Source organism: Heloderma suspectum, chromosome 2 (assembly GCF_057233095.1).
Source record: "Heloderma suspectum isolate Gila_16-S chromosome 2, 16-S_ref, whole genome shotgun sequence".
Taxonomy (NCBI): Eukaryota; Metazoa; Chordata; class Lepidosauria; order Squamata; family Helodermatidae; genus Heloderma; species Heloderma suspectum.
In genome coordinates, this window is record NC_139459.1 from 237,505,373 (window position 1) to 237,793,730 (window position 288,358).

General features: G+C 44.3%; 4 protein-coding genes across 21 annotated transcripts; 3 read left to right on the forward strand and 1 right to left on the reverse strand.

Annotated features, from left to right (window-relative positions):
- The first annotated feature begins 44,700 nt into the window (after positions 1 to 44,700).
- On the forward strand, positions 44,701 to 59,892 carry CCNG1 (cyclin G1). 2 transcript variants are annotated; one of them, XM_084838615.1, is made up of 7 exons: positions 44,701 to 44,970; positions 47,146 to 47,409; positions 50,251 to 50,504; positions 52,636 to 52,714; positions 52,805 to 52,903; positions 54,881 to 55,075; positions 56,587 to 59,892. In XM_084838615.1, the coding sequence occupies exons 2-6, from the start codon at positions 47,146 to 47,148 to the stop codon at positions 55,070 to 55,072; spliced, it is 888 nt and encodes a 295-aa protein (XP_084694741.1). In that variant the 5' UTR covers positions 44,701 to 44,970; the 3' UTR covers positions 55,073 to 55,075; positions 56,587 to 59,892. The 2 variants fall into 2 exon arrangements, with proteins under 2 accessions (XP_084694741.1, XP_084694743.1); XM_084838617.1 differs by lacking the exon at positions 44,701 to 44,970 and adding an exon at positions 45,111 to 45,312 and having other exon boundaries at positions 56,587 to 58,860.
- A 2,435-nt stretch (positions 59,893 to 62,327) lies between these two features.
- On the reverse strand, positions 62,328 to 70,505 carry NUDCD2 (NudC domain containing 2). Its single transcript, XM_084838618.1, has 4 exons — positions 70,284 to 70,505; positions 67,441 to 67,489; positions 64,899 to 65,050; positions 62,328 to 63,729 (listed from the first exon to the last, which is right to left on the reverse strand). The coding sequence occupies exons 1-4, from the start codon at positions 70,470 to 70,472 to the stop codon at positions 63,646 to 63,648; spliced, it is 474 nt and encodes a 157-aa protein (XP_084694744.1). The 5' UTR covers positions 70,473 to 70,505; the 3' UTR covers positions 62,328 to 63,645.
- Positions 70,506 to 70,943: 438 nt separating this feature from the next.
- HMMR (hyaluronan mediated motility receptor) lies at positions 70,944 to 93,473 on the forward strand. Of its 3 annotated transcripts, XM_084838612.1 has the most exons (18): positions 71,509 to 71,586; positions 76,196 to 76,294; positions 77,964 to 78,049; positions 78,770 to 78,850; positions 79,514 to 79,702; positions 80,511 to 80,591; positions 80,988 to 81,085; positions 83,077 to 83,148; positions 84,292 to 84,473; positions 85,159 to 85,277; positions 86,070 to 86,284; positions 87,122 to 87,238; positions 88,651 to 88,809; positions 89,438 to 89,584; positions 89,708 to 89,807; positions 90,274 to 90,450; positions 92,219 to 92,381; positions 92,506 to 93,473. In XM_084838612.1, exons 1-18 carry the CDS (start codon positions 71,541 to 71,543, stop codon positions 92,538 to 92,540), a joined length of 2,166 nt encoding a protein of 721 aa, XP_084694738.1. In that variant the 5' UTR covers positions 71,509 to 71,540; the 3' UTR covers positions 92,541 to 93,473. The 3 variants fall into 3 exon arrangements, with proteins under 3 accessions (XP_084694740.1, XP_084694738.1, XP_084694739.1); XM_084838614.1 differs by lacking the exons at positions 71,509 to 71,586; positions 76,196 to 76,294 and adding an exon at positions 70,944 to 71,089; XM_084838613.1 differs by lacking the exon at positions 76,196 to 76,294.
- Positions 93,474 to 95,998: 2,525 nt separating this feature from the next.
- MAT2B (methionine adenosyltransferase 2 non-catalytic beta subunit) lies at positions 95,999 to 233,970 on the forward strand. Of its 15 annotated transcripts, none has more exons than XR_014788352.1 (9): positions 95,999 to 96,095; positions 97,153 to 97,347; positions 98,776 to 98,890; positions 99,166 to 99,318; positions 103,270 to 103,463; positions 106,267 to 106,380; positions 175,977 to 176,104; positions 226,185 to 226,355; positions 228,786 to 233,970. XR_014788352.1 is itself a non-coding variant. In XM_084838621.1 (8 exons), exons 1-7 carry the CDS (start codon positions 96,033 to 96,035, stop codon positions 107,401 to 107,403), a joined length of 1,005 nt encoding a protein of 334 aa, XP_084694747.1. In that variant the 5' UTR covers positions 95,999 to 96,032; the 3' UTR covers positions 107,404 to 107,420; positions 112,314 to 117,057. The 15 variants fall into 15 exon arrangements, 5 of the variants coding, with proteins under 5 accessions (XP_084694747.1, XP_084694746.1, XP_084694748.1 ...); XR_014788351.1 differs by having other exon boundaries at positions 226,185 to 226,351; XR_014788349.1 differs by lacking the exons at positions 226,185 to 226,355; positions 228,786 to 233,970 and adding exons at positions 191,234 to 191,349; positions 192,440 to 199,649.
- Positions 233,971 to 288,358: the final 54,388 nt, after the last annotated feature.

A 288,358-nucleotide genomic window follows, 5' to 3' on the forward strand; every position in this document is an offset into this window, starting at 1 on the left:
AACTTGCACTTGTTGCAGGTGTAGGCCATGTTGTTCTCAGGCAAGAAAACAAACATTGCACACACCTTGCAGGTCACCACCACTGGAGAGTTTTGTCCTTCCATTGCCTCTTTTCCCTTTTTGTGTCTAGCTTTGTGATTGTTCTAGACTAGCCTGTGCCTGCTCCTCTACTCAGTAGAGGTTAAAAGCAGCGTCCCACTGGTGTGGAAGTGTGTGTCACAAGACAAATAAATGAACAAAGTTAGTTAAAAAATAAAATAACATGAAAAAATGAAAAAAATAAATGTTAGGGGCCTCCCCCTTGACCTCCCCTGCCGAACTCCCCTGGCCAACTCCTGTTTGCTCCCCCTGTCCGCTCGCTCTGGTCGCTCGCTTTCTGGGAGCTTGCTTGCTTCTGTAGTCCCTGGACCAGCTGAACCAGCTTGCTCTGCTCTGCTCTGCTGAGCTGGGAGGTGGGAAACAGACTGAAGCTTCCCGCCCACTCAGCTGCTGGGATTACTCAGGCCACACACACCCCAATTCAGTTGGAGCTCTCAGAAGCACCTGGTGAGCTCACAGCCACTCAGAAGGATAAAGGGCAGCCCCCTGGGCTTCCTGCAGCCCACTTACCTCTTAGCCTCTGTCTCCTTTGTCTCTTCTACCACTGCAACTCCCCTGGCCAACTCCTGTTTGCTCCCCCTGTCCGTTCGCTCTGGTCACTCTCACTCTGGGAGCTTGCTTGCTTCTGTAGTCCCTGGGCCAGCTGGAGCAGCTTGCTCTGCTCTGCTTAGCTGGGAGGCAGGAAACAGCCTAAGGGCCTAATCTCAGGGCCAAACTAGCTGTGACATCATTCATGCAATGAGCAACTGGATATTGATTTATTAAGAGTATTTACATTTTGCTTTATAGACTGACTTTACAAAGCAGTTTACATGAAATTATTAAAACAATAAAATCAATAAAATTATGCCATAAAAACAAAAGCAAACGAACAACTCTGCTTTGGAGAAGGTGATCCTGTTTCTTCTCCTCTCAGGGTAAGATGGCAGACTGCATGCCAGTGGTGCCCCCCTCCACTGGATCTTGGGAACTGGGGCAAGTCTACAGTACCCATAAACCCCCCACATATAATCACCACCCCTGATGCCTTTCAGAGAGCACTTGGCCCATCCATGTCCATTCTCTTCTGGGTAGAATTCTGTGGGGGACCTTTGATGCCCTGATCATAGAATCAGGGGAATCGTAGAATCCTAGGCTTGGAAGGGCCATTGAGGGCAACCCCCGGCTCGGAATCCAGCGTCAAGCATCCATGACAGATGGCTGTCCAGTCTCTGCTTAAATACTTTTAGCGACAGAGAGCCCAGCACCTCCATAGGCAGTTGGCTCCATTATCCAACTGCTGTGACCATTAGGAAATTTTGCCTTAGGTTCCACCAAAATCTACCTTCCTGTAACTTAAGCCCATTATTTCATGTCTTGGATGACAAAAGGACAGGTTGAGGCCCTTTTATGTAGGATAACCCTTTAGGTACTTGTAAAGTGCTATCATATACCTCCTCCGCCCCCCTCAGTCTTCTCTTCACAATATTCCTTATGAATTCCTTCCATCTTTCCTTTAGGACTTATGTTCTACTAGTCCCCTGATCATCTTTGTTGCCTTTCTCGGAGCAAGGCAGGACCATGGAGAGCGCTGTGCATGAAATGCTGACTGCACATTTTTCCCATAGCTGTTGTTATGGCAAACGACTGCAATGAAGTGAACTGAAGCATTAAGAAGGCTGACAGAGCCTCTTCAGTTTCAGCTTGCCGTTCACTGCTATGGCTGCCTTTCCAGGCAATTATACCTCCCTCCAAGCGATGCCCATGCAGTCTGAGCCATCCCCAGTGTTGCTTTTCCATGGTGTTTTCTGGAGATGTACCCCCTTCGCCCCTGTGCCCCATTAATCTGCCTCATAAGGTCACCATCTCTGTGGCCTATAATGGGGCCGAGAAACAGATTGGATCCTCCACACATGGTATGGGAACAACACACACAGGAGTAGTGAAAAAGGCCATGTCACATGAAACTGGAAGCCCTGCGCTTTATTCTAACGTGACAGGGCGTTAGTTCTACCCCTGCCAGAAGTCCAACCCCATCCCTGGATGTCCCACCTCTGTAGTCCTACCCCAGATGGAGGGATCACTAGATGGGGGTTTTGTGGCTCCTCTATGACCTCATCAAACCCCCATGGACTAATAGGATGGGGGTGTAGACCTCTGCTGTACAGCCATGATAGCATGAGGAGTTCATAGAGGTGTGACATGATCCCATCAGGTAAACCCTGCATCCAGGGATGGGGTTGAAAATGATCCAGTGTCTACAACCTTGCCAGAACTTGCCTTGTGACTGATGCTGTATTCTACTGACCCTTGGATTCCTTCATAACTCTACTTCTGGACTTTGTAATCTATGTTATTGCCTGACTGTGTTTTCACCTCTGACTGCTATGTCAACCACTCCTGCCTTACCCTGAACCCCTGTATCTAACTGCTTCCAGTCTCCCACATGTATGGCAGGGGTTAAACTAACAAATTCATAGAAGAGTCACATGATCCCCCATCAGATGATGCCTCCATCCAGGGCAGGACTTCCAGATGTGGGACTTCTGGGGATGGGGTGGGACTTCTGGCAGTTGCTGTGCTAAACCACCCATCACATTTGAAAAAGGAGTGGGGCTTAGAGTCTGATGTGAGGCAGCCTTTTCCAGTACTCCCTTGACCTCAGCATCCCATCTCCATTACAGGCTCACCAAATTCCAAGTAAAAAAACACCTTTCTTTGTGCCACATGGGGATAGAGTTGAGGGAGGAGGATGGAGATGTTCCCATGAACTGGATGAAAGGAGGGCCATTTACTTCGAATGCTTCCCCTGAAGCTTTAGGAATGGGCCGCCCACAGCCGAACATCCGGCCACTGGGCAGCCCTGCAGGGACGCAAATGGCGGCTGTCATTTGCGTCCCTGTATTTAGCTGTGATAGGCTATGCAAATATTTACGTAGCCTATCACGGCAGGGGGGAAAAACCCAGCATACGCAAATGGCAGTAGCCGCTGCCATTTGTGTACACTGGGTTTTTTTCCCCCCCTGCCGTGATAGGCTACGTAAATACTTACGTAGCCTATCATGGCTTCCACAGGGACGCAAATGACATCCCTGTGTTAGCCGTGATAGACTACATAAGTATTTATGTAGCCTATCACAGCTATGAAGAGGAAGTGAATGGCAGCCGCAGGACGGCCGCCATTCGCAAAGCAGCATGGACGGGAGCAAGTAAGTGCTCTGTTTCGCGCGCCTTTTGTGGGTTGGGGGCAGCGGGGACTTCATCGCATGCGCCTTTCATGGGTTGGGGGGGCGGGGGCTTCGTTCCGCGATGGATTTCGGGGGGCCGAATGCATTCGGCCTCATCGAGATCCGTCACGGAATTCTCTGACATCCCTAGTCCAGGCTTACAGTTTTCCAGGGTCCATCTGGAATAGGCAAGGGATGAAATAGGCCCTCTGTTTTCCAAGAGTGATCCTTCACATGGGCACACATTTCACAGGAGGTAACATGATGTCATGTGTCTTCCCTGATGTATGGCCACCAGAAATCCCTGGTTATTTGATGGAGTGTTTTAAAGACTCCAGAGTGACCTGCTGGGGGGCCATCATGACACAGGTGAAAACCTGAAAACTAGTGAGATCACCAGGGATATACAGGCAAGTATGCATATACCGAAGTCCATCAGATACATAATTGCCCACAGGAGGATTGTCATCTTCTGACAGTGCTTGAATCTGTGTTTGGGTGTAACCACCTTATTGTTGCTGTTGGCAGACAAGGGTTAGCAATCTGGAGTCCTGCATTGTGGCTGCAAAATTCTATGGATGCAAGAGGCACACCTGAAGTATGTCCTTGGTTTTCTACAAATACTTGGGTTTCCAAGAAACAGCATCAGCTTGGCAATTTTGGGTGTGTGGAATGTACACAATCTGAAAGTTGATCCAATTAAAAACAGAGACCACCAAGATTTGAAGGTATTCTACCTTTCAGTCTACTTTGGAAGAAGTAAAGGAGAGGGAATCCTCCAGAAAAGTCTCTGAGAGTTTGTAATTCCCTTGATAAAGACCTGTGTCAAAACAAAATGCAATGGGAATTCAATTGCTGCAGCTGCTCCTTTTTTGATTTTGAACTTTGCCCAGCCCCTCCTTAATTTGGGAGCCACTTCTGGCTGAAAAAGTTGATTCAAGGGAGATATGTTGCTGGAGCCTCAAAGTCAGGGACTTCACTATCCTATTTTGTTGTGAAGTTGTAGTTTTTTTTTATATCTGCACACTCCACAATAAAGGAAATAAGGAGCAGAATTGCAGAATCTTAGACCTTGAGTCAGAGAAAGCATTTGATTTTATTTGGCTGGGACAACACAGGGCTGCTGTTTAAAATGGCAGCCCCAGGTTAAGTCTCTCTGTCCCCCTCAATAAACATGTAGGGCTGGGTACAGATTTAAGTGTAAGCAAATGCACCGGTGAAAGTGGATTTCCCTGCCTCCTCCCTCCCATGGCGGAGTCCTCCAGTCCCCTGAAAATGCTAAACCAGGAGTCGGGAGATCCTGCTGAATGGGCTGAGTTATGGGGTATGTGAGGGAGGGGACCCCCAGACATTTGGCAGAGGGACTTTCCCAAGCAGAGCCCTTCCTCTTGCAGAACATCCCTTCGACTTGCAGAATGCGGATCCTTATATCCAACCCTATGGTCACTTTTTCAGGGTGCGGAGGAGATCGGTTTGCTCCTTGAGCAATTGCTAGTTTAGTCCCTTTACTTCTTTGCTATTTTGGAAGTCCCTGATTGAGGGAAAACCATCATGAGTTATTGGATGATACTTGCCAACTTGGCTACCATCTTAACTGACAAAGTGCATAGATTAGAACCAACCTACAAAGGAGGATGCCGTGGCTATGGACAGGACAACAAGAACCCATGGAAATGGTGCAATCTGATCGATTGCTCACCTGGAGTTCTGCACATCAAAATTCTAGTGCTATATACATCACACCTCACTTCTGTAGTGCAACCACACTTGGAATACTGTGTACAGTTCTAGTCGTTGCATCGCAAGAAGGATATTTTGTACAATTGGGAAAGGTGGAGAAAAGGGCAACCAAAATTATCAGGGGGCTGGAGCAACTCCCCTATGAGGAAAAGTAACAATGGATGGTGCTTTTTTTAGTTTAGAAAAAAGGTGAAGGGTGGAAAACATAGTCCTTTTAAAAAATTATGCATTATGTGGAGACAGTGGGAAAAATGAAGTTCCCCTGTTGTGTCCTTTCTACCTTCTTTGACAAGGAAGACACAGGAATCAGGAGTGGGGGTTTTCTGCTGCTTGCTTTATTGAACGTTCTAGAAGAACTGAGAACACAAAATGGGGCTTGCCTGGATCTGTTTGCAGGCAGCCCTAAATAATCAAAAGGAGAACAATAGATCACAGGCACACTCAGTCAACTACAGTCACAGCAACACTGAGCCAATACATTACAATCCTCCCCCCTATATATAACCCATACTATATCTACAAACTGAGCCGTTCCACTGGCTTTCTTATTTGAGTGGGATAGCGTCTGTCACCACAGGGAGAAACACTCAGTATGTCTGGCAATATGGGCAACTGTGGAGCAACTACTGGTGGAGCGTCCACTTTGGGGACAGGTGGTGGTGGTGGTAGCTCAGAAATTGCAGTTGGAACACCAGCCACATCTGGTGCTACTCCTTCGATCTGTACCTCTGATCTCTTCAGCTGTGTCATCTCCAAATATTGTTGGGAACAATCTCTTATACTGTTATACAGAATATCTCTAGAGAGAAGTCCAGTCCTTTAAAAAAAAAAATGTTCCAGTTACCCATTTCTGTTCTCCTCTGTAGTCTCTTGCTTATACAGGTTGTCCAATGGATAAGTGTTGTGCTTCTTCATGAGAAGATTGCTCAGCTTGTTTCAGCTGTTTGCCCTGAACACTTCTTCTCAAATTAGGCTTGGGAAGATCTAACCTGGAACATAAGAACAATGTTGCAGGCATTTGGTTTGTGGTTGTGTGAACTGCATTGTGATATGCAATTTAAAAATTTCCAGACTTTTGGTTCAGTGTAATGTTTTCCCCAGACATTGCTTGCAAAACATACTTCAGGCTTTGAACAAACCTTTCAGCCCGATGTTTGTAGCTGGATGATGTGGTGCTGATGTTATATATCTACTTCCATTCTTTTTCAGGAATGTCTGAAACTGTTCAGCTACAAATTGTGCTCCGTTGTTACTCACTAGTTGTACAGAAACACCTGTTCTTACAAAGAGTTCCCTCAATACATCAATGGTATGTGTGGCCATTGTTGAAGTTATTGGAAACACCTCTGGCCACTTGGAACATGCATCCACAACTAAAAACAACATTGTGCCCAGAAATGGTCCTGCAAAGTCTATGTGAATCCTTTGCCAGGGCAAGGCAGGCTATTCCCATGGGTAAAGTGGAGCTGTTTCTGGCATCTTTAGTACATGTTTGCAACCTGAACAACTCATTGCCAGCTGTTTGATTTGTTGGCCTATTCCCAGCCACAAAACGGAACTACAAGCTAATGCCTTAATTGTTGCTACTCTTACAGTCAGGGCCAGAAATATTGGAACAAGGACAACAGTTTTGGCAGTTGGCCTCTGTACAGCACCACATTGAAGTTGAAAGGAAACACACCCAGATGGGAGCAAAGTCAGGACTTTCAGCTGTAATTCAAGGGGTTTGACAAAAGTGGGGCACTAACCATTCAGGTAGTGCAGCCAGTGGCATACACACACACCCATCGTTGGTGGCTCATAAGTAATGGAACGAATGGCTGAAAAGCAGCTGCATGGCCAGGTGTGGCCTGTTTCCTGGCTACCCCATGACCAATCAAGCAGATAAAAGGCCTGGAGGTGGTTCTGAGTGTTACATTTGCATTTGGTAGCTGTTCACTGGAACTCCCAACATGAGGTCCACAGAGGTGTCCATGAGAGTAAAGGAGGCCATCATTAGGCTGAGGAAACAACATAAACCCATCAGAGAGATAGCAAAAACAGTGGGAGTGGCCAACACAACAGTTTGGATCATCCTGAAAAAGAAGGAATTAACTAGCAAGCTCAGCAACAGCAAAAGGCCTGGGAGACCACAGAAGGCAACTAAAGTGGATGACCGCAGAATTCTGCTCATGGTGAAGAGGAACCCTTTCACAACATCTAGCCAGATCAACAATGCTCTTGCAGAGGTAGGCATGTCATTGCCAACATCTACAGTCAAGAGACGGCTTTATGAATGTAAATACAGAGGCTTCACAACAAGGTGCAAACCACTGGTAACACTCAAGAACGGAAAGGCCAGATTATCCTTTGCCAGCAAACACCTAAAAAAGCCTGCCCAGTTCTGGAATAAGATTCTATGGACTGATGAAACCAAGATGAACTTGTACCAGAATGATGGGAAGAGAAAAGTATGGAGAAGGAAAGGAACAGCTCATGATCCAAAGCATACCATCATCTGTCAAACATGGTGGAGGCAGTGTTATGGCATGGGCATGTATGGCTGCCAATGGAACCGGGTCACTGGTGTTTATTGATGACCTGACTGCTGATCAAAGCAGCAGGATGAATTCTGTAGTGTATAGGACTATACTTTGTGCTCAGATTCAGCTGAATGCTGCCAAACTGATAGGACAATGCTTCATATTGCAGATGGATGATGATCCAAAACATACAGCAAAAGCTACCCAAGAGTTTCTCCAGGCAAAGAAGTGGGATGTTCTTCAATGCCCAAGTCAGTCACCTGATCTCCACCCAATAGAGCATGCTTCTCACTTACTGAAGACAAGACTGAAGGCAGAAAGACCCACAAACAAGCAGCAGCTGAAGGCAGCTGCAGTAAAGGCCTGGCAAAGCATCTCGAGGGGGGAAACTCAGCATTTGTTCATGCCCATGGGTTCCAGACTTCAGGCAGTCATTGACTGCAAAGGATTTTCATCCAGGTATTAAAGGCGATCCTTAAGTTTGAAATGATGTTGGTTTGTTCCATTACTTATGAGCCACCAACGATGGGTGTGTGTGTATGCCACTGGCTGTCCTTCCTGAATGGTTAGTGCCCTACTTTTGTCAAACCTCGAGAATTACAGCTGAAAGTCCTGACTTCGCTCCCATCTGGGTGTGTTTCCTTTCAACTTCAATGTGGTGGTGTACAGAGGCCAACTGCCAAAACAGTTATCCTTGCTCCAATATTTCTGGCCCTGACTCAGTATATATCCAACATGTAGCTCCCCCAACACTCGAGCTCTCAGCTTGGATGGAATGATGACTCTTAGCCCCCACATTAGACAACCACTGTCAAGAACTCAATGTCATGGCATTCATAGAACTCCATGAACTGAGATTTCTGCTGTGTATTCCATCTATTTTGGGTTGCCGTGTAGACTTGAGACAGTGTTGCGTCTCTCCTAGTTTCTCTGTGTATCATCTCTGCTGTGATGGGAAGACTCTCAATCTCTGTGAGAGTAAACATGTCACAGGAATCTCCATCTGATGTGTATGTCTCAGTTTTTTTCACCCTCCAGGGGTAAATGGAACAATCCATCGCCATTTGCATGACTGTGCATCCTCTTAAATTCTAATTTGTATTGGTATCCTCCAAGAAACAATGCCCATTGCTGTACTTGGGCAGCTGCTGTAAGCAGAATCCCCTTTTGTCAATTGAAAATAGACAATAGCAGCTGATGGTCAGTGACTAGGGTAAACTCTCTCCCATACAGGTTCTGGTTGAAGTGTTTAACTCCCCAGACCAGATTCAGGGCTTCTCCGCAGCTGTGAGTGAACGTGATGCAAAAGCTATTGGGCATTCACTGCTGTCTTTCCTGATGTATGACATAACCACACCAATGCTGTATGGCAAGGCATCACAAACTAGTTTCACTGGTAGGTGTGGGCCATAATGTGTGATCACAGTGTCTGATGTCACCATTTTCTTTGCTTCCTTGAAAGCTTGTTCACACTGTTTTATCCACTGCCATGTCTTCCCCATTTGAAGCAAAGCATTCAAGGGATGTAGCATCGAGGCTAAGTTGGGAAGGAATCTGTTGTAATAATTAACAAATCCTAAGTAGGATTATAGCTGTGACACATCTTTTGGCCTTGAAGTGTTTACAACTGCTTGGATTTTGTCTTCAGTACAGACCTTGCACATCAATAGTGTGACCCCAGTATGTAATACTAGGTTTAAAGAGCTCATATTTGTTGTGTTGTGATCCGAGTCCACAGACTGCAAATCTCTGCAGAACTGCCTTGAGTTTTTGTAGATGTAGCTCATCATTTGCTCCAGTGACAATGATATCATCTAAGTAGCACTGGGTGCCTGGACAGCCTTAAAGCACTTGATCCATGGCTCTCTGCCAAAGTGATAGTGCCGATGCTATTCGAAAAACAGTTCTGTTATAACTAGGGATGTGCAAACCCACCCCCATCCGGGTTCTCCTGGTGCCCGCCCAGCCCCTGCCCCCGCTCGCCAGTCCCCGGACCATACTCAAGCCCCTCCCACACTCAGCGAGCAGCCTGAACTCACCCCGGCAGCCTCAGCGAGCTCCAAAGTTGCCATTTTTTGAGAAATAAAATGACGACTGCAAAATGTGCATATTTGCGTGTGTACGAAAATGCGCATTTTCACGCACAAGCAAATATATGCATTCCCACAAACATGCATTTTTGCATATGTGAATATGTGCATTTGCAAAAATGCACATTTTTTGCACATGCAAATATGTGCATTTTTGCGATCACCATTTTATGCCTCAAAAAATGGTGACTGTGAAGATCAAGGAGGTCACCGGGGTGAGTGTGGGCTGTTTGCTGAGTGCGGGCAGGGGGTGAGCAGGGGCAGGGGCTCAGTGAGCAGGGCTTGGGGATGCAGGCAGGGGTGGTTCCGCTGGATTCCTGGATGGAATCGGGCACCCACACCATCCCTAGTTATAACAATGTAGTCTTTTGTGTGTGTTTATGGTGAGAAATGACTTAGAATCTTCCTCCATTTCCATTTGTAAATAAACCTCTGCTAGCCTAGAACTATTTTGCTGAAACATTGCCCCCCAGCTAGGTTAGTGAAAATGTCCTCAGTTCTGGGCAATGGATATCATTCAGCCTGCAATAATACTGGATTAATGGTAACTTCAAAATCACCACAGATTCTGACAGCTCCAGCCTTCTTAGCTACGGGAACCACAGGTGTAGCCCATGGGCTCCAAGCAAGTTTTGAAAGAATCCCCTTAGCTTCCAGCTAAGTTTCCACTTTTTTGTGTATGGCATATGGAACTGGGCAGGCCTTGTGAAACTTGGGTGTGGTGTTCTCTACTAACAGTATTTTACCTTGGATGTGCTTTAGTGTGCCGATGCCAGCCCTGAACACAGATGCAGCAGCATCCAACAATTTTTTTAGCCTACTCTCAGCCGACTCCAGCATGGGGAGTGTGGCACCAGACTCCTGACGGCGCTCCAATCCAGCTGCAGCTCCCTCTGCCAATCATGACCCCAAAGTGCTGGTCCACCCGTTTTCACAACATATAAGTTCAATAATTGTTGCTGGTTGCTATATCTCACAGTTACAGGCTCCATTCCAGTGGAAATGATAATTTCTCCAGTATAAGTTCATAACTGTATTTCTGAAAGCCTCCGTCTAGCATATTTGAAGTGCTGCTCAAATTCATGTTGTGAGATAACTGATACAGCAGAACCAGTGTCCAATTATTTATTTATTTATTTATTTATTATTAAATTTATTAATCGCCCATCTGGCTGGTCACCCAGCCACTCTGGACGATGTACAACACACCATAAAACAATTTAAAACAATAAAATTCTACCATAAATTTTTTTTAAAATACCCTAACCCACCCCAAACGCCTGCCTGAACAACCACGTTTTTAATGCACGACGGAAGCTCATTAAAGAGGGGACATGATGGAGTTCCCTAGGGAGGGAGTTCCACAGAGTGGGGGCCACCACAGAAAAGGCCCTCTCCCTCGTCCCCACCAGTCTAGCTGTCCTGGCTGATGGGACAGAGAGAAGGCCATCCGAGGCTGATCTTGTTAAGCGGCCTGTCTGGTGCTGCTGGAGGCGCTCCTTAAGATAGGCTGGGCCAGAACCATATAGGGTTTTAAAGGTCAAAACCAACACCTTGAATTTGGCCCGGAAAACAACTGGTAACCAGTGCAACTCCTTCAGCACTGGAGTGATGTGATCTCACTGGCGGCTGCCTTTAATCAGGCGAGCCGCCGCATTCTGTACCAGCTGCAGCTTCCAAACCGTCTTCAAGGGTAACCCCACGTAGAGCGCATTACAGTAGTCTAAATGAGAGGAGACCAGGGCATGTACTACCAATGGGAGCAGATGGTCGGGAAGGAAGGGGCGCAGCCGCCGTATGAGGTGGAGTTGATACAGCGCTGTCCGGCTCACAGCTGACACCTGAGCCTCCATGGACAGCTGGGAGTCCAAAATGACCCCCAGGCTGCGGACCTGGTCTTTCAAGGGTAGCCATACCCCATTCAACACCAGGTCAACATCCCCCAGCCTCCTCTTGTCTCCCACCAAAAGTACCTCGGTCTTGTCAGGGTTCAGCTTCAGCTTATTCCTCCCCATCCAGCCACTCACCGTCTCCAGACATTTGGACAGGGATTCTACGGCCAACCTTGGTGAAGATTTGAATGAGAGGTAGAGCTGCGTGTCATCTGCATATTGATGACACTGCACCCCAAACCTCCTGATGATAGCCCCCAGCGGCTTCACATAGATGTTAAATAGCATCAGGGAGAGGATGGAACCCTGTGGCACCCCACAAGTAAGTGGCCACGGGTCTGAAACCTCATCTCCCAGTGCTACCCTCTAGTACCTGCCGGAGAGGAAGGACCGGAACCACCGCAATACAGTGTCTCCAATGCCCAACCCCTCCAGGCAGTCCAGGAGGATACCGTGGTCAACGGTATCAAAAGCCGCTGAGAGGTCGAGGAGAACAAGGAAGGAGCATTCACCCCTATCCAGAGCCCTCCTCATATCATCCACCAAGGCGACCAAGGCCGTTTCTGTCCCATGCCCAGGCCTGAAGCCCGACTGAAATGGGTCTAGATAATCAGTTTCTTCCAAGTGTGCCTTCAACTGCACCGCCACCACCCGCTCAATCACCTTGCCCAAAAATGGCAGATTTGAGACTGGGCGAAAGTTGTTCAGAACTTGAGGATCCAAGGAGGGCTTCTTTAAGAGCGGTCTTATCACTGCCTCCTTGAGGGCTGATGGCATCACTCCCTCCTCAAGGGAGACGTTCACCACTGCCTTGATCCCCTCACCCAGTCTCTCTCTGCAGCTCATAATGAGCCAAGATGGGCAAGGATCAAGTAAGCAGGTGGTCGGCCTTACAGATGAAAGCACCTTGTCCACTTCATCAGGAGGAAGAAGCTGGAACTGATCCCACAAAACCGGTTTGCCACAGGCCGCCTCTTGCTCACTAACTGTATCCACAGTGTGCAGAGTTACACACCTAATCTGATCAATGTTATCTGCAAAGTGCCTTGCCAAAGCCTCACAGGAGGCCTTAGAATGCTCCAGTGGTTCCGGAGCCACAGGACCGACCAGGCTCCGGACCACTTGGAACAGCCTCCTGGGACAGCACTCTGCAGACGCGATGGAGGCAGCATAATATTCCTTTTTTGCTGCCTTCACTGCCACGTGATAGGCTGAAGATACAGCTCTAGCCCGTGTCTGATCGTCTTTGGAGCGAGACTTCCGCCACCGGTGCTCTAGCCGTCTCACCTCCTGTTTCAGAGCTTGTAACCGCAGATTGAACCATGGTGCAGTCCGAGCCCTGTTCAGGGGGAGAGGGCGTTTCGGAGCCACCCGATCTAATGCCCCAGTGATTGCAGCATTCCAGCCACCCACCAGGGTCTCGACCGAGTGGCCGTTGGCATGCCCCAGAGAATCCCCAAGCGCATTAAGGAATCCATTTGGATCCATTAGATGCCTGGGGCGGACCATTTTAATGGGTCCTCCACCCCTGCGGAGGGGTTGTGGAACCGAGAAGTCCAACATCACCAGATAGTGATCTGACCATGACAAGGGGGTGGTGGATATACCCCCGACTTCCAGATCACTCCCCGCTTCTCCAGAAACAAACACAAGGTCTAGTGCATGACCGGCTACATGGGTGGGCCCAGTTAGAATATGGTGCAGCTCCCAGGAGGCCATGGTCTCCATGAAGTCCCGAGGTGCTCCTGTGAGGATGGCCTCCGAATGTACGTTGAAGTCCCCCAACACCAGTAAGTTAGGGGACTGTACACGCACATCAGAGACCACCTCAAGCACCTCGGCCAGGGAGTCAGTCGTGCAGCGGGGTGGACGGTACACGAGCAGAATCCCCAGACTGCCCTTTGGGCCCAACCTCCAGTACATGCACTCAGCAACCTTGGTCTCCCAGAGAGGGGGTCTGGTGAAGACCAAGGACTCTCCATAGATAACAGCCACTCCCCCTCCCCGATCCCCAGCCCTCGGCTGCTGTGCATACGAAAATCCGGCTTGACACATGGCTGCAAGGGTTGGAGCAGCAGCCTCGGCCAGCCAGGTCTCCGTAATACATGCCAGGTCTGCACCCTCATCCAGGATCATGTCATGGATGAGGGAGGTTTTCTGGGTAACAGACCTGGCATTGCAGAGCAGCAAACGAAGGCCAGAAGATGGGGTCACGCCTCCCCCAGCCATCCTTTGGCTCTGGACAGGCCCGGAGCAGGGAACAGATACTACACATCTCTCCCTTGTTCCCCTTACCTGGCATGGCCTGCCCTAGCGCTCTGCCAGCGCCTGCCGCCCAGCCTCGGTATGTTCTGGCCCCCAACACTCCCCCCACTGCCTCCATCAGGTGGACACATGCCCCCTCGCTCCTGCCTATCAGGCAGGCTACCCACCCCTAAAAACACACCAAAATCCCCCCCAACAAAATAAAACAAACAAACAAAACAATTAAAATCCCCTTAAAAATGCCAGGCAGGAGTCCACAGGGAAGGCCTGGTGGTGGTGGTGGTGGTGGCGGCGGCGGCAGCAGCAGGCCCAGCAGCAGCAAGCACGCCTCTTCCCCAGTGGTGGTGGTGGTGGCTTCTCCTGCAGGCCCTGGCTCTCCCAGGCCACCTCAGCCAGCCAGCTTATGTAGCTTATGTAGCTTATGTATCAATTGCATTGATATTGTTTTGCCATCCAGTCGGGGGTGGGGGGGAATCTTCATGACCACGGAATGAGAAGCATGTTTGAGTATTATCCAGATTTTCATGGAATCAGCTTTGGTCTGTCAGGGGCACATGAAGCAAGAAAAGCCGAGTGTACCGTACCTTAAAAATCTGCTTTTCACGGGTCACACAGCACTTGAAAGCAACATACTTCCAGGTTGGGTGGGGGGAATGGAACTGAATGTCATCAACCCCGCAGGTGCTGCTCAACCAATGAGAGAGACTTGCTTCCTGCCCCTGTTCAGGCTCCCCCTGGCTACCATGTTGTTATGTGATATGCTCTAGTTCGTCCCATGTACAACCTTGCAGACGTTCTAACGAGACTCACACACCTGTTTATAAGGAATCTTTAGACATTGACAACAGTGTCTATGGCTAAGAAGGCGATTCCTACCCAAAGAGGTTCACACTCAGACACTGTTGGAGAGGATGTCACCACAATGGCACATTTATTGGGGTTTACAAATATTCAAATGCACACGCTAGTTTTCGGGGAAGTAGCTGAGCAAATGGATTTAACACTTAGGACCAACTGGGCTCCAGCCTTCACCAAGTTATGGTTTGGTGGGGAAATTAGCTGCATTCTTGGTGAAGCTGAGCTCCAGGCCTAGAAGTAGTTTTCAAGACTGTGGGAAGGAGTCTTCCTGAGGCTTGAAGCACACACACATGCACGCATGCGCGCGCACACACACACACACACACACAGAAGGGAAAGAGGGCTGGAGGCTACAATTTGTAGTAAGACCTTCTAAAAACAATTATACCTTTCCTTGGAGTGAAGCCCTTTCCTGCAGACAAGAAGCAGCGGGTGGTTTCCCTCTCTCCCCGGAGCTTGAAAAGAAATGTTGCAAGCAACAGCTGGAGGAAGGAACTGCTTTGTTCCTATCGTTCAGATGAATGCCTAGAGTCTAGAGCAGGGTTGCTGAACCTCGGAGAAGCTCTTGGGGGCCCATCCTATGGTGGGCAGGGTGAAAGGCAAAAGAGGCGTGGCCCAAACTACCGAATTTTAGCCCAAAGCTCTTACTGCCAGTAACTAAGCGTTAGGAAAAGCACTTTGATCTTCAAAAACTGCGCAAAAGTTGGGAAACCACCAAATGGTCGGTGGTTGAGGAAAAGAGGGTGCAGCCATCTGGGAGAATCCCAGAGTGAGAGATTTGGGGCTCTGCACCCGTTCTAGAGCAGATGAAACCGGCCCTTTCCACAGGCAACACAGCGGGTGAAAATGTGTGTGGACAGGGATAGAATTGTTTCCCAAGCAATCATTAATATCCATTCAACCACTGTGTTTCACAGATGTCCATGCACAGCAGTGAAATGCATGTTGCTGCATGTAGAATGCCAGTGTGGTGTAGTGGCAAGAGTGTTGGACTAGGAGCTGGGAGATCCGGGTTCTAGTCCCCACTCGGCCATGGAAGCTCACTAGACTTTGGGCCAGTCACAGACTCTCAGCCCAACCCACCTCACAGGGTTGTTGTTGTGAGGATAAAATGGAGAGGAGGAGGATAATGTAAGCCGCCTTGGGTTCCTTGCAAGGGAAAAAAGGTGGGGTATAAATGCAATAAATAAATAAATAAATAGAATCATCACCCACTCACCCACCAAACACATGGGTGACATGGGGAATCCTGGAAGTTACGCTTAAAATTAAGAGCCATTGAGTTTATTGGACTTGGGATGATTCCAGATGAGGCTTTTATAGTGCTATTACCCAGCCTCATTCACGTAATTTTACAGGGGGTCCAGAAAACATTGCCTTCAGCTCATAGCCCTTCTGGGTTTTCCTACCACTTCTTCTGTCTTTTCTCTTACCAGAAATAACCTGCTAAGAAAGAAAGAAAGAAAATGAAATAGCTGCATAATGCTTTCTGACTGGTAGTGGTAGGAGCTCTCTGGATTAATAATATTAAATGTACAATTTGGTGGTAATGGTAATCATAATCATGCTTTTTCCAGCATTCCACCCCTTCCACAGTGATCATGTACCAACCATGGGTAGCACAAAAGGCGAGGCACTTTTGATGGTGTCATTTCAAGAGACATGCTTTAAAGGAGTTACGTCTTTTTATCTTCAGCACAAATATTGATTGACCTGCTTTCTGCTAGGTACTGCAGGCCACAAGGCTTTCACAGAAAATGAGAAGCTCTCTGAGGAGATGCTAGAGAAATAAAAGTAGGTTATGTTGAGAACATGAAGAGAAGGGTGCGGGAGAAAGACACCACCGTGGCTCTGGGTCTATGTTTTCAACATTATAGGAGGAGACATCATCAGCCCATTTCCCCAGACTTACATGTAATGCACTTACACAGGTGTTTGGGGTCTTGAAACTTGAAAGACTAACAGTGCAATCCTATACCTGTCTACTCTGAACTAAGCCCCATTGAGTGCAATGGGTCTTAGTGGGAGTAAGTATGTATAGGACTGCAGCCATGGCCACATCCATGTATTACAATTTGTGTGCTGCTCTCCTTTTCAATATAGTCTTACCTGATTTACTTCTGTTCCAGGCGGCCACACAGATATGGATGCAGCAGCATCACTTGTTAAAGTTTATTATTAGCTTCTTTTCTACACCCTTGCCATTTTCTTTCATCTTTCTCCCTCAGCATCCAGGTTTTCTACATGAGGCTGTTAATCAGCTGTTAAATAATTCACTGTATCCACTTTCTATTTCGTTGCAGAAGTGAGATCCTAGCACCATACAAGGAGTGTTTCCTTTCCTGCTTTTCTTCTATATAGCCTCTAGGTGACACTGTGGTATAGTGGAATGGTGCAAATATGCACAAGAGGAAAACACAGTTTCTTTCTCTTTCACAATTCAATGCTACATTTTCCCTGCTCTAAAACAACTCACCAAAAGTGCTCTTTCAATACAGAAGCAAAACTGGAGGGTCACGTCATCTAAAGAACTAGGGATGTACGAAAAATCTGCCACGGATCTTGGGGAGGCTGAATGCCAGCACATTCGGCCCCCCGAAATTGGTGGCGGAACGGCCTGCCACCCCCCCCCAGACGAGACTTACCTGGGGCGGATCTTCCTGGCGGCGGCAGCTCTGGTGGCGGCTCCGGCGGCGGTTCGGCGGCAGCGGGTCTTCCAACCAGCTGCCGCCGCCGCCATTTCCAGTTGTTTTTTTTTTAAAAAAAAAAAGACGTGATAGGCTACGTAAATCTTTACATCGCCTATCATGTCTGACTTTAAAAAAAAAACCAGGCGTACGCAGATGCTACGCTATTTGCGTTCCCCTTATTTTCACCGTCTTAGTCTACGTAAATGTTTACGTAGACTAAGACGTGCCAAAATAAGGAACGCAAATGGCGGCGGCCATGGCCACCGCCATTTGTGTACGCGTGTTGTTGTTGTTGTTTTTAAGTCAGACGTGATAGGCTATGTAAACATTTATGTAGCCTATCACGGCTGACTGCAGGGATGCAAACGGCAGCGGCTATGGCCGCCGCCATTTGCCTCCCTGCTAGCCAGCGGCTGGATGTCCAGCTGCTGGCGGAGCTGGCCGGTGGCTCCGCAGAATCCCTGCGGAGCACAGCCAGCTGGCCAGGATTCCGGGGGGGAGGAATGGAGCACCTCCCCCCCGTCCAGGATTCCGGGGGGAGGGATGGAGCACCTCCCCCCCAACCATAAACAGAATCCGCGAAAGGTAAGTGACTTTCGTACATCCCTATAAAGAACCCATAAACAACCATGGTAGGGAATGACAAGTGCACAAGAAAAGCCCTGGGGGTCAAACTACATGCTACATTAAGTGTGCCTTTTTAGAAAGTGTACTTAACACTGCAACTTTCATTTTGAAGGAAAAGGAGCCAAACAGCACTGTTTTTGATGATACAGTTTGAATCAAACTGTAAACGGTAAATAGCAATCTCTCCTCCCTTCCCCTGGAAAAGGTGAGGGGGGAGGGACCACACACACACACACACACACACATACACACAGCCAGCATGGTGTAGTGGTGAGAGTGTTGGACTGAGAGCTGGGAGATCCGGGTTCTAGTCCCCACTCAGCCATGGAAGCTCACTGGGTGACTTTGGGCCAGTCACAGGCTCTCAGCCCAACCTACCTCACAGGATTGTTGTTGTGAGGATAAAATGGAGAGGAGGAGGAGGATGTAAGCCACCTTGAGTTCCTTGCAAGAGGAAAAAAGGCAGGAATAAACAAACACACACAGAGCATCTCCCTTTAGCCCTGCAGGGAGTGGGGACAGTGATGCATGCAACCAAGAGAAGGCAGTGGTTGCCCTTGCCTCTTCTAAGTCTTCTCTCCTGCTCACTCTCTCTGACTACTGCATTGGGGAGGTTCAAGCAGCCACCTTTGCCCACTCACTCACCCTCCATCTCTGGGTGATGAAGCATAGAGCGTTGCCCATCAACGGAGCAGCCACTCCATCCTCTCACTTGCTCACCTGAACTCTCCCTCGGGGCAGCACAGTGGTGGGGATTGAGCTCAGCAAACCAAATCCTCCCTCTTGGGCCAGCCAGAGAGAGATAGGGGTGGGGGAGGGAGGGAGGGTAACCAAGAAGAGCCATCTATCTCTAGCTGCTCAGCTTTTCTTTCTGTTCAGCAAAGTCTGGGCAGGTGATGGTTGCTCACCTGCCCTCTCTTTCTCTTTGGGTGGAGCATCTGGAAGGATTGGCCCCAGCGGGGCCATCCAGAAAGAGCAAGCAAGCGAAATGCTCCCTGGTGGAGTAGTCACCCCCACCTCTGCCTGCTCGCTTGCCTTTTCCCAGTGGGTGATGCAGTGGGGAGGACTGGGCTTGTTGGACCCAATCCCCACCACTGCACCACTCAGAGAAAAGCACAGGTGAGTAAGTGAGAGAATAAGGCGGCTGCTCCTTCCATTACCAAATCCTCCCTCTTGGGCCACCCAGAGAGTGACACAGATGGGGGGGGAGCAACAAGAGACAGCTGTTTCCAGCTGCTCAACCCTCTCTACTGCAATGGCACCCGGGGGGGGGGACAACCAAGCAGACAGAGTTGGGCCTAGTCCTCCCTGACGTGGTGCCCAAAGAGGGTGAGAAGGCAGAACAGCTCCAGCCTTCTCTTGCTTGCACACTTCCCCACCCCACACCTAGCAACAGAGCTGAGGAGGAGGTGCTGGCAGGGGCAGTGGTGTCTGGGGAGCTTCCTGACTGGGGATGGGACATGGTTCCCATCTTCTGCTTTTTTGCATCCCCTTGCACAGGAAAAGAGAAGGGAGGAGGGGTTGCTATTTCCTGTTTACAGCTACTATTTTCCTTCAAAATGAAAGTGGTGACGTTTTCATTCTTAACTAAATATGCCCTTTGACCCCTAGAAAGTCTGGTCCTGAGGGTCAAAACTGTGGGAACTGTAGAGGAACAAACTGCTCACACAAACATGGAAATGCACTGCAGCTATTCGGTTACAACAATATGCTTTTAGGTTTGTTAAAACCTGTTAAAAACAAACAGACCAGCTACCTTAACAAACAAAGAGCTTTCACAATGCCTTTCACACTGACAGATAACTGAAATAGATGTAGTAAACACAAACAGAGTTCTCTGTATTTCAGATCTTCAGTAGCCTCTTTCTTCTCCTTGCAGTACTCTCCTAAGTCTCCTAAGAGGCTTAGCAGCTTCTTCTCCTTCTCCTTGCTGTACTCTCAGATGTTATTAGTCATGCTCCCACAACTTAAGGCACTGGTGGGGCCCTCATGAACTGCACTTACTGTCACAACAACTCATTCATAATAACAGAAACACCTTTACGTTCCTTCTACTCCAGAAGCCAAACGTGAGATGTCAGTGAGCTTCATTACAGCTCGTGCCTGCCGTATACCTTTCAGAGCCGGTTTTGAGAACATTGGGAACATTTATTGTCACGATTTATGGGAGGACTCCAAAGAGGTGGAGGTCAAGACAATGTGGGATAGAGAAGAACAGGAGTGCAATGTTTATTGAACTCTTCTGGAGAGTGCTTTTTTCCCACCTAAATTTAGATTGATTGTTCCCAGGGCTAGCTAGCATTAAAAGCTCAAAGGTCGGAACAATGCTGCCATCTCCAGGCAGAACTGGGAAAAGGCAGGACATGGAGACATGAGTCAGGTAAAAAGCAAGCTGATGAAGGCAAAGGAGTAGTTGAAAGCAGAAGAACAGAAGGAGAGCCCTGCTGGATCAGAACAAAGGCCTGAAATGATAATAGATGACAAAGAAAAGGCAGAGGTGCTCAATTCCTACTTTGGCTCAGTCTTCTCCTGAAAGAGGGTCTATGACCCCCCTGGCAAAGGCGAAGTAGAGGCTGAAGGGGCAGGATTGCAGCTTAAGATCGATAGGCATATGGTCAAAGAACACCTAAGTACTTTGAATGAGTTCAAATCTCCAGGGCCAGATGAATTGCACCATAGAGTAATAAAGGAACTGGCAGAAGACCTCTCAGAACCACTGTCTATTCTCTTTGAGAAATCAGGGAGGATGGGGGAAATGCCAGATGACTGGAGGAGGGCTAATGTTGTCCCTATCTTCAAAAAGGGTAAAAATGAGGAACCTGGGAACTACAGAACAGTCAGTCGGACATCAATCCCTGGGAAAATTCTGGAGCAGAGGATAAAGCAATCCATCTGTAAGCACCTTGAAAACTATGCAGTGATTACTCGAAGCCAACTTGGATTTGTCAAGAACAAATCCTGCCAGACTAATCTGATCTCATTTTTTGATCAGGTAACCTCCCTTGTGGACTGTGGGAATGCTGTAGACATCATATACCTCGACTTCAGCAAAGCTTTCGACAAAGTGCCCCATGATATCCTGATGAGCAAACTAGCTCAAAGTGGGCTAGATGAAACAACGATCCGGTGGATCCACAGTTGGCTACAGAATCGGACTCAAAGAGTGCTTATCAATGGGATCTTCTCAAATTGGAGAGAGGTAACGAGCGGGATACCGCAGGGCTCAGTCCTGGGTCCAGCGCTCTTCAACATTTTTATTAATGACTTGGATGAGGAGGTGAAGGGAATGCTGATCAAATTTGCAGATGACACAAAATTGGGCGGGATAGCTAATACCCTGGAAGACAGAAACAGAATTCAAAGTGATCTTGATAGACTGGAGCACTGGGCAGAAAACAACAGAAAGACATTTAATAGGAATAAATGCCAAGTTCTGCACCTAGGAAAAAGAAACCAAATGCACAGTTACAAGATGGGGGATACTATGCTACGAGCAAGAAGGATCTTGGAATTGTTGTCAATCACAAGCTGAATATGAGCCAACAATGTGATGTGGCTGCAAAAAAAAGGCAAATGCTATTTTGGGCTGCATTAATAGAAGTATAGCTTCCAAATCCCGGGAACTACTAGTTCCCCTCTACTCAGCACTGGTTAGGCCTCATCTGGAGTACTGTGTCCAGTTCTGGGCACCACACTTTAAGTAGGATGCAGACAAACTGGAGAGGGTTCAGAGGAGGGCAACAAGGATGATCAGGGGACTAGAAACAAAGCCCTATGAAGAGAGAGAGACTGAAAGAACTGGGCATGTTTAGCTTTGAGAAGAGAAGACTGAGGAGAAATGTGATAGCGCTGTTCAAGTACTTGAAAGGTTGTCACAGAGAGGAAGGCCAGGATCTCTTCTTGATCATCCCAGAGTGCAGGACACAGAATAATGGGCTCAAGTTCCAGGAAGCCAGATTCCAGCTGAACATCAGGAAAAGCTTCCTGACTGTTAGAGCAATACGACAATGGAACCAATTATCTAAGAAGGTGGTGGGCTCTCCCACACTGGAGGCATTCAAGATGAGGCTGGACAGCCACTTGTCAGGGATGCTCTGACTTGGATTCCTGCACTGAGCAGGGGGCTGAACTCGATGGTCTTATAGGCCCCTTCCAACCCTACTATTCTATTATTCTAGTCCAGCATTCTGTTCGCACAGTGGCCAACGAGATGCCTATGGGAAACCTGCAGCAGGGGCTGTCTGCAATGAATTTGACTAGTGGCTCTTAACCTTTAACCCACTACCACCCGCCCACCAAGTGCACAACATTATCACCGAATGCCTCCCCCTAAGTAAAAACATAGGAAATAAAACCGGCACTCTGGGCAAGGCAACTTTATTCGGAGGTATAGATATATTCATGATATATGCATACGATACACAGATCTCAGGCATACATTCAATGAACCCCTCCTGCCTGATGGCCATCAGACAACACTTAACAAGAGATATATTTGAGCCCAATTGGCACTTTGAGAATCTAGTTCTCTCCCTAGTCTTTGTTGCTATTGCTGTGCCACCACCATTGTTTTCTTTGTGGAAGCTCATCACAGAAGCTCATTGTAAACTGGGAGAGGAGTATTGTTTTTAATTGACTTCCCCCTGCTCCAAGTGGGGAAGGGGCATTCTTGTTGTGCTACATTTTTAATTTTTTTATTTTTTTTAGGGCCTGGGGAGAAATCTAGGATTTGGGACTTTATCCTCAGGGCAGGGTGGGTAGTATACCGCTCTCCTCTGCTGGCTGACAGAACTCATTTCAAGAGGGGATAAGGAGCTGCCTAAAATCCCCAAATCCAATATGTCCCCCATTTGTAGCCAAAACCGCTGAATCCCAAGTTTTGTAAATTGCCTCCTGGGGCCTGTATGGCCCCGATTAAGAATCACTGAATCAAACAAAACTTTTCAATGTTTTGTGATTAGGGGAGGTAAACGTGCAAAAGAGGATAGGTCTCCTAAGACTTTGATAGTTGCATGGAGTAGGGAATTTCAGCAAATGCAGGTTGTCACACACCTAGAAATAGTACAATTCCTGAAATTTCCTCCGTGACACAGCTATTAAGGCTGCAGTCCTATACACAACAGCCTTGCCTCAACCCGCCACCCCCTTGATGTGTTGGACTACAACTTCTATAATCCCCAACCAGCTTGGCCAATGCGGGGATGATGGGAGTTGCATCCCAACACATCTGGACGGCATTGGTTGGGGGAAGGCTGCTGTATGCACACTGACCTGGGAGTAAGTCCCATTAATTCAGTGCTGATTGTTTCTGAGCAGACATTCCTAGGAATGCACTGTAAATTCACCTCCTTTGAAACTATTAATCCTATAAAAGAGATTTTTTTAAAACAACAACAACAACAAACAAGGAACAACTCCGAGGCACAACATTTTTTTAAAAAAAGTTCAGCATAAATGGTTCCATTGCTTTTATTTGCAGTTATATCATATCTTTCAGAGTCGATGGGGGTGTACCAAAGGTAGCTGAATGTTTCAAACACCCCTCCATCAGTCAGAATCTGAGAAGGAATGTTGTGCTGCTTCTCCTTGACAGGTTCAAGAGAGCCAATCAGACTCCATGGCAGGGGTGCAGAACCTCAGAAATCTGGCCTTCCTGGGGTCCCAATCCAGCCCCCTGGGGTTTCCCAGATGGTCATGCCTTTGGCACCATTTACCACTGGAATGCAGCCCCAAGAGCTTCTCTGAAATGGACTTCCATGCCCCTGCTCCATGGGTCTCTGCCCAATCCGTCTGCAAGAGCGAGAGCAACCAAAGTCTTCCTTGAGCATCACTCTCGTGAAGGGGTAGTGAGTGCAGAAAGGGACCACAGCTCTGTCTGTGCCCCTGATGCCACGTGGCTCCTCCTGGCCATGCCCCGCCCCAATCCATGCATTTGTGTGGGCGTCGGAGGTGGGGAAGCATTTGCAAATAGACCTCTGACTGTGCGGGGTTCCAGGATCTGGGGAGACATCTGCATGTAAAGGGCTCTGCCATGCGAGTGCTTCCCTGCCTCAGTTGGTGGGGCCAGGGCCAGGAGGAGCCATGCACCATTGAGGGGTGAGGCCAGAGGTGCTGCCCCACAGCCCCTTTGTAAACACATGTGCAACATGCAGTGGAGGCTGGTGGCTCCGATTTCGGTGGGGCTATGCCTCCACTCTGGGTTTCAGTCAGAACCAGCCAGACCGCTGAAGGAGCTATCCAAGGTGCTGAACATATCACAGGATGGGAAAGAAACAAAGGAATGGGAAAGAAACAAAGCATGAGCAGTTAGAATTACATGGCCTCGGAATTAGGGGAACACAAAGGACTTCGTTTCCTGATTGGTCACGGATGGAAAGTCACTTTGGGCACAGGCTACCCTTGCATTTCCCAGCTGTGGGTTATGAATTCAAAAATAGAATTTAAAAGGGAGAGCCTTAAAATGGAGCTTCTCCTTAGGCCCTGAGTACTCCACAAAAAATAACACACATGAAGAGAGGCAAGGAGAATAAATGGTTGCACTGGGCATGACTCCCTGGAGCGCCTGGTGAAGTGCCATGCCACCTCGCTGGACTGAGGTGGGAGCCTGGGGCCCTCTTGGTGGAGAGGAGGGGAGCACACAGCTCACTGCTCCTCCTGCTCCAATGCCTGAGGCAGTGGTTTCACCCTGCCTCTTGGTAAGGCTGGCTATGGTACAGAGAGCCAGCAGGTGTGAACTCCTCTGTAACAGGTAACAGGTAAAAAGGCTCTTGGGGTGACTAACAATAACCATTTACCACACTGTGAACACACCCCAGTGCAACTATGTGGGAAGCTGGTCATCAGTAGGACACAGCGATGAAGCCATGTTTATCGTATCAGGTTCCCTAGAATTCTGAATGCCTATGGATGAGCGAGCAACACCAGTCACCTCAGCACATGGCCAGATGTACAGACCACTGCCTTGCCATGTCGTGCGTTTACCCAGGCAGTGCTAGGCCACAGTGCAAATGGTTGTGTGGAGGCACCCTTATAGCCAGCTTGAGAAGCAGAAGCTGAGGTGGCCGCTTCAGGCAGCTAGTTTTGGGTATCAAGGGACAGTCAGTGTTTAGTTATTTAATTTATTGTTGTTGTTTTTAAGGCCGGAGAGGAGGAGAAGTACTTGTGGGATTTTCTTCCGTAAATGCCAAAATAATAGCCTCAGGGACTGTGCACCTTGATGGCGAGGAGGCAGAATTTGCTGTTTTGCCTCAGAGTGGTGTAACGGTTAGAGTGATGGTCTAGGTCTTGGTGAGGCCCAGGTTCAAATCCTTGCTCATCCATGAAGCTCACTGGGTGACCTTGGGCCAGTTACTATCTCTCAGCCAAACCTACCTCACAGGATTGTTGTGAGGATAAAATAAGGGTGGGAAAATCATACATGCCACCTTGGGCTCCTTGAAAGAAAGGAAGGATAGAAATGTAATAAAATAAAATACATGTCTTGGGCCATCCCTGTTAAAATGTCATGTGAAAGCCAAATACTATTCCACCTATTTTATTCAGTGATAAAAGGCTAATTGCATAAACATTAATCTGTGCTTACTCAGCACAACTGAGCTGCAAGACCATATTATCAACAATAACAAAAGCTGCATCAGATCAAAGATCCATCTAGTCTAGCATTCCAGCAGTGACCAACCACATGCTTCTGGGATGCTCACAACCAAGACATGACTGTTACACATCCAGCCATCAGAGATACACTGCATCTAATCATAGAGTCTCCATTTGGCTTGTCATGGCTAAGATCAACTGATCAACCTGCAGAAATCTACATTCTGCCGCTCTAGTGTTGTATCATCTCAAACAGATGATACAAAACGTACACTGTCTGGCAACCTTCCCTGAGCTTCCAGAATTAACTGAACTTTAGTTCATGATAAATATTCATTAGTAAATGACGGTGAACAGAAAACACCAGAAATAAGCTTTTTCTTCTGAAGTGGCCTATACCATCGAGCATTGGCCTAAAGGAGGGGCATATGCTAGAAATAGAACCTGTAACTCTTATTAACAAGGACTGGGTGATTCATGGCTTCAAGAGCTGCTCTGTAAAAATTTACCTAGCAGGCGATGGGTTTTTCATAATCCCAATATATAAGTGTTGATTATGTAGATGACTCCCTCTCTCTCTTTTGCTGGGAAGATGAGTCATGAGAAAGAAGTGCTGTACTATAGTCACACAGTTTAAGGCTGATTGCTGGTTTTCCACTGCAACAGAATGAGACATATTTAGATTTCCCCCCCCCCCCTGAAAACAGCAAAGACTTCTGACATATGCATATTATGAAGGAGGAAAAAAAAGATGTATGCATTGTCCATTAGAAGAACTCTTCTCTTGGCAGAGATGGCAAAGACATAGTAATTGCAAAAGATTTTGCTTCCAAAGGGGAGGATTGGGGAAGTAATGTAGGTTTGGGATTAAAAGAAGGGGCACCATTTCAGATTTCAGTGGGGATCAAATTAATTGAAATGAAGAGATGTCAGTGTTTGGGGTGGGGTGGGGTGGGGTGGGGTGGGGGGTGAATTTACAGTGAAGTTCAAAGGCCCAATATTAGATATAGTCAAGGTTGTATTTTAAGAGCACTGGTTAGGGTTACATATTTATATCTTATCAACAGAAGACAGTAACTTCCCCTCTCCACTTTAAGCAAAGGTCAAAGGACCTGTGTGCTTTCCATGTGTACCTAGTACAACCTTCCTCAACTTGGTTTACAAAAAAAAAAAAACCCAACCCAAAGACAGTCACTAGAGCAGTCTTCCCCAACCTAGTGCCCTCCAGATGTTTCAGACTTCACATCTTGGAAGGGCTGTGGCTCAGTGGTAGAGCACATGTTTTGCATGCAGAAAGTCCCAGGTTCAATCCTCAGCATCTCCAGATAGGGCTGGGAAAAAAAACTTGCCTGAAACCCTGGAGAGCTGCTGCACACACACACACACACACACACACACACACACACACACGGCTCCAGGTTGCAGAAGGCTGTTCTTGACTAAAGAGGAGGACTGGTTCTTTGACTCTGCATAATCTTATTGATTGTCCTTTGACAGAATACACAGTGCTTTTGAGCCAGGTAATGTGGATATTAAATTTAATCATCATCATCTCTACTCATGAATAATGAGCTGCCTTTGGAATCCTCCAAGTGAAGGGGGCAGAAGGGAAAAGTTAAGCAACCCTCAGCCACCTGATCGTACACAAAGCAACTGGGAGGGGAAGGTATCCTGAGTTTGATTTCAGTGCATTTCTCTCATTTGTGACGGTTAAGTTGCCCCACACCCTGAGCATTTCTCGGAGTGACAAATCTGTAGGTCATGCAGCAGAACAGACCTTGAAATCATGACAGTAACTTTGGGAGAAAGATATGCCTGTTTTCAGTTAAAGCGTTTGGCTACCAATCTCTAGAAAATAATAAATGCCTAAGATGACATGAATACTGATGTCCTTTCTTGACTCATTTTTTGCATGTATGTGTGGGATTCCAATGCGCACTCCCCTACCCCTTCCTGGTCTTTGCTTTAGCAGCTCCCTTCCTTGAACTGGCAAACCACCTTCTACATTCCAGATGAGTTTTAAAAAGCAGTTTGTGTCCCAGGGAGAGAAGCTGCTGAAATAATATCAGAGGTAAAAATATGGGCCTGCCTCCAGAGCTAACACTCAGGGTCTTGGGATCACTGGCACTGTTCTTTCCCCTGCAGCTATGATTCAGATGTCGTATTAATTTTAAGTGTGAGTTTGATTATAAATTGGGAGAATTCAATTTAAAAAAAAGCAATCTGAAAGTAGCAATCGGATGAGCCAGCTTTTGTGCAAGGGATTACATTTCACCTTGACATTCCTTCCATTCTGCTTTGAAGATCACCCAGATTCTGAAAATGGTAGTTAGCTTCAGGCATGTATAGACCAATCAGTTTTCTGTGTAATTAATTTGGCTTTATGGACAAATGAAGATCTCCTAAAAGAGAGCAATTAAGCAGTACTGATGAACTGGCAATTCTCCTGGGGGCACTGCCTCCAGTAAGGGTGGTTTTAAAATATGGCGCTATTAAAATAAATGTAGCTTGTGGGTGTGTGTGCGTAAATTGGTCATGCTTTTGGTAGGTAAGCAAATATGATAGGGGTGTAGAAACTCTTTCAGCCTGAGGGCCAGATTCCATTTTGGAGAAGCTCTCAGGGGCCGCATTCCACTGCTGGGCGGAGCCAAAGGCAAAGGGGGCAGGGCCAAATATACCAGCATATTGTAGCTTAAAGCTCTTACTGCCAGTAACTAAGCCCTAGGAGGGGCATTTTGACCTTTTAGAATGGAGAGGGGAGCCAGCCAACAAGTGGAGGTTGAGTAACAGGGGGTAGGGCAGGAGAAGGGAACTGTCAGGGTTGCCCCTGAGTGCAGCGACTGGCAGAGTAGCTCGGAGTCTGAAGAGGAACCGCAAAACGTGGGGGAGGAAATTTTCCAGGCCTGGACAGAGATGGATAGGCCTACTCCTCAAGCTTCAAAGGCACAGCTGGATGGAGAGGGTCCCTCTTCTCCCATCCCTGGGAGAGATAGCGAACAGGGAGAAGGGGGGCTGGCGGAGCCTGACTTCTTAGGCACTAGACGCAGACACAGAGACAAGAGAGAAATGGCAGGGGCAGAACTTAGGCGATCTGCCCGATTGGCCTGGCGGGAACAGCTGTGCTTAGAGTCCTCACAAGATAGAGGCAGATCCCCACCCCTACCCCCACCCCCACCCCTTAAGTTAGGACAGCAAGCTCGCCTGTTCCGCAGATGATGGGCAACTTTCATAGTTTTCCTTTGAACTCCCTGAAGGTATTTCCTTTGGTGACTGTGGGTCACTGACAGCATCTGAATGACCCATTGAATTAAGTGGATTAAAAGTCTTGGAACTGAAGTCTCCTGTCTGTGTTTTGATTTGGCTTTTGAAGTTTTACAGCAAGGGCAAAGGGAAATGTGACAGCAGCATGTACTTCTGGGCAACCCCAGAGGCCAGACAGGAACCCCAGAAGGACATATGTTTCTGCAGCCCTGAAATACAGTATCCCAGAACTGCTTTGTTCAAACATATTTCTTTGGAGGGGGAGGGGTTAAATAAGAAAACCAAAGAAGAGTGAGTAGTTTAGATTGATGGGGCCATTAAACGGTTCGGCTGAGGTCAGGTATAACATTTCTTCCAAGTGAAATTTGTTTTGGTTTCAGATATTATTAGCTTGTCATCTATCACAGTAAATCTGCCTATAAGCATTTCCCTACTGAAGAGGAAACTAAGAGCAGAGACAATAATGCAACTAAGGTAGCCAACTTTTTCTTTTCTTTTCTTACTAGCCCCTGTCCCATATGCCATTAACAACTGCTCCAGACATTAGTAGGTGATCATGCTTATCTGTTATGTGAAAAAAATAACCTAGTGGCACCTCTTTTGAGAACAGTAAACCAAGAAGATTCCACTTGTCCACCTCCTCATTAAAAGATGACGGATGGCTGATGATAAATGCACTTTAGGAAGGGCAGGGTGCATTCCACGAAACTGCAGAGGTGCACAGATGTAGTACTGGTACAGAATGTAGTACTGGAAGCGTCTATGAGCATAATCCCAGTTTTCATTTGTTTGAAACAGTATTCTAGTCCTTGTGATTAGGAATATATGCTTGATATATGGGCAATGCCTGGTGAAATCTGAGAGGCCAGGAGAGTTGCTAAATAAGGTTTCCCATGGAAATGCATAGCTCTTTGTCCCACTTCATGACTAGCAGAAGCAGACTAAACTATGTAAAATAGTCAAAAACACAGAATAAATTTTGCAAAATATGTAAAATTGTACAAATATGATTAATTTGCATAGCTTATACAGGTTTCAGAATCCAGCATTTCTTGCTCCAGAATTTTGGTAACTTTGATGACAGATTGATTATTATTATTATTATTATTAATTTCCAGAGTACAAAACACCGTGACAGTACTATGTGTGTATTTTTTTTTCTCCTTACTAGTGCTTAGTTGACCTTTTGCAGGAAATTTCTCCTGGGTGTAGCTGCTGATTGCTATTTATAGGCAAGCATAGAAGAGAGTAATGTATGGTCCTCCTGGCTTCAACATATGCTCTTGTTCTGGAAGGCAAGAGAGAATTTCTCAGAATCCACCAAAGGAGCTATCACTTTTTAATTTATATATGTGATAGATGCAGTTGTCACTTGGTGGCTTGAACACATCACAATGAATATTTGTGAACCGTTGCCTCTCTTGCCAGTTCAGGAAGTTTTCCAAATGAGCCAAGTTGGAAGCAGGGACACTTATAAAGGGTTGGATTTCCTCTATCACACAATAGCTCTCACTTATATGAAATATGTTAGAGCCGTGAGCAAATGGCCTCTCAAAATTCTCCAGCCTATTTGTGGGCAAAGAAGTTGGGGGGCCCATTTCACCAAATTTCTCTGAGGGGAGGAGAAATTCTCCAACAGTTTTTCACAGATAGACCTCACTATTGGCAGGGATTGTAGCACAGGTTCTTTCTTTTTTCCAAAGGGCTTTTGGTTTATTGCACTACTCCTGCAAATGGCAACAGCATCAACTATGTTGAGGCTTCCACTTTTCTGAGACAGAATTTTGAATTTCTTTTCGTGTTTGAGTTTACCTAATCACTGCGAGGTGGCCGAGGGTGCTGTGTGTGTTTTCTCTCTATTACACATCTTTTCATTGCTCTGCAGCCTCCCAGGCCACCTGCCATTCGGAAAAAGTCCCATGGGAGGAACCACCTCATGTCTTCCTCATGATAGCTTTAATTAAAGTGTGGGAAGCTGAGGAGGCTGCAGGCTGCCACAGAGATTATTGTACAATGAAAGACAGGACAATCACACACACTCCATGGCCACCTCATACGTAAAGTAAGGGCAAGAATCCCAGGCTCAACCCATGAAAATTTCTCCCCCTTCGAATTTCTTTTCTATTAAATTGAATGAGAATGGTCGAAAAAAATGCAGGAGAAACTTTCAGCACAGCACTAAAATATATGAGCTTATTCTCTGACAGCTAGCTAGAATCAAACAGATAGTAGTTCTGTACATGGTAGAGTAGGACCATGAATAGCCAAGGTCAGCGAGCTTCAAGCTGATGAAAAAGGAGACCTCACTAACAGTGCAATCCTATACATGTCTACTCAGGATCATCATTATCTCCAGAAACTTCTTTTGTTGTTGTTGTTGTTGTTGTTCAGTCGTTCAGTCGTGTCCGACTCTTCGTGACCCCATGGACCATAGCACGCCAGGCCTTCCTGTCCTGTCCTCTCTCCCGGGGCATGCTCAAGTTCATATTCATTGCATTGGTGATGCTATCTAGCCATCTCATCCTCTGCCGCTGTCAATCTGGTGCCTTGGCTTCCTGATAAAGATAAATTCAGGAGATGTCAGCAGGCTGTTGTTAAGCAGATTCAAATAGTATCAAATATTGGGCATGATCCAAGAGATGGTTTCAGGGAGGGTCTCAGGCCAAATTACCATGGGGCATGGATATGTGGTGCTGTTGGTACCCAAATCTGGAAGCCAGGCAGGCCTCCTGTACTGTGCCATGTGCATCCTCGTCTGGCTGTGGCATGGCAATGGGAAGCTGTCTCTGCTTCCTGGTAAAGCAGCCTTCCCCCACCTGGCACCCTCCAGATGTTTTGGACTACAACTCCCAGAATTCTTGATCATTGGCTGTGCTGGCTGATGATGATGGGAGTTGATGTCCCAAACATCTGGAGAGTGCCAGGTTAGGGAAGGCTGCAGTAAAGCATCCGGGGCCCTTTCTGGGCCTAGGCTGGGCTGAGCATAAAGATTACTTCTGGAAATCCACACAGGGTCTGGTGGGAGCCAGGCAGCTGCCTGGAAGGGCACTCTTTCCGGGACAATGGTGGACAGGGGAGGAAACTGTGACTGCTATGGCTGTGAGCGGCACAGAGCCGATTTACAGGATGCACTCAACCTTCTAGGGGTACTTATATAAGATCTGCATCATACCCACATTCAATATTATTATGCTTTTAGATTATTTGGTTGCTATATGTTCATAAACCCAGTTGCTAGACCCTAAGGGTGGTATCCAACTGGGCCACTCCACCTCCAATGGTTAGCTGCACTTGTGGGACCCACCACTTGTGCAACTTGGTTTTTGTGCTTCTGAAATTAACCCTGGGCTAACCCTGGAAATAAGTGGAAACATTCATTTCCAGATCAGACAGGCCAGCAGAGGTCCCTTCTGCGAGCTCTGCTGACCTGCCCTGTTCAGGAAATGCTGCTTAGGGGCAATCTGGAGCAAAGAAGCAACAAGCAGATTAAAAGGTTAGCAGGCTTTCCCTCCTGCTGCTTCTCTGCTCCAGCCTTTCTCCGGGAGCTGCTTTTCCAGTGTTCTGGTCCATGCATAGGGTGGCCGCTTATGTATTCCCGACAAAGAGGAAATGAATAACCAAAAAGGAGGACAAAAGGAGGCACCAATCTGCAGAAAATATACTTATACTGATCTATATGTATACATGCAGATTGAGAAAGGATTTCTATAATTTAACTAGAGATACAATACCTCTCACTGTTGTGGGGGAAGACTGTGACCAAGTGACCTGTGCGCTTGCTCAGTCCGCTGTCCAGGTGCTAACTTCAAGGCCCCTGTTGCTCTGCCTTCTTATGGTTGTTCATCTTTAAAATGGACTTGGACTGGACAGCCCCTCAACTAGAGGATGCCCTAAAATAGAGGGGTGTCTTCTGTATAGTGGAACCTATGGCCACCCTCGCCATGTGTACATAATGTGTTCATAGGCCTCTAACAGTGCTCCATTTCCCTTGTTGACTGCACTACTTCTGCACAACCCATGACTCCCATAGTAAGGTGGATGGGCATCCATGAGGAATGTACATGGATGATTGTGTGGCTGGTAGGGATCTAAGAATGCTAAATAAACAACCAGTTAAAAATCCAGTGCTGACAAACACTTGACTGTCATCCTTCATTTGCAGTCAACAAATCAACATGCTTTAAAAGCTTTGTTAAGCAGAAGGCAGACTCCAATGGGATGCTTACACCCCTGCTGATTCTCTTACGTCCCACCAATTCCATTGCACAAGCAGCCCCCATTGCTCATGCAATGGCAATTTAATGCTTCTGGGGCAACCTGAAATGAGAGGAAATACTTATTTATGGAAGGAGGCAGGTCAGCGGAGTTCACATAAGGGAGTTCCTCCAACCTGCCTCCTTCTAAATAACTGTTTCCACTCATTTCAGGGCTTTCCTTAGGAACCACTAAATCTCCCTGTGTAAGCAGTGGTTCCTGCTTGCACAATGGAATTGGTGGGACTGACTGTTTGCAGAAGGAATCGGTGGGGCGGAAAGGAATCGGTGGGGGCATAAGCACACTGTTGGATTCTGCCCAATATGCCACTTGTAGATCTTTTACGTATGCGGCAAAGCAAACACAAACAAGAGCAATACTTTTTTCAGTGTAATCTGTGAAGCAAATTATAGATTATTCATAGTATCCATGCGGATAATATATCAGGAGGAATTGGGGCCACAGTTGCCACTTAAAAGCAGAAACTGCTCTCAGTTTTTAAACAATTGCCCTTGACACAGAAATAACAATGGCTTGATTAACTAATTGCAGAAAAAAAGAATGAGCATAGATGCAATTACTAGGAAATAATTAAGCATTTATTATGTAAAACAGGCCCACTCAGCTCCTGAACAATGCATAACGGAGAAATATAATCAGTTAAGGTCACCCACTGACCAAAAAATCCCATCCATTGGTTTGCCAAGAGGGCTGAACATATGCAAACCATACATTCTATGATCCAGAAAAGAGCAACAGGGATGGCGAGGGGTCTGGAAACCAAAACCTATGAGGAACAGTTGAAAGAGCTAGGCATGTTTAGCCTGGAGAAGAGAAGATTAAACTGAGACATGATAGCACTCTTCAACTATCTGAAAGGATGTCATGCAGAAGATGGAGTGGACTTGTTCTCTGTTGCTCCAGAGGACAGGACTAGAAATGTGAAGAAGCAGATTTTGCCTAAACATTAGGAGAAACTTCCTAACAGTGAGAGCTGTTCAACAGTGGAAGAGATTGCCTTGGGAGGTGGTGGGTTCTCCTTCATTGGAGGTATTTAAGCAGAGGCTGGATGGCCATCTGTCAGGGATGCTGCAGCTGCATCTTGCAGTCTAGAGCCTGCATTGAGCAGGGCGTTGGACTAGATGCACTCTGAGGTTCTATGATTGAGTGCTCAAATATAGTTTTAAAGATAAAAAGATATTTAGACCTCAGAAACATGTATGTGAAACTATATTTCCAACAGCTTTAGCATATATGGACATTATCCTCTGAGATGTTCTCCTACGTCATGGAAATGAACAGGAGTCACACAAAACCATAATGGCTTGCTCAAGGGAACATCTGAAAGGGCAGCGCCCAATGCCTGTAGGACATGATTATAATGTGCTGTTTTATTTGACATTAATTAGACCAATTGCCAACCTGCAATGTTTTTAATATATATAAAATTCAGTTTAGGAAGTAAAATGGATAATGTCTGCATAACTTTTAACTTAATTGTGCTCAATTCTAGGCTACTTCTGTGAAAATGGCTGTCGCTCAGCCATAAGAAAAGAAAGCCATAAATGGTATTTAACAGCTGAAAGACAGAATTATATGCAACCAACAGCTGCTAGTTATAGAATTGCTAGTTTAAGGGTGCAGCTGTTTGATTGTATCCACTTTAGAGGGTTCATCAACCCTCCTTTCCTGCAGCTTTCTAAGAAACTGCCATTCTCCTCCAAAGAGGAGAATTAGGGCTTAACCCTAAACAACTGCAGTCTGTAAAAGAGTATGCACTGTCAGCAGTCTTTCCAGCCCCAGTCAGATCATATTATTTTGCAGAGCCAAATGCCTTCACAGGATGCCACTTACATATGAAAAAATAGGAGCAAATTTGTAGTGTTTTGTTTTCCTTCCCTAGTGCTCTAAATGTTTCAGACTGCTTACAACACAATTCAAAGAATTTTTATTCAGAAGTCCTACTAAGTTCACTGGGGCTTACTCCCAGGTAAATGTGTGTATAGTAGCCTTCCCCAACTTGGTGTCCTCCAGATGTATTGAACGACAACTCCCATCAGCTGCAACCAGCATGGCCATTGACCGTGATGGGAGCTGTAGTTTGACACATCTGGAGGATACCAGGTTGGGGAAAGATGGTATATAGGATTACAACCATAGTCACAATGTGCAAAATGTAGGATACAGGGGAAGGGGGGGACGTATGCAGCTATCATTACTGAAACCATTACACCGTTTAGCGTAGTATTTTCTGTGCCAGCCTTCCTCAACCTGGTTTCCTCCAGATGTTTCAGACTTCAACTCCCATCAGCCCCAGCCAGCATGACCAATATATGAATGCTGGGAGTGGTAGCCCAAAACATCTGGAGGGAAGCAGGTTGAGGAAGGCTAGTCTATACTAATAATCCGGGCTGTGGTGCTTGAGGTCCTTTAACTGGAAGTCCCAAGATCAAAAGCTTATCTAGTCTCACAGGTGCCTATGGGACCAGATGCCTATGGGAAACCACATGCCTATGGAAAGTCTGCAAGCAGGTCATGAATGCAATAGAACACTCCTACTCATGTTCCCCACCAACTGGTATTGAAGAGCATATTGCCCCTGATACTGGACATAACATTTTGATAGCCTTATCTTCCCTGAATTTGTCTAATCCCCTTTTTGTGTTATCCCCACTACATCATGTGGAAGTGATTTCCATATTTAACAACGTGCTGTATGAAGAAGTCCTTCCTTTTACATGTCCTGAATCTCCCACTATTTGGCTTCATTGAATGATTCCAGGGTCTAGTATTATGAGGAGAGAAAAATGCCTTCCATTTCATAACATGAGTAATTTTATATACCTCTACCATATCCCTCTTGCTCACTTTTTTCTAAGCTAAAGAGCCCCAAATGCTGTAACCTTTACCCATAAGGGAGTAGCTCCAGTTCCCCAATCATTTTGGTTGCCCTTTTCTGCACCTTTTCAGCTCTTCAGCATCATTTTCTGAGGCATGGTAACCAGAATTGTACACAGTATTCCAAGTATGCTCACATCACAGGTTTGTATAAAGGAATTACAATATTGGCAGTTATTCACCACAACCCCAAGATACCTTTCCTGATCAGTAACCACCAGCTGAAACTCAATCATCATATATGTGAAGTTGGGATTTTTTGCCTCAGTGTGCATCACTTACACTTGCTTACATCGTACTGCATTGCCATTTAAATGTCCATTTGCCCAATTTGGAGAGATCTCTTTGGAACTCTTTGCTCTCTGTTTTTGTTTTAGCCACCTTAAATCATTTGGCGTCATTAGGAAACCTGGCCACCTCATCCTTAACTCCAAATCATTTATGAACAAGTTAAAAAGCACTGGTCCCAATACAGATCTTTGGGGGACCCCACTATTTACAGTCCTCCATTGTGATAAATAGCCAGTTATTCTCACTCTCTGCTTTCTGTTCTTCGACAAGTTACCAATCTGTAGGAGGACCTCTCTGCTTATCCCATGACTATCAAGTATTCTCAGAAGTCTTTGATGAGAGACATTGTCAAAAGCCCTTCGAAACTCCAAGTAAACAATGACAGGGTTTGGACAATCAGAAGAGGAAAAGAAGCCACACCCCGGCACATGCTGCTCATGTGCCCACCATTTCCCTTATTACCCTTGCCGCGGCGTGGATTGCCATGTTGTCCAGACCCAGTGAGGTGTGCAGCAGGCATGGCTTTCAAACCATCCCATAACCTCTACAACCAGTCATGTTGCGGGGTGGATTGGAAGCCACCCCCACCACACACATTGAGTTTGGATGACACAGCGAGGGTAATTAGGGAAATGGTGGGAACACGAGTGACACACATGAGGCAGCTAAAAGAAGCCACAGTGGCTTCTTTTCCCCACTGATCTAGGGATGGACAAAAGTCCCTTACCTGATCCCACAGCTTGCTTCGTGGTGGGGGGAAGGTGCTCCGTCCCTCCCCCGGAATTCTGGCCGGAGGGGGAGGCGCCCCGTCCCTCCCTGCCAAAATTCTGGCCGGGGGGAGGCGCCCCGTCCCTCCAGCCGCGAAACCTCCTCTCCTGCCGGGTGCCGGGACGCAAATGGTGGCGGCTGTAGCCACCACCGTTTGTGTCCCTGCAGTCAGCTGTGATAGGCTATGTAAATCTTTATGTAGCCTATCACGGCTGACTTTAAAAAAAAAAAAAAAGTGCGTGTGCAAATGGCAGCGCCCATGGGCGCCGCCATTTGCATACGCGCTTTTTTTTTTTAAGTCAGCCGTGATAGGCTACATAAAGATTTACATAGCCTATCACAGTGTTTTTTGAAAATCTAGCCGTGATAGGCTACGTAAATCTTTACGTAGCCTATCATGTTTGTTTGTTTGTTTGTTTTACTGGGAAATGGCGGCGGCGGCGGCAGCCGGTCAGAAGACCGGCTGCTGCTGCCGCTGCCGCCGAACTGCCGCCGAACTGCCGCTGGAGCCGCCGCCGCCAGGGACATTCGAAGAAGGTAAGTCCCGTCCTGGGGGGGGCGGGGGGGCAGACCGTTTCTCCACCAATTTCAGGGGGCCGAATGCACTGGCATTCGGCTTCCCCGAGATTCGTGGAGAAATTCTCTGACATCCCTACACTGATCATCCAAAACAAGTCAGTGACTACTGGATCACTCCTACCCACATGCTTACTGACATGCTCAAAGAACTATGAAAAGTTAGTGAGACAGGACTTACCTTTATAGAAGCCATGCTGATCCTTCTTCAGCAAGACTTGTCCTTCTATATGCTTGATAATTTTATCTTTAATAGTGCTTTCCACCACTTTACTCATAATATATGTTAAGGCACTTGGCCTGTAATTTCTTGGATGCCACCTGGATCCATTTTAAGAAACTGGTGTTATATTGACCACTTTCCAGTCCTTTGGTACATGGGCCAACTTAAGGGATATTTTATATATTTTTGTTAGAAGATCAGCAATTTCCCACTTAAGTTCTTTAAGAACCCTCAGATGGGCACCATCTGGACCTGGTGATTTCTTTCTTTTAAATTTGTCAATAACTTGCTGTCAAGGTCCAGGAGGACAGTAATGCTGGGGAAGGGAACCAGATTTGCATAAGAAAGGAGAGAAATTGAGCAGCACCTAAGAGAAATTGAAAATGGTGTGGCAATGTGTCCCTCCTCTGCCCACCAATCAGATCCACAGTATTCCCAGAGAGAGAAGAGAAGGGAGGGGTAAGGGAAGAAAACTTTGCTGATGCCATTCAAACCTAGAGAACACAGAAACCCTTATTCAGGCATATAAAACTGTAACTGTAGAGGGGATAGAGGGATGCATGCACTGGCTCCATCCCCAAACAACCCAGGTCAAACCAGAAGGTCCGAAGAGAGAATGTAATTGCAATCAGCTGAATGTGGTTACAGTTCCCCCCCCTGCCGCACATGATCATCAGGGTTTGCAATGTACAAAGCATTGTAACTGTGTTCATAAACCATTATTACAGCCTCTCTTCAGACCTTCCAGTTTTACCCAGGAAGGTTGGGGTGAAAGGGGGTGTCCCATGTCTCTTCCATGCTTACAATTTTATAAAAGCTGAATAGGGCTAGCCCATAGGTAGGCAACCTGGTGGTGCCCTACAGATTTTTTGTCTACAACTCCCATAAGCCCTAGCCAAGATGGGCAATGGTCATGGATATGGGAGTTGTGGTCCAAAATGTTTGGAGGGCACCACTAGGTTGCCTACCCCTAGGCTAGACTGTCTCCCAAAAATCTACTTTAGCATTTTTTCTGGCAGCCTAATTGGGCTGCCATAATACATCCTCCCTCCCTGAGAATTCTTGCTTGTCAAGATCAAAGACTTTCTTGCACCTCACTTGTTGGCAAGTGGGCTTGTTGAAGGCTGAGCTTGATCTGCAAAATGTTCTGTCACTATGCAAGTATTGTAGTCATCTATTGGCCAGTATCCATGTCATACCTGGTGACCAGTGACACATTTTCCATATGCGTTCATTTCACTTCACTTCACTTCACTTCTGTTCTTTTCTTTTTGTTACAGAACATAGATGCAATGCCTTTCTTCATTGTACCATTGTACCCTCACAATGCCTTTTCAAATATATTTGTTGTTGTTCAGTTGTTAAGCCGTGTCCGACTCCTCGTGACCCCATGGACCATAGCACGCCAGGCCTTCCTGTCCTCCACTCTCTCCCGGAGTGTGCTCAAGTTCATTTTTCAAATATATATCTCTATATTAATACAAACTACAAATTTTTGTTCACTCCGTTTGACCCCTAAATATTATCTGATTGAGTTCGGAATGGTCTCAAATTAAAGCTGCCGATGCCTAGATTTGCAGAAAAATAATCGCAGTCCCCAAAATAAATTGACAGCTTCGCAATTAATTGTTAAAGTTTATAATAATTTGTATTGTGTAGCCAAATGGGCACTCAATACACGATTGCATGCATTCGCTATTGATGGCTAGAATTGCAGAAAAATAATTCCATTTTTAAAAATTAGTTGAAACATTGGTAATTCAATGTTAAAGTTTTTAATTCACTGAATTGTGATGCAGTTACCTTGAGATGCCAATCTATGTATGCTCCCCACCATTGCTAATGCCCCCCATCATTGCCATTGCAGGTCATGCTCCATGTGAACAGGAATATTCCCAAGAAAGGCTGGGAGTATGTACTCCACTGAGTACATAGCATGGTACCTCCCAATTTTAACTCTGACCCAGTACTTACTGTACAGTGGGAGACCTTTTTCCAGTTGAGGTCCATGTTTCCCCCCATCACAGTCCAGCAGTGGGTGGGGCCAGAGCTAAAAGTGGGCACAGCCAAAGCCAAAAGTGGGTGGAGCTAAAGAAATGACTGTTTATTTTGTCCAGCACACAACGGGGGAGGGGAATACATTTGCATCCAGGCATTCTCCTTCCCCAACATGTGTGAGCCCCCCTTTATAGTTGGATCAATAATTGTAGTTGGAGTAAATAATATCGGTAACCTGGAGTGGGGCCAATGAAGAGGCATGGCCTTGGAAGAGCCTGGAGGTCTGGCTTGGGAGGCCTGAAGGTCCACATTTGGCCCACGGACCAAAGGTTCTGCATCCCTAACTCTACTGCATGCTATGGGATGTATGCCGGGGTGTTGAGAATCTTTCAGCTGAGGGCTGAATTCCATTTCAGAGAAGCTCTTGGGTGCTGCGTTCCAGTGGTGGGTGGAGCCAAAGGCAATGGGGAGGGCCTGAAAGATCAAAAATACAAGCCTATTGTAACTTCAAGCTCTTAACTGTCAGTCACTAAGCCTTAGGAGAAGCATTTCGATCTTTTAGAATGAGGAGAAAACTGCACAAAAGCCCAGAAACCACCAAACAATTGGTGGTTAGGGGAAACAGTATGTGATCATCTACGGAACCCTGAAGGGCTTGATTGGGACCCCTAGTGGGCTGGATTGGGACCCCGGGCCTGAGATTCTGCATCCCTGATGTATACTATTCCCAGTGCCTTGGGCTGTCCCTCTAAACTGTGGGTCATAGGGATTTCCGGGTTTTTTCATTTTGAAAAAGCATTCAAAACTGAACACATTTCCAACGCAAAAAGCTGTTCTGAAACTCCTATTTTATAGGAGAAAACAGGGCTGACGTGTTCCATAATAATATATGCTTTAAGAAATATCAGTAACTCCTAAGGGATGATTTAAGAAATGTTAACAATATTTGAGAATATTTGAGGACATCTGAGGACCTGCAAGATCTGTTTGAGAGAAACATGACTACACGGAGGGGAAGAAAGGGGCTGGCACCACCGCCAACTCCCCCCATACCTCCTGTGTCAAAAGTTTCGAAAACAGAAGATATAGGGGAATTATTTACTCTGATAAAGACTTTATCTTCACAATTTACGGAGCAAGCCAAAAGGCTGGATTTAATCCAAAATTCCATCACTGCCTTGCAAGGAGCTCTGGATCTAATTAATGCATCATGGCAAAAAATGGAGATGAAAATTAATGAGCTAGAAGACTAAATGGCTGGGAATGAAACTATGACACAAGTATGTTTTAAAAATGTCTATGACAGAATTTCTCAATTGGAGGCCATCACGTGAAGATCCAATGTACGTATTATTGGGATTAAAAATCTGTCTAATTATGTAAAATTGCCTATTTTTGTGGATAAACTTTGGCATGAGATACTCCCTATCCCATCTGATTATTTACTTGATATTGAGCAGGCATTTCGTGTGCCAAATGCTAAAGGGACTGATTACATGATCATAGCTCAATTTGCAAAAGTCTCCACAAAGAATTATATCCTGAATTTGGCAAGAGAGGGTGGAAGCCTTTCCTGGAATTAAGATAAAGTTATGTTATTTCCAGATTACATCAAAGAGGTGGCGAATAAAAGAAGGCAATTTATCAAAGCGAAAAATATGGCAAAACAAATTAACTTACAATATTACTTAAAATATCCTGCTACACTTTGTATTGTGTCTGAAGGTCAGATGAAGAAGTTTCTAAATCATGAAATGGCGGAGGCATGGCTGAACATAAAAATGCATGAGATTTCTGTCACAACCCCATGAACTGGAATCTTTAAACAAGTTTTGTTAACTGCTTGTGTTTCGTCTACATGATCCAGGCTAGGTCAGAAGATAAATGATTATACATATATTCGTTTATTCTCTTTCATCTTTCTTTTTTTCTTTATATTTTTTATTTCAAAATAGATATGCTATGCTGTATTTAAATTTATTATTTGAGGGTTATTGTGCACATGCATTGATATATAAAATATATTACTGATTGTTGAAGGTTTATTTAAAGTTTTATTATTATATAACACTATATTTCTTTTAATTATTATTATTATTAGTAGTAGTAGTAGTAGTATTAATATAGGCTACTGGGAATGAACTGTAGACATTTTTTTTTATATAAGATGATATAATATTGAAATGTAAGGTTGTTTATTAAACTGTAAGATTGTTAAGGTTATAGATGTAGTTTTTAAAATTGAATGGCATCGGAAGCTGGGGGGTATTGGAGTTTAAATTTAATTCTTTAAAGGGAAGGGGGAGGGAGAGGGAAAGAATCCTCTTTTCTTTTTCTTTACTTCCTTTCCTCCTCTCTTTTCCTTTTTTATTTTTTTTCCTTTTCCCTTTTCTTTTTGTTATTGTGGTGTCCACATTAGAATATTGTATTGCTGGGAAACTGTAGTATTGATCAGGTTGTTGGTATTTTTGGTATTGTTTATTTCATTTATAAAGATAAAATAAATAAAAATATATTAAAAAAACCACAAAACTGAACACCTTTCTTGCTTGCTGTACCAGACTAACAGTTTTAATACAAATTTAATACAAAGTTGTGAAACTTCAAGATTGGGTAAAACAGCCGATTAACGAGGTTACTAAATCATAAGTTACACATACACAGCTGCAAATTTTTTTGCAACGGTACAGATAACACACACACACATACATGGGTAGACTGCTGTGACAAGCACTCTGACTTGCGTGTGTACCCCACCCCATACTCACCATACAGAGTATGTGTCCTACTCTTTTAAAAATTGTACTAAAAGTAGTTTGGGCTGACCCAATTTCTTAAACAGAGTGATCTTAATCAGGAGGCTGATTTGGGGTGTCAGGAAAGAATGGCAAATGGTTTGCTTTTTAATTTATTATTGTTGCATTTTTACTCCTAGGGAGGTAGAGAGATGCTTGAGGGGATGTTCTGCCTCAACTGCCAAAATAACTTGACTGCCTTTGGGTAGTTTGCACCTTGAATTGGGGTGGGGGTGGGGGTGGGGGTGAGGGTGGGTGCCATTTGCCCATTTGCTGTTCTGCCTCCGGCTGTAAAATGTCTGGGGCTGGTCCTGAGAAGATGACTTGGGATGCTGCTTCCAACTGGCCTTCCTGAAGTATAGCAGGCCCACAGCCTAATTTCAAAACCCCACTGCAAGTGATCAGTTCAGGTCTCTGGAAAGAATGATCTGTCTCTCCCCATGCAGCTGTCTGGGCAGGGAGGAAAAGTGGGGCAGGGTCGAGAGAGAGAGAGAGAGAGAGAGAGAGAGAGAGAGAAGGGCATGTCTCACCGGCCTTTGCTCTGCTGTCTCCCATTGCTGACATGAGGCCCCTGATAGATTACTCTCAAGAGAATAATGTAGCCTGGCCATAGACAAAAAAAAATAAAAAAATGTTCCCCTGCTCTAGAACATCAGTTCCTTTGTCTTGGACTGGATTTCCTGGTTATTTTTTACACCAGGACGATCTCTTTTTAGAGTGGTAACCATGATAGCTCCCCATAGGAGACAATGGAGCAATCCAGGAGTTTGTCATTGCAGTGATTTGGCAGTAACCTGTTGTTCACCTCTCCCAAAAAAATGATAGAAGCAAAGTTCAAAGTTGACAGATACTGAAGCTGAAGCTCAAATATTTTGGCCACCTAATGCGAAGAGAAAACTCCCTGGAAAACACCCTGATGCTGGGAAAGATTGAAGGCAAAAGGAGAAGGGGACGGCAGAGGATGAGATGGCTAGATAGCATCACCAATGCAATGAATATGAACTTGAGCACACTCCGGGAGACAGCGGAGGACAGGAAGGCCTGGCGTGCTGTGGTCCATGGGGTCACGAAGAGTCGGACACGACTTAACGACTGAACAACAACAATAAAGTTCAAAGTTAGTGCAGTTTCATCTCAGACCTTATTGTATGGTGTTTTTTTTATTTTTAAAATTAAGAATTGTTCTGCAAACGTAGCCCCATTGTATTATCCCCATATTAGAGGTAGACAGACTTTTGGTGAAAAGTAGTATTTTACATCCCAGTACAGAGTCACTAATCCCACACAGCAGGTTGGAATGGCATTACAGCAACCACCTTGTATCATGACCTCCACATATCAGAGTGAGGCTGGGGTTGATATATGGTCGCTAGCAAAGGCGTTAATAAGTGTTGCGTATTCTGTAATACCTTTAGCCACTACAGTTAGGGTTATTAAACCACCGTTTGTGCAGTGGTTTTTGCATCCTTTCCCTGGCCTAGCAAAACATGTCGCACCTCAGGTTGCAGCAAAGATGAACATTGTCTATTTGCCAGCTCTGTGGCCCTCCGTTCAAAGCCCGCAGAGCTCAACTGAACGTGGACACATCCTGCATCGGACTGCTGTCCCTGAGGGCCACAACAGGCACTACTTTAAATGCGTGTCTAACTGCTATGCCTTCTTTCCATTTTTACTCTGGGTGGGTGCAGGGGGCCTGATCCGGATCTTTCCATTTTTACTCTGGATAGGTGCAGGGGGCCTGACCTGGATCTTAAAAGGCCCCTAGCCCCACTCACCCGCTAGAGTCCCAATCTGGACTGGGGCCCCTGCGTTTACACTAGAGTGTTTCTTGTTTTGTTTTTTTAAGGAAGACATCGCTGCTAGACACCTCTTTAAAGTAAATCTCTGACCAGTAGCCAGAGGGCGTTTGCCCCTTGGAAATTCCATCTCTACGGCTTCTCCCTCCTTGTTAGGGGCAAGAGTGACGCTTTTGATTCGTCGGCCAGTTCAGGGTAGTAGCCAATCGCAGGGATCGGGCCTCTTTCTATAAAAGCCAGGGCGGAGCTTACGGAGAAGCAGTAGCCGCGGCTGGATTAGGCGGAAGAGGGAAGAAGTCGGGGAACTCCAAGTGCATAGTTCAGTGCTGCGGGCGTCTCTGACGATTCTTCGCTTTTTTTTAAAGAAATAAACGGCTGATTGCCTCCTCCTTTTTTAACCCCCGAAAGTCTGTAGCATGTGCGTTATTTCTGTGTTTATTTTTTAATTTAAATTACTTATTTTCAATTCCATTCCAACTCGGACCGCTCTTCCCAACCGCCTGAATTTGTTTTCTCCTGGGGCGTAAGGTGAGTAACGGGCGGAGGCCTGTCCTGGCTGGGCTTTTCATGGGTATGCGGCGTTTGTCTAGATCCTGCTGGAGGTTGCCAACGTTCAGGTCGAGGAGCGGGCGAGGGAGAGACAGACAGGCGGACGGACGGACAAGGGCAAGTCCGGGCATGTAAGCAAGGCAGGAAGAAACGCTGAGCGCAGCTGGTGTCGCTACAGCAAACGAGGGGCGGGCTGGCTGGCTCTGCTTTCTTTAAAAAGACGAGAAACACTGAAATCCCGAGGTCGAGCGAACGCAGAGAGCCAGATGCAGAACGGGGCAGATGCAGAACTTCGTATGAAATCAGAAATCCACTTCTGAGGTATCATAGATCAGGTCTACCAAAATAAAAGGCTGGCAGAGCTTCTCAAAGGGCACAGTTTCTGGTGAGGAACACTGACCCTGAGAGACACTGCTAGCATAAGCCGTGGTGTGGAATTATTATCGTTTATACAATACGCTTGTCGTAATTTTTTATCTAAACTATCATAAGTTCGGATTCATAACGATTACAACAGATCCTTGGGAGATCATAAACAGGTTCTCCGTTTCAGCGGAGTTCAGGGGCTGCTAATATCTCTAGTATTGTTACTGTTCAGTCTTCATTCATTCTGAAGGTGTCTTTCCAGAGGTTTCCATGCATTTTTGTTCTTGCTCTTAAAGCAGTGGGAGTTGGCAACGCTTATTTACCGCTTACCAATAAATCACAGCAGACCTTCTGCCTGCCTCTGCGCCACAGGATCTTCCTTTGAGGCCAGTCAGTTCAGTTAGCAAAGCAGAGGGGTTGCTGGTGCTCCTCCTCTCCTCTCCCCGAACTTTAGTGCCATCCTGGCTTCAGCCCATATTCCCTGCTTAAATGCAGTGATGTGGCCTGAAAGGAATTGTGTCTGTAGGCAGGGCTGGCCCAAAACATGCTGCCTGAGGCAGAGCAACAAATGGTGCGCCCCCCCCCCCCCAGTCAAATTGGATCAAATTATGGCTCCTGTAGCAGAAAATCCCAGAAGTGCATTCTCACCTTCCTGGGAATACAAGATTAAATACAATGATAAAATTACATAATGTAACAACTTCCTGCTTTTTCATAGCATTCAAAATCAGCAGCCTGAGGCAGCCATCTCGCTCTGCCTGATGAAAGGAGTAACCTGCCAACTAGCCATCCTTGGTTTTAAGAGATCTGTTGACTTCCTAGAACTGGACTGATGAAAAAAGCATGTGTTTAGGGCCCAGTTTGCTGAGCTTTTTATTATGAAGTGCCTTGCTTTCTCCTGTAGTATCACGCATGCTTGTCAGCAATCCCTTGGGCCTAGGGTTTTGAGACTGGCAACAACACCTTGTAGTTTTTGACCCTCTTAATTTATAGTTTGTAGACTTTGACAGTAAATCCAGGGCTTAATCCTACTTTATTTCTTTATTCCGTTTGAGTCTTTATAGCAGAAGCTTTCAGGGCAACAAACATATTAAAAGTAAATTCAGTAAAACAAATGGTAAAACATATTTAAAATACATTTAATGTTTTAAATGTGAGCACGCTAGTGCCTGAAAGTCTTGAGCTGTAGCCCATTTGTAATAGAATGGCAATCTTAAATATATTGTGTCGTAATTTCTTTTATTATAAGCTGCTTTGGATGCTGTATTATAAATGCAGCTGGAGATGAAACTAATGTTGTGGTATGTAATAAACAGTTCCTATGTAGGCGCCGAGGTTATTTGAGTCAAGGCCTTGTTAGAATCTTTACTTTAACCCTAGTTTCTATTTTGTTTTTTAAGCATCTTCAGAAACACAGCCCATATGTTCATTGAGCAGGGCTGTGCCAGCTAACCATGCCCCCAGTGTTAGTAACTCTTTCTGACCATGCCCTCCCCTCACGCCAAAATTTTCAATTGAACACTGGACCACCCACTAGCTCTTTCCTACCAATCCCCTCTCCACCCCTGCATTTTGTGATGTACTTGACAAATGTTGCTTTGGGAGCATGCATTTAAGGTAATAATGCATGCAGAATGACTCTTTAACAGTGACTCTACCACCTTTGATGCTGTACTACTTTGTCAGTTACCTTTGAACTGATGGTAGGCTCAGATGTGATCTTTGTGCAACTTGACATATAAGTGCTTTGCTGCAAGCAGTTATTCTGAACTAAGTCTTCTATTTCAGATGATTGAAACGTTTGCAACAAGTGAGACTCGGGAATTGCTGCACCAGCTGAATGCGTTACTGGAACAGGAGTTAAGATGTCAGCCAAAGTTTTCTGGCCTCAGAATAATTGAATCTGCTCATGATAATGGGCTCCGGATGACTGCGAGGTTGCGAGACTTTGAAGTAAAAGACCTGCTTAGCTTAATTCAGTTCTTTGGTTTTGGCACAGAGACATTTTCTCTCACTGTGAATTATTTGGACAGGTTTTTATCAAAAATGAAGGTAAGTTTTTAGGCTGTCAATTTATCTCTAGTTCTTGTGTAAGACTTCACAAGAGTCTGCACTTCCAAAGAGTTGCATTCGACCCAACATTAGCTGTGTTCTCGCATACAGTTATGCTGTGTGTATCCTATTAAGTGAAGTCAAGATTTGGACATCTAGAACAGTATATAGCAGCTTTCTGCAACCTGGTGCCCTCCAGATGTGTTGGATTACAGCTCCCATCATCCCCAGCCAGCATCTGGTGGGCGCCAGATTAGGGGTAGCTATTATAGGAAATAGCTTTAAAATTATTCCCTTAGTAACGTGTTCTAGTTGTCTTTTATTCAAGAAACGTTGAACGCGTTCAATGATGAACACTAGTAAAGGACAGTGTTTTAGGGGCCTTGTTTGTGCCTAGCCTTCTTGGAAAATGGGTTCAAGAATGTTTCTTGGTTCTCAACATGAAATGTGTAACTTTTGGACTCAGTGGTCTTGTTGGCCCCTTCCAACCATACTATTCTATGATTCCTTGAACATTCATGCTAATTTTAATAACTGGTTTGCACGTAACGACAACCCAGAGTATGGGTTGAATCATGGGTTATGTGTGAACCTTGCACTATGGTTTCACTATGGGTTGTTAACCACGAACAACCCAGAGTTCACAACCCAATAACAAACCGTAGGTTCTCTTCCTGGGTTGTTTGTCATTAAGAGCTCATAGTTAAACCATAGTGCAGAGTTATCACATAACCCATGATCCATCAACAAGCCATGATTCAATGACAACCCCTACTTGTACTCTGGGTTGTCCTTACGTGGGATCCAGGTCAGAGTCTTCTTAGTTGTCATAATTGTGTGGTGTCTAGCATGTTTGCTGGCCTCCCTGATGAGGTGTATGAGGGTCTAGCTGGGATTTCTGTTGAATTGCAGAATATTGTTCTGAATGTGCATACCAACTTTCATTCTGATGACTGTGCTCAAAATAGGTGTTGTGTTGCAGGCTAATATCCATGTTAATTAAAGGACTAGTAAATGGACTGCTTGTCACATGCCTGCTTTTCCAGCAGTCTGAACAGGCAGTGGATGAAGGGTTTCTATGGGGAGCACTTGCATATTAGTAACCTACATAGGGCCTTCTTTGGGGCAGCACCCCTGTGGAACTCTCTCCCAAAGTAAATTAGGCTAGTCCCTTCTTTGTTCAGTTTTGGGAGAGCTGTATGGCTTTTTAGTATTTTAAGGCTGCAGTCCTATACACACTTACCTAGGAGTAAGCCCCACTGAACTTAGTGGGACTTCTGAGTAGATGTACATGGGCTGTACAGCAGATGTATTAGCTCCACATTCTTGTTCTTATGATTTGCTCATGCTCTGAATTCTGGTGGTGGTAAAAGTTTTCAAATTGTTTTAGAATTTTAATCATGAGTCTTCTTGGGGGACCCTACTTGTACTGAAAGATGACTCATACTTGTATAAATACAACTTTACAGCAGATGGCACTGCTTGACATCAGTACAAATGCCAACCCACAGCTGGGCTTTTTCTGTGGGTACTGCTTTGAAACCAATCCATGAATCCTAATATTCTCATGTAGATCTTTTCTTGGCCTACCTTGAACTGGTTGCTTTAGAGATGAATGGGACCAAAGTACTTTTAATGCATGAACTTAATGGGAACTTGGGTGAGTACTTGAAACACAATACAGCCTTGATGATGCAGCATCCTAAAACTTAAAGTACTCACCTGCCTTGGCACGAGCTGGAGGGCAGGTGTCAAGCTGGGTGCCCTGCAGGAAACCCAGCTGTGCACGAGCAACTTACTTGACAGGTACTGTTAGTGCCATTAACTAACAGAATATATGGGATGGCTGTTCATAGAACAAACTGACTTTCTGCTAAGGTTTCTTGAGCAAAAACCTGTTCCATGCAACATCTTCTGTTTCTAGTATGTCTATGGATTATGTGTGTGTGTTGGTTTAGAAGGCCTGTGCAGCCCCAGTAGTGGCTGTTTAGTGTAGCACACAGGGCTAGGAGGAGGGGAGTTACAAACAAATGTATTCACCTGGTACCTCTCTCAAAAAGTGCTACTTGGGCAACTAACGACTGCACACCAGGCACATGCAGACTGTCTCAGTTATCATTTCTGTACTGAACGGAGTAGTCTTACCATGCTAGAGACATGTTTATGATTGCAGGTGCTTAATCAGAGTGTCAGCTAGCAAGAAATTGTCAACCTGCTTCCCTGAACAACATGTGGTGTTGCACTAGAGCAAGGGTGCAGAACCTCCAGCCTGCACAGCTTCTTGGCGTTCCTTCAGGGGTGGAACTTAGGCCCCAGGCCCTGCTCCTTGGAGGCATTCCCCTATTGCTAGCATGAACCAGCAGTGAAACCCCCACTGCTATCGACACTCAGATTGGAGATAGTTGAGTATTGGGGTTCGCCCTTGTGTGGGTAGAATGGCTGCTTTCCCTGTGCACAGGCAATTCCCTTTCAGCTTCACCCGTCCTGTCTCCTTCCCCTGCCCTAAACTAGCTCTACTCTCCTGCACTGAAGCCTTTAGTTCGGCATCAATTGTACATGCAGTTCAGCTTGGGGAATAACTGGAAAATGGTCTATATTTTGAACAAACTTATTACTGAGGTTGGAAATTGAAAATGAAATACAGAAGAGAATATGTAACTTCACGACTGGCTGCCTTTTAAATCTAAAGTAAAAAAAGAGGGTACTTTTTACTGGTGTTGCATCAAAATCCTATTGATTGACATGCTGTTTACTCCTGAGTAAGTTGTCTAGGTTTGCAGCCTAAATGTAAAACAGTTGTAAAAACCCTTTAATTCAAAGATTGTGCTTCCTCTTTTCTAGGTGCAGCCAAAACACTTGGGATGTGTTGGGCTAAGTTGTTTCTACCTGGCTGTGAAAGCAATGGAAGAAGAAAGAAGTGTTCCATTAGCCACTGATTTAATCCGAATAAGCCAGTGCCGGTTCACAGTTTCTGACCTGATGAGAATGGAGGAGATTCTTCTAGAGAAGCTTGGTAGAAAAGTGAAAGCAACTACTGCCTTCCAGTTCTTACAACTTTATCATTCAATCCTGCATGACAGTCTGAGCTGTGAAAGGTAAAAGCCTCTTTTCACAACTTGGAATTGGTGATTCCTTTTAAGGCAGGATGGGGAGTATGCAGTTGGAGAAAAAAAATGGGGAGTGTATTGATGAGACATAGGCATGCATTGTAGCAGGACAACACTTCAACTGAGCAAAATACCTGACTACTGCCTGCCTAGCTGAGAAAGCACAGCTTTGTACTAAGAAGGCTGTGATCACTTTTTCTGTTGCTTAATTAGTATTGTGCAGGGTAAAATGGAGAATCTCTGAGGGAGGGAAGATGAGGGATTGATACAACGAGCTTCGTGATAAAGGAACTGGCAGAAGAACTCTCAGAACCGTTGTCTATTCTCTTTGAGAAATCATGGAGGACGGGGGAAGTGCCAGATGACTGGAGGAGGGCTAATGTTGTCCCTATCTTCAAAAAGGGTAAAAAGGAGGAACCTGGGAACTACAGACCGGTCAGTCTGACATCAATCCCTGGGAAATTCTGGAGCAGATTATAAAACAATCCATCTGGAAGCAGCTTGAAAACAATGCAGTGATTACTCGAAGCCAACATGGATTTGTCAAAAACAAATTCGTCCTGGCAGACAAATCTGATCTCATTTTTTGATCAAGTACCCTCCCTTGTAGACTGTGGGAATGCTGTAGACATCATATACCTCGACTTCAGCAAAGCTTTCGACAAAGTGCCCCATGATTTCCTGATGAGCAAACTAGCTCAAAGTGGGCTAGATGAAACAACGATCTGGTGGATCCACAGTTGGCTACAGAATTGGACTCAAAGAGTGCTTATCAATGGGATCTTCTCAAACTGGGGCGAGGTAACGAGTGGAGTACCACAGGGCTCAGTCCTGGGCCCAGTGCTCTTCAACATTTTTATTAATGACTTGGAGGAGGAGGTGCAGGGAATGCTGATCAAATTTGCAGATGACACAAAATTGGGCGGGATAGCTAATACTTTGGAAGACAGAAATAAAATTCAAAGTGATCTGGATAGACTGGAGTGCTGGGCAGAAAACAACAGAATGACATTTAAAGGGATAAATGCCAAGTTCTGCACCTAGGAAAAAGAAACCAAATGCACACAGTTACAAGATGGGGGATACACGGCTCAACAGCACTACAAGCAAGAAGGATCTTGGAATTGTTGTCCATCACAAGCTGCATATGAGCCAACAATGTGATGTGGCTGCAAAAAAGGCAAATGCTATTTTGGGCTGCAATAATAGAAGCATAGCTTCCAAATCCCGGGAAGTACTAGTTCCCCTCCACTCCGCACTGGTTAGGCCTCATCTGGAGTACTGTGTCCAGTTCTGGGTGCCACACTTTAAGAAGGATGCAGACAAACTGGAGAGGGTTCAGAGGAGGGCAACAAAGATGATCAGGGGACTGGAAACAAAGCCCTATGAAGAGAGACTGAAAGAAATGGGCATGTTTAGCCTGGAGAAGAGAAGACTGAGGGGAGATATGATAGCACTCTTCAAGTACTTGAAAGGTTGTCACAGAGAGGAAGGCCAGGATCTCTTCTTGATCATCCCAGAGTGCAGGACACGGAATAATGTGCTCAAGTTACAGGAAGCCAGATTCGGGCTGAACATCAGGAAAAGCTTCCTGACTGTTAGAGCAATATGACAATGGAACCAATTACCTAGGGAGGTGGTGGGCTCTCCCATACTGGAGGCATTCAAGATGAGGCTGGACAGCCATCTGTTGGGGATGCTCTGACTTGGATTCCTGCATTGAGCAGGGGATTGGACTCGATGGCCTTGTAGGCCCCTTCCAACCCTACTATTCTATGATTCTATGTGAGATGAAGAGCTTTTGTCTAGATTAGCTGGCTAGCTAAACCTAAGCTGCATCCAAACTACTGACTAACTTGTTTCTCAAACTCCAAACCAACACACAGATAGCCTTTACAAATCAAAAGCAGTAGCAATTAAATGCAATTCTGTAACCAGAAAATGATGAAATAGCAGGATATGTACTGAAAACCTTGGAGATTTAACTTTAAAGATTTAAATATTGCTACTGTCACCTAAAAATACCTTGTTGCTGATCTAAGCTAGTAAGGTGATCTTTTGTCATAGTCTTCATCTACAAATACCAAAATCTAATTAACTAGACCTTGCTTTTTCACAGGAAAAAACATCTTAATTTGGAGAGACTTGAAGCCCAGCTTAAGGCATGTCATTGCAGAATTCTTCTTTCTAAAGCAAAGGTAAAGATCTTGATTGATCAACACTTGCACGAATTCTTCAGAAGCTTAACATAATTGGCTGTCACCTTAATCACTTTATCTGTCCCTCAGCCATCAGTTTTGGCTTTCTCAATAATGGCCCTGGAAGCTGAAGAAGAAAAACTGCTGGAGTTGGTGGAAGTTATAGAATATCTCCGAATACATTCCAAGGTAGGCTGTAGTTAAATCACTTCTAGGATGACATAAGACTGGATCTCTTTTGTTCCACCAGCCTCACCCTAACTCAGCTTTCCCCAGTCTGGTGCCCTCCAGGTATTTTGGGTTTCAGCTCCCATCTGCACAGCATGGTCAATGGTTCAGAATGATGGGTGTTGTAGTCCAAAGCATCAGGAGAGCACCAGCTTGGGGAAGACTGGGACAACTTGTATTACAAATACTATCACTTATTGGATAAGAGACTCTGTGTCTTTCAAGGAAGCACTTCTACACCTTTTCAGCATGATTTAGATCACAGTTAAAGATGGTTAGCTGTATCTAAGTGGCAAGGGGAAGTTGAGTTATTGGGGGTGGAGGTGGAATCCAGCTCCTGAACCTTTCCAGAAGTAGGGCCTGTCCAGTCTGGATGAATATCCTGCCTTCAGTGTGTGATTGAGTGATGTGACTCAGAAAAATACAATTGGGGCCACAGTCTAGAAATAAAACCAATACCCTACTGCAGGAATGGGGTTCCTCACGCCATCTGGGGTTCCTGACCCTAACGCTTCCTACAATCCCATATCATTTGGTGGTTTCCTGGCTTTTGTGCAGTTCTTTCCCCATTCTAAAAGCTTGAAATGCCTCTCCTATGGCTTTCTTATGGCAGTAAGACCTTTAAGCAACAATATGCTGGTATTTTTTGCATTTTGACCCTGTGGCTTTGGCTCCACCCCCTTGCCTTCAGCTCTGCCCACCGCTAGAATGCAGCCCCAAAGAGCTTATCCAAAGCTGAATTTGGCCCTTGGGTTAAAAGAGGTTCCCTGTCCGTGCTGTACTGGACGCTTGCACTGGCACAGTTGCCTGTGTGGCAACATCACCATGTCCTACTCATGGTGCCACTAACAGTGACACACTGTAAGTCAGAGGTCCTCCAAGGGTCTGTGCATAGGTCTTTACTCCCTGCCCTCTTCAAAAAAATATTTTTAATAAATTGAAAAATATTAGGCACCAGGTTATCCTTCCTGTTCCTGAACATTCCACTGATCAGCTGTTCAGCAAGCAGGAAGAGAAAGCAAGATAGAGGAGAGAGAGTGAGGCTAGAAGAGGGGCAAAACAGTGAGCTATAGAGGTGTGGAGGAGAAAAATAGTGAGGCTAGAGGCTGGGAGTGGATAGAAACAGCAACATAAAGGGGTGAGTAGGGGAGAGAGCGAAGCTACGAAGAGAGCACGAAGGGGAAAGGTCTGTGTGGGCTGAAGATGATTGGGTGGGCCAGGAAGCAATTCTCCCCATTCCCTCCCCATTCCCTCCCCATTCCCTCCCCAGCTTCTAGTCTTGCTATTTCTCTCCCCACCACCACCACTTCTTGACTAGCCAGGCCTCCATAGCAGCCATTATGTGATTAACCACATCCTCCATGGGAGCCATTTTGTGGTGGTGCCCACAGCAGTTTCTCAAATTCGCAAATGTGGCCATGGGTCCAAAAAGGTTGGGGACTTCTGTGCTTGACCATTGGCACAGCAAGTTTTACAGTTAACAATTAGACATATTTTTACTGCTTATAGCATGCAGTAGCTTGGACAACCGGAATAGCGGGCTGTTCTCTAGTGCGCTAATTTATTGGAAAGGCTCTTTGCTTCCTGTTTGCTCCAGAAAGTAATGTTTCTGGGACAAATCTGTCCTGGAAAGTAGGATATTTACTATCATAGAACTAAACTATGTGAACAAACTTGTTTGAACAGTTGTTGGGGCCAGAGTGTAAACATCTGTAATAAAAACTTCAAAGATGTAGTAACTTCATAAAGATCAGGTGGCTTAGAAACCTTGCAGATAGTAACAGTGTATATTATCACCTTCCAATCTTATAAATGGCATCAATTTAACAGCTCCTAGTACGTGTCTTAATGCCATGTATGTAACTGGCCATCAACCCATCTCTTGCTGCTTTTTGGGTGGTACTAATGGGCTTTGATTTTTAAATTTGCCTCATGTAGATAAATGGCAGAGAGCTCTCCTTTTGGAAGGAACTTGTGTCAAAGTGCCTCTCAGAATATTCCTCAAGCAAGTGCTCCAAACCAAATGTTCAGAAGCTAAAATGGATTGTATCTGGTCGAACTGCACGGCAACTAAAGCACAGTTACTACCGAATTGCCCACCTTCCCACTATCCCAGAAACTGCTCCCTAAAAGGTAACTGGGTTAAATCAATCAATAACTCTGCTTTTGGGGCTGAGTTTTAGTCATGCCAAAGGCCCAAGTGGTATATAAGCTGGACTTTCACTGACTTTTTATTAGAATGACTTCTTAGAATTTTTAACTGCCCTGACCCTGTGAGTTGAAGAGAGCTAGATGTGTGGAAGAAGTATCACTACTCAAGGTGTTCCAGGAATCCAGCAACTGCACTTCTGTAAGGAGATGGGAAATCCTAATTCTTAGCACAAAACTAATTTTTAGGGATCTTTAAGAATCATTTTTAAACCACTCTGCCTCTTCCTATGATATTGGGATGATGGCCCCCAAATTCCCTTTACCCTCCTAATTTGCTTACATACTCAAGGGATGTATGTTGCATACTTTCTGTCCTTCTTGCACTCTTGGTCCTGCATAATTATGTGTGATTTGACAGAGGGCCCAGGGGCTCAGAAGGTCACACTGCTACCCCTGCGACCAGACCCCTGCCACTGCCACCATCAGAGCCTTGGTATAGTGCAGGTCCTGCAGCCAGTCACTCATCGCCACCCCTTTACCTGGCTGTAGCACTTACAATGGAAGTGGAGCCGCCCCTTGGCTCTGTTCCACAGGGGTTGGTTGCCATGTTGGATTCTCCCAGCTGCAGTGCCTGGGCAAACAAGTTCAGGGAGGTGAGTGACTGGTGGCAGCAAGCAGCTGCTCTACCTCGAGGGGGCTTTGGGAACAGAAGCAGTGCCAGCAGGCAACTGGTTGGTGCCAGGCAGGGGCCCATCAGTGGCACCAAGCCCACTACAGTCTGGTCCTGGAACCAAAAATCAAAGCTCCTAGCCTGTTTTACTGTTCTAATCCTTTCAGGAATAAAGGGAGGAACATTGGCAGCTGTTGTAAGAGGCAGAAAAAGCTGCCCAGGATGGTTGAGCAGCTGACGCTCAAACAGCAGGCCTCTAAATATTAAGGAATGTAGAGGGTGTTAGCCTAGGCCAGCCTTGTCCAACCTGGCACCCTCCAGATGTGTTGGACTACCACTCCCATGGATCACAGAAGTGGTAGTCCAACACATCTGGAGGGTGCCAGGTTGGACAAGGCTGGCCTAGGATTTCCATAAATATCATGGTTGTGAACATTCACTTCTGCCATAGTTGCGCTGAGAAATGTCTTCGTGGAAATATAAGGTAGACCAGAGATAGGAAATGTGGGGCCCTCCTCAAAGTTGTTGGACTGCAACTCCCATTATCCCTCACTATGTTGTGAGCTAGCTATGTTGGCTAGGGCTGGTGGGAATCAAACAACATCTGGAGGGTCACATGTTTCCCACCACTAGGCTAGGCAGTGATTTGATGTAGATAGACCATTTCGTATGCAGAATAAAGTGCAATACTGGGGAAATGCAAGTAAATCTTCCACTATAACTGGTTTATCCATAAATGAATGTTGTACTTGTAAGCAATGCTGATTAAATCAACCAACTTGCATATATACACTTTACCTTGCAATCTTTTTTCTTTCTTTAGGCTAGAGACAATCCAGAAGAGAGGATGGGGCATTGACTAGTCCCATGTGTGCCACCTGAAGGGCTAGGATTTCTTTTGTATTAAAGCAGAGAATCTATCAGATGCCTTTGACCCTACTGAAAGCCATACTCCATGAGTGATTATACAGTGTCCACTTGTCTGCCCCTGAGCTATAGGACTATACAGCATGTTGCAGTATGACTGTTGTTATCCCTCTTGGGAATCCTAATAAGAAAACCGAAGAGACACTTACAGAATTATGCCTGGGCCTAAAACAAAGAAATAAGGCTGCTAATTTAGTGTAGTGTTCTGACTTTTGGGAACACTGAAATGCATACCACCAGCAGTCCTTGGTCCCAAACATTTCTACTAAATACAGCACTTCCTGGAGTAAACACTGGCTGCAAACAAGCATGGTCTGGACAGATTGACAAGCCCTTGGACTAGTGAAATGGCAAACCAGTGCACAGCACAGCACTGCAGGCTCACAATAATAGAAAAAACCAAGATTATTTAAGCTTCCACCTTAATCCAGAATTCTGCAACTGCCATGATGCACTTTACAAATACAGGACTGTATTAAATGTCTGTGCCAGCACTGGATCATATGGAGATTGCAGGGCCTGGAGTCAAATGATAAGTGTTAGAACATGCTAAAGATATTGAACATCAAGGTATTAAAACCATCTTGAGCATTCTTTATATAAAGTGACAGGCACTGATACAGTACAAACTCTAACAAAAGTACGAATGCTATTTTTGTGAGCTTACTTAACTATTTATTTTGAAGAGTTTGATATTTGATGGTGTTCACTGTGAAACTTAAACTGATGTAAGAATGGAGGTCAAGCACCAGCTGAAAACATTGGCAGTACCTAAAAATAGGAATACAGACTAAAGTGAGATACTGTGAAAAGTGAGATACTGAGAAAAATGGGATACAGACTAAGTTAATTGAACTTGGGTCCCACTAAAATCAATGGGACCAGTGGGTCATGACTTGGCTTGAATCCCCCTGATTTCCATGGGAACCAAGTTAAACCAACTTGGTCTGGATCCAGCCCTTTGCTTGTGTCCAGTTAAAGCTTTTTCTATGTCTTAGCAGTTGAAAGTGTGAGAGGTAATCCTGTGTACTTGCCTTGGGCACATCTTGGTGAACGTGGCTTTTGGATAGCAAAAGCACTTTGTGTCTGACATGCAGTAGAGCATTGGATTAAATTGATAACATCGATGTTGGTGCTACAGCTCACTGAAACAGTCTTAACTAGCTTGTGGGTTGCTGTGATCATTTTTTAAAGCAGGAAATGTTGATTTTAGTGTAAAGTTTTAGTTTTCATGCTGCAACCACAAACGTGCCCTTCCTGGAAAGGTCTTGATGCTGATGCCAATGGAAACCAGGCAGGGCTTACTACCATTTAGATGAATCCATTTAGGACTCCTGGTGGATTCAGATGGAGATGGGGAAGCCAACATAGCTTCCCCACCTTTGGCACCATGATCACTTGAATGCTGACACAAGATCCTTAGGGTGAGGATGAGAAGTGCAATGCAGGGCTTTCCTGAATTTTTTCTTGAAACATGAAGTAAGCGAGGAGGTGCTATGCCGAAATGCCATCAGTTGCAGCTTCTCCAGCTTGGCCTCTCTAAGCTGCTACTCTGGGTGGCACCTACTTCTAGTCTAGACTTCTTGCTACTATGTTAACTTGCTAACCGGTTCTGTAGCTTGTGTTTAAAGTATGTAGTATCCCATCTAAGTTCTTGTATAGTCATTTCTACCTACAAGTATTAAAACTGCAGGCTGAAACAATGCATGCGGTAAACCCAGTGTTTTAAGCACTGGCTCATGAACTCTGGTCAATCACATTTTACCAGAATGGGATTAGTTAGAACTGGTTTGTTTATTCTTAGGATTGAAGTAACAAAGCTAGTGTTATTATGGTAATTCTGCTCATAACTACAGATTTCTAAATCTAAACTCTTCTTCGTTCTGGTCTAAGCAGGCCTTTACTACTACTACCTCAATACAAGCTGTTCTTTGAAACAAACTGATAGATGTTTCCATAGGCTGCTTTTGGTTTGTAAGTGACCATACTGTTCAACTTCCCAATGGGTTGATTATGTCTTTTATGCCTTTGCTATCTTAATGTAGGTTGGGGCGAATGAGTTTTCAAAATGCGTTTAGTGTGAGGGAGGACATAGTACAATTGGTTATCAAAAATGTTGCTTACAAGGCATAATGACAAGTGTACCTTTCAATAAAACATATTGAAATGGAATTGCACAGGCTAACTTATTGGCCTCACATCTTGCAGATAGCTTAAAGGAAAGACCTTTATTGTAAGATACCCTACTGGAGTAAGACGCTTCTACTGTATTCCTTCCTAGAAAACTAATCTAAAGTGGCTGGAAGTATATTCAGACCTTCTGCTACTGTGGCCACAATTTGAGCAGAAGAGCAGCCTTTACCTAATCTTTCTGTACCCCTCTCTCCCCCAATGCAGATAAAAACTCAACTGTGTGACTGCTTGAGGAAACACAGATTTAAGCCACTTCCCCAGTCTTGGACAATTAATTCATTTGTAATGTGCAGTTCCATTGTTATTGTCTTAACTCACATTAGCTGTGTTCACATGTAATGCTAAGACATGGTCTATGTTAGCCATGATTTGTTGCTTTAGCCATGAATTGGTTTATTAGCAAGCAAACTATGGCTTATTCCTGGTTTGGTTCTCTCCTACCCATTTTCCCAGCTTTCAGAACAGATTCATTTTCAGGCTGCTCTTGCTGGATGGCTGCTTCAGTGCGGACAGCAGCACAAACAAGCTAGGGATAAGCCACAGTTCTGGGTTCAGATATAAGCCATGGTTTAAACAAGCCAGAGTTCCCAACACAAAGCATGTGTTCTCTGTCTGGGTTGTTGGTTGTGGGGGTGGGTTCAGACAACTACAAGCTAGATTTCACCAAGCACCACCGTAGCTTAGTGTTATGTACGAGATGTAATACTTCAGTGTTACTGAATTTGATCCAAGGAACTCCCAAGAGCCCAAAAGTAGAGATCATTTGGATGAGGATAGTTTTTCACTATCTGTATCATACTAGCTTCTACATGCCACAGCTAGTCTTTCATTATGTCCTTATACTAATACTTTCAAAAGGAGTAGGGAAGAATCTAGTGTGTGTACAACTATCAGTTACTCGTGCTTCTAAAGGTCAGAGGAAAAACAGAAGGGCAAAGGGGTTTAAAGTACTGAGATTTGAAAGGAAGCCGTATGTGTGTGTGTGTGTGTGTGTGTGTGTGTGTGAGAGAGAGAGAGAAATAATTAAAATGACGAGTGTTGAAGGTTAAAGCAAATATATACCTTCAGCAACATGCCTGGGGGAGTCAGCCACGCTCCCTAATTAAAAGGCATCTCTACCATTGGTAGAAATGCGTACATTTATTGGAGAGGCATGCGGGGGTGGTGGGGTTAAATCAGTGAGGTGCTCCACTGCACAGTGTGACCCGAGTTCTGTTTTTAAATGGTATGTTAAGCCACAAGCGTTACTGTACTATTGTAATTTAAAGGGTGCTGATAGGAGTGGGAAGATCGGCATGAGTCTGTCGAATCCAGTAACAGCACTCTCTAAAGCAAAGTAATTCTTTAAGCCCAGGCTGTGGAACCTCTTTCAACCCGAGATCTGAAATCCTTTTCAGAGAAGCTGAGGGGCTCCATTCCAGTGGAGGATGGGGCCAAATGCAAAGGGCTCAAGGCCCAAACCAAAATGGTTGGGGCCAAAATAGCATATTTTAACTTAGGGCACAATTCTTTTGAGGAAGACGGTCGCCTCTGCCTTCCTCTAAAGTCTGAGGTGACTGCCTATCCAATGCAGGGTGGCTGAAGCACGGAGAAGACATCCGTGCTCTGGCTGCCCTGCAGTTTGCCTTGGATGCCCAATTCTGGGCGTCTAAGCACAGCTTTGGGGAGGGGGTAGGAACAGGCTTGGAGACTGCATACAATGCTATCTAAAACACCTTCCACCGTCTCCTCCCTTCCCCACCCTCAGGAATGCCCCCCTTATGGCCTGTCCTTGCTCCGTTATGAGCAGAGATTGGGGGGGGCAGCTGCCGCCGCTCTCTCAGCCCTAGCTACAAGGGGGAGGGGGCAGGAAGCATGGCTTCCCAGCTATGGGCTACGAGCGCATAGTACTGTCTACGAGCTCAGAGCTGGGCAACCGAAAAATCCTATCTCCCCCAGACACTGTCCAGGGAACATAGGATTGCTCTCTTAAAGCTCTTACTGCCAGTAACTAAGCTTCAGGGAAGGTATTTCCATCTTCTAGAATGTGGAAAAGCCAGGAATCCTTGGCTGTTGGGGGGGAAAAGTGGTGGGGCCAAGGGAAGGGGGTGTAGTCATCTGGGACCCCCCAGCCTTGAGGTTCTGCAGCCCTGCTTTGAGCAGTAAGGGAGATTTCCTCTTCAGTATAAAAGATGGCTAGGAAAAAGCATTTATATGCCTTAATGCCCCTGGTACCCATGAAACTTCCACAAGTTCCTGTTTGCCAGATAATACTGCCTTCAAGTAGATTGATACCATTCTTCACTTCTTAAAAGCAGTACTCATTCCCTACTTAAACAGAGTTGGTTTTATCTTGAGTACCCTTGTGACCTGTAGCTAGCTTCTGACTTTCCGCGCTACAGTGGTAGAATCAGCCAAGAGTGGGCATGCTCTTCAGTCATCTCGCATTCCCTAAAAGAGTATTAGTTCTCACTTTACAGAAGGGGCTGGCCTAAGGTTTGGTGCTTGGTTTCTTGCTATCCTAGGCAAGCATAATAGCACACTTATCCAGAGTCAAGCAGGATCCTGTTTGCTCACGTTTAGAGGATCACATTACTACTTTAGCAGCCAATATAGGGCAGAAAGCTGTACATCTTAAGTCACCTAGACTGCAGCTTGCGCATAAACAATTTGGTAAATGTGCACAGGATAGTCTTGAGTTGCTTCTGTGCACCTTCTATAATGTTGCTGCTGGAGCTGGGCTAATCCTGTTTCCGGCTGTATATGAACGTGTCATGTTTCTCCCAAGGACCAACCCTTCTATTTTCCAGAGACACAGTGTTGTAGCTCTGGTTAGGAAACATACAGTGCCTGAGGGGAGAAAAGCTTGCATTTATTTCGAAGTCTCTTCTCTTTTGCTTGATGCAAGCTTTGGGCTGCTTCACACAACATGACAGCCCACCATGTTAATTCAGTCCACAATGAGGCTGCATGGGGTGCATGCAGCTGCGATTTTGCATATCCACCCCCGCTCAGGGCTTGTCATGTCACATGAAACCAGCAAGCATAGGTTTGCACAGCAACCCCCATGGGGTTGGATATGCAAAATGGTGCCCATGAACACTGTGGCTCATTGCAAGTTAACCCACAACGAGCCACGCTATGTCATCCTTACCAGCTCTTTGCGTCTCTGTGTTTAAATATACACATACAAATAAAACTAAACTTCTGGAGGCAGCTTGTTTGATCAATTTGTGCCTAATGCAGGTCCTGTATCATGACATCTTAATAGCTGAAGTAATAGCTTTGAGTTCTTAAGAGACTGTAAAAACCCTGTTTTGGCTCTGAACAATTTAAGCATAGTATAAACCAAATGATGAGGTAGTTTAAGTGTAATAGTTTCTCAAACATGAAAATTACTACCTCACTTCCCATAGGCAAGTAAATGTGCCTAAGCATAAAGACACAATTATAGACACAGAGTATACATGATTAGGGAGTGAATCAGATGAACTACAATTAAAATTTATTCAGTTCATTGTGTGCATATCTAAATACAACTGAAATCCAAGCTACAAACAAAACAGGATTATGCTCAGCATCCTTTAGAAGGTGTTACAACGAAGTTATAACTGGCGATTTCCTAATTGTAAAGGAAGTACATACTCTGATCTGAGTAACTGAGATTTTTTTTAAGTCAAAACAAAATGTTTACGTACTTGATTGTAGAGGCCAGGGTTAAGTAAAACCACAGAACTGATTCCACCTGTCTAAGGGGACTTTAAAAACAGTATTTCTCACTTGCATGGGAAGCTGCATAGCTAACGGTGTTTGAAACCCCTTCCATGTGTTCAGAAACAGTTTGCTATGTAGCATGGGGAGGGCCTGTTCAAAAGTCAGAAATCCCCCTGGGCGTGAAACAGCTCTTGGGTGTGCCTGAAGTAGTTCTTTGAATCCCATCCAGAACCCAGCCACCCCCACTTGTGTAGAGGAGATCAATACAGGAGTTTCAACTCGCTTAAAAGGAACCACAGGATTGGACTGGGATAAAGGCCAAGGATATTGATTAGTTCTAGACCCCTTTGCCCAAGACTACAGCTTGACTTCTTGACTATTTAGGTTCAGTGTTTTACACTGAAATTTAGAACAAAACTACAGGAGATAATCATTACACCAGCATTACTGGATTTAAGGGTCCTTCTACATGAACCATACTGTGCTTGAACTTGGGTTGACTGAGTTGGTTCAATCATATTTCTATATAGGCCTCAACAGTATAGCAAATCTGTTTTTCATTATTTAGCTTTCAAAAGAAAGGTCCTTTATGCCACAACATAGTAGATCTGAAAATACACAAGGCTGTCATTTCAAAATCCATTTCACTAACTTGCCACACTAGCAGTTTGCTCTCAAAAGCCAGAACCAGTTAAGGAATAGCATCCCCCACCATCACAAATAATTACACTGCTTGTGGGTTTTTTAAAAAAGCAACTTATTGTTCGCACATCCAAGAGCAATTACATTTACACCAGGTTTTTATGACAGCAGTTGAAAATGTGTTCTAAGTCTTGGTAGATAGTGTCATTGTACAAATAAGCACTGATTTGTATCTATAAGTCAGGTGTTTATTTTTGCATTACTATGTTAGCACAATTTTAAAAAGCCTTTATTTTGTGGTTTAAAGCTGCCCAGAAAAAGCAGTAAGCCATTTTGAAGCCTATTCTTGCAGCTGAATTCTTTGGCCACACTATATTCCTTCATAATATTTTGTTTAGTTCACGGAAATACAGCTGAAAGCACACAGCTATCTTTCAAGACTAGAAAAGTCCGGCCCTCCTTTGCTGTAGTTTCCAGAAATTTCTGCTCCACTGAAGTCAAATCCAGGGTTCTGCAAAACAGATAATAAGATTTCATTTATACCATTTGGGAGCATGTTTATCAAGTTAACTTTCAGTCTTGGCTAAGCCTTTTCCAAAGTATCAGAGTACACACCATTCTGTTCTATGGTCTTTGGCGCAATCAAGCCTAAGATATCTTTATATGCAGATTAGTAGTTTCCAAACGTTTATCATACGTTATATTAAAAAGGATAATGGTTATTGTGCACCTGCAGAACAGAAATGGCTTCATGACATCATTTAAGTCAGCCTTCCCAATCTGGTGCCCTCCAGATGTGTTGGACAACTCCCAACATGCCCCAGCCAGGCTGAGGAAAGGCCCTAGGTTGGGGTACACTAATTTAAGAGTAATGAACTTCAACAATGAAGATGATTTGAGGAGCAATCAAATGCTACTGTTCTTTCTCTTTCTTTTTATTCTTCATAATAGCTAATTATAAAAACAAATTGTTCTCCTCTAGCAACACTTCTCAGACAGAAGACTAACATTTCTAGTAGATGCCACCATCTGAAAACCTGTATTTGATTCACAGCATAATCCTATGCAGCTCTGCTCAAGAACACATTCCACCGAGTTCAATGAGGTTTCATTCAAGGTACTCGTGTGTATAGGACTGCAGCCTCAATGTGGTGAAAGTCTCCCCGCAACTGACAGTTCCCTGCAACTGCAGACTCTGGCCTCATCCATCAGCTGGAGAAGTGAAGCCCATTGGGGGGGGGGGGGTGCACCTCCTGCCTCCTGGGAAGAACATCATCACAGGGGAGACCAACCCAGCTCAATACATCAGTCAGCGATGGATTTGCTTTCCTTCCCCTCCTCCCTCTCAATCCCTTTTCCTTTTGTGTGTTGTCTTTTAGATTGTAAGCCTGAGGGCAGGGGCTGTCTTAATATTCATCTTTGTAAGCCACTCTGGGAGCCTTTTTTGGCTGAAAAGTGGGGTAAAAATGCCCTAAATATATAATAAATTTCTCTTCAAAATGCCCCTCACCCCATCCCCAGTATTAGCTACTGCAATTAGCTAGATTTGGCCCACGTACCTGAGGTTCAACTCCCCTGACTTAAATGCTGTGGTTATATTCTGGCTAAACATCAATACTCTGCTTTCTTAACATACACACTTTGGCTTAAATACATAAAGGGCCACAAATATGAACTTGCCTCTCTTTGTAACCTTTCTAATGTCAGCTTCCTCTGCATTTGGTCCTGGACCCACGGATCTGCAGCATACTCATTCTCCAGCAGAGAACTCCAACAGTTTCCAGCATCTCGATTGGTTTTCGTCAAGACAATTCGTATTAGTTTCTGGTCCTCTTCACCAAAAAAAAAAAAAAAAAAAAAGCGTGAGGAGGGAAAGAATTACCTATGACACACAGAGGACAACTTCTTTTCCATTTAAACCTTCTTATATTTTGACCATCAAGCAAAGAAAACCTGACTCTCTAACTTAGTCTTCCCCACATGGTGCCCTCCAGATGTTTTGGACAACTCCCATCAGCCCACGCCAGCAGGGCCCAATGATCAGGGATAACAGGAGGTTTAGTACAAAACATCTGGTGGACACCACATTGGGACAGGCTATTCCAAGTATTAGAGGCAATATTTATGTAGACAACCTGGCTGATAAGATTGAAATGAATGTGTGGGCTTTATTTATTGCTGTTTTTATCCCCCGCTAGGTTTTTAAAAATTCCTCTTAGTGCTTTTTATTGTAATGTTTTAATGTCAACGTAATGTTTTAAATTTTAATGCAATGTTACTAATTTTAATGTAAAGTCTTCTTTTCAACATTTTTTCTATTATGTTTGAAATGGCCAGAAGACTTACTCAGTAAAGTCATTCATTCATGTAGACAACACTGAAGGAATGAACCTCCCTTTTGTGACTTTTTGTTTGTTCTTCCCATATTCATCCTGACAGACTGTACTTTTTGGATTTAAATGACCCATCATATCACTGAGATATCAGCAGCAATCATGTGACAGCTTGGTTGTGTTAAATAGCTGTCATTGATTCAGAGCTTTATTGTCACATGAACACAATCCCTAGTGATTGAAGCTTGTAAAATGGTAGACACGTTTTGAGATGTACAAACTCCAGGTTTTTATAAAAATTGACTCTGTGAACTCAAGAATGTTTAATGAATCTGGAGTGGAGGAAGGAGGATAGTCATCTCCTTCGTTAGCTTTACCAACACATCAAATTTCAAATGCCTGCACCTGCCATTTGTCCAAGGACTGTATACAAGGGCCAGGTCTCCACCACTGAGCAGTTGCTGACTGCGACAAAATGGTATTTTGTTTTGTTGAATTGTGTATTTTAACGTTTATGTGCTTGACTGATGATGTCTGATGTATTCTAATATATCCTTTCTTCTAAAAGCTATGGTAGCTAGGTGGGAGAGGGGAGTTAGAATGTTCGGATTTAAATGGTGTCTCCTGACTGGCTGTTGCTTTTTCAGTTGGGAGAGAGGGAATAACAGGCACTTGGTTTTCTTTAGAAGGTGAGATAGGGATTGGCTTTCTGAGGGGTAGGGGTAGGGCACTGGGCTCTAGCTTTGGGGGTGGCTAGATTCCCCTGGGAGGTGGAGGGAGGTATATTTGTTATTTTGATGTCTTATTATTAGAAAGGGTAGAGTAGGTAAGGAATAAATAAAAAATTGAAACTATTTTTACTACATAAAACTCAAATCTGCATTGAAACATCTTATACCATGTAAATAAAGTTTCATTTTTAATTTGTTATTTCAAACCATGCCAATCTTGGTCTCATTTGTTACCAGTAAAAGGGTTAAATGGAACTATGAAAGAAATAGGACAAAGTCTACGAATCTACACCCATACACACACAGAAATTGAAGGTTGTCTCCTCACAAGCAGTTATAATTATTACAGGTGGGGGAAGTGTAATACAGCATACTGAGCTCCCAAGAGGGCCCTCCGCCTATTTTATTAATTTTATTTATAAAATTAATTTATGTTTGGGGTAATGCACAATAAAAGCATTAAAACTTCACATAAAACTGAAGGAACAGAGGGGAAAAACCCAAACAATAAAGTTTACAAATGGCATTCATATTAAAGAGCAACAAAATCTTTAAAAGTCTGACAGAACAGGATCTCTTTACTGCTTGTCTAAAGTACAGCAAGGAGGGGAGCCATTCTCACCTTCCTAGGAAGGGAGTTCCACAATTAGGGTGCTGCTAATGAAAGGGCCTGTTGAGTACCTGCCAATCTAGCCCGTCTAAGTGTTGGGACATGTATCAGGGCCTCCAATGATGATTGCAAGCTATGGGCAGGTTCATATGGTAGGAGGCAGTCCTTTGAATATCCTGGTCCAAAACTGTCTACCTTGCCGCCAACCCAAAATGTTGGTTATAGCCACCTGGGACCAGCATTCTTCTTTGCACTGGCTGTGGCTATGACCACCATTTTAATTCCTCCACAATATCTCTGGGGCTGTGACAGCGCCAAACCTGCTTAGGGATATGGGAGGTAAGCACAGACTCCCTTCTCCTGGGCTATCTGGAGGGTGCAAGTGAAGAAACAGGGCTCTGAGCAGGGAATCCTCTTGTGTCCTTGCAGGGTGGGATCAAATCCTCAAGTAATTTTCATTAATAAAACAAAAAGCTTGCTGGTGAAACAAACAAAAGTCAACAATGGAACTAAATTGCCTCAAGCGTTCGTTTAAGCATAGGTATTACCTAGTGTCCACGTTGCTTCATCAGCTATTGTAGAATCAAAGAGTTTACCCTGAAAGAAATATTAACATTTTTGTAAGAAAAAAAATGGCAGCATAACCTAGATTTCAAATGCAAATCTTTTGTTTACAATCTTCAAACTTCTCAGAAATATCATGTTTCTTTTTCATCTAAGGTAGTAAATGATAATTATTAGCTTGACAAACTAACACTTTTAAAAAATTGTCAACTGGTTCAGTAACACTGACCAACAATAGGGCCTCACTCTTATCTGGGGTACTGCCAGTCTAGTTCTACAGCTTGCAAAGATTCTGTTATGCTTTTAATACCCAAATAGTGGAATTATTACCTTAATTTTGACCGTTTCTTACGTATTTGTACTCCCAACTAAAATGGCAGAATTGAATTCCATATCATATGACTTTTGGATCCATAGGTGTTGAAGTAGGAAACTGCTTACTTACACAGAATGAATGCAGAAACCTAATGATGGTCTTGGGCTTTGCAGGGTGATGTCTCAAAAGTTAGAGGCAAGGACGAATGAGTCACCATTAGCCCACAATCATCATATACATTTGGAAAACATCCACAAAAGAGGGACAGATTTTGCTGAGATGAGGAGCCAAGATAAAAACAGAATTTCCAAGGTCTTCTCTGATTACTGAGCTAATATACAACCATACGAAATTGAATCAGCTTGTCAAATGAAGTATATAGGGAGAACCAAGGTTAAAAAGGGCAAAAGAACCTCCATGCTTTCTGGCTACACTGAAGGTGCTACTTTTGCAGAGACTTGTGTCCAAAAAGTATGTAAAATGTACTATATGAAAGCTGACAGGTCTTTGTTGTTCCATTTTTATATATCAGAAGCTTTGAAAAACAGTCGAGTCTGTCGGACAAAGATAACTTTTGAAATCATCAAAAGGTTGGAGAATATAGCTACTGGTTTTGTTCATAATTTCCTGGAGAGTCCACACATTTCTAGGATTTCTATTTATTAAATAACCACTCCCAAACTATAATTACTTTGGGTAATGTTGTTTACTGAACTCATTTTCATTTCTGTTATACAGCAGTTAAGCCTACTGAAAATTACTTTCTTTAAACACACACACACAAACACACACACAAATGTAGCTATTTAGCACACAGATAAATGCCATTTATGGTAATCATAGGCTGTTTTATATATATATGTGTGTGTGTGGGTTTCCGAAGGCATTTTCAGCAGTCAGACGATACAATGACTTAAATGAGAATAAGAGTGCAATCCTATGTATGTTTAGACAGCTGTGCTGGCTGGGGCATGCTGGGAGTTGTAGGCCTTCTTTCTGTCTAAACATGCATAGGATTGCACCTTAAATGTAGTTGCTGAAGTCAGAGTATGAAAGTAGAATTAAACACAATGACGCTCTCAAATTTGGTTTGAAAGCAGCCTTCTTGGTTGGGCAATTTTGTCAGACTTTGCTTCCAGAAGGTCCTCACAGGTGTATGGGGATAAAGGTGGGATGGGGAAGAAGACAAGGGAATGTAACAAAAGAAAGCAGGGTAGGAAAGAAGAGACCTTCAGACATAGTAATCCACGCATATGTTCAGGGGTATATATCCTTGCTGATCTTCCACTAGATTTTTCTAGTGTGACTACTTACATGTCTCTATTACCTAGGGAAGAAGCATCATTCAACTTTCACTGTAGTCCTTCACACACTGAACAGGAAAATCTCAGTGTGTGTGTGTGTGTGTGTGTGGTGTCAAATCCTCCATGCTCATGTGGAGGATTCTATGCGCATTTAGACGAAGGCATAAAAAATCCTCCTTCAGAACTTCCCACTCAATGCACAAAGGTCTACAGCTAGTGGGGACAGAGATGATAGGGTGGAGCTACTGTGTGCAAACTTGCTCCTCCCTCCACTCATGACATAAAAAATCCTTTATCCCAATTCAAGCCACAGAATCGAGTCTGTTGATGAAGTCTAACTCAGCTTAAGTGGCATTCATGCCTCACCTTCAAATAAATGGAACTGAATGAGACAGAACTAGCTCTTTATTTGCATATCCTAGTTCCTTATCCAATTCAGAGCTGCAGATGCTGCTTTAATTTGGAACTGGAGTTGACAAGAACAGAGGTTGCTGCCTTATATCAAGTCAGACTATTTGTCCTTCTAGCTATGTTTTGTCTCCTCTGACTGGCATCAGCTCTCCAGGGTTTCAGGCAGCAGCCTTTCACATCACTGGCTACCTGATCCTTTAACTGGACAAGCCGGGGACAGAATCAGAGACAGAGACGTTCAGCATACCAGAGATGCAAGGTGTGTGTGTGTGGTGAGCCAACTGCAGGGGAGGGCTACTGCCCTTATGTCCTTCTTGTGGGTTCCCAAAGGAATCTAGTTAGCCGCTAGGGGAAGCAGGATGCTCCTCAGCTGGGCCTTTGGTGTGATCTAGCAGGTCTCTGCTTACCTTAGAAGAATTATTACCGAGCAAGACCAGCCTTGGGAGAGATGCTTGGCCAAGGCTATGCAACTGGAGGAGGGCACAGTCACTGCAGGGTGGGGTGGGGTGGCAATAATCCGTGGCTGAGGGTGCAGTCCTACGGATGTTTAGGCAGAAAAAAAGTCCTACAACTCCCAGCATCCCCCAGCTAGCTATGCTGGCTGGGAGATGCTGGGAGTTGTAGGGCTTTATTTTCTGTCTAAAGATTCATAGGATTGCGCCGTAAGGCTGAAATACTATAGACATTTATCTGGGATCAAGTCTCACTAACTCCCACGACACTTACTTCCGAGCAGACCTGCAGAAGACTGCACGTGCTTTTCTTAGCCCGCCTATTCTCCACCTCCCCTCCGTACCTCGAGCACCTCTTTCCCCCCCACGGCCAGCGATAGGTGCCGGCTCTTCAGGCTGCAGTCGACATCCCGCGCGCGGGTCCCCGGCAGCACGTTCACCTCGACGAACACCTCCTCCATGGTCTGGTACCAGCGGCCCCAGGGCGTGGCGCAGGGCACGAGCCCGCTGCGCTCTTCGAACGGCGCCGACATCCGCCTCGATCACGCTCGCCGCCGCCGCCGCCCACCCCGGAGAATACGCATGCGCCCTTCATCGGGTCACATTATTCCGCCCATCCCCTCTCTCTGGAACTGGTCCTGACGTTCGACGCGTGCAGGGATGCCACAGTTAGCCCCACTTCCGCCAGCGTTTCTCAAGGCAGCCCATAGAGCTAGAAAGAAGAGCTGTGTGCTTTTGTGACTATCACTCCCGCGTCCTGCAAGTCCATCCGAACGAAGGAAAAGCAGCCATCTTCAGGGGTTTCCTAAAAGTGTCTGACATAGCTGCCTAATCAGTGGTTTTTAAGCTACTCGTTGTTAACGTGAAATACAACTGTATGGGCTTATGAAATGTGTTTGCTACTTAGGGTATACAATTTGTACCCCCGTACTGCAATGCAACACGTTACCTGGAACATGACCAGCAAAGTGAATTTGCTGACTTCAGTTAAGAGGGGGCGTGCGTACAAAAACAGACCATTAAAAGAAAAATCCACACTGAACTGCCGTCGTTCATAGAATATAGAATATATCATGCCATGCATGAGGAATGGGGTTTCTTCCAGGAGCAACACAACACAGCGACGGTGCAATCCTACACATACATACAAGTAAGTAGCCGTGTGTAGGACTGCGCTGCTATTCCTACACGCTATTTCACTAACTGCAGTGTACACCTGGCAAAATGTATTGGTTGTTTGCTTTTTTAAAGTGTGGGGATCGTCTTAAAAAGCCATAGCTACCTTTCACACTGGGCAAAATACCCATTCTTTAGCTCATGCCCTCAAGATGGTATATAGCGTTTAGCATGGTCTAAAACGTCTTGCGTTTACGCTGTGAATTAACTGCGCATGGCCTTTGGAGTGTGGCCGTCTTCCGCCTACCCATCCGCTCTGATTTGTCCGGCTCTCGTACCCAAAGGTGAACTTTTGATTGGTAGAATTGGCCCATAGCGCAGCCCTCTGATTGGCTGATGTCGACGTGCATTAAAGAGGGCGGTGTCTTGTGGATTTTTGAATGTGTTCTGTTCATTCAGAGGGCGGCCGTGCTGGACGACGGGCCATGTCTTTCCCGAAGGCTCCGCTCAAGCGGTTCAATGAGGCACCAAGTAAGTCGGGAAGGAGTGCTTGGCTCCACCTCTGCACGTGCCCTCTCCAAATTCCTCTAAGCTGGGGGTTGAGCTACTTGTAGCCCTCCAGATATTTTGGCCTACAACTCCCATCAACCCTCGCCTTTGGCTATGCTGGCTAAGGCTGATGGGAGTTGTAGGCCAATAATCTGGACAGGCCACAAGTTGCCCAACCCGGCTAAGCTAAGGGTCCCCTGAGTGTAGCATCCGTCTGGTTAATGGGGAAACGGTATGAGAAGCTGGTGTCCCTTGACCCCTGGGTCACTTAAGTGATTGTTCTTTTGTTCAAGTCGAACATGTCTAAGAAACATGTCTGTCTTTTAGGGCGCAATCCTATGCATGTTTAGACAGAAAAAAGGCCTACAACGCCCTGTATTCCTCAGCTGAGGAATGCTGTGAGTTGTAGGCCTTTTTTCTGTCTTAAACATGCATAGGATTGCACCTTTAGGCTCTTAGCCAAGGGATTTATCACAGTTGCTTTGCTGGAGTGGAACAAATGTCCATTAAGGCCTGCAAAAAGGGCTTCTCTGTGCTTGTTGCTTCAGAATTAGACCATTTTGGCTCCCCACAAGGAGTGTCCCCTTAATAGGATAAGCAGTGGTGTCAGGGTAACATGGTGTGGCCATGGGTGTGTTCTTGGGAAGGGCAGTAGCTTGATAGAGCACACACTTTGCATTAGAAGGTCCCAGGTTCAATCCTTGCCATCTCCCATTAAAAGAATCAGGTGGCAAGTGATATGAAAGTTCTCTGCCTTAAACACTGGAGAGTCACTTCAACTCTGAATGGACAATACTGGGCTACCTGAACAAATGATCTCACCTGATATAAAGCCTCTTCCTGTTTCTTTTCAAAGATGACAAAGATGAGTCCTGTCCAATAGATGTGATGGCATTTGCACAACCACATTCCAGATAGCTTCACCATTGCTAGTCAAAATAACTTGTATTCCCATGGAAAACTATATTGCTTCTAAATCCTGGGGGAAGGTGTTATTCCTGAACAAAAAAGTGCTCCAGCATGGCTCGTCTTATGTTCTTATGCTACCTTGAAAGAAGACATTTGGATTGTGATCATGAACTCACTGTACCGTGAAGTAATTGCTTGGAAGGCCATAGCTCAGTAATACATCACACATGTTGCATGTAGAAGATCCCAGGTTCAGCCCCTAGCATCCCTAGGATCTCCAGTAGCAAGGCTAAGGAAGACATTTGCTAGAAACATTGAAGAGGTACTGCCAACCAGCGGAAACATCAGTGGGTTAGATGGACCCATAGTTTGACTCTGTTTAACGCAGCTTTGTATGTTCAAGACCCTTAATACCTAAACTCTATTAGTCACTGGTGCGTGCTTTCTTGCGGACCTGTTCAGTTGTGTCGCTTCACAGTGTTGTTGGATTCCTGTCAGTTTTCTGTGAGTGTACCTGTCGGCGTGGGTTGCCGTGAGGCAGTACTATTGATAACTACATACAGTCTTGATAGCTGTAACATCCAGGAGATGCATCTCCAAATGGGAGCTAAGATTGCTGAGAAGCCCGGGTACTATTTGGAGGGGATGACTCATCTGGATTCCTTCCCTAGCCGGAGGGGAAAGGTGTCTGGGTGTAAAAAGAACAACAGACTGCAGTTGGGAGACTTGTAGGGAAAAGAGGCACAGAGAGCTGAGTATGCATGGAGGCTCCCTGAATGATGTAGAAACTTTATTTTCCATAAATTATTTAAATAAATGAAAAGCAGTCAATGGTCTGCACCAACTTCAGTTTCTGAATATTCTTCAAAGTCAAGTCTTGTAACTGTCAAGCTTTCAACAATCTTTCTGCACAAGCTCACTTCTTTCAGGTCGTTCATTCTAAACCTTTGGTGCTCTATTCTGTACCTCCTCCCGTATATTTCTATCCTTCAAAAATGGTGCTTAAACTACTTGCTGACCAAATAAGAGTAAAAAAAACCAATTTCACTTACCTTGTTCACCATCTATTAATGATGGATAATGGGACTCTTAAGTTACCTTTTATTTAAATCTCACACATAGGATTCCTTTCTCGCTTTAGACTAGTCTAGCCATTATTAACTAAGACGTTGATTGACAAGACTGAGAAGAATGTCACTCTTCAGCAGGGGTGCTTGGCAGTCTGCCCAAAACTCCCTGTATTCATTTGTCCTCTGCATAGTTATGTGGCACACCTTTTGCTATTGCTTTTGTTGTTGTTGTTTAGCTCTGATTGGTGTTTGCATCTTTTTCTATAATCGGGATACACACATACACAAAATATATATTACACTAACTAGTTCTTGCATCTGATGAAGCAGGCTCTGTTCTACAAAAGCTTATGCCACAAAATGCCTTCACTTGCTCTCCATACTTTATTGAGCTGTATTTTGGAGCCAAGATGAACTTGAGCAAACCAGTTTCCTGTGTAATTTGGCATACCCTCAGTTTACCTCACCCCCCTTCATGCAAGTCACATTTTACTACTGTCCAGTCTCTAAGCAGTCCTTAAAGCACCAGGACATTGCTGAAATGTCTTCAGAACACTGTAAGGTGTTTCAGAGACTTACTTCTTATCTGCTAGTATTCTTTCCAAATGGACCTTTCTGAATCATTAAAAATTGGAATTTCACTCTTTTTTCTTTTAGTTAGTACTGGCTAGATAAGTGCCCTGCAGTATCCTTTGAATTGGGTTCTTTCTACCTTCCCATGCCAAGATACACAGTCAGGGCCAGAAATATTGGAACAAGGAAAACTGTTTTGGCAGTTGGCTTCTGTACACCACCACACTGAAGTTGAAAGGAAACACACCCAGATGGAAGCGAAGTCAGGACTTTCAGCTGTAACTCAAGGGGTTTGACAAAAGTGGGGCACTAACATTCAGGAAGTGCAGCCAGTGGCATACACACACACCCATCGTTGGTGGCTCATAAGTAATGGAATGAATGGCTGACAAGCAGCTGCATGGCCAGGTGTGGCCTGTTTCCTGGGCACCCCATGACCAACCAGGCAGATAAAAGGCCTGGAGGTGGTTCTGAGTGTTACATTTGCATTTGGTAGCTGTTCCCTGGAACTCCCAACATGAGGTCCACAGAGGTGTCCATGAGAGTAAAGGAGGCCATCATTAGGCTGAGGAAACAACATAAACCCATCAGAGAGATAGCAAAAACAGTGGGAGTGGCCAACACAACAGTTTGGAACATCCTGAAAAAGAAGGAATTAACTGGCAAGCTCAGCAGCAGCAAAAGGCCTGGAAGACCACGGAAGACAACTAAAGTGGATGACCGCAGAATTCTGCTCATAGTGAAGAGGAACCCTTTCACAACATCTAGCCAGGTCAAGAACGCTCTTGCGGAGGTAGGCATGTCATTGTCAAGACCTACAGTCAAGTGACTGCTTTATGAATGTAAATACAGAGGCTTCACAACAAGGTACAAACCACTGGTAACACTCAAGAACAGACAGGCCAGATTAGCCTTTGCCAGCAAACACCTAAAAAAGCCTGCCCAGTTCTGGAATAAGATTCTTTGGACTGATGAAACCAAGATGAACTTGTACCAGAATGATGGGAAGAGAAAAGTATGGAGAAGGAAAGGAACAGCTCATGATCCAAAGCATACCACATCATCTGTCAAACATGGTGGAGGCAGTGTTATGGCATGGGCATGTATGGCTGCCAATGGAACCGGGTCACTGGTGTTTATTGATGACCTGACTGCTGATCAAAGCAGCAGGATGAATTCTGAAGTGTATAGGGCTATACTTTCTGCTCAGATTCAGCCGAATGCTGCCAAACTGATAGGATGATGCTTCATATTGCAGATGGATAATGACCCAAAACATACAGCAAAAGTTACCCAAGAGTTTCTCCAGGCAAAGAAGTGGGATGTTCTTCAATGGCCAAGTCAGTCACCTGATCTCCACCCAATAGAGCATGCTTCTCACTTACTGAAGACAAGACTGAAGGCAGAAAGACCCACAAACAAGCAGCAGCTGAAGGCAGCTGCAGTAAAGGCCTGGCAAAGCATCTCGAGGGGGGAAACTCAGCATTTGTTCATGCCCATGGGTTCCAGACTTCAGGCAGTCATTGACTGCAAAGGATTTTCATCCAGGTATTAAAGGCGATCCTTAAGTTTGAAATGATGTTGGTTTGTTCCATTACTTATGAGCCACCAACGATGGGTGTGTGTGTATGCCAGTGGCTGTCCTTCCTGAATGGTTAATGCCCCACTTTTGTCAACCCCCTTGAATTACAGCTGAAAGTCCTGACTTCCCTCCCATCTGGGTGTGTTTCCTTTCAACTTCAGTGTGGTGGTGTACAGAGGCCAACTGCCAAAACAGTTATCCTTGTTTCGATATTTTTGGCCCTGACTGTAGCTATTTCAGCAGTACTTCTGAGAATCTCTGAATTCTTTTGCTCAATGGGACCATGAAATCCAAAATAAAAGAACCAGCACAAAACGTAAAAACTGTACACAATATAAGGGTTTCTTAAGCTTTTGCTGTAATAGTTATCTTTTTAAAAATGGATTTTTTTAAAAAAAAATTCTTGTAATTAGGGCTCTGACTTTAATTAATGTTCACCCCCACCCACCCCTTCTAGCTTGTGCCCCACCGCCAGGCTCTTATGATATCCAATCTTCAGATCCCTCAAAAGGACCTGTGTCTTTTGACAAGTCCCAACGGTTCAGAATGCAGACAGGTAAGTAATCAAATCATGAATGGCTGTTGCGTGGAAAAGCTGAATTGGCAACTTCTTGCCTGCAGTGTTGCATCCCTCATGTTAACACACTTCCAATCTGTGCTTCATCTTCATGCATGGAGACCTTCTGTTCTCGGCTTTCATTGTGTTCTTGACCACACGCAATGTTTGGATGTAAATATATACAACATATTCATCATGACAGCTCTTTCTGAGTTGGGCTACAATCCTATGCACACTTAATCTGAGAGCAAGCCCTGTTGAACACAGTGGGCTTTATTTCCAAGCAAACACATAGGATTGAGCAAACAAAACAGCTGCTGTTAATAGCAAACCCTCAACATCTGTTTTGTTCTGTTTGAACTGGCTGAAACACACTGTGACTTCTAGGGCTTACACTTTAGCTCCCAATTTAACTGCTTATCTATGCACAAATTGGATTTTAATCATGTGTAAACACAAAACAAAACAACCTCATCTGTTTGAACCGTCTAACTCTAAATTTCTACTAAAACTTCGATTATATTGCAACCACAAATCAATGAATCCTGAATTACTAAACTCAGTCTATCAAAACATTTTTTTGTGGTGTGTGCATGTCCTAAGTTAAATGTTTTATTGCATCAACCAAAAGTCATTACAACTCTAGTTGTAGAAGGTTACATATAGACATAATGCATTTAAAAGGACAAGAACTATATACAGTGCTGGCTTTTTTGCTTGGGAGATCAGTCTCCCTCGTCATCTTAGTTCTACATTTCTCATTAGATTTAGTGAAAAACTATCTTACATATGCTGTTTCTGGTGCTGTGAAAAGGGCAACTAAAATGATCAAGGGGCTGGAGCATCTCCCCTATGAGAAAAGGCTACAACAGCTGGGATTGTTTAGCTTGGAAAAAGAAAGGTAAGGGGAGACATGGCAGAGGTGTACAAAATTATGCATAGCATGGAGAATGGATAGGGAGACATTTTTCTCCCTCTCTCAAAATACTACAACCTGGGGTCATCCCATGAAGCTGATTGGTGGGAGATTCAGAACAGATAAAAGGAAGGACTTCTTCCCACAGTGCATAGTTAAACTGTGGAATTTGCTACCACAGGATGTAGTGATGGCCACCAATTTGGATGGCTTTAAAAGGGGATTGGACACATTCCTGGAGGAAAAGACTATCAGTGGCTACTAGTCTTGATGGCTATGTGCTACCTCCAGTACCAGAAGCAGTGAGCCTATATATACCAGTTGCTGGGCAACATGGGTGGGAGGATGCTATTGTGCTTGTTCCTGCTTGTGGGTTCCTGGTCGACAGCTGGTTGGCCACTGTGTGAAAAGAATGCTGGACTAGATGGACCCTTGGTCTGATCCAGCAGGGCTCTCCTTATGTTCTTATGTCTGTCTCAGACAAGATAACACACTTCTGGGCTTCTGTAAAGTCTGCTAATCTAGCTGTAATATAAACACATTCTGTATTTAACACGTTATATGCCAAAAGACAGATAATGTACCAGGTTATTTACTTCTTTTTGTCCACAAACATGTAGGTGTTTACTTCACAAAATGTGCCTGTATTTCATGTCTACGGATGCTGAGTGAATAATTTGGAAATGCAATCTGGTGGAAATATTTTCTTCACGACTGACAACTAAATCTCTTACTTTCTTTCCTATATAGGGGATGTAGGAGCTCAGCAGAATCCAAGCAGTATGAAGCCACCTTGCCCAGCAACTGGAAGAAAGCTCCAATATCTTGGATCAAGAGTAGGGTTCATATTATATTACTGTCTCTTACTGACATTTTTCTTTGATTTCATTTTAAAATATAGTTCTGTTTTGTGACTATCAAACTGGTAAAAAGACAGATAATTTATGTCTAAAGAAGAATTTGTAATACCCTGGGCAATACTAAGTAGTGTCTAAATTTACCATCTGCTACTAGATAAACCTGGGAAGACAAAATCTTGCACAGTAATACATGACTAACAGTGCAGTCCTAGGCATGTCTACTCAGAAGTCAATCTCATTGAGTTCAATAGGATGTACTTCCAGGAAAGTGGATCTAGGGTTGCAGTCTTAGGGTACAATCCTATGCATTTGGCTGGGGCGTGCTGGGAGTTGTAGGACTTGTTTTTGTCTAAACATGCATAGGATTGCACCCTTTAGTGGTGGTAATGGGGTGAGAAAAGAATTCCCAGCCCCCCCATATTTACTATGAATGGGGTGAATGGCCTACTTAAATCTTGCAGAATTATTCCTCAATGGATTCTTGCCAAACCTGACATTGAGGTGAGAGTTAGATCCCCATGAACATAAATTTGGAAAACTATTTTCCAGCTGTGTGTTTGTCAGGTTCCTGCCAGAAAAGCTGAATTTATTATTTTAAAATGTGCCTAAAACAAACGTTGGTTTGTAGCTTTTGGTAATCTTATGAAGCAAACTTCAAATATCTCAATTTTGTTCCTATACCTCTTGAATTTGAAGCCAAACAGTTTGGGAATGAAGTCTGAAAAAGATTTGACTGTCATGAAAGGCTTGAGAAAACAAAAGGAGTTGGAAAAAGAGGTAAGAGCATCACCATCTTTTTAAGTGGCTTGTGACCTCTGAAATTTAATTATTAGAATAACTCCACAAAATGGTCCTCTACTTTTTGCTTTTTGTCAGTTCTAAAATCCTTTTCTAAACTCAGATGTAAAGCCAATATTTGACTGTTCATTAGATATTTGATACAAGACACTGCTAGAGTTAAGAAGAAGTCACTGGCTATTTTGTATTATGAACCCTTTTAGCATTAGTGCAACAGTTGTCAGGGTGCTCTAGTTCAGTATTCCCCTCCATGTGTTTTGGACCACAACTCCCATCAGCCCTAGCCAGCATGGCTAATGGTCAGGAATACTGGGAGTTGTAGTCCAAAACATCTAGAGGGCACCAGGTTGAGTAAGGGAGCACTAGGTTGGGAAAGGCTGCACTAGTGACTCATTGTTTGGGTGGTTGTTTTTGTTTGATTTTTGTAAACCACTTTGAAATCGTTGATGATAACAGGTGGTATATAAATGCTAATAATAAATGATTACTCTGTTCAGCTTGTAACAACAGAGGTGGACAGTTAATTCAACTGTTTTGTTTACAGTGGGATCATGATGCTATGCATACTTGGGATATAATGGAATTATTAGGGGGACTTGCCTTCTCTATTTTCAGTTAATAATTTCATGCACATTTTTGTAGATCCGGGTGCTAATTGGAGAACGAGGCCAGCAGGATAAAAGGCTGCAAGGTCTAGAGGAAGATCTGGCTAAGTCTGAATCAAAACTGTGTGCTATCATTAGGGAGAAAACTTCTCTCTTGGCAAATGTTGCTACTCTGGAAAAGCAGCTTCTGGAGTTGAGCAGGACCAATGAATTGCTCAAAACAAAGGTACATGTAGTTAAGGCTGTTTGTACTTTCTGTGGCACTTAGCCCTCTTTCAAGGCAACATGACGGCTTGTCTTCCATTCTGGCAGCAAAGCTTTGTGCCTGAAGGGTTATAGTGCTAGTAGATCAAGGCACAACTCTGCACAGATAAGAAAATCCTTTTAAGAAGCCTGATTACATCTTTTTTACTTCATACATAAGAGTGGAATATATCCCTTCTCTAACTTTCTTGGTGAAACTACTATACATTGAGTGAAAGGTTATGATGATGTCTTTATTCTGTCCAAGTAAACATTTAAGATCTAGGGTGTATGTGGCTTAGCTGTCTACTTACCTTGACTTCCTACAATGACAAACAGTGCATGCTTCCATTTAACACTGAGTTTAAAAGGTACAAATTTTGTGCACGATTTCATGTACCATCTTGTAAGTCACTCCACTTTAAGCATTCATGTCAGAGAGACAGATATGCACAGAAGCTGTTATACATTATGAGCACTTTTAAGCCCCATTGATTTCCACTGAAGAGAGTTAAGCACATGCTTAAGGATACAATCCTATGCACATGCTTAAGGATACAATCCTATACACATTACTTGGGAGTAAGTCTCACTGAACGCTGTGGGACTTAACCTCTAAGTAGATATGCATAGAATTATGCTGTAACTCTCCTGCTGAAACCAAGAGGTTGTCTTTGGCTAGCTTGTCCTTCATTGTGTGCTTCCTAGGTGGCTTCTGAAGATAACTTGGGCAGATACAAATTTGAAATAAAACTCGTCACTTCTATCTCCCCTCCCTCCCTTTCAATAAGTATTTCGAAGATGGCACACAGAAAATGAGCAGTCTATATGCAGAGTTAATGAAGCTCAGGAATCAGATGAATGCGAAGAAGGTGAGTTAGACTACAAATATTGTGATATCAGTAGGGCTCTGCCGCACTATTACAAGCATACATTTCCAACGTGGGAGATGATGTGAGTTGACATGCTAGAACCATAGTTTTTTCCTTATGAATCCCTCAGTAAGGCAGGGTTTTTAACTGCTGAGGTAGAAATTTAACTGATCATGCATGAGTTCATGCTATTCAGTTATATTCTTTCATTGCTAGACTTCTACCTGGCCAAACAAAGTTTGCATAAGGACAGACCCACTGGTCAAGTTTCATATTTTGATATAAATTTAGAATATGAATATACACCAGCCTGAAATCCAGTCAGGTTGAGGGGTAGTATCGAAATGTTTTAAATATGTGCTCATCTCTTGTGTAATGCCTGTCTGGGGTTTTTAGGTTGCCCTTGTCAAGCAGGAAAGCATGGACGTTAAACTGAACACAGTCCAAAGAACCTTGGATCATTCAAAGGAAAAAGCACAGCTGGAAGAACAACTGTAAGCCAATGCATGAATCGTTCAAATGTGAAGCCTCCTTATTAACATTACTGTAATATTTTTGGGTAACAGCTTGTAAATACAACATCTTGGAAAGTAAGAGGGTGGGTAGCCATTTTGCTATGTGGCAAACTGCCTGTACTTCCTGGAACAGCCATTTGTTACCTTCCTAAGCACCTTCTTAAAATGGAGGGATTATTTGGCACAATGAATGCTTCAGGCTTGATTTGTGTATGAGAACAGCAGTAACAAATACAATCAAACCATGATCTCATGGTTTTGTGACCACGTTGAGAACTTTAGCCAGCGGATCTCCTAGTTCAGGGGTATGCAATCTGATGCACTCCAGATGTTTTGGACTACAATCCCATTAGACCCAACCAGCATGGCCAATAGTCAGGGATTATGGGAGTTGTAGTCAAAAACATCTGGACAGTACCTGGTTGCTTACACCTGTGGTCAATCAAATAACATTCAAAATAATTAAGATATCTCTATATTTTTTCAGGTAGCCCAGCCAACTTCAGTTACTACCACTTCTTAGTTAGCAATATGTTCTAATAGAATCTCTCAGAACAACCTATTTCTCAAAATAATATTTCAGCTATCTCCATGTTTTTTGACTAGCGTGTATTAGGTGGACATCTTAAATGACAAGACGAGGAACACATTCCTTACTGAAGAATCCTTAACTGAGATTAGAAGCTGGATAGTATTTGCGTTTATTATAACTTGGTAAAAGTTTCATTTTGAGTCTTGCAGGGTATCCTCCCAATTCACTAAAATGGGTTTCTGTTCAAAGTTAACAAGATTCGGTATGTTCAAATATTTAGCTCAATTGCGGGGAGAAGAGGGAACATGGTCCATGTACTTGGTGTCCATTTTTCCTGCAGCTCCTCAGCTCTTTAAGGTGAGCCAAAGCCACTGCTAAGAAGAGAGCTGGAAAGTGATGGCTGCTTTTGACATCACTGTGTACTGATCAGCAGGCTAGTGGGAAGCAGTATGGTGTGATAACACTTGGGTCTTAACACAGTGACTGAGGATGGAGCCTACTGGCTCTCAATTGAATGTAATGTGCCAGATGTCTGCCTCAGTGAGTTAGCCTATATTGCTTGCTGTGGCAATAACAAGAGCAGCGTCAGGCTGTTGAACTTCGATTAGTGTCTGGGCTTTATTCTTTGCTATGGTTTTGTATAATCAGATTGTGTGTGTGTGTGTGTGTGTGTAATAGAATAATGCCGTGATTGACAGAAATATTGATTATGCATCTATGAATCCATCAGTGAAAACTTAGTTGAAAATGTGACCATGTGGGCCACAGCTTTGAGACAGATAAATATCCTTATTCATTAAAAAAAAAATACTAGTCATGTTGCCAAGTGTATATATTGGAATATTTACCAATTTTGTAACAAGTTACTGGACTTACAGAATTTTAACAAGATGTATTTGTATGTCATAAGTATTTTTTTTTAAAGATACCCATATTCATTAACTCCTAGTAATAAACATTTAAGATAAGTGGCATTGATTAGATTGGCATGCATAAGATAGAAAAATGGGATTTTGAGGGGACAATCGGACAAACAGGAACATTTGCTTGTGTTCCTGCATCTTGGATAAACAGAAAATGCTAAGCAAGTTGGAAGCTTCTGGGACAGGTGGGGGAGGTACACCTTAAGATACGAGGCCTGTAGCTATTCAAGCTTTTTAACACTACCCTAAGGCAAACTGATATGTGCTAAGGCTTGTGAAAAACAAAGTGGTTTTCCTTGTGTGCTAGGGAAGAAGCTTTATGTCCCTGCTCAATAGTATTCATGCAAGATTCATTTCTTAAATTTAAATTAAATTTCTTAAACACCTGATTGTGTGCTCTTTCTGGTTGAATACTTATTACATATTGCAAGTCACTAGATAGCTGAATCAAACCTTCCTGCTTTCCAGGTTAGTTTCTGAAGACTAACGCTGTGCTTTTCTAAACTTTATTTTAGAGCAGGAACCGAGACACAGGCTGAAGAGAAATGTGACTCGGAAAAGCTCTTGGAATATATTGCAGAACTTGGGTAAGTCAAGTGTGCATAAAATCCTAAGGTAGCATTGAGACAAACCACTGTCTAGTAAAATGTTGAGGCTTAAGTGTACTTAAGTAACCGTATATATATATGCATAATTAACTGATAAAGAGTAAAGCTACAAGGCCCCAAAGCCATAATTTACGCAAGATACAGTTTTATATGTGACAGGTGCATTGCTAATTTCCCAGGGTGGGTGTCCCAGGCTTTCACTAAGGCAAGAGTGTATTTCTGCCTAAACTGCTATCCCTGGGACCTGGGGTAGGGTGTCCTCTGCCCCAGTTTTGATCTGGCATTTGTTACTGGCAGGAGGAGGGGTGTAAGCCATAATGTCCATGTTAGCTAACTGGTCAATCATAAGCTTGTTTTGATGGTACAGTTGAGAAAAGGACAGAGCAGAAACTACCAACAGTCAGCTACTTTAGCCAAAGATGAGATGCTTCCATCATATATAAGGTGGAAACTGACTAATTGGAGTGGGGTGGAAGCTGCTCATAGCAATCCTACTCCAGGTTGCTAATATCCCTGTATCTTTGGTTAACCTACTAGCTCATGTTTCTTTGAGAAGTCATTTAGAAGACACTGGAGTGTTAAACTTGGATATTTGCTAGCCATTTCCTCCTAAACGAATAGCTTGTGCTCGAAGTTAATCAGCAACAGGTTTTTTAAAAACCACAAAACCACCTAGACATCCTAGAAGCAACAACAAAAGCAAAACGGACTTAATGGTAACTTTTTGGTGAAGCTACATATTTCAGCTCCTGCATTGTTTGAAGCATTTTGGCTTCTGCATGAATTTAGGCTGTTAATTAGTATTATATCCTAACTGAAGATCTAATGAAGACTCTTGCCTTCCAAATAGCTTACCAAATATAATCTTATTCTCCAGCTAGGACCAAAAAGGCTAGGACTGTTTTACAGGGAATCTACTGTGATCTGCTCGGCGGTTATGGCCACAGATGACTACTTCCAGGATATTGCTTAGAAAAGATGGTTGCAAGTAGAGATGTCAAGAATCAGGCCTACTACATAGATTTGCAATGCTAATGGAAGTTGATGAAATGTTCTTTGTTTGCCTAAACAAACCTATCATAAATTACAGTGGCAAAGCTGGTATCTGTTTCTCCCCAACAGCAATATTGCAGAACAAGTTGAAGATAAATACAAGCAGGATATAGCCCAATTAGAGGAAAAAATAGAAGCCAAGAATAAAGACATTGACACATTGCAAAGTACTCTTCAGCTGAAAGAATCAGTGCTGTCAACACAAATTGAAGAGCTGCATGAGAAGTGCAAGATGTTTGAACAGCAAAAAGGTGGCTGAAAGTATTGTGTGCTTTGGCCCAACATGCCTCTGTTTCAAAGTAGATTTCACTTGGTTTCACTTCCTTTGGTTAATCTTTAAAATGTAGCTGATCTCAGCTGAGGTGCATTTCCTTCTGTCTCCTGTGACAAATAAAGTACTGCCTGCCTGCATACATCAAAGTTCATGTCTGCCAAATAAAACTTCCCTCATCACCAGATGAAGAAAAATGCTATGCTGACGTATTGATACTTTTTTGTGTTGTTTTTTAAATTATTATACTGGGCTTTTTAAAATTGCTGCTTTTTTATGACGTCCAGATTCTTGGAGTTGAAAATGATCTAATGTTCTGCAACCTTCCTGGGAGGGGGGGGGGGGACATTAAAACACACACACAAGGAGCAGTTGGTTTTTTAAATTGTTATTTTGGGGAACATGTGAAGCTTGAAAGCCGAGTAGTTTAAGGTGATGTTTCTAATATATATTCCATGCAGGCTAGTATGAGATGTCCTTATTGTGAAACAACTTGTGGGTGGAAGTACTAGCAGTCAGTCTTGTTAAATGTGACCTCTTGTTTTGGAGGCAGAAACAATCCAGGAATCTAGAAAGATTGATATGAATAACTCAGAGCAGAATGTTTGAATTTAAAGTACTATGTATGTTAGCAGTACTTGTGTAATGAGCAAACTTTCTTTTAGATAAATGTTTAACTGAATATGGAGAAAAGGAGCAAAGTCTGAATGCTGAGATAGAACGCCTGAAAGAAAAACTGGATCTAGAAGAACAGGGACACCAAAAGCAGAAAGAAGTCTGTAAGGTGAATAAAGCAAAGTAGGCATCTAGCAGATAACAGTTATAGCTATTCACAACTTGTGACCAAGAATAAAAGGTGAGGAAGCATGCTATAGGTCTTGGTCACATTCCCTTCAAGTTTCCTCATCTGTTTCACTCTTGACAACAATTGGAGCATGATGGAAATGATTTTGGGTTGGTCACAAGTCTCTGGTCACTGAACCAGCCACCTCAATTTTCTTTGGTAACTTGGGTCATGTTACATCTGACTAAAGCTGCAATCCTATGCAGTTACCTGAGAGTAAGCCCCACTGAAAACAGTGGAGCTTACTTCTGAGGAGACATGTATAGTATCTTAATGTAAGTATTAAATATGTGAATGAACATAAGGTAGACTGCTATCTTGAAACATCATCAAAATAGCGTCAAATTCCATCCCTGTCTAGAACCTTCTAAGTCTGAAAGTGACTGGATGCAGCTTTGAACAGAGAAGCAGTGTGAGACAGCCCATATTACAGCCCGTGGCTTGCAGTAGGAGTTGCAGGGTGGGTGAATAGTCACCACAGCTGTGGTGCGTGCTGGGTTTGGAAAACATGGCTACCTGCAGCACGGGTAATTAGAATAATCCCAGTTGTGTGACCGGCACATTTGGGGGTGGAGAAAACAACCAATGCTGCATTGTTTTCCCCACTGATCATCTGACCACCCCAATATGTTCTTCAGGAATGAAAGATAACCTGGCAGATTATTATGGCTAATTGCATTATTTATTTATTTATTTATTGCTAATTGCAACTTTTTGCTGATTCCACTTCAGGAGGTCTCTGCTACTATGCATCAGAAGCTGTTTGAATTCCAAGAAGAGGTGATTAAAGAGAGACGAATTCTGGACAGAGAATTGAAAGAAACCATGGATGAGTTGGATAGGCTGCACACTAAAGAAGCCAAAATTGACAAGCTGCTGAAGAACTTGGAACAAGAAAGTGAATCCCAAGCTGAGGAGCTAGCACAGCTGGAAGGAAAACTGAAAGGGTTGGTGCACAACCTAAACATATAGTTGTGTCCACCAGCAGCGGGTTTGTCCTGTAGCGCCCCCACCCCATGCCTCCAAATCTGCTTCCGATCTGGAGCACATTTGGAGGGGATAAGAGGGTTGCAGTGGGGAGGAGAAGGGGAATTCGTGTTGCACAACTGGAAGCCCACTCATGCAACGTTGGTTGGAACCCCTAGTCCTCACCAATGGAAGATGATGTGAGCTGAACTTACGTCTGAACTTATGTTTCAAATTGCAGGTAAAGGAGCACATGATGGAACACTCTCCATTTTTAAAAAAGTTGGGGATAAAGCTAAGCCAGTATTCTCTCCCTGATGTCATTATGGGGTGGGTGTGTGTGTGTGTGTGTGTGTGTATAAAAACAAACTTAATGGAGAAGCATTCAATCATGTGAGCCTCACTTGCAGTCAAGCAGACCAAGCACAGCTTACCACTTCATCTGCTACTTGTGAGAAGCAAGCCTAATTCCGAGAATATTCTTTTGCATTAAGTACTGTATTGCAGTACTCTTCCACATTACCAATAAATAAACACTGGAGTGTTTATGAACATGTAGAGGATTACAAATTTGGGGGTGGGAAATATTGATTATGTAGAACATTAAACGAAAGCTGTATACAGGGCTGTTCTTATCAATACTGGATGTATGCCATGGAAGTCAGTGCTATGCAGGTTAATGGCTATAGTTGTACTAGATAACAAAGTATTTATGGAATCTGATACACATCAAATATGTCTTTCAGTTCTGTAGGTAGTTTTGGGGGCCTCTTAACATTTTTATTACCTCACTTTAAATGTTTTTTTTTTCTATACAGGAAAAATGAAGAGTTAGAGAAAATGGCTGAATTACACAGTAGTACCATTGTGAAGATGCAAGAGGAGTATAGCAGTACCCTGTGTAAACTTGGAGAGACTGTTGCTGAGTTTGAAACGTATGTAAAGCTTTGAAGAGTAAATGGTTGACTCCATTTCTGTCCTTGTGTGAGTGCTCTACACCAAAATCTTTCCCCCTTTCATAGCTGACTGTTTCAAAAACTTCACATATGGATGATCTTTACCTGTAGAGCTTCATCAGGGCAGACTGCAGGCACATACATCTTGTGTTGATCTTTGGTTGCTTTGGGTAGAAAGGATTCGGTGTCTGAAGTTCGTTTTGGGTGAGTGGGGATTAGCTAATGACAGATGCATGGCCAGGGATGTAACCTTTCAGTCAAGCCTTCCCCGGGTTGGTGTCTTTCAGATGTGTTGGGCTACAGTGCCCATAATTCCCAGCCAACACTACCATTGGCCATGCTGGCTGGAAATTATGGAAGTTGCAACCCAGCACCAGCCTGGGGAACAGTGCTTCAGGTGATCTGCAGTCTCCCCTGGCCCCTGATAATTAATGCCATCCAGACTTCTTCACCTTCAAAGGGGAGGCAGTAGAAAGATCTGCAGGGGGCTCAAGAAGTGAGCTGATAATTCTATTGCTGTTTTTTCATGGGCAAATTTGCGATTCCATGGCATCTGCAGCCGTTTACGTTTCAGTGGCCCTTGTGAAAGGCACTGAAATCTCTGAAGCAGTTCTAACCGGACTCCCATAACTATATTAGTATGTATTGAATCCCATCTCTTCAGTGCTGTTATCCTGTCTTGTTTAAATCAGCCTTCTGTCTTGAGGATACCAATCCTTCCAAGGTGGTTTACAAGTAAAATTTAAATACATTAATAAAAATTGCAGAGAAACAATATCAAAAATGGAAGTCTTCAGGTTTGTCCCCCCAGGGCAGTTGGTGTTTCTTGGCCCTGGTGCTGTCTTTGCCTGCCTCTCTCTTATTGACCTGCTTCAGCGTTGCTTCTCCAGTGTTCGCGATACGACTACTGTGTGGCTCAACATGACTGAGCTGCTGCTATGCCATAAACTTCAACACACCTTCTGAACTTCTAGTGTTGAAGAAATGAGTGAGGTAGCTAAATAGATAGCTGCCCATGACACCAGCCTTCCTATTCCCCCTTTTATGTAGCGGGGGGGGATCAGAAAAGGGAAGGGATGGATCACTGATGAGCATGATGATAAGAGTTCTGCTTGAATTTGGTTGGAACAATGAGATGATGATGACACACTTGTAACCTCCTGGCTGAAGTCGAAATGGCACACTTGACTTGCCTAAGTGTGTGATAAAGCTTTTATTCACAGCCATGACTTGAATCCTGCTGCGCAGAGCTCTGGAGCAAAAGGTCCCTGTCCAGGAAGTAAGATGAAGCGAAGGAAGATGAGCAGGGTTTGACCGGGGGTGGGGACCATGTGGAATTTGAAAGTCCAATTCAGCTCCAACAGGAATGTAAATGCTCCAATCTTTCTTAGTTACAAAGCTGGTGCGGCGGAAGAAATTGCATGCCTCAGACAAGAGAAAACTACCCTCCAGGACAAATTACTTGAGATGAGCAAAACAGTCCAGCACATGACTGAGATGATGCAAGAAGTACAGCATGCTAAAGACAACGCAAAGGATGAATGTGCAAGGTATGGACTGTGTTGGGAAATGCCTCCTGGTAGACTTGATAATGAGAACTGTACATGGTGCTGCTTGGTTATATTCTCATGTATTTGCTCAGACATCTGACTGTGTCTTACAGCTAAATAGCGGTTTCAGCACTAAATCAGATTTAAGTTCTAGTGTTATCTATCTCCAAAGTTTAATTTGAAATTAGTTGGAATTCATTTAGACAGAATAATCTACTTGTTCAGCTGCAAACAACTGGATGAGCAGTCTTATCTCTTGATTCAATCAAAATAAGAATGCATACTGGGTGGTAATGATGTAAAATTGGTCTCCCTTCGTGTCATCTTGCAGTGTGTACATTGTGTATATCAGAGCTGATCCTATTGACTAGGGGATGGGGGGCAGGGAGGGTCAGTTCTTTCTTCAATATTTGATTCACATGGCACAAATACACATAGGGCACAAACCTATGCATGTTTACACAGAAAAGTCCTACAACTCCTAGCATCCTCCAGCCAGCAATGCTGGCTACTTTTGTTCTGGGCAGCTTGTCTAGTATGTGATGCACTATTTTTTCAGTCTTAAGACGTTGCCAACATCCACCTGCACTTTATATTAGAGAGTCTTTTCTCTCCCCCACCCCTTTAGGATGCTCCTGGATGCTGAGACAAAAGTAGCATTACAAGATGCAGAAATAAAAAGGATCAAGGATTTGAGTATTGTGCAAATTTCTACTCTACAAGCAAGACTAGAAGAGCAAAGTGAAGACTTAAACAAGCAAGTTGAAATGGAAAGGTGAGTGTCACTAGCCTTGCACTGGAGCATAAGAACAAAATATCTGAAAACAGACATGATCCATCAGAACAAAGAGATGTTCAGAAGATTAAATTGCATTCCTACCCCTTTTTCCCCTCTTAGGAAAACCATTACAGAAAAAGTAGAAGCAGATTACAGAGAGAGGATAGAAACCTGGCGTGTCCTATATGAAGACCTGCATAATAAAGTAAAACCGTTTCAGGTTAGTCTATGTTGAGCACTGATTTAGTAATAATCTAGAGTCTTAATGGCTTTAAATACCAAAATGAAGCTGGAATGTTGACTCTTCTCTCCAGGTACTCACACTACTTACGTTCTGAATGTATTTATGGGTAGCTCGTATATTAAATTGGTTATCCCTTAAGTTATCCCTTAAATTGGTTAAGAACAGAGTTGTTCCTCCTCTGAGGGAAGGGACTTTGATCTAGTGGGTATCAGTCTGTAAAATGAGGAGGGAGGCAATTTTTGATGATTCCCCCTCTTCACTTCCAGACTACATTGGAGGCGGTGCAGGGATGAGCAGGAAAAGCCTCCCTCCCCATTCCACTCATGGAAGCCTCTGTTGGATCAAAGAGCCTTCTGTCAGTGGTCATGTACTGGATGAAACTCAAAGCATCTGAAAAGCACTGATCACTATAGTTCAGCGCATGTTAAATGTTACATTTCAGCAACAACTTGATGCGTATGAGGCTGAGAAGAATGCCCTTCTGAATGAACATGGTATGGCCCAAGAAGAGCTAAACAAAATTAGTGATGCATATGCTAAGCTGCTGGGCCATCAGAATCAGAAGCAAAAAATCAAACATGTAATGAAACTGAAAGAAGAGAATACTCAACTGAAACAGGTTTGTTTTAATATATGAAGATTGTATCTTCTCTTCTAACAGCAAACTCAGGCAGCTGAGTGCCTGTCAGTTTGCAAGCAAAAATGGAGCCACCCAAAAATTGGGTCACAGTTTGAACATACTGGGGGAGGAGCACCCTTGGTAGACAGAAGTACATAATTTTGTGAAGTAATAGAAAATAGCATTTTTTATTTTTTTTTAAAGCCAAACCTGCCTGACTGGAATCTATGAGCGAATAGAATATTGATAGCAGTTGAGCCTGCAGAAAGAGGGTGCAAGGTGAAGGGTTTAAAGAAACCAGAAGTCAGGCAGAATGTATTGAATCTAACTCTCAAGTCCTACAACTGAGAGCAGTTTGAGATGTACAATGTGTTTTTTGTTTTTTTTTTTCAGTTGGAAAAACGGGTGGGGGCAGGGGGGGAAGGAAAATGGAGGTCAGAGAAAGAAAGAATTGACCTGCTCAAGTCCCTGATGGCTTAGTGTTTTGGAGGGGAGGCTTGCAGCCCTTTAATACTATATCTAAAGCCATGAACAGGATTGCTTCTCAGAGGGACTGGAGATTACCTGCAACTGACTTTTTACGCAAAATATGGCTCCTGATGGAAGCATTTCGCTGGAGGAGAGGGTATGCACTAAAACAGGGGTGGGTGACATGTGGCCCCGGAGCCCCTCAGTTCAGCCCCCAGCACCCCCTGAAATTTGGAGGAACACTTTTTTTTTCTTTTTTTTTAAACAAAGTGGTGTCCTGGAGCTGATATGGAGTGCCCAAAGCGTTGAAATTGCTTTGCTTTTAGTTTTGCCACTTCTGGCACTCCATAGTAGCTCTGGATGCCCCTTTTAATTATTATCATTATTCCCCCACACACACTTTTTGGTCTGGGGGTAAAAATGGCCCCTGAACCTCCAGAAGTTGCCCACCCCTACACTAAAATATAAATTCTTGTTTGGATAGCTTTCCCTGTTATTCCCCTTGTGTAAGAGTCTTAACTTATCTCTGAATGCATAAAGTTTTCTACTGGGCCTGCTGGATTGACTGAGCAGTTCACTTTCTTTTGTAAGTACAAGAGATAGGTTAGTGCCCTGAGGGACAGGCATGTTATTTGATTTGTCCAGGTGCTCTGATGCTTACCAAACTGAATGGTTGTTCTAGAACCAAACAAGAGATCTGGATTGTCATTTCTCAGTTTGCGTGGAGAATTCAAAGTTCTGTTATACTCAGTATGTGTAATTGTGTATTGGGAAGACAGGCACTTTATAGACACTAGAGAAAGATGAGGAATAACAAAATGAACCCAATTAGACTTGTTGAGTCCTTTAAAAAACTGAACACATGCTTCAGATGATACAATACAGATCTTTAGGTGCCTGACTGTATCGAAGTTGGCATGGCCTAATGGACTTTTAGCTGGTGCACTTGTCCATAACAATGACCAGGTAAGCTGAGGGAAACCAGGAGTTGTTATTTTGCATGGAAGGGAGAACTTCCATATTGTACTGCCTAATAAAGGGGGCTTGTGACCAGTAGGGGGTGGGGAGTGAGAGATGTTCATGGGGAGGGATCTCTTTCCAAAGATTTCATTATTTCGACTAATTCTCTACACTAAATATTTTTTTCTACATACATGATCCACAAATTAATTTTACGCTAATGTACTTCCTCTTTAGTCCTACTGGATTTAGAAGGACTAGTAGATGTTGAAGTACTGATAGTGTCATGTTTCACACTACTTGGGAGTTTATCATGCACTGAGATCTTCTTTTCTCTTAGGAGGTATCAAGGCTGCGCACTCAGCTAGCAAAGGAAAAACAAGTTCGGGGAGAGCTCCAGGAGCAAATGAATGAAATTCAGGGTGTCAAACGATTTGATCCTTCTAAAGCTTTTCAACACTCTACCAAGGAAAATGTTGCTCCCAAAACACCTTTTAAAGAAAGTGAGTGTCTGTAAATACATTCCACAAATTTGAGGGATTTTGGTTGGGCTTTTCAAATGATTTTAATTTATAATTTTTTAAAAAGCTGCTTTTTCAAGCAACTTTATCTTTTACTGTATAACAGGTAACAGAAACAAAAGCCAAGCTGCTCTCTACTGAACAGGAATAAATTCACATATTGAAGGGTCAAGGGCTCTACTTGCGAAGTAACTGACCTATCCTACTGAATTGTGTTCACATCTGTAGGTTCTTTAAATTCAGAGGAATGACGTAGCTGTGACTGGAAAGTTAATTTTAAATAGCAGTCTAAATAATAAAGTAAAACTTACAACTATTTTTAAATTGCCCTGTCTTTGTCTAGAGTGAAAGCGGCCACAGTGTTGACATACTTAATGTACCAGTTGGGCATAGTTAGAAATGTTGCAGGTGCCAGTGAAGCTAATTTTTGTAGATGTTAACTGATCTCAGAATTTAATACAGTGTTGATGTGCATCCTTGTTCACATGCTCTTTACCAGGTTTGGAAAAGTGTCCTATCTTGGTATACAAGGTCTCTAGGCAAATGCAAGAAATAAGGTGGTTCAATAGGAAAGCATAAGGGGAAACCTAAATGTTGGCTCTAGAAAGATAGACTTGGCGCCAAAGTAGAATAGAGAATCATGCTAGTAATGAGTGATAATGAAAGTCAGTTTGGACCCTGGGTTTATTCTAAGAGATGACCCAGACCAGAGAGGGTTATGCCCAAGGAGAAAGAATGATGACTACCCAAACTTCAAGGCACTTATAAGGTTTCACTCCAAGACTGCAGAGGACCTGATTGCTCAGAGGCTGGACCTAGGATGGGTTGAAACAAAGGGAACAAAAAAGTGGTTCCAGGTACTGAATGGAGGGTGTAGTGAGGTTTCTCCTCATAATGTTTTCATCCAGCTAGCTATTCAAGCTAGTGCAGCACAATATTCAAAACAAAAGCAGTGATCAAGGGTACTGTTGGGCAACCTGTTAAATAAGAAATACTCTGAGCATGTGCAGTTCTGCATTTTAAATTCAAATCACAGCACCATCATGACTACAGAAATAAAATGCAGTTTACTTCTGCTGCCCTGTTCCTAAACACATTTACTTGGGAATAAGCACTATTTTGTTATTGAAAAGGATAATATATATTTAAAGTAAAAATAATAAAATGATATAACAAGGTACATGCCTTCTCACCCAGATGCCCTCTAACTATAAAAATATATTTAAAAATAAGCAAGGATGCTGTGGTGAGCAGTGTCAGCCTTATGGGCCTCAGCATGCTGATAGTGGCCAGCTGCAGATATTGGGCCTTTTTGCCACTGCCCTTATCACCTGCTGCTCTCTTGGTGGTCATTTGGGGCCCTAGGCTTCAGCCGGAAGGTCTAATCCTAACTGCACCACTGTAGATACAAGTTTGTACTGTCACTGTGCTGCTCTTGGAAGAAACTCAATTCTGTATGTATGGCAAATTCTTGCTATGCTATATGAACGGCAGTAATTTAGGGTGTAATCCCATGCATGTTTAGAGAGAAAAAAGTCATACAACTCCCAGCACTCTGGTTGGAGAATGCTAGGAGTTCTAGGGCTTTTTTTCTGTCTAAACATGCACTGGATTGCATCTTCATGGTAGATTTTAATGGTCCAGACCACCTTACCTGTCTCCTGAGAAACCTGAACGAGGGTCAAGAAGCAACAGTAAGAACCGGACATGGAACAACCGATTGGTTCAAAATTGGGAAAGGAGCACGACAAGGCTGTATATTGTCACCCTGCTTATTTAATTTATATGCAGAGTACATCATGAGAAACGCCGGGTTGGATGAATCACAGGTTGGAATTAAGATTGCCGGGAGAATTATCAACAACCTCAGATACGCAGATGATACCACCCTAATGGCAGAAAGCGAAGAGGATCTCAAGAGCCTCTTGTTGAGGGTGAAAGTGGAGAGTGCAAAAGCTGGTTTGAAACTCAACATTAAAAGAACTAAGATCATGGCATCTGGCCCCATCACTTCCTGGCATATAGAAGGGGAAGAAATGGAAGCAGTGACAGATTTTATTTTCTTGGGCTCCAAGATCACCGCAGATGGTGACTGTAGCCATGAAATTAAAAGACGCTTGCTCCTTGGGAGGAAAGCTATGGCAAACCTAGACAGCATAGTAAGAAGCAGAGACATCACCTTGCCGACAAAGGTCCGTCTAATCAAAGCTATGGTTTTCCCAGTAGCAGTGTATGGCTGTGAGAGCTGGACTATAAGGAAGGCTGAGCGCCAAAGAATCGATGCTTTCGAACTGTGGTGCTGGAGAAGACTCTTACGAGTGCCCTGGACTGCAAGGAGGTCAAATCAGTCCATCCTAAAGGAAATCAACCCTGAGTCCTCATTGGAAGGACAGATCCTGAAGCTGAAGCTCCAATATTTTGGCCACCTAATGCGAAAAGTCCCTGGAAAACACCCTGATGCTGGGAAAGACTGAAGGCAAAAGGAGCAGGGGACGACAGAAGATGAGGTGGCTAGATAGCATCACCGATGCAATGAATATGGACTTGAGCACGCTCCGGGAGAGAGCAGAGGACAAGAAGGCCTGGCGTGCTATGGTCCATGGGGTCACGAAGAGTCGGACATGACTGAACAACAAAATCTTCATATGTGGGTTAATAACCACAACCTTTTCTTCCTGTGTGATATTTGCTGGGAGGTTTACCACTGGAGCTGTTCTGCAAGTTATCTGGAAATAAGCACATCACTACCCTGTGTTTAATAGTTGCTTGAGAGGAGGAAGTCCACATTTAAATAACAAATGCAAATGGATCCCCTCTTATGACCATTTTGCACAGGCACATATGTCCTTTGGTGGTTCCACACTGGATGTTTCATGGCAGGCAGTTCAAAAATATGGTTAGGGTCTTGCAATGAATTCATTACCCAGAGACCCTAGTAGGTCCAAAAAATATTGCTGCTACCATAAGGTATATGAATGAGACTTTAAAGGCTCGATCCTCTGCATGTTTAGACGGGGGGGGGGGGAATCCTACAGGTCCCAGCATTCCCCAGTCTGCATGGCTGGCTGGGGAATGCTGGGAGATGTAGGATTTTTTTTCCTGTCTAAGCATGTAGAGGATGGCGCCTTAACAGGCTATCTCTGTGAGTTTTTCTTGAGACAGGGCTGCTACGCTAGTGCGCGAGTAACACCAACATACAAGTTCCTTCTGCTGGGCCGCTGAGGCCACGCAGAACAGGGCGGGGAAGTGCACGTGAGCCCGAGGCTCGACGTGCCGCTTCCCAGCGCCCATTCGCCGACCGCGCCCCTAGCAATAGAATAGGGCTACGGCTCCTTTAAAAAACGAGGACTCTCGGACGCTGGGGGGAACCATCTCGGCCGTCCTCGAGGCGGTGCGTGGCGCAGCAGCCAACGGGCGGCCGTCCCGACGTCCCTAACGTCAGGTGCGCGCACGTCCGCAGAGATCAGGCCCCGCCCAAACCCCGCCTTTCAAGTCGAACGGGCCAATGAGGCGCGCCGATTGAGAGGTTGCCGAGGCTGGCTGGCGGGTGGGCGTGGCCGGCGGAAGGCTGCAGCGCCGCCCCCTCCTCGTCCCCGGCCAGAGTCAGCTCGAGCGGCGACGGAGGCAGGAGGGATGGTCGGGTGGGAGAAAGGCCTTCGGATCCACTTTCAGCCGGGGAGCTGCTGGCTGGAGCAGGTGAGGCAGAGTCGGCGTGCCCCTCCCCCCCCAGCCTCTCTGTGGTCAACGGGCCTCGGCCGCGCCCCCTCCCGCCCTCCCGGGGCGCGACTCCCGGCTGCCTTTCTCTCTCTCGCCCGCGCTCCCGCCTCCCCAGCCGGGGTGGGGAATGGACCCTTGCGGTGCGACCCTGTGTGTCTCCTCGGAAGACGCGTCCCGCCGCGTCCAGTGGGGCTTCCTCAGTATGGGAGTCGCAGCCCAACGCGTCCGGAGGGCCTCTGGCGGCTGCTTCCGTTGATCTGTATCCTCTCCTGGCCCGATAATGGGGCGTGTAAATACGATGGAGCCTTCGGCTGCTCGTCTAACCCGCTTCCGTGCGAGCACACCCGTGGGATGTAGTGGGGCCGCCTTACAAACATGCGCTGATTGCCTGGGAAGGGGGAATCAACTAACTTCCCCATCTTGTACGTGCATTCAGTGGAGCTTATTCTCACGGAAGCCCTATTGACCAGGAAAGGGCCGGACAAAATGGCACTTAAATTGCAGGGCTAGTCTTATGTGAGAGTAAACCCCGGTAAACACAGTGGGACATTATTCTGGGTGAAAAGTGCCTAGGATCTGGCTGTAAAATATATTGAACCTCCCCCTATGCCCCTGATGGGGTAGCTTTGAGCCTTTCTCCGTAACTAGCGGGCCCTCATGGGCCCGCTGTGCAACACATATTACCAGCACAATGGTATATGCTTTACTGGGAAATAAGCTCCACAGAGTTCTGCACTTTCTTAGGTATGCGTGTATAAAATGGAAGCCTAAGTCTGTACTTCTGTACACCAGCTTAGTGCCAGTTGTTGGACTACAGCTCCCAGCATCCTCCAGCTGTGATGCTGGGAGCTGTAGTCAGCACATCTGGATGGGACCAGGTTGGGGAAAGCTGGTGCACACACATAACCTGGGAGTAAGTCCCATTGAACTCACTGGGATTTATTTGGGGTCAATTCACACATGCGCACACACAAGATTGTGTGGAAAACAGAACATTAATAATAATTGTTAATATGTGTGTGTGGTTTTTTTACAGGAAGATGTTGATATCCCGGATAGACGTGTTCTGATCACTGGTGCCACTGGGCTCCTTGGCAGAGCTGTGTACAAGGAATTTAAATCAAATAATTGGAATGCTGTTGGTTGTGGGTACAGTCGAGCTCGACCCCTGTTTGAGCAAGTTAATCTTCTGGACGCTGCTGCTGTTCATAACCTAATCCAGGATTTTCAGGTTAGAATTCTGAAAGGAAGGGTGAGGGAACTAATGGCCATGTTGCTCAGAAGATGTTTGTATTTGTCCAAGAATTTGTTCATGTTTGGCCATTTCAAGTTTCGTGACTGCTTATCGGCATTCCCTAATTGTTCTGTAGTGAAGCTGTCACAGTATTTTATCTTTAGCAGTCTCAATAGTACTCAACCTTATTTCTGTATATCTTTTATGCTGTGTTTCTGTAATCTATGCAACAGTTAATAGGATGCCCTTCTTGTAGATTTGCTTACTTGTACAGCTTCTATATATGAAATGCCTCAGATGGAGAAAAACTAGTGTTGTTGGAAAGTAGCCTTCTGTTGTGGGTTTTAAAAACCCTTCTAAAATCTGTTTTGTTAGCTAGTGTTGAATTCATAAATACAATCTGGGAAGGTTGCTTTAGAATAGCACTGCATTATAAGTAGGGAATACCAGGCAGGAAGTCTTTTGATTATGTAAATCCTGTACAAACACTGTTAGTGTTGATCTGGGGTAAGCTGGTGTTCTAACGTTAGAAGACTGAAGAATTATTTTATTTATTTATTTATTTATTAACTTTCTTAATCGCCCATCTGGCTGGTCACCTGGCCACTCTGGGCGATCTACAATAATACAACAATTTAAAACAATAAAATTCCACATTAAAACATCGTATTCCTAAAAATATCCTAACCCACCCCAAACGCCTGCCTGAGCAACCACGTTTTTAATGCACGGCGGAAGCTCGTTAAAGAGGGGGCATGGCGGAGTTCCCTAGGGAGGGAGTTCCACAGAGTGGGGGCCACCACAGAGAAGGCCCTCTCCCTCGTCCTCACCAGCCTAGCTGTCCTGGCTGATGGGACAGAGAGAAGGCCATCTGAGGCTGATCTTGTGGAATGGCCTTTCTGGTGTTGCTGGAGGTGCTCCATGAGATAGGCTGGGCCGGAAACGTATAGGGTTTTAAAGGTCAATGCCAACACTTTGAATTTGCCTCGGAAAACAACTGGTAACCAGTGCAACTCCTTCAGCACCAGAGTAGTGTGATCACGCCGGCGGCTGCCTTTAATCAGGCGAGCTGCTGCGTTCTACACGAGCTGCAGCTTCCGAACCATCTCCAAGGGTAACCCCACGTAGAGCGCATTACAGTAGTCTAGATGAGAGGAGACCAAGGCATGTACTACTGATGGGAGCAGATGGTTGGGAAGGTAGGGGCGCAGCCACCGTATCAGATGGAGTTGGTACAGTGCTGTCCGGCTCACAGCTGACACCTGAGCCTCCATGGACAGCTGGGAGTCTAAAATGACTCTAAAATTATAGAGATAGTTTATTTGTACACTTAAGCAAACTCCTGGTTATGTTATTTGGGTGAGCAATGTGTATTTGCTACAACTACGTGTTTGTTGCATGCTCAAATGGGTGCTTAATTTCCAGCCTCATGTGATAATACATTGTGCTGCTGAGAGAAGGCCAGACGTTGTAGACAGTCAACCAGAATATGCTTCTCAGCTCAATGTGGCTGCTTCAGGAAACATAGCAAAAGAAGCAGGTAATAAGCAATAAAATTATGGGTGCATTTTTGTGTCAGGATGAAATGTTCTTTTATATTGTATTATGGGCAGTACACCTAACCTTAAAGAGTTCCTACCATGAGATCTATATCACTAAAGTTTTGAATAACATGACTTGTTGGGGGGATAGTGGGAACTAACTGACTACTGGTCTAGAATGACTTTGGTCTGATCCAGCATGATCAGTTTCTAATGAAAGATAAACTGCTGTGAAATACACCTTTAACATTGCTTACATTTCTTTTTATCCTAGCTCAAGTAGGAGCATTTCTGATCTACATTAGTACAGACTATGTGTTTGATGGAACCAATCCTCCCTATAAGGAGAATGATGTACCAAATCCTCTAAATCTCTATGGCAAAACTAAACTAGAGGGTGAAAGGGCAGTTTTAGAAAACAATGAAGGTAAGTGTAAATTTGGAGTTGGTAAGTTTGCTTAAGAGTTAAAATCTGATGACTGCAATCCTGTACCCACTTATCTGGGAGGTTGACTTCAATAGGTCTATGTGACTTACTTCTGAGTAGACAAGTACAGGAGTATGATATAAGTGTTACTAAAGGAATACACTAAACAGGCATAAATGGATTAGGAAGTTCAGAAGATCATATAGCCATCTTGAGTGCCATTTTTTGGTAGAAAGGCAGGGTTCAAATAAAATAAATAAATAGAATATTTCTATTAAAAAAAGAAGAAACTTTTTTTAAAGGAGGGCTTAAAAGAAAGCTGAAGGGAGTAATCAGAGTCAAATCCCTTCAGGAAGCTTGGAGGTTATTTAAAACCAATACAGTAGGTTAACTAAAACTTAATACCGCTGACTTAGGAAGGTGCAAAGAAGCAGAAGAGGATAGCAGTGTGGTTAATGAACAGAAGAAGCTGTAAAAGGCAGATGGCTTCCTTTTTAAAAAGTGGAAGCCTAAGTGAGGAGGGTGAAATGGCACAAAGTCTAACAAAACAAATGCCAGTTTATGATAAAGCAAGCAAGAAAAAAGGAAAGAATGGAATCCAGCACATCTTTCCTTCCCAAACACTAGGAGACAGTTCTTCAGTTATTTTTTCCCCCTTTTCGTCTGCACCCGAGATTAATCCATCAAAGACTACAGTGAGATTTGAACTCTTGAAAGATTCACTAAAATAGTAGGTAACAAAAGAATATTGTTGAAATTCTTTGTTACGGAATTGCCCTCTCGTAATATCTCTTTGGCATGAGGTTGCTTATACATTATATACTGGCAAACTGGACAATTACCTAGGCATCCTCAATAGTTTCTTTAAGAGTTCTAATAATTGTACTGATGGCCTAGAAGTCAAGAATTTTACCATATGTTAATGAGCAGCAGGAATACGTGCTTCTCAATATTACATGAGGGAAATGTGCCAAAGACATGAGTTCTCAGTCTTCTTCCAAAATATTAGGGAAGAATATCTTGAAGCATATGAGCTGTATCCAGCTGTGTCATTTCACTAGCACAAATGATGTTGCACTTGTAGAAAACAAGTTCCAAACTATGTGCTAGGGTAGAATCCAAAAAAAGTTCCGCATGTGCAACTGCTTGCAGATCTTAGGTTCACAAAAGCCCTCTTCAGGCATTCTGAGCCTGAATAGGGCAAATGCATGAGGAGAAGAAATGCTCCAGCCTTGTCCCTCTCCCTCGTCCTATTTGCTGCCCTCAACTCATGGAGGGTGACAGTCTGAAGAGGGGGGCCTCCTGTATCTATGGAGGCTGTCCACATGAACCAGAATGCTGAAAAATCAAGTTCTGGCTCCCGTGAAGATCCTCCACAGATACAGGAGGCTCTTCTCTTCAGAGTGTTGTGCTCCACAAGTTGAGGGTGACAAATGCGACCAGGGAGAGAGGTGGGGCTGGAGCTCTCCTTCTCCTCATATGTTTGCCCTGTTCACAGTCAGAATGCCTGAACAGGGCTACAGTGGTCCACTTGTGCTAGAGGAAAAGGTAGTGGAGCTCCTGTAGTGCAGCAGTTGCTTCTGCTAACAGTATATTGGATTTAGGGCAGTGAGAATATATCACTAGAGGGCTAAGTGCTTACCAATACCTTTGAGCTTTCTATCCTGTTCTCCCTTTTATTTCTCTTATTTTTAATTCGATCTCAGGTTATAGTTTAAAAGTTTGGGGCTTCAAAGGCAGATAAACAGAAAGTGGGGCCTCTGTGTGGCAGGGAAGGGGTAAACTTCATAACGGGGGGTGTTGATAAAAGAAAAAGGATTTAAAAAATAAGAATAGGCCTGAAAATAATCAGAATACCCAAATCAGTGGTGCGGCCTCATTTGGAATACTATGCACATTTCTACTTGCTCCATCTCAGAAAATATATTGTAGAGCTAGAACCCAAGCTCATCCCATGAAGCTGATTGTTAGGAGATTCAGGACAGATAAAAGGAAGTATTTCTTCACACAGTGCGTAGTTAAACAATGGAATTTGCTACCACAAGTTGGCCACCAACCTGGTTGGCTTTAAAAGGGGGTTAGACAAATTCCTGAATGAGAAGGCTATCAGTGGCTACTAGTCTTGATGGCTATGTGCTACTTCCAGTACCAGAGGCAGTATGCCTATGTACACCAGTTGCTGGGGAACATGGGCAGGTGGGTGCTGTTGCACTCGTCTCCTGCTTGCGGTTTCCTGGTTGACAGCTGGTTGGCCACTGTTGAACAGAATGCTGGACTAGATGGACCCTTCATCTGATCCAGCATGGCTCTTTTTATGTTCTTAAGGTATAGAAAAGGGGAACTAAAATGGTCAAAGGGTTAGAGGGGTGGGGAACCTGTGGCTATCTAAATGTTGTTGGACTCCCAACTTCCATCAGCCCAAGCCAGTGTGGACAGTGGTCAGAGATGATGGGAATTGCAGTTCAACGTCTGGGGGGCACAGGTTCCCCACTCCTGGCTTAGTCCCTTTAATGAAAAGCTAAGATGTTTGGAGTTTTGTGTTTTTTGTCTTTACTTTTGGAAAAATGGTGTTATGGTGATGAAAGAATTTATAGAGAGATTTTTGACCCATCAAAGTACATAATAACTGGGTTATCCAATGAAACTGGCAGTAGGCTCTTAATTCAACTTTAAAAGTGAATTGAAATTCAAGGCGATAATGTTCTGTTAACAGCTATTAGTTATTATAGCTAAAGGGAACATCCCATGTTTGTAGACAGCATATTTTTGAGTATAAGGTGCCGGAAACCAAAGGCGGGTGGCCTCTGTTAGAAACAAAATGCTGGACTAGATGGACCCTTGGTTTGATCTAGCAGGTTGTTTCTTATTGAAAATGGAAGTTATGCTGGCTGGAATGGCGATCAAGGAATAGCAATAAATGTTGATTCAGGCAAGGTGAAAAATGGGGTGCATGATAGAGATAGTGGAGAAGAGAGGTAAGAGTTGTGAGGTGACTAGAAGCAACCAATTAAACTCCTTTATATTTTGATTTAAAAATGGTTCTCGACCACTGTGTTTTGGAGACAGGATCAGTTGAACCTGTAAGCTGATTGCAAGGAGTTGTTCTCAGTTCCTGAGTCAGCTCAACCAAAGCAAAACTCAGGATAACAGTTTATTGGTTGGGTTAGCATTATAAACAAACAGCTCACTGGCACCAATATTGTCTACTGAGAATATTCCAGGAAGCATTGCCACATTTTGTAGCAATGCCATATCCAAGGCTTTCTTTTGCTTATGCACAATAGGCAAGACAAGTTGCCCACTCCTAGTTAGATCCCACTATCTTTTCAAAAAGTTTCTCATAATTGTGAGGAGTAGCAAGCTGGAAGGTTGTATGGTCAAAGATGCCCAATGAATGGATGTGAATTTCAGCTCATCAGTCTGTGTCACATTTATGTAATGCAGAGCAGACAGAGCAATGGATTTTTGCAGTTGGATTGTTTGGAAGTAGTTGTCACTTACCTTAGTCTGGTTGCTGACAGCAGGGCTGTTAGGCATTGTTCTTATATACTGGTGAATCCAGATGAGGATTTTGTTCTTAACTCAAGCAGGCATGTTTCAGGTGGGGGAACATTAGAAGTAGTCTTCGCCATTATATTCATCTTCTGCTTATTGCATCTAAAGTGTGTCTGTGTGTCTTTTCTATTTAGATGGTAAGGTGCTTCTCAGTATAGTTCATCACTGCTTTCTTGCATAATTGTACATAATCTGAAGTTTCATCTAAAATCTTCTTGACATCACAAATGCTCTGTATGAAGGCAACACATAAGTAGACACTGTCTTGCGGGAGTGACTTGTCTTATAATAGTTCAAAGGCCTTTTGTATTTTTTTCTTTTTTGAACTCAGTTTAGGATTTTCATTATAGCTATTGAAAATGCATCTTTGTATTTATAGCTTTTCTCATCTTTTAGGTGCTGCTGTGCTTAGAATTCCCATTTTATATGGAGAAGTTGAAAGCTTGGAAGAGAGTGCAGTGACAGTGATGTTTGATAAAGTGCAATTCAATAATAAATCGGCCAATATGGACCACTGGCAGCAGAGGTTTCCTACCTACGTTAAGGATGTAGCCAGTATTTGCCGACAGCTAGCGGAGAAGAGAATGTTGGTGAGAAATGTTGTAAATGAACTTGAGTCAGCATTTCAAAGGCTCCTTCAGACATTATGATTGTACACATAAGGCTAGCAATACTAATAGTGACTCCACCATGATTTCATGGTGTCCTCAAGGTGTCAAAAGTACATATTAACTGTTCTAGTAGACTAGTAACATGTACCTGTTAAAGTCATAACATGAGAAGCACAATACAGTTCAGATTAAGACTTGTAAAGTACAGAAAATACCAATATGTATTGGTATTTTAATTGGAATAATAAGTCTGGTATAATGGAGAGGAGGCAAAGGGGAATTATCTGCGGGGCAATAAATGTATTGGTGGAAGGAAGATGGGAATGAATTGTTTAGCTTAGAAAAACAGTGAGTGAGGGGAGACATGATAGAGGTGTACAGAATTACACATGGTGTGGAGAAAGTGGATAGGGAGACATTTTTCTCCCTCTCAAAATACTGGAACCTGGGATCACCCCATGAAGCTGATTGTTGGGAAGTTCAGGACAGAGAAAAGGAAGCCCTTCTTCACACAGCGCATAGTTAAACTATGGAATTCGCTACCACGGGATGTAATAGTGATGGCCACCAATCTGGATGGCTTTAAAAGGGCATTAGACATATACGTGGAGAATAAGGCTATCAGTTACTAGTCCTGATGGCTATATGCTACCTCCAGTATGAGAGGCAGTATGCCTTATGTATGCCAATTGTTGGGGATCATGGGCGGGAGGATGCTTTTGCACTCATGTCCTGCTTGTGGGTTTCCTGTAGGCACCTGGTTAGCTACTGTGAGAACGGAATGCTGGACTAGATAGACCCTTGGTCCGATCTGGCATGGCTTTAGTTATGAATGTGGGCAGATAGGGTTAGATAGCTGGGAAAAGTGCAGGCATCTTGCCTCTCTGAGGACAGAATTACATGCAACAAAAATCTTGGGTCCACTGCTAAAAAGGGCAGTCCTTTCAAGTCCTCCTTCCCCAAGCACGTAGTTCAATTTCTCTTGTGTCCCGATATTATTTCAAGTGTTTTCTTGCCCACTGTGATGGGCAAAAGAAACTCAAGCCAATGCCATGAAACAAATGTGTAGGCAGAGCTTCTTGGGATCCTTAAAGCAGAGGTGGGCAACTTGTGGCTCTGCAGATGTTTTGGCATACAACTCCCATCATCCCTCACCATTGGCTGTGCTGGCTGGTGCTGATGGGAGCTGTAGGCCACAATATCAGAAGGGCTTCAAGTTGCCTACTCCTGCTGTAAAGGTTTATATTTTTCAGATGTCCATGATGTTTGTTAACCTCTCCTGCTGTCAGTTTAAATATCATGTGTGCAGCAACTATTCATTTAACACTTACAGTTGCATCCAGGACATAACATTTAATTTTCACAGCAGACTCACCAAGTAAATCGATGTGAAGGTTTTCCATTTCTGATGATCTTATGTCATGATAGTGCTATCTTGGAATGGTAGGTGTTACTTGCGTTAGAAATGCTTAGAAAACGAGTCCCAGATATAGTTTATACATGAGATTATAATGCTGTTGAATTCTGCTGCATTCAGCAAGTAGCTGCAACTTGCTGAGAAATGTCCGGGGTGGGGGGAATACACCCCCTATCAAGGCCTCTTGGGTCAACAAGGACCTTGGCTTGTTTAGGGAGCAAAAAAGCCCCTTACTGAAATATGGCTGGGGTGGGGGAGTCATCCACCAAGGACCTTCAGGGCAAAAGCGCTGTTGGTTGAGGGGAGGTAAGATTCGCCTCCCTCTCTGCTGATTTTCAGCAGGGGTTTATACTTGCCCTGTGCAAATGAATGGAGAAATTGCTCCATTCAGTTGCATGGGGATGTGGGGAGAAAGAAAAAGAGGAACCAGAAAGAAAGAAGGACCAGAGAGAGAGGGGTGGGGATAGAAAGAACTAGAGGAATGGGGGCAGGGGGAGAAAGAAAGAAAAGAGGGCGAAAGAGGAAGCAGAGAGAAGAGAGTAGCCAGAGATAAAGAAGAAAGAGCAGCCAGAGAGACAGAAGGAAGGAGAAAGAAAAAGGAACAAGAGGAAAGCTGGGGGTGGGGGGAGGAGAGAAAGAAAGGAACCAGAGAGATAGGAAGAAGAGCCAGAGAAATGGGGTGGGGAGAGAAGGAGAGAGGGAAGGGAAGGAAGAAGCCAGAGGGAGGGAGAAAGAAAGGAACCAGAGACAGCATAGCCAGAGATACAGAAGGCAAGAAAGACAGATGAGTCGGGGGGGGAGAAGAGATGGAGAGGAGACAGCGAAAGAGGGGAGACAGAAGGAAGGAAGAAAAAATGAAAGTGGAACAGAAAGAAAGAGAAAGAGAGAGAGTTGTCAGAGTGGGTAGCACAAAAACACAGATAAAGGGGTACCCCTTAACATTCTTATGATCCCCCCCCCAATAGCAGGCATTTTGTGGTAGTGCACAGGGTGCTTTTCCAAAACGCCAAACGTGCCCATGGATCTAAAAAGGTTGGGAACGTTTTCCGTAAGTGGCACCAAATTTTGCAGTAGAGACAAAATACATTGTTTTACATAATAATTACATGAATTAATTTGGAAAAGTCCATGAATTAGTTGAACACTAAAACTTCCAGCTTAAGAAAGATCACATGTGGCATCCTCTATTAAGCAAAAACTAATAGTCTAATCCAGAAATCTTAGATTGAGTTAAAAGTTGTTTTAGGATTAGCTTTAAAGGGGATGTCTTCCAGCATTGCTTGGAGTTTTTTTTCTCTCTTGTAGCGTCTTAGCACAGTAAAATATACAAGAATATACATTTCATATGTTTGTCTGTTTCCCTAGGATCCATCCATAAAAGGAACATTCCATTGGTCTGGTAATGAGCAGATGACCAAATTTGAAATGGCACGTGCTATGGCTGATGTTTTCAACCTTCCCACTAGCCACTTGAGACCAGTAAGTAAAGGGTCTAAAATGTGTTACACAGAGAGAAAAGCCAAAATATACTTGATGACCATTTTGCATTTAATTTATATTGTATTCTGAAGTATTACCCTTGAGAAATATCTGTGTTCTGTCCAGTAAGACTGAAATAATGCTAATCGATAAACGATTTATTTGAGCTTCTTTCTGCTACTTTGGAATTATTTTATCTTTTGTCTCTGCAGTTTCAAAGGTATCCCTGGAGCAATGTAGGCTAGAAACTTAGGCTGGGATTTGAAAAGCCCCATGTGTGCAGGAGGGAGATACTCCCATCTGATTGTCGTTTCTCACCTTGCATTATATCATGATCTGAAGGGTCCTTCTATCCCAGCCTTGTATTTAAACACTCACCTAGTAGCCATAGGTGACAAGAAACTGCGGGAAGGCAAGTGCATGGAATTCCATGCAGGTGACTGAGCAGGCTGGCCGAGGAGGGATGGGGCACTCCCTTCCTCCTCTCTGCCAGCCCCCCCCCCACTAGTAAAAATTGTTGCAGGCTTGTCAAATTTGTGGGCTTGTTTACAAGGCTCCTCTACCCCCAGGAGCAGATTCTCAAGGAGCGCAGGGGACTGCAGAAGAAGGTCCCAATGTGCATGGATGGACCTCTGGATCTCTAGAATAAGACCCAGCCAAGTGCTTTGGCAGAGAATGCATCTGCTGCATCCCCCTTTCAATACCAGCAACAACTAGTATTCATTGCTGAGTACTACTGTGAGAAAGTGTTTGACTAGTTTATATGGGGGGCGGGCAGTCTAGAGAAAAAAAGCTTTAACTTTTTGTTCTGCCACAATGAATAATGTTTTGCAGCTTATTCTTATTTTAAAGATTACAGATAGCCCAGTAGTGGGTGCTCTCCGTCCCAGGAATGCTCAGCTTGACTGTTCTAGACTACGGATGTTGGGCATTGGACAGCAAACCCCATTTCAAGTTGGGATCAAGGAATCACTTTGGCCTTTCCTAACTGACAAGAGATGGAGACAGACTGTCTTCCATTAATTTGTAAATATTTTAGTGTAAGTATGGTATGAGGCACTTTTTTAAAAACGGGAAAAGAATAGTTTTGTATTGAATGTTTTATGTTTCAAGTTTAATCCAATCAGGAAAAATGGTCTTGCACTAGTGAAATTGTAACAGGTTCTGGCAAAAAAGAACAAAGAACTTTGAAGTGATTGATATTTCTTTCTGCTCTCTCACTGGCTTACCGTAAATATCTAGTGATCTGTGATTACTACAGCCGTCAGTAACAGTTGAGATGAGGATGTGTTTCCTCATTGCTGAGTTGTTTGTGTGTTTGCAGTTGCTATACAGCATCTCCTTTGACATTTGTTTCCCTAAATGCCAAAAAAAAATGAAAATAAAGCACAGAAATTTTCTGTTAGATTTTTGAAGCTATTCTGATGCAATTGAAATTGTGGGAAGCATTGGAGTTTGCTTTGGTTTAGTTACGATCAAAATATCCTAAAGTAACATGTTATTTTTGCAGTGAATGTGTAATTTTGATGCTTCAAAGCTTTCCACAGTGTTCTGCATTTTAGAACTCTTGCAGTTTTCTTATCTTTGTACTATACAGTTCACATACCTTTCTCAGAAATGCATGCTCATATACACACACTGACCTGCACAACTAGGCTTTTTTGGTGTGCCAGAGGCATGAAATGTATCCATTCTGCCTGCCTTTTCCTTGTTTGTGTTTTACCTTAAATATTTGGATCCTGTAGAATCCAGAAATCTGTTAATTAACTATTAAATCTCCTCATTAAGCAATTGGTTTATATATAATCAGAATCCTCATGGTTTAGGTCAGACAAGAGGGAGCGAGTTGTAACAGTAGAATTATTTCTAGCTATTCCTGCCCCAAAGCATACATGCAAGTAGGGTGGCTACGCTAGGTATTTGTACTACCCTACTTGTAAGAACAAGAAGCTAAGCATGTAGTGAGGGCATTCAAAACTATTAATACTGCTTGGCATGAATATCCGGTTTAAATAAGTTTACTTTTGTGTAAATTCTGTGTTCTCACTTCAGTGAAGTGTTGGACTGTATGTGCTCTAAATAGGCTTTTGGCATCAAACAAAAACCCCAAGGCAGTTTCTCTTCACCTCCCCCACCCCCGACTCCCTGATCTTTCAAGATAAAACATCCCAGAAAATACTACAAATAATGTCCTTGGTTGTTTTTTTTCCTTCTAAAGGTATCTAACACTTGAACAGCAGCAGTCCAATTCATATATTTTGAGACCACTCTTACTGTCAGTACTTTCCCATAAGAACATATTCTAACTTTGTTTGTCTTAGTCTGAAGTCTTGATATGTACCTGGTAAGTTATAAATACAAAATGACATTAAAGGTGTATTACTGGCACAATATCTTGTCTGTCTTGAGCATCTCTTGGGAAACTTAACTTTTCTGTCCGTTTTTGTTCTTCAGAAGACTGTTACTCACTTGAAACAGTAATACATTTTTTATTAACTTCACCAATAAAATTAGCATTTCACCATTACCATACCAAACAATTTTCCATTAGGCTAGTTTAGAACATCATGGCAGAATTTAATAATCCATTGCAGGTTCCAGGGTTTTGAGGGCCTCTCAGCCCCTTTAACATGAAAGAGGCAGGACATGAAAACAGATTAACTCTTATGTTGCATCTGATCTTAGTAGGGCTGTGCACAGACTCCCCCACTTTGCTTCAGATGCTGATTTGGACCTTCCAAAATGGCCCTGCCTCACTTCAGACCAATTTGGACCCCATCCGCTTCTACTCAGATCCAAATCCAAAGCGAGAGTCAGACATTTGAATCACTCATTTTTGACATTGACTTGCATGGAAAAACACAAATGGCCATAACTTTTCCAGTTTCCATGGTACATACATGAAATTTGGGGTACTCTGATCCCCTAATGGAGGAGTGTCCACCTGCCAAATCTCAGGCAAATTGGCCCAGTAGTTTTTGTGCTGGTCACAGGTGAAATTTGATTTATTCCAAAACTCTGAAAGCAAAGAGCTGTAATTTTTCACTGCTTGGACAGAAGTGCATGACATTTGGGGAACTCCCCCCCTCCCCCCAGGGGATCCCGCATGCCAAATTTCAGACAGTTTGGCCCAGTAGTTTTTATGCTAGGCACAGGTGAAAAGTGCTGTTCTTAGAAACTCAAACCAAACTCAGAAGGGATAATAAGTTAGGCGTGTTGAAGCAGAGGTCACTATACCTAATCTCCATTGTAGGTTTCTTTGAAGTGCAAACAACCCTATTTAGAAGAATCACAGGCTCAGGCTCTCTTTGGCTGAATACACACATTACCTGGCAGGCAGGCTGGCAGTTTGTTTTTGTAGTAATGTCCTATATTTTAGTTACATTTTTTTAGCCACACCTGCCAAATTTCAGACAGTTTTTAAAAAGTGATGCAAGTGAACTGAAGGAACTGAGAGTGTAGCAACTGCACTTCATTATCCAGTTTGTATTTATATATGCGGTTGGTGATCTCCTATAAGTTTTGATGACCTCAGGCTCTCAGTGGTCTTGGGGCAGGAAGGGGAGCGAAAGAACAAGCCAAGAAGAAGCTAACTAATACAGTAAAAATGTTTGTTTTTTCAATTAATCTAGACAAGAAAGAAGAGTTGAATGGAGAAGGACTGGGTAGGGAAGCACCCCCCCCCCCCCGATCTAACCAAACTGAACAAACTCAGCTTTAACCCAACCAGCCCTTTCAGGCAATGAACAAACGCAGGTTTTCACCAAAATATGTGCAGAGTCCCCACCACCACTACTGTCACTGATTGGACACTGCTGGGTTAAGTTCAGGCCTAATTTGGCCATTCACCCAAGCGCATTCCCTCCTCCTTCCCCTCCCTGATCTTTCACACGTCGATATGTTTTGAAGCCAGCTGGGCTGCTCGGAACGCGTGTCTGGGCTGCTCGGAACGCGTCAGAAGAGCTCCTAATATACAAGTCAGATCGAGGCACCTCGTAGGTGACCCATTTTGCTTCGGGGCACCTTGGTGCTGTTCTGATCTGCCTTGTTTTGTGCCGAGGCACCGCCGAATAAGTCTGCTTTGCCTTGTTATTCGGGCTTTGGTCCGAAGCAGTGCACAGCCCTATGATTTAATGCTCTTTCCTAAGTGAGAATGGTAGTTCTGTTTGGCTAGTGGAACATTTGCTGGGCGTGGGGCCCTGGCAAAAGCCCAACCAGACTGCCTCTTGGAGTGAGCCCTGCAGTAATCATTTAACAATTATTAAGAGCATTGGAAAATACACTAATAATTAGGAGCTAAACCTTGGTTTCAGGCATTGGAGCCAGAAATAGAATCTGAAACACTAGCACTGTATTAAAGAGTTTTTGGAAATATGGACATAGTTACACAAGCTGCTGCTGCTACTACTACATAGTTACACAAGCATCTAATACAAGTGCCTCCTTTGCCCAAGAATGAAATGCACCTTCCCATCTTTCAAAGTCTTAGTGGATACCTGCAGTAGGAAGTTGCAGTTGGTGACCAGTGAAATTCACACATGTGAGATTGTCACACATGGCTTGCATGCTAATCCTTCAGTGGAAGTGCATCCATGTATGAATTGATGCGGTATGCCCTTCTTAATTGAAATATTTGTAGCCTTGGAGGATGCTTTACTCTTATAGTTTAACCTATACAGTGCCTTGCATAAGTATTCACCCCCCCTTTGACTTCTCCACATTTGGTTGTGTTACAACCTGAAATTAAAGGGATTTAACTGGCATTTTTACCATTTGATTTACACAACATACTTAACACTTCAAAGGTGCAAAATATGTTTGTTGTGGCACAAAAATTAAACTTGCATTTGTTGGTTGCATAAGTATTCACACCCCTGAGTCAATACTTGGTTGAGGCACCTTTGGCGGCAATTACAGCTGTGAGTCTTTTGTGGCAAGGCTCTACCAGCTCTGCGCATCTGGATCCTGCAATTTTCGCCCATTCTTCTTGGCAAAATTGCTCAAGCTCTGTCAGGTTAGGTGGGGACTGTTGGTGAACAACAATTTTCCAAGTCTTGCCACAGATTCTCAATTGGACTGAGATCTGGCCTTTGGACCACTCTAAGATATTCAGGTTCTTATTTTTACACCACTCCAATGTGACTTTGGCTGTGTGTTTAGGATCATTGTCCTGCTGGAAAGTGAACCTCTGCACCAGTCCTAGGTCCCTTGCAGACTGAATAAGGTTTTCCTCTAGAATTGCCCTGTATTTGGCTCCATACATCTTGCCCTCAATCCTGACCAGTTTCCCAGTTCCTGCTGATAAAAACCATCCCCACAACATGATGCTACCACCACTGTGCTTCACCATAGGGATGGTGTTTTCAGGGCGATGAGCACAGCATTTTGTGGTAAGGCCAAAAAGTTCAGTTTTGGTCTCAGCAGACCAGAGAACCCTTTTCCACATGTTTGCCATGTCTTCCACGTGCCTTTCAGCAGAAGCCAAACAGGATTTGATACGTTTTTTTTTTCAGCAATGAATTTCTTCTCGCCACTCTTCCATAAAGCCCAAATTTGTGGAGCATCCAGGTCATAATTGTCCCATGGACAGTTTCTCCCATCTCAGCTGTGGATCTCTCCAGCATCTTCAGAGTTACCATTGGCTTCTTGGTTGCTTCTTTGACTAATGCCCCCCTTACCCAGTCACTGAATTTTGGTGGACAGCATTGTCTAGGCAGAGTCGTGTTTGTGCCATATTTCCATTTTGGAATAATGGATTTAATGGTGTTCCAGGGGATGTTCATCGTTTAGGATATTTGTTTATAATCCAGCCCTGATTGGTACTTCTCCAGAACTTTATCCTGGACTTGTTTTGATAGCCCCTTGGTCTTCATGATGCAGTTTGTTTAGATATTTATTTACAGTATTTTTATCCTTCTGCTCACCCAAAAAAGGCTCCCAGAGAGGCTTACAATCAATGAAAAAAGAAGACACTCCCTGCCCTCAAGCTTACACTCTTAAACAGAAAGGAAAGAAAAGACATGACACACAAGGAAAAGGTGATGGGGAGGGAAGAGGAAAAAAAGTTAAATAGACTGTTAGCAGGACTGCCCTGCTCCCCCCTCTCATCTCTCAAAGGAGGAGGGGTCCAACTGGAGCAAGCCCTGATGTTCCCTTTGCCTGCTCCTGTCTCCCTTGCGCCTTCTTCCTCACATGAACATGGATGTCAGCTATTTTGTAATACGAAGTAATCCTTTCTACCCATGTCTCCCTTGTGAATTCTTCTTACAGTGTGGTCAAATTAACTTGTCAGAGCTTTTCTTTATGAAAATATTATTGATATCTATTTAACAGTTGCCACTGCCTGTTCTCTGTCTAGCCTGGCTTTATTCTGTTACAGAAGACTGATGCTTTGATTTTCATAGTATAGCTTCTCATTTTGGATTGTGTGTTTTTTAATAAGAAATCTTGGCATAAAAATATCACATCTTGATATGTCAAATAGATTAAAAACTCACAACATCTCAAAGATGTAGGGTGAAACATTTTTTATAGAAATCTAAACACATTTCCTTGAAAATATATACATTAATTCAAAGGTATTTTAATCTCCTTCAAGAACAGAACAATTTTGAATTAATGGCATCTATCTAATATGGATGGTCCTTTCAAGGAATATTTTAAAAGTCTGAAGTTTCTTTTTCTCTAACGTCTCTTGATACTTTAAAACCTACATAGAGTACACAGATTATGGGATAGTATGTTTCCTGTATTCGGTGGAAATACAGTGACTTGAAGTTTGGGGATAGCTTGTCAAATCAATACAATTGCTGTAAGTATCCAAATGACTGTACCATGTGGCAACATATTCATGGCAGACTTGGAAAAATACTTCCTCACTGTGTGTCCCCAAGCTTCTCTACTCCAATACATTGATTTCATCTTGATCATCGCGTCTTATAAAGAAAGCCCAAGAGATTTTACCTGTACTTCAATTTCGGTTTCACCATTGATATGAACCAGAGGAGGGCAACCTCTGACTCGTGTGCCTAATGGGGCCAAATCCAGCCCACAAAGGGTTAAGCACCTCCATAAGCCCCACCCCCAAGTGTGGCCAGCACCAAGGGGAATCCCTTATCACCAATCAGAGATAAGCTGGGGATTCCCCTGCACCACTTTCCACACCTCTCACGCCCCAGTTGGGAAGCTCACACCCCAGAAAGGAGCAGCCTGAGGCTAGCAAAAATCAGCTCCTGCAAGCCCCAGCTGAGTCCCTTTCTCCATGCAGACTGGGGCATGGAGCTCCATCCCTCTGCACAAAGATTTTTTTTTAAGTGGGCAGGGGAGGATAATGTTATGAGAGGGGATGGGCTTCAGCGGTGAGCCCTGCCCCTTGACACCATCCGGCCTGCCAGCTTGGTCCAGAGGGGTAATCCAGCTGCCAGACCAAAAGTGGTTGCCCTCTCCTGATATAAGCAGTGATCAATCTAAACACCAAGTTCATTTAATTTATTTGATTTTCTATTTATTAGATTATCTAGAAGGATCCCTAATATGGCTTCCATAAAATAACATGACACTATAAGTTTGGGTTGGCATTGTTCTGGGGTAGCTTATCTTCCTCCTCCCCCAGGCCAGGCCCTTTTTCATCTCTTTATGGCAGGAGCCAGGGGCAGCAGCTGGACTTCAGATGAGCTACTGGGCGATGACAGATGTTCTGCAGGCTGGTAATGTGCTCTTTACTGCCTCTCTCCCCGAAGAGAGGCAGTGACTGCAATGTAACAGTGCAGCTATAGCTTAGCACTCACTGAGAAAGATTCTAGCCTAGCCTCCATATTTAGGTTTAATCAACCAAAATCTCACATCGAACAGAAAGCCCAGGGGAATACAGCCATAAAATCTTCAATTGGCACCTAAATAGTAATGTGGGTACAAAGCAGTCATCTCTAGGGAGGCTGTTCTATCACCTCAATAGTGGTTTACCTTAGTGGTGTTCATAACATTCTGAATTACAAATCCCTATTTTTCAAATCAGCTCTTTTCATACTAAAAGGGAGAGCGTCTGTGGCCTTGGGTTTTGGCCTTCAAAGTCCATTGTATGTGCTCTGTGCTTTGTTGCTTAGCTTGAAAAGTGCTCAGTTTGAACAAACCACATTGCAGTGGAAGTTTTGACTTAAGCTAAGCAATGTGAATCTCTTCCAATAACTTCACAGCTGATAGTTGATAAACTGCAAAAATACCAAGAAAAAGATGGAAGCTTCTTGAACTGATCAGCTCCAAGCTGTGCAAGAATCATTCTCGGCAATTTCCCAGAAAGTTGGATTCCTGTGAGTTCAATAAAACAAATCCACTTGTTCAGAAGCAAATCACTCGAGGAAATTTCTTGACCGTTTTAGAAAGCACTGAAGCACAAAAGCACTTTACCATCCAATAGGAATTTTGTAGAGTTGCTGTGCTAGTGATAAATTCTCTACTTTTAGGATTTAGCTTGAGTCTCAAGCATGAGATACCATATTGATGAGATTTCAAACTTAAGCCTTAAATTTTAATGAATACTAATATTTCATGGGTTCAAAGCACGACAGATAATTAGCACGGCATGCAAAATCTTAAGAGGAATTTCTACTGAAGAGGTTAACTGGAGTACTTCATTGCTGCAGAACAGGTTTTTCCTCCCTGGAAATAGTTGGCTGCTGTTGGCTCTGAAGAAAATCTAATTTATGAAAAGCCACGAGTCAACCCAGTGCCTCAAGTAAGGAACCCACCTGTCTGATTTCTTTGCCTGTTCTCCATTCACACTGTTGTTTTTGTGATCTCATGAGATGCAGTGAGAGGATGGAAAGAATGACAGCTGGATACCTAATTAACCTCTTGTGGTACCACAACCTTCTAGTTATAGGCCACATGGCAACTTGGAGCTTGTAATGATAGCAAATGGTGTCTGGATGGCCAAAGGGGAGAAAGCGTAGAGATATAAATCAGGGTCATTCAATAGTAACAGACTGTCATTTGAGGTTAGTAGCAGGCCATGAGTGCCAGAGTTTCCTGCTTAGTAGCACGACTCTAAACTGGCAACATGGTCAATTGCTCCTGTAAAAGACTTCTAAGATTCGGCTTGAATGAAAGTGGGATAATATCCTTGGAGAATACTTGAGCTTTCTGAGTTTGTTTAAGTTTTTCAAGTACAATTGGAATGGAGATTATATATAAAATCAGTGTTGGTAGATGGAATAGACCAGCATGAGAGGGGGAATTGTAGACATTTGAGGAAAGACACAATCTGAATTAGTAGCCTAGAGCAGCAGTCCCCAACATTTTTAGCACCAGGGACCAGTCTTGTGGAAGACAATTTTTCCATGGACCAGGGGGGGATGGTTTCGCTGGTGGACTTCCTGCCGCTGGGATGCTAATAGCATCTGCATAGCGGATGCCATTTTTGTCCCTGTTCTTTGCAGTAATAGGCTACATAAAGATTTACATAGCCTATTACTTGAAGAACAGGGACGCAAATGGCGTCCACGTAGCGGACGCCATTTGCGTCTCAGCGGCTGTAAGTCCACCAGTGGCCGGAGGCGGCTGGCAGCTCTGCAGACTTGCCGCGGAGTGGAGCCAGCCGGGGCCGGCGAGGATTCTGGGGGAGGGAGGGACGGATCACTCCCCCCCCGCGGACCCAAGGTAACGGGGTTTCGCACAACTCTATTGCGGCCCGGTTCCCAACAGGCCACGGACTGGGACCGGTACCGGTCCGCGGCCCGGGGGTTGGGGACCCCCGGCCTAGAGGAAGAAGCCCTGTTACTGCATGTAATCCAGCTTCAGAAGGGCTCCATTTGTATACTGGGAAGTAATGCAAAATAACTGTTGGGATAGGCCGTGGTAAGCTGCCTGTAGAAGAACTGATGTAATCTGTTTTAGACTGTATATGGGATGTTTAGAATGTGATTCTGCTTCCTAGAGAGAGATATCCCCAAGGGTAGCTTATCCCCTTCTAACTAAACCAACCACGGGGAGCAAAAGGGAGTGTTGGAAGCATTAGAGATAGCTGAAACCTGCTTCTTGGTTGCTGGCTGAAATCACAGAGTTATTTATTCATAGAGGTTAGAAGAATCACTAGATTAAGAAGTGGCTCACTGTTCAGGAAAGTCTCAGTGAGCTGACCATGAGTTTGTTAAGAGCCAGAAGCAGAGAAATAGCCTGGTCACTGGCTTCTCTCCCCAGGTAAACTCAGCTGAAACAAGTGTCTTAACTGCACTACAAAAGAGCAGGCCGATATCCTTATGCTGCCTTGGTTTTAAAGCTGCATATTGCAGTGAAGGGTTGCACTCTTAAGCCTGTGCCAGGTTGGCTGACCTATTATGCGGGAGGTCAGAGGACCTAAGCTGCTGTGGTATCACCTGAGATGCTACAAGTGCTCACTGACTGAAAAGAAAAACAGGAGACTCTGGGATATTTGGGCGCTATGGAATTGTTCTTCATCATGATCATATACACCAGGGGTGGGAGACCTCTTTCAGCCCAAGGGCTGGATTCAATTTTGGAGAAGTTCTTGGGGGCTGCTTTCCAGGGGTGGGCGGGGCAAAAGGGGCAGGCCAAAAGTACCAATATATTTTAGCTTAAATCTCTTATTGCTGGTAACAGCCTTAGGAGAGACATTTCAACATTTTAGAACGTGGGGGAAAAACAATGCAAAATCTAGGACACCACTGGTCAGGGGGAAGAGGGTGGGGTTAGGGGAAAGGTCCTGGCCATCTGGGGAACACGGGAGGACTGGATTTGGCCAGTGGGCCTGAAGTTCAACACCACTGAGAGAGAGAGAGAGAGAGAGATTAATAGTAATTTCAATAACTGAGTGTCCTTCTGTAGCTCAAATGGCACCACAGCGGAATGTCAGCAGGCTTGAGGAAACCTCCAAGGTTTGTGAATGTGCAAAAAAAACGAATAAAAATGGGAGGGGGCTCCACCCCAAAGTAGTTCATGCTCTTGTTGCTATTCTAATGTTCTCTTTTATTTGTTGTATTGGAGTAAATATATATTATATGCTCCTAGCGCATGAGTTGTGAGGCAAGTCACCAAGTGGTCCTCAGTATTTTTGTGGTGGGAAAAGCACTCAGGCAAGTGAGGGAAAACCCTTTGCGAGGCTACTGAATTGTGGGCAGGACAGAGGGAGGGGTTATATAATTGCATCAAAGTACACCAAAATAAGTGAGTGCCAAAAAAAGAACATCAACAAGCATCTTGACTTACCTTGATCCTTGCCAAGATGCGTATGTGACTATGTGAAGACAGATATGTATGTATTACTCCACCAAGAAAAGCTGGATTGTATGACCTTATTGATTATGCAAGTTAAGCATAATTTGCGTAAGCATTGTCTTACATAATATCTTTGGCATGTTATAAGGACAGGAAAATGAGCTGCACCTGGTGGACACAACCTGGTGTGATATGGTCATAACAAATTTTACTCTGCACCCCCACTAGCTTTTGTTCTTGCTTTGTTTTTTCTTTCTTTCTAGCACTTACATGCTGCTTTTGGTGTGTTCAAAGTAGCTTACAAAACAAAAACACCCACTTGCTTACCCACTTTCAGGTGTATCCTTGCAACAGCAAAGGCAATAGAAAGTATCTTTTTAAATGCAAGAGAAAGAACTGAGATACTTGGGAAGCTGAATTCTGAACTTCATGCTGCATTCTGTGCCTTTTCACTTGCACAGAATCACAACATACATACAACCCAGGATACTTGTAGTTATTAATAAGCATAAGCAAACAAGTCTGAGGGATCTTCAGCACCTATATGAAAGATGTGAGCAAAGATGGAAGATATAGCCCAAGGAATACATGCAGTTATTCATGTAAACATCTAAGCTGTGGAAAGCCAGTGGGAAGTCAAGGGGAAGGATAAAGATGGATGGTGCTGATCTTGCTTAAACCCTGAACAGTCGTCCATTATTCATTAGTCTGACTGAAGGAGGTCACATTCTAGAAGCAAGAACAAGTGAGATGTTAAAAAGCTTTATCATTATACCAGAGTCAACAAGCGATTAGAACTAAGCAATGTGATGTTAAATGCCACATTCAGCTAGTGCAATATGTGAAACTGATCAAAGGGCAGCTTACAGCTCACTTGGGAACAGTGGGCAAACAGCTTGCTTAGTCTGTAATTGTTGAACTGAAGGAGGCTGAAGAACTTGTATTATTGACTGGGGGTGGGGGGTGGGGGTTAAGGCAATGACAATATGTTGTGGCCAGTTTGTGCCATCTGCTATATGTGCTTCCAGTTAGAAAGTCATGCACACACACAAGTTGTCACGACTTTGGTTGCACTACCTTTTTGCTTTTGTGTAAAGACAAGAGGTAGTACAAATATGTTTGTAACAATTTATTTGTGTTAGTGAGAGTTTGTAGTGGCACGAGCAGGTAGAAAGATGGTATGAGTTGCTCGCAACATACTGTAGTTGTGAGAGGTCAAGATGTATTTACTGATTTTTCTAAAGTATGTTCTTGTAGACCCAGCATGACCAATTTAAATGGTTAAAAAACAGAACAAAAAATATTCCAACACAGTAAAACAAGAAGCTCAACTGTTTTCACAAGGCATAGTTTCCAGATAGGACATCATGAAGGTTATTTCACTTGATGGTCTCTGGATCCCTTTCTAACTCTATGTTTCTTGATTTTTCAACCATCAAGGAGGTGCCTTCAATCCCTTTGTTAGCTGTTATGGATTTGTTTTTAGTTACTGCGAACATCATTGTTGTCACTGCCTTTAACAAACAGTTATAGAGAAATGATGGCAAGTTGGTCAGTTCTGTCAGTTAATCTGAACCAAAGCCTGCAGTGAACAAATCAATGCACAGTATGCCAACAAAACATTCCACAAATACACCGTTTAGAAGCTACCTTTTTAAAAAAGTGACCATGAGCAAAGCTGGGACCCTCTTTTGGATTTCAATTCCTATCAATCCCCTCCAGCATTGCTAATGGTCAAGAATGCTAGGAGTTGTAGTCATGGTCTTGAGCCATGACATATTCTTTGCTGCCAGCTCTTTTGGGGAGCAGAAACCTGTGTTATAAACTTCCACAGGGGCTGAGGACAATGCTGCCAATCAGGCTGGATCATTTGGATCCCTGACAAATATCTAATGTACAAACAGACCTACCAGTTGTTTAGGGAGGTATGTCAACACAAGCAACATAGCGAAGGAAAACTTGAGGAGCCTTCCTATACAATAAAACTCATTTTAGCTCTGGACGGGATGCAAAAAAGAATTAGACTGATACCCTTCAGAAATGATCAGTGTGGATTCTCAGGAAGTGGAAGTGGGGTGGGGTGGAGAGAGAGATTAGATCAGATATGGATCTGTTAACCCTGATACAGAGGAGAAAGAATTCTGCCCATGGGATGCTCCACTGGATGAATGTGTGGGGTCAGCCAATTTTTTTTTTGCTGTTTTCTCCTTTCAACTGTGCCCCCTGAAAAGCTGCTCCAGAGTGTTGGGAGATGCTCTGGAGTAGTATAGGAGGTGGTTCTGGGGGCTGCCACAGCGAGCCAGGAGCTGCCTCCTCCTGCACTTGGACCTCCACTGGATCTCAGTCCAGTGAATTGAAGGAGTCCTTCCATTTCTGGATCCAACCCAGTATATTTTCATTACCAGTAAGGGATTATTCTAGATCCAGACCATAGTAGTGACACTTTAAAAAATCCTTTCCTATTAAAGTAAGTGCTTGGAAGCTCTTGGATGCTTTTACTTCTCAGATAAAAGGTGAAGGCACTTGAGTGATTTGTGAAGCCCCTAAACTCCAGATAAATCAATGTTTAAAGGTTCTGGATCTAGACATGGCATACGGCTGTTCCTAACATCCTTGGTTCTTTCAGAACCTGACCTTGTAAATTTCTTGTTTAAATTGATTGGACTACTTAAGTAAGAAGACATGGCCTGTGCAATCTCTGGATAGGATGCACATGATTTCTATCCCTGCATGAACACATACAGTGGGTACAGGGGAGCAAATACTGCCCCCTCTTGCAATATACAACTCCAGTACGCTGGTCAGCTCCATGTTCTTTGGGTATTGCCAAGCGTGTGTAACCTGGCAAGGTGCAAAGGAGCACCTCATGTATCGGTTGGAACTGGAACAACCAGAGGGGCCACCAGCTCTTAAAATGCACTTATGTACCATTTCAGGCTGTGAGTTCTGATGATACATTCTGATATAGCTTCAGTTGCAGGGTTTGCCTAAGTATCAGAGCTCAGGCAGGGATCAGGTTGGGTCAAGTTTCTCAGGAAGCAAGGCAGAAAGAAATCAGTACCACAGAAAGCTCTGAGTGGGGCTGGAAGCCAGACACAATTGTCTGCATGTTGCTCCAACAAGGATCAGAGCAAGACTGAGGTTTAAATAGAAGTGTTGCTGGATTTAGGCTGGTTGGCCCTGCCTTCATACTGAGGCCTTGTATCTTAAAGAGGCCTGGCCTATTTTAGTAGTCTTAAGCTGCGACGAAGTGGGATTGGCTATGGCATGTGAGTGTCCTCATGGTCAGAGACATCAGTCTGAAGATGGCAAGGCAACCTTTTCTGGTTGCAAGGGGGCTGACCCCTGGAATTTTTCTGGGGAAGTAAGTTCTGGGGAGGTGAAAGCCTTGTGATACTTTTATTTATTTATTTCATTTCTATACCGCCCAATAGCTGAAGTTCTCTGGGTGGTTCACAAAAATTAAAACCACAAAGTACATCATAAAACAATATGAAATATGAAAGTTACAATATAAAAGTACAAACACAATAAAACCTAGCAGCAATACAGAGATTTAAAATACAGATTTTAAACAGCAGAGCTAAAAGACTAGAGTGCTAAAATGTGTGTGAGAGGGTGGAGGTCTTCACCTGGTGCCAAAAGGAGTACAATGTGGGTGCCAGGTGAACCTCTTTAGGGAGCTCATTCCACAGCCGAGGTGCTACAGCAGAAACAGCCCTCTTTCTGGTAGCCACCCACCTCACTTTCTTTGGTAAACCCCTGGAGATGATCTTATGGTCCAGGCAGGTACATGTGGGAGGAGGTGATCCTTCAGATAACCTGCCCCCAAGCTGTTTAGGGCTTTTGAATGTTAATACCAGCACTTTGAATTGGGCTCGGACATGGACTGGAGGCCAGGGCAGCTGGAAAAGTACTGGTGTAAAGTGATCTCATTGGCCAGTCCCTGTTAAAAATCTTGCTGCCCTATTTTGGATCAGCTGAAGTTTCTGGACCATTTCCAAAGGCAGCCCCATGTAAAACACACTGCAGTTATCCAAATGAGAGGTTATCAGAGCATGGATAACTGTAGCTAGGCTATCTCTGTCCAGATAAGGGCGTAGTCGGTATATCAGCCTAAGCTGATAAAAGGTGCTCAGTGCCACCGAGACCACCTGTGCCTCAAGTGACAGTTCTAAGTTCAAGAGCACCCCCAAACTATGAACCTGATCCTTTAGGGGGAGTGCAACTCCCTCCAGAACAAATTGAACATCACCTAGCTGGGCACATGAACCACCCACTAACAGTGCCTCCATCTTGTCTGGATTGAGCTTCAGTTTATTGGCCCTCATCCCATCCATTACCATGCCCAGGCACCGATTCAGAACAGCCACTGCCTCACCTGGGTTTGATGAAAAAGAGAGGTAGAGCTGGGTGTCATCTGCATATGGATGGCACCTCAGCCCACCCCTCCAGATAATCTCCCCCAGCAGTTTCATGTAGATGTTAAACAGCATAGGGGATAAAATAGAGCCCTGTGGAACCCCACAATTGCCATGGCACAGAGCAATAATCCCCCACACCACCTTCTGGAATCGGCCATCCAAGTAGGAGCGGAACCACTGTAGTGCAGTGCCTCCAACTCCCAACCCTGACAACCTATCCAGAGGGATACCATGGTTGATGGTATCGAAAGCCGCTGAGAGGTCCAAGAGAATCTGCAGAGTCACTCTCCCCCTGTCCCTCTCCCAGCAAAGGTCATCCCACAGGGTGACCAAGGCAGTTTCCATTCAAAAACCAGGCCTGAAGCCCTCTTGAAATGGATCTAGAGAATCCATTTCATTCAAGAGTGCCTGGAGATGTCCTGTAACCACCTTCTCAAGCACCTTGCCCAGGAAGGGAATGTTAGCCACCGGCCTATAGTTGTCAACTTCCTCTGGGTCCAGGAAGGGCTTTGTCAGGAGTAGGCTTATTACTGCCTTTCCGTGACTGAATCCTTTTCCTGCGCTCTTAACTCTGGAGCCTCCTCAGAGGCCAAGGGGTCAGGATCCTCTAAGGATGTGAGGATTCAGGGTCCAGGTCCATGACAACAGAATTAAAGCAACACAGTCAGCCAAGGCTGCAAGGAACTGGGACTTGGTCTCAGTTGCTCAGTTTGCTCAGTTTGCCTTGTTAACATGCATCCACTTCAGGCTGGTCTTGCAGCTTCTTAATCAACTTTTTCTTTCTGGTGGAGAGTCTCTAGGAAGTCACACATCTGGGAATCCAGGTATGAATCTATTTGGCACACATTCAGCAGAGCTCACTTGCATTCTTCTTCTGAAGCTGATGGACAGACACTTTAGCAGAGACAAGGGATGGACGAATTAATCAATTTAAGTTTCTTTCCATTTTTCCAATCTTAAGTTCAGGTCATTTCAAAATCTGAAAATTTATCCAGTCTTGAGTTCAATTTCTCCTGAATTTTGAGAATTTTAAAAAAAGTCTGTGTGACAATTCATAAGAATTTTTGTGCACATTTCTCCTATTACATGCATTTTTCCCCTAATGTTCACATATTTGCTACCAATTCTTCTAATATAATGCATGTTTAGAATCATAGAATCATAGAATAGTAGGGTTGGAAGGGGCCTACAAGGCCATCGAGTCCAACCCCCTGCTCAATGCAGGAATCCAAGTCAGAGCATCCCTGACAGATGGCTGTCCAGCCTCGTCTTGAATGCCTCTAGTGTGGAAGGACCCACCACCTCCCTACGTAGTTGGTTCCATTGTCATATTGCTCTAACAGTCAGGAAATTTCTCCTGATGTTCAGCTGGAATCTGGCTTCCTGTAACTTGAGCCCATTATTACGTGTCCTGCATTCTGGGACGATTGAGGAGAGATCCTGGCCTTCCTCTCTGTGATGACCTTTCAAGTACTTGAAGAGTGCTATCATATCTCCCCCCAGTCTTCTCTTCTCAAGGCTAAACATGCCCATTTCTTTCAGTCTCTCCTCATAGGGCTTTGTTTCCAGTCCCCTGATCATCTTTGTTGCTCTCCTCTGAACCCTCTCCAGTTTGTCTGCATCCTTCTTAAAGTGTGGCACCCAGAACTGGACACAGTACTCCAGATGAGGCCTAACCAGTGCTGAGTGGAGGGGAACTAGTACTTTACATGATTTGGAAGCTATGCTTCTATTAATGCAGCCCAAAAGAGCATTTCCCTTTTTTGCAGCCACATCACATTGTTGGCTCATCTTCAGCTTGTGATCTACAACAGTTCCAAGATCCTTCTTGCTTGTAATGTTGTTGAGGCAAGTATCCCCCACCTTGTAACTGTGCATTTGGTTTCTTTTTCCTAGGTGCAGAACTTGGCATTTATTCCAATTAAATTGCATTCTGTTGTTTTCTGCCCAGTGCTCCAGCCTATCAAGATCACTTTGAATTTTGTTTCTGTCTTCGAAAGTATTACCTATCCCGCCCAATTTTGTGTCATCTGCAAATTTGGTCAGCATTCCCTGCACCTCCTCCTCCAAGTCATTAATAAAAATAAAAATGTTGAAGAGCACTGGGCCCAGGCCTGAGCCCTGTGGTACTCTGCTCATTACCTCTCCCCAGTTTTAGCCAGCTGTGGATCCACCTGATAGTTGTTTCATCTAGCCCACTTTCAGCTAGTTTGCTCATCAGGATATTATGGGGCGATGTCAGGGTGGACACTGAGCCCATGGAGTCCCAGAGTAGTTCTGATTCTGAGGAAGAGCAGTCGCTCCTGGGAGAGGAGCGCGCTCCTCTTTCCCAGGGCCAGCTGACGGAGATTCCTCCCACCAGCATTCCTAGCTTAGAAAGCAGTCCAGGGAGTGACCGAGCGTAGATAGCAGACTTGGTGGATGTGCGATGCTGACGCAGAGAGCGGCGCCAGATGGAGGGCGCGGAAAGGAGGCGTAGTGCCCGGATGGCGCGCAAACAACGGCTGCGCCCAGAGGATCCAAGGGAAAAGGGGAGGGACTCTCCCTAGTCCTTAAGTTCAGGGGTCTGCCAGTAATTCCCTTTCAAACGGGGACCAACTGTTCCAACTTAGGGCATAGGTACTGTGCTGCTCAGATCTAGCTGCAAACGGTATAGTTGTTAAGTTGTAAAAGAAGAATAAAGCTTTGAAAGCAATCCCTTTGTCTGTGTCTGGACTTGGCTACTGGATTAGATTGAGAGAGGCCTCCAAGGAGCCCTTGACAGCCAGTTTGTCAAAAGCTTTGCTGAAGTTGAGGTATATTATGTCCATAGCATTCCCACAGTCCACAAGGGACGTTACTTGATCAAAAAATGAGATCAGATTCATCTGGCAGGATTTGTTCTTGACAAATCCATGTTGGCTTCGAGTAATCACTGCCTTGTTTTCAAGGTGCTTACAGATGGATTGCTTTATAATCTGCTCCAGAATTTTCCCAGGGATTGATGTCAGACTGACTGATCTGTAGTTCCCAGGTTCCTCCTTTTTACCCTTTTTGAAGATAGGGACATTAGCCCTCCTCCAGTCATGTGGCACTTCACCCATCCTCCATGATTTCTCAAAGGTAATAGACAGTGGTTCTGAGAGTTCTTCTGCTGGTTCCTTTATTACTCTAGGGTGCAGTTCATCTGGCCCTGGAGATTTGAACTCATTCAAAGTCATTAGGTGTTCCTTGACCATATGCCTATCGATCTCAAGCTGCAATCCTGCCCCTTCAGCCTGTACTTTGCCTTTGCCAGGGGGGTCATAGACCCTCTTTTGGGAGAAGACTGAGCCAAAGTAGGAATTGAGCACTTCTGCCTTTTTTTTGGCATCTGTTATCATTTTGCCATCCTTATTTAATAGCTGAACCAACATTTCTTTCCTCTGTCTTTTACTATGCATGTATCTGAAGAAAGTTTTTTGTTGCTTTTAGCATTCCTCGCTAACCTCAGCTCGTTCTCAGCTTTAGCCTTCCTGACGCCATCCCTGCAATTCTGTGCTACCTGCCTGTACTCTTCCTTTGTAGCTTGTCCTTCCTTCCACTTCCTATATGTGTACTTTTTTTGATTTCAGGTCATCTCTTCACTTTTTGTGAAGCCACATTGGCTTCTTCTGTTGTCTTCCACCTTTTTTTCTTGTTGGAATTGTTTGTAATTGTGCCTTGAGAATTTCCTTTTTTTTAATATAATTTCCCCTAATATATGCATTTTGCATGCATTTTTATTGGAAAACTCCATTGCAAAATTCAGAGAAGCACAAAAGTTGAAGGTTAATTGAGTTTTGGTTCATATAGTGGTTTGAAAGTGCAAAATTAGGTAAGTTCACATGAAAATGAGAACTGAATGAATTTCTCCCTGCTCCCTAGTAGCGACTCCTTTCCCCCATACATCGCTATTCTAGTAAGTGGGTACCCCACAAGAAGATGCCCCCTGTATTGTGGATTTAGGAGTTTCTTAGCTGTTTTACATTTTTCCAAATACTGAGAAGAAGGGTTCAAACCTGGATAAAGCTAACATCCAAAGCGCCTCTGTGTTGAAAAAGTTTAAAGTTTAACAACAACTAAAAAGAGAAGTTGTAGGTGCAGAGAAATCCTCTTATGGGTCTGCTTGCACTTTAATTTTTGATCCTCTGACTATATAGTATATTTTGGAAAATAAATCTTAACATTGCCCCAGGAAACAAAGACTGCGAATAGACAACCCGTAACAACCAGTTGTCAGTTCCAGGGATGTAGGACTTTTTCTCTACCACAAGGGGTCAGACTTGCCCTACCAAAGAGACTGTTCTCCTTGGCTGGCGCCAACAGACCATTTGTATTGGATTTCATTGGGTGTATATATAATATATTGTTTATAAAAACGCAAGGGAATTTCATGTTTGCAGGTAGAATGAGACAAGTAGTTAAAAATTTATATTGTGTATTATTTCTTTGTGGGTTTATATTGATGGAAGTGGCAAAAACAGGTGATTCATCTTCATTTGCCACCTTGATTGACACATGCTAACAATCTGAAGAGGTGTTTCAGTTCTGCTCTGATAGAGCAATTATAGAATAGGGGGTGTAAAAGCTAGAAATGTCACTAAGATAATAAGCGCACCGAAGTGAATGGAAAGGGAGCTGGACACTGTTTAGCAGTCCCTGTCATTCATATCTCAGGGACTTGCCCATGTATTGTGTAATTCCATTGACAGCGAGAAATAGGAAAGGCTCTGCAATTATCTATTTATTTCTAATTTGGAAACATCACTCTGCAACTCATGCAGTCCAGTGAGTGAGCTCCAGGAAATAGAAACCTGTGATCTTTATAGCTCTGGCTCTAAAACACTTTATGAGGGGGCAGACTCACAATAGAACTTTGTGTTCTGTTTTTTTCAGCCTGCTTGTCAATTCCCGCCCCGCTCTGGAATTGGGGTCAAACAAGGTATAATGTTAATGTCTTTGAATCCTATGCTTGGGATTTCTCCTCCTCCTCCTCCCTTAAAAAACAAACAAAACTAATAGCCACTGCAAAAAGCCCCCCCCCCCCCCCGTGCCACATTCAGATCGTGACAACGGTGTGTATGTCAGGGGGACCTTAACGCTTTTCCTCCACTCCATTCTCCCACTGCAGGTTCCTCTGTTCCAAATTGCTATTTGGCCTTGAAGCTTTGATATACTGAAAATAACTGCTTTGCAGGTGTGTGTGTGTGTGTGTGTGGGGGGGTGATTTTCAGTGGGAAGTGACATTTATTTCTTATGAAAGACCTTTAATCAAATCAGATTCCATAGTGTTGTACAACAAGATAGATAAGACATTATTTAAAACCAAATAGAATACAATAGAACACTAATGTCAGTCAAATCATAATAAAAACAACAGCAAATTAAAATCATGAGGCAGACTAAGGAACTGTGCAAAACATTTTATTTATTTATTTATTAGATGTCTTTGTTGTTGTTCAGTCGTTAAGTTGTGTCCGACTCTTCGTGACCCCATGGACCATAGCACGCCAGGCCTTCCTGTCCTCCGCTCTCTCCCGGAGTGTGCTCAAGTCCATATTCATTGTATCGGTGATGCTATCTAGCCATCTCATCCTCTGCCCTCCCCTTCTCCTTCTCCTTCTGCCTTCAATCTTTCCCAGCATCAGGGTCTTTTCCAGGGAGTTTTCTCTTTGCATTACGTGGCCAAAATATTGGAGCTTCAGCTTCAGTATCTGTCCTTCCAGTGAGCACTCAGGGTTGATTTCCTTTAGGATGGACTGATTTGACCTCCTTGCAGTCCAGGGGACTCGTAAGAGTCTTCTCCAGCACCACAGTTCAAAGGCATCAATTCTTCGGCACTCAGCCTTCCTTATAGTCCAGCTCTCACAGCCATATGTTGCTACTAGGAAAACCATAGCTTTGATTATACGAATCTTTGTCGGCAAGGTGATATCTCTGTTTCTTACTATGCTGTCTAGGTTTGCCATAGCTTTCCTCCCAAGGAGCAAGCGTCTTTTAATTTCATGGCTACAGTCACCATCTGCGGTGATCTTGGAGCCCAAGAAAATAAAATCTGTCACTGCTTCCATTTCTTCCCCTTCTATATGCCAGGAAGTGATGGGGCCAGATGCCATGATCTTCGTTTTTTTAATGTTGAGTTTCAAACCAGCTTTTGCACTCTCCTCTTTCACCCTCAACAAGAGGCTCTTGAGATCCTCTTCGCTTTCTGCCATTAGGGTGGTATCGTCTGCGAATCTGAGGTTGTTGATAATTCTCCTGGCAATCTTAATTCCGACCTGTGATTCATCCAACCCGGCGTTTCTCATGATGTACTCTGCATATAAATTAAATAAGCAGGGCGACAACTATACCACCCATTAGCCAAAATGTTAAAACAAACTCTCTTAGGGTGCAATCCTATGCACATTTAGACAGAAAAAAATGTCCTACAGCTCCCAGGAATGCTGGGAGTTGTAGGACTTTTTTCTACACCCTGGACTGTAGGTGCTAGGCATACCTCTTCAGGGAAAGCATTCCAAAGCCAGGGTGCTACCACCAAGCAAGCCCTTTATTTTGTAGTTACATGTTGAATTTCCAGTAAGGAAGGTATCTGGAGTAGGGGCTCAGCAGAAGACATGGGGGAAGGGTAAACTGCATCAGAGCAGGCCTGCTATTGGGTTTTGGGGGGTTTTAGGAGAAGAATCCCAACATGGGATTTGAAGACATGCTTACCACAGCTGTGTATGGTTATGGTGACACCATCTGAAAAACACATACCATGGAGTTGGGGAAAGTACAGAAAGGGGTAACTAAAATGATTATTAAACAGAGCACTTTTTCTAGTCTTTAAAATGAAAACTACTAAGGGAGGGCACATTAAAGATGTGTACATTATTGACAGTTTAGAGAGAGAAGGACAGACATTTTTCCACCTCTCTCATAAGAACTTGGGATCATCCAATGAAGCTTATCAACAGTTGATTCAGAACAGACAAAAGGAGTTGCTTCTTCAGGCAACACATACTTAAGTTTGTGATTCACTGCCACAAAAAATGGAGATGGTCAGTAGCTCAAGATGACCTGACCTCCTCCTCCCACCCCCAGACTTGTATTTAGGGAGAATAGTTCTGTGGACAGCTATTGGACAGCCAAGATTGCTTACTGAAATCTCCAAGTTCAGAGGCAGAATGCTGGGACTTGATGCTGGGAAGAAATTACACAGAATGACTATCACCAATATGCCCAGTTTTTGAACTTCCCAACAGGCAAGGTTAGCTACTGTTGAGTACAGAGTATGATGATGTGTAGACCAGCCTTCCCCAGCCTGGTGTCCTCCAGATGTTTGGGACTACAACTTCCATGATCCCCAACAATTGGGCATGTTGGGTGGGGCTGCTGGGAGTGGATGTCCAAAACATCTGGAGGGCACCAGGTTGGGGAAGGCTGATCTGGACTGTAGATGATGGAAATTTATCTGATCCAGCGAGAAGGTTCCAATGTTCTAATGCTCTGCTATGATGACAGGGACAAACTGGGAGTTTTAGTTTTGGCATTTTTAATTGCATTGCATTGCATTTATATCCCGCCTTTTTTCCTGTTGCAAGGAACCCAAGGCGGCTTACATGATCCTCCTCCTCTCCATTTTATCCTCACAACAACCCTGTGAGGTAGGTTGGGCTGAGAGTCTGTGACTGGCCCAAAGTCACCCAGTGAGCTTCCATGGCTGAGTGGGGACTAGAACCCAGATCGCTGGGCTCCCAATCCAACACTCTAGCCACTACACCACACTGTTTCTGTTTTAAATCCAAAACAGAAACAGATAAACAAAACCTTGATGACTAACAAGTACAATTTTTTAAAAATAATAATAATCAAATAATAAAACCTAACCAAAACCAACAGTACATTCAAAACTACAAAAAACAAAAAGTCAGAGGCAAAAGGCAGCATTCATAGAGTAGGGATTTGTCCAGGGCTACAGTTTGATAATCTGCCCATTTGAACTACTCTTTCTGTAATGTGCTGTTTTAAACTGAGTTTTGCTTGTCGTGTAGATAAACAAACAGAAAATGCTCTATTTCTTGTCTCCAGTGTTTCATTGGATACTATTCTTTAAAAGATTATTGCAAATTTCAACAGCGTGATATATCATGAGCCTTTAAAAGAAAAGTTTTGAAATGCCATCTCACTTTGTCTTCTGAAGGTTTCATGAATTAGGCACACTCCATGGTCATCTATTTCACCGCTGACAGCTTTTTGTATGTTAAATGTTCAGTTGCATTCTAATGGCTGTTATGTGAGATGAAAAGATCACCTAAAATACAACGGAGGACAGGGGGACATGCTTTGTCATAAGGACCTTTTGTTCAATGAATAGTTGCTTCATCTTGTAAATCCACTTGATGGCACTGGAGCCTTACAGATATTCTCAAGTCCCATCTTTTGGGTACCAAATCCTATTATCTAGGTTAGCTCATCTGTATTCAAAAGATCAATGTTGCATTATTACAAAGATCCTTTCAAGTGTAAAAAGGATGGCACTTCATTACAGAAAGTAAAAGAAACTAATCAAACTTTCTTGGGGAAATCATTGACTTTTTTCAGTAAAGGGCAAATTTAAGAATTCGAAAGTCCGAGATGTGAGCAAGCCGCACTGGGTGCTTCTTGCTTTGACTTAAATCTTGTGGAACACATTTCTTGGATTTTCATGTAACCCGAAGAAGAAAGTGGCACAGTACCGCTCCCTAAATGGATTCCAATTACATAAATGTTGCCACTCACGCTCCCTGAATGTTCAGTATTCTCTCTCTGGCAGCATGCCCAGTTTGTAAGAGGTTTCGTGCATAGTTGAGGATTGGAAAAGAGCAAAACTACCATGATCCAGCACCATGCACTGACGTATACCAGAGATGTGTGGAACGACTTGCTAAATCTAAAATCGCATGCATTTGACTTTAAACGTCAGAGCAGGGATTGGCAAGGGATTAACAAATATTTCACAAGCAATAATTTATTCATGGCATTGCTTCCCCCTCGCCCGCTCCTTTATTTGCTTTTGTGTGTGTGCCTGTGTGGGTGGGTGTGTTGCCCACGAACAGATTGCAAGGGAAATCAAGTTTATTCACTACTTGCAATCCAAAGGTTGGCAAATATTGACAATTTGTGTTGTATTTCTAACACTTTTCTCTTCACTAGCTGTGTGATTATCATAGTGTAGATATTTTTGAGTAAATAACCAGCTCTGATTTGGGCTCACCATTGGATATTTTTTTAAAAAATAAATAAATCTCTTTTTGTGTGAGCGGGAGAAAAACCATGAGATCTCCAATGTTTATACAAAATGAGCAATGAGAAGATTGCATGCATTTTTTGTTTACATCAGGGTACTCATCCACGGGTACTTTGGGAAGTAAATAGTGGGGTCCCACAGGGATCTGTAATGGGGCCAATGCTTTCCAACCTGTTCATAAATGATCTCAAATCAGGAGAGAGCAGTGAAGTGGCCGAGTTTGCCGATGACACCAAATTATTTAAGGTGGTTAAAACAAAAAGAGATTGTGAAGAGCTCCAAAAGGATCTCTCCAAAAAGGGAGAATGGGCATCTAAATGGCAAATGCAATTCACTGTAAGCAAGTGTAAAGTGATGCACATTGGGGCAAAACATCCCAACTTCAAGTATAGCCTGATGGGATCTGAGCTAGCAGTGACTGACCAAGAAAGAGATCGTGGGGTTGTGGTGGACAGCTTGATGAAAATGTCAACCCACCGTGTGGCCACTGTAAAAAAAGGCAAACTCCATGTTAGGCATAATTAGAAAAGGTATTGAGAATAAAACTGCCAATATCATACTTGTTGTTGTTCAGTCGTTAAGTCGTGTCCGACTCTTTGTGACCCCATGGACCATAGCACGCCAGGCCTTCCTGACTGTCCTCCGCTCTCTCCCGGAGTGTGCTCAAGTTCATATTCATTGCATCGGTGATGCTATCTAGCCATCTCATCCTCTGACGTCCCCTTCTCCTTTTGTCTTCAATCTTTCCCAGCATCAGGGTCTTTTCCAGGGACTTTTCTCTTCGCATTAGGTGGCCAAAATATTTGAGCTTCAGCTTCAGTATCTGTCCTTCCAATGAGCACTCAGGGTTGATTTCCTTTAGGATGGACTGATTTGACCTCCTTGCAGTCCAGGGGACTCGTAGGAGTCTTCTCCAGCACCACAGTTCAAAAGCATCAATTCTTTGGCGCTCAGCCTTCCTTATAGTCCAGCTCTCACAGCCATACATTACTACTGGGAAAACCATAGCTTTGATTATACGGACCTTTGTCAGCAAGGTGATGTCTCTGCTTCTTACTATGCTGTCTAGGTGTGCCATAGCTTTCCTCCCAAGAAGCAAGTGTCTTTTAATTTCATAGCTACAGTCACCGTCTGTGGTGATCTTGGAGCCCAAGAAAATAAAATCTGTCACTGCTTCCATTTCTTCCCCTTCTATATGCCAGGAAGTGATGGGGCCAGATGCCATGATCTTAGTTCTTTTAATGTTGAGTTTCAAACCAGCTTTTGCACTCTCCACTTTCACCCTCAACAAGAGGCTCTTTAGAACCTCTTCGCTTTCTGCCATTAGGGTGGTATCGTCGGCGTATCTGAGGTTGTTGATAATTCTCCTGGCAATCTTAATTCTGACCTGTGATTCATCCAACCCAGCATTTCTCATGATGTACTCTGCATATAAATTAAATAAGCAGGGCAACAATATGCAGCCTTGTCATACTCCTTTCCCAATTTGGAACCAATCGGTTGTTCCATGTCTGGTTCTTACTGTTGCTTCTTGACCCTCGTACAGGTTTCTCAGAAGACAGGTAAGGTGGTCTTAAAGAGATGGTACTCCCATGTCTTTAAGAATTTTCCACAATTTGTAGTGATCCACACAATCAAAGGCTTTAGCATAGTCAATGAAGCAGAAATAGATGTTTTTATGGAATTCTCTTGCTTTCAATATCATACTGCCCATATACAAATCTATTGTGCAAACACACATTGAATACTGTGTACAGTTCTGGTCACCACACCTAAAAAAAGATAATGTAGAGCTGGAAAACATGCAGAAAATTATCAAGGGGCTGCAGCATCTTCCCTACAAGAGAAGGTTACAACAGCTGGGGTTGTTTAGCTTGGAAAAAGGAAGGTAAGGGGAGACACGATAGAGCTCTACAAAATTATGCATAGTGTGGAGAATGTGGATAGGGAGACATTTTTATCCCTCTCTCAAAGTAGTAGAACCTGAGGTCATCCCATGAAGCTGTTAGTGGGAGATTCAGGACAAATAAAAGGAAGTACTACTTCACACAGCCTGTGTCAGGAGCGCCCTAGCGGCCTCTTTCAGTACACTCCAATAGCCAACTCAAGACACAGACAAAAAGATTCTTTTCAAGGCTTTAATCCTTTTACAACTTAATGACTCTTTCAGATGCTAATCACCAGCGACTAAGCAATGAACAGCAGAGTAGCCTCTGCTCTGGGTAGGCAGTTGGTCCCCGTTTGAAGGAGAATCAGTTGAAGACCCTGAACTTATGGGCTAGGGAGAGATCCTCCCTCTTTCCCTTGGGTCCACGGGACGTGGCCGTTGCTTGCGCGCCAAACAGGCACTTTGCCTCCTTTCCGCGCCCTCCATCTGTTGTCACTCCCTGCATCTGCGTCGAGCGTCTAGCAAGCCCCCCTCCTGCACTCTCTCACTGCCAGGGTCACTATCTATCTCAGGAATGCCGGCAGGAGGAATCTCTGCCAGCTGCTGTGCCTGTGAGGGATGAGCTGGCTCCTCTCCCACGGATTGCTGATCCTCCTCAGAATCAAAACTGCTCTGGGGTTCTATCGGCTCAGTTTCCACCCTGACAGCCTGTAGTTAAACTATGGCATTTGCTACCACAGGATGTAGTGATGGCCACCAATCTGGATGGCTTTAAAAGGGGGTTAGACAAATTCCTGGTGGAGAAGGCTATCAATAGCCACTAGTCCTGATGGCTATGTGCTACCTCCAGTCCCAGAGTCAGTGAGCCTACCTACACCTGTTGCTGGGGAACATGGGCAGGAGGGTGCTGTTGTGCTCATGTCCTGCTTGTGGGTTCTTGGTCAACAGCTGGTTGGCCACTGTGTGAACAGAATGCTGGACTGGAAGGACCCTTGGTCTAATCCAGCTTGGCTCTTCTTATGCTCTTATGTTCTTACTTTTCCTTTGGCATTTCCCCAAGTGCTAGGAAGCATATACAGTTTGACTCTTGTCCAGTTTGCATGATCGTCATGGGTTAAACAAGCCATGGTGACTTGTTTATGCTGCAGTGTGCACTGGGTACTATTTGCCTAATCACCACCCAGGCATGACTTGTTGTGTCATCCAAACCCAGGCGGTATGTCTTGTTGGAGGGGGTAACAGCTCTCAAATAACCAAACAAAAGCCCATGGAATATTTGAAGGTTGTTTCCCACTCCAGCAAGCTATGCTGCCCAGGTTCAGATGGCACAACATGCCATGCCCAGGCGGGTGATTAGGTAAATGGTGCATGCCATGCACTATGGCTTAAACAAGCCACCATGGCCTGTTTAAGCCATGATGATGGTAGGAACCTGATCAATGAAGACAAAGCATGACTTCAGTTCTCTTAGCTTTTAATATTGTGCCAAACAACTTGGAAAAGGTTATGGCAGGTTATTTTTCTTCCCCTTGGTTAGGGATATGAGACATTCATCATCACCACCACCACCCCCATAACCTTCTCCAATAGAAAAAAATTGAGTTCTACTTTTAGTTGTTAGTACATTCAAGCAAAATATTTATTAGTGGGAATGCCGGTCTTCTTGAAATCCAAGTATGGGGAGGCCATCAGATTCTCTCCTACCTTGATTTTGTAGACTATTATGCTAGCGCTACAAAAAACAAAGTTAGTCATGTTGACCATAAGGAAAAGCTTTGAGGTATAAACCTGAGATATTTCACTCCCTACCTACCACCCCCTGTCCTTGTGTATTTAGGCAAAAAACAACCCTGTGCCTATGTGTTGGTTCACTTTGTGATTCATGGATGCAAAGAGCCTTCCTTGCCTTGCTGGCTGGAATGAATGGGCAGTATCCAATACTGCCACTCCTCACCCACTCAGTCTGTTGCACAAGCAGGAGCCAGTGCTTGTGCAACAGAAAGCTAGCAATTCTAAAACAACCCCAGAAGCAAGCAGAAACACTTGTTTCTGGATTGGGACAGATCAGCAGAGTTTAATTCTGTAAGCTCTGCTAACCTGCCCAGTTCCAGAAAGGAACGGTTTTGCTCACTTCAGGTTGCTTTTAGAACCACTAGCTCCCCATTGCACTAGTGTTGGATCCTGCTGGCACACAGCCAGGCTTGGATATTGGCCAGTGGGTCAATGGCAGACAAGGGATTCTTTTTTAAGAGGGAAAGGCGTTTGGGCTTTGCTTTGTTACAGGTGGACACACATTCAAGGTGGGTGGCCCACTGAAATCATCTCTCCCAAGCCGTCCCCCACCCCAAACATGGACCTGGGACTGCCTGCATAGAACTCATCATTAAAAGATGGAATTTGCTGCCCCAGACTTAGGTGTCCATAAAAAGGGATTAGGCAAATGTATGGAGGATTGATCTATCAATGGCTGTTAGTCATGCTGCCTCTATGGAACTTCATGCTCAGAAGCAAGTATAGCACTGAGCACTGGCTCTTCAGGCTTTACCTTTCTGAATGACAGGATTAGTAGCATTGGCGGGAAAGAGAAAAACATTGCAAGTTCAAAAAATGGCATGTTTTCCTTTTTATCCAAGTGCAAACAAGGGGAAACCAAGACATAAAGCAGAGTCTTGTTGAATGTGCCTGGTATTAAAAAGACATCCCCGCTCCCAGTGTCATTAACATGTTGGCTTTGGTGCCTTTCTATGAGAAGGACAGCTCCTAGCACTACAATCAAAAGACTGTGTGCAGCTTGTCTGTCTTCTTCTCCTAAGTAGAATTTTTTGTGGAAAGAAAAACGACAGAAGAAGTGGTGGGAAAACACAGGAGAGTTACACGTAGAAGATGGTGCCGGCTGAATGCCCAGTAAAATTCCGTAAATGTGGCAGGGTGATGCACAATAAAAGCCTCATCTGGAAGCACCCTCAGTCCATGTGCTAGAAAAATAAACTGTGACTCTTTTTTGAAACACTAGCACTAATCTGTAATGAATGGAGTTGTTTCCCAGTCTCACCTCACACAATCATTTGGCAAACCTAATTTTTATAAGATAATAACAGAAGTGATCTTTAGGACACCTCTTTCCAAAAGTGAAGTGAGAAAATGTTCAGTGTCTTATTCAGAAATAGAAGAAAAGGCTATCAGACATTCCCCCCAGATTATTCTTTTGTACTAACAAACAGAAGGACCAAGCCTGCCCTGACATGTAGACAAAACTGCACGGTCTAATTGTTCAAGGCCATGGATAGTGTTTTGTGCCATTCATTTCAATGGACATTTTAGTTTTTTGACTTCTGGTGAGACAGCCTTGCGTGAGTTTATGAGCTGATCCCAATGAGAACAGCTAGATATCTCTGTAGGATGTCTCTCCCTAATATGTCCAGAAGGTTACTACTACTCACCTAAACAATCTATGAGCTCTTGAGTGCACATGCAGGGACACTTTGCACTGTCGTTGCTATAGTTACTGTGTTCTATCCTCTTCGTTCACCTAATGGCAGAGGTGGCGTGAGTAGTTCCTGCTGCATCCCACAGCAAGTGAACGATGGAGCTGGCAGTAAAGACGACAAGAGCAATGTGACGGTTAGGAGCGGAATCAGCAGTGTTCAACTAGATGGTCTGTGTGTACCATGACAGTGCTGAATTTACTTTGGCAACCTCAGGAGTATACATAAGTCAGTGATAATTGTGAATTTTCTGTACACTGCCCAGGCTGTATGGTCATCTGACTGTTTTTTCTTCTGTTACCAACTAGTTGTCAGCTAATGATGGTGTGCTGTGAAGCACCCTCTCATAAGAACAAAAGAGCAGGATAAATGCCAGAGAAGGATAAATGCCAAGGAAATTCTGACTAGAAGGTGTATGTATCCCTCATCTGCATTATTACTCAAGGACAAAACGTACTGTGTCTGGTGTCAGGGCCAGGCTCTCTTGATCTGTTTCCTTTTATTGTATTTGTATTCATCAAAAGAGATCACAACTACACAATGGGCAGTACTTGCTACTGCTTGTTTAGTGACACTGCAAGGTGTGTGAGAGGTGCTGTAAATGAGATGAATTAAACTTCTGTTTTGTTAAAGGAACAAGGTCATCAGGCTGAAATTAATCAATGGTTTTCAAATCAGCGAGAAGGCTTATTTTATAGCCTTGGTCTGCAAATTGAAGCTTCCAGGAACACCTCTCAAATTTATACAGCCTTTTCTTTCTGAAATGTGCCCATATTTTACACCCTGTGCACTTCTCCCTAGTTGTTTATAGTGTTATGGTAATTGCATCCATAAATTACCCATCTGACACCAATTGTATTTGTACCGAATATCCTAGCTGAGCATTGCAGATATTTTTAAAAATGCCATCAAGAGGGAAAAGGTCTAGAAATGACTCAGGCAGTGGAGTTTGACTTTTCAGCACTAAATGTCTGAGTTATGTCTGCACTGGCCAATTCTTGCATGGTTTGTTCTAATGTTTGTTTCCTGATTTCTTCACATATGATCTGTTCCCTTGCAGGCCTGGTCCAACCTAATACTATATCCTCCCCGATTACAGTTCTGCTTCCAAGATTCTTTGTTTTAATGTGAGAACTAGAATTTTACAAAATAATAGCACCTAATTGTACTGTGATCTTTTTAGTACTAATAGAACAAGCAACTTGGAGTGAGTAAACAAGACCAGCAAACAGAATTTTTCCTGGAGTGGCGAAAGAGGCAAAGAGGGGCAACCCTGTATGAATTGGCACGTGGTCCTGGTGGGAGGGCTTTCTGCTTGAGATGAGTCACTGAGCTGGGCCAACAGCTACTCAGCTCTATATCTCGCCTTCTAGTCCCAAGGAGTCACAACCCAGAGTAGGCAAACAGGGGGGAGGGGTTACATGGGAGTTTAATGGGGCATGCTTCCCCATTAAATCCCATGTAATCCCCCCCCCCCCCGCCGCCTGTTTGTCCACTCTGGGATGTGACTCCCTGGGACTAGAAGGCGAGATATAGAGCTGTGTAGCTGTTGGCCCAGCTCAGTGACTCATACAGAGAACCAAGCAATAGGGTCAGTGAGGGAGCTGTTGTGGTGACTTGCAAAGTCGTTCTATGTTTGATTCCCAAGTTGCTATCCCTGCTGGAAAAGAAGGTACAGGGACTTTAGATGCACATGTGCACTAGGTGATTTACCAAAAAAGATGAAGAATTTCTGGACAGGATACAGGGAGTGCGTAGAAACATTTTTCTGCTCCAACACCCATTTCACAGAAGGCAAATGGTTGAAGCTTGGAGACAAGTTACCTGGCCCAGAAACTGAGTACAAGGCAGAGGTGGGGTCTGAGCCAAATGCCAAAGCATGCATTTGCCCCCCCAAACTACAATAAAATATCCATTTCACAAAAGGCAAACTAGTGATGCTCGTTCAGACACATGCGGGGTGAGGAGGAACTAGAGCTGTGCACAAATGGCCCCTCAAAATTCTCCACCCTATTTCTGAGCAGAGAAAGTTGTGTGGTGGGGGGAGGGGATTTCACCAAATTCCTCCAGAGGGAGGAGAAATTCTAAACAGTTTCTTGGAGGTAGGGCACAACATTAGCAGTGGTTGAAGTATGGCTTCTTTCTTTTTTCTTCAGGAATTTTGCTTTATGTGCAGCAAAATGTGTCAGCACCATAGTCACCCTTCTGCATCCTCCACCATTCAAGGGCATTTTGTGCTGAGGGAAAGGGAGCCACCACAAAAATGGTGGAGAAAATTTGGCAGTGTCCAAGAGTGCAGGGTGTATTTCTTTCTATCACACACTTCTCCATTGCTTTGCAGCCTCCCAGATCAGGATGGTTTCCTGACCTGGAAAAGCCCTATGGGAGAAATTAGCTCATGATGCCATCCCCTGGGCTTTAACTGAAGTGTGCGGGAAGCGGAGGAGGCTACAGGCTGCTGGAGAGATGAGTGTACAGTGAAAGACAGGACACTCCTCAGCCCCCTCTTAAGTAAGGTAAGCACAAGAACACTGAACCCAGCCCATGAGAATTACTCTAAATTTTTCTTCTCCTTTGAATTTCTTTTCAAAAGCCATTTCTTTTCTAACAAATTGAATGGGAATGGTAAAAAAAAAGTGGGAGAAATTTTTGGCGCAGCACTAGAGAGAACACACGCACACCGCACCCCCCCCACACGCATACACATGCACAAACCAGGGCAAAACACATACTATGCACACCCAAAAACACACCATGCACACCAAACAAGCACACCACACACACAGGCAAAACACCCCCCTTGTTCCCCAGTGCATGCTCTATTTATATGTGAACTTCTTAGAGATTTTATTATATTTAGCAGCCTATAAATATCACCAATGAATACCACCACCACCCAGCTTATCTTTTTCTTGGGTGGCTGGGCATGCTTCAAAACAAAGCGTTGGGCTGCAGCCAGTGACTACATGGAGCCCAGAGGTATTCTTGGAAATAAAGATGGCACTAGAGGCCAGCTGTTCACTTTGCAGCATGCCAGCTTCCCAGTTTGTTTTTTACTATTAATTAAAAAACCTACTAAAATAAAATCAAAAATCAGGGTGCGCAGGGAACCATGTTGGTGACCCCAACTCTGTAATTATGCAGAGAGCCTGGGAAATAAACAAGAGGAACTTGACATCTTACTACAGGAAGGAATATGATTTAATGAGTATTACTGAAACCTCACAGGAGGGGGGGGGCACAGGATGGGCAGGTGAGACTCATGACTGAATGTACGGATTAAAGAGTGTAATTTATTCAAAAGGAACAGACCAAACAGGATGGGAAGAGAAGTAGCATAAAGTATGTACATGGAGAGGCTTCCGTTACCCAAAGTGTTAGAAGTCATGCTCTGCAAAGAATGAAAAGTCTTGACTTGGGGTAGTATCCAGGAGGGGCCGTGTATGCATGGCCCAGTCTGCACATGCACAGCCCCACCAGCCCAGGTCCACACACGGCCACGATATCGCACTTCCAGGGATGAGTGCTGACGTGAGTGAAAACATGTGTTTCCGGAAGGGGTGCAACCTGCCCCTTCCAGAAATGAGCATTTGAGCACGTGTCAGGGGCAGGGCTTGATATCACCAGAAGCGTGATATCACAGCCATGAACAGTTGGGGCCATCCACATACTGGGGTCTGGCAGGGCTGGCCACCCGTGTACCAGTGGGGCTGGCCACCTTCATATGGCTCCTATTTGATGTAGCCCCTAGCTTTGCTGACAATTTCATCTTCCAGAAGGTGGAAGAAGAGCCAAGAGGAATTGCTATCCTCCCTACACATGACCCTCACCAACACAGAAAAATGGGATGATGAAGTGAAAGTAGAGGGGGCCTTAGGTGGAAGTGACTATGTCTTTTTGGGATTAATTGTATGGAGGGAATGGAAACTGGAGTGCAGCAGTCAAACACACACCCTGGAATTAAAACTCATTTCTAGAGATTTATAAAGAAATATTGGGGGGAGGGTGTCCCAGTGGTGGAAATAGTCAAAAAGGAGGGAGTTCAAGAGGGGTGGAAATTTTTTAAAAGTGAGATATTGAAGGCACAATCACAATCAGTTCCAATGAGCAAGACAAGTGGGAGGCATCTAAGGAAACTTGGGTGGCAGCTGAAGGAATTCTAATGAGCTCACATTGAAAAGGGGCATGTATGGGAAATGGAAGGAGTGGCCAAACCACTACGGATGAGTACAGATCAGTAGCCAAAGCCTGTAGGGAGAGTATTGGGGGAGCTAAAGCTAAGAATGAACATAGGCTTGGAAGAGACATTAAATATAACAAGAAAGGGGTAGGTCTATGTTTCGAACAAGCGGAAGAGCAAGAAAGTGGTAGGTCTGCTGCCTGAAGAAGATGGAGACAGGCAAGCAGATGACAGCAAGAAAGCAAAACTCTCAACTCCTATGTTGCCCACCCTTTTCCTGCAAGAAAAACTGTGGCTGGACTGGCACAGATAGATCAAATGATGAAGGGAAGGAGTCGCAGCCCAAGATAGGTAAAGTGTAGGGATCTACCAGGATTTTCTCATTACATAGGAAGCTGCCTTATACTGAGGCAGACCTCTGGTCCAGCTAGCCTAGCATTGTTGACCCTGGCTGGTAGTGGTTCTCGAGGGTTTCAGGCAGGATTTTTTCCTTGCCCTACCTGGGGATGCCAGGGATTGAACCTGAGGCCTTCTGCATGCAAGGCAGGTGCTCTCCCACTGAGTTAGACCTCTCCCAGCCCCTCCCCATTTGAATGGAGGGAGGGGATTTCACAATCTGGAACAGGAAGGAGATGGACCGAGTTTTGAGGTGGACTTGGAGAACCTCTATTAACTTAAGCCTCACTGATTCTCCCATCCCTAGTAAAGAGGTAACTCTTTGCCTGGACAGCTCTACTGCTGCTCAGCACACTTAACTTCAGCAGTAAAATGGTTACTTCAAGACAGCCAGATGTGCCAATGCAGATGGGCAACAGAAAAGAAAAAGCGCAAAGCAGGCAGAACACTAAAAACAGCTGAAGTAATAGCTCACAGGATCACCTTTTTTCAGCTATGGTTCATTGGATCAATTACTGGGCTACTTTGCAGGTTGGGAATGCTGAAGAGCTGGTTGCCATCAGTAATCTTACCATGACAAGAAAATAGATGTTTCTTGAAAATCTGTAAGTCCTTTTGCATATGCTAAAACACATTCATGATTACAACTAAGGGAGTAAATGGGCAAGTGGGCAGAAAGTTGCCACACCACCTGACAGGCACAGTATTACTTCATTAAGCTCTTTGGACTCTAGATGTTCTACACATGGGATGACTCCAAGGGGTAGTGAGCACTCCTCCCAAATATTTTCCTCCACCCCATTCTCTCCCCAACTTTGAGGTACATATCATGGATTGAATCTCTGCCCTCCTAAATAATGGTCCCAGGGCACATGACTACCTGAGAATCCTACGTATGCCATGCAGAACTCCATGATGGAAGAAAGACCAGATATCCATATACTAAATAACAATAAAATACATAAAATAGTGGTCTGGGCCATCCCTTTGCTCACCAAGTCTTTTCCTGAAGTTGCCCCTGTCTACCCACTTTCCACCCCTCCATGATGTACTGTTGACATATCTGCCTATTTTCCCCATGTTTTATAGTAACTCTTATCAGAACTGTTCATGCCATCTTTGGCCTATGATAGAAACAAAGTATTTGGGAAGAAATGGAAGCAGCCAGGCTTTAGCATGGTTCTTGTCACTGGGATATCACAGCTTAAGTGATACAGGGCTGAAATCCTCTGCCATTTCATTGTGATTTATGGAAGTTAGAGTGGAGCACACTAAGACGTCAAGCAAGATTGCCAGTCACTTTCAAGGGCTATTTTCTTTACGTTTTTGACATTTTGTTTGCTCAAGAAATGTTTCAGCTGCCTCCATGTTTTTAAACTAAGTTGCTTTGATGATTCTCTGGGCAACGGGGTGGGTACAACTGAAGACAGACCTTTGCCAAAAGTTTGATATATATAATATCCTGAAAAAAATGTCTATTGTAATGATTGACTATTTCTGGGCTTCTATTGCAATACACAACATGTTTCATATGCACTCTAGAATATATGTGGTGTGTCAGGGGATCTATTTATCGAACGCGTTTATATCCCGAAGTATCTGAAGATGGCATACCAGAGGTTAACCCCATTTTATTCCGACTACGATCCTGAGAGGTAGGTTAGGTGGAGAGTTTTGATATTTGCTACTGAATAAGCTTTTATACTGAGCAATAATTTGAGTCTGGTCTCCCAGGGCCAAAACTTTCATCAATCAATCAAACATTTTTATCCCCCCCCATTTTTTTTTAGTAACTGACAACTTCCAATTCAAATCCACATGGAAGTAAAACATTATTAGATAATGATATGTTTCTCTGTCTACTGTGGGGGAGCAGTCTCTTCTGGTCCCTGACAGTTGGTGATACAGTCCTGATTCCAGGCTCTTTCCTCCAGAGGAGGCTGGGCTCTTAATAAAGATGTCCACTCACACCAGAAACCCTTCCATTGATCTGCAGGGTCTCCTGGTCCCTAAGACTAAACTGAAGTGTGTATACAGCTGAAATAGCACAGTCAAGAAGCAGCACATGTACCTTCCCTTCAGTATGAACTCTTGAAGGAAGGGATCATAGATCATTGGTAGAGCACATGGTTTGTAAGCAGAAGGTTCAGTCCTTGGCATCTTGCTGTTTCCCACTTTCCAGCTGAGCAGAGCAGAGCAGAGGAAGCTGCTCCAGCTGGTCTAGGAACTATAGAAGCAAGCAAGCTCCCAGAGAGCGAGCAACCAGAGCGAGCAAACAGGGGGAGCAAACAGGAGTTGGCCAGGGGAGTTGCAGTGGCAGAAGAGACAAAAGAGACAAAGGCAAAGAGGTAAGTGGGCTGCAGGAAGCCCAGGGGGCTGTCCTTTTCCTTCTCCTTCTCCTTCTCCTCCTTCTTCTGAGTGACTGTGAGCTCACCAGTTGCTCCTGAGAGCTCCAACTGAATTGGGTGTGTGGGGCCTGAGTACTCCCAGCAGCTGCGTGGGCAAGCTTCGTCTGTTTCACACCTCCCAGCTGAGCAGAGCAGAGGAAGCTGCTCCTGCTGGTCTAGGGGCTATAGAAGCAAGCAAGCTCTCAGAGAGTGAGCAATCAGAGCAAGCAGACAGGGGGAGAAAACAAGAGTTCAGCAGGGGAGATCAAAGGGGAGGCCCCTAACACACACACACACACACACACACACACACAATTTTTTGTTTTATTTTATATATTTTAAACTTTTTTTTCATTTTTTAAAACAATTATTTGTCTTGTTACACACACTTCCCTACGAGTGGGATGCTGTTTTTAACCTGCAGTGAGTAGAGGACCAGGCACAGGCTACTCTAGAACAACCAGAAAGCTAGACACAAAAAGGGAAAAGAGACTATGGAAGGACAAGACTCTCCAGTGGTGGTGATCTGCAAGGTGTGTGCCATGTTTGTTTTCTTGCCTGAGAACAACATGGCCTACATGTGCAACAAGTGCAAGTTGATCACACTGCTGGAAGAAAAAGTAAGAGGACTGGAGCGATGAGTGTCAACCCTCCAGTGAATAAGAGAACACAAAGAGTTCTTGGACAGAACGGTGGAACTACAGCAGCAAAGCGAAGTACAGGAGTTAGAAGAGCAGCAGCAAGCTGAGGCAGAAGAGGAAAATGCTGAGGTGAGGAAAAATGAAGTAGAGGATACTCCTTGGAAAAGGGTGACAGTTAGGAGAAGAAGAACTAGAAGACACTCGGCACCAGTGGAGGCAGTAGAACTAGGGAACCATTTCCAAGTACTTGAGGATGAGACTGGAGAACAGCCTGCAGAGGAAGAATTACAGGGGAACCTGCATGAGAGTGAGCAAGAGGCTGAAGTTCAGCCAAGCAGAGGCGATGAAACCAAGGCTTACAACTACAGGAAGAGAAGAGTAGTAGTAGTGGGAGAGTCCTTGCTGCATGGGATCGAAACTCAAGTATGTTGTGAAGACCCGTGGACTTGCCAGGTATGCTGTCTCCTGGGAGGATGGATTAGAGACGTGACTGAAGGGTTGCCTGCACTCATAAAGCCCACTGATAGGTATCCCTTTCTTCTCATCCATGTGGGAACAAACGATACAGCCAGGAGGAGCTACGAAGAAATCACATCAGACTTTGAAAATTTGGGGAGGAAACTCAAGAACTTTGGGGCCCAGATAATTTTCTCATCCATCCTTCCAGTAGTTAGAAGAGGGATAGAAAGGGAATGAAAAATACTCTGGGTGAATGGCTGGCTACGAAGGTGGTGCCGATGAGAGAGATTTGGATTCTGGGACCACGGGCTATACTTCCTGGAAGATGAACTGTTGGCAAGGGATGGGTTGCACCTTACAAAGGCTGGGAAGAATGTGTTTGGCCACAGCATGAAGAACTTTATCAAGAGGGCTTTAAACTGCATTCTACAGGGAAGGGAGATGTAACGTTGGGGGTAACAATGGACAAAGGCTCATGCACCACAATGGAGAGGACAGCTCTAATAGTGCCCAATCATAGTCTTCAGAAACATGTAGGAAGAAATCCAGACCATGAAGCACATGGTCTTCGATGTCTGTATACTAATGCCCAGAGTATGGGAAATAAACAGAACGAACTTGAACTCTTAATACAGGAGGGAAATTATGACTTGATAGGTGTAACTGAGACTTGGTGGGATGACTCTTATCACTGGAATACAGCAATTGGAGGATATAACTTGTTCAAAAAGAACAGGAGGAACATAAAGGGAGGTGGGGTTGCACTATATGTTAAAAATACATATCTCTGCACAGAAATACAGGAGGATGAGTTTGGTAGCCCCATCAAGAGCATCTGGGTTAAAATAAAGGAGCAAAGAATAAAAGGAACATGGTGGTCGGAGTCTACTACCAGCTACCCAATCAAGGAGAAGACAAGGATGAAACTTTTGAAAAGCAAATAGCCAATGTTTCAAGGAAGCATGATGTAGTAGTAATGGGGAACTTCAATTTCTCCGATATTTGTTGGGAGACAAATTCTGCAAAACATGGCCCCTCCAGGAAATTCCTGACTTGTGTGCCGGATAACTTCCTCCTACAGAAAGTAGAGGAAGGAACTAGAGTATTGGCTATCCTTGACTTGATCCTAACCAGCAGAGATGACTTAGTAAAGTAGCAGTTACAGGAACTCTGGGGGAAAGCGTGCTATACTTGAGTTCATGGTTCTAAAGGAAGCAAAAGCCGAATGTAGCCACACGCATACCCTGGATTTTAGGAAAGCTGATTTTAATAAACTCAGAACAATGATCAGTAAGGTCCCATGGCAAGCGACTCTAACGAGAAAAGGAGTCCAAGATGGGAGGGAGTTTTTTTAAACAAGAAATTCTCAAGGCACAATTACAAACAATTCCAACAAGAAAAAAAGGTGGAAGACAACAGAAGGAGCCAATGTGGCTTCACAAAAAGCAGAGAGATGACCTTAAAACAAAAAAAGCACACATATAGGAAGTGGAAGGAAGGACAAGCTACAAAGGAAGAGTACAGGCAAGTAGCACAGAATTGCGAGGATGGCGTCAGGAAGGCTAAAGCTGAGAACGAGCTGAGGTTAGCGAGGGATGCTAAAAGAAATAAAAAAAGCTTTCTTCAGCTACGTGCATAGTAAAAGACAGAGGAAAGAAATGTTGGTTCAACTACTAAATAAGGATGGCAAAATGATAACAGATGACAAAGAAAAGGCAGAAGTGCTCAATTGCTACTTTGGCTCAGTCTTCTCCCAAAAGAGGGTCTATGACCCCCCTGGCAAAGGCAAAGTATAGGCTGAAGGGGCAGGATTGCAGCTTGAGATCGATAGGCATATGGTCAAGGAACACCTAATGACTTTGAATGAGTTCAAATCTCCAGAGCCAGATGAACTGCACCCTAGAGTAATAAAGGAACCAGCAGAAGAACTCTCAGAACCACTGTCTATTCTCTTTGAGAAATCATGGAGGACAGGTTAAGTGCCACATGACTGGAGGAGGGCTAATGTCCCTATCTTCAAAAAGGGTAAAAAGGAGGAACCTGGGAACTACAGACCAGTCAGTCTGACATCAATCCCTGGGAAATTCTGGAGCAGATGATAAAGCAATCCATCTGTAAGCACCTGGAAAACCATGCAGTGATTACTCGAAGCCAACATGGATTTGTCAAGAACAAATCCAGCCAGATGAATCTGATCTCATTTTTTGATCAAATACCCTCCCTTGTGCTCTGTGGGAATGCTGTGGACATAATATACCTTGACTTCAGCAGAGCTTTCGACCAAGTGCCCCATGATATCCTGATGAGCAAACTAGCTCAAAGTGGGCTAGATGAAACAACGATCTGGTGGATCCACAGTTGGCTACAGAATTGGACTCAAAGAGTGCTTATCAATGGGATCTTCTCAAACTGGGGAGAGGTAATGAGCAGGGTACCGCAGGGCTCAGTCCTGGGCCCAGTGCTCTTCAACATTTGTATTAATGACTTGGAGGAGGAGGTGTAGGGAATGCTGATCAAATTGGCAGATGACACAAAATTGGGCGGGATAGCTAATACTTTGGAAGAAGAAACAAAATTCAAAGTGATCTGGATAGACTGGAGCGCTGGGTAGAAAACAACAGAATGACATTTAATAGGGATAATTAAATGCCAAGTTCTGCACCTAGGAAAAAGTAACCAAATACAGTTACAAGATGGGGGATATGTGGCTCAACTACAAGTGAGAAGGATCTTGGAATTCTTGTACATCGCAAGCTGAATATGAGCCAACAATGTGATGTGACTGCAAAAAAGGCAAATGCTATTTTGGGCTGCATTAATAGAAGTATAGCTTCCAAATCATGTAAAGTACTAGTTCTCCTCTACTCAGCACTGGTTAGGCCTAATCTGGAGTACTGTGTCCAGTTCTGGGCACCACACTTTAAGAAGGATGCAGACAAACTGGAGAGGGTTCAGAGGAGGGCAACAAAGATGATCAGGGGACTGGAAACAAAGCCCTATGAAGAGAGACAGAAAGAACTGGGCATGTTTAGCCTTGAGAAGAGAAGACTGAGGGGAGATATGATAGCACTCTTCAAGTACTTGAAAGGTTGTCACAGAGAGGAAGGCCAGGATCTCTTCTCGATCATCCCAGAATATAGGACATGGAATAATGGGCTCAAGTTACAGGAAGCCAGATTCTGGCTGAACATCAGGAAAAAATTCCTGACTGTTAGAACAATATGACAATGGAACCAATTACGTAGGGAGGTGGTGGGTCCTTCCACACTAGAGGCATTCAAGATGAGGCTGGACAGCCATCTGTTGGGGATGCTCTGACTTGGATTCCTGCATTGAGCAGGGGGTTGGACTCGATGGCCTTGTAGGCCCCTTCCAACCCTGCTATTATGTGATTCTGCAGATGACAGAAAGGACCTCTGCCAAAGAGTCAGTGCCAGTAAAAGTAGACAATACTGGGCTGGATGAACAAAGAGTCTGACCTCTTAGAAGGCAGCTTCCTGTATTTCTAACATGATCAGCCAGTTGTGAAGAGGTCTAGCTTGCATGATCTTTTCCTGCTTTATTTGGATGAAGATTTATGTAAACTTGGTATTTGTATGATCGAGTGCTCATCTTGGAGCTGATCAGTACGATAGAGGAAAGGGGCCATTCCACTGTTACACCACACCGTTGTTGTGTCACTCCGACTGAATATTCACCTCAGGCACAGTCTATCCACTACAACTCTATGGCTCATGGTGTGTGTGTGTTTTTTTTAAAAAAAAATCACAGAAGAGAGCATAATGGATAACTAAATATGATGTTTTGCAATGGATAAAAATATTGCTTGGGAGACAGAGATTAACATACAGCTAGTATGGTGCAGTAGACAGAACATTGTACTTGGATCAAGGTGGCCTGCACTGAAATCCCCACAAAGCAACGAGGCTTATGGGGTGGTTTGGGCAAGTCAACTGACATGCCTCACAGGGCTGAAAGGATAAACTGGGCGAACGCCACGTATGCCATCCTGAGTTCCTTCCAAGAAGAGTGGCACACAAATGTGGTATATAAAAGGCTGTATCTGCATTGCAGCTTTGAAAATGGGCCTTAATTTATAGTAGATGGATCCCCAATTTTGCAAGACCTTACTTGGTTCCAGTGGTGCTCCTAGATAATTTTAGAACCTGGAATTAATAGCTTTAAGGGGGGGGGGGCGGCTTTAGATGGCTGTATGTGCTACTTCAGTTGTGAAGCTCACAACTAACACTTCTCTCTGCCCCTAAAAACACACACAATTCCATGCTTTAAAGCTATTTCTACATTCCTGACACGTTCGAACAATAACAATAAAACTGATTAGGAAAAAAGAAATTCTGAGCATGTGCAGTTCCACATTTTGAACTCTCTCAAGTCATAGCACCATCAACACTACAGGAATAAGAACGTAACATACAAAGAGCCCTGCTGGATCAGACCAAAGGTCCATCTAGTCCAGCATTCTGTTCACACAGTGGCCAACCAGCTGTCGACCAGGAACCCACAAGCAGGGTTCTTGGTTGACAGCTTAGATTCCTGCATTGAGCAGGGGGTTGGACTGGATGGTCTTATAGACCTCTTCCAACCCCACTATTCTATGATTCTAAGCAGGGTATGAGCTCAACAGCACCCTCCCACCCATGTCCCCCAGCAACTGGTGTACATAGGCTCACTGCCTCTTGTACTGGAGGTAGTACATAGCCATCAAGACTATGTGCCATTGATAGCCTTTTCCATAAAATGGAGTTTGCTTCTGCTGCCCTCATCATTTGCCGCTCTCAGGGTAGTCATTGGGGGGGACACCTGGGCTGTGGGGCCCTGGACATTAGCCCTGAAATTCACCCCTGGCTGCACCACTGCTTGATCCAGAAGAATGACACCAGGGAAACGGACTCAAGCCCATTTCAGATGATCTCAGGAATGAGCTGCAGCAAATATCAGGCTCACTTGCTCCCCATCCCCTCTCTTCCTCCTTCATGGGCAAAGGAGGAAGGTGAGCTTTCATTTTAAGAATAAATGACAGATTCACAATATGTCCAAACTCTGGGAACTGTTGTTTGTTCTAATCAAAGTGAGTTAACAAGCAAAGATCTGAAGAACCCTAAGAAAAACCATTCTTTGATCCTGCTTTGTTTAAATGAACCCCAATTAGAACAAACCCCAATTTCCTGAGGTTGGACACAACATGGAGCAACGGGCTTTCAGCTCCACAGCAGTTCCTGGGATGGCTAATGCTGTGCGGCCACATGGCCATTCCAGGGAGTCCTGCAGTGCTGAAAGCATGAGTTGCGAAGAGCCTCCACTGCTGCAGGCAGGAACGAGCATTGTCTGAAGCTCTTAAAACTTGGGAAAAGTCCCGTCCCTGCTTGCAGCAGTGGAAACCCTTGGCTGCAGCTTTCTCTCTCTGCTCAGGGAGGGAGGTGGCTGCTGCTGCTGCTGCATCCTTGCCCGAGCAGAAAGCAAAGAGCCCCTGTGAGTGCAGGGCATATGGCACGTGGGTTGCGAAAAGAAGAAAGCGCCAATGCATATCTCTCAGCCACCTCATAACAGTAAGGAAAGTGATGACGTCCCATACCCTGAGAATGTCTCAGAAGATTCTCACACCTTTCCCACAAATTTCATATGTGGTTTCTTTTTAACCCTCCCCACCTTGAAAGGACAAAAAACAAAAAGGTGAGACATTTCTGCACAGCACTAATAAGAACATAAGAAGAGCCATGCTGGATCAGACCATTCTAGTCCAGCATTCTGCTCCCACAGTGGCCCATCAGATGCCTATGAGAAACCCACAAGCAGCATGTGAGTGCAGTGGGACCCTTCTGCTCATGTTCCCCAGCAACTGGTGTGCGTAGCTATACTGCCTCTGATACAGGAGGTAGCACATGGCCATCAGGACTAGCAGCCACGGATAGCCTTCTCCTTGAGGAATTTATCTAACCCCCTTTTAAAGCCATCCAAATGGGTGGCCATCATTATGTCCTGTGGTAGCGAATTCCATAGTTTAACTATGTGCTGTGTGAAGAAGTACCTCACTTTATCTGTCCTGAAGCTCCCACCAATCAGTTTCATGGGATGACTCCAGGTTCTAGTATTATGATGGAGGGAGAAACATTTATCCATACCATATATAATTTTTTGCACCTCTATCATGTTCTCCTTAGCCTTTTTCCCAAGCTGACAGTTCCAGATGTTGTAACCTTTCCTCGGGGGGGGGGGGTTGCTCCAGCCCCATGATCATTTTAGTTGCCCTTTTCTGCACCCTTTCTGATTCTACAATATCCTTTTTTAGGTGCAGTGACCAGAACTGTACACAGCATTCCAAGTGTGCTCACACCATAGATTTGTACAAGGACAGTATGATATTGGCAGTTTTATTTTCAATTCTTTTCCTAATTATGCCTCATACGGAACTTGCCTTTTTTACAGCAGTCATCACCACACACATAATCGACATTTTCATCATGCTGTCTACCACAACCTCAAGATCCTTTTCTTGGTCAGTCACAATTAGCTCAGATCCCATCAGCACATACATGAAGTTGGGATTTTTTGCCTCAATGTGCATCATTTTACACTTGCTTACATTGAACCGCATTTGCCATTTGGATTCCCATTCTCCCAGTTTGGAGAGATCCTTTTGGAGCTCTTCACAATCCCTTTTTTGTTTGGACCACCCTAAATAATTTGGTGTCATCAGCAAACTTCACTTTGTTGTTGTTCAGCTGTTAAGTCGTGTCCGACTCTTCGTGACCCCATGGACCATAACACGCCAGGCCTTCCTGTCCTCCGCTCCCTCCCGGAGCGTGCTCAAGTTCATATTCATTGCATCAGTGATGCTATCACTCCTAATTCCAGATCATTTACGAAGAAGTTGAAAAGCATTGGTCCCTGTGGGACTCCACTGTTTACTTTCCTCTATTGTGAGAATTGGCCATTTATTCCTGCTCTCTGCTTTCTGTTCTTTAACTAATTACCGATCCATGAGAGGACCTCTTTGCTTACATATGACAGATGCTGCCATCTTTCATCCAGAGAATTTATGTTTTATCAGACTGGGCTGTAGCTGCAATTGTGTCGTAGGTTCTGTCATGCCAGGAAGTAAATCCAGAGCCTTCAATGATAGGGCCTGGTGGATCCTCAATGGCAACTTATTCCAGAGGGGTGGGGTCACTGTGGAAAAGGCCCCCTCTCCTGCCCTTACCCCCTAACTGCCCTCACAGGCAGTTAAGATCTTTCTGATCTTAAAGTTACTTCTAGTAGTTTAGGTAGATGGGAGGAGAACTCTTCCTTGCAGTTTGTCAGAATCTCACTTGAAAATCTCTTATCTTCATTTAATGATAGGTATGTATGAAGGAATATAATAAGGCAACAGGGGCAAGCAGGCAGGTTCTTTGAAAATAAAACAAATAGTACAGTATTTGCTAACCTACATTCAGCACTTAGAGGAAGGTACTCACAACATGTAGGGGACACCATCAACACCCAGTGACCTTGGATGGTCAGAGAGGTAGTAAGGTGACAAGAGAGAGCTGAGTTCCTTTTCATTATGTTTTGTCTGGGATGGGGTCTGGGCTGACTGCCTAACCAAGGGGTAGGCAACCTGGTGTCCTCCAGATGTTTTGGACTACAATTCCCATAATCCCTGACCCCTTAGTCACAAGACTTTTTGAAGTCCAAGTAAAGTAGAGTTTGGGGGTTTGGTGTATGTATGTTGATGACACCCAACTCTATCTCTCTTTTCTATCTAAACAGGGATGTCACAGGAGTCTGAGAGGTGGGGTGGAGTACAGTGGACTCCCCCCTCCCCCATTGGCCTCCCGGACTCCAGTCCATGGACGGTGCCACTTACCCTGGACAAGCTGCTGCACCGTCTGCCCAACCCCTCAGAGAGCCGCCATTTTGCGTAAAAATGGCAGCTCAGATTTTTTCATTAAAAGGCCTTTTACATAAATGGGGGCCATAAAGTGGCCATTTACTCAAGATTACAGGTGTGAACAGTCCATTCATGCCTGTAATGTTGTGTAAATGGCCCTTTTACAGCAGCCATTTATGTAAAAAGCTTTTTATGAAAAAAAATCCGAGCTGCCATTGGCAGCTCGCTGAGGGGTTGGGCTGCTGCATGCCACTTGCCAGATGCCCACAGACTGTGCATTGGCTCATCCAGGGAGCCCAACAGGGGTGGCTGGCCGGTGTGGGTTCAGTGAGTGGCATGTGGTGCAGACAGGTGAGTCCATCCATCTTTACATCTAAATCCAAGGAAGCTGTTCTGGTCTAAATTGGTGCTTGATGTGAGTAATGGACTGGATGAGGGCAAACAAATTGAAGCTTAATCCAGACAAGATGGAAGTGCTCCTAATCAGTGGAAACTTAAGGCAGATCAGGGAATAGGGATTCAACCTGTGCTGTATGAGATTACACTCTCCCTGCAGACCCTGTATCACAGTCTATGTGCACTCTTGAACTCGGCCCCGAACCTGGATGCCCAGGTCTCGGCAGTGGCCAGGAGTGTGTTTGCATAGCTGAGGCTAGTGTGCCATCTGAGCCCATTCCTAGAGACATCTGATCTGGCCACAGTCACATGTGCCTTAGCTATATCTTGTTTGGGCTACTGTAACACACTCTGTGTCCGGCTGCCTTCAAAAACTGCTCAAACACAAAAACTTGAGCTGGTCCAGAAGGCTGGGGCCACACTGTTGACTGGTTACAGGGAACACATGACTCCCTTGTTACAGCAGTTTCACTGGCTACTGGTCTGTTTCCAGGCAGAATTCAAAAATGCTGGCTGTGACCAATAAACCATGGCTTGGGACCAGGCTACCGTATAGGCCAACTTCTCCCATACAAGCCTGCCCAGTCCTTAAGATCTTCTGGAGAGGCCCTTCTTTTGAGACTGCTGCCTTCACAGGCACGTTTGGTGGCGACCCAAGAGAGGGCCTTTTCAGTGCCTGCTCCGAGACTGTGGAACTCCCTCCCAAGGTAGGCTAGGTTCTCTCCCTCTCGGCTGTCCTTCTGCCAGCAAGCAAAGACTGCTTTATTCAAGAAGGCCTCTGGTCTATAAGCGGGTCTCTTGGTTTGAATGCTGTTTTTGTTCTATAATTGTTAGGTTTTTATTGGATTTTTATATGTTTTATTGTTTTAATCTATTTTGAATGAATTTTGTAAGCTGCTTTGAGTGCCATTTTTTGGTAGAAAGATGGGGTATATATCAAATAAATAAATAAACTATACCCTATCCATATGTTTATTGACACTCTCAATGCCTCTCCTAAGGCTTACATACTGGCAGTATGAACTTTAAAGTAGAATATGCTGTGTCTGTGTGTCTGTGTGTTGTATTTTGGCCACACCATTTTTGCATTGGCCCTGCCCCCTTTGACTTTGGCCCTCCCACCACTGTAATGTGACCCCGGAGAGCTTCTTCAAAGTTGAATTCCTTGGGCTGAAAGAGATTCCTCAGATGGTCTTAGTTCATCTCTCTCTCTCTCTCTCTCTCTGTGTGTGTGTGTGTGTGTGTGTGTGTGTGTTAACTAGTGGGTATTGAATGGTCTTCTTTATATCATAATCTATACCATTTTCAGAAGTGATACTGTAACAGTGCTTGAACATTTCATCCAATATTTATAGCAACTCTAGATAGAATTTGCTCAGGCATTACCTTCTTTTTCTTCTTCTTTTATGTGTGTTCACTTTTCCATGGTGCATGAAGCAACTATCATGTATGACTACTGCATGGCTGTACTTCATGTAAAATTGTTGTTTCTCTGTGTAGAAAGCTCTGGGGTTTTTTTTAGTAGAGATGAAATGTGAATGACAGCCATTAAATATTTTTAGTTCTGCCACAGAAGGTCAACAAAAAGCTTTAAAATAAGAAGTCTAAGCGTTATTTCTTCTTTATTTTCTTTCTGTATTGAACTTCCATGGCCCAATTTCTTGCTTGTTTTCAGCCCCCTTTCCAAGTGCTTTATGGAAGGTTCAGCCCGTGATTGAGCCACAATAATTCCATTAAGCCTGCCTTCCCACTATTTTATCTTAATTTCTTGATTACTTGGAATAAAAAATAATCTGCCATTAGCTCACAACTTCAAAAGGCCTAGTCTGAAGATCAAGCAGCCCCCTAACAGCTCTTTAAACAACTTTTTATATTCAGTAGGTTAACTTCAAAGTGTACCTTGTGGGTGTTCTGATTTCAGCTGACAGGTAAACAGTAATTTATGACCAAAGATAAGGAGGTAATGAATTGCTTGCTTAACCATAGATGTTGTCCTTTTCCTTCCTCTAAAAAAACAAATTAAAGGGTTTTAAACCGATTAAGAGGTTCAATTTTGACAACACTAGAAATAGATTGATCCCATTAGCCAGTAGAGTAGCAACAATTGTTCATCAGACTCAGATTTCAGTGCCATCATTTTTTATCTCTATGCAAAAAATGTACATATCTGTGGGTATTTTGTTTTCATACATGATGCTTAAAGCAATTCTAACTTCAATAGTTTTGTATGAAGGAAGGATGGGGGTTGCCCTAGCTCCTAGCAGAGTAGGCAGAGACAAGGAGTTGCTTGGGCTGAACAACAACCAAGCTAAGTAGGCTGTCACCACCCCTTACATCCACTTCATCCTGAGCCAGGGGACTCTCAGGCCTTACAGGACACTCTTGAGGCTTAGGGAGTCAGGGTCCAGTCTAGTGTACCCTATTTCCAAGCCTCAAGACTGAAACATTACACAGTAGCAATTAAACAAGCAGAAGGTGCTAGATTTAGTACCTTGGAAAGAAGCACACACAACTCTTGAAGCAGGTGTTACATTTATTTACAAAGGGGGAAAGGGGGATAAAAGGCATACAAAAAAAACACCGTAAGATTTGAAAGCAATACTTTAGGCAAAAAAAAAACCCAACCCAAAAGTTACCTACACCTGTCTGTACATACCTAAGCACAAGTCTTCAATAGGACAGGACCCCAAAAGGTGACATTCAAAGTCACAAGCCAAAAGCAAGACAAAAGATAAAGACAATGGGCAGCTACAGCCCCCCTCTTTTTGTGCTCAAGCCCCTGACAACTCCAAGGAGATCTTTGTTATCCAATCACAAGCTGGCTGGAACAGCGTTCCCAAACCATGTATGTGCGGGGTAAAAGTTCCCACAGGAATACAGATGAGTTCATTCAATCCAGTTAACTGGGTCTTGCTCTGACCTTGGAGCTAGAGACATCTTGAGATAACACATATGCAGGTGGTTGTATCACTATGTGCAACTTCAGCCTGGCCAAATGGGGACTTACAGACTGAGCAGAAAAAGAAAATGGGTTTCTTGACATTCTGTTATATGAATAAAAAAAATTACATTGGCCAGATGCTAATTTTCATTAAAAATGACCCTGTTCTACTTTCTCTTCTGCAAACAAATGTTTACATAGATTCTGAGCAGAGCTGGCCCAAGACATTTTGCTGCCTTAGGTGAAGAACGAGATGGTGCCCTCTCCCATTAAATGTACAGAAGCTAACTAGACTGGCAACTGAATCCTACTTTGACACGGACATGGGCCAGCATTCTCCACTGCACAAGGGGGAAGCAGGCTAGCTTAGAGGGTGCAGGGCACGTGGCACACACAGTTCTGTCCTCCAGCATCTCATCACCACATCTCACCCTGCTGCCCAGCATCTGCCACTTGAGGCAGCTGCTTCCCTCTGCCAAATGGTAGGGCTGTCAGTGATAATGGGAGACACTCAAAGGTGATTTAAGGCAAGCCTCACAGTCTATGCCAGTGGTTCCCAAACTTGGGTCCCCAGATATTGTTGGACTATAACTCCCATCATATACAGACAGCATGGCCAATGGTAGAAATGATGGGAATTATAATCCTACAATGTCTGGGAAGGACCCAAGGTTGGGAGCCACTGGGCTATTTGTTTATTATAATTGTGCATATGCTTGCAGACATAGCTATTTCATGGAGCAAACTGGTTTCTTCATTTATCTCCCCTCTGAATTGCTGTGCAGTAGTGATGGTGGTAGGGGTTGCAGTGAGACACTCTGCCATGGCAGGTCTTAAAAAGTCATGTCCAAGTCAGAAGCTGGCAGCCTGCTTAGCTTTGCTGTACCTCCAGGGAGCCATTTCTACTCAGCTCTACGACTTGGCCACATAGTTTCCCCTGTCCCTTTGCCCTGTGTTTTCCCTAGCCAAACTGACCTTTCACTTTACTCACAGAAGCTCAACTATTTACAAGCATTATGTGGTTGACAGTTTCATTCCCTCAGCAGTTAAATGTTCATGAATGTTACATGGCATCAAAGCAGCTCAGTTTAAAGCTGGCATCAGAATATAGATTGATTCATCTAGCAGTCAGATGCTTCTGGACGCTCTCTGTATATAAAGCTGCATGTCAATTATAAGTGGGGACCCACATGGAGTTTCAGGGGCAAAAGAAGGGGGTGATTCCCCCCCTTCTTCCCTCTGAAACAAATCCATCATTGTAGGGGAGAGGATTGAACTCAGAGAAAGCTTCTGTTGAGCTAAACTGCAACCCCACAGTTGCTTTGGAGTAAAAGGGATGGCCCAAAGAGCCCTCCCTTCATCCGCAAAGTGACTGTTGGGGAGAGAGAATTGGGCTTCAGAAGTACTTCTTCCCACAACTCAAAATAAAGTGGCGATGGCCACTACCTAAGATGGCTTTAACAGGATATTAGATACATTCATGGAGAAGGCATTTATCAGTGGCTGTTTGTAGAGGTGTACGAAGTACTTACCCCATTCTTGTCCAGGGCATCCGCAGGTGGGGGGAGGTGATCCGGTCCTCCCCCCAGAATCCTCCCCGGCCAGCTCCGCTCTGTGGGGGTCCGCAGAGCCACCAGCCGGCTCCGGCTGCTGCCAGACTTCCAGCCACAGCCGGTCTGTGGATGCAAATGGCGTCCAGTGTAGGGGACGCCATTTGCGTCCCTGCTGTTGGCCGTGATAGGCTATGTAAATATTTACGTAGCCAATCACAGCCAAAGGCAGGGACACAAATGGCGTTCCCTATGCCGAACGCCATTTTGTTCTGCAGCCCAGCAGTGGAACGAGACGGTGACCCGGACCAGCCACCATCAGGTAGGTTCCGTCCCAGGGGGGATTTCGGGGGGTGGCGGGGGGGGTAATCCGTTCCACCACGGACTCCGGGGGGCCAGATTCCAAAGAATCCAGCCTCATTGGAGTCTGTGGCGGATTTCTCCACCATCCCTAGCTGTTAGTCACCATGTGTATATGGAACCGCCATGTCCAAAGGCATGTGCCATTGAATGCCCCCTGCTGGGAGCAACGATTGGAGAGGGATATTGCCTTCATGTCCTGCTTGAGGACTTCCTGGAGGCATCTGATTGGCCACTGTGGAGGCAGGATTCCAGAATAGTAGGGCTCTTATTTTCTTAATCCTTTGGTTCAATCTCCCTTTGCCTCCAAAGTTATCATGGGGGAAGCAAGAGGAATTGAGAAGGTGGAAACCAGAAGCAAGGAAGGCCAGCACGGCAGGCCTACAGTTGTTGGGGGCACGCTCTCCTGCCCCTGTGACCCATCTATTCATTCTACTTCTGGGTGGGTGCTCCTGACTGAGACATGAGGGAAGCATGGCACGGTGGCCCAAGAGCTCTCAGTATGCACCACTGGCTCCACCTTGTCCCGCCTCGCAGCTCCCAACACAGCTCTCCCCTCTTTTGTGGACCTAGTGCTAACACCTCTGCTACCAAGGATATACCAGAAGGAAGTGTGGTGCAACCCTTGCTGCTGCACCCCAGTTGTTCCACTTTTTCTGCAAAGGTTGGGGGTCTCTCTACCATTGACATGCCATCTTCTGCCCTGCTTCCCATTTAGACATCTGGGATGGTCACACGTGGATATCTCACTTCACAAATACAGATTAGTGTTCTCAATTCCATTTTGTATTTTTTTGGAAATTGACCTTCTGAGGGAAATGAAATGTCCTTAACTAGTCTAACGATATTTAATATTAATCTCCTCCCCCTCCTCTCTTAATCCCAACTGTAGTTTCCTTGGTATAAGAAAAAATGCTATAATTATGATCTGGATTGAGGCTACAACACCCTTTATATAGATGTAAACAGCCTAATTATATATTGCCAAAGTAACATTCATACCATTTTAATACAAACCATTTAAGAATCATAATATATCTCCTGTAAATAATACTTACTCAACATGCTTTTTGATTAAATACCTCAGCTGACATTTTCAAATACAGGCCTCTAGCATTGGACACATTACTAAGTGCTGATTATTAGTGGATATCCCACTGACTTGAGATGATTCATTTGGCCTGGATTTGAACTGGTGACCTAGTGATTAAAAACTCCTTTCTCATTAGCGATCCTTTGAGACATTGAATATTCCATTCTCTTAGTGTTTCAATTAGATTTCCAGCAATACTGCCTCAGGGTTGGTGCATCTCAGGAGATGACATTTCAAGAGCAGCAAATCAGAGTCTTGGTATTTTAAATGTCAGGCTTGCAAGGTGTAGCTTTTAACACGTTTCTGCTGAGAGTGAAAATGGCTCTGGGTGCAACTGGACCATTCAGTAATGCTGGCTTTACTTGAATGTGGCCGTGCTGGGGAATTGTATCCTCCTTGATTGATCTGCAAAAGCGATGATCATGGGAGCTTGATGAAGGGAATAGGCAAAACAGAGTCAAGGAATGTCACCACCATTGTCACACTTGTTTTTGTTGCATCAGCCTAACACAACTATCCCGCTGACACTGGCCATGGTATTATTTGTATATATGTATTATTATATTTATCTCCTGGCTTTCCCCCCCCCTTTTGCAAGGAACCCAGGGTGGCTTACATTGTCCTCCTCCTTTCCATTTTATCCTCACAACAATTCTGTGAGTTAGGTTAGGCTGAGAATCAGTGACTGACTGGCCCAAAGTTACCCAGTGAGCTTTATGGCCAAGTGGGGACTAGAACCTGGATCTCCCAAGTCCCAGGCCAACACTCTAACCATTACACCACACTAGCTCTCAATTTGCCATTAAAATGTATGGAATGTATATCCCATACCCTTTGAACTAGTAGATTCCATAGATGCAAATGTGCATTTAGAGGATGTAGCAGGACAGATTTAGCTGCTGGTTCCTCAGTAGAATCAATTTCAACTAGAGACCAGCAGCCAAAGATTTGAATGGTTATCTCAAATTAATGTTGAGCTGCTCTCCAATATTCTTGGCCTCCCAGACAATCCCCATGCCTCAGCACTCCCTTTCTGTCTTCTCCCTCCTTCCATCAGTAGCACCCTTATCTTTCCCCTGTAAGCACCAAACAAGGTTTTTCATTCATCTGTAGCAGCTATTAAGTCCTAATTACTTTAATATATTTATTATACTGATATACCATCTTTTCTTCAAGGAAGTAAGGGCATGTCCTTGTATATGGTTCTTAGTTGGTCTCCCATCTAGGAGGCTTGCAGGGCCAGCCTTGCAATATAACTACATCTTATTCCCAGGGACTTTAAATCAGTCCTCTTGATTGTTTATATCTGACTTTTAAAATCTTGCTGCCTTTATTTTTTGTGCTGATTACAACTGTCAGATTTGCATTTTTTGTATTTTAATTTGCCTTTGCCTTTTCTTTATTTGCAAACTACCTTGGGTATACTTATTCAGAGGAGGTGGCATAAAAATATACATCTAAAATAAATAAAATGCCTTCAGACCATTCTTTGGACACATTCACCTTCCTCCTCCATCTTATAGCTCCAGCATGGTGTAGTGGTGATCCAGCATGGTGTAGTGGTGAGAATGCTGGATTGGGAGCCGGGAGATCCGGGTTCTAGTCCCCACTCGGCCATGGAAGCTCACTGGGTGACTTTGGGCCAGTCACAGAATCTCAGCCCAACCTACCTCACAGGGTTGTTGTTGTGAGGATAAAATGGAGAGGAGGAGGAGGAGAATGTAAGCTGCCTTGGGTTCCTTGCAAGAGGGAAAAAGGTGGGATATAAATGCAATAAATAAAATAAATTATACCAAATCCCAGCTTTTCTGTCTGATGTCTACTACACCCCCCCCTTTCCATCAACCTTCTGTTTGCCAGGGTTAATCTCCATCTCTTCTACCCTCTGGGTATCCGGCTTGTCCACTTATCCAAGCCATGACCTGCAGCTGGGTACTGGCAAATTTGTACAGGCAGGGATAGGCAATCTTTTTGGATCCATGGGCCAGGCAACACCTTCTGGCAACTTGAGAAACTGTCCTTGGCACCAACATAAAATGGTCATGCTGCAGATGAACACATTGGCCTGCAGCCACCTGCCATCTTCATTTCTAGACATTCATGGCAAAAGAAAATAGGAGCAGCTAGAGGCTCTCACTTTGCTTTGAAGCAATGCCATCTGCCAGGAAGTACCTTAGTTCACATAACGCCTATACTGCACCAGCTGCACTGGTTACTGGTATGTTTCTGAGCTCAATTCAAAGTCCTAGTTTTGACCTTTAAAGCCTTAAACAGTTTGGGACCAAGTTACTTGAAGGACTGCCTTCACCCATATCAGCCTGCCCACACTTTAAGATCAGAACGAGAGGCCCTTCTCATTTGCCCACCCGTGAGAGCAGTCAGGTGGGTGACCACACATGAGACGGCCTTCTCGGCAGTGGCCCCATGCCTTTGGAACAAGTTGCCATTAGAGGTCTGCTGTGCTCCCTCATTGCAGACTTTTAAGAAGGCTTGAAAACATATTTTACCTTGGCTTTCTCTTGATATGACCGCTATTGTTACTGTTACTGCTGTTAGCATTGTTGCTGGTTTTATTGTTGGCTTTTATTGTTGTTCTTATTGTTTCTATGTTTTTATCACTTTTAATATTTTAACTGTTTTTATGTATTTCATTGCTGTAAGCTGCCTTGGGAGGGCTTCTGCCCTGAAAGGCAGCCAAGAAATATTTTAAATAAATAAATAAAGTGGTGTGTGTTTTTTTTAAAGAAAATAATATATGAGAGGCCTTGGCAGTCACCAAGAAAGCTGTTTGAGGTTTCACTGGTTCCTGTGGGCACCATGTTGCCTACTCCTGGTGTAGAGTGACTGTTTTTTGTTTGCTTTAACATTTTCTTTCCTGTTTTGTTTAATGCCCCCTCCTCAGTGCTTTACGTAACTTTCAGCTTGATCAAGAATTCTGGAAAACCTGACTGTTTGCACACTATGGGCAGTACCCAATGCAACATGAGCAACAACATAAAGTGCATTGTGCTAGCATAAAGGACCTCTAGTGCAACACCCAACACCCATGACGAGATTCCAGCTAGTGCTACTGGCGTTGTGCTAGAGGTCCCTTACGCTAGTGCAATGTCATTTATGTTAGCAGTCGTGTCACATTGGACACTGCACAGCATTGTGATATTTTGTTTGGTCCTAATAAAGGTACTGCCTGACTGTGGATTTTGAAATGTAGCGTATTAACTTGTCATGTGCATTAAAAATAAAACCAAAAGGATTTGTCCAAGAACTTTGAGATGGGGAAACAATTTTGAACATAAAAGGCACTAATTCACATTTGGGTGTTAGGTCACGCTACTGGTAAAGCACCTGTTTTCAGCCTCATAATACTCAAGTTAACTGAATTAGACAAAATGATGTGAACTATAATTACCAATTCTCTTTAGTGCTTTCAGCTGTCTTTAAGGAGAAAGATTCAAACCCTTAGTACTGGAATTGCTTCATGCATGTTACTATTCCTTTTTAACAATATAGTTTAGAGTTTGACAGGTCAGGCATATATTGATGAAAATCTTTCCAGTTTATTCTATTTCTGTTACTTGTCTAACATTTGTCTGTGCTTTCACTTGTTCAGGTTAATTATCCAGTAATTTCTACCCTGTCCCTTGATTCTTGTGGCCCTTCTTTGGGATTCCCTTAATTTCTGATTATTGAACCTTTCCCCATTATGACTCACTAGTTCATGCATGGTTTTGAATGGAATCAGTGGATGCATTGTTATTATAGAGTTGTACTGAATTAGTCTCTCCTGTCAAAAAAAATACGCCAACCATCCTGAGCATATTTTGACAGCAGGTGGGAGTTTCTCCTTCCCCCTTCTGTCAACAGAACAGCTTCTGTTGACAGAAGGGGGAAGGAGAAACTCCCACCTGCTGTCAAAATATGCTCAGGATGGTTGGCGTATTTTAAGCCTGGTCTTTATTGTTCTATCTGCCTTGGCGGGTTAGGTTTGGTGATCTGAGGTGCTGCCACACAGAATCCAACAGGAGAATTATAAATATGAATGGGTGAGAAATTCATTTCCATTCATTTTTCATAAGAATTTTTCAAACTTTGCAAATTTCTTCAAATTCAGAATGGAAAGAACTTGAGCTTTTAAAAAATCTTGTGTGGGAAAAAGCAAAATTGACAGATTCATCCATCCAGGCCCACAGCATTGAGTGCTTAGTTCTTAAAAGCCTGGGTTTGAATCCCTGTGCAGTCAACCATTGTGGTGCTGAATCAGGGTTGCCACCTCTGATTTTCTGACAGGCTCCTCATCTTCAACAGCAATATGTCAAGCAGTACTACAACATAGTCCTCTCCATGCTGGTAATAGTTGTACCTATTGCATTTGGCCAGTGCAGATGGGTGATAATTTAGTTTCATTTTGGTTTTGATAAGGATTTACCAACATTCACAACTATCTTCATATTTTGGATGGAAAGAACTTGAGGTTTAAAAAATGTGGATGTGGGGGAAAGCAAAACTGACAGATCCCTCCATCCCTAATTATACCCTTGTGACAAATATTATTTAACTATTCATGGTAGTTGTGTCTCCTGATGGATTATGCTATATCCATGAACAGAATAAACAGGTTTAAATGGTAGAAAGAATGTAAGAGAATGGGATATATATCACAGGGAACACCTTAAAGTGGTCACTTTAAGATGGTGGGCACGATGTCTCACAATTAGGGTTGATTTAAAACAAACTGACAAACAACTGGCCCTACTCCTGTATTCCTCACAGAAGAACCCTAAAGAAACTATAGCAGAATACTTAATTTCACCAAGGTTCTACACTTTCTGGTGTTCTTTAATTTTGCTATTTTAGATGTCCTTTGTCTCCGATATGAGGTGGATTAGAGGTACTGTGAAAAAAGGTAAAGTATGCTTGGGAGCTTCATGTCCTGGCTGGCTACTGTTTTGAAAATGGGCTCACTAATAGTCTATCTACTGTATTAATCTGGTCATTATGTATGAAACCATATAAGACCCTCACAAAGAACAATGATGCTCACCTGTGGAATTTTCTGTTCTAGTGAAATTTCTTACTATGATCTCCCCCCACCCCCACCCAGTTTTGGAATAACATGTTCTTACTGTTCCCCAGTTATTCTGGCTCGGTGGAGCCTTAAACCACATTGGGTTGGTTCACATAACACAACAGCCCACTGTGGGTTAATTTAATTTAATTTAATTAAGGGGAAGGGGCAAACATGGACTATCTGCTCCTTCTTAGCTGCTGTTCTCTTTTATCTCTTTTATATTCTTTTAAACTGTTGTGTATTTTATATCTAAATATTTTAATATGTGCCTGGGAGGACTATTGGGCAACTCAGGGGGTGGGGGAGGTGCCACCATAACTGTGGTCACGGGCAGGGGGAGGTATGGCGTTGGGGGATTAACAGGCCAGCTGAGGAGAAGAGGGGCTAGACACCTTACAGCTGTCCCCTCTTCTGGTTCTTCCCCCAACCTGATGGTTCCTGGCAGCCTTACCAGTCTGCCCTCGGGTCTGGTGGTGCTGCTGCTGAATGCCAGGTCAGCCCAAAATAAGACCTCCCTCATCCATGATTTGATTGTGGATGGGGGGGCTGACCTGGCATGTATTACTGAGACCTGGGTGGGGGAACTGGGAGGGGTCACTCTCTCCCAGCTGTGCCCTCCTGGGTACTCGGTGCAGCACCAACACCGACTTGAGGGTCGGGGAGGGGGGGTTGCCGTGGTCTATAGGAATTCAATCTCCCTCTCCAGGCTTCCTGCTCATTCGAGTGCAGATCTTGAGTGTTTGTACCTTGTGTTGGGTACCCGGGACAGATTAGGGATTCTGTTGGTGTACTGCCCACCCCGCTGCCCATCAGACTCCCTGCCTGAGCTGACGGAGGTGGTCTCGGACTTGGTGTTGAGGACCCCCAGGATGATGGTCCTGGGGGATCTCAACTTCCATGCCGAGGCCACTGTATCCGGGGCAGCTCAGGACTTCATGGCCGCCATGACAACCATGGGGCTGTCCCAACATGTCATCGGCCCAACACATATAAAAGGACACATGCTTGATCTGGTTTTCTCGACTGGGCAGGAGGATGGTGATCTGAAAGTGGAGGAATTAACATCTGTCCCTTTGTCATGGTCAGATCACTTCCTGCTGAGGTTTAGACTTCTGGCGGCCTTTCCCCACTGCAAGGGTGGGGGACCTATTAAAATGGTCCGCACCCGGAGATTAATGGATTCCGATGGATTCCAGAGGGTTCTGGGGGATTTTCCTGCTGGTATGGCTGGTGCTCCTGTCGAAGCCCAGGTCGCTCTGTGGAATGCAGAGATGACTCGGGTGGTTGACACGATCGCGCCCAAGCGCCCTCTCCCTCTGAGCAGAGCCCGGCCAGCTCCTTGGTATACACCTGAGCTGAGGGCAATGAAGCAAGAGGGGAGACGGCTAGAACGCAGGTGGAGGAAAACTTGTGCTGAGTCTGACCGAACACAGGTAAGAGCCCACTATCGAGCCTACTCTGTGGCGGTGAGGGTGGCAAAGAGGCAGTTCTTTTCCACCAGCATTGCATCTTCTCAGTGTCGTCCAGTGGAGCTTTTCCGAGTGGTTCGCGGCCTGTTACATTCTGGGCCAGGGAGAGAGACAGTGGAACCCTCGGTAGCACGCTGTGACAAGTTTGCACGGCACTTTGAGGATAAAGTCGCTCAGATTCATCATGAATTGGACACCACCATTAATGCAGTTCCATTGGTAGAGGCGTTCAGAGCACCGTCTGGTCCAGTTTTATTGGATGAGTTTCAGTTACTGAGGCCTGAGGATGCGGACAAGGTGCTTGGCCAAGTCCGATCGACCACTTGTGTGCTTGACCCTTGCCCTTCATGGCTTATTAAATCAAACAAGGAGGGGTTGTCTGGCTGGGTCCAGGAGGTTGTAAATTCCTCCTTGAGAGAGGGAGTGGTGCCTGCTGCTTTAAAAGAGGCAGTAATTAGACCACTCCTGAAAAAGCCTAACCTGGACCCAGAGGATGTTAACAATTATAGGCCAGTGGCCAACATCCCCTTCCTGGGCAAGGTGCTTGAGCAGGTGGTTGTAGGACAGCTCCAGGCACTGTTGAATGAAACGGATTATCTAGATCCATTTCAATCGGGCTTCAGGCCTGGTTTTGGAACGGAAACTGCCTTGGTCGCCCTGTGGGATGACCTCTGCCGGGAGAGGGACAGGGGGAGTGCGACCCTGTTGATTCTCCTGGACCTCTCAGCGGCTTTCGATACCATCGACCATGGTATCCTTCTGGATAGGTTGTCTGGGTTGGGAGCTGGAGGCACTGCACTACAGTGGTTCCGCTCCTACTTGGATGGCTGATTCCAGAAGGTGGTGCTGGGGGATTATTGCTCTGCGCCATGGCAATTGTGCCATGGGGTTCCACAGGGCTCTATTTTATCCCCCATGCTGTTTAACATCTACATGAAACCGCTGGGGGAGGTTATCCGGAGGTGTGGGCTGAGGTGCCATCAATATGCGGATGACACCCAGCTCTACCTCTCTTTCTCATCAAAACCAGGTGAGGCAGTGGCTGTTCTGAACCAGTGCCTGGGCACGGTAATGGACTGGATGAGGGCTAATAAACTGAAACTCAATCCAGACAAGACGGAGGTACTGTTAGTGGGTGGTTCGTCTGCCCGGCTAGGTGATATTCAACCTGTTCTGGAGGGGGTTGCACTCCCCCTAAAGGATCAGGTTCGTAGTTTGGGGGTGCTCTTGGATCCAGAACTGTCACTTGAGGCACAGGTGAACTCAGTGGCGCGGAGCACTTTTTATCAGCTTAGGCTGGTATACCAACTACGCCCTTATCTGGACAGAGATAGCCTAGCTACAGTTATCCATGTTCTGATAACTTCTCGTCTGGATTACTGCAATGCGTTATACGTGGGGCTGCCTTTGAAAACGGTCTGGAAACTTCAGCTGGTCCAAAATAGGGCAGCAAGATTGTTAACAGGGACTGGCCTGCGAGCTCATATTACGCCAGTACTTTTCCAGCTGCACTGGCTGCCAGTCCCTTTCCGGGCCCGATTCAAAGTGCTGGTGTTAACATTCAAAGCCCTTAATGGCTTGGGGCCAGGTTACCTGAAGGATCGCCTCCTCCCATATGTGCCTGCCCGGACCTTAAGATCATCATCAGTGGCCCTTCTCCGTGAGCCCCTGCCAAAGGAAGTGAGGCGGGTGGCTACTAGGAGGAGGGCTTTTTCTGTTGTGGCACCCCGGCTCTGGAATGAGCTCCCTAGTGAGGTTCGCCTGGCACCTACATTGTACTCCTTTCGGCGCCAGGTGATGACCTTTTTATTTTCCCAGGCATTTTAGCTTTCTAAATTTTTATCTTTGCTGTTTTAAATCTGTATTTTAAATATACAGATTTACAAAATATACAGATATACAGAAATATACAGATATACAAAATATATTTTGTGAACCGCCCAGAGAGCTTCGGCTATTGGGCGGTATAGAAATGAAATAAATACAAAAAATACATATTTTAAACTCCTGTACTGCTGCTAGGTTTTATTGTGGTTGTATTGTTATATTGTGGTTTTAATGTTCTATATATTTTAAATTGTTTTATTGTGTGTTGTTTGGTTTTAGTTTTTGTGAACCGCCCAGAGAGCTTCGGCTATTGGGCGGTATAGAAATGAAATAAATAAATAAATAAATAAATAAATAAATAACATTTACCTGTGGGGGTAAGCCAGCTTGCCATAGGTTGTCATGTTGTATGAACCCAGGCGCCAGGGGTTGTTTGAGGTTGTTTGACAACCCCCAAATCACCCTAAAACAAATCATGGGTCATTTAACCCTCAAACAACCCCTGCCACCTGGGTTCACATGCCATGACAACCCACGGCAAGCCAAGCACCCGTGGGCACCCTACATGATGCGAAAGCCCCCATGGGTAAATTAACCCATGGGGGCTGTTGTGTTATGTGAACCAGGTCATTGTTCTGAAGTATCATGAAGTATATTCATTCACTGTCAGCTACATATTGTAGAGAAACTCCCTTCCTCCTCATTTTACATGAGATGAAGAGGTATTTACAGTGTGTGTAGAATATTGCCCCATGGTAAACATCCTACTTTGAATCCTGGGTGTATGGTCCAGTTTGGATGTACTTATCTTGGCTTATTAAGCCATGATATGCACAAGCCCTGTGTCTACACACTGCATCCTTGCTCCTCTTCTACCCTCCTCTCTTGGAGCGTTGTGATTTGACACTTACTGGGTAAATTAACCATAGTTTCCTGTTACATCTGAACTAGGAAATTAGGATCAGCACAAGCCAGAAAAAATAGTCTGATTTTTCAAAAAGATTGTGGCTTGTTTTCATCACCATAGTTTCCCGGTTGAGGTATAATGGTTAAAGTTAATTAACCCAGGAAGCACTGAATAGTGTCACACAAAGAAGGGAGTTTGGAAGGATGGAACATCAGGATGGAAGCACATGGGTGCAAGGTTCCTGAATATCTCAGGTTAATAAACCAAGATATGTATGTCTGTTGTTTGCAGATATGTCTCTCCCCTCAAACACTAGGGTGATCACTATAGCCGGGTATGGTGGCCATACTGAAAATCTCCCTCTTTCATATTGTGTGAAATTACTCTGCCTCTACCCTCTACCAAAATAATGCCCATGTATTGTAACTGATCATAATTCCAAATGGACTTCTTGCTTCAACACTGGCTTTTTAAAACATTGGGTCACATAGTCAACACACAACTGACGTGCATAAATCCCATTGAAGCCAGTAGACATAAGTATATTTAACTACATTCTAGAATGTGCTCCTGAACTTTTCTCCATCAGAAACATGTCTAGTAGAAAGATTATATAAATCATAGCCAGATTTTTTTCTGGGCTTCAGAAATTGGGAAAGTGACAGGAAAAAAAATCACTTTTATTGTGTAAAATCTTGACAGTTGTTCCAGATGATTTCTTTATCTGTCATCCAAATATAATTGCATTTAGGCTGCAATAATTCATCTTCTTATTTTCTTCATCATCATCTGGAAATTGTCCATCCAGCTTGATATTTGCCTTAATTATTTCTTGTATGGTGTGAATATTACAATATTGCTAATCGTGGTGTAGGACTGCACTGTGTACAATACAGCTGGGAGATACATCAAGTGATGTTTGTTCCTAGTGAATTAGATTCACTGTTATGGTTTCTAAATATATGGTATCATCAAAAATAGCTGACCTTTTGAAAATCACTAGTGCATTTTTATCTGTCCATGCCAGGTGGCCATTTCAAAATCAGCAGCAGAATATATCATAGCAGCAAAACCTTTCATAAGATTTATATATTTTCAAAAAGAAAACTTATCTTTGTAGATGCTGATTTTTAAAGGGACTGCTCTCCAACCATAGAAAAGAAATTGAAACCATATAGCCTCAATCATAACAAAGTCTGAGGATCTGAACCTGTTATTCCTGTGCTTGAAATTTAGCTTCAGACACAATATTAGATGCTTCATAGGTCTTGTGTATGCACAGTAATAGAAAATGGTCTGTAAAGTTTTAAGATGATAATTACAAAAGGTTTGCAATCTGTTACCAAAAAATAATCTCCGTTTTTGAAGAAGAAAGGAAAATTAAACAAGACTAAAGGAAAAACCTGGAGAGAAACATCACGTGGAGAAATAGGATGAATTCTCCAAACAGTGGGAAACTGAAGTTGCAAACATGTAGCAAAAGAAATAGTATTTCAATATCAAAAAAGATGTTCCATGTTTATTGTTTAAAAATGTGTGAGAGATTAAGATGAATAATCTCTTGTTCAAAAATAACAGGAGGAACAGAAAGGGAGGTGTGGTTGCACTGTATGTGCAAAATTAATATCTCTGCATAGAAATACAGGAGGATGAGATTGGTAGCCCCATTGAGACCATCTGGATCAAAATAAATGGAGCAAAGAATAAAAGGAACCTGGTAGTCGGAGTCTACTACCGGCCACCCGATCAAGGAGAAGATGAGGATGAAACTTTTGAAAAGCAAATAGCCAATGTTTTAAGGAAGTATGATGTAGTAGTAATGGGGGAATTCAATTTCCCCGAAATTTGTTGGGAGACAAATTCTGCAAAACATGGCCCCTCCAGGAAATTCCTGACTTGTGTGCCGGATAACTTCCTCCTATAGAAAGTAGAGGGAGGAACTAGAGTATTGGCTATCCTTGACTTGATCCTAACCAGCAGAGATGACTTAGTGGATAAAGTAGCAGTTACAGGAACTCTGGGGGAAAGCGACCACCATGTTATACTTGAGTTCTTGGTTCTAAGGGAAGCAAAAGCTGAGTGTAGTCAAACGCGTACCCTGGATTTTAGGAAAGCTGATTTTAATACACTCAGAACAATGATCAGTAAGGTCCCATGGCAAGCGACGCTAACGAGAAAAGGAGTCCAAGATGGGTGGGAGCTTTTAAAAAAGGAAATTCTCAAGGCACAATTACAAACAATTCCAACAAGAAGAAAAGGTGGAAGACAACAGAAGAAGCCAATGTGGCTTCACAAAAAGCTTAGAGATGACCTGAAAACAAAAAATCACACATATAGGAAGTGGAAAGAAGGCCAAGCAACAAAGGAAGAGTACAGGCAGGTAGCACAGAATTGCAGGGATAGCGTCAGGAAGGTTAAAGCTGAGAATGAGCTTAGGTTAGTGAGGGATGCTAAAAGCAACAAAAAGGCTTTCTTCAGCTACGTGTATAGTAAAAGACAGAGGAAAGAAATGGTTGTTCAGCTAATAAATAAGGATGGCAAAATGATAACAGAGGACAAAGAAAAGGCAGAGGTGCTCAATTCCTACTTTGGCTCAGTCTTCTCCCAAAAAAAGGTCTATGACCCCGCCTGGCAAAGGCAAACTACTGAAGGCTGAAGGGGCAGGATTGCAGCTTGAAATCGATAATCATATGGTCAAGGAACACCTAATGACTTTGAATGAGTTCAAACCTCCAGGGCCAGATGAACTGCACTGTAGAGTAATAAAGGAACTGGCAGAAGAACTCTCAGAACCATTGTCTATTGTCTTTGAGAAATCATGGAGGACGGGGGAAGTGCCAGATGACTACAGGAGGGCTAATGTTGTCCCTATCTTCAAAAAGGGTAAAAAGGAGGAACCTGGGAACTACAGACCAGTCAGTCTGACATCAATCCCTGGGAAAATTCTGGAGCAGATTATAAAGCAATCCATCTGTAAGCACCTTGAAAACAAGGCAGTGATTACTCAAAGCCAACATGGATTTGTCAAGAAGAAATCCTGCTAGACGAATTTGATCTCATTTTTTGATCAAGTAACCTCCCTGTGGGAATGCTGTAGACATAATATACCTCGACTTCCTCAAAGCTTTCAACAAAGTGCCCCATGATATCCTGATGAACAAACTAGCTCAAAGTGGGCTAGATGAAACAATGATCCGGTGCATCCACAGTTGGCTACAGAATTGGACTCAAAGAGTGCTTATCAATGGGATTTTCTCAAACTGGGGAGAGGTAACAAGCGGGGTACCGCAGGGCTCAGTCCTGGGCCCAGTGCTCTTCAACATTAGTATTAATGACTTGGAGGAGGAGGTGCAGGGAATGCTGATCAAATTGGCAGATGACACAAAATTAGGCGGGATAGCTAATACCCTGGAAGACAGAAACAAAATTCAAAGTGATCTTGATAGACTGGAGCGCTGGGTAGAAAACAACGGAATGACATTTAAAGGGATAAATGCCAAGTTCTGCACCTAGGAAAAAGAAACCAAATGCACACAGTTACAAGATGGGGGATACGCGGCTCAACAACACTACAAGCGAGAAGGATCTTGGAATTGTTGTCGATCACAAGCTGAATATGAGACAACAATGTGATGTGGCTGCAAAAAAGGCAAATGCTATTTTGGGCTGCATTAATGGAAGCATAGCTTCCAAATCCCGGGAAGTACTAGTTCCCCTCTACTCAGCACTGGTTAGGCCTCGTCTGGAGTAATGTGTCCAGTTCTGGGCACCACACTTTAAGAAGGATGCAGACAAACTGGAGAGGGTTCAGAGGAGGGCAACAAAGGTGATTAGGGGACTAGAAACAAAGCCCTATATGAAGACAGACTGATAGAACTGGGCATGTTTAGCCTTGAGAAGAGAAGACTGAGGGGAGATATGATAGTGCTCTTCAAGTACTTGAAAGGTTGTCACAGAGAGGAAGGCCAGCATCTCTTCTCGATCATCTCAGAGTGCAGGACACGGAATAATGGGCTCAAGTTACAGGAAGCCAGATTCTGGCTGAACATCAGGAGAAACGTCCTGACTGTTAGAGCAATATGACAATGGAACCAATTACCTAGGGAGGTGGTGGGCTCTCCCACACTGGAGGCATTCAGGACGAGGCTGGACAGCCATCTGTCAGGGATGCTCTGACCTGGATTCCTGCATTGAGCAGGGGGTTGGACTCGATGGCCTTGTAGACCCCTTCCAATCCTACTATTCTATGATTCTATGAATATTCAGTTTAACCAGAAATAACCATAGCAAATAAATGAGTAAAAATTTATATTGTATGGCAGCAGGAATTTGTGGTCTTCCACAGAGTTGCTGCTCCCTCAATTTGGAGTGTATGGACAGCGTCCTTCCTCTGCAAACTAGGTATTTCTCACAGCCACATTGAGGTGGATGAGTTCACAGAAAAATGGAGGGATGGTGGACTGATCAGAGTGAGGAGGCGAGACATACCTGAAAAGCTAACACCTGCCTTCCATGGAAAACAACCCTACAACATCACCCTGCTACATGATAAATAGCTTCTTCTTTTGTCTCTTACCCCACCAGCACCAACATCCACTGGTCAACACTATTTTTCATTTACAGTGATGGACTATGCCTCAGGGTTGTCTCAAATAACTGGTCCAGACCTGCCTACCTTTTCACGTCTATATATGGTTAAAAATTCTGGTTCCTCCACACTTAGTGGTTAGTGTGTTGGACTCAGGAGAGTCAGGTTCTAGTCCCCACTCAGGCCTGAAGCTCACTGGGTGACTTTGGGACAGTCACTGACTCTCAGTCTAGCCTACCTCACAGGGTTGTTGTGAGGATAAAATAGAGAGGAGGAGGATCATGTGCACTGCCTTTGTCTCCTTGGAGAAAAGGTAAGATATAAATCTAACAAACAAACACAGAGCAAAGTTGGGCAGCCTACTGGAGTCACCACATCCCACACACACCCAGGAATGGGGAGGTAATAGGGGCCAACCCATTAATGTGGATTAGAAGAATGGATTTTCTCTCACATACGTTCAGGAGGATATCAGAATCTTGCCTTGCACTGAACTGGATGATGGTTTATCTAAGCAAGTACTGTCTGTCCTGATGAGCTAGTAACTACCATGCTTCAGAATCTTAGGGAGAGGTCTTTGCCAGTTCTGAGATCTTTGACATTGAGATGCTTGGGAATGAACATAAGGTCTATGTGGAAACCATGGAATCTAATTTACAAAAGAAAGGAATGGCAGATGATGGGTGCATATCAGTGTACAAACAAAACAGGACTTGCTGCATTTTTTTTTCTCCCATGGCATGAGTCCAGCTTCCCACCTCCCTCACAATGTGTCTGACAGCTGTACTGGCCAGCGATTTGAATGCTGATCCAGTAGTCTGTCTTCCCTCATCCCCATGCTTCAGACAGGCTGCTCCACTTTATAGTCTTAAAGCACAGCAGGCAGTATCCAATGTGACACAATCATAAACGTAAATTATCTTTTATGTTGTGCGAGTGTAGATGGCCTTTACAGCAACAGCAATGGCACTGGAAAACCCGTCACACCAGCCAAAGCTATCGGTGCCGCACTAGAGATCATTCACAGTAGCGCAACATAATTTACCTTAGTGGTAGTGCTGCATTGGATACTGCCCTGTATGTGCACTTATTCAATTAAAAATATCCAAATAAATTTTAAAACACACACACACACACTCTGCTCTGGGAAGGGGAGAGGAGACATTGGACTTGCAATATTTCTGGTTCCAGCTATCGGCAGCACCGTGCATCAGTGCTTGCAGAAGTTATTTTCCCTGAGCTCAATCCAGCATAGAGATTTGGTCTGAGCAAAACACTTTATATGTGCTCCCACCACAGCCCCACCCCTCAAATTATATACGTTTGTATGCACCTGGTGATGCTAACTCAATTCTATGTCAGTTTCTTGGCTCTGTGTGAGGATGGTAAATGTTTAAGTCAGAGTCAGTGACATTATATAATGTAAATGATAAGACTTTTAAGGTGGGAGGTGAAAGAGGCAGACACAGTGTCTGATGTTATTAATTAGAACTGGAGATAATACTAATTGCATGTGACATCTGACTCCTGTGCACGCTGTCCCTTGTGAGAGCAACAAACAAAACCGTAATAGCTGACTGAATTATGTGCGAAAGAGAGTTCCACTCACATATAATCCCCTAGTGCCACCTACAGCAGTGGAACTGGCTGGAATGGCTTTCTTCTTTATCTTCCTATTCACTTACTTTGTCTAGGTGGATCATGGGCTTTATCCTCCCACTGGCAGCTCTACTGGAAAGTGAAGTGGAACTCAGTGGGAAACACTGATAATTGCACATATTTGCAAGATAGCCTGGGAAGGGGGAGAGGAGAAGGGGGTAATACTGCACCCCTTTAAACTAGGCTAGGTATGTGAGGGGGAGCTGATATGCTTGGGAACACAGTAGCTGGAGACAAGAAGGGAAAATCACTGAGGAACATGGCAGCTGTGATGTTCCCAGGCACTTTCTCAAGTTGATATGGCTTATGCTGCTGCTGTTAGAAGGAGGTTCACACTTGTACAAACACATAGTTGTGCAAATTCTCATGTGTAAAAATGCACAAATTCCCCCCAAATACACATTTTCATGCTTTTTGTGGGGGGAAATATGCAGTTTTGGCCAGAGTTTTTAAAATTTGCATATTTTTCTATGATGAAATTTGTGAAAAATTTGGGAAAGTTAGAAAACCAGTCCACAAGCCCATGGAATCCACTGGAGTGGGGAACAGATGGTCCACTGTGGAATCCACAGGTCAGATTCATAAAAATCCAAATTCATTGCAGATTTCTCCAACATCCCTACTTACATCCCATTAATTCCAATGGCTATCCTCTATGAGGGACTCACATTGGATACAACCCTATGTGGTGAGTGTGGACATCGTCATTGGGGAAGCCAAGATGCATTGACCTCTATGTCCGTTGGCTGTTTGCACGGGGTTCCAGAACATGTGGAAGCCTAACATGTGTAAAGGTCCTACACATGTAGGTTCCACTGACACAGATGTCCGTGGTCAATGCATGGATGTCAGGGGCAGAGCTGGGCAAGCGGCACGATGATGGGGGCAGGGCCCGCAGAACATCCCCCACTTCCCTTTAGCTGCATGGACTTCCCTTCACACAATTAATGGACAAAGAGGGCGAAAACAAATCCATTTGGAGCTGGCAGTGATATTAACAGCTGTTTGGGTTGCACTCGCTACATCCCTTGCCCCCATATCCATGCCAAGATCACTGGTTTTCTTCCACCTTTACTGTTGCACCAGATTGTCATCCTAAGTGCATTGGGTTCCATCCATGTTCTCAGTTACGGTCCAGTTGTAGTGATGAGTCTCCAGCTATGACTTTGGTAGTATTGTCCAACATTTAGAGATATATCTTTTGATTTTTCCTTTTAACATTCATCTCAGTATGATTTTCACTGCTCTTTTTTCTTTATGTGCCCAGAAGACAGTTCAAAACAAAGGTTTCATTGAAGATTATGAAAGGAAAGAGCTGGTTTTGACAGGACCCCTATGTTTACTTTTTAATTTGCATAAGTGACACTCTGGATTAGCCTTCTGCCCCTCATTCTTCTTTCGACTTCTCCTGAGATCTAGGTTGCTGTGCCTTGAATCTGCTCTGCCTTGAATCTGCTCTCTCTCTCTCTCTCTCTCTCTGCTCACAGGTATTTGGGCCAAAACAAATGATTGAAAAAAAACGGGGTGACAAGGAGAAATGGCTTTAAACAGCACCTTTTTGTTTAAAAGATTGCTTTATGCTTCTGGATAAAGACTGCATATCTGCTTTCCAGGGGTAAGCCAACAATGCTATGTTAAACCAAAAACAATGTTAGATGGTGGTTGTACAGAAAACTTGAGATGGTTGTGGGGTGTGTGTGCATAGTTTTGCCTGGTCTGTGATTATGGAATACATTCCCACAGGAGATAATATTCATTACAAACAGCTGCTTTAAACACAGGCTATTCTTCCAGAGTCAACATGATAAGGCAAACTTGCAGCAGTATGCAAAAACAAACAAACAGACCGGTAAATTCACTAAAGACAGATTGGGAAACTAAAGCAACCCGCTCCACCATACTATTACAGAATTAGTGTATTTCCACCCTTTGTTCAAGCCCCAAAGAGAACAAGCTGGTAGTTTTAAAAAGCCAGCAATGCAGGGATTAAAACAAGACACAATCTTTGACTTAACTCAGCCTATAAAATTCCCACCCAACCCAAACCCCCAATGATGTCTGTCTTAGACCCATGCAGGCAAAAATATGCTGCTTGCTGATTGCCTCACCACTCTATAATCAAGTGCTTCATGGTTGCGAGCACACTTCTTCAGCGTGTTGTAATTGCCCTTTGTTTCAGTCAAGAGACTGGTAATTACAGCTATGGGCCACGTTTTTCGTTTGAGCAGCATTTGATTGCAACTAACCATTTATTGTGGTAAAAAATCTAAAGCCCTGCTGCAGTGTTTATAGACAAACCTTCTGCACGACAGACATTTAGCCTAATCATCCATCCTCAGAGTCAAAATACCACTCTCTCATTGCTCGTGGAAGACAATTCAACTGTTGCTTTAGACTGCATTTGGCTTTCACAAACATTTAACAATAGAATTTTGATTTTGATAGAACCCAGTTGGCAAGTCCAACCTGTTGCAACTAACTGTGATTTCCACGGTAGCTCCAAGCACATCGGGAAGTGGTTCATAAGAGAATAGATAGATACCTCTTCACTGAGGTACTTTCTACTGACAAGAATTCTTGGTGCAGCTCTGCAACAAATGCTCAGCAACAAACATGGGGTCAACATTCCTAGAGATGTGAAGGCCTGATGTAATCTTTGTTGGTAGCAAAGGGAAGCAGTCTGTTCACCATGGGGAGAAGCCATGGCTCAGTGGTACAGCACATGCTTGGCATGCAGAAAGATTCAATCCCTGGCTTCTCCAGGTAGGCAGGGAAAGACTCTTGCCTGAAATCCTGGATAGCTGCTGCCAATCAGTATCAACAGTACTGGGCTAGATGGACCCATGTTCTGATTCAGTATAAGCCAGCTTCCTATGTCCCTAAGCCATTGCAGGTACGCTCTCAGGGCATGCCCCCCCATGCTCTTGGGAGCAAAGTTTGGCTGAAAGATGTGGGGGTGGGGGTGGAGGGAGAAATAGGGCCCTGATGACATATGCCTTCTGGTGTGTTTCCTCAGAACTCACCCTCCCTCAGAATCTTCTCAGTGGTGAAGGAGCAGCCTTCAGTGCTGGAAGGAGTCTTGTTGCTTGCCAGCTTTAGTATCAGTGCATGAAAATACCATGTTGTATCCCGGACGCTCTCAGGTTTCAAGGATGGCCTTTTCTAGAGTCATGCCACCCAATGGCTCCTTGCGCTCACCAAACGGAAGGGAGTTGCACAGTCTTCCCTTCAGCCAGCAGTTAATTGCCCACTCCGTATGGCGTCATGACCAGCACCTCTGCATTCAAAACCCTCTCTGGGAGCAGTTTTGGATGAGGCAAACGCCATTCCCACTTCTGCTCTTTTCCTGAAAGGGTCAGTAGAGGCCCATCACCAACCCTGCAGAACCCCCTAATGTCCTGCATTCATTGTCTAATTCCTTCTGTGTCAACCAAAGCAGAGCTGTAACACCACAAAATACTGTAGATGCAGTGTCTCTGGTGTCACAGAAATGGAAAGACAAACCCATGGAAGCAAACCACATTTGGCCCTCTCTGATATGCTGCAGTGGTGGGAGATTCAGGACAGAGAAAAGGAAGTCCTTCTTCCTACAGCACACAGATGAATGACTGAATCCACTGCCACTAGATATAGTGATGACCACTGATTTGCATGGCTATAAAAGGGGATTAGACAAAGAGCCTTTCTGAACTTCTATTGTGTGCTTGTGGTTCCTCACTCACCATAGTTTGCGGGTGCTTCACATGTTGTCCTCCTCCTCCGGGGCCTCTCACATTCTTTGCGACCATTATAGCGGGGAGGGTGGGGGGTTTCTAATAAGGAAAGTCTGGTATTTCCCTGAATGGCACCACAGAAGCCTGATTTTCATGATTCTGCTGTACCACAGTGTAGCCTAGTGGATGGCTAATGGAACATATAGAAAAGCAGAGAAAGAAAGCCCCCCGAAACAAAACAACAACCCACATGCAAAGGAGCCAGGCTTAATCCCACAAAGAATCTGGAAGCACAAGCCTTGGTAAAAAGTGGCAGGTTAAAAGCCTCGTGTAGAAAAGTCCAAATTTATGGAGGATAAGGCTATCAATGGCTACTCATCCTGATACCTGCAGTATCCGAGGCAGTGTGCCTATGTACATCAGTTGCTGGGGAACATGGGAGGGGAGGGGGTGCTGTTGCACTCATGCCCTGCTTGTGGGTTTCCTGTGTGCAACAGGTTGGCCACTGTGTGAACCAAATGCTCAACTAGGTGGACTCTTGGTCTGATCCAGTTTGGTTCTTCTTATGTTCTTAATTTCAGCCTCTGTATTCCAGTTTCTTGGCCACATCAGTGGGAGGTGCTATTGCACTCCTGCCTTTCTTGTGTGCTTCCCATAGGCAACTGAGTTGCCACTATAGGGACAGAACTGGACTAAAAAGGATTTTGGTCTATTCCAGCAGGGTTGTTTGTATGATGCTGGCAACAAAACCCCAGTGGGGACTTTAGACCATTGTGTGTGTGAACAGAAGCTTTCAATGCTACATGAGAAATTGCTTTTGAAATTCTTGAGCCTACTTAGCTCTTTGGGTCCCAGACAAAGAATTTTGTATACCATTAGACCATACCTGTTAAGGGAGACCCAGCATGAGAGAGACCATCTGACAGTGATATAAAAAAGGGGAACAGCATCAAAGGAGTCAAAATAAGATAAAGTACCTTGTTATTGGCTTCCCTATATGGTCAAGAGTCTCAGGACTCTGTTCTGGCTCCTTGGAGTCACCTTATGAAGCTTAAAGCTGGGGTCTCCAATGTGCTGCCTGTAGGCACAATATGCCCATGAGAGCCTCTTATGGGGCCACTGGGCTCCCTGCCCCTCCTGATTTGTATTTTATTTCTTAATAGTTTTAATTAAACATTTTTAACTGGTAGGCTGGCATGCTGCAAATTGAAGGGCTGCCCTCCAACCCCATCTACTGTTGGGTTCAAAAGAGTGGTTTTGTGTTTGGGAGCTAAGCCCTCCCCCCTTTGTACTTAGGTTCTTGGGCAGGTTACTCTTCTTTTCATCTGACCAGTGTGCCTTCTGGGAAATGACAGCTTTGTGACTGGGCATGCCCACCATAGTAGCATTTTGTGAGAGCACCCACAACACTCTCTCAAAATTCCAAATGTACCAGCTGACCCCAAAAGGTTGTGGACCCCTGAATTAAGGGGTTTAGCCTGTCTCACTACCACCTACATAATACCACCTACTACATAATAGTAATGCTTTCTTGAGTCGAATGACTCAATTTCTCTCTCCCTCTCTCTCTCTTTCTGTTTTTAGGCTGAGATTGTAAGTGCAGTCAGGGATGAAAATTCCTGAGGATAAATCAAGACAGGATGGGCCACATCTGCCATATATTGACTGGACCAAATTAGTAGTCCAAAATAAATGAATACACTAGTGTCCAGACATGATGAGACTGAGCAAATATAATTATGTTTGTGGGTCGATAGAAAGATGCTACATCATGCGGCTTCGTTTATAAGGAAGATTTTCTTTCCCACATCCTTAAGCGGTGCATCCAGCTTTCAATTCAAGATGAGTTTGTGTCCCTCCCTCCCTGACTCTTATGTGCATCATGGGGATGAAGGAATAACCTGCCTGCCACTCTCTTTGAGTCTTTTTGCCAGTGCTCTTCTCATGCAAGTGCGCTGCCACCATGATCGTCTATTGATTATGCATCGAAACAACTGTGGTGTCAGACCTCATGCTTTGAGCAGCACAGCGGGTGCTTTCAGGCTGGAAGTACAGAGCCAGTGCAATAGAGCAGCCTTTTTATGTGGAACCCCAGTGGAGGAAATGCAGCCTTGGGTGAATATTCAGTAGAAAGGAGTAGTTAACGATGAATATCCTTTCTTTTTGTGAGGCACGGTGTAAAGCTCTAAATGCCTGGCAATGGATCTAAGAACCACATTTGAAAATGAAACTAGTTAGATAGGGGAATGGGGTCAAGTATTGGGGATTTTTATTTTTGTTTTATTGTTTTAATTTTTGAGTTGAAGGTATACCCTGCCCAATGGGCAAATATGTTCTCAAGGAAGTTCACAACAATAAAATCAGTACAGTATCAAATAACAACCTGACAAATAGCTATAGTTAAAAATAAATATAAAAGCCAAACTCTTAATTTTGACCCAGTTCACAGGATCAAAACAAGCCACCGTATTTCATTTAAGATGACTGGCAATCCATGAAACACAGATGAATGGATTTAACAAAATCCATATTTCTCTACTATACAAACATCCTGTGTAATCTAGTCAAATGTCTAGGCAGACTACTACAATAAGAGTACATTACACAACTCTTTAAAAGAGGTGCATAATACACCATTAGAATTAGATAAAACCACTAAGAAAGCAATCGTATGGCCTTCTAGTCAGTGGCTAGACAGCCATAGGAGATGTGGTTTTCTGGGAACCGTTCTCGGAGCCCACGCTCTGAGGTCAGTTCCCTGAGAACCGACGTCCCCCCCGCTTTCCATGCTGCCTGGAAGGCAGCGCAGAACAGCCCCATGCCCCACACTTGGAAGAGGAGCATGGAGCGGCCAAAATAGAGCATTCCGTGCTGGGGAAGGCGGAAATGCCGGTATAACACATCCTATGTGTCATCCGTAGCCTTCTCCCCTGCTCTGCCTTCCCGCAGCTAGACAGCCAAAACTGGCTGTCTAGCCGCAAATGCAGGGTGGGTGAAGCATGGAGGGGACGATTTCCTCCGTGCTTCTCCTGCCCTGCAGTGGACAGGCGGTCACCTCCTAGTTCAGAGGCAGCTGCCCATCCCATAGGGAAGCACCCTTAGAATGTAAAATCTTAATTATAATTATTCAAGTTACAGAAGGGGGGCATCTGTCGCTGACCTTAAAGGGTAGGATGTTGCAAACTGGGAATGAAAAGTGCTTCCAAAGGTATGCAGGCAAGTTCCAGGGCTTTAATTTCAATCTAATTCTATTTTTATTTTATTGAAAGTTTCATTTTATGAACACTACCCTGAAATCCTCTTGGGATGAAGGTGTGGTTTATACATTTAAAAAATATAGCAATAATAAAATCTAATAGCCAGCCAGTACAGATGCCATTAAAGAACTAGGGAAACCCAGTCCCTAGTGCTGCTGCTGCTGCTGCTGCTTCTGCCCTTCATAACTGCCGCCATTTTAATTTCAAACTTTGGATGTATACGGACACCATGTCCGAAGATGTAACTTTCTACACTGGGCATACACCCATGCAGGGAGCCAGTAATCTGCAGTGTCTGCCCATGTGGTGAAAAGAATTTTACCAGGTGTCTGCACCTGGTCCAAAAATATAGAAAAGCAGAGGTTTTGTTGTCATTGCTTAAAAAAAAAAATGGAATTATAACATACTTAGAAATCAGTACCATGCCTGTATAATCAGGATTGAAAGCAAGTGCTGAAAGCACTTCAGTGTTGGCAACCTCTGTACTAATCCTGGTGGTTTCCAGCAATCACACTGACATGTAGCTAACAAACAACAAGTGATTTAATGGGACAGATAAACAGGGAAGGTTTTCCAGCCACTAAGGGGGAGGCACAAAAGAATTGGATTCAAAATGTAACAGTGCAGGCTTCTGGGTTTGTCAGTTCAACAGCAAGCCTGCACAGCATCTACAATATGTTAGATTTTCCTTTTCCAGGGCTTTTCCTGCAGAGCCAGTTTATGTAGCAACAACCCCAGAGTTAACTTTATTTCCAAACTGCTAACAAGTATCTTGTACTCTGTCTCTGAATCCCACTGGTGCGTCACCAACCATCACAGGCCTACTCCCAAGGTGTAATCCTTTCTCTGTGTGTGTCTCTCCCTGCCTTTTTCCTCCTCTATCACAGGAAGGCAACCCTCAGAGAAACTAGTCTCAGCAGAGACTTCTGGAAAAAGTAGTCTCAAGCCTTTGCAGATCCATTACAGAATTTTATTTTGAAACAAACAAAAAACAAGCGACAAAAAAAGAACACACATAACAATACAACCAGATAACAAATGAAGGGGGAAAGTAAACATATTGATTACAGTCCTTAGTATCATGGTTAAGTTTGTGGGACACTGAGAGTAAAACAGCTTTTTAAGGAGAAGGTCAAGTAACTACTGAGGGAGTTTGGATGTGCAAGTTATGTAGCTGAATCAGAGTCAGAAAAAAATATGCAAATCTACTTGATTGGAATTTGGTCAGAAGCTTGAAGGGCTTCCACATAGGAGATAGATGATCAAGCAGGGGTGTTACCAAAATTCCACCATCTCTCATATAGGTCAATAAGTTACCAACTGGTAGATAGTTTGCTCTGTATTCACCCTTTGAATGCAAAGACTGTGGTATGAAAACGACTGCGATTCATTAACAACTATGGTGAGTGCAGCTGGAAGCCATTTCTACCAATTTTCATGTTTGCACATTTCTGTGTAAAGTTTGAAATTAAGAAGAGCAGCTGTAGCATCAGCACTAGGAAGGTATCTGGGAAGCAGTGGCAGATGGGATCAGCTATGGTGTTGAGAGTAGGTCAACAGATTCATATAAGTGTTTTAGCACTACTCGAGACTCAGATTAGTATGTGTAGCCCTAACTGGCAAGCATTATGCTGTGATAATGGTGAGTGGATGCTGGCTCATCTAAATTTCTCTTTATAATTACAGATCAAAATATACTAAAAAAAAAAAAAAAGTGGCAGAAACAAGTCTGAATTTATTTCATGGCACCCAAGTTTAAGCTCCTCTCATTCTGTTCTAAAAATCACATTGCATTGAAAATTAGAGAGCATTGTTTAGATCCAGTCATTCTGGAACCATCTTTGCAATATAACTATAGAGACAGAAACTGGAAAAATACATCACTTAGGGAACACTGTTTCGATGGGTTGTCCCTTTTTTTGCTGCAAAGATAAAACTGTATGGGCAGTCTCCAATGGGGCACATACACTCCCGCCGATTGTTTCACACCCCACCGATTCCCTTCTGCAAGTAGCGCCCACCACCTGTGGAACGGAGATTTAGCACTTCCAGGGGCAAACCAAAACAAGTGGACCCGCTCACTTCTGGAAAGGGGCAGGTCAGCAGAGCTTGCATAAGGGAGTTCCACCAACCTGTCCCGATGCAGAAATGAGCATTTCTGCTTGTTTTGGTGCTTCCACTAGGAGGCGTTAAATCTCCGTTGAGTAAGCAGTGAGTTGTTGAGTTCCACTTGTGCAATTGAATTGGTGGGTCCCACCACTTGCAGAAGGGGATCGCCTGGTTTCAGAAGAATTGGCAGAGGCATAAGCACCCCGTTGGATACAGCCCTAAGGGTTTAATAGAAACAAAGGAGACTATAATCGGCATGTGAAAGCTGCTATTCCTTGGTAGGTGTAAGGATATTCAACATAGACTCTAATTTAATCGGCTTAAGTAGAAAAAGCTGAATATATGATAGATGAATTTCACACCCTTTGACTGTTAAGATCGAACAAAATGTATAATAAAAACTTCATTCCAGCAGGAGAGATTAACCCTCAGATAGTGGAATGTCATACTTTATTTTTATTTCTCTGAAAACCACATTTCACTGTCGTTCTCCTTTGAGAATATTTTTGGTAACAATTTTAATCTGTAGCAGACATTGCAGTCAGAACATGGACATTCTGGCATAGCAGCTTCTGTATGAATATCCAACCAGAGTGGTTATTCAAACTGTAGTTGCGTGTTAACAAAAGGTCTGTGCTACCTTACTCTACATTCAATAATATATAAACAGAGGACACAAATATTTGTCCACATTTCATTTATTAAAAGATAGGAAATGAATTTGGGTTCATGTCAACAATCCTTTTACTACTCCATTTTCTCAAGGAGCTTGAAATGCAACCCATTCTTCAGGGAATCTTTGTTCATTCTTTTGAAGGTAAAGCCTTGAAAATATTATTTTTGGAAACAAATCTTCATGCTGAAGTTTTAGTATCACACAGAATGAATACACTGCCATCTTGATTTCCATGCCTACTGCAACGAGAACAATACATTTATTTACGCATTGTTTGTAGTAAAAACGTTAGTTTGGCATGTTCAGCCAAGTGCTGATGGTTATCTGCATTGACCCATTGCCATATAGGGTAATAGATAGAGTCCGTTATTGTGATGTCCTTAACAGGAAGACAAAGCTCACTGCCAGAGCCATCATTCCACATGGGAATACAACAACACAACTTTGCTTGGAAAAGAATGGGGTTTGTGCCAATAACATGAGCTTGCCATTTTCTAGAGTACCAGCAACATATAATCAAGTTTCAGCATTAACGAAAGTCATGCAGGCACAGCCATCTTAGCAACAAGACTCAGAAAGCCGTGGATGACTTTCTGCTGGCTGACTTAGCCTAGAATACAACAGAGATGCAGTCGAGTTCAATAGAGACACAGTTGAAGCACGGTAGAAACACAGACATGCTCAGAATTCTTCTCTTTGTTCTGGTAAAGCAAGTCACAGTGTGCTGCTTTCATAAAAACAATTTTCCTTGAGGATTAGTTTATGTAGGAGAAACTGACACTGGAGTTAGCTGCGCTGGAGTTATATGCTATACGGCAGCCTACCCCAACTCAATGTCTTCCAGATCTGTTGGACAACAACCTCATCATTCCCAACCATTGCTGGCTGGGGATGATGGGAGCTATAGTCAAACACATCTGGAGGGTACCTGGTTGGGGAAGACTGCTATGAGGTACTTTTGATTGTTGTGATATACAACTGTGTGTTCATATGCTCAATATTATGTTAACCTATGTCCAGCTTCACAGTGAATAGTTTTATAGTGTCTGTCCTTGGTATCTCGTTTTGTTTGTTTGTTTCTAAACCCAGAGTTCTTGACCTCAGAGTGGTCCTCCTGAATGAATATTTTACAAATACAAAACCTTGAACCAAAATATGTTGTTGTTCAGTCGTTAAGTCGTGTCCAACTCTTCGTGACCCCATGGACCATAGCACGCCAGGCCTTCCTGTCCTCCACTCTCTCCCGGAGCGTGCTCAAGTTCATATTCATTGCATCGGTGATGCTATCTAGCCATCTCATCCTCTGCCGTCCCTTTCCTTTTGCCTTCAATCTTTCCCAGCATCAGGGTCTTTTCCAGGGAGTTTTCTCTTCGCATTAGGTGGCCAAAATATTTGAGCTTCAGCTTCAGTATCTACCTTGCAATGAGTACTCAGGGTTTCCTTTAGGACTGACTGATTTGACCTCCTTGCAGTCCAGGGGACCCATAAGAGTCTCCTCCAGCACCACAGTTCAAAAGCATCAATTCTTCGGCGCTCAGCCTTCCTTATAGTCCAGCTCTCACAGCCATACATTACTACTGGGAAAACCATAGCTTTGATTATATGAACCTTTATCGGCAAGGTGATGTGTCTGCTTCTTACTATGCTGTCTAGGTTTGCCATAGCTTTCCTCCCAAGGAGCAAGCGTCTTTTAATTTCATGGCTACAGTCACCATCTGCGGTGATCTTGGAGCCCAAGAAAATAAAATCTGTCACTGCTTCCATTTCTTCCCCTTCTATATGCCAGGAAATGATGGGGCCAGATGCCATGATCTTTTTTTTTTTAATGCTGAGTTTCAAAGCAGCTTTTGCACTCTCCACTTCCACCCTCAACAAGAGGCTCTTTAGATCCTCTTCGCTTTCTGCCATTAGGGTGGTATCGTCTGTGTATCTGAGGTTGTTGATAATTCTCCCGGCAATCTTAATTCCAACCTGTGATTCATCCAACTTGGCGTTTCTCACGATGTACTCTGCATATAAGTTAAATAAGCAGGGCGACAGTATACAGCCTTGTCGTACTCCTTTCCCAATTTTGAACCAATTGGTTGTTCCATGTCTCATTCTTACTGTTGCTTCTTGGCCCTCATACAGGTTTCTCAGGAGACAGGTAAGGTGGTCTGGTACTCCCATCTCTTTAAGAATTTGCCAGAGTTTGTTGTGATCCACACAATCAAAGGCTTTAGCGTAGTCAATGAAGCAGAAATAGACGTTTTTCTGGAATTCTCTTGCTTTCTCCATGATCCAGCGAATGTTGGTGATTTGATCTCTAGTTCCTCTGCCTCTTTGAAACCCAGCTTGTACTTCCGGTAGTTCTTGGTTCACATGCTGCTGAAGTCTAGCTTGTAGGATTTAGAGCATAACCTTGCTGGCATGTGAAATGAGCGCAATTGTATGGTAGTTTGAACACTCTTTGGCATTGCCCTTCTTTGGAATTGGAATGTAAACTGACCTTTTCCAGTCTTGTGGCCATTGTTGAGTGTTCCAAATTTGTTGGCATATTGAGTGCAGCACTTTAACAGCATCATCTTTTAGGATATTATATAGCTCAGTTGGAATACTGTCATCTCCGCTAGCTTTGTTGTTAGTAATGCTTCTTATTTAAGGCCCACTTGACTTCACTCTCTAGGATGTCTGGCTCAAGTTCAGTGAGCGCTGTATCATGGCTATCAGGGACATTCAGATCTTTCCTGTATAGTTCTTCTGTGTATTCTTTCCCCCTCTTCTTAGTCTCATCTGCTTCTGTTAGGTCCCTGCCTTCTTTGTCCTTTATCATGCCCATCTTTGCACAAAACATTCCCTTGAGATCTCCGATTTTCTTGAAGAGATCTCTAGTCTTTCCCATTCTATTGTTTTCCTCGATTTCTTTGCATTGTTCATGAAAGAAGGCCTTCTTGTCTCTCCTTGCTATTCTCTGGAACTCCTCATTCAGTTTGGTATATCTTCCCCTTTCTCCCTTGCTTTTTGCTTCCCTTCTTTCCTCAGCTACTTGTAAAGCCTCATCAGACAGCCACTTTGCTCTCTTGCATTTCTTTTTCTTTGGGATGGATTGAGTTGCTGCCTCCTGAACAATGTTATGGACCTCTGTCCATAGTTCCTCAGGCACTCTGTCTATCAGGTCTAATCCCTGAAATCTATTCCTCACCTCCACTGTATATTCATCAGGGATATGATTTAGGTCATACCTGAATGGTTTGGTGGTTTTCCCTCTGTTCTTCAATTTAAGCCGAAATTTTGCAAGAAGCAGCTCATGATCTGAGCCACAGTCAGCTCCAGGTCTTGTTTTTACTGACTGTATAGTAGGGTTAGCGGAGAATTTCTCCACGAATCTTCGGGAGGCCGAGTGCCGACGCATTTGGCCCCCCGAAAGTGTTGGGGAAATTCTCCGCCCCCCCCGCCCCCCCCCGGGATGGGACTTACCTTCGGCTAATATCCCTCTCGGTGGCGGGTCCCGGCGGCGTTTCAGCGGCGTTTCGGCGGGGGCGGGGCGGCAGCCAGTCTCCCGACCGGCTGCCGCCACTGCCATTGCAAAAAAAAAAAGTAAAGTAAAAAAAAAACACCCGTGATAGGCTACGTAACGATTTACGTAGCCTATCACAGCTAGATTTCCGAAGTCAGCCATGATAGGCTACGTAAATCGTCACGTAGCCTATCACGGGTGACTTTGAAAAAAAAAAAAAGCACGTACGCCAATGGCAGCTCCCATGGGGCGCCGCCATTTGCGTTCCTTATTTTGGCACGTCTAGTCTACGTAAAGATTTACGTAGACTACGGCGAAAATAAGGGAACACTATTTGTGTTGCCCTTATTTTCGCCGTAGTCTACGTAAATCTTTATGTAGACTAGACGTGCCAAAATAAGGAACGCAAATGGCAGTCCCCATGGGAGCTGCCATTTGCGTACGCACTTTTTTTTCCCTTTTTTTTCGAAGTCACCCGTGATAGGTTACGTGACGATTTACATAGCCTATCACGGCTGACTTTGGAAGTCTAGCCGTGATAGGCTACGTAAATCGTTACGTAGCCTATCACGGGTGTGTGTGTGTGTGTGTGTTTTACTTTTTTTTTCGCAGCCGGGTAGACGGGGCGCTCCTACTTGGCCTGAATTTCGCTGGCGAGGGATGGGGCGCCTCCCCCCCGGCCTGAATTTCGGCTGGGTGAGGCAGGGCACCTCCCCTCCCTCGCCTGAACTTCGGGGGGAGAACCAAAGCGCCTCCCCCCCACCGTGAAGCAAGCTGCAGGACGAGGTAAGTCCCTTTCGTCCATCCCTACTGTATAGAGCTTCTCCATCTTTGGCTGCAAAGGACATAATCAATCTGATTTCGATATTGACCATCTGGTGACGTCCATGTGTAGAGTCGCCTCTTGTGCTGTTGGAAAAGAGTGTTTGCTGTGATCAGCGTGTTCTCTTGGCAAAACTCTATTAGCCTTTGTCCTGCTTCATTTTGTACACCAAGGCCATGCTTGCCTGTTATCCTGTTGATTTCTTGACTTCCTACTTTAGCATTCCAATTCCCTATGATGAAGAGGACATCTTTTTTTTGGTGTTAGTTCTAGAAGGTGTTGTAGATCTTCATAGAACCGATCAACCTCAGCTTCTTCAGCCTCAGTGGTTGGGGCATAGACTTGAATCACTGTGATGTTGAATGGTTTGCCTTGGATTCGTACTGACATCATTCTATCGTTTTTGAGATTGTACCCCAGTACTGCTTTTCCCACCCTTTTATTGACTGTGAGTGCTACTCCATTTCTTCTAAGGGATTCTTGCCCACAGTAGTAGATATAATGGTCACCTGAATTAAATTCGCCCATGCTTGTCCATTTTAGTTTGCTGATTCCCAAGTGTAATGAATTATAGTATGAGCAAACGTCATCAGTAAAGGAGATTCAGATAGACCACACTACAGTTTTTTTACAAAGACTTGACAGGAGGAAAAACTAGTTACAGCAAATGCATGTGGACAATACACAGCCAGGGTAACAGCTGGTGTGGCCTGGTGTGACAAGAAGTGATATCACAGGGAGCTCTGCCATCTTTGAGGGATTGGATTCAAAATGGCATCACGCTATGTTTATTCCAATATTGGTTGACTGTACTGAACATCTCACAGATACTGGTACTAATAGTGGAAATTAAAAAAAAAATGTCATGGGCAGAGTAATCCTATGGCTTCTCAGATGACAGATCCCCCTGGCCCCCCAAGCCATAGACACAGATATGACCTTGAGGGTGGGAATCTGAGGGAAGATTTTTCTGCCCACCTCCCCACACCTCTCGCAGCCACCATGGAAAGCAGTGTGATGGGTTCTTTTCTGAGGATGCAATAGCATACTTGGAAGAAGCTGGAAAGGGTGAAAAGAAGGCATTCCAGTGGGTGGGGAGGGATGAAGAGAGGCCTTGGTCCTCCAGCACCACTGTCACCCACTGCCTCTGCCCGTTAGTAGGTATGCTAGATGGGCAGAGAGGCCTGTCTACTTGAAAAATTTAAAGCGGAAGAAAGAATCAGAGGATGTAAAAGCTCTGGCCAAGTCCAGTCCTGCTTGGCTCTTTCCAGCAGGGCTTTGGGTAGACAGAGGGTTCCGAGATCAAAGCACTCTGTCTATTGAGCCTCAGTCCTCCAGGATGGCATTCTCAGAGATCTTTAGAATCTGTTTCTCCATAGGTATTGTGTATCCTTTATTCTACCCCCTATGTTTCAGTATTGCTTACTTGTGTTACTTTGAGCACTTTGGCTCTAACACAGCAGGATTCTCTACAGTCTCTCTTTGCTACAGCTTATATGTGGATAATAGCTCTTCTGCATTTTCCAGGAGTGGTGCAAGGACAAATGCATTAGAGACAGACTTTTATACACACATATAAACTCAGTTTGCATTTATGACTCTTCCCTCCACCCTTCCTACTACCTAAGTGCTTTGGTTTAGTTCATATAATGGCATTATATTTTTCTATAGACTTGTCAACGGTTCCATATAACCCAAGGACAGATGGTTTATCAGTTCAGAAGATAGTTGGTAGAAGGATCAGAAGGATGTTGATTTTTTTAAAAAAAATCCTTCGTACAATTTAAGCCTGAGTATAGGAAGAATTCCCCCCTCCCTCCCATCCTGGAGGCAATTGCCCTAACAATTTCATGAAGGCATATGTAGCCTAGATACAATTAGAAAAAGAAGGAGGAAACCTAACACTGTGTGCTGAAATTAAGGGGCTTTGGAATGAGCAGCATCTGGTTGTGTTGAGAAGAGACTGAATAAAACAAATTGGAGTTGACATGATTCTTAAATGATTTCAGCGTCTCCAGTGGTAGTTCACTGTGATTGCTTTCCTTTCAGACACTGAGAAGCTTCAAACTGAGGAACTAATGCAGTGACTACTTTTCGAAACCTGAGGGCAATTTCTGCTCGCTCTCTTCCCTGAAATGTCTCATTGGACTTGATTTTCACTGCCTTTGGCCTTCACCAGCCAATTTACTCATGCAGAGCAGGTGTCACATGCTTCCATTCTTTACCGTCTTTCAGCAATATAACCTAAGTTGCCTTGCGACACACCCACACATGGCAATGTTCGCAGATGTCAAAGGCAGCTTTCAACTGCAAAAATCACCTCAGTGTTGGGTATGTGTCCCAAATGTTCTAATCAGGGGAAGAAAACCAACACTGCTTTGATTTTCTCCACTGGAGTCCAACACATCACATGGAGATAATTGACAGGCTTTGTTTAATGCATTACCTGCACTGACTATGTACTCGGAGACCCTTAGTTTATACTTGTGGAGAGAGCAGAGGGGTGGAGGGTCAAGCAAGATTTTTTCACAACCTCCTACACCTGTACCTGCAGTCAGTTCCCTTAAAATATTCAAAAAATCACAAAATGGTAGTTATGAGCTGCCTCCCCCACAAATGGGCTTTAATAAGCAATACTTAATAATTAATATGTTTCTTTCCTTCCTCTAGGCATTTACGGGTGCCTCCGTTCTTTATACAAAGACCCCAAAGGTATCTGATTGCCAGTAGCATGAACACAAAAAGGGTTTCAAGCATGGCTTGGCATAGAGGGATTAAATCCACAGGTACAATAATGCAGTAAATTAGGAAAAAAATGTTTTACTTTTAGGAAATGAGAAAACACAAGACATTCACATATAAGGTATTTCAAGAAGGTATATCTGGTTTAACAGCAGTCTTTCTTTGTCCCTGGATTACCATAGACAAGGCCCATAATACTTGCAAAGCTACGGAATTCCAAGGATGGGTCCATGTATCAAAACTTAGTTCCAAATTTTGGGAGCCAGAGCACTTTCCTGAAGCTTGAGCACATGCTAATCAGCCCAAAGGAGCATGAACAAGCAGTTACTCCCTAGCAGGAAATTTTCAAATGAATACTGGATCTGCAAATCTAAAACCTTAGAAATCACAGTGCATATTGCTACTATGTCTCCTTATCTATATTGTCTAATCATGCAAATATACTTGAATGTCCATGTGTTAGGATCTTTAACAACAAAGTTCCCATGTGCTGTGATAGAAATTAGGGGACTCAGGTGGGGAAAAGCAGTCAGCAATCAGCCAGAGATTAAGGGTGCAATCCTACAGTATGCGTGTTTAGACAGAGAAAAGGCCAGCTTTGCTGGCTGGGGAATGCTGGGAGTTGTAGGCCTTTTCTCTGTCTAAACTTGCATAGGACTGAGCCCTAAAATAATCAAATATGTCGTTTATTACAAAAGTAAAAGTAGTATCTATGTGAACAGCATTAGAATGAGATTGGCAGCTATTTGGTTAATTCTATAAAGAGATCTGGGGACAGAGAGAAGGGACCAAGAGAGAAGGAACAATGCAGCATTTTGAGAGGATCAGAGAAGCTGATACCTAATAAGACGATAGGAGGAAGATAGAAACTGGATATGCATGGATATTAGTATGGGAGCAGGCTAATTGAGTTAGTGTTGGAGACCGGAATGTAGGTAACTTGGTCCACAGCAACACGGGTAGCTGTTCTACAGTTAGTGAGGCAAGAAGAAGGGCACAGTCACAAAAGGGAAGAGACTGGAGCATATTACTTATTCCAAACTGATGGGAGTAAAAGAGGGCTCTTCCTCAGGGGTCACGTGTGTTGAAGTACTTTTAGTCTGACAAAGGGTATCCTTATTTCTCTGCCTTTAGTACATCAGCTAAATGTCTACTTGGAATTTAGGTAGACTAAGTTGGGACCAGGTTTTCTCCTGTACTTGGAGCTCATGATCTTGGCAAGGAAAGGGGTTGCAAGCAAAAACTCATTTGCCAGTTTCCCTGGAGCCACCCACCTCAGGTGTTCAAGGACAGGAGGAAGATGAATTGGAGGAGGGAGGAAACAAGATCTCCCAGCAAAACTTCTTCCTAGGTAAGAATGAGCAGTGAACTCCAGGGACAAACTCACTTCTAATGGGGGGGGGGAGAGAGAGAGAGAGAGAAAGAAGGTGACAGTTCTTTCAAAACCGTGATTTTGAGATTTTGCACCCCACCCCCCAGATCAAAAGACTGGCAAGAGGATGTCAATGATTTTATCTAGATAGGCATCCACCTCTGAACTCGGAGGCGACCACCTATCCAAAGCAGGGCAGGAGATGCATGGAGGGGATCATTCCCTCTGCGGTCCTCCTCCCTCCTTTTTCAGCTAGACAGCCAATTGCGGCTGTCTAGCTGTGGGGGCACGGAGTGGGGAAGGAGGCTGCTGTACGACACATAGGATGTGTCATACAGGCAGCTCCGCTCTCCCCACCCCAGAATGCCCCCAGCCATGCCCCTTTCCGGCCACTCTGCACTCCTCTTGTGAGCACAGAGGACAGGGCTGTTGTTCCACACTGAGGCAGCGTGGAAGTGGGGGCACGTCAGTTCCCAGAAAACGGCATAGCCTATGGCCGTCTAGCTGCTGTCTAGCAGCCATAGGATTGCTCCCTCCATTTAGTTCCCCACCATAGGTGTTTAGTGCAAAATGCAGAGTACAATATCAGGGTTGTGTGCATACACTGGGTGTAGATGTCTAACTTTAATGGATGATAATAGATGTCAATGGGCAACTAAATATATGATACACTTTCCCAGTGGGCTTCCCACTGCTTCATGCATGGTTTCCTCATCAGGGCTCTAGACTGCCAATAAAAAGAGTGTGTCTGGATGACTTGATTGCATTAGGAACCTGGCAGAGAGCAAGGCATTTGCACATTCTGGAGGTCTCTGGAGAACGAGTTGCTCTGGTGATCCAAGTTAATAGAGGAAAGCATAGCACACCTTCAGCTGTCTTACACTGGCCACTTAGAAATCCCAAATCTTCCCAGCCACAATTGAGAGTTTTGAGTCAAGATGCTAGGGAGATATGCAAAATGACAGTAAAGCTGAGTCTCTTGGCAGGGCTGACCTTAGGGGTGGGCGAGCTCGGCAGTTGCCTGGGGCGCCAAGCTAGGGAGGGCACTAAGATGAATTCAGTGGCTGTGGCTTTTCAGTGTACTGTCTGCAGTGAACTAGAGTGGCAAAAAGCAAGTGTCTGTAACCCTTTTTCCCTCTAAGGTTCTTCAGGTTGTTTGGGTACTAACTACAAAAATGGTCTTCCTTCAGTTAGCTTTAAAATGTGTTTCTTTTTCTGTTTCCACTTTGATGTCATTTGCTCTAGGGAAAGATCAGTGGAACACAGCTTTACTTTGAGGCAACGTTACAGAGCACTTGGCACTTCAAATACTGTGAACACTACAAGCACTATATAAATAATAAAATAAAGCCATTAGCTGTAAGAGGTCGTCGGGATACCTTTTTTATTGACAAGTTTTCTTTATTATTTTAAAAAATAAAAATAATGGATATTCTAAAACAGAGAATGCTTACCAAAAGACAGGAACTGCTAGGAAAAACAAAAATAAACCATGTGATAGTTCTGCTGTGCTTCCACTGCTCAGAATGTGGCTTTTCCAACTTTGGCTTGTGTAAACTGAAGCACACTGGCTGACAGATCAAGGCTTTGAGCAATGTCGTTCTTGATGGGCATCGCATCTGGACCATAAATCCCCTGGGTGGCCCTGCAAAACTGACATGGCAGGGGTGGGCGGGCACCAAAGGCCCTCCTTGCCCAGGGCACAATTTATTTATTCCAGGGATGGCCCTGTCCTGGTAACTATATTGGCCCAGTTCATGACATTTACCACATTGTTTTAAGTCAGTGTAACTTAGAGTGCAATCCTGTGCATGTTTAGATAGAAAAGCAGGAAGCTGGGAGTTGTAGGAGTTGTTTTTGTCTCAACGTGCATAGGATTGTACCCTTAAATTCATTTTCTTTTCCTCCTCCAGGATTGTAAACATCACCTATTGATCTTCTAGTGATTTTTGTGGAACAAGAGTTAAATGTCCAGGGTGAGGTCTACTAGCACTAGATTTGAGGTGACCCTACATATTTGTCCCAGATCTTTGGATGACCCTACATGTTTGTCATTTAAGAACCACTGACTAACACTCATGAAAGAAATTGGACCATTTGGGGTTATCAAAAGGCAGCAGCACTGCAGCAGATATGAATCCAACCATCCTTCCTTGCTTCATCTAGGTGGGTCTCAGCTGTAGTGGGTCTCAGCTGTTAGGTAAGGTTTGGAATATGGCCAGAGCTTTGAATATTCAAACCTCTGGCCATACTCCAAACCACCAAAGCCACTTTGAAGGTGCTTTGGGTGGAAAAGTAGAGTGAGCAAACAGATGTGTTAATAAGAATCATTCATGAAAGTAAAGATTTATTCAGGAAAACACGACGACCTGGTTCGCACATGACAACCCCTGGGTTGTTTAACCCATGAATTGTTGGGGCCATGCAGGAAAAGAGCAAGTGCCTCCTTCTGCCTCCTCACCACTTCTGCTTTGCGTCCAGTTCAGAAAACAATTAGTTATGCCCTGTTCCTGTGTTGTTCTGTGTGTTGTGTGAACCTGGAACTTTCCCATGGTTTGTTGTTGGGTTAAACTCTGAGTTGTTTCCCCCTCAACAACCCAGAGTTATCTGTTCAATGTCATGCTGAACAACCCAGAAACGGGGCATTACTGGGTTGTTTTCTAAACCAGATGCACAGCAGAAGTAGCGAGAGGGTGGGTAGGAGGCAGCATGTGCACTCGCTCCCAGGTGCTGGGTTGTCAAGGTGGCTTCTTCGAGAAAAATAATCCACACCACATGGTTAGCAAGCCACCCTGTGGAAAACATGCTGCGTTCAGACAACATGATAAACCACAGTTCAAAAACAACCCACATTCAGCCACTGAATGTGGGTTAGTGTGTTGTGCGAACCCAGCCTTAGAATTAAGAAACAGGGTGCTTCTAAGCACATGCTAGTTCCCCTGCCCCAACAAACTCTTTGTTTTGATAACCCAATTTAGGGGTGGGAAACCTTTTTGTTGCTGCAATGAAGAGTTCAAAACCTTTGCTGATCTACTGCAAATTACCCAGCGATCTACCAGTAGATCCCAATCCACTTTCTGCCCACACCTAACCTAATGAGTAGGGATGTGGCCATGATCCTATTTCTGATCTCTGTCACTTTTGCATCATGAGCAAGGTTAGGCATCTACAGGCAAGATGGAATCACATTTGTGGTTTTATATCTCATCTGTTGCAGCTTTTTGAAATACCTGGAAAAATGGACAGTTATGCCTTGCACTTGCATGATCTATTTAGTGGGTTCTGAATTTTTGCTGCAACTGTTTAATAAAATTGGTTTGCGCTGACATTGTTTGGCCTCTGTCAATTTGGTTTGCCTGTAGCTCTTAGAAAAAAGCTAATAAAATAAGAATTCATAATAAGGGTAGGGGGAGCAGAGATGAGCAGTGATATATACTTCACTACGTGTAAATGTATTCTTCTGGCTCCACTGAAACATCACTTTGTTTTTTTGCTTCCCCCATTTATGCATCAGCCATACACAGAATGGATCACCCACATAATCTGGCAATGAGCAAAAATGGATATATTTTGCCACCTGTCATAAGAAGGCTCAGCTTCTTCAGAAGATCATCAACAGCATGTAGGCATGTTCAGTTGCCTAACCGTGCAATCCTATATGTGTCTGCTTAGAAGTAAGCCCCACTGACTTCAATGGGACTTTCTCCCCAGCAAGTGTGTATAGTATTGCAGCCTTAAGCACATCAGAAAATAGAAAAAAACTTTGATGGGATCAGACCAAAGTCCAGCATCCTGTGGTCCACAGTGGCCAATCAATGCCCATGAAAAGCTCACAGTGAGGACAACAGTAGTTGCTGCTATTGCTCCCCAGCGACTTGTATTCAGAGGCATGTTCCCTCTGACCCTGGGGGGCATATAGCCAAGCCATCATGGCTAGTAGCCATTCATAGCCTAATCTTCCTACCTAACCTGGGCAGCCCTGAAGTTCTGACAATAAAACTGTTGATTCCATACATGCACATCCCACAACTATAAACGCAACTGCATTATCTTCAATGCAGCTGTGTAAATATTCACAGCCTTTTCTCCACATTTATGTTAAGGAGAAATATCCATTCTTGGAAGGGAAAAACTACATACATCTTCCCAGTTCTCTTGATATTTACTGAGAAACATCAAACATGAGGCTGGTCATGGTTTTACTACTACAACTAGGGGATTAATAAAGTAGTGTGTAAGGGAAATACTTTTAAATTAGGACTGGCATTGGATCTTCAACCAAATATCTCAAAAAGAAACATAATTTCTTATATATTTCTATGCAGTGCTTAGTTTCTTGAGGTAGTTGTTGTTACCCCATTTTCTCTACCAGCAGCTCCTGGGCCCTGTTTTTGTCTTTTTCTTTCCCCACAAACAGCAGCAGAATGGATGAGGGGGATAATGTCAGGGCCCCCAAATAGCACGTGGTGCCTCACATTTCTATGTGGTGGAGGTGGAACCAGTAGGCAACTTAATAAAATGGGGAATGAACCACCAGGTTTCAACTATTTGGGCTCTTAGGTCATCTCAGAGGCCATCCTCTGGGTGCCTCCACACTGAAGGAAGTTAGGTGGCTGGCTACAAGAGGGAAAGCCTTCTCAGCTGTAGTGCCCCATTTATGGAATACCATCCCCAAGGAGGCTCACCTGGAACCTACATTGTTATTTTTTTTAATGCTGGTGAAGACTTTTCTTTTTTTCCAGGCATTTTCAATTTTTGTAGATTTCATTAAGGGCCCACCACATTTTCTTCCACCATCCAAGCATTTCTTTCAGGATCTTCTAATTTCCTCCTTTTGTTATGTATAATCTGGTTTTCAGTACAGACCACACTGTCATATTTTGTGTGTCTTCTCTCTCTGCTATTGTTATTGAGTTACAATCTGTAGGGAAAACAACAAGTGCTTACTGTATTGCAGGGGTAGCCAAACCTTTTGGGCTGCAGTCACATTGAGCAATTTGAGAAACTGTCCTGGGCACCACCACAAAATGGCTGCCATGGCAAAGGACAAGTAACCTGCCCAAAAGACTGAGTAAAAGGCAGAGGTGGCGTCTGAGCCCTAACACACTAAACAGCTCCTTTGAACCCACAGTTTTCAACAGCACTGTTTAACAGAAGCGCAGTTCATGATCACACAATAAAAAAAAATGTAGTAACTTAATATCTCCCACCTTGGCTCAGGAATAGAATTAGTGGAAAGCTTTTCATAATTATATAAGCTGGGCTGTAGCAAACCTGTTGATTTCAACGATGGACAGAGATTTATTTATTTATTTATTTATTTCCACAATATACTTTGTCAATTCTTTCAGGATTTTTTCTCTTCTTATTGATTTCCCCCCAAAGCCAACGTAATTGGCTAATCTATAGGTGTGAGTCTGATTAGCTCATTCTGAATCCCCAACCCATGAGACAAAAAAGTAGAAAAGGTTAGCAAAGTGCTTTGCTGATGATCCAATCTATCTTAAGTGAATGCAGGCTTGCTAATAAATATTTAATGGGTACTTGTTTGCAGTTTAATAGAATTAGATAATTCTATTAGAGTCCTGTTTGGAGATTTACATGTACCATACATCACTGTTGAGGACATGGTAAATAATTTAGGCTAAGTGACTAGTAATTAGAGACACAGTCAGATTAAGCTGAGGCTTTCTTATTTTAGGCTACCTTGGAATATAAATGGTTTAATTGCAGCGTTAAGTTTCGGCCGTGCCTAGAGCAGCTAATGCAACGAGTCTGGGAAATGCCTTAGATGTGATAACAAAGCATGAGACCCCCAGGGTTTATCTGATATCTCATCCTCTGAGTTAATGAGATGGAAAATAGTTCACTGTTTATCTACACTAGATTGAGCAGATGTCGCCAATTCAGTTTTATGGAAAGTAATCTTGGAGAAATTGTCTCCTGCCTATTACATTTTCATGGGTTGAATCTCTATTGTCCTCTTCCAAGCTCCATCAGAACATTTCCCATGTCAACCATGGCGTTGATAAAAGATCAGTCCAGCAGAACGTGCCAATGAGAATGAACAGGTAGCTTTTAGAACAAAGATCTCCACCACTGTCCAGACTGGCCAAAAGACAGTGTACAATCAACTCTTTTGAAAGTGTCAGGTTAAAAAGCTACTTTGAAAAGGACAGTGTGCAAAGCTTTAATTTTGATTGTAAAAGTTCAGTAGCTGTTACAGTTGCACTAGGAAATGTCTCCCCCCAAATGTTTAGCATAACTGAAGTCATATGATAGAAACAGCAAAGAGATTTGATTTATAGAGAGCTGAAAATCTGGCAAATTTTGAACATTTGAAGTTTGGAATTGACCTTAAATTACGACAACTGGAATAGAAAAACAAAATTTACATCAACATTTAAAATTGACCTAGTTCAATTGCTTAATGAATGAAGTTAAATTTAAAATGTATGAAGTTTTTGCGTGTGTCAGATAGTGTCAAACATGAAATGGTATGTGGGATACTATCAAATACTCAGCAGTGCTGCATGTAAGCTGCCAAATTTTATCAATTGTTACAGGTCAGATACTGTCAAATCTTTCCGTAGGGCTCCCAATCACATGGTCAGAGGCTATGCATGCAACTTGTATGTGCAAACATTCTATCCACAAAGGGACACTGAATGTGTGGAGGTCAGGACCAGAGACAGAAGATGTGATCTCCTTCTTTGCCATGCATTTAATACTTACAGATTATGACTGGTAGAACAGGGACATTATTTTGGTGACTGTAGCCATGAAATTAAAAGACGTTTGCTCCTTGGGAGAAAAGCTATGGCAAACCTAGACAGCGTAGTAAGAAGCAGAGACATCACCTTGCCAACAAAGGTCCACATAATCAAAGCTATGGTTTTCCCAGTAGTAATGTATGGCTGTGAGAGCTGGACTGTAAGGAAGGCTGAGCGCCGAAGAATTGATGCTTTTGAACTGTGGTGCTGGAGAAGACTCTTATGAGTCCCCTGGACTGCAAGGAGGTCAAATCAGTCCATCCTAAAGGAAATCAACCCTGAGTCCTCATTGGAAGGACAGATACTGAAGCTGAAGCTCCAATATTTTGGCCACCTAATGCGAAGAGAAAACTCTCTGGAAAAGACCCTGATGCTGGGAAAGACTGAAGGCAAAAGGAGAAGGGGACGGCAGAGGATGAGATGGCTAGATAGCATCACGGATGCAATGAATATGGACTTGAGCACGCTCCGGGAGAGAGCGCAGGACAGGAAGGCCTGGCGTGCTATGGTCCATGGGGTCACAAAGAGATGGACACAACTGAACAACTGAACAACAACAACAACATATGAGATTCCAAAGATGCATCCATGTACTCAATGGTACAGCACATGCTTTGCCTGTAGGCATAAAGTCTTGGGCTTACTCCAGTCAAAACAGAGAGGGCATTTATTTATTTATTTATTTATTTATTTATTTATTTATTTATTTATTTATTTATTTGATTTATTAGCCGCCCATCTGGCCAGCTACCCGGCCACTTTAGGTGGCATACAATGCAAATAACAACACAAAAAACAACATAATCAACTGAACAAAACAACATTGCTTTAGAAAAACCCTAACCCACCCCAAATGCCCACCTGAACAGCCAAGTTTTTAAAGCCTGGCATTAGCTCATCAAAGAAGGGGCATGGCGGAGGTCACTAGGGAGGGAATTCCACAAAGTAGGGGCCACCACAGAAAAGGCCCTCTCCCTAGTCCTCACCAGCTTAGCTGTCCTGGCTGATGGGACAGAGAGAAGGCCTTGCGAGGCCCATCTCATTGAGCAGCATCCCTGGTGTTACTGGAGGCGCTCCATAAGATAGACTGGGCCAGAACTATATAGGGTTTTAAAGGTCAATAACAAAACCTTGAACTGGGTCTGGAAAACAATTGGTAACCAATGCAACTTCTTCAGCAGTGGAGTGATGTGATCTCACCAACCGCTGCCTTTAATCAGGAGGGCTGCTGTGTTCTGCACCAGCTGCAACTTCTGAACCATCTTCAAGGGTAACCCCACATAGAGTACATTACAGTAGTCTAGGCGAGAGGAGACCAGGGCATGAACTACTGATGGGAGCAGATAGTTAGGGAGGTAGGGGCACAGCCGCCGTATCAGATGGAGTCGGTACTGCGCCACCTGGCTCATGGCCGACACCTGATCCTCCATAGACAGCTGGGAGTCTAAATGACCCCCAGGTTGCAGACCTATTCTATCTATCCAGGGAAACATTCACACACCCCATTTTGTCCAACCAGGTCTCTGTGATGCATGACAGGTTCGAATGCTCAACCAGGATCAAGCCTGAGAAGCCACAGTCTTCTCATTAACTGACCAGCATTTAGCAGCATGACTTTTAGATCCAAAGGTCAGCCAACAAGGCAATCAGGAACCCATTGGCCAGACCAGAAGGAGGCATGACTAATACACAGAACACCTTCCCCTGGAATGGACTGACCATCTCTCACAGCCCTAACTTCTCTGCCCAGCATACTGTAAATTGCCATGCCCAGACCTCCTTTGTCTCTCCTCTTCTCTCCTTCTCCAAATACATGATCTGACCTCCTTCTGTGTCAGGAATGGCTGACTACTGCCCCATCTGGTGAACCATGGAACTGCAGCCTCACAGGGAAAAACCTTCTAGATCTGGTCTGGCTCCACCCACTCAGGCTGGCTATTGGTTCCTCCTGGGCAGGAAGGAGTATAAAGCTGTCTCTGGATTCCTGACTGCCCTTTATCCTGGTCCCCAGTTTCTGACAAATTCTGGGCCATCATTCATGACCCAGCTCTGACACATTATCCTGCTGGCTAGGGATGTATGAAAGTCACTTACCTTTTCGAAGGGTGACATTCACGGTGGGGGGGAGAGGCGTTCCGTCCCTCCCCCCGAAATTCTCTCTGGCCGGCTCCGCTCTGCGGAGATTCCGCAGAGCTGCCGGCCGGGGCCACCCGCAGCCAGACATCCGGCCGCTGGGCAGCCTGCAGGGACGCAAATGGTGGCTGCCATAGCCGCCACCTTTTGCGTCCCTGTATTTTGCCGTGATAGGCTACGTAAATATTTACGTAGCCTATCATAGCAAAACAAACAAAAAACAGCGAACGCAAATGGCGGCGGCTATGGCGGCCACCATTTGCGTTCCCTTTTTTTTTGCCGTTTTAGCCTATGTAAATATTTACGTAGGCTATTATGGCAAAAAAAAGAGAAAAGAACGCAAATGGCGGCTGCCATAGCCGCCGCCATTTGCGTTCCCTTAGTTTTGCCGTGATAGGCTACGTAAATACTTATGTATCATGGCTTCCGCAGGGATGCAAATGGCATCCCTGCGTTAGCCGTGATAGGCTACGTAAGTATTTACGTAGCCTATCACGGCTACATGGAAGAAGCGAATGGCGGCCACAGACGCGGCCGCCATGCGCAAGTCAGCGCGGACGGCAGCAGGTAGGTGCTCCATTCCGGGCCCATTTCACAGGGCGGGGGGGCTTCGTTCCGCCACGGATTTCGGGGGGCCAAATGCACTGGCATTTGGCCTCACTGAGATCCGTGGCAGAATTCTCTGACATCCCTACTGCTGGCAAAGACCTAGCCCACCTCAAGAAGTCTAACTTAAATTACCCAGCAGCCATTTGCTTTTCTTTGTAACAAGTGGATGTAGTGTTGGGCACTTCGGAAACTGTTTTTCTACAGTCTGTCGAGATGGGTTTTTTGCAATCTGCTGGGTGTCCAAAAAAGTGTGTATGTCTAAGTGCTTGAGGATGAGAGAGAGAAATAGATACTTAATATTATGAAGATAGCTTGACTTCTCTGATTATTATTAATTTTTCACACACACAGACCGCTGTTTGGGCAAATCAATTATAGCTAGAGTGACAGGAAATAGAAGTAAGAATAGAGACAAGCGTCATTAGCCAGTCTTTCCTCCTTCTCAAAGATTTTTGGCTGGGTCACTGGAATAGCTCTGAATGTGGGTCAGGGGCCTAAGCTACCTCATTTATCATCAGCAAAGGTTGAGGCAACAGTAATCAGTTTGTTTTGACTCCAACTGGGAAGTGTACAGCTTATTTTGGTTTAGTGATGATTTGAAAGCCTCATCAATAAAATCACCAATACTCTCTTCAGTGTTGTAATCCATCTGTGTCTTGATGCCCTCTGTGATTGCTGGCTGTAAAAAAAGAAAGAGGAGGGGGAGAGGAAGGAAAAATAGTGGGGTGCGGGGCAGGCAGAGGATTTCCCATTTTACTAACATCACTGGCACATCACAAAGACTCCTTGGCTGCTATAACAAATTCACCTACATTTGATTCTCTTGTCTTTCTGACAGCTTCATTTTACTGAACAGGGACAGTTTCTTTTAAAAAATGTTCTGTGGTAGAAGGAAAAAGACAATGCAAAGGAAGCATGCCTGGGAAATAGTGGAAGGGCACTTGATATAGTATTGTTTTCATTTTTTAAAGGAGAAAATAAAAAAAATTACTGTGTGCTTTTCTGTATGGACATCACCTTCTGCCATTTATGGCAATTCCTGCTGCAGCCTACTAACATCCCCATTACTGGAGTGCAGCAAAATAATAACATGATACAGACAATTCCCAGTATGTTTAAGATGACAGATTGAGACCCTTGCTAATTAAACAGTTTCTTCCATTTAATGTCAGAGTATATAGTGCTACCCTAATTTCAAGATTAAGGTGGCAATCCTAACTACATTTTCTTAGGAGTAAGCCCAATTTAACACAGTAGGTGGGGCTTACTTCTGAATAAACTTGCATTGGATTGGACTGTAAATCGGGTGGGCAGAAGGTAGAGCTCCAGATGTTTTGGACTTCAGCTCCCAGCATTCCTGACCATTGGCCATGCTGGCAAGGGCTTCTGGGAGTTGAAGTCCAAAACATCTAGAGATCCACCTTCTGCCCTCCCCTGCTGTAAATGGCTTTAATGGAGCTCTCCTACTCACGTTCCAATATATGTCCAACCATATCTGCTTAATTCTGATTCAGAAAAGGATGTCTATATGTACGTTTTTACCACATGCAGATTTGCTTGCCCATTTGGGAACTGCACATGTATATACATTTAGTCTGGAAGTGTCAAACGTGGCCCGCAGTAGTACTACAAGGTATGGATGTGGTTGTGCAGAAAACACTCACAAGCACTGTGTAAGGCTGTGCATGTATTGTTGTGCTGGTCTATAAGTGGACTGAAATTTTACCTTACATCTTTACTGGTTCACACTGGGTCTGGGACCCAAAAATCTGGCATTTCAATTCTCCCCACTGCTCATTGGAATTCAGTGTATGTGTGAGGGTGGGGGGTAGGGTGGGGGTTCTCCTGGGTTTGTTTGTTTGTTTGTTTGTTTTTGAAAACCTGGATGGCAAACTGAAATTTGCTTTCCCCTTGACTCTACAAACTTGGGGAGGGGGGAATTAAAGCCCAGCTTCATCTGAACATAGAAAAAGCTCAGTCTGAGTACTCAGTGTTATCTCTGGTAGTAGTAACGTGACCTTCCTTGTGTAGAGAAAAGCAGGCATGGAGATTTCATAAACTGTGATAACTGAAGGGGCACAGTGCAAACCAAAGCTTGACTTTCGCTAAAATTAAGGAAGAGAGTGCTGGCCTAGATATATAGGCCCCTTCTTCACAGCCATGGACAAGTATAGAAAACTCTGCCATGAAGTCTTCCAATAAGTCCTCTGACTATTCAAGGCCAAAGATACACTTCAAGATCGAAGAGAATGGGTTGGATCCAGGCTTAATCAATTTAAGCCCCATTGATTTCAATGGATCTGTTCTAAGTATTACTATGTCTGGATCCAAACAATTCTCTATCTCATTTATAATTATTATTTTATTAGGTTTTTCAGATAAATAACAATAAACAATAGATTTTTTCTGACCTTTTTTTTTTTATTTTGCCCGAGAAGAATTTCATTGTTTCGCCCCCACCACTATTTTTTCCTTTGTTTGTATTTTAATCTCCTATTTACTGCTACATGATTATGTATTTCAATAAATGGCTCCTCTTGTTTGCTAAACTCCCAAATGAATAATGGAAATAAATTACTCACAAATATTACTTAGGGTACACCAAGATTCTCATGTGGAAGGCAATAAAGAAGTACAAACAATGAATTAAGGCTTCACAGACCTCAAAGGATAGGTAAATAATATTATTCATATTTAACAAATGGAGAAACTGAAGCAAATGTTTTGCTTAAGCTTTGTGCTGGAGCTGGAAACTGAACTGGAAATACAGAATCAGATTCCTGAAGACAAAATGATGAGAATTTCATTCTGCCCACCGACCATTGTTTTATTCTGTATTCATCCTCTCTCCCTCTCTCCCTCCCTCCCTGCATCCATCCAGCTATGCTTGTGAGTAAAGATGTTCTTGATTCACTTGGCTCAAATAATAATTCTCACCATTAAAGAAAATGTGCCTGTTTTTAGCAGCTAGGAACAGAGGAATCTGTTTTATACTCACTCGGACCATGGTCCATCTACCCCAGTACTGTCAACACTGACTGGCAGTGGCTCTCTGACATACAATAGCATTTCCTAAGAGCCATACTATTTCAGTGTATAGCAGCTTCAGTTACTTGTCCCTCCTGATTTGATCTGGCAATGCTGGGTTGCAATGACAGTGATGAGAGGCTCAGAAGGATTCTTACTTGCAGCGAAAGAGAGGGGGACAGCACCAGTGGCATACAATGCTTAGTTTAGTGTGGCGTAGTATCAGACTAGGAAGTCCTGGGTTCAAATCCACACTCAGCCATGGAACTTGCTGGGTAACCTTGGGCCAGTCGCTCTCTCAGCCCAAACTCTCTCACAGGACTGTAGTGAGGATAAAACGGGGTTGGAAGAATCATGTATACCGCCGTGAGCTCCTTGGAGGAAAAGTGGGATAAAAATGTACTAGCTAACTAATGGAGCAATCCTATGGTCCCAAGACATGGCACATTCCCCCTCAGAAGGCTGTAGACACTACTACAACCTTGGGGAATCTGAGATTGGACCGTTCCACTTCCCTCTTGTAGCCACCACGAAAAGCACCACAATGGCAGCTGTTGCAAGGTCACAACAATGACCTTGGAAGAAATCAGGGAGATGAAAAGGAGGGAAGGATGGTGGGTGGGGAGGTGAGGGAGGAGGAGAGGCCAGGACCTGCAGGATCCTAAAGCTTCTCTGTCACCTATCTTGCCCACAAAAAAAGTAGTTCAGCTAGATGAGCCAAATGGCTTGTTTAGCTGCAAATGGAAAGGAAAGGAGGAACGGGAGGCATTTTTGCTTCTGTCCTCCACACGCCCTGCCTGGCTCCTGCCTGTACGGCATAGGATTGTCATGGGCCTGATCCTTCAGGCATACACTCTGGCATCCTGACACAGGACACCCCAAACCAGTGAGTCTCTTTTATTGTAGCAAACCCATGGTAAAGGCTTAATGGTTACGTTCCTCAGGAATCCTATAGCTGGTGACAGTTAGCTATAGGCTCCATAAGTAATTCCGAACCTCCAACCCCTTCTGTTAGGTTCTCACAGAGAGAGTGCCAAGCTTCCTTCCCTGACAAGGCCAAAGCCAGCTGCTGGACAGGAGCAGCCTGCTTTCCTCTGAGCACATGGACAGAGGTAAGCTCCCTCTGATTCTGACATTCCACAAGCTGAATAGGCCCAAACCCTTCTGGACCACTTCTGATCAGATTGTGGCTATCAACTGTAAGGCCCACTGGAGCTGAGACACAACAAGGATAGACAGAGAGCTCTGATCTCAGAGCCCTCTGACTATTGAGAGGCAATACCTTAGGAGTGTGCTCTAAAGTCAACATAAACTCCTGATCATCACTGCCCTGAAGTGTGCAGAGTGGAACTAGAGGGGTTTTTTTTTTTAAATCATTTTGGGACGGGATAAGCACATTTCCACCAACTTTTGTATTTAGCTCTTTCGAGAAAGCATGATTTACTGTGCCTCATGGACATGGATTAATTTCCTCAAAAAATGTTGGTGGGGGGGATCACTTGATCTTACACACATACATATACCTACCTTAGTTTTAACTTTTAAAAAGTATCTGTAATTCTTGGGACAGGTGGTTGCCAATATGCCCTTTCCAAGGGACTGTCACAGCCACAGTGCCTGGAGGGGAAAAAAAGAGAGTAGCCAATTGCACAAGGTGCTACTAGGACTTATGAGGCTTGCTGCCTTGCTGCGTATCAGGAGGGAAGATGCTTCATCATCCCTTTTTAAGGCTCTGGAAATGAAAAACGCTAGATGCGCCTGGCACACAAAGTGGTCATTCAAAGGGATCTCAGAGTTTGTTGCTGGGGGAAATAAATAAAAAAATACAGAATGAAATTAATAGCTAATGCAGTACCCTTCTTGCCTTTGTGTCCACCTCTTCCCTTCTTTCTATGCTTGCTGTCTACTATTGTCTGCCCTGAATGATGGCCTTTGACTTTTCTTTTTCGAATAATCAAGTGATACCTTTTCTTGTGTTGTTTTGTTTTGCTGGTTTCCCACAGCAGCGCTGGCTGTGCTGAATTCAGATTGCATGAAAGGGAATTTGCATGTCAAGGCAGCTCTTACTACCAGCCTTAGCTCAAACAGGGTGGCCCTTGATGCCAAACCTGAATGAAGAGAGAGGGAAGGAAAAACAATTATGCAGGGAGATGATAGGTGAGTGCTTTCATTTGGAAGCTTTTGGGCAGCCTTTTTCAGTCCATACAGCACTCCTTGTCAGCCTCTCTTTTCTTGGTGCTGAACCTTATGGTACTCTGTAGGAATTGAGTCTTGTCGTTCCAAGGCTGAAGACAGGCTTATATAGAGAGTCATGATTCTATGCAAAATATTGCAGATAATTTCAAGCTTGGAAGGCACTTGACTGATGTTAGGAGAACAATGTTCAAGTCAGGACTGGTTTATATATATGAAGAGCACTTTATATTACACCACATAATGAACTGGGGGCCCCTCTCTCTCTCTCTCTCTCTCTCTCTCTCACGCACACACACACACACACACCAGTACATGAGCTGCTTTCCTGTCTCATGCTGCTGGGGAATGCACATGAATATTACAACTACATGGAGAGGGCTTGCATGGGTGCTGCCAATGTGGGTCTTTCCCACTGAAATGGTACAGTGCCAAGAGGAAAGCTTCCAATCAGGTGGGAAAGACCCATGCAATAGCACTGCTCAGATGTGTGTGATATTCACTCTCTCCCTCTCCAGCTTCATTGAACAGCTCTGCAAAGAAACGTGTCCCATGCTGCTGGCTGTGTCTGTGAAAGTGACCTTGGCAAACTGTTGATGTGCAGCGGCCATGAGGGCACTTTTCTCCATGCCATTGCAGGCCATTCACAGTGGGATGGATAGCACACCTGGCCCACCGCTGCCCTTGCCAAGACCCTGAAGATGCCTCATATTGGGCTTGCTGGCTTTGCAACACACAGTGTAGTATTACATTATTTAAATAATAGCTGTTAATGTGTGTAGTGCTTTGCCCACTGTTTTTGGAAATGTGGACCATCTGTACTTCTTTGACACACACTGTTTGCTTGTCCACACAGCACAAACACACACACACACACACACACGTGCAAAAGAAAAGCAAACACTAAACTAAAAGCAAAGGGGGGGGACTAACTGTAGTCCTAACAGAAGAGAAAGGGGTTTTTAATTTTAATTATTTTTAGGGAAAAGAGATCAAAAATGGGAAGGGAAGGAATACAGGAATTGAGAAGGGGAGGTGGGGGGGGGGAGAGCCAAGAACAAGGAAAGGAAGGTTATACACAAAGAGAGAGAGAGAGAGACAGAGACAGAGACAGAGACAGAGTCAAAGTAAGGGCAAACTAATGGTTGAAAGAGAATTGAAAAGGTGGAGGAGGGAAGATAAAGAAGTACAGTGAAATTTTCTGGATTTTTAAACAAACAAACAAGAATGATCAGTAAACCTGTTACAGAAGGGTGGGGTGGGGGGAGAGACTAACCTAGCTGTCATAGCACGTGCTTTCTTCTCGGCTTCGTTCTGCCACAGGAGAGTGGGAAAGGTTAACCTCCTTCCCACTGTCCTTCAGCAGGATGCCAACTGCTTTGGTGCCACGGCTTCCTCTGCCACGCCTGGCAGAGAGTGGTGCAGTTGCTCTCGGTGGCTGCAGCAAAGGCAGGATAGGACTGGAGCGGAGAGAGAAATGCCATGGAGCTTCCCTCTCGGCTCCTATCCCATCCTGCCACTGTCGCTGCCGCCACCATCATTGCACACAAAGGCAGCTCGTCAGGGCAACGGGTGGGAGGCTGACTCACAGCAAAGCTCCCTCCCTCCCTCCCTCCCTCCCTCCCTCCTTGTCTTCTGACCCTCTCAGTGGCCAGATCTCTCTCTCAAATTGATACATTTGGTGCCCCCACCGTCCCCCCCGCCCCCTGCCCCTTCCCTCCTCCTCCTCCTGCCCCTCTGTGTGAACTTTCACAAGTTGATACACCTTCGGAGAAAGCCTGTCTGGGCTTCTCAGAAGGCATAAGAAGAGCTACAAGTCTCCGAGGCAGATGAGGCACCTTGTCGATGAGCTGCTTTGCTTCGGGGTGCCTCATTGCTATTCTGATCTGCTTCTGATCACAATGAGGCACCTCCGAATCAGCCCGCTTCGCTTCATAATTCGGGCTTTGGACCAAGTAGTGCACAGCTCTACCGAATATGTCCTCTACCTTAGAATATACTTCCAAAGAACTAAAATAAATTTTAAAAGTCTACCCTGTCTCAGTTCACACTTCATGCGGTGGCTGCTGCTACTGTCAAAGCCAATCTCCACATACATGGAGGTACAGTTTGTGAGAATTGGTGCCGCAATGGTGGGAGACAGGAGCAGTGGAGGCTGGTGACTCCAATTGTGGTGGGGCTGTGAATCCATTCTGGGTTTCAGTCAGAATAATCCAGAACTTTAAAGGAGCTATCCAATGTGCCCCCCTGTTTGGGGAATGGGGTTCAGCACCTTGGATAGTGTCTTTAAAGTTCTGGCTGGTTCTGACTGAAGCCCAGAATTGACACACAGCCTCATCAAAACTGGAGCCACCAGCCTCCACTGGATGGGATGATATCCATGCATGCAGCCATCACAGTTTCTTTGATCATAGCTGCCCTTTTTCAGGCCATTTCCGTTGCAGCTGGCAGCAGACACTATCCCCTCCATGGAGGCACTGGTTCTTGCAATCAGTGTTTCCATATGAGTGAAGCCCACCACAAGTATGGAAGTGGCCAAGTGCATGTCAAAGTGCTTGCATGGGGGCTACTGTAAATGTGAGTTGGCTCCATGTATTTTCGTGTTTATATATATATGCAAATACACAACACCAATGCACCAAGAGCAACCTTATTCCCCCTATATATCATCTGAGGGGCCACAGGATGTGGCGGATCTACTCTGACCTCAGAGGAAGAGCTCTTACTGTGGATCCCTTCCAGCTGCTGCAGAGAACTCCATGGCAGCTCCCTTTCCCAAGGTTGGGGCTTGAGCTCGGCAAGGACAGAAATGGATGTGTTGGGGGCAGGCCAGTGAGCAGGGAAGGGAAGAGGCTGGATCCATTGGCCTTTCAGCTCCTGTCTCCAACCCCACAGGGAGGGAAGGTTAGAGGAGCTCACAGGCCCATCTGAAAGAAAAAGCTATTTCAGAGGATGGAGAACCCAAAATAGCCTGCATTGTTACTCCTGTCCTGCCAGCAACTGTCTGACAGAACCTAGTATGGCCATCCTATGGGCGTCTAGCCTACGACAGTCTCTAGGTATTTTGGTGCCCTTGGCAAGGTAATATTTTGGCACAGGGTGAACATGCTGCCGTCACCATCCCTTCTCTTCTCTCCCTACCTCACTCCAAATTCCTTCTCTTCTCCATCCACCATCCTTCTCCTCTTCTTTCCTCTCTCTGCCACCTGCCCCCCCCCCTTTTCAGTGGATCCTTCCTTAAAGTGAGTCATTCTAGATGAGGTGGCCCTGGAGATGGCCTGTGCCATGACAGCTCCCACAATCTTCATAGCCACCTCACCCAGAATGTCTTGATTTAAGGAAGGACCCCTTTAAGTGTGACATTTGGGCCCGTCCAGCTCTCTGGAGAGCTGCATTGGCCTGCGCAGTTGATCTCTCACCCAGAGAGAGTCCTCAGAGTATGAGATTGGGTGGGCCTGCGGGATCCCTAGGCAGCATAGATGGCTGGGCTGTCAGCATGGGGGAGGAGCCAGAGTGCTGCTGCCACATTCTAGGGTACATTTTGGCACCCCAGAATTTGGTGCCTGAGGCAGCTGCCCTGTTTGCCTCCCTCAAAGCAAGGACCCTGGTCTAGCCCATAGGATTGTACCCTAATTTGCTTAAACTGTGCTGCTGCTCTGTAGCATCACAGGCCTCTATTCTTCACTGGACAGAAGTTTCCAAACTTCCTAGCTTTAATAATCCTCCCTAAATATTAGTTTCCTGGAGGGTATTAGTCTTGCAGCAAACAGTGGGTCTCCCAATTTTATTTTATTTTCCATTACGCCACAACTTTAGCCCAGTGCTTTACTATGCAGAGAGATATAACTTGCATAAGAGAAGGAAGATACATTATTATTAAGTGTTTATAAATTAAAAACAAAGTCATAAAATATTTTTTCCATTTGATCTTCTTAACTATTTTTGGCTAATCTCTTTTGAAAAGTCTTCTGCTAAAGTGACATAAATGCATTACAACAGGGACTCTAGCTCAGCATGGAGGTTGTCTAATCTGGCTGGAGTACTGTCTCACATATCACTGTACCTAGTCAATATTCTATTATTGTAAGTTAAGTGGCTTGCTACAGTATTCTGGCACAGGCTATTAGAAGGCATGTTACCTAATTTCCTAAGCAATAATGGGATAAACAGTATGCATTTTTATTATAAAAAACTAACACTTGCCTCCTCAAAGTTAATGGATTTTATATACAATTGGCACTTCAGAGACTGAGTCATAAATCCGAATAAAATTAAATGTAAAGTATGTGAAGTTTTGGGAAAATGATAATTTATTGCAGAGTCGAGGTATTGAGTTCTACCTGGACTCGCCTTGAGCTTCAGTTTTATTGGAATTGTGCTTATTTGATTAGGTTTGGTTACTTTCCACCACTCAGTATAAATTAATAACAACAAAATACTAGCAATTCAAAGGAAGAGCATATGACTGCACCACCTCAAAAAACATGAAGGGGTATTGCTTGTTGGAAAGCATTGTTATGTAAAAAAAAATTCCCTGTACTTAGGAAGCAGACCCATCAGGATAAATCTTTCCCATATGCTTTCTGCGTGTAATGAGATTTTGATATGGGGCCACCTTTAAGGAAGCCCACATGCATGCATCCTGAAGTGTACAGTCATGTGGATTGCACCATGGCCACGCCTGATATGATCCAACCCTGTCCTCTGGGCCAAGGAACAGTTGGGTTCCATCACCTAGTTGACCCTGAAACTTTTTCTTCCATGTTTCTAACATTCCATCACACTCTACTGTAGCCAAGAAACAAAATCTAGATCATATGAAGAGCATATCACTAACAACATCAAAGCCAACAATAAAGAATTCTTTCAATATATCAGAAGCAGAAAACCAGCTAGGGAGGCACTGGATGACAATGGAGTTAAAGGAGTACTGAAGAAAGGCAAGGAGATTGTAGAGAAGCTGAATGGATTCTTTTCATCTTTCTTCACTGCAGAAGATATAGGACAGATTCCTGTGCCTGAACTTAATGTTTTCAGGAAGGGAGTCTGAGGAACTGAGGCAAATAGTGGTGACAAAAGATGAAGTTCTCAACCTTATTGATAAATTGAAAACAAATAAATCACCAGGCCCAGATGGCATCCATCCTAGAGTTCTCAAAGAACTCAAATATGAAATTGCTGATCTTCTAACCAAAATATGCAACATGTCCTTAAAATCAGCCTCTATATAACATAGGGATGTTAGAGAATTCTGCCACGGATCCCAGGGGGGCCAAATTCCAGTGAATTTGGCCCCCCGGAATCCGTGGCGGAATGGAGCAACCTGCCCCACCACCCCACGAAAACCCCGCGAAACGAGCCTACCTGGCTGCGGCTCCAGCTGCAGCTGCGGCTGCGGTGGTGGCTCCAGCGGCGGCAGTGGTGGCTCCAGCCGCTGCCGGGCTCCTGCGGACGTAAATGGCGTCCTGAGTAGGGGACGCCATTTCCGTCCCTATGGTAGCCCATGATAGGCTATGTAAATATTTGCGTAGCCTATCACGGGCTACCATAGGGACACAAATGGCGTCCCCTACTCAGGACACCATTTGCGTCTGCAGCAGCCCGGCAGTGGCTGGAGGCCCCACTGTGGGTTGGCCTGGCCAGCGGCTCTGTGGCCTGGCCGCAGAGCGGAGCTGGCCAGGCAGGATTCCGGGGGGGAGGAACGGATTGCCTCCCCCCCGTCGAGGATTTCGAGGGGAGGGACGGAGCGCCTCCCCCCCACTGCGGATGTCCCTGGACGAAACCAGATAAGTGTTTCGTACATCCCTAATAACAGTGGACTGGAAGACGGCCAATGTAACACCAATCCAGGAGATTACAGGCCAGTTAGCTTAACGTCTGTTCCAGGTAAATTGGTTGAAGGCATTATTAAAGATAAAATTAGTAAGCATATAGAAGGATAAGCCCTGCTGAAAAAGAATCAACACAGCTTCCACAAAGGTAAGTTCTGTCTCACTAACTTTTTAGAGTCTTTTGAGAGTGTCAATAAACATGTAGACAGGGGTGATGTGGTAGACATTGTGTATTTGGACTTCCAAAAGGCTTTTGACAAAGTCCCTCACCAAAGACTCCTAAGCAAACTTAGCAGTCATGGAATCAGAGGACAGGTCCTCTTATGGATCAGTAACTGGTTAAAGAACAGAAAGCAGAGAATAGGAAGAAATGGTAAATTCTCCCAATGGAGGGAAGTAAATAGTGGGGTCCCACAGGGATCTGTATTACGACCAATGCTTTTCAACCTGTTCATAAATGATCTGGAATTAGGAGTGAGCAGTGAAGTGGCCAAGTCTGCTGAGAACACCAAATTATTTAGGGTGGTTAAAACAAAACAGGATTGTGAGGAGCTCCAAAAGAATCTCTCCAAACTGGGAGAATGGGCATCTAAATGGCAAATGAGGTTCAATGTAAGCAAGTGTAAAGTGTTGCTGATTGGGGCAAAAGATGAAGATCCCAACTTCAAGTATAGCCTGATGGGATTCAAGCTAGCAGTGACAGACCAGGAAAGAGATATTGGGGTTGAGGTGTGCAGCTCAATGAAGATGTCAACCCAGTGTGTGGCTGCTGTAAAGAAGGCAAACCCCATGTTAGGCATAATTAGAAAAGGTATTGGGAATAAAACTGCCAACATCATCCTGCCCCTATACAAATCTATGATGCGACCATACTTGGAATACTGTGTACAGTTCTGGTCACCACACCTAAAAAAAGATATTATAGAACTAGAAAAAGTGCAGAAAAGGGCAACTAAAATAATCAAATGGCTGGAGCATCTCCCCTATGAGAGAAGGTTACAACAGCTGGGATAGTTTAGCTTGGAAAAAGGAGGGTTAGGGGAGACATGATAGAGGTCTACAAAATTATGCATGGTGTGGAGAATGTGGATAGGGAGACATTTTTCTTCCTCTCTCAAAATACTAGAACCCGGGGTCATCCCATGAAGCTTATTGGTGGGAGATTCAGGACAAATAAAAGGACGTACTTCTTCACACAGCACATAGTTCAACTATGGAATTTGCTACCACAGGATGTAGTGATGGCCACCAATTTGGATGGCTTTAAAAAGGGGTTGGACAAATTCCTGAATGTAAAGGCTATCAATGGCTACTAGACCTGATGGCTATGTGGCACCTCTAATACCAGAGGCAGTGAGCCTACATACACCAGGTGCTGGGGAACATGGGTGGGATGGTGCTGTTGCATTCATGCCTCACTTGTGGGTTCCCAGTCAACAGCTGGTTGGCCACTGTGTGAACAGAATGCTGGACTAGATAGACCCTTGGTCTGATCCAGCATGGCTCTTATGTTCTTATGTTCTTATATGCTAATGGGACCACTAGTTTTCAGTGGTCCACACTGAATGTCTCCATTGTGTGTGCTTCCAGGTGGAGGGCTCTTAGATCTACTATTGAGAAGGCATTCTGCAGTTATTTCATCTTTTCTTTCTTTTCTGTAGTAAAAGAAAATATGGAAGAAGTGGTGGGAAAATGTGGGTGGGTTATGTCTGGATCCTATGTGAACGAGGCAGGGCAATAGCACCACAAAAGCCTTGTCTGGAAGCACCTGTGGTTCTATGGGGGAGAGGCTTTTTAGGGCATATTTGGCATAGATCAGGGGGTGATGAACCAGTGTCCCTCCATATGTTGTTGGGCTATAACTCCCATCATGCATGACCATGAGACATGCTGCTGGGGCTGATGGGATTTGGAGTCCAACAACATCTAAAGAGGGACAGGTTCCCCACTCCTGGTTTAGAGGATTTAAGGCAAGGCCAGATTAAAACCAAAACCAAAAACTGTCTGAGATTATGGCCTCACTGATATATGAAAGAGTATGGAGTGGAGGAAGGAGCAATAGCAATAGGGAAGGAACTAGGACTTTGCATCCCTTCCCTGTATACCCACTTGTTAGGTCTTCATCTGTTACATGTACCTCAAAAAAGTTACATTTAGGTCATTGCAGACTGGACAGATATAGTTGTGGGGGAGTCATACTCAGATTCTGAGACTGAAGGGGAGCAACATCCTCAGGCCTGGAAGGTATCTCAGGGTTTTTTTGAAATCTTCCTCAGGGTGCTGCTGAGCTTCAGAGCCTGAGGACATGACAGTCCACTGAAGAAATCCTACTCTTTCTATAAACCATGATAATGCAAGGGATTATTGTGTGGGGAGGCCTTGGGCCTAGTCCCTAGTGGTTGTTAATGCTGTTACACTCTTATTACAGAGCATAGGCACCTTTTCATTTCTCAGCCCCCTTTTGCATAATGCAAAGTTTTGTGGCTTTCTTTGGGAGATAGCAAGAAACCATCACAGTGGCCTCAAAACACAATCAGCTGCAACCTTTGAATGATCCAGAGTCAGTGTGTGAAAACAAACTCAGGCTGGATTATTGGATTGCAGTTGTGTGCTCCGTCGCAATCCTGCTAAGAGAATCACTTACTGGATCACCAGAAAGCTAGTTGTGCACTTTTAAACAGACTGCTGCTCACTTACCTGTGCAATATGTTAACGGCTTCTCAGTTTGGCAGAATCATTGCTGACTCATGGGAATAGAGGAGAAGAGGAGGCTAACATTCTAACTAAATAAATGATTTGAAAACATGTTTTCAGGGAGAATCAGATGGCCAGGTTAGGCCAAAATTAAGAATCCAGTCTTTGGGGAAACTCAGGATTCCAATGGACAGGAATTATCATGTTCATTTTAATTTTTGTTGAATTCTATATCTGTGAAAACCTTTAGCTAGCCCATACTTTCACTAGAAATGCCAACCAGACAAGGTGAAGTCATGATTTCAGTGGAAGGAAGGAAAGCTGTCCATTTTTGATAGAAGGCTCTTGGAAGGCACCATGCTGAAAAACTAATATCCCAGTGAATCCACAAGGACCTAAAGTGACTAGAAGTGTCAGTGAAACATGTCAAGATGCCATCAAAATGGCATATCTCTGTGGGATTCATATCACTGCTTTTTTACCTCAGTATGGAGACCTCCTAAAGTTAGCAACGTGAAGGAATGCAGAGAACTGATAAACACACACGCGTGCACGCACACACTTCTAAAAATATAGCTATAAAGACTTACAGCCTTCTTCAAGGTTTCTTTGAAGCATTTTTTTCTTTAAATGTAGTTTTGCCTGAAAAATCGGCATTCAATTTGAATAAAATTGAATACGTTTCAGGGCTCAAGCAGCATGTCTTCCATCTGAAGTAAAACGGAGATGAATTTCAATTAGATGCTCCCATTATAATCTGTCTCCACCTGTAGTTTTCATCAAAATTACTAGGAAGTGTGATATAATGTATGATCAGGATTTGCCCATCGGCAGCAAGTTTGCCCATTATCTTAGACATATAGACAGCAACGTTTTTCAGCGAAGGACTTTAATTGTAGTCTGTACAATTGTAATCTGTATGGCATTCAGAAGCTTTATATGTATATCCCTTCATTCTTTCTCCCCACCTCCCAGGAGACACCAATTACTAGTTCTCTTGATGAAATAACAATGTTTCTGTGAAAAGAACCTAGTAGTCAAATAATCCCTGCAAAATGCCAATTTTACGGTCTTATTTTGAATGACTTTAATTTATGGAAATTCTTTTGAGAAACCTTGACACCACCTTCTCTCTCAAGCGGGCAGAATTAGTTCAGTGGAATAGTTTTGTAAGCCACTGCTGGTGTGGCAACTCAAATTCATTTAATATGCTTACCATTGGGTAGCACTTTGCATTCCATTTTGTCTGGCTGCTGCTGCTGTTGCATTGTTGAGCGCTGGTATACTTCTCAGGTGGAAGGCCCGATGAGAGATTCCATTGTCCTCATTTCCGGAGTTGTTGTTGGGAGTATCTGTTCAGTTACTCTCTTCCAGATAATAAAATAAATTAATTTCACGCCTATCTGGCTCAGAAACCTGGGAAGAGACTATAAAGATTTATATTCCATATATGTTGGTGTGCACACACACTTAACAGGTACAGTTTATTATCTAAGCGTCATCACGTTTTATATTTTAGAAGTTAGAATTACTTGGTTTCTTGGTTATGCTTAAAAGGCTTACAAAATGCTGGTTTGATCATATCTATCACAGCTGCTGTTATTAATTTGTTTCTTGCCAGTACTACTGTGATATTGAATGCTTTAATTAATACCAGGAGTCCTAACTCTTGACATGTCAGAGGCTTCATTCAGATAATATATCCTGGTGACTTCCCTGGTTAGTTTGGGTCTTTTAAAACATAACATAGTAATGAGATGAATTACGAACTGTTGCATAATTTTATTTTGGGGTGTTTGATTTTGATCTGTTTAATAGCGCTATACTCACTCATCACTCATTGATGACAGAGTTAAATTGGAGACTTCCTGAACTGTCAGTCTGCGGCTCTGAAACACTGTCAAATTGCATGTAATGATAACAATCTAAAACCAAACCAAACAACCCCCCCCGTACAGCTCTTGATTTCCAGCGCCACTTTGGCACTGATAACATCAATTGCTTCATTTTCCCTGTAGCTTTCTATTGTGGTTTGGAATCCACACTGAAAATTAAGTTTATCAATAAATAATATAGAAGCACGAGTTTACTGGCCTACTGGGTACTTCCCTGACTAACTGCTTACTTGACTGGATTAGTTGAACTAATTGCTTACTTCAGGGGAGCAGAACTAGTTTTGAGTGGGGGGCCAAATGTCATACAGCTCTCTATGGGCTGTATGACATCCGGTGGGCATGGCCATGCCCACCTGACAGCATTTGTTCCCTGACCCAAGCCCTGGGTGGATTTTCCGTGCAACACTTGGGCCAGGGACCAGGCTTTGCTGTGCATGAGCTTTCCTGGTTAGGGAAGCCCCACATGCAGCAAAGCTGAGGTCACCTAGTCCCCACTGCTCCTCCATTGGACTAGGTTGGCTGAGCCCTGTCTTCACTTGCCTCACCTCCTTTCCAGGGAAGGAGGAGCGGCAGACAAAGGAGAAGTGGCTGAGTCCTCTTGGCTTCTCTGATGGAGGAGCAGAGAAAGGCTGCCACCTCTCATCACCCTGCTGCTGTCTGAGATTGAAGGTATCAGCAGGGGGATGACCTCTGAGGGGGTTCCTCCAGGGGGTGGGGCTTGTAACTTAAGAGTCTGCGCAGGCCAGACTGGGGTGCCCCATTGGCCAGATCAGGCCCACAGACTGGAGGTTCTGCACCCCTTTCTTACTTGACTGAAAAGCATAAGTTCACTAAATGAGCATAGTGGGCTGGGTAGGGCCACAACGTCTGATCCTGTATTTTCAGTGGAAGGTACGACTCAAACCTGTGGCGTGTATCCAACGTTAACTTAGTCATGACTAGGGACATCAGATAAATCCTCCACGGATTCCAATGAGGCTGGATTCCAAAGAATTCGACCTCCAGAATCTGTGGCAGAGCAGCTCCACCTACCTCCAGCTCCAGAGGATTTCATGCAGAGCGGCTCCCTGGTTCCCTAGACCAGGCGATATTCTAACGGCAGCTGCCATTAGCCTATCGCTGGGAGAAATACAGACGTAAATAGCATATTATATGCCACTTGTGGCTGTAAAGCACTGATTTTTACCTAAATAGAGCTGTAAACGGCTGCAGTTAGGTTAAACTCAGGGCTTTATGGCCACAAGTGGCGTCCAATACACCATTTGCATCAGTGTTTTTTTCCACAATACACTAGCCTATCGCAGGAAAAAATACAGACGCAGATAGCATATTGGACGCCACTTGCGGCCATAAAACACTGAGTTTAACCTAATTGCAGCTGTTTACAGCTCCATTTAGGTAAAAACCAGCACTTTACAACCGCAAGTGGCATCCAATACGCTATTTGCGGCTGTATTTCTCCCAGCAATATGGTAATGGCAGCCGCCATTACCGTATCGCCTGCACTAGGGAGACGGAGTGCTGCTCCATGGAATCCTCCGGAAGCGCAGGTGCACCAGAGGATTTTGAGGGGCAGGAGTGGCATGATTGGCCCCTCTGTGGACTCCCCCCGACTGGAAAATGGGGGGTCTGTACAACCCTAGTCATGACTAACTTAAGGCCCATTAATTTCAATGGGTCTACTCTAAGTAGGACTAAGATTGGACAAAACCAGTGATGTGTAGAAGTGGATGCACATGGGGATCTGTGCATGATCAGGAACTATGAAAAAGCATGGAAAGAGGCCTTCATGTTTAACAGCTGAACATGCATAGGAATTATTTACACTGTTTGTTGAATGCATGGAGGTTGGGAATGGGGCAGTACGCATGATCCCACCTACGTGTTCCTAGAGTAGAGGGCTATGGCTTCCCTGTCAAAATATCAAAGCATTCACAGACCAATTAAGATGTGACTATGGCTCAATTCACACTTAATTCAGTGGTGTGGGAACACTGCATTTCTGTATACTGCAGACCAGGCCATTTGCATGGTTTCTTCCCCTTCCCTTTGGAATTCCTTCCTGAAAGAAATATGTCTGGCCCCATCTGTGGCTACTTTTAAGAGGCTTTAAAAAACCCATCTGTTCTCCCTGGCCTTTAATTGGAAACTTTTGTCATTTATTTAAACCTGTGTATATTTAACATGATTTTATTAATATGTTCGTATTTTTTAATTGAAATTGCTTTTATTCAAAATTGTTCTTATGTCATATGATTTTATTAAGATGCTTGTATTGTTTTTATGCTGTAAGCTGCCTTGGGAAGACTATGGTCTGGAAAGGTAGCTAAGTCAAGAATTAATGAAATTAAAGAAATACATGAAGTGGGAGGATGTGTTGGAGGATACCCCCCCACCCCACTTTATAGCAACATATGTTTATGTATTATACTTGTTTCTGTATTAACATCACCTTCAGTGAAAACCATCATGAGAATAGGGACCAAGTCCCCAAACCTTTTCCTTAACCCACAAAACATAAACATTGCCCAACCTCTGAAATCAGGTATCAGGATCATAACAAAAGTGAAATTGGTAGCCATGCTGGATATCATATCACTGCAGTATTCTCTATACGTGTAACATGTTACGTTGGATAGCAAAACATCTGTGCTTGGATAGTGTCTTAGTCTTAGGCCTATTTGTTAGGTCAGCTTCAGCATAGGCTATTCTTGTTCTTATTCTTGTCAGGCTACTGGTTTTTTAAATGTTACCAGGCAACGTCCTGAGCTGTGCTGAACCTTGAAGGGATCCAGAGCAAAATGGACCTTTTCTTCATACAAACCAACGTGCTTTCAAATAGTGGCACTTCAGCATGTGTCTGAATTTGCTTGAGGCAATCCTCCACAGCAGAGTTCATATAATGCTAGGCCACCCCTGTGGCTAGAGCTGACAAAATATATTCGTCTCTAATAAGCTGACCAGCTCCAGGCTCAGGCTAATATTTCAGTAGGTGACCAAACAGTCTGTTCCATCCTTCTACCAAAAGAAATCTGCACTGAAGATTTAGGAGAGGATGTTAGAAGTTTTAAAAGACAGGACTTCCTTTACACTTTCTGGAGAAAGTTCTGAAGTGGATGACGGGGAATCTGATCAGCATTTAAGAAAGCTGTAGACAGAGCAGCTGTTCCTTAAAACCTATCAGATTAAACACAAACATTAGCATCCATGACCTTTTACGTTGTTCAAGTAGGAAAGCTCACTACTATATTTGCATCACAATGCAGTTTGATGTGCAAGTTTGCAAAACCGTGAATTTGCAAACTCCAGCTCAGCGAGTCTGCCAAAAATCAAAGTGCAGCTTGGATGTTTTCTGCAGACATATCTCACCCTTACCTATTTGCCATGTAGTAATGGAGTAATTGATACACTCTAGGCCAACCTTCTCCTATCGGGTGCCCTCCAGATGTATTGGACTACATTTCTCACACTTCCCAGCCAGCATGGGTATTGGCCATGCTGTCTGGGAATTCTGGGATTTATAGTCCAACACATCTGGAGGGCACCAGGTTGGAGAAGGCTTCTCTAGGAATATGCCTGATATTGATTAGAATGCCCTGTCAGCATCACTCCCTGCATTACCTTTGTTGCCACATGGAGCAAAGTAGAGAAGAAGCCCTTACCCTCACTTCCTCTGTGGCAGCCACAGCCACACTACTGAAATTTTGGGTAGATCATGTTGACACAAATATAACTGTTAGTGCCATGCATTATATGTTCCCTGGGAACCAGATCTGCTTTAATGTGGTGGAGGAACAGCTCAAGCCCCTCCCCTCCATTTTACAAATAAGTATTTATATATGTAATTTGTATTCCACCTTTCCACTAAAAACAGTGCTCAAGGTGGTTCACCTCCATTGAAATGCCAGATGTGAAGGAAAAAAACTATTTTAGTGCTGTGCCAAAAATTTCTCCCACATTTTTTTTTTACCGTTCTCATTCAATTTGATAGAAGAGAAACTGCTTTGACATTCAGTGGTGAAGAAATGTTGGATAAATTCTCATATGTTGGGTTTGGTTTCCTTGGGCTTACCTTACTTAGGTAAGTAAGCCCAAGAATTGAGCGTCAGTGTCAGGGTGGACACTGAGCCCATAGAATCCCAGAGTAGTTCTGATTCTGAGGACGAGCAGTCGCTCCTGGGAGAGGAGCGCGCTCCTCTTTCCCAGGACCAACAGCTGACGGAGATTCCTCCCACCAGCATTCCTAGTTTAGTTAGCAGTCCAGGGAGTGACCAAGCACAGATAGCAGACTTGGTGGATGCGCGACGCAGACGCAGAGAGCGGCGCCAGATGGAGGGCGCGGAAAGGAGGCGAAGTGCCAGGTTGGCGCGCAAACAACAGCTGCGCCCAGAGGATCCAAGGGAAAAGGGGAGGGACTCTCCCTAGTCCTTAAGTTCAGGGGTCTGCCAATAATTCCCTTTCAAACGGGGACCAACTGTTCCAACTTAAGGCATAGGTACTGTGCTGCTCAGATCTAGTTGCAATCGGTATAGTTGTTAAGTTGTAAAAGAAGAATAAAGCTGTGAAAGGAATTCCTTTGTCTGTGTCTGGACTTGGCTACTGGTTTAGACAGAGAGAGACCTCCAAGGAGCCCTTGACAGTCAGTGTCCTGTTTTTCAATGTACACTTATCTCTCTGGCCGCCTGTGGCCTCCTCAGCTTCCAACAATTCAGTTAGAGCCCAGTGGAAGGCATCATGAGGTAGGGATGTACGAAAGTCATTTACCTTGTTGCAGGGGTGATTCGTGTGGGGGGGAGGCACTCCGCACCTCCCCCCGAAATCATAACCTGGCCGGCTCCACTCTGCGGCAACCCGGCAGAGCCGCCAGCCGGGTGCATTTGCAGGCGTGTGGAGCCTGCGGACGCAAATGGTGGCGGCTACAGCAGCCGCCATTTGCATTCCCTTTCTTGCCATGATAGACTACATAAATATTTATGTAGCCTATCATGGCCTCCACAGGGATGCAAATGGCATCCCTGTGTTAGCCGTGATAGGCTACGTAATTACTTAAGTAGCCTATCATGGCCTAAATGATGAAGCGAATGGCGGCTGCAGATGCGGCCGCCATTTGCAAAGCAGTGCAAACGGCACCAGGTAAGTGCTCTGTTTCGTGTGCCTTTCGCGGAGTGGTGGGGCAGGGACCTTCATTCCGCCACGGATTTTGGTGGGCTGAATACACTGGCATTTGGCCTCACTGAGATCCATGGTGGAATTCTCTGACATCCCTGTCATGAGGTAATTCCTTTCATAGGTAGGGATGTACAAAAGTCACTTACCTTTTCGACGGGGTGATTCGCGGTGGGGGGGGAGGTGCCCCACACCTCCCCCTGAAATCCTAATCCGGCCGGCTCCGCTCTGTGGAGATTCCGTGGAGCTGCCGGCTGGGGCCGCCCACAGCCGGACATCCGGCTGCTGGGCATCCTGCAGGTTAAAAAAAACAAACAAACAGCGTACGCAAATGGTGGCAGCTACGGCAGCCGCCATTTGCATTCCCTTTTTTTCGCTGTTTTAGGCTTTAGCCTACGTAAATATTTACATAAGCTATTACGACAAAAAAAAAAGGAATGGTCATTTTTTGCCGTTTTAGTTTACTAAATATTTACATAGGCTATTACGGCAAAAAAGAAGGGGAACGCAAATAGCGTAGTGGGCGCTATTTGCATTCCTTTTTTTCCGCTGTAATAGCATACATAAATATTTACATAGGCTAAAATGGTGGGGGGGGGGAAGGAACGCAAATAGCACCCACTACGCTATTTGCATTCCCCTTTTTTTTGCTGTAATAGCCTATATAAATATTTACATAGACTAAAGCGGCGAAAAACAGAGAACGCAAATGGTGGCTGCAGTAGCCGCCACCATTTGCGTACGCCGTTTTTTTTGGGGGGGGGTTGGATTGGCTTGCTGTGATAGGTTATGTAATAGCCTATCACGGCAAAGACCAGGATGCGAATGGCAGCTGCGGCAGCCGGTCGAAAGACCAGCTGCCGCTGGAGCCGCTGCCATCCGGAACATCCACCCCAGGTAAGCCTCGTCCCGGGAGGAATCCGTGGGGGGGGGCGGGGGGGCAGGCCGTTCTGCCACGGATTTCGGGGGGTGCATGCCAGTGCATTCGGCCTCACTGAAATCCGTGGCGGAATTCTCCGCCATCCCTAGCTGTGATTAGGTAAGCTCAAGAACACCATGACAATAAATGATAAAACACACTGAGAATGAGGCAGAACAATGGAAGCCCTTTTCATGGGGAAGAAAACTTTCAGGAAATTGGAGGACCAATTTTGGCAGAGCACTAACTCCACCTCATCCCTGGAGCTTGACACAACACTGCCCCCCCCCCACACACACTTGCATTGTGGTGGATGCAAAATAGGGGCCAGACTGCCAACACAGTTGATGCTGTTGCAGCACGAAAATCCCCCAAACCTCTTACCAAAAAAGAAAGAAGCTGTGCTACAAGCCCTGCCAATGGGGACCCTACCTGTGAGAAACTGTTATGAATTTCTCCTTCCCCTGGAAAAATTTGGTGAAATCTCCCAAAGTTCTCTGCTCACAAATAAGATGGAGAATTTTGAGAGGCTATTTACACACAGCTCTACCCTATTTGTGTGATTTCCCCACCCTTTTTTTTTTTTAAGGGATGGATCACTCCAATTACGGGTGTACGAACCCCACTCACCTGAGTCCACTGGGGGGGGTCCGCGGGGGGGGAGGTGAACCATGGCGAGTCTGGGGAGCCGCTGGCTGGGTCCGTCCGCTGCCAGACATCCGTCCGGTGCCGGTCTGTGGACGCAAATGGTGTCCAGTGTAGCGGATGCCATTTGCATCCCTGCTCTTTGCCATGATAGGCTATATAAAGATTTATGTAACCTATCACGGCAAAGTGCAGGGATGCAAATGGCATAGCAGACGCCATTTGCGTCCCTGTCCCTTTGCACGAAAGGCTATGTAAAGATTTACATAGCCTATCATGGCAAAGAGCAAGGACGCAAATGGTGTCTGCTATGCCGGACGCCATTTGCGTCTGCAGACCGGCACCGGACGGCAGTGGATGACCCGGACCCGGCCAGCAGCAGGTAGGATCCGGCCGGTGCGAACTTCATGGGGTGCGGAGATGAGTGGTCCGTTCTGCCACAGACTCTGGGGGGCCAGATTCTTTAGAATTCTCCACCATCCCTAACTCCAATATAGCCCCTACATAGGGAGGGGAGGGACGATGCTCTCCCATCACAGCATGGCCATACCACCTCTCCCTGACCCATGTCCACTCTGGGCATGTATGAAAGTGTGAAATGTGTGCATGAGAGTTTAAAAAACGGGGGAGGAGAATGCTTTTGATGAACATTGATTTTGCTTTTCAGAATGAATTGTATGCTGTTAGTATTTGTAGCTATGAATACATACACACATATTCAGGTGATTGCATTATTAGAATATGAGATGAAATTAAATACAATGTGCCGCAGTGTCTCCAGCTCTACTCACCTTGTCCTTTACACTTGGTCGTAATGGGTATAAAATGCTGCTATTCTGATTTTGCACAAAGAACCCAACAGCTGGAGATCCGCCCCAGGAAGCATATATAATGTCAATACGTATGCAGCATAGCTTGAATCCTAACATGTTAAACACTCGTGCAAAAGGAATGCCATTTTCAGCAGCTCAACTCCGTTACCTGAATACTTTGAAAAGGACTGTAAAATGCTTAAGAGCCAGGAACTCTGCATGCTACTGAATTATGTCAAGAATAAATATGTACTTGACCTGCAGGAGCACCATTACGAAGCATAAGGTAAATCAGTCTCCAGGAAAGCTATAGCCTGTCCTTCCTTCCTGAAGGAAGGATTGCTAACTGTGCTTAGCTGTAATGGCAACACATGAATGTTCGTGCTGCTTTCATTTAGCTAACTGCAGCAAAATCCGCTTCAACGTTGTAGGAAGTTGAGCTACAGTGGAAATGCACAAGCAACTCACAATTTTACCATCTAATTCATCCATATGTCAACCTTGTCTGTGTTATATTTGCAGCCTAATTATCAGGAAACCTTGGCTAGGGAAGTATTAATGTAGGGATACCTTAGTTTGTATTTCTTTAAAATAGTTTTACACCGCCTTTTGAGGCAAATCCTTCTCAAGGTGGTTTACAAGGTAACATTTTAAAACAATAAAGTGTGATTGTTAGTTAGGCTGAACATTTGCTCTGGAAATGGAAGTAAAAAAAAAGAAAAAGCAACAATCGTTCTGCTAAGCACAAGCTGTGGTAGCTTATCTATGGATTTTCTTTTTGGATGTTTAAATATTCCCTCTGCAATTTAGGTTTCATCAAACAAAGGAGATCTGATTTAGGATCATTCTTCTTGTAAAAAAGCAACCGGCACTTCAGTCTGCCATTCATCCTGATCCATTGATCTCAGGATAAACATTCATTTATAAGAGAATTCAGAATCAAGCACAACATACTGCACTTCATTTACAATAAATTGGTAGGTAAGTATTTCTGGGCACTTGCCATTCAACTCTGCCTGATCTCCAAGGAGGCAGGAGTTAATGTATAATATGGTATCAGTCAACATATTTAACTTTGAGAAAACCTGGGCCCACTGAAAGCTCATCAGAAACTGAGGTATTTCTCTCCTTTCTCATTTGTTCAGTGGTGTAGTGGTAAATTTTGAGGTGCAGGCACTCAGCATGATAGTCCCCATAGCCATGCCCCCAAGGAGAGTCCAAAACTGCAAGCAACTGTGTGGATCCATAAAAACAAACCAATTCCAGCAGTTTTCATCTCCAATAGAAGCAGGTCTTATGTAAAGTTAATGAGTCTTAGGGCACATTCCTATCTTGATAGCTGGCAGCCTCCGACATTGGAAGCTGCTGAGTATCCAATGGACTATCCAGTGTGGGATCCTTGCCACCATACTTTGGCCTCCCTGCATTTTCCCTAGATGGGCGATTTCAGGCATCAGTCTAGGCACAGCTTTGGGGAGGGGGAGGGAAGGAGGCCAGGACATGCATAGGAAGCTGCATGGTCTTCTCTCCTCCCTCCCTGGTGACTGCCCACTTTTTGCCATCACCGCACTCCATTTCCAAGTGAGGAGACATAGCTGGTGTGAAGGGAACCACACTGGCTACAAGAGGGCAGGGGTGGGGTGGGGAGTGTGGTTTCTGGGCTCCAAGATCAAAGTCCTGCTCCAGACTTTGGATCCCAGAAACGGAAATATCCTATGTCACCCAGACTCTGTCTAGGGGATATAAGATTGCACCCTTAATTGCTCATCAATACCAGGTCACCTCAAAACACTTTTCATTACAAGGATAGCTCACAACAATATGTTGTTGTTGGGAAAATTCATCCCTCACCCCACCCCAAGGTACTGTGAGGATTGCAGCTAAGCTCAGAGGTAGCAGGGAATTCTGGGGGGAGTGGCAGATGATGTCAGCATCGCCGCTAATCAAAAAGTGCCAGCACTGCCTCCCCATGAGCCTTGGCTGCACTACACCACTGCCCTTGTACCCGTTAGATAGTTTAAAAAGCACACTCAGAAAGGCAGCAAGGCATAGCCCAGAACTGCCTTTCTAAACAGGAAATATCTTACCAACTGGTGGAAGGCCATTAGACAGGAGACGAGATGGGCCTCCTCCTTGTTGCATTGGATGTTCATATGTACATCAGATGTGCATATAAGGGATTGACAGTGCCACCCCTGTACAAATATGTGCATTCCAGGACTGAACCAGCATGACAGGTTACAATGAACAAGTAAACGCTTGTTGACTGTTAACCTGATCTGTGGAGGCTGCTGTTAAAAACAATTTCAGAAGCACCATGAAGCAGACTTGGCTTCCCTCTCCCCTAAGGTGGCCACTTATGAAGCAATTGGTACCTTGGCCAAGAGAATGATACCCATTCTCCTACAGAGCCTTGTGGATCATTAATCCAACATAAGGAGTTTTCTCCAAACATTCAAATTTGCAGTAGAAAACAAACAAACAATTTAACTCAACCCTTACACAATTAACACGTTTGTGATAGGTTAAAAGCCATTGTTATCGTTTTCATCATTGGTAAATGTTCGGGTTGTTTAAATGCCATTCTCAATACTTGAGCTCCAGGGGGGCAGGCAGTGGGCTTTGGTTGTGCACAGGGGACTTTGGTGGTAGTGGATGGGTAGGGGGCTTTGGCAGCAATTTCAGCAGTGGGTGGGCGGGATGGCAGGAAGCTTTAGCAGCAGGGGGGGGGCTTTGGCCATGGGCAGGGTCTTCAGTGGCAGGTGTGGGCTTTGGTGGTAGGCAGGCAGCGGCAGGAGCCCATTGGTAGCACTATGCCAATGTCCCACTGGAGTCTAGCACCAGCCCTGGTTTTATACAACATGAGCTTACTCTTCCACAACCAGATGAATCACAAATTTAGAAAATATTTCATCATCATTATCTTTTTTTAAGTGTCTGTTCCCATATCTCAGAATTCTTTGTCAGCTTTGTTTCACCCCATCCTTATAATTTACATTCTGTCTTGTTCTCAGTCAAAATATCAAAGTCATAGCTTCAACATCAGACCAAGAAGGATCTCTGTGGCACAGCAGAATACTGAATGTTCTTTCTCTACATGGAACTTCTAAGTTCTGCTCACTTTAATAAGCTCCATAGTAGGTCTTTCCACCTGCCCTTTTAAATGTTATATGTGTGGATTAACAGTTTTTTTAATAAATTCATCTGGCCTCTCCTGTAAAATTGACCTGGCGGGCTATTTTACTTTAAGTAATAATATAGCAAACATGGCCTGCAGTGAGCTGAAGATGAAAAATATGTGTTATTGCAGGCCCTAATTCAGTTCCTGGCCACTTGGTGCCACTCTAGCGTTATATACTGCCTCTTACAACAACAACACATCACATGTGAATATCTACTTTTCCCCTCTAGGTTTTTTTCTCTAAGGTCTGAATATGCAGCCCTTTAGCAACCATTCCTCATCTGTGTGATGTTCTGATCCTGAAGGACATGGAGGGTGAAGGAAATGCTAAAGAGTCAAGAAGGGAGAAGGTGTAGGTCACACTGTAAATGTAGCCTTTATTGAAATTATGGTATGTGCAGGTGATGCTGAGAGCTCTTATATACCATTACATTTTTGCCATTTCATCAGCAAATAGGCATTTCATATTGCTTTGCTGCTTTTGCTAAACTGCAGCTTTGTAACTGTGCCCTGTTAAATGTGTGCTACATTTCCATCTAAAGTGACCACATTTCAATAGCAGATGAAGACTGTGCATTTAAGGGTTATTTTGTTTGTGGTTTGAAAAGTTCTATATTTTATAAATGAGGAAGAGGAAAAGCAGTAGTGGAACAGCTCCCCTCCACACTGCCAGCTCTCAATATTGCATACTCATGGATTTGTCAAGACTCCCTTTCTCCCACTTCCATTTTAATTGTGTATTCAATGTGAAGCAAACAGCAAGCAGTCTGGGGGAGATGGGATGTATCTGTACACAAATAAAGTGCTTATTTGCAACAGGGATGAGCAGCTGGCTAAAGTCCTTATTTAATCTTTCATATCTTACTCATCCATCCATTATAGTGTACCTTAACACAGGCTGGCTGGCAGAGACTGAAAACAGGGCACCGACACAAATCCCATTGTGTCGAACTGAGTTTTTATTAGCACAGATGTATGTTTTGAAAGTCACAAAGATGGATGCTGCCCTGAGATTCACATCAAGTGTGTGTGTGTGTGTGTGTGTGTGTATGTGTGTGTGTGTAGGGATGTATGTGTGTGTGTGTTTTACTATGGTGACACTAAAAATTACGAATGTACAGGTTTCAGCAACTGTTTCATTCTTTCTTTAGAAGGGGGGAAATTGACAAGCTTACAGTGCAATCCTTTGCATATCTATTCAGATCTAAGCCCCACTGAGTTCAATGGGACTTACTCCCGGGTAAATGGATGAAAGTTTGCAGCCTTATTCTCTTTGTGTGCGTGTGTGTGTTTTCCTGAAGGGACACATGTGAATCCTAAGGGGGCTTATGTAAAGTGTGTTTAGCTTGGAAGAATGTACTGATACAATATACTAGGCAGGGAAAACAACAACAGCACCTTTGCCTTTTGAAGCAAAGTTCAAAGCCATTAAAAAAAAAATGTACTAGGAGCAGTAGGAGGACATGGTTTCCATCTACCCAACAATACAAGATCAGTGTTAGGAACTAATTGTTATTCATGTCTTGTTGCTCATATGATGTATAAAGCTGGTGAACAAAGGTGGGACTTTCCTAGTGTTCCTTAATCCTCCCCCCTGAAAGAAACTACAGTAGACATGGCAAGGGGCAGTGGAAATTCACCTTCATTGTCTACTGCCTTGTGCTATCCCTCCTTTCCATGAACTGCAGCATCACACCTTTACCCAGCAGATGGACTGGCAAATATAATGCTCCGGTCCTTGTTTTCTTAATGTCGAAATATTGGAAATAGTTTATTAAACCAGTTTGCTGCCTGTTTTTCACCCTGCTCTGTGTGCGTGTATGCATGTGTATGTGCAAAGGGATGCACAAACATCCAACTGCTTGCCCTGAAAGGAGTCAAGGCTTTGTTGTGTTCCAAGTGGACATGCACCATACTGTGAGCTGTGGGAAGAACCCACACCTACTGCTACTTCCTCTGCTCCAGGATGAAGAAACTTACCTTGGGGCAGGTAAAGGCACAGGCAGATTCTCCCCTATCCTGAAGGAGTATATTCCTACCTACCGGGGACTGGAACTAGAACCCTCAGCAGGAATTCCATGCTTCCCCATCAGCTCCACATTATTCAGGAAGGCCCACAACCCTCTGGCGAGGCCTTTCAGGGGTACATGTGGCTGCAGGGAGGAGGAGGGGGTGGGAAGCTTTCCTTCTGTGAATGTCCTTCTATTCACTTATCTCTGGATCTAAGCCAAAGTGTTTGGGGCTTTTTTTTTTTTAATTTATGGGGAAAAGATTAAGGGATGTGTGTTTATGAATAGAATATAATTATGTACAATATGGAGAATGTTCTCCATATTGTACATGATTATGTACAAAGGTGGGACTTTCCCATAATTACGTACAATATGGAGAAATTAAGTACAATATGGATTTCTTTTTCTCCTCTCATAATAATAGAGTTCGGAGTCATTCAAGGATTAGGGAGGGATGAATTTGTCAGTTTCACTTTATCCAGCATTCAGCGTTTAAAAATCCTAAATTCTTTCTATCTTGAATATGAAAAATGGTGTGAATTTTGGTAAATTCTTATCAGAAATGAAAGGAATGCTGCAGCTAAGCACTCAAAGCCCCAGGACTAGATGGACAAGTCTGACAGTTTCTCCCACATTCAATTTTTTAAAAACACATCTGAAGTTCTTTACATTTCGAATAGGAAGGAATTTGTGAATTTTGGTAATTTAAAAAAATAAAAAATGAAATGAAACAAAATTTTCACCCATCTCTGTTCAGGACTGGCAAAAGGAAAAAATTCACCACACATTGCATCATTTACTTACAGTGTTCTCTGCCACAAGATGTGGCAATGAGCACTAATTTAGATAGCTATAAGGAAGGTTAGATAAATCCATATGAGTATCAGATGCTGGATCATATGATAGGGAATGTCCATTTTTGTGCCTTCTTTCTTAGTTTCTACAGCCATCAGGCTGGCCTCTTTTCTTATGGAATGGTGCCCTGGTCTAGCAAGGCTATTCTTGTGGTCTTTTTATTCTGTATGATTCCTTAACAATAGTTCGGTTAAATCCCCGAGAATCTGTTTTTTTCCCCCTGTTGTTCTACAAGATTGTTAATTTCTGACCATAAAGGTCTGATACTCCCAAGTCTACCTTGGAGTTTAATCCAAATGCATACGCTTTGTATTTGTCATGGGCTCCATGGAATACTATTACAGTCTGAATGCTAAGCAAACATTTATGCACTTATTACAATGAAACTGAGAACTGTGACCATTTGTTTTACAAGATATCCATTAGTGTCAGAACTAATGCAGGGCTTCATTTATAAGAAAATTAATTACTGAGAAGGAAGGGCTGCAGAGAGGTTTGTGTACCTCCTGGTCCTACATCATTTTATCCCTTCATACCACTGAGTGCATCATCCATGATCCTACAGGAAGAAAATATGAAATTAGGAAAAGTACTCATCTTTTTCGAGACTAAGGCTGTTTCCAGATGGAGGGCTCCTATCACTAACAATCAGAAGGTACTGTGCAGCTATTCCACCTTTTCATCCTTAATTTGCTGGTAAGAAACAAGATGAAAGAAGTGATGGGAAAAAATGGGAGGGCCAGAAATGGGAGATTACATCTGGACCCTTCCCACCCCTGTAAAATTCTGTGAAAAAAAGCAGTGCAATTGTATGCAAAAAGCCTTGTATGGAAGTGCCCTAACTTAGACACCGTCTAAGAGGAAAACTTTGAATATTTCTAAAATCCAGTTTAAGGTCATTCAAAATTCACCATAATGACACAACATGGTTTGGACTGGTATGGGGAAGGGTGAGGGTGAGTAGCCAGAATATTGTAATACTCCCATGACAGAAGCTCAACACTGAAGGAATATAGGGGGTGGACATTTAAGGGGAGGGGGATGAACTAAATAGGATCCACTCAGTTTAATTTTCATTTGTTCCAAAATGAATGTACAAAGCAATTAATGGGTATCTGTGTGTGCACGCGCATGCGTGCTTGCGTGGGACTTTCCTATCTCTGTCAGCAGAAGATGAGTTCAGTGGCCATTCCTGCTGGCTGCCATCTTCTGTCATAATGCCCCATATGTATGTTGTGTTGTTCTGCTGGTGGCCGCACGTCTTTCCCCAACAGTACCTTGCTATGACTGGGGCATTGTGTTAAATACAGTGGTGGTCATTGCTGAAAACAGTAAGTGGCAAAAAAAATAGTTCAAAGAAAAAAAGGGCAACAAATATGACTAATGAAATGTTATTTTTTATGAATGAGTAACCAAACACATGTTAGTTTAACGAATGAACAAAGAACCAAATGAGGTTTTATTAACAAAAATGAATAGCATTACATTTGTTTCCTTGTACATATATCCCTACAAATGAGAGATAAATGTTCATTTACTATGCAATGTTTTTCCATCTGATCCTGTAATTTTAATTACACTTTTGAGAATTGTGTTCAGGCTCACAACCGTTTGTGCTTCTTTGAAGACATAAAGCAAATAATTGTTTACCATAATTAATAATAAATAAGAGCATGACTTAGCCAAGTGTGGGCATAGCCATACTGAGGGATCAGCATAAAGCTCAGTAAAACCATTCCCTTCCCTTGGTGCATGTATAGCTCTGCACACACCAGAACATCCAGGGCATTATCAGGATGGGAAAATCTATGCACCCTCCCTTTCATGCTTGTGTACATCTATTCATCTTTGAACTCACATGCCCATTGAATCAAGTAGAAGGGGGAAGAACCCACTGACTCCATTTGGGCAATCACATCTTGGCTGAATACGCTGAGATATGAATGAGCCTTGTGCAGTTAAGAATATATAGCTGATATTACAGGGTAAGGTACATTCTGAGACTCAAACCCCAAATGCAATTTCTAGAACACATTTATTTAGATAGAATACAGTTCATTTCAATCCACTGACACTTTCTGCATTCACTCAGATAATTACCCATGTTGGAGCAACAGAATCTGGTGGCCAACCAGATCGTATGCTCAGAAGCAGGAGGTGTGCTTCATGCAGCTGCTTCTTGAGGTTCTGGTGATCTGGAGGTATCCCGAATACTCTTTCTTTCATGTCTTTGCATAATGTGGAAAACATTATGCATTATGTTGACTACATGTCCTAGTAGCACATTAATTGGGCTTACCTTGTCAACGCTAACTAGGGATGTACGGAAGTCCCTTACCTTTGACGAAAGTTGATTCACGGTGGGAGGGAGGCGCTCCATCCCTCCCCCCAAAATTCTGGCCGGGGGGGGAGGCGTCCCATCCCTCCCCCCCGAAATTCTGGCTGGGGGGGAGGCACCCTGTCCCTCCTGCCGCAAATCCTGTTCTGCTGGGACTGCAAATGGCGGCGGCAGTAGCCGCAGCTGTTTGCGTCCCTGCAGTCAGCCATGATAGGCTACGTAAATGTTTACGTAGCCTATCACAGCTGAGTTAAAAAACAAAACCGCGCGTACGCAAATGGCGGCGTCATTTGCATTCCTTATTTTGGCACGTGTAATCTACGTAAACATTTACGTAGACTACAGCGAAAATAAGGGGAATGCAAATAGCATAGCGTCTACACTATTTGCGTTCCCCTTATTTTCGCCGTAGTCTACGTAAATGTTTTCGTAGACTAGACGTGCCAAAATAAGGAACGCAAATGTTTGCGTACGCGTGTTATTTTTTTTTTAACTCAGCCGTGATAGGCTATGTAAACATTTACATAGCCTATCATGGTATTTTTAAAAAATCTAGCCGTAATAGGCTACATAAATCTTTATGTAGTCTATCACGTTTTTGTTTTTTTAACTTGGAAATGGCAGCAGCGGCAGCCAGTCGGAAGACCAGCCGCCGCCGCCCCGCTGCCGTAGCCGCCGCCGTGAGGGACATTCGCATAAGGTAAGTCCTGTCCCGGGGGGTGGCGGGGGGGTGGCAGACCGTTTCGCCACCGATTTTGGGGGGCCGAATGCGCTGGCATTCATCCTCCCCGAGATTCGTGGCAAAATTCTCTGACATCCCTATAAAGGACATCACTTTTCCTTAATGGCCTTGACCGCTATTGTACCTGCAGGCACTCATCTGACCTTTGCTTCAGGTTTTGGGCTTACCTTGGAAGTCTCTTTGTTCAGAGGATTTTCCCAAACTCAGCTAATAACAGGCATCTTGGTATCCATGTTTCTCAGTCAGCTTTTTACTTACACACACCTTTTTTTCTCAGTTCTTTGGCCTTTACTGCATGTTTCTCCTGGTAACTTTCCTTCATTCAGATCTCAGGATCCCTTTCACCTAACAAAGGAGGCTATTATATGATTTTAAGTGAGAGTGCCTGAATATGCAGCCCCTTCCCTCCTCCTTTTTTTGGCACACAGCAATTAACTCCAGAAGTCTTCACTTAACCAGAGTTTCCTGTTATGTCCAAATTGGAAAATATGAACCACAACAAGCCAAGATCTTAAATGAACTTCAGACCATGGTTTAATGGTTTCCCTTCTTCTGAACCTGCTCCCAGGTCAGACTTGGCAGGAAACTATGGTTAATTGAACACTTTCTGACTTATAGTGCATTAAGAAGGCAGGAAGGCAGGGGCAGTGTTGTAAGGGCATACTGTGTAGGCAAAAGGGTTGTGTATATCTTGGCTTATTAAACTGAAATATGATAATCCAAACCACCAGTTCCAATAAAAATGGAAAAACTCATAAAAATGGATAGTTGCCAGTGCCACCCAAATGAACCTTAACAATTAATACTTAATTGGGATCCTTTTGTTGAAATTCATAACAAGTGGTCAGGAATCCTGGGAATTGTAGTCCAAAATATCTAGAGGGCACCATGTTGGGGAAGGCTGCATTAGTAGTCCTTGTTGTAAGAATATAGAGAACATTCTGGATAAACAAACAGGGGATACTGCAAAAGTAGTGCAGACTTTGCTATGAGTCCCAGAATTTCAGAGCATTATCCGGCAATACCCTGCAAGCACTATCCCACACTATTCAGAGCACTATCCTGCAAATGTCTCAACTTCTGACAAAAATTCTATGTAGGTGGATTGGGGGGGGGGGGCAACATTAACAACCATGATGCATCATCAGTGTTATGGCTGTTGTCAAAAATGTTGGCTATATGAGATATGAGAGTGTATGTATGTATGTATGTATTTAACGTATTAAATGCTTTAGAAAATAAATTTATCTAAGCATTTTACAATAATGATAATAACACAAATAAAATCAGAATAAAACCAACAATATAGAATTAATAAACATGCCAACACAGCATAAAATAAAATATTATATTGTAGGGACTAAGAAACAAAACATAAATACTAAAATATGTAAAAAAAAAACTTCAAAAGACTTCATTTTTTAAAATGTTCAGGAAAGTGGTGGAGGAATAGATGGAAAAAAAGTATTTTATAATTGATGCCCATATTGTACTGTATATATTCAATGAAGGAATGCTAAGAGAGTGTATCCCCTTCATGGATCACTGCCTTGTTGCGGCAAAGGGGCTTGCGTAACTCAGTGAAGCCATAAGCTATGCCGTGCAGGGCCACCCAAGATGGACAGGTCATGGCAGAGAGTTCTGACAAAATGTGGTCCACTGGAGAAGGAAATGGCAACCCACTCCAGTATCCTTGCCAAGAAAACCCCATGGAACGTATCACAAGACTAAAAGATATGACGCCAGAAGATGAGCCCCTCAGGTCGGAAGGTGTCCAATATGCTACTGGGGAAGAGCAGAGGGTATTTCCAAGAAGCGCCAGAAAGAGTGAAGCGGCTGGGCCAAAGCCGAAAGGACACTCAGCTGTGGATGTGTCTGGTGGTGAAAAGAAAATCCGATGCTGTAAAGAACAATATTGTTTAGGAACCTGGAATGTCAGATCAATGAATCAAGGTAAGCTGGAGGTGGTCAAACATGAGATGGCAAGATTGAACATCGACATCTTGGGAATCAGCGAACTAAAATGGACAGGCATGGGCGAATTTAATTCAGGTGACTATCATATCTACTATTGTGGGCAAGAATCCCTTAGAAGAAATGGAGTAGCACTCATAGTCAACAAAAGGGTGGGAAAAGCAGTACTGGGGTACAATCTTAAAAATGATAGAATGATCTCAGTACGAATCCAAGGCAAACCATTCAACATCACAGTAATTCAAGTCTATGCCCCAACCACTGAGGCCGAAGAAGCTGAGGTTGATCGGTTCTATGAAGACCTACAACACCTTCTAGAACTAACACCAAAACAAGATGTCCTCTTCATCATAGGGGATTGGAATGCTAAAGTAGGAAGTCAAGAAATCACCGGGGTAACAGGCAGGCATGGCCTTGGTGTACAAAATGAAGCAGGACAAAAGCTAATAGAGTTTTGCCAAGAGAACATGCTGATCATAGCAAACACTCTTTTCCAACAGCACAAGAGGCGACTCTACACATGGACGTCACCAGATGGTCAATATCGAAATCAGATTGATTATGTCCTTTGCAGCCAAAGATGGAGAAGCTCCATACAGTCAGTAAAAACAAGACCTGGAGCTGACTGTGGCTCAGATCATGAGCTGCTTCTTGCAAAATTTCGGCTTAAATTGAAGAACATCGGGAAAACCACTAAACTGTTCAGGTATGACCTAAATCATATCCCTGATGAATATACAGTGGAGGTGAGGAATAGATTTCAGGGATTAGACCTGATAGACAGAGTGCCTGAGGAACTATGGACGGAGGTCTGTAACATTGTTCAGGAGGCAGCAACGAAATCCATCCCAAAGAAAAAGAAATGCAAGAAAGCAAAGTGGCTGTCTGATGAGGCTTTACAAGTAGCTGAGGAAAGAAGGGAAGCGAAAAGCAAGGGAGAAAGGGGAAGATATACCCAACTGAATGCAGAGTTCCAGAGAATAGCAAGGAGAGACAAGAAGGCCTTCTTAAATGAACAATGCAAAGAAATCGAGGAAAACAACAGAATGGGAAAGACTAGAGATCTCTTCAAGAAAATTGGAGATCTCAAGGGAACGTTTTGTGCAAAGACGGGCATGATAAAGGACAAAGAAGGCAGGGACCTAACAGAAGCAGATGAGATTAAGAAGAGGTGGCAAGAATACACAGAAGAACTATACAGGAAAGATCTGAATGTCCCTGATAGCCATGATAGTGCGGTCACTGAACTTGAGCCGGACATCCTAGAGAGTGAAGTCAAGTGGGCCTTAGGAAGCATTAGTAACAACAAAGCTAGCGGAGATGACAGTATTCCAGCCGAGCTATTTAAAATCCTAAAAGATGATGCTGTTAAAGTGCTGCATTCAATATGCCAACAAATCTGGAACACTCAACAGTGGCCACAAGACTGGAAAAGGTCAGTTTACATTCCAATTCCAAAGAAGGGCAACGCCAAAGAGTGTTCAAACTACCGCACCATTGCGCTCATTTCACATGCCAGCAAGGTGATGCTCAAAATCCTACAAGCTAGGCTTCAGCAGTATGCGAACCGAGAACTACCGGAAGTACAAGCTGGGTTTCGAAGAGGCAGAGGAACTAGAGATCAAATCGCCAACATTCGCTGCATCATGGAGAAAGCAAGAGAATTCCAGAAAAACGTCTATTTCTGCTTCATTGACTACGCTAAAGCCTTTGATTGTGTGGATCACAACAAACTGTGGCAAATTCTGAAAGTGATGGGAGTACCAGACCACCTTACCTGTCTCCTGAGAAACCTGTACGAGGGTCAAGAAGCAACAGTAAGAACCAGACATGGAACAACCGAGTGGTTCAAAATTGGGAAAGGAGTACGACAAGGCTGCATATTGTCACCCTGCTTATTTAACTTATATGCAGAGTACATCATGAGAAATGCCGGGTTGGATGAATCAGAGGTCGGAATTAAGATTGCTGGGAGAATTATCAACAACCTCCGATATGCAGACGATACCACCCTAATGGCAGAAAGCGAAGAGGATCTCAAGAGCCTCTTGTTGAGGGTGAAAGAGGAGAGTGCAAAAGCTGGTTTGAAACTCAACATTAAAAAAACTAAGATCATGGCATCTGGCCCCATCACTTCCTGGCATATAGAAGGGGAAGAAATGGCAGCAGTGACAGATTTTACTTTCTTGGGCTCCAAGATCACCGCAGACGGTGACTGTAGCCATGAAATTAAAAGACGCTTGCTCCTTGGGAGGAAAGCTATGGCCAACCTAGACAGCATAGTAAGAAGCAGAGACATCACCTTGCTGACAAAGGTCCGTCTAATCAAAGCTATGGTTTTCCCAGTAGTAATGTATGGCTGTGAGAGCTGGACTATAAGGAAGGCTGAGCGCCGAAGAATTGATGCTTTCGAACTGTGGTGCTGGAGAAGACTCTTACGAGTGCCCTGGACTGCAAGGAGGTCAAATCAGTCCATCCTAAAGGAAATCAACCCTGAGTGCTCATTGGAAGGACAGATACTGAAGCTGAAGCTCCAATATTTTGGCCACCTAATGCGAAGAGAAAAGTCCCTGGAAAAGACCCTGATGCTGGGAAAGACTGAAGGCAAAAGGAGAAGGGGACGGCAGAGGATGAGATGGCTAGATAGCATCACGGATGCAATGAATATGAACTTGAGCACGCTCTGGGAGAGAGCGCAGGACAGGAAGGCCTGGCGTGCTATGGTCCATGGGGTCACGAAGAGTCGGACACGACTGAACGACTGAACAACAACAAAGAGAGTGTATACTTTTCTTCTGGAAGGAAAAAAAGAAGTTTCTTGCAGCTATTGAACTCTCTCTGTGATCTCCTCATGGCCACAGGTACGAAGTACTCTGTCATGTAGAAATTATAGCTAAGATCACACTGTGTCTTTGTGAGACCCTGTACAAAGACACATTCCAATAGGATTTGATGTGTAGAATAATTCCAACTGGCACATGATTTATGGATTACTGATCATCATACGACAAGATCTCAGACTGTAGATAAAAAACCTTCTGACCGCAAGTAGAAACACTAACTATTATATGATTTTCTAGTATCTGCTAATGCATGTGGCATGATTTTTTTTAAAAAAAACAGTGATTATTCATTTCCTATAGATGTTGTTCATGTGGAAGAAATACTAGATGAAAACTTCAGCTGTAGTAAGTTGACATCCATAGGAAGAGCTGGCTTATTGGGTAAAGGGAGAGGGCAATAACTTAAGATTGTTTCAATGCCTCTTTCAGCCAAAGTATTTCAGAAGGAAGCAAATGTCCACTTGGTGCATCGTTGTCTCTTTAGAACACAAAGACAACAGCATAACATAAGGCAGGAGTCCCCAATGTGGCACCCATGGGTGCCACAGCGCCTGCAGGGGCTTCCAGTGCTGCCCACAAAGCTCTCCACTGCCTGCCCCCCCCTTTTAAATGAAAACCATGGAAAATGTTAGGGCAGTCTTCTTTTTCTCCCCTCTACCCCTTTGCCTTGCTATTTCCCCCCTCTGTCACAGCCTCCAACTTCACTATTTCCCCCCCCACACACACACATGCATGCACACACCCCTTTTTGAATAGCCAGCCCCCCACAGCAGCCATTATCTGACCAGCTACATTCTTCATGGGAGTCATGTTGTGGTGGTGCCCACCACAGTTTCTCAAATTTCCAAATGTGCCCATGGGATCAAAATAGCTGGGGATTCCTGACACAAGGGAATAAACTGAAGAAGGGAGCTGAAATCATTGAAGGGCGAAGGCAGAATCTGTCAGCTGCCAGGAGGAGAGGAGAATTCCAGATGCACTTCTAACTAAGCAGAAGGCAGTTGGCCTCAAGAAGCAACCAGATTTGAGGAGGTGACTGAGGGATTTCTTTGTTGTATGTTCTTCTCATTGAGGCCCTGAGCAGAAGGAAGACTAGGGTAAGCCAAAACAAGTCTGCCAATGAAAGATTTTTTGTCTAAGGGAACTGTGAATCCAACAGGAGACACAGCTGAGAGACGTTTTGGAACATGGTGTCCTTTCAGTGAGTTCCTGACTAGAGGGAGGACTTCAGGTCTAGTCCTGCGAGTCATTCCTGGTGAGCTAACTAGGGTAGAGTTAGCAAAGGGAAACTAGCAACTAAGTTTTTAAAGAGAGCGTCTGCTATTGGGTGGTATAAAAATGTAATACATACATACATAAATGTGAACTACAATAAAGAAATAGTTGCTTCCTTAAAGAAACAGCATTTTAAAGCAAGTAACCATTAAATACTATTTATAACATCTAACTTATGTAATTGAACATTTTAAACAGCCGACCGGAAGCTCTGGCGTGGGATGGTCCATGAAGTCACGAAGAGTTGGAAGCGACTGATGGAATAAACAACAACAATCTGCAAACAAGTTGCAGACTGTTTAACTATATTAGTGTGTGTGTGTGTGTGTATGTGTGTGTATGTGTATATATATATATATATATATATATATATATATATATATATATACATACATACATACATATACACACACACAGTGTGTGTGTGTGTGTGTGTATATATATTTGTTTAAATAAACAATAATATGTTTATTTTGACTTTTAAATCAGTCCCCTTCTCTGTTTCTCCCATGACTAAAGCAGGGATGGAGAACCTCTAGCCTGCAGACAAAATCTGGCCTGCAGAGGTTTCCCATCTAGCCTGTGAAGCCTCCTCGGATTTCTCCAGGGGATGAGGCTTGGCCTCTGGATAAATCCCCACTGTTATCTCTGGTCTGTGGTTGGAGATCACAGGGGGGGATTTTCCCATGAGCAGCCCTCTCCCAATTGGGGGTGCTTGTGAAGTTGGGGATTCGGCTGATGCTGGGAGAAGCAGTTCCTCCTAACAGCAACTGAGACTTCCTTTGCATGCCTCTTGCTGCCCCTGATGCAGATGGTGAGAGGCCCACAAAGGAGGCAGCCAACCTGGCCAGCACTCCACACTTCTCTGAGCACTGAGAAAGGCAACATGGGCAGGGATGACGATGTCAGTGGCCATGGCCACACCCACTGATAACATCTGGTTCATGGGGGGGCCTGGTGGGGGAAATCCCCCCCACCTTAAAGTAGTTCTCCACCCCTGACCTAGAACCTTACTACTGATTGTATGTTAAGGGAATAAGGCTGTAGTAAGGATTTAAATGGAGCCAGCAGAGTTGAAGGAATAAGGAAATAAAGCACAATTTTTATATCATGACATTTTAGTAACACCAGGTGGTATTATAGAAAACCAATCCAATCTTCCACCTTTGGTGGTCAGAGCAATGGGATAATAAAAAATCAGCCTTTTCCAAAACAGAATTTGACCCTCAGGCTGAAAGAGGTTCCCCATCTTTAGTGTATACAGTATTACAAGATTTTGAGCATTCTCTTTGCACACCAGACAAAACTGATATCTCTAGTGCCTGCTTCTTTTTGTAATATGGATATTTTTGTATGAAAATGTCATTTGGAGACTGAGCATGAATGAATGGAATAATCAAATTATCTGATTCCTATTAGGGATGTGCGAACCCACCCATCTGGGTTCTCTGGTCTGGGTGCCTGCCCAGCCCCAGCCCCTGCTTGCCAGTCCCTGGACCAGGCTTCAGCCCCTGCACTTGGCAAGCAGACCACAGTCACTCCGGCAGCCTCTTTGAGCTCTGCTGTCACATTTTTTGAAAAATAAAATGGCAATCGCAAAAATGCTCATATTTGTGTATGTGTGAAAATGCACATTTTTGCGCATTCACAAAAATGTGCATTTGCAAAAATCCACACTTTTGGAGATGCAAATATGAGCATTTTTGCGATTGCCATTTTATTTTTCAAAAAATGGCGACTGCAGCTCAACGAGGCTGCTGAGGTGAGTGTGGGCTGCTTGCCGAGCTTGGGCAGGGGGTGAGCGGGGGCAGGGGCTCAGTGAGCATGGCTTAGGGGTGCAGGCAGGGGAGTTCTGCCAGATTCCCAGACAGAATTTGGTGCTCACACCATCCCTAATTTGTATTGTTCATTTCACTAGGGGTAGAACCAGATAGCTCCTTATCGTGTGGTGGGTGCTAAAGAGCCCCTTCTCATACTATCCTACAGTGTGGGAACTGTCACTGATTTGGTCTTCTAATCTCATCACTCCCACCAAAGTGTGGAAGAGATTGGGATGCTTAACTCATGAAATCAGCCTCATCATCGCATTTATATGTGTTCATTGGTTACCATGTTCTAAAACACAGGCATGCCACCATTACATTGAGTTAGATGCACAGAGTCTAACATTACTTTGGGTACAGAAGTTTCACTATCTCAAGGTAGGATATATTGCATGTATGAAGAGATCAGCTGTGCTCAGTATGGCTTCAGGATGCATTGCTGATAAATGGTTTTGAGGCTTTTTGCTTTATTTGGACTTGTCATGAACATTTCCAAGTTGAGCAGATTTATTTACTATTTATTTATTAGCAATATTGATATAGCACTTCATTTGAAACAAATTTGAGGGCTCATAGATAATGTCATGGTCAGATCACTTCTTGATGAAATTTGGGCTCACAACAACAGTTTCCCCCTGAAGGGTGGGGGACCCATTAGGAGGATCTTCCTTCAGAGACTTATGGAACCTGATGGGTACCTCAGTGCTCTTGGGATTTCCAACAGATAAAGGTGGTGATTCTGTCAAGGCCCTTGTTTCTCTGTGGAATGGTGAGATGTGAAGGGCCATCAACACAAACATGACCAAGGGTCCTCTCCAGTGCTACAGAACTCATTCTGCCCCATGGTACTCTGTGGAGCTACAAGCAATGAAGCAGACAAGACACTGACTAGAGTGCAGGTGGCAGACACCTTGCTCCAAAGCTGATCAAACACTACTTAGAGCACATAATTATGCCTACCATATGGCAGTGTGGGCTATCAAAAAGGCTTATTTCATAGCCTCCCTCACAGCCTCAAATAGCCACCCAGCAGAGCTCCTCAGACTGGTTTAGAGGTTGCTAATCCCAGAGGAAGCTCCTTTAGAACCCTCAGAGCCCCACTGTGATGGTTTTTCATCACACTTTGAAAATAAAGTCATCTGTCTCAGAGCAATTTAGGTGCTACTGTCATGGCAGATCCAAGTGAGGTCCCATTTAGCCACACTTTGTGGCATCAGTTTCAATTAATGCAGCCTGATGATGTGGACAAGGTGCCTGTAGTTATGCAGTCAACCACGTGCCCTCGCAATACCTGTCCATCATGGCTAACTAAGGCTAGCCAGCATGGCTGGGTGGGTCCAGGGTGTGGTTAATGCCAGGGTGTGGTTTATTTTTTAAAAAATAAAATGGAAATGGCAAGAATGCACACATTTGCATATGTGTGAAAATGCACATTTTTGCAAACATGCACATTTGCGTATGTGTGAATATACATACTTGCAAAAATGTGCATTTTGTGCAGACGCAAATGCACATGTTCGCAAAATGCACATTTCCATGCATATGCAAATATGCACATTCTTGCGATTGCCATTTTATTTTTCAAAAAATGGCAACAACGGAGCTTGACGAGGCTGCTGGGGTGAGTGTGGGCCACTTGCTGAGTGCGGGCAGGGGGTGAGCAGGGGCAGGAGCTCAGTGACTGGGTCTTGGAGGTGCGGGCAGGGGATTCTGCCAGATTCCCAGATGGAATCAGGTGCCTGCACCATTCCTACTGGGTGCCAATAAGCTACTGGGCCAAGTTCAAGGTGTTGTTTAGGGCTTTATATATTAACAACGACTTGGGACCAGGTTACCTTGGGGACTGCCTCACACCTTATGTCCCTGCATGATCTCTCTACACATACAATCATCAGAGGGAGCACATCTGAGGGTGCCACATGCCCCTGAGGTTTGCCTGAGGAGCACTTGCAGTAGAGCATTTAGTGTTGCACCACCCGCCCTCTGGGACACTTTGCCAACTGACAGGCTTCCAAGTTCTGACATTCAGACATCTTCTTAAAACTCATCTCTTTACACAAGCTGTCCCTGAAGTGTGACACAACCAGCTATGGTCTTTAGCACACTTACCGATTAATTTGTACTGTTGTGTTTGTACTGCTGTATTTGATACCTTTGTGGAAAGTGGTATATGAATTTGAATAAATAAAAAAATAAAAATGATAGCCATGTATTCTTCACTTGGGAGTTATTTATGGAAGTCTTTGGACTCTTGTATTTAAAGAACAGGTTAACTTCTTAGAATCACGCGTGCATCTTGAGTTACTTGAAAGTTCTCTTGAACTGCCAGATGAATAGCATCATTAGCATTTAAAAATAATTTGATAACTCCTCTTTTGAAACGGGGTGCGGATTACCACAGAAGCATACATACTGGGCAATCAGTATTACACAGATGATGGCTTGTTTTTAGACTGAGCTATAAGAAGTTATTTTTATTTCAAGGCTTTCATGTCACCATGGTGACAAAGTCGAGATCCCAGTTGTTCATATGCAAGTATCAAATTACACAATTAAGGCCAATAGAAGTTCTCCCTTATCCCATTCTCAGATTTTAGAGCTTCTCCTGCTACCTGCACTTGCAATAAAGAAGGACTCAGAACCAGTGGCAGCTGGTGACTCCAGTTCTGAAAGGACTGTGATGCCATTCAGGGTTTTAGTTACCACCAGCCAAAACTCTAATGGCACTATCCAAGGTGCTGAACCTTATCCCTGAAATGGGTTCCACACTTTGGACAGCACCTCTTAGTAGCCAGTAAAGCGATGCATACATTAAAACAAGCCCTGCTTTTATGGGCCAAATGTCACTTGAAACCCCATAGGGGTTGGGTGAGCAGAGTCCTGTGAATAGAATCAATGTTATGAACCATGTAGGTGAGGGGCAACGAATGAGCAGAGGCTTGCCCCCCAACGCCCTCCTTGGTCCCAGGCTCAGTGAAGTACAATGACAAGAATGATTTGCTTCGAGTAGGCACATTTAGCAAACACCTCCCCTCACATCCACCCTCTCTCGATGGGAGTACAGGTTAATTGGGGATATCAGCTTAAAAAATTATCAAAAGTTCTGCGGACCTTCACTCTTCTGTCTGCCCACACAGTCATACCGGAAGGCTTGCTCCCCCCACCCCCGTCCTCCTTTCCATGCTTAGCACAGTGCAGTGGATGAGAATGAGTCACTTCCAAGTAGGCATGTTTAGCAGACACCTTTAGCAGTCCACCCTCAGTTGGGGGAAGTTGGCATCATTTGGGGCAATCAGCTTTCCTTCGTATGAGCACACTTTCAGAACCACAGGCTTGGTCCCCGCTGCGCTCCTCGCTTTTACTGGCAGAGTGCATCACTTCCTAAAGACTTGGAAGCCGGCTGCTACTGAGGCATGCTGGAGGCAGTGGCAGAGGAGAAAAGAGATGGCTGCTCTTGCCGCTGCTGGCTGGTAGTAATCTCCTGCTTCACCTCCACCACCCCTTCCCGGGCCTTGGCACAATGAGAGAGAGAGAGACCCCGCTGTCGGGCTGAACCCAAAGGTGAACATGGCTCCTGGAAAGAGAGAGACTGAGGTGGCGAGTCCCCCTCCCCACTCTGTCTTGGGGCTGAACGTGGATGCAATTCAATAGGAAACAAGTAGGCATGTTTAGCCAACTCTTCCCTCATGTCCACGCTTTTATGACGAAACTTTCTCTTCCACCAATCAGTGCTGCTCCCCCACAGGCTATGCCAAAGGCAGTTCAGGTCACACAAACTGCACTGAAGCCGATGCAAAGGGAAAATCCATCGGAAAACCAGTTTGCAAACCCCCGGATTTTACAGCATGAAAAACCACGCTTGCTACCAAGACAGGCATACGTCATGTGCCATGATCGTCTTGGGGGCACAGTAAGACTGGAGTAAATGCCCCATGCAGATGGGCCCTAGGATTTTTTTTTTTTTTTGGTAAGCTGTCACAGGTTAGCTACTACCCCCCATGACCTGAAATGGGTGTGTGGGATGGAGGTGGTATTCTGCCCGCCTCGGATAGATGGAAAGTGGATGCATGCCGCATATGCATGCAAGCTAGTGGGAATGGGCGAGACCAGAAAGAGGTATGCTGCCCCTTACTTACCCTATTTCAGGTTGTCTCAGCATCCACCCACCCAGAAATGATTTTTTTGTTTGTACTTCTCCTTAAAATATCCAGTTTTGTACGCACGTTTTGAGTTGTGAACTGCACCACCTAAGTCTGAAAAGTGATGATTTCATTGCGCAAGAGCAGCTGTTCATCTCGAGTTGGTGTAAGGATGTTTTGTCTGTGGACCAGATGGACTCGGGGAAGCCAATCTGCTCTGATCCTGTGGGAGACTGGAGATTAATTAGAAGTGGCACCAAAGAATTAAATGGGTAGGGATGGATGAATCTGTCAATTTCGGTTTTGCTCAGGTTCTCATTTTCCTCACCGTACATTCGTTTTGGCCCATTTCTACATCAGTGTACGAATTTAGCATACAAAGGGCTGCATGAAAATTTGTATGTTTCTCCTCAAGTATACATTTTTGTATGCACTTTTCCTAGTGCGTGCACTTTTTTCAAGCAATTTTCCCTTGCTTTAATGCATGTTCGTGTGTACTTTCCCCTGATAGACACATTTTTGTTTGTACTTCTCCTTAAAATATCCAGTTTTGTACGCACGTTTTGAGTTGTGAACTGCACCACCTAAGTCTGAAAAGTGATGATTTCAGTGCGCAAGTGCATTCCAGTTCATATATAAGTCTGGGAGGTATGAACTGGGTAACTTTGTATACACATCTGGACCAAACAAATTTATCTTCCATCCCTAGAATGGCAGAGAATGCAGATGACAACAGTCACTAGTAAGCGCTCTGAGGCACCAGTGCAGTGAAAGACGGTTCCCTCAACTTGCCACTTAGGGATCTGGGCCCCGGGGGCAAGGAAAGGAACTCTGGCTCCTTGCCTGGATCCAGAGGCATGGGTCTTTGAAGGGGGTAGTGATTTGGGAAGGGGTGGCCAGATAGGGCAGAAGTGGCTATTAAACTGCTTCCAGCCCAGGGCAGGGTCAGGGTTGCTCCTAAATAGGCGTGCTAAGTGGAGGCTGCAAAGCTGCTCCTGCCTCAGTCAGTTCTGAAGATTTCCACTGTAGAACTCATTTGTTGATATTAATGAACTCGTGGCCTCAGTATATGTGTCTCCCCTGGATTTGGGTGCAAAGAACCAAACATGGTATACTGTGGGAGATCCATGATGGAATTTCCCAACATCTGTTTTTAGGCTTAAAAGAAGCACTGTGTTTGTGTGTGGAGTGTGTGCATGATTACATTGTATTGGGGTTCTGTGTGTGTGTGTGTGTGAGAAGTTAGCATCTTCCCTCCAGTTTCCAAAGGGAAATCTTACCACCACCCCGCCTCAAAGTTGTTATTAGCAATGAAGAAGAAGTGGTGTCTGCTCCATGGGAGGAGGAACAGCTGCACGCAAAAGAGAATGAATAGCAGGGCATAGCTTTCCTCCTAGCTCTAAAGCACCTAGTTGGCTTTTCTGGGAAATACAAAACAGAAATATTCCATAATCTATAATTGATGAAAACTGAAAATAATATTGGACTTCCCCCCCTCCCCAATGATGAGCAATAGCTTTTGTATATTCAGTTTGTTTGTTTGTTTACAGCATTTGTTTACTGGTCCACATCTAAACAGATTCCAGAGCGTTGAACAACAGGAGATAAAATGAACAAAAGAAAAGAATGAAACATGATATTAAAATGATTCCTTAAAAAACAAAACAGAGTGCCAATAAAGCCAAGGTTGGTCAACCAAGGAAGATGTCCTGGAAAAGAGCTGTTTTCAGAAGGCGCTGAAAACAATGCAGTGTTGGTGCCTGCCTGACTTCCTGAGGCAGGGAGTTCCATAGGAAGGGAGTTTGGAAAGGGAGAAGGCACTCTCTCAGGTATCCTGGGCCAAGATTGTTTAGGGCTTTGTATACTAGTACCAAAATCTTAAACCTGGCCCGGTAGCAAATAGGCAGCCAGTGCAGTTCCCTCAGCAAAGGAGTTGCATGCTGAAAAGGAGCAGCTGCTGACAACAGCTGAGCTGCTGTGTTCTGTGCTAGTTCCAGCTTCCGGACCACCCTCAAGGGCAGCCCCACACAGACTGCACTGTAGTGATCCAGTCTTGAGGTTACTAGTGCCTGTGTCACTGTGGCCATGCTATCCCTGACCAGGTCCAGCAGAGGCCGTACCTGGCGAACCAGCCAAACCTGGTAAAAGGCACTCTGAGCCACAGCAACCACTTGGTCCTCCAGCAACAGTGATGGATCTAGAAGACCCCAGACTATGAACCTGATTTTTCAGAGGGAGTGCAGCCCCATCCAGAACAGGCGGTGGTAATATTCGACTTTAGTAAAATTTAATTAATCAAAACAATGTGAATAATCAAGTGCTTTTTATCATTTGCTACTATTTGTTCCCAAATTTCATACGAACATTGCTCACTAGCTTGGGCCCTTGTCTCTCTGCCTACTACCATCTCCACCCTGATCTATTTAACAGTGTTACTTCCTACTGTTTGAATGCACCGCCTTGAAGCATTTTGTAGACTGCACTACTTTCTGAATTTAAAACTGTCCTTTCCGACCTTGAATTCTATGAAATCTGCTTGTTTGCCTCCTGCCACTTAGTGAGCATCACACACTTTATTGCTTGGGTAGGACAAGCACAGTGAATTACTGATCTTGCAAATGTGTAAATGGCTTTGGGGATTTCTGGGAAGAAAACTCAGGGAATTAAGCAGAGGATGTGCAGGGAATTAAACTAGACGTTTGGCCATGTTAATGTACGTGTATGAATGTGTGTGTATGCATCTGAGTTCTAATATGAGGCCTACTTAGAGTAGACCCATTGAAATGAATGGGACTTAGGGCAAACTAACATTGGCTATAACCCATCCATATGTAAGGGACCCATGGCTACAGCTGCTCCATGCCACAGAGGGCATCAAACTCTTTGAGATTCCTTAAACAAACACCTCTAGAAACGAAAAGGCTTTGAAATGACCTACTTGGCAATTCCAGCCAAGCAGTGATGAAAGATCTTACTGAAACAAACTTTTGTTTCATGCTTCTTCTCTAAAATACAATACCCCATTTAATCTGAGTTTTGTATTACAGGGTATCCAGTTTGTGTCTAGATTTTTACACAAGATGCATGCATTCTTGGAAAGGGCGTTATGCCAAGATCAGCACAGAGGGAGCCAGTATTCATACATCTCCCAGTTAGAACATAAGAAGAGCTCTGCTGGATCAGCCCAAGGTTACATGTAGTCCAGCATTCTGTTCACACAGTGGCCAACCAGCTGTCGGCCAGGAACCCACGAGCAGGACATGAGCGCCACAGCGCCGTCCCACCCATGTTCTCTAGCAACTGGTGTACACAGGCTCACTGCCTCTGGTCCTGGAGGTAGCACATAGCCATCAGAACTAGTAGCCATTGATAGCCTCGTCCATAAAACTGAGTTTGCTTCTGCTGCCCTCATCATCTGCTGCTCTCAGGGTAGTCATTTTGGGGAACACCTGGGCTGTGGGGTCCTGGACATTAGCCCTGACTAGTCAGGACTAGTAGCCAGTTGCTCATCATCATCATCATGCTTTTAGAGTGGCTTGTTTAATGCTCTGGATCCAGGATTGCTTATCTCCTTGGTGTAATTGAAGATAGGCCGGTCGCAGCGATTAAGAATTGGTCCTTACCAGCAGGTTAAGGGCACAATCCAGTGCATGGCTGGCTGGGGAATGCTGGGCATTGTGGGGCTTTTTCTGTCTAAATATGCAGAGGATCATGTCCTAAGGCACTGTGTAGGCTGGGACTTCCACAGTGAAAACACACCTGGGAGTATAAAGTCAGTAAAAAGAGGGGGGAACCCCCCCATTTATTCATCAACATTTAAAATTTAGAAGTCAGCAAAGAGACATGGAAGTTTGAAGAAGATGGAATGTAGCTGTGGAGGAACAGAAGGATATGCTCTAGACACCTCTACTTAATCTGTCTGTTTTCATGATTGCTGTTGAACCTAGGGTTGCGGGAAGCATAACATGCCAACCTGGTCTATGGATTATTATCTTCATGTCAATTTCCCTCTTGATAGTTTGCTTTGCAATACAAAAATACTGATTTCCCACAAATATCTTTCTCTGAGTTTTTTTCTCCACAGTCAATAGAGCTCTGCCCACTCATGCCTGGGCTATTACTTGACATTTTGAAATTTATTGGCTGTGACTCTCAGCACTTATCACATCAAAGACAGACAGATAGACAGTCAGTCAGTCAGTCAGTCAAACAGATAAATGCCACTGAGCTGAATATATAGCTTTGCTTCACTTGGCCTGTTATTTTACTGTGTACATACCACTGTTTATTGAATCTTCTCCATCCACACTTCACATGGATCTTTTTTGGGGGGAGGGGGTTGCATTAAATTTTGCCCCATATTTATTAATGAGAACTTCCTGCTTGAATATGTATTCTCTTATTATTACCAAATGCTCTTCCTTATAATGTTCTGGAATGAGTGTCACAATAGAAACCAGTTGTTTTTCCTGGAACAAGGCTTTGGAATGGTTGTTTGAAGTCTGACTTTGTATTTTGCTCAATTTGCAAACCAGGCTGAGCCAATTTACACTTTGCGTGCCTAAATCCAGAGTGTCTCACCTGACAAGAATTTATGCCAATGCAGATAAAAGCAAACCCTGGTCTGGCGTCTCTTTCATTTGCTCTTCTGCCAGAGTTTCAACTCTCTTCCATTTTTAGAATTCCCTCTGTGCGTCTTTCATGTTTGCTGTGTATGCCAGACTTCAGCACACATTGAAAAGCATCCTTTTCTAGTCTCTATCTGATTGCTTTCTGTAAGGCCTTCAAGTCTAGAGCTGATCTAGGCTGAGAAGGCCCAAGATGTACATTGACGTTCTGCCTTTGATTTATTAAAACCGCCCCAAATTTCTAATCTTCCCTTGCTCCAACCTCTCCAGCTTCCAGTGACTTAGTGCATGGGAGTGAATCTGGTGTCCTGAGATAATTTATCTTTTTTGCTTTCTTCACTCACCTCGGTAACTGTGCCATTTCCTTTCAAAGGCTTTTTATTTACTTTGGATGTGTGTATGCAGCTGGCAACTTTCCTTTGCTTTCATTCATATCCCTCACATTGGTTTTCACCAAGTCCGTGAGAGCAGCTTTTCCTGTGACCTTATGGATGACAGGTTGCCGTTTCAGTTGGTATTTCTCTTAGAGCAGCATCCCCAAGGAACGTCTCAAAGGCATCAAGCTTATAGTATTACTGATAACATTAAGTACCTCTCTCAGAAGGCATGCATTAAAGCTAATGTCCCTCTGCTGCTGCTTCCTTTCTCTTTCTCTTTCAAGGATTTCTTCCCATTCTACATGCAAAAGTACGCAGGGGTGGTAGAGGGTGGGGTGAGCACCAGTGATTTCATGATAAAGCATGGGGAAAAAATCACTCCATCTGGTTTGAGTACTCCAGAATTTTGCCCCTGCTTGGAGAATACAAGCAAGCAAACCTGCAGCATGGCCCCTTCTAAAGCATTGTCATAGAGTAGGACTAGGATTAAGCTATGCCCAAAGAGATTTAGGGCTTCCAGTGCATCCAAAATCAGCATTTTTGCTTTCCCTCATTGATTGCGCTATGTAAAAACAGTTTGGGATGACACTGACCTGTTTTGCATGACCCAACAACCCACAGTGGGTTGTGTCACCCATGTTTGCTTCAGAGTGTCGTGATGTCCAAACATGGCATGTTTTCCTCAGCGTGGTTTGTTAGCTATGCACAAACCACCCTGAGAGCCCATGCCGTGTTGTTGGGTTGTTCAGAATGGCTGGTTTTTAGGGTGGCTTGTTGTGACATACAAAACCGTCAGTGTATGGGTTCTGAGTGGCTTGTTCAAAAGGGCTGCAGAAATGCCTGAGAAGAGCAGTGAAAAACCCGACCACTCCTCACAGTGCCCTCCACATCCAGCTCTGTGCTTCATTTGACAGCAATCGGCTTTTCCCCTTGTGAGCCAAGTCAGCACGTGTATGTGTGATTGACTTACCTCTGGGTAAGTGCACATGGCCCCAGTTCAGGACCATGGCAATTTGGGAGGCGGGATTTAAGCTTCCCCTCTCCTGTTCTCATGATGAAATCCCCCCATGGGGGGGGGGGTTACAGAAAGAAAGAAAACCTCTCAATTTATATGTTCAGCTGTGCTAGGAAGAGGAACATTGCTCATCCCCGGCAGCAAGGAGCAGCCAAGGAGGCTTTTTTTTTAAGTGTTAAAAGAAAATAAATAAAACCCTCAGTCACCCCCCTCCCCTCCAGAGACATGGCAAATATATGTCAATGTAGGTGCTTCGCAAGGCAAGAAAGTGTGGGCAGAAGCAGAATCTTAAAACAGCAGGAATATAGACAAGTTGTGCCACAAAGGCCTCTGGGATACATGCTGGGAGTATGAAGAGAGAAACAAACCAAGGCAAGCCAGGGAGTGCTGGATCATCTGTCGGCAGCAGCGTGGCTTAGTGAGCGATTAACAACCCTCCCATGGCTTGTTTTCAGTGTGGTTTATCGTGATGTGTGATCCAGCACACTGTTAATTTTAACCACCCTCTGTGGAACAGCTGTCCTATTTCACTGCCATCTGTCATTACTGTTGTACCATCTCACTGTTCAAAGACTGACCCTCTTCCTCCACCTTCTCCAAACCGTTCCACCTAAGAAGAACCAAAAACAGTATCCTCAGTTTTGCTTCGAGATGGAGGGCTCTTCACATTCACACTCAAAAGGCCTTGTGCAGCTATTCAATCTTCTTTTCATTAACACAGACGTGTTTCCGGTAAGAAAAATGATAGAAGAAATGGTGGCGGAAAAGCATGGGAGGGCTACAAATGGAATACAACATCATCTGGATGTCCTGTAAAATTATGTGAATGAGGCAATGTGATTGCCCAATAAAAGCCTCATCTGGAAGCACCCTTAGATTCCTCATAGATGAATAAAGCCAAACCCAATGACTGAACGAATGCAAACTTAATAATTTGCTTCTGTTACTTTTATGGATGCACTGCCATCAGATACAATAAATTCAGACTTTTGAGATGTATAGAGATCAGCCTGGACTTTGAGAAGCCGAGCAGCAAAAATTCTGATTTTTTTGTGCCCTGACAGCCCCAAATCTCTTTGGGCATGGCTACACTACAGGCTCAAACTGTAGGAGCAAGTCATCAGCCCCACAGCCAATTACAATGCCCGGAATTCTTTGAGGGAAACCATAGCTGCTAAAGTGATAAACTGAAATTGATACATGTTTGTAGTGTATATGCGCTCTAATAAAACTACCATGGTCAGTGATTTGCAGAGCACATAAGGGTTTTTAGAAGATTGTGAGGTCAGCATACACCTGCTACTTTTTCTGTTTCCCTCCTTTGCGCTGTAAAAAAAAAGTCAGGTGCTGCTCATGCATTTGAAGAAGCTACTATTCTCAACGAAGTTACAGTGCTCAGAATCCAGTCCAAGAAACAAATGCCTTTATTTCTCAAAGCAAATATAACCAAAAATTTTTAGAGGATGGAATACAGAGCAAACCGGAACTAATAACTGTTTTAAATGTTCAGACATTTTAAACAGCCTAATAAACTGAAACCCTTCCAGCTCATTCTGATATTAACAGCCAATTACCAATCATAGTAACTCACTCCATCTACCTAATTAAATAATTTGATACAGTCTTTTGACAGGCAGCATCAGTTAGCTGGGATCAAGCTGACAAAATTGAGGGAAGTTGCACTCCTTAATATTTAATATTTCCCCATGGCAGCCTCAAAGGGACTCTTCAAGGAACTGTTTAATAGGGGCATCTTTCAAAGATAATGGGGCAGATGGTTTCTAAATTGAAGGTTGTAAAATATAAATAATTAATCTGCAGCGAGCCCCCCTATCATGGCACTAGAAGAAAAACATCTTCCAAAAAAATGTAAGTTGAAAATACATGATCCTAAAAGGGTTTGGCTCATCACTTCACATTATAAGGCTCTATAACCACTTAAGGTGGCTATATGCCAAGCACTAGAAGTAATAAGAATCCTTTGCTTTTATTACTATCATTAACAGTGCCTACTTAATTGTGATATAAAAACCGTAATCCACAGACAATCCTTGTAGACTGACTAGAAAAGCAAATAAATGTTGTTTGCCTATGAATACTTATCTATTTATTAGCTGATATACCCGGCGTTGCCCGGGATGTAATTTTGTCATAGGCACTATTTGTTAGAAACACATTAAGGTAGGTTTACGCTTCTCGGAAAGGCCCCATAAGAAAGGTGAAAAGTTGAATCCACCAGACTTGATTAAAAAGCACAACAATTATAATGAGCAGATTGAATAAACAACACTACTAAAACTGCAAGAGACTGAATCTGTAAGCACTACTACGATATAATCCGCACTGAATCTCATACCACTATTAAAATGTTCAGCAGAGGCTTCCTTGCTGGATATTGAAGGAACAGGGGAGAGAAGCTAAATGCGCTCCACAGTCAGAAAAGAAACCATGAGTAAAGGGGAGGGAACAAACGGCGGCCAGCCAATCCAAGGTGAAGGAAGTCAGAGTGAATGGGAGAGAGACTAGTAGAATGAAAGATGGCCAATAGGATGACTTATAGGTGAAATCAGAAACCTGGCCCGTACCATGATTGAGAGGGTGTACTTGTTAGTAAGGGAAAGTATAAACACAGTAATAATGTGACCCAGTGACACCTGTCATACACTCTGGCAAGTGAAAATGTGAAGTACAAGGGGCAGCAACTGTAGGGCCCAAATGGCAGGCTCAGTGGGCCCCTCCAGTGTGATTACACCCAGGGCAGCTCCCCCTTATTCCCTGCGTTACGGACGGCCCTGCAGCTGGCCACAAACACACAAACCCACACACAATTTTTGACTTTTATATATATAGAAGATTATTATGTTTGCATCCTGCCTTTTTTCCTCTTGCAAACAACCCAATAGTCCTCCTCCTCTCCATTTTATCCTCACAACAACCCTGTGAGGTAAGTTAGGCTGTGAGTGAGTGACTGGCCCAAATTCACCCAGTGAGCTTCATGGCCAAGTGGTGTCTAGATAGAACGCAGATCTCCTAAGTCCCGTTCTAACACTCTAACCACTGCACCACACTGGCTTTATGTGTGTATGTGAGGGGCCTAATTTCAGTACCATTTTGAATGAATGGCATCCTGTTTATTGTTACAGGGTCTTAACAATATAGTTATAGGTAACTATTGATTTTGGCATTAGTGTGTATGTTATTTATGTTTATATTTTAAATTGAAAACAAAACAAAACAAAGGGCAGTATCCAAGCCATCACTAGCACTAACATGAATTACGATAACAGATGACAAAGAAAAGGCAGAGGTGCTCAATTCCTACTTTGGCTCAGTCTTCTCCCAAAAGAGGGTCTATGACCCCCCTGGCAAAGGCGAAGTACAGGCTGAAGGGGCAGGATTGCAGCTTGAGATCGATAGGCATATGGTCAGGTATTAATTACTTTGAATGAGTTTAAATCTCCAGGGCCAGATGAACTGCACCCTAGAGTAATAAAGGAACTGGCAGAGGAACTCTCAGAACCATTGTCTATTCTCTTTGAGAAATCATGGAGGACAGGGGAAGTGCCAGATGACTGGAGGAGGGCTAATGTTGTCCCTATCTTCAAAAAGGGTAAAAAGGAGGAATCTGGGAACTACAGACCAGTCAGTCTGACATCAATCCCTGGGAAAATTTTGGAGCAGATGATAAAGCAATCCGTCTGGAAGCACCTTGAAAACAATGCTGTGATTACTCAAAGCCAACATGGATTTGTCAAAAAGAAGTCCTGCCAGATGAATCTGATCTCATTTTTTGATCAAGTAACCTCCCTTGTAGACTGTGGGAATGCTGTAGACATCATATACCTTGACTTCAGCAAAGCTTTCGACAAAGTGCCCCATGATATCCTGATGAGCAAACTAGCTCAAAGTGGGCTGAAAAAATGATCTGGTGGATCCACAGTTGGCTACAGAATTGGACTCAAAGAGTCCTTATCAATGGGACCGTCTCAAACTGGGGAGAGGTAACGAGTGGGGTACCGCAGGGCTCAGTCCTGGGCCCAGTGCTCTTCAACATTTTTATTAATGACTTGGAGGAGGAGGTGCAGGGAATGCTGATCACATTTGCTGATGACACCAAATTGGGCAGGATAGCTAATACTTTGGAAGACAGAAACGAAATTCAAAGTGATCTGGATAGACTGGAGTGCTGGGCAGAAAACAACAGAATGACATTTAATAGGGATAAATGCCAAGTTCTGCACCTAGGAAAAAGAAACCAAATGCACAGTCACAAGATGGGGGATACGTGGCTCAACAACACTAAAAGCGAGAAGGATCTTGGAATTGTTGTCGATCACAAGCTGAATGAGCCAGCAATGTGATGTGGCTGCAAAAAAGGCAAATGCTCTTTTGGGCTGCATTAATAGAAGCATAGCTTCCAAATCCCAGGAAGCACTAGTTCCCCTCTACTCCGCACTGGTTAGGCCTCATCTGGAGTACTGTGTCCAGTTCTGGGCACCACACTTTAAGAAGGATGCAGACAAACTGGAGAGGGTTCAGAGGAGGGCAACAAAGATGATTAGGGGACTGGAAATAAAGCCCTATGAAGAGAGACTGAAAGAACTGGGCATGTTTAGCCTTGAGAAGAGAAGACTGAGGGGAGATATGATAGCACTCTTCAAGTACTTGAAAGGTTGTCACAGAGAAGAAGGCCAGGATCTCTTCTTGATCATCCCAGAGTGCAGGACACGGAATAATGGGCTCAAGTTACAGGAAGCCAGATTCTGGCTGAACATCAGGAGAAACGTCCTGACTGTTAGAGCAATATGACAATGGAACCAATTCCCTAGGGAGGTGGTGGGCTCTCCCACACTGGAGGCGTTCAAGACGAGGCTGGACAGCCATCTGTTGGGGATGCTCTGACATGGATTCCTGCACTGAGCAGGGGATTGGACTCGATGGCCTTGTAGGCCCCTTCCAACCCTACTATTCTATGATTCTATGATTGCACGAGTATAGGCAGCCTCTAGCGCAATGCCAGTGTTAGCTGGTGCAACCTGACGTGCCAGCTAATGCTACTGACGTTGCACTCGAGGTTGCTTATGCAAGCGCAATTTAATTCACGTTAGTGCTAGTGTCTAATTGGATACTACCCAAAGTAAAAACAAAAACAACATACTGATAACCTCAGTATGTAGTAGTACAGTAGCAATGTGGCTGTTTTGTTGGTTTTACAAAAAAAACACACACCTGAGTTTGAATGCCTACTCAGCCATGAAGCTCACAGGGTGACTGTAGAGGAAAACCACCGGAAGACTATTGTATACCGAGGAGATAGGGATGGTGTGCCACAATTGTTCCTTCTGTTCCCATGTCTCCTGGAACACCTTAAGACCTAGGCCTCCTTAAGGCCCTTGAGGTCCTCTGGCTTGAAATTTGTTTTCCAAGGTCGGTTGCAGGTTGGGATGGTATGGCCTTGTGATGCGGGAGGATACCATAAACAGTGGAGCTGGCTGCTGTCCACTCGCTTCAGCTTGTCTTTTGGGTGGTACAGGCATGTAAACATCATCATGAGACCTGAACACGGCAGGTGTGATTAACTGAGGTGCTGTCCTAAACGGCAGATAGCACTCAAGGTTCTAGAGTATAAAAACCCTCGTAGTTCTGCCCAAGGAGAGCTTCGATGCAGACCTGGACCGGGAAGATGCTGCATACCGGCCACAGACTGGGGTCTTCTCGTTGTCGTCCGTTGGGGCTCCCAACAACTGATTGAGGAAGATAAGCTTGCTTGGTATTGTATATTCTTAATATCCTTTTGCCTGCTTTAAATAAAATCTTTTTGAGTTCAACCCGCTGGCGTGCTCATTGCTTCTGATCCAAAAAAGAACCCTTGCCTTTGGCAAGACAGTGACCTTGGCTTAGCCATTCTCTTTCAGGGCAACCTATGTCACAGATTTATTGGCAGGATAACTTGTGAATAAGCCTATGTATGCTAGCCTAAGCTCCTTGGAGGAAGAGTGGGATACAAATGTCATAAATATAGACATGAGTGAGCTCCTGCTCTCCCAGTCCTAAGGTGGTGATTGATCTGGACTTGGGAAGTGCTGCCCATCATTCATACGTGTCTGTGTCCATGTGTGCTTCTCTGTGTAACGATGTCTCTGACAAATTTATTTTATTTTTATTCATTTCAAATATTTATATACTACCCTTCATTATAAAATCACAGGGCAGTGCTCAAAATGCATTAAAACCATCATTAAAATAAAATACAACAATAAAAACATGGTATTAAAATCTGCAAATGCCTGGGTATATTATAGATACATTTTCAACAGGCACCTCAACACCATCAAGGATGGTGCCTGTTGTACTGCTGGGGCCAGGAGAGAGAATTCCAAAGGCGAGGTGCCACAACAGAAAAGGCCCTTCCCCGGTTGCCATCAGATGGCAACCAGGAGGCCCAGACCTGTAGATCTCAGAGAATGCTCAGGTTTATATGGGAGAAGGCTCTCCCTCGGGTAGCTTGGTCCCTCATCATTTAGGGCCTTGCTCAAAATGTGTATCAGGCTCAATATAAAGTTCAGAAAAAATTACTATAATCATTTTCTCCATCCTTATCAGAAATATAGCAGTGCTGACCTGGAATTGCAGTATCCAGCTTCTACACTGAGGAGATAGGTTTCATTCTTCCTCCAGTAGGAAAAAGGATATAGATTTTATGAAGATGCAGTCCTGATATTACTACTCAAAAGCACTCTCCTTGATTCTCAGTCTCATTTACTTCTGTCTTCTTCTATGTTGGTAAAGGAGTCCAACAGCTTTTCTTTCACTTCTCATGGGTTGTCTTTTCCTAACACAACACAAAAGGATGGGTCATGAGAATGAGGTAGTATCTTTGGGACAACAGTAGAGAACAGGACAGAGCTGTGACCCACAATGTCCAGAAAGAAAGTACCAGTTCCAGTTTTTTTGGGCAGTGGGGGGCAAGATGTTCTCCATGTGATCCTCTTCCTGAGTGGTTCCGTCTTCTCCTTACTCTGTTGCCATTGCGCCTTCATTTGCTTTTCCTCTGGGCTCAATTGGCATCATTTCCCAGAGAGAGAGAGAGAGAGAGAGAGAGAGAGAGAGAGCGTGAGCAAGGTACGCAGAGGTTATGGCTTGCTCCTCTCACTGCTCACTTGTTTGGCGAGAGCAGGTGAACAGCAATTGCAAGGAGAAGGAGCAGCAGGACCAGGAGATTCCAGGCATTGGCAATGGGCCCCCAATTGGACCCAAGTGGGCCTCAGCAAGTGCACAACAGCACCAATCTCTGGTGCTGATCCCTGCAGCACAATTAATGTGATTTAATCCTGCCAGATGCACTACATCAAAACCCACACTCCTATGAAAGTTTTATTCAGAAATTAAATGCCCTCCATATTTTGATCAGATTTTTTCAGCGGGGCAGAATCTCTATAGTCTTTCTTATATTCTAAATGATTATATCTTCTATGGTGGATCTTCAGTCCAAGATCTCCTATATGGAATCTATAGATATTCTGCCTCAATGAAGAGTTCTGCTCAAAAAAATACTCAAGGCATTTAATACTTGAATACATGATTGATTATGTTTTCCAGAAATTTTCCTTGCTGATGCCAGGATAGTTTTTCTGGTTCCTTCTTCTGTACTTTTGGTTTTCCTTTTTTTCTTGTATCTAAAGATGACAACGGGGACTTGTTAATATAGGAAAACTGGGTCATTACCTCCTACTTCTGATTTCTTCTTGAACTTTGACTCACATCTCTGGTACTCTGTTGTACATGAAATGTGTTTTTTAAAGGGCATTAATTAAGGGCTACATAAAAATAGGAATGTGCTGACATCTCTGATAACTGAGATGCCAGTAAGCCCTTGTGTATCTTCCTTGAATTATTCTTGTAATGGTTGCATTTTCTTATATCTATTAATAGTTTGACCTTTGTGTGCATGTATGTTTCTAGTTTCATTTTCTCTGCTCCAGGCCAAGCTGACATGCTCTAAATCATTAACCTTATGCTCCAGGGAACTGATCCTTTTGGCAATATCTTTGATATTAGATTGGTATCCTTCTGGGCTGAATTTAATTGACTGGATTTCTAGGGGAATAGCTGATTCTCCTAGGTTTCTGCTACTACCCAACTGTCATGATTGCTTCAGTAGCTCACGCAGGTTGCATTGCCCAAGCTGTTGCTTTAGACTTTAAGAGGACTGTTCCAAAGAAAGTGGTTTGACAGCTGCAGCCAAGGAAACCTAAATCAGACCCTTATAAAATAGTATGAAGGAGACAGGTTGCATATCTGCACTCACAAGATGTTATTTGTACAGTTGGCTTATATATTTGTTCATTGATTGATATATTTCCTTGTTGTGGCACCTGGTAAGCACTTGTGCCAGCAAAAACAGTTTGGCGGGGGCAAATCCAATTTTTATAATGCTTGATGGCATATCGCTTTGAAGTATACCCACAACAATAAATCAAAGATGATCTGCAATTCATATTAAAAAAGAGAGCAGCAGACCCAAGCGAATTTTGCATCCAGGATGGTCTGTTGCTTTTTCAATTATGAAAGTGGATTGTAAGAGATCTGACTACTGGAAAGACTTCACCACGCTAACAGCACAATCCTGTACATGCGAGTAGTCAGAAGGAATGGAGCTTACCACAGGTAAGTGGGTACATTCCTTACAGCCTCAGAGCAGCATTGGCTTTGTGTCAGGTGTTGGATGGTTAGAACTGGGAACCCTTAGCAATGTACACTACTGCCCCAAGTGGTGAGCAAAGCCATCATGTTTAGACAGAGAAAAGGCCTACAACTCCCAGCATTCCCCAGCCGGCAATGCTGGTTGGGGCACACTGGGAGTTGTAGGCCTTTTCTCTGTCTTAACATGGATAGGATTGCGCCCTGTCGTGGGCGGCCATTGCTTTTTCTTAATAGGAAGTGCTATAAAGGCCAACTCTTGATTTTGTTTCATCATCCTGATGGGCTTCTTGCCCTCTCAGCTCCGACCACTGGGACCCAGCTCTGACTCAACAGCTCCCTATGGCTTAACCTTGACAGTTTGGCTTACCCTGGGCCCACTTCTTTGTGCATTTATGAGGTGGTATTGTAGGGAGGCATCCAATTGAAATCATACCAATATGCAAACCCATGTAACAAAGATGGTTAGCTTTCAAGACTTTATACTCAGGCATGGCAAGTCCTTTTTTTCCACACAGGAACAAATGCTTACCTACGTGAAATCAGGGTAGAATAAGAATGGGGTTAGAAGCAGAAAAATGGGCAGAAAAGGATGGCAATCAGAAGACAGTCTGGACAGTACAAGAATATTATTTATTTGTTTATTTATTTACAATATCTATATACCACTCCACATCAGAAGATTTCAGAGCAGTGAACAACATGGTAAAAGAATAAAACAACAGTTTAAAAGAATTAAAACATTTTTTAAAAAGACAAACCCCAACAAAGTGGAATTTAACAAACCACAGCTGGTCATGCAAGGAAGGCCTCTTGAAATAACAACGTCTTCAGGAGGCGCTGAAAGGAACACATGCCTGCCTAACCAATAAAGGCAGGGAATTCCACAGGAAGGGGGCCACCACACTGAAGGCTCTTTTCCTGGTGGACTTCAACAGGGCCTTGGGTCCATGTGGAACCACCAGGAAGATGCCCTCTGATGCCCTCAGTGACCAGGCAGGTGGGTAAGGAAGGAGGCACTCTCTCAGGTAACCTGGTCCCAAGTTGTTTACGGCTTTGTACACTAGTACTAATACCTTAAACCTGGCCCAGTTGCGAATAGGCAGGTTGTCCTATTGTCATGTCCTGCAAACCCAGGTGGCAGGTGCTCTTTGAGGGTTAGGCAATAACCCTCAAATAACCCATGGCTCAACTCCTGCTGCCTGCGAACGCACAGCAAAACAAGCCACAGCAGGTCAGGTGCCTGCGAGCACCCAGCATTACGCAATAGCCCCCGTGGGTAAATTAAGCTATGGTGAGCTGTTGGGACTTGCAAAGTCTTAGCGTTGTGTCCAAACATGGCCTATGTTGGGCTTGGGGACCTCACAAGTCATGCAGCCCTAGCATATAAAATAAACGTATCAGCGGCTTGTGAGTTGCCAAAAGCAGAAAAAACAACACATGATAGACAGACAGATGATAGATAGATAGTCAGAGAGAGAGAGAGAGAGAGAGAGAGAAATAATTGTCTTATTGTTTCACAGCAACAGTCTAGCCTAGTATCCAATCACTGATAATTTTTTTCCCTATTGATTTATTTAGCGTGTTAATGAAGGCACACCCCTGAGATTCCTTCTGATGATCCCAGACAACCCTTCTCCCTTCCTTCCTTCTTTTTCCATGGAGGCAACTATCCAGGCTCCATAAATGAGCCTCTGTCTCTGCCCCCCCCCACACACATTTAATTATATTAATGAATAATCCATTTTTGGCTGTTGAATTGAAGCTTTACTGGTTTTACAGCAGGGAAACCCAGGCTCGGCATCAGAGCTGAGTATTGCTGGACTCCTGCCAAAGGCCCACCTGAGACAGGAACCCCTTATTGGGACCTTCTTCCACGTTGCAGTTTCCCATTTACTTGCTCACCTGCCCTCTCCTTTATGTTTAGCAGGGCAAGAGGAGTGACTGAGCAGCAGAGGAACAAGGAGGAGAGACAGCAGTCAGCCCGGCATGCTGACTTGCTCACTCTCGCTGTGGCAGAATCCAACTGTCTGGCTGTGATGTCGGCAACTGCTCTTTCTCAGCCTCCCAACTACTGCTGGCTGGCCCACCCAATCCCTCAGTGGGACCACCCGGTCATAAGTGAGCGGACGCCATGCCACCCTTGTTCATCTGTTCTCAGAGGGCTCATGGGAAGGATGGCCCTCCCTATTTTACTACAGACATCTCTCCGCCAAACCTGAAGACCTTGCCATCAGGGAAACCTACATATCCAGCACGTAAACTGAGCTGCCACACAAGGCGAGCTTCTACATGGGTTTCTAGTTTTATCCCTGTTGACTTTGTGTTAGAAACCAGAGCAAAAAAGAAAGCACTGGTAGTGCTGGCAGGAACACTTTGAAGCAAGTTCTAAAGAACATGATGGAATCAGAGTTCATCACATCCTCGTCTTAGATCTCAAAGATACCATGCCTCCTCTTCTCTCGTGGGATAAGACAAACCTGGAACATACAGTGAGCATCTCGCAGAGAAGGTTGACAGGTAAATGACAAAGATGATTAGCAAGAAATGGCCTAAAGCATCTCTGCAGCTGCTATCAACAGACCGCTGGGAAAGCTGCCGACCATGAAAGAATGTTTTGTGGTAGGTGAAAGAACTAAGGAAGGTAAGACCAAAAGTGGGGGAAAGTAAAAGCCTGTAATATTCATTGCACACAGAGGGAAGGTATTTGTGCTAATGGCCAGCACCCCCTCCGTTGCTCCTCAGCTACACACACACGCACGCACCCCCCCCCCTTGGCTGAAAGAGATTCACTTTTCTTCTTACTCTTTATTTTGCTGCCCTGCTGGTCTCCTTTGTTTCCTGTGGTACCGCCATTACATTTGTATCTGGAGTTTTCTTGCTGCTTCACTGCGCTCCATTCTTTACCTATGCAGTACTAATGAATGCAGGGACAATTCAAATGTAAAATAGGGCAGGACTGATGAAATGAATGCCACTACCTCTCCTGCCTTTCCCCCTTTTTTTCCCTCAAAAGGATATTTTGATGCAATGAAATTGCCTGCTGCCTTTTCCATAATTTCACACTCCTGCCGCTGATTAATCCTGTTCCTCTCCCTTGATCCATTCTTTTCCTTTATTTTCTAAAAGCACTATTATATATAGGACTGTCCCTCCCATACCTCAAATTACCCTCCCCCATAACCTCCCCCTCCCAGGGGGACACATGTAAATGTAACACTGCAAATGTAACACATTTGCAGTGTTCAGCAATATACAGGAGCAATCCTACTTAGTAATTGCTAAGAAAATTCTGTCCCCCTCCTCATTGTATTTCTTGCAAATATAATTTCTTTCTGTCTCTCCACCTCCTAAGGCCCCTGCTGAGCCAGTGAACTCTGATAATCATGTGAGCAACGTTGAGATAGAGATCAAATGATGCAGCCAGCTCTATCTCAACTTTGACTTTCAAGCCCATGTTTACTCGGATGCATATGCATTACCGTCTGAGGAAATATACAGTCATTCCTCCTCAAACGAAAACTGCTTTTAGCCTCTGGTATAATGTGGCTGAGATTTCAAGAAGTAATGGAAATATTCCTCCTTAGTTCTAAAAATGGCACAAGTATTCGTTCTGTGAGCTGTTCTGAGTTGCCATCATTGGGAAAGGAGTCATTTTTACACAACCAATATCAATTCTTGTCGTAACTATGTAAATAGGAGGTTGATGTTGATTGCATGTTAAAATCCAGCAAAAGATATAAATGATACTGTGAATATTTAACTCAGTTCTAGTTTTAAATCTATGTATTCCTCATAGTTTCTAATATTAAATATTTAGGGTTGGATCCAGGATAAACAGCTCTGCTCATGCCTGATTTTCAGGGATCCATTTCCCTGGATCCCCCCATTCAGTAGGATCCCCAACCCTCTGTGTGGCATTTCAGGAGGCTCAACAGGCTGCTGTGGGGAGGAGGGAAAGCCTGCTTCTGCCAGCCCTGTAGCATCTGCTGAAATCTGGATTTAAGATCCAGAAAATTACAAAGATGGTGCCTTTGTTGGCATCTGGTTGCCCAACAAGATGGATTAAAAAATGCCAGAATCTATTGTTGCTTAGAAAATAGAGTGCCAGCCTTTCAAAAGTAGCTTGCAGCTTAATCTACTATACTATTCTGAAAATCTTTTCTGATAGATTACGCAAAAGATCTTGTTGATATTTAAGAGCCCTGTGCGTTCATTTCAACAATTATGGGGAAGTATACTGGAAACTAACTATACTAATGAGAATTAGGCTTGTGTCCACCACCTCAGCTAATGTTATCCTTGGACAAGTAGTGACTAGCTGTCCTGAGCTTGGCCCTCCTTAGCCATGTAACTTCCGGTGCAAAAAGCAGTCCAGAGGTTACCCACAAATAAGCAAGCAGTCCACAAGAAGGTCTCCTCCTGTGTGTCAGGTGGGAGCCCCACTGGTGCCACTGATGCGATTATTTGGTAAGGATGCCTTCTGCTAGAAAGGCAGTTAGCAAAGTAAAACAAAACAAAAGGCAATGCAGAGTGAATGTTTTCCAGTCCCATATGCACACAGGGCTATCTTAGAATAAAAAAAGATCACTCCCTTCTTTGATGAAGAAAAGGTAAAATGGTTTTATTTACATATGTTCTTGCATATTCAACGCAGGTACAGCACAGAGTTTCAAAAAGAGTTTGTCCAGTTCATTTTGTGTTCCATTACACTGGCAGGAGTGAGAGAGCAAACATGTGTGCTCCCAGCAATGATGGAAGTCTGAGGGGGGAGGAAGGGGAGGAGCAAAAGGAAGAAATCACAGGAAGCCACACTCTAGGCTATAGAGAGCCGAATGCTAGCCATGGTCAAAATTCCCATGAACTAACTAACTGCAACACAGCTCCCTTCCAGTAACTTGCAGATGAGGTTGCAATATCCCAACAGCCATTAGGGCAGGACTTTGGGGCAGAGGTCCATGCCCCACTCAGCAGAATGCACAGCAGGGCTGGCTTACCACATTTTGAAGTAAGCAAAGTAATACACATGACCATCTAAAGAGATCCACAAGCATTAAGTCCAGAGTCTAAGATTAACTACCTGCACCACTGGGCAGCCCTTCTGTATTAGCAGGTTGCCTTGAGAAAAAGGGTCACAGCTTGACCTAGGAGATCCATTTGTATGAAAATCTGCAGGCTTAGCGATAGAAACAGCAGGATGATGCCCTTCTTTGCCAACTGATCCACTTGTGCCTGCTGTTTGGAAGCAGATCTACTTTAGGGTAATGTGAGTAAAGCAATCACTTTCCTAACCCGGAGTGGGTGGGGAGGACAAATTGAAGGGTTAGTGATGGATGCTACCAAAATGAATGAAGGGCTGTGCCAGGTGTTCCCAGAGCATATTCTGGTGGAGGAGTGGTGGTGGAAATGGCTGTTGTGGACACATATTAAGTAGTGCTGTGCCGAAAATTTCTCCCACATTTTTTTGACCATTCTCATTCAATTTGATAGAAAAGAAATTGCATTCGAAAAGAAATTCAGAGGAGGAGAAATTTTGGAGAAATTCTCATGGGTTGGGTTTGGGGTTTGTGTCCTTCCTTTACTTATGAGGTGACAGAGAAGTGTGTGTGTGTCCTGTCTTTCATTGTACAGTAATCTCTCTGGCAGCTTGCAGACTCCTTGGCTTCCCTCACTTCAGTTAAAGCCATCATGAGGAAGACATCGTGAGGCAATTCCTCCCATGGGGCTTTTTCAGTTCGGGAAGTGCAGGTGGCCTGGGAGGCTGCAGGGCAATGGAAAGATGGGTAAGAGAGAGAGAAAACACACAGCACCCTCAGCCACCTCACAGTGCTTAGGAAAGCTAAAAAAATGCTGCCAAAAGAAATTCAAAATTCTGCCTCAGAAAAGTGGAAGCCTCAACACAGTAGATGTTGCAGTGCAATAAATCAAAAACCCTTAGGAAAAAGAACCTGTGCGACAACCCCGGCCAGTAGTGAGCCCTATCTGTAAGAAACTGTTGGAGAATTTCCCCTCCCCTGGGAGAAATTCAGTGAAATTGCCCCCCCCCCCCAGTTTCTCTGCCCACAAATAGGCTGGGGAATTTTGAGAGGCCATTTGTGCACAGCTCTAATATTAGGTTCTAGTACACACATGCAACAGAATGAGATCAGAATAAAGTGCAATAATCCTCAAGTGGTGGAAAGGGCTGTATCACTTCTTCAATTTACAGATGGGGAACACCATTATTGAATGCTCCACCATGTAATAAAGTTCCTGGAAATAGAAATAGCTTTTTGGCCTGCTGTGCTGGGAATTCTGAAACATAGGGGAGCATTCATAATGTGAGAACCTCTCCACTTTTCCCTTGCTAGTAGTACAATCCATTCTGTAACTGTTACTTCATTTTGCTGCCTGCGTAGACTAGGCTCAAGGAATATACACATCGTTGATAGATACAACTTTTTCCAGCTACAGGCCCTACCTACAGAGCAAGGGTAGGCAACCAGGTGCCCTCCAGATGTTTTGAATGACAACTCCCATCATGCCTTCGCACTGGCTATGCTGGCTGGGGCTGATATAATGAACTGGCAGGTTTGTCTGTCCATCTCTTTCTTTTTCACAATTCCTCTCTATATTTATTGCACTTTGGGATTTGATGTAAGACTTTTTTTTTCCCATCCCAGGCTTGTGCATTGATTACACAAATCCCTTAGCTTGTTAGCTCATGGTTGCTAGATGCCTGCCTTTCTGCTGTCCTAGTATGCCTCTGGCTTCAATTCACCTCCTTTATTACCTGCTATCACCAACTCATCCCATATTTTGGGATGGTTTAGGATTATTTTGCTGCCTCCTTTGTGTCCTCAAGTAGCCGTCCAGAGGAGCTCTTCCAGGTGGCCTGGTGGTTGTTAACATCTTCTCCAGTAAATGGGGCCCTGGCCCCATCAAGGACCCACTGTGACCTTTTTGCATCGCACTTTGAGGACAAAATCGCTTGTCTCCACAGTCACCTTGATGCTGTTGTTAGTGCAGTACCAGTCGAGGTGTGTGATGCCACCATCTGCCAGATTTTGTGGGATCAGTTCCAGTTGTTATGGCCTGATGATGTGGACAAGATGCTTGCAATAATGCGACCGACCATGTGCCCTCTTGATCCCTGTCCTTCCTGGCTAATAAAAGCTAGCCGTAGCTGCCGCCATTTGCGTCCCCCCCTTTTTTTTTTTTTTGCTGTGATAGGCTACGTAAATATTTTTTTACGCCGTTATATTTACATAGCCTATCACGGCTAAAGTGGGAACGCAAATGGCGTAGGGGACGCCATTTGCGTCCCTGCTTTAGCCATAATAGGCTATGTATGCAGGGCAAGCTTAGGGATGGCAGAGAATTTCTCCACGAATCTTTGGGAGGCTGAGTGCCGACACATTCGGCCCCCCGAAAGTGTTGGGGAAATTCTCCGCCGGCCCCCCGCCCCCCCCCCCGGGATGGGACTTACCTTCGGCGAATGTCCCTCTCGGCGGCGGGTCCCAGCGGCATTTTGGCGGCGTTTCGGCGGGGGTGGCGGCCGGTCTCCCGACCGGCTGCCGCTGCCACCATTACAAAATAAAAAAGTACAGTAAAAAAAAAAAAAACACCTGTGATAGGCTACATGACGATTTACTAGGAGTGTACGAAAGCCACTTACTTGGTCTCGCAGCTTGCTTTGCGGTGAGGGGGAGGCGCTTCGCTGCTCCCCCCGAAGTTCAGGCCAGGGGGGGAGGCTTCCTGCCTCGCCCGGCCGAAATTCAGGCTGGGGGGAAGGCTTCCTGCCTCGCCCGGCCGAAATTCAGGCCGGGGAGAAGCGCCCTGCCTCCCCGGCCGTGAACTTCAAAAGAAAAAAAAACAACAATGCCCCTGTGATAGGCTACGTAACGATTAACGTAGCCTATCACGGCTAGATCTGCAAAGTCAGCCGTGATAGGCTACGTTAATCATCATGTAGCCTATCACGGGTGACTTTGAAAAAAAAAAAAAAAGTGCGTACGCAAATGGCGGCCCCCATAGGGAGCCGCCATTCGCTTTCCTTATTTGGTCCCTGTAGTCTACGTAAAGATTTACGTAGACTACGGTGAAAATAAGGGCAACGCAAATAGCGTTGCCCTTATTTTCGCCGTAGTCTACGTAAATCTTTACGTAGACTACAGGGACCAAATAAGGAAAGCGAATGGCGGCTCCCTATGGGGGCCGCCATTAGCCGTACGTGCTTTTTTTTTTTTAAAGTCACCCGTGATAGGCTACGTGATGATTAACGTAGCCTATCACGGCTGACTTTGCAAATCTAGCCGTCATAGGCTACGTTAATTGTTACGTAGCCTATCACAGGGGTGTGTTTTTTTTTTAAAACTTTGCTTGTAATGGCGGCGGCAGCAGCCGGTCGAAAGACCGGCTGCCGCCCCCGCCCCTGACGAAGGCCTGCCGAACCTCTGCCGGGACCCGCCGCCGGGAGGGACATTCGTGAAAGGTAAGTCCCATCCTGGGGGGGGCGGGGGGCGGGGGGGTGGAGAATTTCTCCCCAAACAACCTTCGGAGGACCGAATGCGTTGGCACTCGGCCCCCCGAAGTTTCGGGGAGAAATTCTCCCCCATCCCTACGATTTACGTAGCCTATCATAGCTAGATTTCCAAAGTCAGCCATGATAGGCTACGTAAATCGTCACGTAGCCTATCACGGGTGACTTTGGGGGAAAAAAAGCGTGTATGCAAATGGCGGCGCCCCATGGGTGCCGCCATTTGCGTTCCTTATTTGGACAGGGGTAGCCTACGTAAAGATTTACGTAGACTATGGCGAAAATAAGGGAACGCTATTTGCGTTGCCCTTATTTTCGCCGTAGTCTACGTAGACTAGATGTGCCAAAATAAGGAACGCCCCATGGGCGCCGCCATTTGCATACGTGCTTTTTTTTTTTTCCAAAGTCACCCGTGATAGGCTATCTGACGATTTACGTAGCCTATCACGGCTGACTTTGAAATCTAGCCGTGATAGGTTATGCAAATTGTTATGTAGCCTATCACGGGTGTGTGTTTTTTGTTTTTTGTTTACTTTTTTTTTCGCAGCCGGGGAGATGGGGCGCTCCTCCCCAGCCTGAATTTCGCCGGTGAGGGATGGGGCACCTCTCCCCCCAGCCTGAATTTCATCCGGGCGAGGCAGGGCGCCTCCCCCCTTCGCCTGAACTTCGGGGGGAGAACCGAAGCACCTCCCCCCCACCGCGAAGCAAGCTGCGGGACAAGGTAAGTCCCTTTCGTCCATCCCTAGGCAAGCTTCGGCATTGTGGAGGGCAGTTTCCTAGCCAATGTTTTTTCCACGTGTTGTGGATATTGAAATCATCTTCTAGAAGAACTTTAGCAGTAGAAATAGCTGGATGTCTCGAACTTGGGAATATTAACCTGTTTCGCTCCAAGTAGGTTATGTCATTTAATATTGGTAGCTGGAGATTGTCAATAATCTTCCGGTATTCTTGAAGAAAGGTGCGCTTTCTTCTTACATCCAGAGGTGGTATATGGCTCAAAACAGGCAGACCTAAATTTGTTGTTGTTCAGTCGTTAAGTCGTTAAGTCGTGTCCGACTCTTCTTGACCCCATGGACCATAGCACACCAGGCCTTCCTGTCCTCCGCTCTCTCCCGGCGTGTGCTCAAGTTCATATTCATTGCATCGGTGATCCTACCTAGCCATCTCATCTTCTGCCGTCCCCTTCTCCTTTTGCCTTCAATCTTTCCCAGCATCAGGGTCTTTTCCAGGGAGTTTTCTCTTCGCATTACGTGGCCAAAATGTTTGAGCTTCACCTTCAGGATCTGTCCTTCCAATGAGCACTCAGGGTTGATTTCCTTTAGGATGGACTGATTAGACCTCCTTGCAGTCCAGGGGACTCATAAGAGTCTTCTCCAGCACCACAGTTCGAAGGCATCGATTCTTCGGCACTGAGCCTTCCTTATAGTCCAGCTCTCACAGCCATACATTACTACTGGGAAAACCTTAGCTTTGATTATACAGACCTTTGTCAGCAAGGTGATGTCTCTGCTTCTCACTATGCTATCTAGGTTTGCCATAGCTTTCCTCCCAAGGAGCAAGCATCTTTTAATTTCATGGCTACACCGCTACAGTCACCGTCTGCGGTGATCTTGGAGCCCAATAAAATAAAATCTGTCACTGCTTCCATTTCTTCCCCTTCTATATGCCAGGACGTGATGGGGCCAGATGCCATGATCTTAGTTTTTTTAATGTTGAGTTTCAAACCAGCTTTTGCACTCTCCACTTTCACCCCCAACAAGAGGCTCTTTAGATCCTCTTTGCTTTCTGCGATTAGTTCAATCCTCTTTGCTTTCTGCCATGAGTTCAATCTTGTTCAATCTTGCCATCTCATGTTTGACCACCTCCAGCTTACCTTGATTCATTGATCTTACATTCCAGGTTCCTAAACAATATTGTTCTTTACAGCGTCGGACTTTCCTTTCACCACCAGACAAATCCACAGCTGAGTGTCCTTTTGGCCTTGGCCCAGCTGCTTCACTCTTTCTGGCGCTATTTGGAAATTCCCTCTGCTCTTCCCCAGTAGTATATTGGACACCTTGCGACCTGAGGGGCTCATCTTCCGGCGTCATATCTTTTAGCCTTGTGATACATTCCATGGGGTTTTCTTGGCAGGAATACTGGAGTGGGTTGCCATTTCCTTCTCCAGTGGACCACATTTTGTCAGAACTCTCTGCCATGACCTGTCTGTCTTGGGTGGCCCTGCACGGCATAGCTTATGGCTTCACTGAGTTACGCAAGCCCCTTCACCACAACAAGGCAGTGATCCATGAAGGGGAGACCTAAATTAGTCACAAGAAAAATCAGACCTAAATTAGTCACAAGAAAAACCCACTCCACTGCTCTCAATGAGAATTAGTTGTACTGCATTGTACTCATCATGTTTTGTTTGTTTGTTTGTTTGCTTTGTATAATATTTCCAAGACAAAAAACATTATTTTATTTATTTAAATATATTTCTTTGCCACCTTTCAGGGCAGAATCCTTCCCAAGGTGGCGTGCAACAATAAAACTCACCAATTCACATGCCAGCAAGGTTATGCTCAAAATCCTACAAGCTAGGCTTTAGCCGCATGTGAACCAATTCCAAAGAAGGGCAATGCCAAATACATTCAAATTCCAAAGAAGGGCAATGCCAAAGAGTATTCAAACTACCGTACAATTGCGCTCATTTCACATGCCAGCAAAGTTATGCTCAAAATCCTACAAGCTAGGCTTCAGCAGTATGCGAACCAAGAACTACTGGAAGTACAAGCTGGGTTGCGAAGAGGCAGAGGAACTAGAGATCAAATCGCCAACATTCGCTGGACCATGGAGAAAGCAAGAGAATTCCAGAAAAATGTCTATTTCTGCTTCATTGACTATGCTAAAGCCTTTGATTGTGTGGATCACAACAACTCTGGCAACTTCTTAAAGAGATGGGAGTACCAGACCACCTTACCTGTCTCCTGAGAAACCTGTACGAGGGTCAAGAAGCAACAGTAAGAATAGGACATGAAACAACTGAATGGTTCAAAATTGGGAAAGGAGTACGACAAGGCTGTATACTGTCGCCCTGCTTATTTAACTTATATGCAGAGTACATCATGAGAAACGCCGGGTTGGATGAATCATAGGTCGGAATTAAGATTGCTGGGAGAATTATCAACAACCTCAGATGTGCAGACAATACCACCCTAATGGCAGAAAGCGAAGAGGATCTCAAGAGCCTCTTGTTGAGGGTGAAAGTGGAGAGTGCAAAAGCTGGTTTGAAACTCAACATTAAAAAAACGAAGATCATGGCATCTGGCCCCATCACTTCCTGGCATATAGAAGGGAAAGAAATGGAAGCAGTGACAGATTTTATTTTCTTGGGCTCCAAGATCACCACAGACGGTGACTGTAGCCATGAAATTAAAAGACGCTTGCTCCTTGGGAGGAAAGCTATGGCACACCTAGACAGCATAGTAAGAAGCAGAGACATCACCTTGCCGACAAAGGTTTGTATAATCAAAGCTACGGTTTTTCCAGTAGCAACGTATGGCTGTGAGAGCTGGACTATAAGGAAGACTGAGCGCCAAAGAATCAATGCTTTCGAACTGTGGTGCTGGAGAAGACTCTTACGAGTCCCCTGGACTGCAAGGAGGTCAAATCAGTCCATCCTAAAGGAAATCAACCCTGAGTGCTCATTGGAAGGACAGATCCTGAAGCTGAAGCTCAAATATTTTGGCCACGTAATGCGAAGAGAAAACTCCCTGGAAAAGACCCTGATGCTGGGGAAGATTGAAGGCAAAAGGAGAAGGGGACGGCAGAGGATGAGATGGCTAGATAGCATCACCGATGCAATGAATATGAACTTGAGCACACTCCAGGAGGGAGCGGAGGACAGGAAGGCCTGGCGTGCTATGGTCCATGGGGTCACGAAGAGTCGGACACAACTTAATGACTGAACAACAATGATAATAAAAATAGTAAAAACAGCAACAGCAGCAAACATCCTAAAAACAACAATAACCAGCAAAAAAACTAAAACTACCACATACAACTGCAGCTACAAACCAGTCCAATAAAACATATTTAGGGGAAGGCCAGAGTAAAAGAGTAGGTTTTCAGGGCCTTCAGAAAAGCCTGCAATGATGGGACCTGGTGGAACTCTGACAGCAACTTATTCCAGCGGTGTGGGGCCACTGCAGAAAAGGCCATCTCTCATATGGTCACCCACCTAACTGCCCTCACAGGTGGGCAGATGAGAAGGGCCTCTCTTGCTGATCTTAAAATGTGAGCAGGCTGATATGGGTGAAGGTGGTCCTTCAAGTAATTTGGTCCCAAACTGTTTAAGGCTTTAAAGGTCAAAACCAACACTTTAAACTGGGCTCAGAAACACGCCGGTAACCAGTACAGCTGGCACAGCATAGGCATTGTATGATCGGATTGCCTCGCCCCCACCAACACGTGGGCGCCCGCATTCTGCGTTACTCTGGTGTTGAAGACACACAGATTTTTCCAACACCAACCCTACACCACTTTAATTGTCAGGGTAGTACAATATTTTTAAAAAGACAGGTGAGAGAAGAAGATCAAGGGGAAAAAAGAGATAGGGTCACTACTGTGTGGTGAACAATGGCAGGCTCAAACTTACACTAAATATTGCAGCACTCAAGAAGGAGAAATAAATCTGAATTTTACTAGAATGTGCTTCTAAAGATAAAATCCAGCCAAAGTTTATTTCTGGTGATTTATTTTTCATAATGCTGTGTATTGGGGAAAGTTTCATCTCCCGATATATATATCTCCCTGCCCTCTGTTGGAACTCATCAGTGAACCCTACCTCTCCACAGTCTTTTCCGCTTTGCTGTGAAATTGGTGCTTATGCGCTGTCCTGGTGCTGCTGTTTCTGCCAAATCCACTGAGCTGGCTCTGATTCTGACGCAATGTGAATGGGTGCGCTTCTCACTTATTACATCTCTTAAATTCAATTAGTGCCCCTTATACCATGGGAGGCCACCGCAATATCTGAAATGGAAAAGAGGCAACATTCCAGGCGCTGTGTCTCGTCCATCTCTCTTAGCATCTTCTGAGAGGGAGAGAAAGCGTCCGTCATGAATTTAAATTCTATTCACAGCAAGTGTCACAAATCAGTGATTGTTAGAATGCATTATGAAGAAATAAACATTTATCAAATTGCCTTTTGAGAAGGTGAATAATTTAGCTGGGGGTGAGGGTGGGGAGAGACCCAGCAACAACAGAAACTGCACTGCTGACTGACAATTTATTTTATTCCACTGAGATACAAAGAGCTGTTGTGTGTTGAGTGAATATTGATCAGCTGTACGCAGAGAAATGAAATTTCATTTAGAATTCTTGGCTGGCTAGCTGGGTACCAATTAAAACTAAACAGCATGGTCATGAGCAAAAAAATATAAACACTCCTGAGGGCTGTTTTTTTGCAGACCCAGAAGACCACAGCCAAGGCAGCTGAGTCCAGCATTCAAGAAGATGCACGATCTGGAGAATGATTGCTGGCCTCCCTTAGTGCTAGTATAGTCTTCAGAACTATAAATATTTCATGTTAGCCTTGCTGATTTACCCCCCACCCCCCACCCCCTATATATAGTGTTGTCCTTATACTGTGGTTAATATATTAAATTAGACTTGTAAAATAAAATGTGGAAAACAAAGTGGGGAACTTAAGTTTATTCTATCCTTTTCAGGCACTCTGTGGAAGAGAATTCCTTTTCCTGTAACCAGGCTCATATATCTCTCTGCCCTCAGCATGGGTTTGGTTAGGACACTGAACCGAAAGTATTCAGTTGACCTTATCACATTTCATGCTAAACCTTGGTTTAGAGCTACATGCCTGAACCTCAGGCTCACACACTCCCCCTCCCCCTCTTTCTCAGGTGTGCCATGAAGAGGAGATCAGAAGCTCCCACTTTTAAACTAACCAGAGTTCCTTGTTACATCCAAAGTTGGGAGAACTCTTGTTAGTTAAAACAAGCCAACTTCAAACAAAGTTTTGTAATATTGGCTTGTCAACAAACCACAGTTTAAATTGAACTGACACTTTTGACCTAGCTTTAGGGGGCGGAGCATTCATGAGGTGGAGGGGAGGGAAATAAATGCCCCCAAAGATTCAGGGGAATTTGATAAATTTGGGTGTATGTGTGGCTTTTCTTACCTTAGGGCTCCTACACATGGGGTTTTTATTCTGTGATTGAGATTGGTTACTCATGGAAGTTTGCAGGACCTTTACACGATGTCATGAACCTCCAGGGTGCCTCCCATGCTAAATGACTTTTATCCCATTTTTTTAAAGATTGGAGATAATGAGCTATCAAATTGCAGCACGTGGCATTTCGTTGTGAAAAGAGGAAGTCATGCAGTAAGAGGAGCTTGACTACTAGTAGCTGTATAATGAAACATATAGAACATGTAGATGGGGGGATGGGGGAGGGAAGCACGTGTAAAGGGAGCCTGTTGCAATCCTGCATTTAAAACGGAAGCAGAAAGCCCCGGTAAAGTTGTGGGATTTCAGGCTGGTGTAGAAATGCTCTACCTTGTATAGACAAGGTGGCTGAGGGGTGTATTTTTTTCTTTATTTTATATTACAAAAACCAACAAACAAAACCTCTTAGCCACTTTGTCTGTAAAACTAAGATAAGCCAAGCCAACTCTCCACTGAAAATGTTCAAGAATCCCCACCTCCTTTCCATAGCAACCCTGAAGCAGCTAGTACCACTGCGTTGGTGCCTCCATTAGCAATGTGCAAGCAGTGATGCCAGTCGAAGTCACTAGAAGAGGAGGTGGCTGAAACTTCTTCTTCCCCAGTGACCTAGAAGCAGTTAGCATTGCTGCTTCTGTGCTGCTAACAGTCAGGCTTGCTGGTTGGCGGGGGGAGAAGAAGCTTTTGTTTTCCTCTCCCTCAGTAACCCTGAAGCAGCCCCTTCCCACCGCAGGGTAGGGATGGACAGAATCAGCCGAGCCTGCCTCGCACACTGCTCACCAAGCCCCTGCTGGCCACCTGACCCTGCTTGCCGTGTGTGGCGAGCCACTGGGCGGTCCATGGGCAAATGGCATGTGGCCTCCCAGACCCTTGCCGAGCTGCCATTTTACGCAAAATGGCAGCTTGGCCTTTTTCGTAAAGCAGCCCATTTATGCAAGAACACAGGCATAAATTGTCAAAATAGACCATTTGCGCCTGTAATCTTGCCTAAATGGGCTGCTTTATGGCCACCATTTATGTAAAATAGCCCTTTACGAAAAAGGCCAAGCCGCCATTTTGCAGCTCAGTAAGGGAGCAGGGATCCCTGTGCTTGCCCGATTCAGCATGCACCAAGTTGGGCAAGCACAGGGATCCATGGACTGACATCCGGGGGCCCGAGCTGGTGAGAAATCGCTGGTCCTTGAGCCCCAACCAGATGCCCGTGACATCCCTACCCCAGCAATCTTGCTGCAGGATAGCTGGGATGGGGCTGTGGAAGTCCGGCTGTGGGCGGGCCCAGCAGGCGGCTTTGCGGGCTCGCCATGGAGCAGAGCCAGCCAGGGAGGATTCTGGGGGGGAGGGACGGATCACCACCACTCCAGCAGATGGCCCCACCAGAACATGCGAGTAATCTGTACACCCCTATGTTCACCTGTTCAGGAACCCTCATCACTGCTGTGTTTGCCTGTAGTAATGCCATCACCCCTTCATGGATGCCTTGTTGTGGCAAAGGGGCTTGCGTAACTCAGTGAAGCCATAAGCTATGCCGTACAGGGCCACCCAAGATGGACAGGTCATGGTGGAGAGTTCTGACAAAATGTGGTCCACTGGAGAAGGAAATGGCAACCCACTCCAGTATTCTTGCCAAGAAAACCCCATGAAACGTATCACAAGGCTAAAAGATATGACGCCGGAAGATGAGCCCCTCAGGTCAGAAGGTGTCCAATATACTACTGGGGAAGAGCAGAGGGAATTTCCAAATAGCGCCAGAAAGAGTGAAGCGGCTGGGCCAAAGCCGAAAGGACACTCAGCTGTGGATGTGTCTGGTGGTGAAAAGAAAGTCTGATGCTGTAAAGAACAATATTGTTTAGGAACCTGGAATGTAAGATCAATGAATCAAGGTAAGCTGGAGGTGGTCAAACATGAGATGGCAAGATTGAACATTGACATCTTGGGAATCAGCGAACTAAAATGGACAAGCATGGGCAAATTTAATTCAGGTGACCATTATATCTACTACTGTGGGCAAGAATCCCTTAGAAGAAATGGAGTAGCACTCATAGTCAACAAAAGGTTGGGAAAAGCAGTACTGGGGTACAGTCTTAAAAATGATAGAATGATCTCAGTACGAATCCAAGGCAAACCATTCAACATCACAGTAATTCAAGTCTATGCCCCAACCACTGAGGCCGAAGAAGCTGAGGTTGATCGGTTCTATGAAGACCTACAACACCTTCTAGGACTATCACCAAAAAAAGATGTCCTCTTCATCATAGGGGATTGGAATGCTAAAGTAGGAAGTCAAGAAATCACCAGGATAATAGGCAAGCATGGCCTTGGTGTACAAAATGAAGCAAGACAAAGGCTAATAGAGTTTTGCCAAGAGAACACACTGATCATAGCAAACACTCTTTTCCAACAGCACAAGAGGCAACTCTACCCATGGACATCACCAGATGGTCAATATCAAAATCAGATTGATTATGTCCTTTGCAGCCAAAGATGGAGAAGTTCTATACAGTCAGTAAAAACAAGACCTGAAGCTGACTGTGGCTCAGATCATGAGCTGCTTCTTGCAAAATTTCAGCTTAAATTGAAGAACGGAGGGAAAACCACTAAACCATTCAGGTATGACCTCAATCATATCCCTTATGAATATACAGTGGAGGTGAGGAATAGATTTAAGGGATTAGACCTGATAGACAGAGTGCCTGAGGAACTATGGACAGAGGTCCATAACATTGTTCAGGAGGCAGCAACTAAATCCATCCCAAAGAAAAAGAAATGCAAGAAAGCAAAGTGGCTGTCTGATGAGGCTTTACAAGTAGCTGAGGAAAGAAGGGAAGCGAAAAGCAAAGGAGAAAGGGGAAGATATACCAACCTGAATGCAGAGTTCCAGAGAATAGCAAGGAGAGACAAGAAGAGACAGAGTTCCAGAGAATAGCAAGGAGAGACAAGAAGGCCTTCTTAAATGAACAATGCAAAGAAATGGAGGAAAACAATAGAATGGGAAAGACTAGAGATCTCTTCAAGAAAATCGGAGATCTCAAGGGAACGTTTTGTGCAAAGACGGGCATCATAAAGGACAAAGAAGGCAGGGACCTAACAGAAGCAGATGAGACTAAGAAGAGGGGGAAAGAATACACAGAAGAACTATACAGGAAAGATCTGAATGTCCCTGATAGCCATGATAATGCAGTCACTAAACTTAAGCTGGACATCCTAGAGAGTGAAGTCAAGTGGGCCTTAGGAAGCATTACTAACAACAAAGCTAGCGGAGATGACAGTATTCCAGCTGAGCTATTTAAAATCCTAAAAGATGATGCTGTTAAAGTGCTGCACTCAATATGCCAGCAAATTTCGAACACTCAACAGTGGCCGCAAGACTGGAAAAGGTCAGTTTATATTCCAAAGAAGGGCAACGCCAAAGAGTGTTCAAACTACCGTACAATTGCGCTCATTTCACATGCCAGCAAGGTTATGCTCAAAATCCTACAAGCTAGGCTTCAGCAGTATGCGAACCGAGAACTACCAGAAGCACAAGCTGGGTTTCAAAGAGGCAGAGGAACTAGAGATCAAATAGAGATTCGCTGGATCATGGCGAAAGCAAGAGAATTCCAGAAAAACATCTATTTCTGCTTCATTGACTACGCTAAAGGCTTTGATTGTGTGGATCACAACAAACTGTGGCAAATTCTTAAAGAGATGGGAGTACCAGATCACCTTACCTGTGTCTCCTGAGAAACCTGTACGAGGGTCAAGAAGCAACAGTAAGAACCAGACATGGAACAACTGACTGGTTCAAAATTAGGAAAGGAGCACAACAACACTGTATACTGTCGCCCTGCTTATTTAACTTATATGCAGAGTACATCATGAGAAACGCCGGGCTGGATGAATTACAGGTCGGAATTAAAATTGCCAGGAAAATTATCAACAACCTCAGATACACAGACAATACCACCCTAATGGCAGAAAGTGAAGAAGATCTAAAGAGCCTCTTGTTGAGGGTGAAAGTGGAGAGTGCAAAAGCTGGTTTGAAACTCAACATTAAAGAAAACTAAGATCATGGCATCTGGCCCCATCACTTCCTGGCATATAGAAGGGGAAGAAATGGAGGCAGTGGCAGATTTTATTTTCTTGGGCTCCAAGATCACCGCAGATGGTGACTAGGGATGTCAGAGAATTTCGCCACGAATCTCGGGGAGGCCGAATGTGCTGGCATTCGAAATCAGGGGCGAAACGGTCTCCCCCCCCGCCCCCCCGGGACTGGACTTACCTTGGGCGAATCTCCCTGGTGGTGGCGGCTCCGGCGGCGGTTCGGCGGCAGTTCGTCGGAGGCTGTGGCGGCCGGTCTTCCGACCGGCTGCCGCCGCCGCCATTTCCAGTAAAAAAAAAAAAACGTGATAGGCTACGTAAAGATTTACGTAGCCTATCACAGCTAGATTTTTAAAAAATACCGTGATAGGCTACGTAAATGTTTATGTAGCCTATCACGGCTGAGTAAAAAACAAAAAAACCGCGTGTATGCAAATGGCGGCGCCCATGGGCGCCGCCATTTGCGTTCCTTATTTTGGCACGTCTTGTCTACGTAAACATTTACGTAGACTACGGCGAAAATAAGGGGAATGCAAATGCTTAGCATCTACGCTATTTGCGTTCCCCTTATTTTCTCCGCCTTAGTCTACGTAAATGTTTAAGTAGACTAGACGTGCCAAAATAAGGAACGCAAATGGCGGCGCCCATGAGCGCCGCCATTTGCATGCACGCGGTTTTTCTTTTTTTTTTACTCAGCCATGATAGGCTACGTAAACATTTACGTAGCCTATCACGGTATTTTTTAAAAATCTAGCTGTGATAGGCTACGTAAATCTTTACATAGCCTATCACTTTTTTTTTTTTTTTTTACTGGAAATGGTGGCGGCGGCAGCTGGTCGGAAGACCAGCCGCTGCAGCCACTGCCGCCAAACCACCGCCAAACCGCCGCCGGAGCTGCTGCCGCCGCCGCCAGGGAGATTCGCCCAAGGTAAGTCCCGTCCCGGGGGGGGGCAGGGGGAGCAGACTGTTTTGCCAACAATTTCGGGGGGCCGAATGCGCTGGCATTCGGCCTCCCCGAGATTCGTGGTGGAATTCTCTGACATCCCTACTTGAGCACACTCCGGGAGAGAGTGCAGGACAGGAAGGCCTGGTGTGCTATGGTCCATGGGGTCATGAAAAGTCGGACACGACTTAACGACTGAACAAATGCCATCACATATCCCAGTTTTAATGGGTACAGGTCACTAAGCGATCTGTAATTGGTAGGGACTGCCACTGACTAATCCAGGAAGAAGGATCAGCAATAACTAGATGGGGGAAATATAGTGCAAAAGCTGCAATGGATAGGGGAAACTGGCACTTCTATTTCATCACTTCTTAGACTGTGCAAATGAGCAACCTGAAGATAAAGCAATTTGAAAAAATCATCTAGATCATCAGGGGTGCACAGTTTTTTCAGGATGAGGAGCTGCATTGGGGAGCTGCTCTTTGCTGTGATAGACCAGTCAGGGCTGCATGAGAAAAGGAGGTGTGGCCAGAGCCAAAAGGGGGTGTGGCCAGAACCAAAAGAATGCAGCCAGAACCAAAAGCATTCGTCATCATGGAAAAAGAAAGGAGATCAGTTGTAAGTGTAAATTCTGTTGGTGCTCTGATACAAAAGAAAATAAATAGTGTTCAACTCACCTTAATCTGACGTCTGTGCTTATTTTTTCTTCGTGACTGAGTTCATATGCAGGGAATATGCACAAAGGTGCATTGGATGAATGACATGACATCAGCTGACTGGGATCAAGGCCTAGCTGGGCCATTTCTCTCTTCATAAGTCTCTGCAAATCCTTTCTGACATCCAGTCATGGCGGGAGTGCAAATTGAAATGCATTCGCAAAAATTGTGCAATGCATTTCAAACACAACCTTCTGAAAACATTCTCTCCTGTAGTCATGTCATGCATAGCTTTCAAAGCTAGCATATCCTCTGGTATGTTAAAGTGGACTTCCAATAAAATACCTCAGGGCTACTAAGGGAAGATTCCCATCCTGACCAATATGGGATAATTCAGGATAATAGGCAAACAACCTCCTGAAAGAATTCCTACTAACCTTGGATCACATACAGTATGCAAACCCTCTCAAGTCTTAAGTTTCCTTCCCCCCCCCACTCCAACATTGGGACACCTGTCAATCATTCTCTTAGATTAAGAGCATCGTTTACATGTATATACACTGGTACATTACAAAGAAAAAGAGGTGAACAAACATAGACAAAATTGAGAGTTTTGAAGCTCAGTGATTGTGAGGGTTCTAAGTTCTTGTGGTGCTTCTCAGCAAACCATTCATTAGTCTTGGCTCATGGAAATATATTGCTGGACGGCTCTCACAGGGCATTTAGTCCAGCCCTATGCTTCATAAAGTGGGTGCCCACCACCCCACTAAGTGATTGGTTCCCCAGTGAAACTGGTCATAGCATTAAGAATTTTCTGCTAATGTTCAACTGAAATCTACCCTCCTGTAACTTCAGCCCATTAGTTCTAGTCCTCTCCTCTGTAACAGCAGAGAAAAAGACTTTGTGTTCTTCTCTATGCCAGACCTTTGGGTATTTGAAGTGTGCTATGATGTGCCTCCTCAGTCTTTTCCTCCCTCAATAGGAAGAAATAGGCCCTTCAACCTTTGCTCACAGGACTTGTTTTCCATACACCTCACCATGTCTATCACCCGTTTCTGAATCCATTCCAGCTGTTCTGCATCCTTCTTAAAGTAGGCAACAATCCTGATGACATCTGACTAGTGCAGAACAACATGGCGATGTTGCTTCTTTTGACTTGGAAGCAATGGTTCTGTTAATGCAGCCTAAAATTGTATGCACTTTTTTTGCAGTCGCATTACACTGCTGGCTCATGTTCAGCTTGAGATCGACTGCAACCCTGAAATCCTTTTCACATGTCAACCCAGTTATCCACCATCCTAAACCTGGGCATTTGATCCCCCACCCTCCTCAACTGCAGACCTTTGCATTTGTCTCTATTGAATTTTATTTTGTTAGTTTCAGTCCAGTTTTCATAGAATCATAGAATAGTAGGGTTGGGAGGGGCCTACAAGGCCATCGAGTCCAACTCCCTGTTCATTGCAAGAATCCAGGTCAGTTTTCTATCCAGGCCATTTTGAATTTTATTTCTGTTCCCTATTTTTCTATTTAAACAAGAAGTAGATTTTTTTTTAAGACTTTGGATCAAAGCTGCAACAAACAAACTTTATGGGAGCTGTTGTTTCTGCTCAAGAGTATATGCAGAATGATGACACAGCGCTTTGGATTATGCCTTTTCCTTCTCCTTTTGTTGCACCATTACAACAGACATTTCAACAGACTGCATCAAATCTGGTCACTGGAGAATTAAGAAGCCACAACAGCTGTCCTAATAAAAGCTAGGTACTTCGGCAAAACTTCTTCCCGTAAGAGTCTGGGGGTTCTTCAGAAGCCTCCTCCTCATAAAAGAAATAATAAAAATGAGACTCCATTCAATTCATATCTTCTACGCTGAGGCAAAGTTTGAGTTGTTTTAAGAAATCCATTTTCCTTCTCTCCCCTCTCCCTCCCTGTCAGAACTGGAATTCGGAGCTTTATTTGGAAATGACACCACATTGTACAGGCAGTATTAAAAAAATACCATCATTTCCAATAGCTCGAGGCCATGAAAATATTGATTCAGCAACAACATTGTTTTTCATAAAGCCATGTTAGTTGGCTTGTTTCTCAACCGTGGTCTTTTGCTGCAGGCTTCCGAGCAGATCACTAGCAAGGAAGAAGAAAAGCTGTGGCCAATGCATTAGTATATTCTGATGGAATTTTTAAAAAGAAAACATTGCAGGATGCTTACTAAGAGAGATGGCCGTGGGTTTTTTTATTTTTTTTTTGTTTTGTTTTACTATTGCTTCCGCTTCCATGTGGCTTGGAAGTAAACCACTGTGGCTCCCATAGGGGCTGGTATCTTTGACGGTTCTAGTTCTTGGGGAGAGGAGACACTGTAATTAGCTCAACAGGAGGTCCTATTGAGGGAACATCTGTTAACTGTAAAAAAAAAAAAAGTCCAAAGCACCAAATGGGACACTCTAACAAAATTCAGAGGAGCTGAACAAATTAAAATCATAAAATACTGCCGTGCTGGATAGCCACACAACAAACCGCACTGTAGTTTACATGGAAATGGGAGATTACAAAACAAGCCGGAAACACTTGTTATTTGCAGAGGCAATGCAATTATCCTTTCATTAGGAAGAGAGCAATAGGAAGCTTTGGGAGGTGCAGGGGAGAAGCCACTTCCTCGGTTTATTGTTATTTTTAATGATGTGTTTGACAGCCAGAGCAAATACGCTGGGAGATGGTGAGAGAGGCAAATGAACGTGCTCTGTGGGCATATAATGCTACCCCTTAGAGGTTTATGGATTCCTCCTCATGTCTTCCTTCATGACTGTTGGACTCCTCCTCATGTCATGTTCCCTTTGTGACTGTTGGGGGTGGGCAATGGAAGGTTGGGCAGGGGGTGAGGAGGGGGAATGGAATGCAGTACCCTGGGAAAGGACATGGTTGGAATCCTGCACAGGAACATTTCATACTGCAACATTTTGTTGCAAGTCCCACATGTGATATTGTAAAAGTGATCTTGATTCAGGCAAGGAAATATGTTTTGCTATCAAAATCCACAAGAAATTATTGACCACTTTAGAATAAACAACTGCCTATTACTTACTCCTGCATTGCTGAGATTACAGGGGCCACAGTTTTTTTTATCAGCCTCCTGGTATCTCCCCCCTACCTCCCCCCCCCCCACACACACAAGTCAGTGGTGCTGATTATCTGACAGCAAAATTAGTGGCACTATTGTGTTTTGCATTATAATTTAAGGGGGGAAATGGATCCTTAAAAATTGCTCTCAAATATGATTATATAGAACTGCTGCTAAACTGGAGGCTTCATCCCACATACATGACTGTTCCAAACAATTTATACTAATTATTTCCATTAAAAGGATGCAGAACACTATTTCCATAATGAGCATGGTGACATGTAAATTATAGAGCAAAATGTGCACAGAACTCTTTAAAATAAACAATCCAGAGTCAAATTCATATTCAGAAATTAGGAGGGCATCTTAACTGAGTGAGAATACCCTGAAGCTAATAGTAGTTTCAGAACTGGAGTTCAGTTATTCAAGACCATAAGGGAGCCATGACAGCAAGCTGGTTTTGAAGCTCAGAGGGAATGAAGGGAAACCAAAATGATCATGGGGCTGGAGCGACTCCCTTATAAGGAAAGGTTACAACATTTGGGGCTGTTTAGAATCATAGAATCATAGAATAATAGAGTTGGAAGGGGCCTACAAGACCATCGAGTCCAACCCCCTGCTCAATGCAGGAATCCAAGTCAGAGCATCCCTGACAGATGGCTGTCCAGCCTCGTCTTGAATGCCTCCAGTGTGGGAGAGCCCACCACCTCTCGAGGTAATTGGTTCTACTGTCGTATTGCTCTAACAGTCAGGACGTTTTTCCTGATGTTCAGCCAGAATCTGGTAGGGATGTCAGAGAATTTCTCCACGAATCTCGAGGAGGCCGAATGCCAGCGCATTCGGCCCCCTGAAATCGGTGGCAAAACGGTCTGCCCCCCCGCCCCCCCCGGGATGGGACTTACCTTGGGCGAATCTCCCTGGCAGCGGCGGCTGTGGCAGCAGTTCGGCGGCGGTTTGGTGGCTGTGGAGGCAGGTCTTCTGACCGGCTCTATCACGGCTAGATTTTTAACAAATATCGTCATAGGCTACATAAATGTTTATGTAGCCTATCATGGCTGAATAAAAAAACAAACAAACAACCGCGCGTACGCAAATGGCGGCGCCCATGGGCGCCGCCATTTGCGTTCCTTATTTTGGCACATCTAGTCTATGTAAACATTTACATAGACTACGGCGAAAATAAGGGGAACGCAAATAGCGTAGATGTTTACGTAGACTAGATGTGCCAAAATAAGGAACACAAATGGCGGCGCCCATGGGCGCCACCATTTGCGTACTCGCGGTTGTTGTTCTGTTTTTTTACTCAGCCGTGATAGGCTACGTAAACATTTAAGTAGCCTATTACGGCTGACTGCAGGGACGCAAATGGCAGCGGCTATAGCTGCAGCCATTTGCAGACCCGGCCGGCCAGGATTCGCAGTGGGAGGGACAGAGCGCCTCCCCCCCACCGCGAATCAATTTCGTCATAAGGTAAGTGACTTTCGTACATCCCTAGAATCTGGCTTCCTGTAGCTTGAGCCCATCATTCCGTGTCCTACATTCTGAGATGATGGAGGAGAAATCCTGGCCTTCCTCTCTGTGACAACCTTTCAAGTACTTGAAGAGCGCTATCCTATCTCCCCTCAGTCTTCTCTTCTCAAGGCTAAACATGCCCAGTTCTTTCAGTCTCTCTTCCAATGGCTTTAGCTTAGAAAAAGCACAAATAAGTGAAGAGATGATAGAGGTGTACAGAATTATGCATGGTGTGGAGAAAGTGGATAGGGAGAGATTTTTCTCCCTCTCTCAAAATACTAGAACCTGGGGTCATCTCATGAAGCTGATTGGTGGAAGATTCAGGATAGATAAAAGGAAGTACTTCTTCATACAGTGCATAGTTAAATTAACATGATGTAGCAATGCCCATAAACTTGAGGCTTTAAAAGCTAATTAGACAAATGCATGGTGGTTAAGGTTATCAATGCCTACTAGTCATGATGGTTGTATATTACCTCCACTATCAGAGGTGGTATTCCTGTGTACACCAGTTGCTGGGGAACATGGATGGGTGGGTGCTGTTTCACTGATCCCCTGCTTATGGGCTTCCTATAGGCATCTGGTTGGCCACTGTGTGTTTTTAGGGGTGGGTAGCCTGCCTGATAGGCAGGAGCGAGGGGGCATGTGTCCACCTGATGGAGGCAGTGGGGAGAGTGTTGGGGGCCAGAACATACCGAGGCTGGGCGGCAGGCGCTAGCGGAGCGCTAGGGGCAGGCCATGCCAAATAAGGGGAACAAGGGAGAGATGTGTAGTATCTGTCCCCTGCTCCGGGCCTGTCCAGATCCAAAGGATGGCTGGGGGAGGCATGACCCCATCTTCTGGCCTTCGTTTGCTGCTCTGCAATGCCAGGTCTGTTACCCAGAAAACCTCCCTCATCCATGACATGATCCTGGATGAGGGTGCAGACCTGGCATGTATTATGGAAACCTGGCTGGCCAAGGCTGCTGCTCCAACCCTTGCAGCCATGTGTCCAGCCGGATTTTCGTATGCACAGCAGCCGAGGGCTGGGGATCGGGAAGGGGGAGTGGCTGTTATCTACCGAGAGTCCTTGGTCTTCACCAGACCCCCTCTCCGGGAGACCAAAGTTGCTGAATGCATGTATTGGAGGTTGGGCCCGAAGGGCAGTCTGGGGATTCTGCTTGTGTACCGTCCACCCCGCTGCATGACTGACTCCCTGGCCAAGGTGCTTGAGGTGGTCTCTGATGTGCATGTACAGTCCCCTAACTTATTGGTGTTGGGGGACTTCAACGTACATTCAGAGGCCATCCTCACAGGAGCACCTCAGGACTTCATGGAGACCATGGCTTCCTGGGAGCTGCACCATATTCTAACTGGGCCCACCCATGTAGCTGGTCATGCACTAGACCTTGTGTTTGTTTCTGGAGAAGTGGGGAGTGATCTGGAAGTCGGGGGTATATCCACCACCCCCTTGTCATGGTCAGATGACTATCTGGTGACGTTAGACTTCTCCGTTCCACAGAACGGAGAACCCATTAACGGAGAACGGGTGGAGGACCCATTAAAATGGTCCACCCCAGGCATCTTATGGATCCGAATGGATTCTTGAATGTGCTTGGGGATTCTCTGGGGCATGCCAACGGCCACTCGGTCGAGACCCTGGTGGGTGGCTGGAATGCCGCAATCACTGGGGCATTAGATCAGGTGGCTCCGAAATGCCCTCTCCCCCTGAATAGGGCTCGGACTGCACCATGGTTCAATCCGCAGTTACGAGCTGTGAAACAGGAGGTGAGATGGCTAGAGCGCCGGTGGCAGAAGTCTCGCTCCAAAGACTATCAGACACAGGCTAGAGCTGTATCTTCAGCCTATCACGTGGCAGTGAAGGCAGCAAAAAAGGAATATTATGCTGCCTCTATCACATCTGCAGAGTGCTGTCCCAGGAGGCTATTCCAAGTGGTCTGGAGCCTGGTCGGTCCTGTGGCTCTGGAACCACTGGAGCATTCTAAGGCCTCCAGTGAGGCCTTGGCAAGGCACTTTGCAGATAAAATTGATCAGATTA

What these genes read in the sequence shown, in the direction of transcription:
- CCNG1 (XM_084838615.1), top strand. Translation starts at nt 47,146, where the DNA reads ATGATTGAAACGTTTGCAACAAGTGAGACTCGGGAATTGCTGCACCAG. An exon ending in TTCTTCTTTCTAAAGCAAAG is followed by an intron (nt 52,715 to 52,804) that starts GTAAAGATCTTG and finishes TCTGTCCCTCAG; the next exon opens with CCATCAGTTTTGGCTTTCTC. An exon ending in ATCTCCGAATACATTCCAAG is followed by an intron (nt 52,904 to 54,880) that starts GTAGGCTGTAGT and finishes TGCCTCATGTAG; the next exon opens with ATAAATGGCAGAGAGCTCTC.
- NUDCD2 (XM_084838618.1), bottom strand. Translation starts at nt 70,472, where the DNA reads ATGTCGGCGCCGTTCGAAGAGCGCAGCGGGCTCGTGCCCTGCGCCACG. An exon ending in TGAAGCAACGTGGACACTAG is followed by an intron (nt 65,051 to 67,440) that starts GTAATACCTATG and finishes TTTTTGGTGAAG; the next exon opens with AGGACCAGAAACTAATACGA. An exon ending in TAGAAAGGTTACAAAGAGAG is followed by an intron (nt 63,730 to 64,898) that starts GCAAGTTCATAT and finishes TCTGTTTTGCAG; the next exon opens with AACCCTGGATTTGACTTCAG.
- HMMR (XM_084838612.1), top strand. Translation starts at nt 71,541, where the DNA reads ATGTCTTTCCCGAAGGCTCCGCTCAAGCGGTTCAATGAGGCACCAA. An exon ending in CTGGAAGGAAAACTGAAAGG is followed by an intron (nt 86,285 to 87,121) that starts GTTGGTGCACAA and finishes TTTTCTATACAG; the next exon opens with GAAAAATGAAGAGTTAGAGA. An exon ending in ATAAAGTAAAACCGTTTCAG is followed by an intron (nt 89,808 to 90,273) that starts GTTAGTCTATGT and finishes GTTACATTTCAG; the next exon opens with CAACAACTTGATGCGTATGA.
- MAT2B (XM_084838621.1), top strand. Translation starts at nt 96,033, where the DNA reads ATGGTCGGGTGGGAGAAAGGCCTTCGGATCCACTTTCAGCCGGGGAGC. An exon ending in ACCTAATCCAGGATTTTCAG is followed by an intron (nt 97,348 to 98,775) that starts GTTAGAATTCTG and finishes CTTAATTTCCAG; the next exon opens with CCTCATGTGATAATACATTG. An exon ending in AGTTTTAGAAAACAATGAAG is followed by an intron (nt 99,319 to 103,269) that starts GTAAGTGTAAAT and finishes CTCATCTTTTAG; the next exon opens with GTGCTGCTGTGCTTAGAATT.